Source organism: Delphinapterus leucas, chromosome X (genome assembly GCF_059928025.1).
Source record: "Delphinapterus leucas isolate spDelLeu-1000000601 "Yukka" chromosome X, BTC_Dleu_Yukka2, whole genome shotgun sequence".
Taxonomy (NCBI): domain Eukaryota; kingdom Metazoa; phylum Chordata; class Mammalia; order Artiodactyla; family Monodontidae; genus Delphinapterus; species Delphinapterus leucas.
In genome coordinates, this window is record NC_143150.1 from 75318459 (window position 1) to 75606816 (window position 288358).

General features: G+C 39.0%; 1 protein-coding gene across 3 annotated transcripts; it reads right to left on the minus strand.

The window, feature by feature from the left end:
- Positions 1 to 76993: 76993 nt before the first annotated feature.
- Positions 76994 to 240212, minus strand: AR (androgen receptor). 3 transcript variants are annotated; one of them, XM_022561052.3, is made up of 8 exons: positions 238678 to 240212; positions 149393 to 149544; positions 107753 to 107869; positions 88936 to 89223; positions 82929 to 83073; positions 78857 to 78987; positions 77840 to 77997; positions 76994 to 77196 (listed from the first exon to the last, which is right to left on the minus strand). In XM_022561052.3, exons 1-8 carry the CDS (start codon positions 240210 to 240212, stop codon positions 77041 to 77043), a joined length of 2682 nt encoding a protein of 893 aa, XP_022416760.1. In that variant the 3' UTR covers positions 76994 to 77040. The 3 variants fall into 3 exon arrangements, with proteins under 3 accessions (XP_022416760.1, XP_089760577.1, XP_089760578.1); XM_089904451.1 differs by lacking the exons at positions 76994 to 77196; positions 77840 to 77997; positions 78857 to 78987; positions 82929 to 83073; positions 88936 to 89223 and adding an exon at positions 104319 to 104380; XM_089904452.1 differs by lacking the exons at positions 76994 to 77196; positions 77840 to 77997; positions 78857 to 78987; ... (1 more) ...; positions 88936 to 89223; positions 149393 to 149544 and adding an exon at positions 123600 to 123615 and having other exon boundaries at positions 107681 to 107922.
- Between the last annotated feature and the right edge of the window lie 48146 nt (positions 240213 to 288358).

Sequence of the window (288358 nt, forward strand, 5' to 3'; positions counted from 1 at the left end):
AGAAAGACCGCATTGAAGGAGTCATCCTTTTAAGTCAAGTGGCTTGCTCAATGGTCTTATGTAACTGACTTTCAACTTCCCCAGAAGTGTTGCTCTAGTTAGAGCATGCGGTGTTGGCCACAGCACAGACACCCCCTTGCCCAGCTAAAAGATAATTAAGGGCTATCCCATTATCAAGAACAACCTTAGCCAGAGTGTCTAAGGATCTTTGCTGGGCAACTAATGCTTTAGCAGTGATTCTGCAATACTTTCAAGAGTTAAGTCAGACAGAGAAAGGCAAATGCTGTATGATATCACTTATATGTGGAATCTAAAAAAATAATAAAACTGGAGGTATAAAATAGGCTCACAGTTATAGAAAATAAACTTGTGGTGACAAAAAGGGAGAGGGAAGGGAGGAGGGACAAATTAGGGGCATGAGATCAACAGATACAAACTACTATGTATAAAATAGATAAGCAACAAGGATATACTGTATAGTACAGGGAACTATAGCCATTATCTTGTAATAACCTATAATGGAGTATAATCTGCAAAAATGCTGAATCACTATGCTGAGCACTACAAACTAATATAATATTGTAAATCTACTATACTTAAATATATAAATAAATGCAATATGTTATATTGGATTGGATTCTTCATTAGAGGAAAAGAGCTATAAAGTATAATATTGAGTTAATTGTCAAAATTGCAATATGAGAATATTCACACACATATGTATAACAACATAAATATGTATATATGTGCTATACACATAAAGTGATAAAACAAATGTAACAGAATGTTAATAAACTGATTATACTTGTTGAAAAAAAGGAGTTAAAGAGAGGCTTCTGGGTATATTCTCATTTGCATTTACTCCTTTTTTAAAATGTTTTAATTTATTTAGTTTTTAATTGTAATTGGTATATAGTTGATTTACAATGTTGTGCTATTTTCGGGTGTACAGCAAAGTGAGTCTGTTATACATATACATATATCCACTCTTTTTTTAGATTCTTTTCCCATATAGGCCATTAAAGATTATTGGGTAGAGTTCCCTGTACTATACAGTAGGTCTTTATTTTATATCTATTTTATATATAGTAGTGTGTATGTGTCAATCCCAATCTTCCAATTTATCCCTCCCCCTCCTTACCCCCAAGTAACTGTAACCGAGTCCAAGCTCACTCTGCTCACCGCATGACAGGCCAATAAATCGGAGATGAGGTGTTGAGACAAGGAATATGACTTTATTCGGAAAGCCGGCAGACCAAGAAGATGGCAGGCTACAATCTCAAAATAATTGGGGGTTTGAATGCCAGTTTCTTTTATAGCACGGAGAGGGGGGGGAGATGAGGAAGTAAAGTAAAAAGGCCATAAGATTTGCAAATATCCCCTGGAATGGCCAGCCCAGGGAGGGGATGTGTTAATTTCTTCTTTCTTGCAGCCATCCACAAGTGGACAGGGTCTGGATGTTTCCCTAAACAAAGGCGCTTTGGTTTAACATTCAGGCAGAGGGGCAGCATTCCCTGAGGCAGGCCATTATGTATAGACAGTATCCTTTTAGTGAACAAAAGCAAGGGGAAGCAAAGGTTAATGTAAACGAAACAGATTCAACATGTAGTCAGATTTGGCTCTTCCCTGTTACAATTCCCCACTGTCAATGTCCATTCCACAATCTTGTGGGAAAAGGGGTGAGACCATTCTAATTGCTTTGTTAGATGGATCTTTCTGGGAGTGTCTGCCATTGGTGCCAGTGTTCCAAACCTTGTTTCTTTTGTTCCTCTCTGGAAAGTGTCTCCTTTACACCTGTAGACTTAAAAACATATTCACAACCTAAAAGTTGAGAGTTATGATTTATTCGGTGGGAATTTTGAGGGCTTCAAGCCTTGGAGGCAGAATCTCAAGTTAAGGAATTTAGCACTTTTCTATGTATGGGAAGATGTAAGAGTCTGGACTCACTGAAATCACTCTCTTGATATGCACCTCAGCTATCTGGGCCTGTATCCTGTATTCTCATATCCTGAGTTTTCTCAGGGCTCACCGGCTCATGTTGGAGGGCTATGTGGAGGAAATAATTCCATTTCTCAGATACTCTCCTCTTAGTCAGCATTTTGACCAATATTTGGGAGACATTTCATGATCAAATTTTGTCCCTCGGCACTGGGAGCCTTATCCCAGATCAGGTGAAAATTTATGATATGCCAATCCAGGAGCTAGTTTTGGATTAGGCCCTATGGATAATTAAAGACTCTCTGGATCCTCTAACTAATTATGATCCAGAAGACATTTTCCCTCGTTGCTTCTTCCCATACCTAGAATCACACTATTACAATTATTTTATGTTATAAATGTGATCTATTTCCTCAGGATGTTAAGCCAGAGAAGTTTTGTTGGAAGCCTGGTTACACACTGGATACTGTAAGAGACAACAATCTTATAAAATAGACAGGATATAAGTAATGCAGCTAGTAACATTGACAAAGACATAGTGCAGCAGGGAGACACAAAGCACAAACAATTTGGAAACAAAGAACACTGATTAGTATAATTACTTATAATCCAATTGCAATAGTGAGCAACCAAAGGTACCATAACAGATTTAATGAGACATCCTCAGTTTCACTGTACCAGCCACATGTACTTAGACATACATGGCTTAATCTTTGAGACAAGCATATGTTACAGGCAGTATCAACCAGGCAGAGAGAAAAAGATAAATGTTTCAATTCTGCTTACAAAGGTATAATTTACCAAATTACTGTAAGTCATAATTAGTTTAAGGGGAACGTTTTCCTTACACCTGGAAAACACAGATTTAAACCAGTCAGTTTTCAGATAGAAACCATAAAAATAACCATATTCACAGGTTTACTCAGTCCTATGTAACTAATCCTTTTCGTTAACAGCTTTAGGAAGCCACCAGGTTTCCCATTAGAATTTTTCAATTTCTTACCCAGTTCAGCATTATGGTCTGAAAGCCAGAAACTTGTATTTATCCAAAGGTCCTTTCTATAAATCTTCCTGAAGAGGAAGCAGTTTTGCAAAGGCATCAATCATAGTGAAACCATAACTGTCTATAATGACGAAAGACTTAGGAAGGCACGTTTAAATCTGATTACAATGTAATTGACAAAGCAACTTGTTTGCTGCTGTGACATGCAACACTTTCAGATAATAACTAGAATTATGACTGATAACATTTTACCAGAACATATCAAATTTTAGGAACTCCATATAATCTCTAGAATACCTGTATTATTTGCCATACAATATAACCTAAGAAGATTTATTACTTATTTGATAACACTTCCCATGTAATTTAACATACCAAGTGAACCTAATTAGTTAATATCTCTCTTTGGGGTGTTTCAGGGGCCCTTTGAAACATCCCAAAGTTAGCTAGAGTTCAAAGGAACTTCATTATAATTTGATTTGGGAAGTTTTGTCAAAAAAATTATCAAAAGGGTTTAAAACAGTCAGATAGGATCACAGGTCACTGTGAAACAATAGTTATTTACTTAGCCAAAGTAATGATAAAAGATTTCAAAGGCAAATACAGAACAGATCACTTAAAAGGTAAAGAAACTTAAAATCTGTTATGAAAGGCAGTTCAAAATCTTAAGAAACCTTGTTTTCTTAATAGAGAGAAAAGCCAAATTCAAGTTTCGCATCAGCTTACTTCTAAAATTCATTTACTCAATTAAACTTATTTTAAACTTAGTCAATCCTGACCATGTATAAAACTCTTCTCGGGGTCACTTTCCATAAACCTTCCATCACTTAACTTATTTTAGCACAATTCTAACTTTCAAGATGTTGAATATCTGTAGAGATTAATTTTAGATAGACATTCCAAAAAGATAATTATTTTTAAAAGTTCACCTAAAGCTCTGATCTCATTTGCATTTTTTTCCTTTAAAGTTTCTTCACATCAAGTTACTTTCCTTGCTGACAAATTTGCAACAAGTATAACAAGATTTTATTTAGCTTATATTAAACCTAGGCACAATAAAATATTATACTTAATGTTGATGACTCTAAAGACATGTCTATATTAATTAGATCAACAAACAAACATTAATATCAGGTATTAATTTAATACTGAATATTTCTCAGTTCACTTGAACCTGAAATTCAGTTAGCTTATTTTTTCTTGTATTTAGAATTGTTCGGTTTGTAAGGGCTTACTTTCCTTTAAGCTAATTAAATAGAGCTCATCCAAAAATCAACCTCAGCAATGTTATCCAAAGACAAAGACACATACAAGGACACAAGCAAACAGAGAAACATCATAGGTCTCATTTCAAAATTTCAGCCCTGAGTCAGGTACAGCAATGTAAAACCCATCAGTTTACAAAAAGAGGTTGGATTAAAATTAGGTTTTTGGCAGATGGAACAAATCAAGCTCACCTGTCTAGATGGCTGAATTTTTACAGAAAAGACACTTAGGTATTTTACTTATCTTTGACAAGTCAATTTCTAAATTATTTTATCCTCTTTTCAAAGTTTGCATTTAAAAAAGATGGCAGAGATGCCGGTTCCTGAGAAGACCAGATAGGACATTTGCATCTTAAAATACAGGCAAGTTTTTCCTAGGATGATTTGTTTCCCCTTTGTTTAATATTTACAAGCCTCTTAAGATAAATAGGTAAGGTTTGGGGAATGGTATCTATTAAAGAGTCAATCAACTTGTTCCCCACTGTCAAAGTTACCTGGGGCTCCTGTGGGGAAACTAGAATCAGACACCTCAAGTCCAAGGGAGTCCGCTGGCCTCTTACAGGATGTCAGATCAAGGGAAATTGCCCTGCTGCGGAAGTGGTTTCCAGTCCAAATTGGGTGCCCTGTCGGGTCTTAGATGGTGATACTAAATCAGGCTCCTGTGCTCTGGGGGTTAACATAGAAACTTCTATTTGATTCCCATGGGTAAGGGAAACAGGTGGCGGTGAATGATGACGGCATGGGGGGGGCAGTTGGAACAACTGCCAGTGCAGCCTGCTCTTTTGCAAAACATTTCTAACTTCAAGATCATATAATTGAGTGAGCCATTCAGGGGCCATCGCTCTTCTGATCTTAAATATTGGGTCCACATCGTATTACAATAGTACATCATGTCTTTCTTAGTCATAGGCTTGTGGCTATGTTTCACCCATTTATCTAATATATGCCCCAAAGGGCTCTCCTTCGGGATAGATGGAGTATTTCCCATTTTTATAAGTTTGATAACACCAAAATACAAAAAGGCACAAATAAATTCCAACAAAAAAGGCCCCCAAAACTCTAGCATTGATGCACACAAAACCAAAACAAGACCAAGACGAAAACCGGTTCCGGAATCAGGTAGACTTACCATACAAAAACAATTAACTATTTCCCAAATTGGGTAGACTTACGCTACAAAACCAATGAACTAGTTCCCAACAAAACGATTCCAAATCAGGTAGAGTCCAACAACAATTCCCCTTCCAACAAGGTACCCCAATCAAATAAATTGGCTTATCCCATAAAGGAAAAGCCCAAATTGAGAGGGGAATATGTTTCTGGTGTGCACCCTGGAGCGACTTACCCTACAAAATCTAGTCTGTCGACTTGCAACACAAAAGGATACGCAAAAAAAAACAAGACCAAGACCAAAACCAAAGAACTGGTTACAGAATTGGGTAGACTTACCCTACAAAATTGAGTCCGTCAACTCACAGAAGGTGGTCACTTCCTTGTTTCAACTGACAAGTGCTGGGGTAACTGGTGCCACATCAGGGAATTTTGAAGGGAACATCCTTAGGATAAATGATCCCTGCAGCTGCTAGGGCCTTGCCCCAATGTTCCCTGACCAGGGCTGGCTAACCACAAGCAGCAAGCCTCCTGATTGACTAAGCCAAATTTGTTACCGAGTCCAAGTTCTCTCTGTTCGCCGCATGACAGGCCAATAAATCTGAGATGAGGTGTTGAGACAAGGAATACTTTATTCGGAAAGCTGGTAGACCAAGAAGAGGGCAGACTACATTATCAAAATAACCATCTTATGGGGGTTTGGATGCCAGTTTCTTTTATAGCAGGGAGAGGGGGAGGAGATGAGGAAGTAAAGTAAAAAGGCCATAAGATTTGCAAATATCCCCTGGAATGGCCAGCCTCAGGGAGGGGATGTGTTAATTTCTTCTTTCTTGCAGCCATCCACAAGTGGACAGGGTCTGGATGTTTCCCTGAACAAAGGCACTTTGGTTTAACATTCAGACAGAGGAGCAGGGTTCCCTAAGGCAGGCCATTATATATAGACAGTATCCTTTTAGTGAACTAAGGCAATGGGAAGCAAAGGTTAAAGTAAAAGAAACTGATCCAACATGTAGTCAGATTTGGCTCTTGCCAGTTACATAGCGATAAGTTTATTTTCTACCTCTGTAACTCTATTTCTGTTTTGCAAATAAGTTCATTTGTATATTTTTTTTAGATTCTACATATAAGTGACATATGATATTTGTCTTTCTCTGTTTGACTTACTTCACTTAGTATGTTAATCTCTAGATCCATCCATGTTGCTGTAAATGATATTATTTCATCCCTTTTTATGGCTGAGTAATATTCTATTGTGTATATGTACCACATCTTCTTTATCCATTCCTCTGTTGATAGACATTTAGGTTGCTTCCATGTCCTGGCTATTATTGTAAATAGTGCTGCAATGAGCATTGGAGTGCATGTATCTTTTCAAATGATGGTTTTCTCTGTGTATATGCCCAGGAGTGGGATTGCTGGATCATACAGTAGTCCTATTTTTAGTTTTTTAAGGAAACTCCATATGTTCTCCATAGTGGCTGTACCAGTTTACATTTTCACCAACAGTGTAGGAGGGTTCCCTTTTCTCCACACCCTCTCCTGAATTTGTTTGTAGATTTTTTGATGATGACTATTCTGACCAACGTGAGGTAATACCTCATTATACCTTTGATTTGCTTTTCTCTAATAATTAGTGATGTTAAGCATCTTTTCGTGTGTTTGTTTGCCATCTGTATGTCTTCTTTGGATGCAGCTCAATATCAAAGAAACAAATAACCCAACAAAAGAATGGGTGCATTTACTCCTAACCAGGGAAATATGACTGTGCTAAAGGAAGCTATTCCTGAATTATAAATGCCTCCTCGTATGTTCTTTCTAGAACATTTAGGGGCACAATTAGATAATCTAAGAGCCGTTGCTAGGTTATGTGCCAGCTATCTAAGCATTCATAGGCCCAAGAAGAATGATAACCATCACAGACAAAGACAAATCCTGTCAGGGCACAATATGGTCTCAGGCAACCTCAGCCTGCAGCATCTTGGAGCAGGATTTTGGTTCCCAGCCAGAGATTGAAGGCAGCCTGCAGCAGTGAGATTGCTGAGTTCTAGCAACTAGACCAGGGGCCAGTGACAAGGCCTTCACCCTTCAGCTTTGCAGAAATGAATTCCCATGAAGACAGAAAGCAGTGAAACAAGTAAAGTGTTTATTAGGAGGAAAAATAGTGCATGTGGATAGACACACAGGCGGACTCAGAGACAGAGTCACACACTCGTGGTAGTTTAAATCACTTATATAGAGCATTTCTTCCAGCTTCCTTTGGCCAATCTTGCTTTGCCTGGTTCTGAGTCCATATTTGGCATATCTCAGGATCCTCCTATGTGTGTGCACACATTTCTTAGTCAAGATGGATTCCAGTGAAGAGACCTATGGGTAGGTTGACATCACTCCCCTATTGATTTCCAAGGAGATTCTCTGTGCATGTATAGTTGGGAAGGTCTCCTTGACCTCAAGAATGAGAAATATGTGGTCTCTGTCTCTTATCTGGGCAGGGCTCCGCTCCTCCTCCTCTTAATCCTGGAGTATCTGTCCACTGGGGACAAAATCCAGGTGTTTATCCTGGAGCCCATCTATCTCCTGCCTCAAAGCTACTTCCACTAAGATGGCACTGTTAATGGATTTATTCACAAGAATTGCTTCATTTGCCTATTCAAGCCAGGCGTTAGTTAGATTTTTTCCTAACCTGAAGTAAAAAGTTGTTCTAAATTCCAGAGGTTACCCCCATAACAATGGTCTGGGTTATATGAATGTTGGTGTTATCTTTCCAGGCCAATGCCAGAGTAAAGGAATGAAAGAAAAGATTTCATGTTTAGCTAAAGTGTAAAGTATTGATCTGTTGTCTTGGGTGGAAACAGTCTACCTCCCTCAATGTCAGTTACTTCTTTTACTCCTAAATTTGATTTAGAAGTCTCCAGAGTTTGTACAGGACCAGGTGTCAGTTGGAATCCTCCTTAGTTGTGAGGTATGTACCCAAGGCTTAACACTTTCTACTTTTGTAGCAGTGTCAGTGTTTAGAAGCACTTGGTAAGGTCCCTGCCAAAGGGGCTCGAGGACAGCCTTCACTCCTAGTGATTACAAATCAAAAGAGTAGGAGAAATTTGGAAATGTTAATTTGGTGAATCATAGCCAGATACTTGAGGAAACTACAAGAATTCAGGATCCAGTCCAGTTTACAATATGTAACAAAACCTCAAAGACAAAAGGACTAGAATTTAATATCTACAAAGGTTTAAACATAATTTTTCCCCCTACAATTACCCTCTTTTTTTACCAAATATAATCACAGTAAAAGAAATTTTTTTTGTAATGAACTTGACCTGATTATTTAAATATGGATAAGAATACTCACTGAGAGTTTCTTAATTCTGGAGGGACAAGGAAGGGAGAAAAAGTAAATGTTTCATCTTTATTCACGAAGTTATAGCTTAGCAAGTTGCTAGCTTAAGAGAAAAGATTTATTTAAATTGGGAAAAAAATTAAAGAATCAGTAGTATTTTAAACAAAGTCATAAAAATTATAATTATCCTCATCAGTTCTTTCAGTCTCATGTTATTAATTCTTGTCCTGCTTGAATACTGTTTTTCCATTAGTTCTCTCAACCTTGCCTGATGATTAAGGGTGATAAGGATAGTAATAATTTTCCAAGAAATTTGCAAGATTTTTGTTAAGGCTCATATGATTTGTCCAGTGAAGCAGGTGCCTCAATCACTGGAAATTGTGGAAGGTATACCCCAAGTGGAAAACACATTTTCTAATAGTTTCTCTACCACTATGAAGACATTGGCCTTGCAACAGGGGAAAGCTTCAGCCCTTCCAGAAAACATATACACAATAACAAGAACATACATACTAAGTAGCAGTTGAATGAATTCCAGCTGCAGGTGTAAAAGCGTCCAGAGGGAGGCCTCTAGGGACAAAAATTGTTTTTCTTAAATGCACTGTGGTGGGTGAAGTAACATAAAAACCAAAAATTGAGGTTTGTCAGGGAGCCAAGAAGAACCAAGTGGTCATCTTGGGTTTCACACAGCCCTGACTCTTAGTTTAATTTATAGCCATTGTTTACACAACCTAATTTTTCTGATTCAGGAGCAGACTGTTGCCTTGTTACAAGGACATCAGAATGGCAAAAGTTTGGTAATGAGGGTTTATTTTCTGCAGAAGCAGAACAGACTTCATCTACATGTGCTACAATCTTTATAGATTCTGTTGCTGCCACCTTTACATAAAAGCCAGCAAAGGCATTTCCCTGATACTCAGGTTCAGTTCTTTTAGTGTGAGACTCAATTTTGATGATGGCAATTTCAGAAGGTAAAAAAATAGCAGTAAAAATATTATTTACTTATTGCCCATTTCTGATTGGGGTCCCAGAGGACGTCATACAACAATTTAAGATAATAAACTAGAATTACAAGTGAAAATATTATACCAGAACATATCAGATTTCTAAGAATTTCACACAATTCCTAGAATATTTGTATTAATAACATATATCTACACAAATATAATCAAACTTTAGCATCATTTATTTGACAATGATTCTCATGCAATTTAACGTACCAAATATGCCTAATTAGTTTAATACCTCTCTTTTTATAAGGAGAGAGAACACTCTTTTGAAATGTTCCAGGAATCCTCTAGAAAATTTCAAAGTTAGTTTGTGGTCAAAATACTTCAATTACAATTTGATTTTGGAAAGTTTGCCAAAAATAAATTTAAAAGTTTTAAAACACTTTCCTAAATAGGATCACAGATCATTATGAAACTTAATACTTAATTATCGACTAGCAAAACTTAGCTCTTTTAGTATTAAGAGGACTCGGTTTACTTAAGTAATCAAAGACCCAATTAAGACATCATAAAACAAAAAATTATTTTGATTAAACACAGAATTTTTGCTTTCTAGGCAGATTACTTCAAAGGTAAAGAAAAACCTTTCATAATCTCTTATTATCAAGAGCAGATCAATAGTCTAAAAAAACATTATCCTTTTAGTAAATGAAGGGAAATTAACTTCTTGTTTTACATAAGTACATTACTGATATTAAAGCTTAATATATTATTATTATTTTTTAATTGAAGTGTAGTTAATTCACAATGTTGTGTCAGATTCTGAAGTATGGCAAAATTATTCAATTATACATATATATATATTCTTTTTAAAATTATTTATTTATTTATCAGCTGCACTGGATCTTAGTTGTGGCATGCAGGATCTTTTGTTGCGGCATGTGGGCTCTTCGTTGCAGTGCATGGACTTCTCTCTAGTTGTGGCATGCAGGCTCCAGTGCACGTGGGCTCAGTAGTTGTGGCATGCAGTCTTTATTTGCCCCATGGCATGTGGGATCTTAGTTCCCTGACCAGGGATTGAACCAGCATCACCTGCATTGCTAGATGGATTCTTAACCACTGGACCACCAGGGAAGTTCCTACATATATTCTTTTTCATTACAGGTTATTACAAGATATTGAATATAAGTCCCTGTGCTATACACTAGGACCTTGTTGTTTATCTATTTTATATATAGTAGTTTGTATGTGCTAATCCCAAACTCCTAATTTATCCCTCAACCACCCCACTTCTCCTTTGGTAACCATAAGTTTGTTTTCTATGTCTGTGAGACCGTTTCTCTTTTGTAAATGAGAAAGCTTAATTTTTGTAACCCTTACAATAACAATTCAATTTAGCCAGCTTTATTACACAAGTTAAAATTCTCTTTCTCTCTTTCTTTCTACATACATTTAGTTTGTCCTTCATCTTCTTGCTTCCCATTCTTAAATAACCAGAAGTTCTAGCTTAGACAAAATTATTCTCATTTTCCTTAACAAAAACGCATCTTCATTTCTTGTACCTTTTGTAAATCCAAAAACACATCCTTTTCCTTGTATATATTATTTCCAGTAGCTTCAATTACATATATTAGAATTTTTAACCCTTAGAAGCCTTAATTTCTAGTGAAAACCACATAACTATGAACCATATGTCATACTAACATTTAATTAATTAATTATTTTTGTGACAAATTTTGCAACAAAGATAAAATGAATTTATTTGACTAATAAACCCATCTAGAATAAAAGTTGTTTATCTACATTTCAATCAATGTTAATAACTTTAAAGACATGTCTGTTTTAATTAAACCAACAAACTTTAACTATTATTTACTGAAGATTATTCCAGAACATGTGAACTTGAAAAGCATTTGGGTTAGTTTCTGTATATATATATATACAAACAGCATAAGGACAGATGCAACACAGAGATCTTACTAATGTTTGTGGAGAAAACACTTAAGATTTTTCATTTGCTCAATTTCAAACTATTTCTCTCTTTTTTTTCTTTCTGAGGAGAAGCTTCTGCCTAAAGTTTGCATTTTCAAAGAATGGATCCTAGGTCCTAGAGAAGATGGGGGTAGAAAATCTACATTACAAAGACACATATTAAGTGCAGGACCATTCTGTTTCCAGTATCTTGAATTTTTAAAGCATTTTGAGATGAAGAGGAGAGGTTTGGAGGATTGGCAAAAAGGGAAGGTGAACTTTAAATTTCTAGAGCGACACTGTGACCCTGAATACATTTACAAGACAAAGACAGTTTTCCCAATTCCCCCAAAGAACTTACAGTCTGAATGACAAGAAGGCTGATCTGCCCTTCCAACTTCACTTTCTCCAATTTTATTTCCCTCTAGGTGCATAGTTTTATTTTAGCCTAGGGAGAAAGCCTAAAAAATTCCTATCACGTTCTGAATATCAGCTTCTAGTTTTCCCAAATTTCTGGTCATAAAGTTATTAAATCCTTTCAGATATCTTGTCAGGGTTCAGCTGGGACAAACAGTAAATATTTCTGACAGTATTGAGTAACCCCATTAATTTTAACTTTAGTTTCCCCTTGGTTGTTTAAGGGAATAACATAGCAGTTTACCAAGAACATCAAAAATCCCTCAGAATTTCATCCACTTTGGAAGAGGCCCATATGGGGGCATTTAAACTGATGTTGAAGAATTTCCAAAGTGCCTTTGAGGACAATCTCTTTTCCAGTGTCCCAGTTGATTACTTTGGTAATCTACTTTTGTGCCAGTGTTTTGATAATGGACCCTTAGGAGGGTGAAATTGGGAGGCCTAGGTGTTGTTTTAAATCCTATTTGTATATTTAATTTTTCAGTAGCTTTTGGCAATGACTGTTTCAATTAATTTATTTTAGAACTTTGAAAACTTTTGTAGGCTTCCATATACTAATTAAAATAGCTATTCCATTTTGTTTGTTAGATTTCGGAGCTCTTGCTTTTAAGTGTACTTTTAAAATTATCTTTGGAACATAACTCATAATGGCCATTGTAATTCTAGGTTTTCTTTGGTAAAATCTTACCATCTTCTTATATACTGCTGCTTTTAGGACTGTAATTATTAAACATAAAATAAGCAGGTGTGCTGAAAGGTGGTTCACTCAACACTTTGGATATCAATGATCCCATTTCTTTGAGCTAGGGCTTTGGGTTTCTCAGAGCCAAACAAATACGTAAGAGAGATATGCCACAGGGTTGGAAACTGTGGGGTGTTTTACAGTGTGCCTCATTGCATGGAAATTTTCTTGAGGTTGGTGGGTGATGTGGTGTCAATCTAACCCATTTTGTGACCAACTTATCCAATCACAGGAGTCTTCTTGAGATGGCTAGAATTCTAATAGCTTTTAAAGTCTTGACTCATGGCCACCAATTTTTGCAGTTTTTTTGCTTCTGAGATTCCCATTTAGCAATAGCTTTTACCTTATGTGCACATTAACAGAAAGCAGCAGGAACAAAAAAATCTAGAGACTGGGGAAAAGATTTAATCAGCAGACCTCAAAGAATGGATATTGATTCCACACAAACAGAGAAGTACAGTGGCCACAAACAATTCTCCAACATGGAATCTGGGGAAAAATTCCAAACAAATGCAGAACTGCAGGCTAAAGTGTCAGAAGTTCCCAATATGGAATTGAGGAACAAAACCAAGGGCTGGGATTTAAATAATTACTGTGGCCTAAGCTGGACTCAGTCCATCCCAGGCATATTCCAGTTTTAGGTTTGACCCAGTCAAAATCAGGCCAGCAGCCATCAACAGTTCCCTATGTGGAATCTGGGGACAGGGAAGAGGAATAAACCAGCAGGCTGCAAAGAATAGGGGCTGCAGACTGACTCCAAGAAAATGGAGAACAGCAGCTGTCACCAGCAGTTCTCAACATAGAATATGGGGAACGATTCCAAGCAAATGGGGAGCTGCAAACACGATACCAAATCCAGAAAAAGATGTCACAAAAAGAAAACTACAGGCCAATATCACTGATGAACATACATGCAAAAATACCCAACAAAATATTAGCAAACAGAAAACAGAATCCAACAGCACACTAAAAGGATCATACACGATGATCAAGTGGGGTTTATCCCAGGAATGCAAGGATTCTTCAATACAGGCAAATCAATCAATGTGATACACCATATTAACAAACTGAAGAATAAAAACAATATGATAATCTCAGTAGATGCAGAAAAAGCTTTCAACAATATTCAACACCCATTATGATAAAAACTCTCCAGAAAGTGGGCATAGAGGGAACCTACCTCAACATAATAAAGGCCATAAATGACAAACTCACAGCCAACATCATCCTCAATGGTGAAAAAATGAAACCATTCCCTCTAAGATCAGGAACAAGATAAGGGTACACACGCCCATCATTATTAATCAACATAGTTTTGGAAGTTTTAGCCACAGAAATCAGAGAAGAAAAAGAAATAAAAGGAATCCAAATTGGAAAAGAAGAAGTAAAACTGTCACTGCAGATGACATGATACTATACATAGAGAATCCTAAAGATGCTACCAGAAAACTACTAGAGCTAATCAATGAATTTGGTAAAGTAGCAGGATACAAAATTAATGCACAGAAAGCTCTTGCATTCCTATACACTAACAATGAAAAATCTGAAAGAGTAATTAAGGAAACACTCCCATATACCATTGCAAGAAAAAGAATAAAATACCTAGGAATAAACCTACCTAATGAGACAAAAGACCAGTATGCAGAAACTATAAGACACTGATGAAAGATATTAAAGACCATACAAATAGATGGAGAGATATACCATGTTCTTGGACTGGAAGAATCAACATTGTGAAAATGACTCTACTACCCAAAGCAATCTACAGATTCAGAGCAATCCCTATCAAGCTATCAATGGCATTTTTCACAAAAGTAGAACAAAAATTTTATAATTTGTATGGAAACACAAAAGACCCCAAATAGCCAAAGCAATCTTGAGAAAGAAAAACGGAGCTGGAGGAATCAGGCTCCCTGATTTCAGACTATACTACAAAGCTACAGTAACCAAGACAGTATAGTAATGGCACAAAAGCAGAAATTTAGAACAATAGAACAGGATAGAAAGCCCAGAGATAAACCCACGCACTTGTGGTCACCTTATGTTTGATAAAAGAGGCAATAGTATACAGCGAAGAAAAGACAGCCTCTTCAATAAGTGGTGCTGGGAAAACAGGACAGCTCCATGTAAAAGAATGAAATTGGAACACTCCCTAACACCATACACAAAAATAAACTCAAAATGGATTAAAGACCTAAATATAAGGCCAGACACTATCAAACTCTTAGAGAAAACATAGGCAGAACACTCTATGACATAAATCACAGCAAGATCCTTTATGACCTACCTCCTAGAGAAATGGAAATAAAAACAAAAATAAACAAATGGGACCTAATGAAACTTAAAAGCTTTTGCACAGCAAAGGAAACCATAAACAAAACTAAAAGACATCCCTCAGAATGGGAGAAGATATTTGCAAATGAAGCAACTGACAAAGGATTAACCTCGAAAATATACAAGCAGCTCATGCAGCTCAATAACAAAAAACAAAAAACCCAATCCAAAAATGGGCAGAAGACATAGATATTTCTCCAAAGATGATGTACAGATTGCTGACATATAAAAGGATGTTCAACATCACTAATCATTAGAGAAATGCAAATCAAAACCACAGTGAGGTATCACCTCACACTTGTCAGAATGGCCATCATTAAAATCTACAAACAATAAATGCTGGAGAGGGTGTGGAGAAAAGGGAACCCTCTTGCACTGTTGGTGGGAATGTAAATTGATACAGCCACTATGGATAACAGTATAGGGGTTCCTTAAAAAACTAAAAATAGAACTACCATATGACCCAGCAATCACATTACTGGGCATATACCCAGAGAAAACCATAATTCAAAAAGAGTCATGTACCATAATGTTCATTGAAGCACTATTTACAATAGCCAGGACATGGAAGCAACCTAAGTGTCCATTGACAGATGAATGGATAAAAACGATGTGGGACATATATACAATGGAATATTACTCAGCCATAAAAAGAAATGGAATTGAGTTATTTGTAGTGAGGTGGATGGACCTAGGGTCTGTTATACAGAGTGAAGTAAGTCAGAAAGAGGAAAAACAAATACCGTATGCTAACACATATATATGGAATCTAAAAAAAATGTGCTGATAAAGCTAGGGGCAGGACAGGAATAAAGATTCAGACCTAGAGAATGGACTTGAGGACAGAGGGAGGGAGAAGGGTAACCTGGGAGGAAGTGAGAGAGTAGCATTGACATATATACACTACCAAATGTAAAATAGATAGCTAGTGCATAGCAGCCGCATAGCACAGGGAGATCAACTTGGCGCTTTGTGACCACCTAGAGGGGTGGGATAGGGAGTGTGGGAGGGAGACGCAAGAGGGAAGAGATATGGGGGTATATGTATATGTATAGCTGATTCACTTTGATATACAGCAGAAACTAACACACCATTGTAAAGCAATTCTACTCCAATAAAGATGTTAAAAAAAAAGAAAAACAAAAAAAGAAACAGCAGTTCCTAAAGTGGAATCCAGGGACAGAATCAAGGTACTGGGGTTTTCCACTGTAAATAGTGAAATGTAGAAGCCAATTAGATTGGGAGTTTGCCACAAAGAAAGCAGAACTCAAACTGATAGGAACTCACCCATGGCCATGGGAAACAGTGAGAAAGACAGTAAACTCATAAGGGCTCACAGGGCACCACACCTGTGTTTTTTCCATCACTGCCACCAATTGGTTAAAAAACAGAAGTCAACCAGGTAAATTTAAAGATATAATTGGCTTTATTAGTCAATTCATGAATCAGGCAGTATCCCCTCTAGCAACTAGAAGCTACCTTGAATAGTAGTACAAATGGAAGGCTATTATGAAAAGGAGGATAGGTCAAGGAAGTCATTAGCAAAAAAAAGAAGGGGATTCTTTCGGCCAGGAAATCTTCTTTTGGGGGAAGGGAACAGTATGTGGGGTATTTTTTGTGCAGATTGACTCTTCTTCCTCTGGAGGATAGAGAGGGCTCTTGTGATAGGTTACCTCCACTGGTGCTGACAACAAAATTCCAGACTGGTTGATTAAGATTACATTTCTAGGGAAGATCGAAACTGCAATTAGGTAAGTATTAAATCTGGTTTGGTATCATAGGCTTTAGCACAATTGAGGCCATTCTGGGCCTGTGGGTTTTTTTAACACTGGGAAGTTTCTATAGACATATTTTCAAGCTCACTGATTCTTTTCTTGACTGTGTCCATTCTATTGATTCTTAATTTCTGTGTTTTTAGTTTTATTAATTAAATTATTTAGTTTTTATTAATTAAAAACACTTAATTTAGTGTTTTTAGTTCCTAGCATTTCCTTTTGATTCTTTCTTAGAGTTCCATCTCTCTACCTCCAACACTTATCTGTTTTTGAATGTTGTCTACTTTTTCCATTAGAGTCTTTTACATATTAATCATAATTATATTAAACTCATTGCCTAATAATTCTAAAATCTGTATAAAGAGTCTGGTTCTGTTGTTTGCTTTGTCTCTTCAAAACATGTTTTTTTTTTCCTGCCTTTTATTAGTACACCTTGGAATATTTTGTTGAAAGCTGGAAATTATGTGTCAGGTAGTAACACTTGAGGTAAATAGGACTTTGGGGAAAGTTTTTTTTTCGGTTTGGCTAGAAGTAGGGCTGTGTTTATTCTTTGCTATGGTACTAGGCTTCAGAGGCTGTACTAGAGATTTCAAATTCCTCTTTTCCTTGTTTATCCCTCCCCTGCTGTCTTTACGTTTCCCTAAGACCTCCTCCTTAATTACATTCAGTGCCTGGCAGCTCTTTCTGTTTTAATCCATAGTCATTATACTGAGGCCCTGTTGGTGTAGGACTAAGGTATGGATAAGGGGAACTGTTCCTTGGTTTTATGATTAAATTTCAGTCTTGTAGTGGGCTTGGGTTACTGGATTATGACCATCTCAAATGTATTTTGTACTTTTTCCCCCAATCCTTTATGTGAAACAGGAAAGGTTCAGGGGACTGAAAAGTAAATGCCCTTCCCTGTATGAGGGATAAGACTCAGGTAAAGTCTTTTCCCAAAGAGAATAGACCTTTGTTATATAAAATAATCTAGGTACATTTAAAAATGGTTACCTTTCCTCTACCTGCCAGAGCCACAAGGTATTTTTATCGACTCTTCACCATGAGAAAGTGATGAGATTCTTGGTGATAAACTCCATAAATTTGTGGGCCTTCCCATTAAAACAGAGGTCCCAGCTTACATTAATCCACACTCAGTCTTCAGCTATTTCTGAAATTTACAATTTAAGTGTTATTACCAGTTTATGGTTCCAGTGACATTTTTAAAACATATTTATTGGAGTATAATTGCTTTACAATGGTGTGTCAGTTTCTGCTTTATAACAAAGTGAATCAGTTATACATATACATATGTTCCCATATCTCTTCCCTCTTGCATCTCCCTTCATCCCACCCTCCTATCCCACCCCTCTAGGAAGCCACAAACCACCGAGCTGATCTCCCTGTGCTATGCGGCTGCTTCCCAGTAGCTATCTATTTTACGTTTGGCAGTGTATATATGTCCGTGCCACTCTCTCACTTTGTCACAGCTTAGACTTCCACCTCCACATATACCCAAGTCCATTCTCTAGAAGGTCTGTGCCTTTCTTCCTGGCTTGCCCCTAGGTTTTTCATGACCTCTTTTTTTTTTCTTAGATTCCATATATATGTGTTAGCATACGGTATTTGTTTTTATCTTTCTGACTTAAACCACCCTGTATGACACACTCTAGATCGATCCACCTCACTACAAATAACTCAATTTTGTTTCTTTTTATGGCTGAGTAATATTATATTGTATATACATGCCACATCTTCTTTCTCCATTCATCTGTTGATGGATAATTAGGTTGTTTCCATGTCCTGGCTATTGTAAACAGGGCTGCAATGAACATTTTGGTACATGACTCTTTTTGAATTATGGTTTGCTCAGGGTATATACCCAGTGTGGGAATGCTGGGTCACATGGTAGTTCTATTTTTAGTTTTTTAAGGAACTTTCATACTGTTCTCCATAGGGGCTGTATCAGTTTACATTCCCACCAACAGTGCAAGAGGGTTCCCTTTTCTCCACACGCTCTCCAGGATTTATTATTTGTAGATGTTTTGATGATGGACATTCTGACCAGTGTGAGGAGATATCTCATTACAGTTTTGATTTGCATTTCTCTAATGATTAATGGTGTTGAGAATCCTTTCACGTGTTTGTTGGCAATCAGTATCTCTTCTTTGGAGAAATGTCTATTTAGGTCTTCTGCCCATTTTGGATTGTGTTGTTTGTTTTTTGATACTGAGCTGCATTAGCTGCTTGTAAAATTTGGAGATTAATCATTTGTCAGTTGCTTCATTTGCAAATATCTTCTCCCATTCTGAGGGATGTCTTTTAGTTTTGTTTATGGTTTCCTTTGCTGTGCAAAAGCTTTTAAGTTTCATTAGGTCCCATTTGTTTATTTTTGTTTTTATTTCCATTTCTCTAGGAGGTAGGTCATAAAGGATCTTGCTGTGATTTATGTCATAGAGTGTTCTGCCTATGTTTTCTCTAAGAGTTTGATAGTGTCTGGCCTTATATTTAGGTCTTTAATCCATTTTGAGTTTATTTTTGTGTATGGTGTTAGGGAGTGTTCCAATTTCATTCTTTTACATGGAGCTGTCCTGTTTTCCCAGCACCACTTATTGAAGAGGCTGTCTTTTCTCCGCTGTATACTATTGCCTCTTTTATCAAACATAAGGTGACCACAAGTGCGTGGGTTTATCTCTGGGCTTTCTATCCTGTTCCATTGATCTATCTTTCTGTTTTTGTGCCAGTACCATACTGTCTTGATTACTGTAGCTTTGTAGTATAGTCTGAATTCAGGGAGCCTTATTCCTACAGATCCGCTTTTCTTTCTCAAGATTGCTTTGGCTATTTGGGGCCTTTTGCTTTTCCATACAAATGGAGAATTTTTTTTGTTCTAGTTCTGTGAAAAATGCCAGTGGTAGTTTGATAGGGATTGCTTTGAGTCAGTAGATTGCTTTGGGTGGTGGAGTCATTTTCACAGTTGATTCTTCCAATCCAAGAACATGGTATATCTCTCCATCTGTTTGTATCATCTTTAATAATTTATTTCAACAGTGTCTTATAATTTTCTGCATAAAGGTCTTTTGTCTCCTTAGGTAGGTTTATTCCTAGATATTTTATTCTTTTTGTTGCAATGGTAAATGGGAGTGTTTTCTTAATTTCATTTTTGGATTTTTCATCATTAATGTATAAGAATGCTAGAGATTTCTTTGCAGTAATTTTGTAATCTGCTACTTTACCAAATTCACTCGTTAGCTCTAGTAGTTTTCTGGTAGCATCTTTAGGATTCTCTATGTATAGTATTATGTCATCTGCAAACAGTGACAGCTTTACTTCTCCTTTTCTGATTTGGATTCCTTTTATTTCATTTTCTTCTCTGATTGCTGTGGCTAAACCTTCCAAAATTATGTTGAATAATAGTGGTGAGAGTGGGAAAACTTGTCTTGTTCCTGATCTTAGTGGAAATGCTTTCAGTTTTTCACCATTGAGGATGATGTTGGCTGTGGGTTTGTCATCTATGGCCTTTATTATGTTGAGGAAAGTTCCCTCTATGCCTATCTTCTGCAGGGATTTTATCATAAATGGGTGTTCAATTTTGTTGAAAGTTTTCTCTGCATCCATTGAGATGATCATATGGTTTTTCTCCTTCAATTTGTTAATATGGTGTAACACATTGATTGATTTGCTTATGTTGAAGGAGACTTGCATTCCTGGGATAAACCCCATTTGATCATGGTTTATGATCCTTTTAAGGTGCTGTTGGATTCTGTTTGCTAATATTTTGTTGAGGATTTTTGCATGTATGTTCATCTGTGATATGGGCCTATAGATTTTTTCTTTGTGACATCTTTTTCTGGTTTTGGTATCAGGGTGATGGTGGCCTCATAGAATGAGTTTGGGAGTGTTCCTCCGTCTGCTATATTTTGGAAGGGTTTGAGAAGGATAGGTGTTAGCTCTTCTCTAAATGTTTGATAGAATTCGCCTGTGAAGCCATCTGGTCCTGGGCTTTTGTTTGTTGCAAGATTTTTCATCACAGTTTCAATTTCAGTGCTTCTGATGGGTATGTTCATATTTCCTATTTCTTCCTCATTCATTCTAGGAAGTTTGTGCATTTCTAAGAATTTGCCTATTTCTTCCAGGTTGTCCATTTTATTGGCATAGAGTTGCTTGTAGTAATCTCTCAAGGTATTTTGTATTTCTGCAGTGTCAGTGGTTACTTCTCCTTTTTCATTTCTAATTCTATTGATTTGATTATTCTCCATTTTTTTCTTGATGAGTCTGGCTAATGGTTTATCAATTTGTTTTTCTTATCAAAGAACCAGCGTTTAGTTTTATTGATCTTTGCTATCGTTTCCTTCATTTCTTTTTCATTTATTTCTGATCTGATCTTTATGATTTCTTTCCTTCTGATAACTTTGGGGTTTTTTTGTCATTTTTTCTCTGATTGCTTTAGGTGTAAAGTTAAATCCTTTATTTGAGATGTTTCTTAAGGTAGGATTGTATTGCTATAAACTTCCCTTTTAGAATTGCTTTTGCTGCAACCTGTTCCCTTTGGGTGGTCGTGTTTTCATTATCATTTGTTTCTAGGTATTTTTGATTTCCTTTTTGATTTCTTCAGTGATGTCTTGATCATTAAGTGGTGTATTGTTTAGCCTCCATGTGTTTGTATTTTTTTACAAATTTTTTCCTGTAATTGATATCTAGTCTCATAGCGTTGTGGTCAGAACAGATACCTGATACGTTTTCAATTTTCTTAAATTTGCCAAGGCTTGATTTCTGACCCAAGATATGATCTATTCTGGATAATGTTTCATAAACACGTGAGAAAAATGTGTATTCTGTTGTTTTTGGATGGAATGTCCTATAAACATCAATAAAGTCCATTTTGTTTAATGTATCATTTAAAGCTTGTGTTTCCTTATTTATTTTCATTTTGGATGATCTGTCCATTGGTGAAAGTGGGGTGTTAAAGTCCCCTACTATGACTGTGTTACTGCCGGTTTCCCCTTTTATGGCTGTTCGTATTTGCCTTATGTATTGAGGTGCTCCTATGTTGGGTGCATACATATTTACAATTGTTAAATTTCTAGGAAATATACCTTGATCATTATGTAGTGTCCTTTTTTGTCTCTTGTAATAGTCTTTGTTTTAAAGTCTATTTTGTCTAATATGCGAATTGCTACTCCAGCTTTCTTTTGATTTCCATTTGCATGGAATATCTTTTTCCATCCCCTCACTTTCAGTCTGTATGTGTCCCATGTCTGAACTGGGTCTCTTGTAGACAGCATATATGCACATCTTGTTTTTGTATCCAGTTAGCCAGTCTATGTTTTTTGGTTTTAGCATTTAATCCATTTACACTTAAAGTAATTATCAATATGTATGTTCTTATTCCCATTTTCTTAATTTTTTTTTGGTTTGTTTTTGTAGGTCTTTTCCTTCTCTTCTGTTTTCTGCCTAGAGAAGTTACTTTAGCATTTGTTGTAAAGCTGGTTTGGTGGTGCTGAATTCTCTTAGCGTTTGCTTGTCTGTAAAGGTTTTAATTTCTCCATCAAATCTGAATGAGATCCTTGCTGGGTAGAGTAATCTTGGTGTAGGTTTTTCTCCTTGATCACTTTAAATTTGTCCTGCCACTCCCTTCTGGCTTGAAGAGTTTCTGCTGAAAGATCAGCTGTTAGCCTTATGGGGATTCCCTTGTGTGCTATTTGTTGTTTTTCCCTTGCTGCTTTTAATATTTTTTCTCTGTATTTAATTTTTGATAGTTTGATTAATATGTGTCTTGGCATGTTTTTCCTTAGATTTATCCTGTATGGGACTCTCTGTGCTTCCTGGACTTGATTAACTATTTCCTTTCCCATATTAGGGAAGTTTTCAACTATAATCTCTTCAAATATTTTCTCAGTCCCTTTCTTTTTCTCTTCTTCTTCTGGGACCCCTATAATTCGAATGTTGTTGCATTTAATGTTGTCCCAGAGGTCTCTGAGGCTGTCCTCATTTCTTTTCATTCTTTTATCTTTATTCTGCTCTGCAGTAGTTATGTCCACTATTTTATCTTCCAGGTCACTTATCTGTTCTTCTGCCTCAGTTATTCTGCTGTTGATTCCTTCTAGAGAATTTTAAATTTTGTTTATTATGTTGTTCATCGTTGCTTGTTTCATGTTTAGTTCTTCTAGGTCCTTGTTAAATGTTTCTTGCATTTTGTCTATTCCATTTCCAAGATTATGGATCATCTTTACTATCATTATTCTGAATTCTTTTTCAGGTAGACTCCCTATTTCCTCTTCATTTGTTAGGTCTGGTGGGTTTTTACCTTGCTCCTTCAACTGCTGTGTGTTTTTCTGTCTTCTCATTTTGCTTATCTTACTGTGTTTGGGGTCTCCCTTTTGCAGGTGCATGTTCGTAGTTCCCATTGTTTTTGGTGTCTGTCCCCAGTGGCTAGGCCTTTTTCAGTCATTTTGTGTAGGCTTCCTGGTGGAGGGGATTCGCGCCTGTGTTCTTGTGAATAAGGCTGGATCTTGTCTTTTGGTGGGCAGGGCCTCGACTGTTGGTGAGTTTTGAGGTGTCTGTGGCCTTATTATGATTTTAGGCAGGCTCTGTGCTAATGGATGGGGTTGTGTTCCTGTGTTGGTAGTTTTTTGGCATAGGGTGTACAGTACTGTAGCATGCTGGTTGTTGAGTGAAGCTGGGTCTTGGCATTGAGATGGAGATCTCCGCCATTTGATATTACAAGGAGCTGGGAGTTATTTTGTGTACCAGTGTCCTGAAGTTGGCTCTTCCACCTGAAAGGCACACCCCAGATGCCTGGCTGGAGCATCAAGAGCCTTTCATCCACACGGCTCAGAATAAAAGGGAAAAAAATAGAAGGGAAAAATAAAGAATATAAAATAAAATTATTAAAATAAAAAATATTTATTAAGAAAAAAAAATTTAATGTAAAAAAAAATGGAGTGACAGAACCCTAGGACAAATGCTGAAAACAAAGCTACAGAGACTAAATCACACACAGAAACATACACATACACACTCACAAAAAGAGAAAAAGGGAAAAAATATATATATATTTTGCTCCCAAAGCCCACCTCCTCAATTTGGGATTATTCATTGTCTCTTCAGTTAATCCACAGATGCAGGGTACAACAAGTTGATTGTGGAGATTTAATCCACTGCTCCTGAGGCTTCTGCAAGAAATTTCCATTTCTCTTCTTTGTTCACACAGCTCCCAGCATTCAGCTTTGGATTTGGACATGCCTCTGCATGTAGGTCGCCTGAGGGTGTCTGTTCTTCCCTCAGACAGGACGAGGTTAAAGGAACAGCTGATTCGGGGGCTCTGGCTCACTCAGGCCGGGGGGAGCGAGGGTTATGGATGCAGGGCAAGCCTGCGGCGGCAGAGCCTGGCATGACGTTACAACAGCCTGAGGCACACCATGTGTTCTCCTAGGGAAGTTGTTCCTGGATCACAGGACCCTGGCAGTGGCGGGCTGCACAGGCTCCCAGGAGGAGTGGTGTGAGGAGTGGCCCGTGGTTATGCACAGGTTTCTTTGTGGCCGCAGCAGCAGCCTTAGAGTCCCATGCCCGTCTCTAGGGTTTGCACTGATAGCCGTGGCTCGCACCCGTCTCTGGAGCTCCTTTAAGCGGCGCTCTTAATCCCCTCTCCTTGTGCACCAGGATACAAAGAGAGAAGAAAAAGTCTCTTGCCTCTTCGGCAGCTCCAGACTTTTTCCCGGACTCCCTCCCGGCTAGCTTTGGCACATTAGTCCTTTCAGGCTGTGTTCATTCAGCCAACCCCAGTTCTCTCCCTGGGATTCCACCGAAGCCCCAGCCTCAGCTCTCAACCCCCGCCCGCCCCAGCGGGTGAGCAGACAAGCCTCTCGGGCTGGTGAGTGCTGGTCGGCACCTTTCCTCTGTGCGGGAATCTCTCCCCTTTGCCCTCCGCACCCCTGTTGCTGCATTTTCCTCTGTGGCTCTGAAGCTCCCCCCCTCCACCACCAGCAGTCTCTGCCCACAAATGGGCTTCCTAGTATGTGGAAACCTTTACTCCTTCACAGCTCCTTCCCAGTGGTGCAGGTCCTGTCCTTATTCTTTTGTCTCTGTTTTTTCTTTTGCCCTACCCAGGTACGTGGGAAGTTTCTTGCCTTTTGTGAGGTCTGAGGTCTTCTGCCAGCATTTAGTAGGTGTTCTATAGGAGCTGTTCCATATGTAGATGTATTTCTGATGTATTTGTGGAGACGAAGGTGATCTCTGCATCTTACTCTTTTGCCATCTTGAAGCTCCTCCCCGGTTCCTGTGACTTCTGCTGTAGATTTGGACTGTGATTCTGTGGATTTACCTATTTCTCCAGATTTTGGTGTAGTGGTGTGCCTTGCAACATCAATTCTCTGATGAATCCAAGAAAAGTTATTGATGCTAAGTTTGTTCAGCCTTTTTCTTGTTTTAGGATGGGAGTGATGTTGGATCTAAAACTGGAAGTCGGGGGAAGAATTTTAAATATGCTTTTTTAGTCCATATAACAGCCTTATGAGGTGAATATATTGCCATGCTAATTTTCCAGATGAAGAAATTGAAGTTCAGAGATGCTTAAGAATTTTCCCAAGATCATTCTGTAAGTAGTGGATCTTGGATTTGAACTCAGTTCTTTGTGACTTTGATGGCTAGGACATGTATGCATATAACTAATATATGCACCAGAAATTGATGAGAATCATAAGAGAGTAGAAAAAGTAGTATGGTGCTATGGTGAATGGTGATGTCACTTCAGGATGAGGAAAATTAATCAGAAGAGGTAGCAGCTAGGTGGTTCTTGAAGGATTTAAACACAGGGGAGACCAGAGCAGAAGCCTGGAAACTTGGGGTCAGGGAATAAAGATATCTGGATGTTAAGATTCCTTTACATGAATATCCCATGATTCCTATCCCAGACATTGCTAATTCTTCTCTACTGTAATGAGAAACAAGTAAGGTCATTCAGAGCCTGACAGGAGTCAACAGTTATTAGGGCACACTTTTTCTCTGGGCTAACATTACAAGTCAGATATCTGGGATTTGATTAGTTTTATTCTCTTCATGGGCTCCACCTTGGGAAACTGTTAGGGAGAGGGCCTTGTCTTCCATAGTGTAACCAATGTCCTCTCCACATGGGGAGGCCAAGAAGGAGAAATGGCTGCCAGTGAATCAGGTCTTGAGAGAATTAGGAACTACAATAACTGGTTGGCACTTCTACCCACTCCCCTCAGGATAGGCATACATGTCAAAACATTCTTCATTCTGCTTTCTAACCATGACCCTGGCAACCCTTGACCTGTAAAGGAGCTAATGACAAGCTCATTGCATATAATCCTGGGAACAGAGCTTATGCTTTATCCTCTCTTGGGACAGTAAGATCACTTCCTGTCCAAAAATGAATTAATCAAACACCTGTACACTGAAAACTATAAGGCATTGATGAAAGAAATTGAAGAAGACACAAATAAATGGAAAGAACTTCTTGTGCTCATGGAATGGAAGAATTCATATTGTTAAAATGTACACATGACTGAAGCACTCTACAGATTCAACACAATCCCTAACAAAATTTCAATGATATCTTTTACAGAAATAAAATAAACAATCCCAAAATTTCTATGGAACCACAAATGACTCCAGGTAGCCAAAGCAATCTTGAGAAAGAAGAACAAAACCAGGAGCAGCACACTCCAAATTTTAAAGTATATTCCAAAGCCATAGTTAAAAAAAGAGTATGGTATTGGCAAACAAACAGACACAAAGGTCAATGGAACAGAGTAGGGATCCTAGAAATAAACACACGCATATATGTCAATTAATTTATGACAAAGGAGGCAAAAATATACAACGGGGAAAGGACAGTCTCTTCAACAAGTGATGTTGGGAAAACTGGACAGTCACATGCAAAAGTATGAAACTGGATCACTATCTTACACCATACACAAATATTAATTCAAACTGCGTTAAAGACTTGAATTTAAGAGCTGAAACCATGAAACTCCTAGAAGAAAACATAGGCAGTATGCTCCTTGACTTTGGTCTTGGTGATGATTTTAAAAGTCTGATTCCAAAAGCAAAGGCAACAAAAGCAAAAATAAACAAATGTGACTACGTCAAACCAAAAAGCTTCTGCAAAGCAAAGGAAATCATCAACAAAATGAAAAGGCAACCTACTGAATGGGAGAAAATTTTGCAAATCATATACCTGATAAGAGGTTAATATCCAAAATATACAAAGAATCATGCAACTCAATAGCAAACAAAAAGCAATTTAATTTAAAAGTAAGCAGATTTCATTCTTTTGCATGTAGCTGCCCAGTTTTCCCAGCACCACTTATTGAAGGGATTGTCTTTTCCTCATTGTATATCCTTGCTTCCTTTGTCATAGATTTGTTGATCGTATGTGCATGGGTTTATCTCTGGGCTTTCTATCCTGTTCCATTATCAATATTTCTGTTTTTGTGCCAGTACCATATTGTCTTGATTACTGTAGCTTTGTAGTATAGTCTGAAGTAAGGGAGTCTGATTCCTCCAGCTCCATTTCTTTTCCCTCAAGATTGCTTTGGCTATTCGGGATCTTTTGTGTTTTCATACAAATTTTAAGATTTTTTTGTTCTGGTTCTGTAAAAATTATCACTGGTAATTGATAGAGATTGCATTGAATCTGTAGATTGCTTTGGGTAGTATAGTCATTTTCACAATATTGATTCTTCCAGTCCACAAACATGGCATATCTCTCCACCAGTTTGTGTCATCTTTGATTTCTTTCATCAGAGCCTTAGAGTTTTCTGAGTACAGGATGAAATTAGAACACTCCCTAACACCATACAAAAAAATAAACTCAAGATGGATTAAAGACCTAGATGTAAGACTGGACACTATAAAACTCTTAGTGGAAAACAGAAAAAACACTCTTTGATATAAGTCACAGCAAGATCTTTTATGACCCACCTCCTAGAGTAATGGAAATAAAAACAAAAATAAACAAATGGGACTAATGAACTTTAAAAGCTTTTGCACAGCAAAGGAAACTATAAACAAGACAAAATGACAATCCTCAGAATGGGAGAAAATATTTGCAAATGAAGCAACAAAGGATTAATCTCCAAAATATATAAACAGCCCATGCAGCTCAATATTAAAAAAGCAAACAACCAAATCAAAAAATGGGCAGAAGACCTAAATAGACATTTCTCCAAAGAAGCATACAGATGGCCAAGATTCACATGAAAAGCTTCTCAGCTTCACTAATTATTAGAGAAATGCTAGCCAAAACTACAATGAGGTATCACCTCATGCCAGTTAGAATGGCCATCATCAGAAAATCTACAAACAACAAATGCTGGAGAGGGTGTGGAGAAGAGGGAACTCTCTTGCACTGTTGTTGGGAATGTAAATTGATACAGCCACTATGGAAACAGTGTGGAGGTTCTTTAAAAAAACTAAAAATAGAATTATCATATGACCCAGCAATCCCACTACTGGGCATATACCCAGATAAATCCATAATTCAAAAAGACACATGTATCCCAATGTTCATTGCAGCACTATTTACAATAACCAGGTCATGGAAGCAACCTAAATGCCCATCGATAGATGAATGGGTAAAGAAGACGTGGTACATATGTACAGTGGAATATTAGCCATGAAAAGGAATGCAATTGGGTCATTTGTAGAGACGTGGATGGGCCTAGAGACTGTCATACAGAGTGAAGTAATTTAGGAAAAGAAAAACACATATCGTATATTAACGCATATATGTTGAATCTAGAAAAATGGTACAGATGAACCTGTTTGCAAGGCAGAAATGGAGACACAGATGTAGGGAACAATCGTGTGGACACTAAGGGGGGAAAGCAGGGGTGGGTGGTGGTGGGATGAATTGGGAAATTGGGATTGACATATATACACTAAAATGTATAAAATGGGTAACTAATAAAAACGTGCTGTATTAAAAAAGAAAAAGTAAGCAGAAGGTAGCCATTCTGACAGATGTGAGGTGACGTTTCATTATGGTTTTGATTTGCATTTCTTTGGTGACTAGCAATGTTGAGCATCTTTCTATGTGCTTGTTGGCCATCTCCATTTCATCTTTGGAAAAAAGTCTATACATTTCTTCTTTCCATTTTTTAATTGAGTTTTTGTGTTTTTTATGTTGAGTAGTATGAGCCATTTATACAGTTCGGATATTAAGCTCTTATCAGTCACATTATTTGCAAATATTTTTTTGCATTCAGTAGGTTGTCTTTATGTTTTTCGATGGTTTTCTTCACTGTGCAAAAGCTTTTTAGTTTAATTAGGTCCCACTTGTTTATTTTTGATTTTATTTGCTTTAGGAGACAGATCAAAAACATATTGCTATGATTTATGTCAAAGAGTGTTCGACTTATGTTCTCTTTTAGTAGTTTTACGGTTTCAGGTCTTACACTTAGGTCTTTAATCCATTTGGAGTTTATTTTTGTATATGGTGTTAGAGAATGTTCTAATTTCATTCCTTTACATGTAATTGTCCAGTTTTCCCAGCACTACTGATTGGGGAGACTGTCTTTTCTCCACAGTATATTCTTGCCTCCTTTGTAATAGATTAATTGACCATAAGTGCAAAGGTTTATTTCTGGGCTCTCTATTCTGTTCCATTGATCTATGTGTCTGTGTTTGTATCAATACCATACTGTTTTGATTACTGTAGCTTTGCAGTATAGTCTGAAGTCTGGGAGGTTTATATATCTAATTTTCTTCTCCAGTTTTGTTCTTCTTTCTCAAGATGGCTTTGGCTATTTGGGGTCTATTGTGCTTCCATATAAATTTTAAAATTATTTGTTCTATTTCTGTGGAAAATGCCATTTTTTTTTGTTTTTTTTTGCAGTACGTGGGCCTTTCACTGTTGTGGCCTCTCCCGTTGCAGAGCACAGGCTTCAGACGTGTAGGCTCAGCGGCCATGGCTCACGGGCCCAGCTGCTCCACGGCATGCGGGATCCTCCTGGACCAGGGCACAAACCCATGTCCCCTGCATCGGCAGGTGGACTTCCAACCACTGCACCACCAGGGAAGCCCGTCATTGGTATTTTGATAGGGATTTCACTGAATCTGTAGATTGTCATGGGTAGTGTGGTCATTTTATCAATATTGTTTCTTCCAATCCAAGAACATGGTATATATTTCCTTCTGTCTTGTCTTCAATTTCTTTCATCAATATCTTATAGTTTTCTGAGTACAGGTCTTTTATATCCTTAGGTAGGTTTATTCCTAGATATTTTATTCTGTTTCATGTGACAGTGAATGGTACTGTTTCCTTAATTTCTCTTTCTGATAGTTCATTTTTAGTTTATGAAATGCAACAGATTTCTGTACATTAATTTTCAAAAAGACCAAAAATAAAAGTTGGCAAGGATGTGGAGAAAAGGGAATCCTCATACATTGTTTGTGGGAATATAAATTGGTACAGCCACTGTGGAAAACAGAATGGAGGTTTTTCAAAAAACTGAAAATAGAATGAAATATACCAACTCCTGGGTAAATATCTGAAAAAACCAAAAACACTAATTTGAAAAGATACATGCACCCCAATGTTCATAGCAGCATTATTTGTAATTGCCAAGATATGGAAGCAACCTAAGTATTCATCAACAGATGAATGGATAAAGAAGATGGGATATATCTATACAATGGAATACTACTCGGCCATAAAAAAAAGAATGAAATTTTGCCTTTCACAGCAACATGGATGAACTTGGAGAGTATTATGCTAAGTGAAATAAGTCAAACAGAGCAAGGCAAATACTGTATGATATCACATATATGTGGAATCTAAAAAATACAACAAACTAGTGAATATAACAGAAAGAAGAAGATTCACAGATATAGGCAACATGTTATTGATAACCAGTGGGGAGAGAGAAGGAGGAAAGGGCAATATAGGGGCATAAGATTAAGAGATACAAACTATTACGTATAAAATAAGTTACAAGGCTATACGGTACAACATGGGGAATATAGCTACTATTTTATAAGAACTATACCTGGAATATAAACTTTAAAAATTGTGAATCACTACATTGTACACATGTAACATATAACATTGTACATCAACTATACTTCAATTAAAATAAATAAATAAATAAATAACAAAAATAAAAACAAACAAAAACAAAGAAGACAAATGGGCAGAAGATCCAAATAGACATTTTTCCAACGTAGACATACAGGTGGCCAACTGGTCCATGAGAGAACACTCAACATCACTAATCATCATGGAAATACAAATCAAAACTGCAGTGAGATATCACCTCACACCTGTTAGAATGCTTAGTATCAGAAAGACAAGAGGGAGATGAGGAAGATGGCAGAAGAGTAAGACATGGAGATCACGTTCCTCCCCACAGATACATCAGAAATACATCTACATATGGAACTGCTCCTATAGAACACCGACTGAACACTGGCAGAAGACCTCAGACCACCCAAAAGGCAAGAAACTCCCCACGTACCTGGGTAGGGCAAAAAAAAAAAAAAGAAAAAACAGTGACAAAGAATAGGGGTGGGACCTGCACCAGTGGCAGGGACCTGTGAAGGAGGAAAGGTTTCCACACACTAGGAAGTCCCTTCACTGGTGGAGACTTTGGGCGGCGGAGGGGGAAAGCTTCAGAGCTGTGGAGGAGACCGCAGCAACAGGGGTTCAGAGGGCAAAGCAGAGAGATTCCCACACAGAGGATTGGTGCCGACTGGTACTCACCAGTCCAAGAGGCTTGTTTGCTCATCTGCCGGGGCGGGCGGGGGCTGGGAGCTGAGGCATGGGCTTCGGTTGGATTCCAGGGAGAGGATTGTGGTTGGTGACATGAACACAGCCTGAAGGGGTTAGTGCACCACGGCTAGCCAGGAGGGAGTCTGGAAAAAAGTCTGGAGCTGCCTAAGAGGCAAGAGACTTTGTCTTCCCTCTTTGTATCCTGGTGTGCAAGGAGAAGGGATTAAGAGCACCTCTTAAAAGAGCTCCAGAGATGGGTACGAGCCGTGGCTATCAGCGTGGACCCCAGAAACGGGCATGAAACGTTAAGGATACTGCTGCCACCACCAAGAAGCCTGTGTGCGAGCACAGGTTACTATCCACACCTCCCCTCCCGGGAGGCTGTGCAGCCCGCCACTGCCAGAGTCCTGTGATCCAGGGACAACTTCCCTGGGAGAATGAAGGGTGCGCCTCAGGCTGTTGCAACGTCATGCTGGCTTCTGCTGCCACAGGCTCGCCCTGCATCCATACCGCTCCCTCCCCCCAGCCTGAGTGAGCCAGAGCCGCCCAAATCAGCTGCTCCTTTAACCCCGTCCTGTCTGAGGGAAGAACAGACGCCCTCAGGTGACCTACATGCAGAGGCAGGGCCAAATCCAAAGCTGAACGCTAGGAGCTGTGCGAACGAAGAAGAGAAAGGGAAATTTCTCTCAACAGCCTCAGGAGCAGCAGATTAAATCTCCACAGTCAACCTGATGTACCCTGCATCTGTGGAATACCTGAATAGACAACGAATCATCCCAAATTGAGGAGGGGGACTTTGAGAGCAAGATCTATAATTTTTTTCCCCTTTTCCTCTTTTTGTGAGTGTGTATATGTATGATTCTGTGTGAGATTTTGTCTGTGTAGCTTTGATTTCACTATTTGTCCTAAGGTTCTCTCCATCCATTTTTTAAAAATTTTTAAATAAATTTTGTTCTTAATAATTATTTTTTATTTTAATTATTTTATTTTATCCTCTTTCTTTCTTTCTTTCTTTCTTTCTACATTTTCTCCCTTTTATTCTGAGCCATGTGGATAAAAGTCTCTTGGTGCTGCATCCAGGAGTCAGTGCTGTGCCTCTGAGGTGGGACAGCCAACTTCAGAACACTGGTCCACAAGACACCTCCCAGCTCCACATAATATCAAATGGCGAAAATCTCCCAGAGATCTCCATCTCAACACCAAGACCCAGCTTCACTCAACGACTAGCAAGCTACAGTGATGGACAACCTAACCAAACAACTAGCAAGAGAGGGAAACAACTCCACCCATTAGCAGAGAGGCTGCCAAAAATCATAATAAGGCCACAGACACACAAAAACACACCACCAGATGTCGACCTGCCCACCAGAAAGACAAGATGCAGCCTCACCCACCAGACCACAGGCACTAATCCCCTCCAACAGGAAGCCTACACAACCCACTGAACCAACCTTAACCACTGGGGACAGACACCAAAAACAACGGGAACTACGCACCTGCAGTCTGCAAAAAGGATACCCCAAACACAGTAAGATAAGCAAAATGAGAAGACAGAAAAACACACAGCAGTTGAAGGAGCAAGGTAAAAAACCACCAGACGTAACAAATGAAGGGGAAATAGGGAGTCTACCTGAAAAAGAATTCAGAAGAATGATAGTAAAGATGATCCAAAATCTTGGAAATAGAATAAACAAAATGCAAGAAACATTTAACAAGGACCTAGAAGAACTAATGAGGAAACAAGCAATGATGAACAACAAAATAAATGAAATTTAAAATACTCTAGAAGGGATCATTAGCAGAATAACGGAGGCAGAAGAACGGATAAGTGACCTGGAAGATAAAATAGTGGACATAACTACTGCAGAGCAGAATAAAGAAGAAAGAATGAAAAGAAGTGAGGACAGTCTCAGAGACGTCTGGCATAACATTAAATGCACCAACATTTCAATTATAGGGGTTCCAGAAGAAGAAGAGGAAAAGAAAGGGACTGAGAAAATATTTGAAGAGATTATAGTTGAAAACTTCCCTAATATCGGAAAGGAAAGAGTTAATCACGTCCAGGAAGTATAGAGAGTCCCATACAGGATAAATCCAAGGAGAAACATGCCAAGACACATATTAATCAAACTAACAGAAATTCAATACAAAGAACAAATATTAAAAGCAGTAAGGGAAAAACAACAAATAACACACAAGGGAATCCCCATAAGGTTAACAGCAGATCTTTCAGCAGAAACTCTGCAAGCCAGAAGGGAGTGTCAGGACATATTTAAAGTGATCAAGGAGAAAAACCTACACCAAGATTACTCTACCCAGCAAGGAACTCAGTCAGATTTCATGGAGAAATTAAAACCTTTACAGACAAGCAAAAGCTGAGAGATTTCAGCACCACCAAACCAGCTTTACAACAAATGATAAAGGACCTTCTCTAAGCAAGAAACAAAAGAGAAGGAAAAGACCTACAATAACAAACCCAAAACAATTAAGAAAATGATAAGAGGTACATACATATCGATAATTACCTTAAATGTAAATGGAATACATGCTTCCACCAAAACACACAGACTGGCTGAATGGATACAAGAACAAGACCCATACATATGCTATCTACAAGAGACACACTTCAGACCTAGGGACACATACAGACTGAAAGCGAGGGGATGGAAAAAGATATTCCATGCAAATGGATTTCAAAAGAAACCTGGAGTAGCAATTCTAATATCAGACAAAATAGACTTAAAAATAAATATGATTACAAGAGACAAAGAAGGAAACTACATAATAATCAAGGGATCAATCCAGAAGAAGATATAACAATTGTAAATATGTATGCACCCAACATAGGAGCACCTCAATACATAAGGCAAATACTAACCACCATGAAAGGGGAAATTAACAGTAACACAATCATAGTAGGGGACTTTAACACCCCACTTTCACCAATGGACAGATCATCCAAAATGAAAATAAATAAGGAAACACAAGCTTTAAATGATACATTAAACAAAATGGACTTTATTGATGTTTATAGGACATTCCATCCAAAACCCCCAGAATACACATTTTTCTCAAGTGCTCATGGAACATTCTCCAGGATAGGTCATATCTTGGGTCACAAAACAAGCCTTCGTAAATTTAAGAAAATTGAAATTGTATCAAGTATCTTTTCCCACCACAATGCTATGAGACTAGATATCAATTACAGGAAAATATCTGTAAAAAATAGAAACACATGGAGGCTAAACGATACTCTACTTAATAAGGAAGTGATCACTGAAGAAATCAAAGAGCAAATCAAAAAATACCTAGAAACAAATCACAATGGAGACTCGACGACCCAAAACATATGGGATGCAGTGAAAGCCATTCTAAGAGGGAAGTTTATAGCAATACAGTCCTACCTTAAGAAACAGGAAACATCTCAAATGAAAAACCTAAACTTGCACCTAAAGCAATTAGAGAAAGAAGAAAAAAACCCATAAAATTACCAGAAGGAAAGAAATCATAAAGATCCGATCAGAAATAAATGAAAAATAAATGAAGGAAACAATAGCAATGATCAATAAAACTAAAAGCTGGTTCTTTGAGAAGATAAACAAAATTGATAAGCCATTAGCCAGACTCATCAAGAAAAGAAGGGAGAAGACTCAAATCAATAGAACTAGAAATGAAAAAGGAGAAGTAACCACTGACACTGCAGAAATACAAAAGATCATGAGAAATTACTACAAGCAACTCTATGCCAACAAAATGGACAACCTGGAAGAAATGTAAAATCCTTAGAAATGTACAACCTGCGGAGTCTGAAACAGGAAGAAATAGAAAATATGAACAGACAAATCACAAGCACTGATATTGAAACAGTGATTAAAAATCTTCCAACAAAGAAAAGGTGACGAACAGATGGCCTCACAGGCGAAGTCTATCAAACCTTTAGAGAAGAGATAACACCTATCCTTCTCAAACTCTTCCAAAACATAGCAGAGGGAGGAACACTCCCAAACTCATCCTATGAGCCCAACATCACCCTGATATGAAAACCAGACAAAGATGTCACAAAGAAAGGAAACTACAGGCCAATATCACTGATGAACATAGATGCAAAAGTCCTCAACAAAATACTAGCAAACAGAATCCAACAGCACATTAAAAGGGTCATACACCATGATCAAGTGGGGTTTATTCCAGGTATGCAAGGATTCTTCAATATATGCAAACCAATCAATGTGATACACCATATTAACAAATTGAAGGAGAGAAACCATATGATCATCTCAATAGATGCAGAGAAAACTTTTGACAAAATTCAACACCCATTTATGATAAAAACCCTCAGGAAAGTAGGCATAGAGGGAACTGACTTCAACACAATAAAGGCCGTATATGACAAACCCACAGCCATCTTCATCCTCAATGGTGAAAAACTGAAAGCATTTCCACTAAGATCAGGAACAAGATAAGGTTTCCCACTCTCACCACTCTTACTCAACTTAGTTTTGGAAGTTTTAGCCACAGCAATCAGAGAAGAAAAAGAAATAAAAGGAATCCAAATCGAAAAAGAAGTAGTAAAGCTGTCACTCTTTGCAGATGACATGATAATCTACATAGAGAATCCTAAAGATGCAACCAGAGAACTACTAAAGCTAATCAATGAATTTGGTAAAGTAGCAGGATACAAAATTAATGCACAGAAATCTCTGGCATTCCTATACACTAATGATGAAAAATCTGAAATTGAAATCAAGAAAACACTCCCATTTACCATTGCAAAAAAAGAATAAAATATCTAGGAATAAACCTACCTAAGGAGACAAAAGACCTGTGTGCAGAGAATTATAAGACACTGATGAAAGAAATTAAAGATGATACAAATAGATGGAGTGATATACCATGATCTTGGATTAGAAGAACCAAGATTGTGAAAATGAGTCAACTATCCAAAGCAATCTACAGATTCAATGCAATCCCTATCAAACTACCACTGGCATTTTTCACAGAACTAGAACAAAATATCTCACAGTTTGTATGGAAACACAAAAGATCCCGAATAGCCAAAGCAATCTTGAGAACGAAAAATGAAGCTGGTGGAATCAGGCTCCCTGACTTCAGACTATACTGCAAAGCTACAGTAATCAAGACAGTATGGTAGTGGCACAAAAACAGATATATAGATGAATGGAACAGGATAGAAAGCCCAGAGATAAACCCATGCACATATGGTCACCATATCTTTGAAAAGGAGTCAAGAATATACAGTGGACAAATGATAGCCTCTTCAATAAATTTTGCTGGGAAAACTGGACAGGTACATGTAAAAGTATGAAATTACAACACTCCCTAACACCATACAGTAAAATAAGCTCAAAATCAATTAAAGACCTAAATGTAAGACCAGACACTATCAAACTCTTCGAGCAAAACATAGGCTGAACACTCTATGACATAAATCACAGCAAGATCCTTTTTGACCCACCTCCTAGAGAAATGGAAATAAAAACAGAAATAAACAAATGGGACCTAATGAAACTTGAAAGCTTTTGCACAGCAAAGGAAACCATAAATAAGACCAAAAGACAACCCTCAGAATGGGGGAAAATATTTGCAAATAAATGAACCGACAAAGGATTACTCTCCAAGATTTACAAGCAGCTCATTCAGCTCAGTAACAAATAAACAAACAACCCAATCCAAAAATGGGCAGAAGACCTAAATAGACATTTCTCCAAAGAAGAGATACTGATTGCCAACAAACACGTGAAAGGATTCTCAACATCATTAATCATTAGAGAAATGCAAATCACAACTACAATGAGATATCACCTCACACCAGTCAGAATGGCCATCATCCAAAAATCTAGAAACAATAAATGCTGGAGAGGGTGTGCAGAAAAGGGAACCCTCTTGCACTGTTGGTGAGAATGCAAATTGATACAGCCACTATGGAGAACAGTATGGAGGTTCCTTAAAAAACTTAAAATAGAACTACCATATGACGTAGCAATCCCACTAGTGGGCATATACCCTGAGAAAAATTATAATTCAAAAAGAGTCATGTACCAAAATATTCATTGCAGCTCTATTTACAATAGCCAGGACATGGAAGCAAGCTAAGTGTCCATCATCAGATGAATGGATAAAGAAGATGTGGCACATATATACAATGGAATATTACTCAGCCATAAAAAGAAACAAAATTGAGATATTTGTAGTGAGGTGGATGGACCTATCGTCTGTCATACAGAGTGAAGTAAGTCAGAAAGAGAAAAACAAATACCATAAGCTAACACATATATATGGAATCTAAGAAAAAAATATGTCATGAAGAACCTAGGGGTAAGACAGGAATAAAGAAATTGACCTACTAGAGAATGGACTTGAGGATATTGGGAGGGGGAAGGGTAAGCTGTGACAAAGTGAGAGAGTGGCATGGACATGTATACACTACCAAACGTAAAATAGATAGCTAGTGGGAAGCAGCTGCATAGCACAGGGATATCAGCTCGGTGGCTTGTGACCACCTAGAGGGGTGGGATAGCGTGGGTAGGAGGGAGGGAGACGCAAGAGGGAAGAGATATGGGAATATATGTATATGTATAACTGATTCACTTTGTTATAAAGCAGAAGCTATCACTCCATTGTTAAGCAATTATACTCCAATAAAGATGTTAAAAAAAGAAAAGAAAGTTAAGAAATAACAAATTTTGTCAAGGATGTGGAGAAAAGGGAACACTTGTGTACTGTTGGTGGGAATGTAATTTGGTGCAGCTACTATGGAAAACAATTTGGAGGTTCCTCAGAAAACTACATAGTGCTAACATATGAAAAAGCAATTCCACTTCTGGGTATTTAACCAAAGAAAGCAAAAGCGTTAATTAAAAAAGGCATATGCACCCCCATGTTCATTGTAGCATTATTTATAATAGCCAGGATATGGAAACAGCATAAGTGTCCATTGATGGATGAATGAATAATGAATATGCAGCATATATATATATACAATGGAATATTATCAAGCCATGAAAAAGAATGAAATATTGCCTTTTCTGACAACATGGATGGACCTTGAAGACATTATGCTAAGCGAAATAAGTCAGAAATAGAAATACAACTACTGTATGATCTCACTTACATGTGGAATCTAAAAGTTAACAAACTCATAGATACAGAGAACCAATTAGTGGTTGCTAGAGGAAGTAGGTGCAACTTGGGCGAAATGGGTGAAGGTGGTCAAAATGTACAAACTTCCTTTTATAAAATAAGTCATGGGGATGTAATGGACAGAATGCTGACTATAGTTAACAACACTGTATTGCATACTGGAAAGTTGTTTAGACAATACATCTTAAAATCCTCATCACAAGAGAAACAATTTTTGTAACTATGTATGGTGATGAATGTTAACTAGATTTATTGTGATCATTTTGCAATATACACAAATATCAAATCATTACGTTGCATATCTGAGAGTAATATAATTGTATATGTCAATTATACCTCACAAAATCAGAATCCATGCTTTGGGAACCAGGAAGACACAAGCAGTGCCGGAGTGCCCTGTTTGTTATTCTCACTTGTAGGGAGCACACCAGGGTGAATGGGGCCTTGTGGCCCAGCAAATACTGAGGACCAAAGATGGAAGCCCCATTTCACCAATCCTGGAAGGCCCAGTTGCTCTTTTCCTTTCCAAGATGTGATTCTACATAAAAGGTCCCCTGAATACACTCCATTTTCTTGACAGGGAGGTTAGGACTACCTAAAATGTTCCAGAAGTTGTGTATTATATAAACAGAATTGGAAAATTCTACAGATAACACAGAAGGTTGCTGCCTTTATTTGAGAAATGCTGAATCCCAAAAGACCTATGCCCAAAATTGTTTCCCCAGTGATGTACTTATAGCTCACCTCTAGCCATCTTCTCTGTTTAAGGCTGTATCTTTAAACATTTTTAACTTTAACCCACAGTAAAGAATTCATTTTATACTGTGAACCAGTAATTGCTTTTACTTGTGTGTCTATGTGGGTGCATCTTCATATATATTTTCATGTACATGTGGATTGCAGTTTTTATATATCAAAAATTGCTGAATATTTGCAGTTTTATATTTTGTTTGACCAAATATAAAAACAAAAGTTTCACTAAACATTACTTACCTTTAGTATGTACAATCACTGTGATATTTTCTATTTATTCTATTTCATTTTTAAGAAGTGCCAGTTGTTGACCACTAAATAGATTTCATAATCATAATTACTACTTTGTTGTGACCCACAGTTTGAAAAACACTGGGTTAAATTATTACCTCCTAAAAACTCTTCTTAAAATACAAGAATTTTGCCTGGGATAGATAATGCCACAAGTTAAGGCCAGAGGTTCCTCCAGAGAATGTGCAGATGAGAGGAATAGGGAGAGAGGGAGAAAAGAAAGGGAAAGGCCTGACATTGATAGAATGATAGGCCAAGTCAGAGTTTCTGGGAAGCCACAAAATAATAGAACTAGAAGGGTCCAAATCTGTCATGCTATTCATGGAGAAACTGAGATACAGATAAGGAAAGGACTTGCTAAAGGCCATTTTTATTTTAAATGGCCATATTTTAAATGTGTGGCAGAGCCAGAGCTAGAACCTGAGGCTCTTGACCTGTAGTCTGGGGTATCTTCCTGCAAAGGGGAATTATAGCAACACAGGGCTTATTCCCACATAGGAAGCCCCATAGACCAGAGCTGGCACAAAGTACTCATCAGCATTTGGGGCCTAGAACATAAGCCAGTGGACAAGATTTAATCAGCCTCCGGCTGGATTCTGTATACAAGGATCAGCACTAGCATATTTGACATGCCTTGTCATCAGCAACATATTCTGCTGCTGACAGCTCCTGTTAGCAAAGCCAGTGTCCAGTTACATGATCATCCTAGCTAAGACAAAGGTGGGGAAGAGGAATGTGGCCCACATGCATAGCTGTTCCTTAAGCCAGCTACCTGGTTTGGTCAGGGAAGAAGTGGCTCATGGCTCATAGACTGATGGGAGCAGCTATAGACAGCAAGGAACCCTAGACTTTTCTTGTTGGAATGCTTGTACTCGAGCCTCTGCCTCCCTTATCTAAGAACAGCTAGGACACATTGACCTGACCTGTAAGTCCAGCCTGACTTTGAACTGGGGCTTAGCACTAGCCTCAAACAAGTGCTACTTGTCTTCTTTTTACTACTGTTGTAGTACTATCTTGGGTGCCCAACTCTGGCATTCATTTTCCTGCCTGGGTCACCTACCTTGGGCCTCCAATCCAGGGGGTGTCACTCAGTGATTATGAGCCTGAGCAGGTAGAATGTGGTTCAGTGATTATGAACCTGTCCAGACAGCATTTTTCATTCAACTATTCTACAGTTGCCTCAGGAAAACTTCTCCCTGGTGAAGTACCTCAAATACCAAAGCCTGTGGCCTTTGGATCAGAACCATGAAATTCTGAGGAAATCATCAAATTTTTTTCCCAGCAGAAGCAAAGGACTTGAAGCCATGCTCCTTGTGTGAGAGTCTAGGTAGCTGTCTCCCAGGGAAGGCCAGACTGGCACCTGATGACATTTTTCACCTACATCCACCTTCCTGGTGGTGGTATACTCAAAGATACATTGTAGGGTTGCACTATTTATGTATTAGACAACAAAGGTACTCAGCTGAGAGGACAAGAAGAGACTGCCTGGCTTGTCAAGTAGCTGCTCACTTATAGTGCTGCACCCACCCAAAAGGGACACCTTTGTATAATGTCTGCCCAAAGAGGATGTTTTTTTCTAATTTATACTATATAGGCTAGGGCAGCACTGATGAGACATAAAGAACTCCTCTTAAAAGAAATGTTCAAGAAGCTTCTCTGGGCTGATCAGAGTTCTGAAAAGAGAGACCTCTGAAAACTAGTCCTTTCCCTGCCCACTCATTTTAACCATCTGGCATTTTCTATTTCAAGGCTTCAAGTCTTATCTACATGTTGATCTGTCCTTAATCCAGCTCTTCAGCCCTACTTCACTCTTGAACTTCAGACAGATATTATCTAACTATCTATCTACCATCTGTATCTGGAGAGCACACAGGTACCTCATACTCAGGGTACTTTCCAAACCACTTCTACTGCCAATATTCCCCAACTGTGCTGAACATTTTCTACTTGACCTGCAGATGCACTCTCCACTCTTCATACACTGCTCTGTTCCCTGCAACTCTGACCTGTCCTCCTTACCGCCTTCCCTGATTCTCTTTCCTTCTCACATGCAGGTCAGAATCCATGATCCCTCTCTCTCAGCTCCCATAGCATTCTAGGTATGGGATGAACAGACTGTATATGTGAATGTCTCCTGTGCTGGAAAGTGATCCTTTTGATGGTAGAGACCATGCTGTTTTCATCTTTGTAGCTCCAGTGCCTATCAGAGGGTCTGCCACATAGTAAACACTCAAATAATTCTCAATTGAGGTTGATTTTTTCCTATTCTTTAATTTTTGGTGTGTGTGTGTGTGTGTGTGTGTGTGTGTGTGTGTGTGTGCATACCTGTGCTAATAAAGGTAGGGGAGACAGGAAACAGGGTACTGGAGATCATGACAAATGAAGAGAAGGAGTTTAAAACCAAGGGTCCAGAATGGAAAAGACCACTAAGGAAGGAAGTAAAAAGCAGAAAGGGATTGAGATTTAAGGAACACCATTTATATGTCAGGCTTCTTAGCCTCAGAGAAATTAAGTAACTTGCCCAAGGTCACAAGACTAACTAAGCATCTGGGAGAAAGTTTAAGGGAAAAATAAAGGTTTGGGTGAGCTATGGAAACACAGATAGGAAGGAGAAAAGTCAGTGTTTGGAATGGCAAAATGGTGCAGGTTCTGGGGTGTAAATAAGCCCCTAAAGTGGGTAGGATATAGCCAAGGAATTTGGTAAACATTCAGATTCCTTGATACCATTCTCCAATGATTCAGATTCAGTAGGCTTAGGGCGGAGCCTGGGAACAGGTGTTTCACATGATGCTGATGCAGAGGGTCTATAAACCACACTTTGAGAAACACTGAGGTAGACAGTGGGATCCACTGAAAGATTTTTTAAAACCGTATGAAATAATTGAATCTCACAGATGGAAGAGGCAAGAATCCCTTCTCCAACATCCCTGCCAAAGGGGCTTCCAGCCTCTGTCCCCATACCACTAATTGAGCCCACCCCCACATTACAAGGCAATCTACCCAGTCTATTGCTATACTGATGACCAAATTATTAGAAAATTCTTCTTTAAACTGAATCTAAATTGGCCTCTCCATAGCTGTCACTCATTTGTCCTAGCTCTGACTTCTGGAGTAGCACAGGTCAGGTTTCTCTGTCACATGCTACACAGGCAGGCAGCCCCAACAAACAGGAAGTGAGGGTGCACTGAGAATATCTGCAGAGTGAAACTGAAATTCTCTGTAGGACTGAGTTACCACAGCTAGGAAGCGGCAGAGCCGAGGCTTAAACTCATAATGTCTGGGTTTTCTCTAGCACAAAGAGCCCTTGTCTGAGGATCTAAAGGATTAAAATTTAGCCCTAGTTCTTCTCCTAAGTCACTGTGTAACCTTCCCCTTTCCAGATCCCAGGTTCCATATTTGTAATACAATGTGTAATAAAATATGGACCAAGGGCTTCAACTAGATGACCCTTAAAATTTCTTCCAGCTCATTTGTTCATTCAGTCCCAATATGGTCACTCAAAAATCACCTCCTCAACCTGGGACTATGTGAGTAAGACACCATCTCTACCTCACAAAACTCCCACTTTAGTGAGGGCAGGGAGACCACACTAACTTGCTCTGAGTCTCAGGCAAGAGGGGAATAATCACTTGACATCTGCAAACCATAAGTGTTCTTGAATCAAGGCTCTTAAAAAGACCCAGGGTGGGAAAGGTAGCTGAAGACACATCCTGATGGCACTAGAGGAGACACAGATAAGGATTTTGGAAGGAAGCAGCATAAAAAGAAGTCAGGGAGACAACTGGGACAGCAGAGAAGAGGTGATAAAAGAGGGAAGAAAGGAAGGAGGGAGGTAAGGGGTAAGGGAAAGAGGGAGGGCAGTCTTCCTAGCCAGTATGTAGAAACTAGGTTATCTATACATTCTTTTCTACAGTCTTTTGGTCTTTGAGGCCCACAGGCATCAGATGACTTGCCTTAGAACCTGACATGATTTAAAGGACCAAGGTGAGAGCATCAGCTCTATCACCTCTGTGTAGTGGCTTCTAAAGACTTTGGGTACACCAGGAGGTCCAGAGAAGCAATGAACATAGTCTGCAGATAAGAAACTTCATTTATATTCCATGCCATGAACTTTTAGCAGCCAGTCTTATCCTACGTGCCATTACTATCAGGTCTCAGCTGGCTGTCAATGAGTCGTTGCTCCGAGGCCTGCTAATAAGCCTCAGGTTGTTCACTTGGCCCCTCCCAGAGGTATGAAACACCAATGATGGAATTTCAGGCTTTGGATCAGGTGGTGGGGAGACATATTACAAGATCTGAAATGATAATCATGCAGTAAATATGCCACCATTACCCCATTCTGTGTCTGTGTACAAATCACTAATTGATCATACCACTTTCTTCTAAAGAACTTAGATACTGTCTCACAATCATCCTCTGTAAATGGATAAACATTGGAATGAAAAATTATATCCATTTGCAACCCTGCTTAGGCCTATCAGATCATACTAAGCAGGCAACTATCTGCTCCATGTTTGCAAAAGCCTGTGGTTGAAAGCTGCAGTAAGTCTACAGGGGCTTGTTCAGCAATACTCTTCTTTTATACTGAGCACTATCCTGAAAAGAACCAGAAAAGACAGCCCTGAAAGTGTCCTTAGAGATAATCTAGTGTAACTGAGGCACTTATCTTACTTGCACTGAGAGGTTGAGTGCTTGAGCTTCCTAGAGGCTAGAGAAAAAAAAGATACATAGTGGGCTATGTAATTTCTATATTTGATAAAAGAAAATGAGTTGTTTAGGAGTAACAAAGTTTCTCCTGGATTAAATGGAAAGGGAATTTATGCAGGAAAAGATTTTTTGCACGTATTATTTCAACATTATGATAGGCACCCTGACATAAAATGCTGCTTTTTGCTGGTCAACATCACTAATTATTAGAGAAATACAAATCAAAACCACCTCACCCCAGTTAGAATGGGCATCATCAGAAAATCTACAAACAACAAATGCTGGAGAGAGTGTGGAGAAAAGGGAACCCTCTTGCACTGTTGGTGGGAATGTAAATTGATACAGCCACTATGGAGAACAGTATGGAGGTTCCTTGAAAAACTAAAAATAGAATTACCATATGATCCAGCAATCCCACTACTGGGCATATACCCAGAGAAAACCATAATTCAAAAAGACACATGCACCCCAATGTTCATTGCAGCACTATTTACAATAGCCAGGTCATGGAAGCAACCTAAATGCCCATCGACAGACTAATGGATAAAGAAGATGTGGTACATATATATAATGGAATATTACTCAGCTATAAAAAGGAACAAAATTGGGTCATTTGTAGAGACATGGATGAATCTAGAGACTGTCATACAGAGTGAAGTAAGTCAGAAAGAGAAAAACAAATATCGTATATTAACGCATATATGTGGAACTTAGAAAAATGGTACAGATGAACCAGTTTGCAGGGCAGAAATTGAGACACATGTAGAGAACAAACGTATGGGCACCAAGGGGGAAAGCAGTGGGGTGGGGAGTGTGATGAATTGGGAGATTTGGATTGACATATATACACTAATATGTATAAAATGCATAACTAATAAGAACTTGCTGTATAAAAAAATAAATAAAATAAAATTCAAAAATAAAATAAAGTACTGCTTTTCAATTTTGTAACAGTCCTATTAGATAAGAATTATTAGTTTTATTTTGAAAGTGATGAAATTAAGGATGAGAGAGGTAAATAATCCTGCCGTAGGTCAATAGCTAGTAAGTGATAGACTCAATATTTGACCAAGATTTGAGAAATATGATTCTAAAGAATCTTTCCAACATAGCATGTTACCTCCAAAAGTAACACAAAATGACAAAATGAAATTTTATTCCGCTTATTCCACAAATATATACTGAGCATATCCTATGTGCCAGGCACTGTTCTAGGCACTGTAAGAAACAAGGTAAATTGGGTTCTTGTACTCGTGGCGTTTATGGCTTGGGGGCCAAGGGGTTAAGGAAGACACAGGCAGTACTCAAAATATTATTTAGAATACATTATTATAAATTATGAAAGTGTTAATAAGGGGAAAAAGGCATATCACTGAGTTTGATATAGTCTGGGAGTTTGCATTAAATCTGTAGATAAAGGATAGGGAGAGTGCTAAAACATTCTCCAAGCTGATGGAAAAGTTTGTGCAAAAATCCTGTGGTGGGAAGACCTGAAAAAACTCCAATATGTCAGGAGCACAGAACATAAGCAGGAAATGATTGGTGAAGAAGGTCCCATAGGCCTTGTTGAGGAGTTTGGATTTTATCTTATGCACAAAAGAAACCATTGGAGACTTTTAAGCAAGTGAATGAAAATGATCCAATATATATTTTAAGTAATTTTTTTACCATTATAATATATAGCATGTATGTAGAAAGCTACATAAAAAGTATTTGTATAATCAGTGACAATTTATAAAATGAAATGCATATAACCATCACTGAAGTCAATAAATAACACATTGCCAAGACCACAGAAACACTTCCATGTGACCTTCCTTGATCATAATCCTCTCTTTTCCCCTAGAGGTAATTGCTATACTGACTTTTGTGATACCCATGTCTTTTTTATTTTTTTCTTTTGTAAAATTAAACTTTCCATTTGATAGCAATTGTAGATTCAGATGCAGTTGTTGAAATGATATAGGAGAGATTCTTGTACCAAATTTTCCTCAACAATAACAACTTGCAAAACTATAGTACTACATCACAACCAGGATATTGATATTGATACAGTCAAGCTAGAGAACAGTTCTATCACTGCAAGCATCCCTCCTGTTGCCCTTTTAAAGCCACACTCACCTCCTTGCCCCTCCGCCCTACCCATTCCTGAACCCTGGAAACCACTAATCTGCTCTATATGTTCCCCATTTCTATAACTGTTTCCATTTCAAGAATGTTATATAAATAGAATCATACATGTGACCCTTTTGGAATGGCTATTTTCACTCAGCACAATTCCCTGAAGATTCATCCAAATTGCTGAGTGTATCAATAGTTCAATCCATTTTATTGTATTCCATAGTATGGATGTAGTACAGTTTGCTTAATCATTCACCTGTTGAAGGACATGTGGGTTGCATCCAGTTTGGGTTGGGCTATTGAGAATAAAGCTGCTATACACATCAGTGTACAAGTTTTTGTGTGAACATACATTTAATTTCTTTGGGATAAATGTCCATAAGTGCAATTTCTGGGCTTTCTGGTAATTATGTGTTTAATTTTGTAAGATATTGCCAAAATCCTTTCCAGGGTGGTTGTATCATTTCCATTCTCACCAGAAATGCACGAGTTATACAGTTTGTCCATATGCTCCCCAGCGTCTGGTGTTGCCATTGTTTAGTTTAGCCATTCTGATAGATGTGCAGTGATGTTTCATTGTAGCTTCAGTTTGCATTTCCCAAATGTCTAATTATGTTAAACATCTTTTCGTGTGCTTATTTGCCATCTGTATACCCTCTTCATTGAAATGCCACCTCATGTCTTTTGACCATTTTCTAATGGATTGTTTGTTTACTATTGAGGTTTGAGAGTTCTTTATAGATGCTTTCCTTTGTCAGATATATACATATATATATAATATATATTTAAAATGTATATATAAAATCATTTGGGTTGATTGTATTGTTCAGTTTTTCTGTCTAGTGGTTCTATAAATCTCTGAGAGTAGGGTACTAAGTCTTCTACTACAGTTATGGATTTGTCTATTTCTCCTTTCAGCTCTATCATTTTTCTGTATCTTGTGTTTTGATGCACAGTTGTTTGATGCATACAAATTTAGGAGTATGTGTCTTCCTAGTGGAATAATCCTTTTATCATTGTGCAGTGTGCTCTTTGGTCTCTAGTAATTGTTTGCTCTGAAATATACTTCATCTTATATTAATATTAGCTATTCTTGCTTTTAAATTAATGTTTGAATGACATATCTTTTCCATTCTTTTACTTTCAAATTAGTGATGTCATTGTATTTAAAGAGAGTTTCTTATAGAAAATATTTTGTTGGATAAGTTATTTTTTCACTCTGTGAATATCTGTATTTTAATTATATTTGGACCATTTACATTTAAAGTAATTATTGATATGTTAGTCTGTCATATTTTATTTCCTGTTTGCTCTGTTTCCTATTCCCATTCTCTTTTTTTACATTTTTCTGGGTTATTTGAACATTGTTTTTAGTATTCCATCTTGATTTATTTGTAGTATTTTTTAGCATATCACTTTGTATCATTTTCTTAGTGGTTTCTCTAGATAGTAAATATACCTACATAACTTAAAGTTTTCTGGTATTGCCGAGTTACTATTTTGATTTAAATGCAGAAACTTCACTTTCTTTAGGTCCTTTTACCCTCCCCACATAAAAAATATAATTTGTTAAGCATTTCTTCTGCCTACATTGGGTATTACATCAGATTTTAGAATTTTGGGTTCACTTATTAATTTGGATTTAAGAAATTCATGAGAAGTAAGATAGTCTACTGTATTCATCCCTAACTTTACCCATTTCAATGTTCTGCTTTCCTTTACATGGTTCTAAGCTTTCTTATGTCATCATTTATATGTAGAGAACTTCTTTTAGCCATTCTTTTAAGATAGGTCTACTGATGACAAATTCTCTCAATTTTTCTTCATTTTAGAATGTCTTTATTTTCCCTGCATCATAAAGTATAATTTAATTGGATATAGAAAACTAGATTGACAGTTATTTCCTTTCAGTACTCGAAAAATATATCACTTTCTCTTGTTCTCCATTTCTCAGACTCCAATGATACAAATGTTGGATCTTTTGTTATTGTCCCACAGGTCTCCACAGATTCATTTTCCTTAGTCTATTTCCTCTCTGTTATACATATTGTGTGAGTTCTATTGTTTTGTCCTCAAGTTTACTGATTTGATTCTCTGTCATCTCCACTCTACTGTTGAGTTCAACTAGTGAGGGTATTTTTTTCCTGCTGCTATTGTATTTTTAAACTCTATAATTTCTAATTAGTACTTTTTATGACTTCTTTTTCTTTGCTGATATTTTATAATTTTTTTCACTTGATTCAAGGGAAATTCTAATTGATTGTTGAAACATTTTTTGATGGCTGCTTTAAAATCCTTGTTAGATAATTCTAATATCAATGTTAATGTAATCTGATTATTTTTTCTCAATCAAGTTGTGATTTTCTTGGTTGGTATGGTGTGTGATTTTTTTATTGGATTCTGGATGTTTGGGGCATTATAAGATGATATTCTGAGACGTATTGATTTATTTTATTTTATTTTTATTGGAGTATAGTTGATTTACAATGTTGTATTAATTTCAGGTGTACAGCAAAGTGAATCAGTTATACATATACATATATCCACTCTTTTTTTAGATTCTTTTCCCATACAGGCCATTACAGAGTATTGAGTTGAGTTCCCTGTGCTATACAGTAGGTTCTTATTAGTTATCTATTTTATATATAGTAGTGTGTATATGTCAATCCCAGTCTCACAATTTATCCCTCCTGCCTCTGAGACCTATTTAAATATTTTATTTCATGTTATCTTCTTTTTCTTAAGCAGGCAGTCCCCTTATTGTGGTATAGTGCAAGGACCAGATGGGTGTGTGTGTTCAGCTTCTTACTGGGCACTGCTGACACCACCTTTGCAAAAGCAATGCACTTACTCATACTGCTTCATTCCAGATGGATGGTGTAGAAGTTTAGCTTCCCCCTCTACCCCTTTGATATGTGAAAGCAGGGCACCCTTTTGCTGCCTCCGAGTGAGGTGTAAAATCGACACTTCTCTGGTTCCACTGCCCTCGTGGAGGGCTGATTCAAATGGCTCTGCTGCTTCAGGGTGGAGGTGGAAGCTCAGCTTCCACTGGAATCCACTGACTTAGTGGGGAGAGGGAGCAGGAGTGCCCCCTAGCTCTGTTTCACGCTTCCTCTTACAGAGTCATTGCTGCTAGGTGTGTGTGGAGGCTGAGGTTCAGCCCCAGCCCCAGCCCCACTGGGGCTACTCTATTTTGGCAGAACCAGAGTAATGTCTTTTGTAAATGTAATTTTACCATCTGCACATAAATCCATTAAAATATAGCTAGATTTGCCATTTGATAAACTATATTAATGGAATCATATAGTGTGTATTCTTCTTTGATTTCTTTTGTTCAACATTATGCTTGTGAAATCCATACATGTTGTTGTATATAACTATGATTCCTTTGCTGATATTGCTGTATAGTATTCCATTGTACAAATGTACTACAATCTATCCATTCTACTCTACATCAACACTTAGGTTTCTTCAAAGGTGCTATAGTGAACAATATTATCATGACCATTCTGGTATTTGTATCATGGTGCACAGGTACATTAACTTTCAGGTTATACCAGTTGTTGTGGAATATCTGGGTCATAGGATATGCATATGTCCATCTCTAGTAAATAATTCAAAACATCTTCACAAAGTGTTTATACCAATTTATATTGCCACCAGCAATATATGAGAGCTCCCATTACTCTATATTCTCACCACCACATCTTGTTGTCAGGTTTTTGTTTTTTTTTGTTGTTGTTGTTGTTTTGTTTTTTTTGCAGTACACGGGCCTCTCACTGTTGTGGCCTCTCCCGTTGTAGAGCACAGGCTCCAGACGCACAGGCTCAGCAGCCATGGCTCACGAACCTAGCCGCTTCACGGCATGTGGGATCTTCCCGGACCGGGGCATGAACCTGTGTCCCCTGCATCGGCAGGCGGACTCTCAACCACTGCGCCACCAGGGAAGCCCTTGTTGTCAGGTTTTTAAATATTTTCCAATCTGATGGGCATGCCAGATGTGCAATTTTAAAAAGATCTCCCCAGCTCAATGTGATGCATGCAGTGGAAGGGGCAAGTAGAACACATCTTCAACAGCAATTTTATGGATGATGTAGACATACTTTTATTTTATTTCAGATTGCATTTACAACAAAGGACATGCTGTGGAAATAGAACTAAGGAAAGACATTTCAGCCAGTGGAGGGAAAAAAGAGGCAGTTACAACTAAGAATGTCCAAGAATATATAACCATGCGGTTCCTAAATTATGATTTGAGGTTCTTCAGGGTACCGCAGTGAACTCAAATGAGCATGTGACACATTTTAATTTTTGAGGGAAACACAGTAGTACTTGACATCTGTCAGACATCCTGCAAGCTACTAGCTTGAGGTAGTTCAAAGTTTCAATACTTGATTGTGCTACATTCCTTTTGATGGCTGCTGTGATAAAAATCAAGTACTGTGTGAAAATCCATATGGAACAAGAAATGAGAGTAGTGATGTCCAATCTGATTCAAAGATCTGAGAAGATTTACACTGCCTGAAATATGATTATTCAAGGTGACATAAAATAATATTTTACTGTATATTAATATGCATATTAATATTTTTTCTTTCAATGTATGTGTATTATTTTTAAACAGCTACTAAGTTATTAGGGCATGAATACTTTTTGACTTGTTTGGACTTAACTGTCTAATAAATGGAACTATTGGATGTTTCTTTTGGCTTAGAGACACTATGAAAAAAAAATAATGAGATGCTAAGGGCGTCGATAACCAAGAAGAGTTTGGGAACTTCTGATATAACCTGATAAATGAAGAGAAATAGATGGGAAGGTGACCTAAATGTGCTTCCTCTCTTGCCTATCTCCCTGCTCTGTGTTAAAGGCCACAACACGGCCTGGAGCTTCCTTCCACTTTCTCTTTTCCTGTCTCTAACTTCTCAATGCTGGGGGAGGGGAGAGAGGACTTGAACGAGAATTTCTATATTATCTGACCTGTCTGCAGAAGAAATATTATCTCTGACTGTATCTACAAGCACCTATTATAGTTTCTGAATGGGGAGGGTTCATGGGTCCTAACATAATAATTTTATCTACTCTATATTAATAATACTGTCTCATCTGAAGGAGAGAGATGTTATTTATATGTTCCCATTATCAATGGACAAAATGAACTGATTAACTTACATTTTGAGCTTATTTTATGAGAAAAAAAGCCCACAGAGAAACAGATTACAATCAACAGAGGAATTGTCATCCAGTTAATTGATAAGGAACTCATGTAGTAAATGCTATACTTAACACAGATAGGTATATAGGTAGGTAGATCAGTAGATAGATAGATAGATAGACAGACAGATAGATAAATTGATAGATAGAGATAGAAGTTCTATAAATATATAGATTCATAATTATCCACAGAGGAAAATATTAAACTATTAAATAGTCTCATCAAGGACAGGGAAAAAACCTCAGAGGCTAGATAATAATAGAATGTTAAGGTAGTAAGGTATTTAGAGACCTTCTGTCCACATTACAGATGAGGACACCAAAGATTTAGCCAGAATCTAATGGGGTAGGGGGGCACAGCAACAGGGCCAAAGCCCTTGTTTGCTAAGGAAGCAAGCACATAACAAAAGTTCTAGAATTGCCTTTCCTTTGTCACATGGTCTTGCTTTACATTGCTACCTCTAAAATTTCTTCATCAAAGTCTTAGCAAGCAAAATGTCAACATATTATCTATTTTAAAAAATTAGAAACATTCCACTTCAGGAGAATATGTTCAGAGGAAGTTGCTATGTTTCTGGGAGATTCTGCGACCAAGAGAGGAAAAGGGCTTTTCAAAGATACACACTCAGGAGTAGAACCCATGGCTCTTGACTAAAAGGCCAAGGCTCTGTCCAGTCAGTCCTAGAGTCCTACCTTTAATCCCAGCACCAGGGGTCAGGAAAGCTATAATACGAACTGTTTTTCTGATTTTCTCTAGGCTGGGGAACTCCTTCAACACAGGCAGCTTGACTTCTGCATCTGATTTCAGGACCAGTGCCGAGCTTGCTGTGCTTGGAAACTTCCCAGACCTGTCTGTGGCTCTTGGCTTCAATACCTAAGAACTCAAGGAAAGAGACTGGTGAATCCCTTGGGGTGGCTGGGATTTACAGCCCATCTGGGAGGCCTGCTAGAATGCTTGTTCCTAGCTAGCCTGGAAGGAAATAAGAAAGGAAAGAGGAGGAAAAGTAGGGAAGGAGGCAGAGAAGCAGGGGGTTGATTTCTCCAACTGTCCCTCCTAGTAGGCACTGGCCAGGACCATTAGGCCCAGCACTCACGGCCTCAGGGAGGCTGGTATCTGAGAATTACTTGCTGGCTGGGTTTTCTCCCCACCCCCTTTTCCCTCCTGCTGCTCTTTGGGTTATGGTGACCCGAAACCGTCTCTCACAGTGAGTTCTGAGGCAGCAGTGTCTGAGAATAGCTCGCAGAGCAGCAACACCCACCCTCTGAAAAGATAGGCAGGGGGAAAACTGTGGCACATTCTGCTCACCCTGCTTCAAAGTGACTTGGGGGGCTGAGCACTAGGGGTTGGGGGAATCATGAACTTGTGTTCCTTGAAGTTATTTGATGTTGGTTTTGGCTGCATTCAGGAAATTAAAAGGCATATAAAAAAATGAAGCTAATAAAACTGCAGGGCTAGGGAATGGGCCAGGCACAAGCTGTGGGCTCCCAGAGCAGCTGTGGCTGAGCTCTCAGGCCTGACTGGCTCACTATTCTTCCAAGGTGCAGGTTTGGGCCAAGCCAGAGCCAAATGGCAGAAATTAGTCAACTTTTGTGGCCTACCTTATTAGAAACACTGACTAACTTCATACACACAGGAGGTGGACTTTTAGGCTCCATTTCTGGCAGCCATGGGTACAAGACCAAGGTTTCTTTCCTTCCAGGAAGCATTTACTCCATCCAGGCTGGAGCAATCAGGGTTCTTCTGCCAGTCTGCCTACCTGGGGACTCTAGATGAAGAGTAAGGGTGAGAGCTGGTCCTACCAAGGGTAGTGGCATCTGGATGGAAATAAGAAAGAGGGGAGTCTGCTACCTAGCATCTGGTCCAGGCCAGGGAAGACAGCTTATTCAGGCAGATACTGAGAGGCTGAGATCTATGGAGTAACAGTGAAAACAGGAGTCATCAGTACCTGCTACCTGATTACCTGGGGTGAGGCGTGATAACTAAAAGAATGCCTAGTGTGAGTGTGAGGGAAAGTTATCTGTAAATGTCTCCTCATCTCCACTGTAAGTGGTGGTCTATGTATATATGAAACCAGAAGGGGACTTTTTGCTACATAGGCCTGACTGAAGTGGAGACAGAGGATTAGGCTTTCCCAGAGGTGCTCATAGTTTCAAGGGCGTTGGATCTGGAGTCAGAAAGCCAAAGTCCTGACTCTGTTGCTTCTTAACTGTGCGACTTTTCATAAGTTTATCACCTTCTTATCAGCCTTAATTTTCTCATCTGTAAAGTGATTATAGGACACTTTAAATGAGATAACAAAATGCTATGTATTTGGCTGTGTTTAGAATATGCTCTGCATTCAACAAATTCTAGTGACCCTCTTATTTACTAAAGTATAGGCTAAAAGGACAACTGGAGAGATCTGAAGTCATGTACCCTGCCTAACATAGCCACAAATGTTGGTAAATAGAGTGTAAATCTGGAGGCCTGGCAGAGCCCCACAAAGGATGGTTCCCGTAGCTATTCCAAAGAGTGGAGTAGAGGCAGGGAAGAGGAAGGGAGGGAGAAGGATTTGAGCCAGGTGTCAGAAAACTTAACTGACTTAGAGCAGGACAGCTCCCACCTGATGGAGATCAAGGACACTTTCTATTTCACTGTAGGAAGTAGTAAAGATGCCGGGTGGGCGATAGGTGACCTCTCAGCTGCATTGGGCATTCTTATAGCTGCCATCTCCTCTCCACTTCCACTTGAGAACAGCCTTAACTCTGGTAATTTTTCCATTACCCTGACATCCATCCTATCTACAACCTGGCAGGGGTTACCAGACCCTTGCTCCAATCGTCCAGTAGAAGAGCCAGTTGGCCCAAGGCCCAGACCACCCAGCAGCAAAGGGCAAGTGGTGCTATAATCTTGAGATTTACTGTACTGCCCTCTCTTCGTCAGCAAGAGACAGAGCTGCATTACACTCACTTAACACTGAGAAACCTCAATGAGAATATTGTGATGTTATCTTCAGTTTACAGAAATGTCATCTAGTGATGGAACCAGGACTGGAACTTGGGTATGTCTGACTATGATGAAGACTTCTGGGGGAGAAGAAGAGAAGGGGAGCCAAAGAGAAAGCTCCATATGGAATTAAAATGTAAGAAAGACCTTCCCAACCCTTTTTTCTTCAACACCTGACTCCTTAAGCCATTATTCACAACCTCCCCAGTGGCCAGAATTTTGGTGGGCAGAGCCAGAGCCTCTTGCACTACAAAGACAAATTCTGTACCTGTAGTGACCCATGTGTATGCACTCTGATAGTAAGTTCAAGCCAAGCTTCTGGCTATAAAAACTAACCTCTAGTCCATTGTTGAGTTTGGCTCACTCTTTCCCTTTCATCTTCAAAGAAGCATGGTTCCTTATGGTAGGTTTGGATGCCACACCACCAGAGTTTTGGCTACAACTGCCCCTCAGGCAGCTCTTCCAACTCTGATTTACATTGTATCCTTTCCAGTCTGCAGGCCCAGTGTTTCTCCCAAATCATGTTTTACCCAGACATCTTCTCCACTATTTCCCATTCCATTCTCATTTCATTCCTGCTTAAACCAGCATAGTCTTTGCCCCTAAGCTCACTTTTCAGCCTTTCTCACTGGAGCTTTTTGTCCAGTGGCCCTCTTGAGATTCCAAGTTCTCTCTCCTCAGCTCTCCTGGTACCAAACTCTGTGTGCCCCTCTGCTTGTTTATTTATCTTTATTCTTTTCCTTCTAGGCAACATTTACACCATCTAGGCTGGAATGATCAAGGTGCTTCTGCCAGCTAGCCTACCAGGGGACTCTAGCACAGGAATAAGTTTCAATGGCTCCATTATATTTGGAAAGATACTCCAGTTAACATTTAATATACTGAAATACTAAACTTGCATTAGAAGGGATTCCCCACCCCAATCTATGTGTACACAGGGAAGATGATATTCTGAAAACTATCATGGGGGAAGAAGAAGCCCACCACTTTTGTTGCTCTAAGATACCAAAAAAGACATAGCAGGAAGTTGGGCCCTTTTGTAACTGACTATCAAATTATGATGCAGATGAGTGGGTGGCAATTACTGCAGTAAGGGGTGTGTGTTGGAATCATTATGCATCAAAATGAAATATTTGTATGACATTTTTTCTCCCATTTCCAATAAAATTAAGAGCTTTAGGGTCTAAATGCTATAACCTTCAAATGATACAGTCTGAGCGTGGCAGTGTTTGCCTATGCACTGGAATAAAGCTTATAAATTAGAATCTGTCAGTCAGAGTTCCCCATGGAAAGGTTATGCTGTACCTGAAAAACGTGTACTACCTAATTAATTCCAGTCTGGATTGTGGCCATAGAAGCAAGATAATGTGGTGGGGGAGGAGATCAGGCTCAGGCCTTCATTTAAGGCTAAACTCTGATTTCTTCATGACTCAGTCACAAGAGTTCCAGGGTCCCCAAGACCTTGGTAATGTGGGCCTGGTAGGAAGAAGATACCCCAGGAGAAGACTATCCTGACTGCAATGTTGGAGCCCAGTAGATACAGGTAGCCTGGTCCAGGCAAGAGCAGGCAGGGAAGAATTGCAAGCTACTACACATCTTGCATGATATGTGATGCAATGTCTGGCTGTGGGTAACAGATGGGAGGAATGGAAGGTACAGAAGTGGAACCTGCTCTAAGAGGAGGAAGGCTAAAGTGGGAGGTAGCTATGAGCATGTGTTCAGAGCCCCAGGCCTAGAGATGCATGAAGCAGGATAACAAGGCAGGAGGCCAAGATTATGCACTGGACAAGCATGAGGTGAGGGGACAGAATACTGAAACCTAAGGGTTACACGGATGTTTATGTCTGACTCCTCACCCACCAAGTGTCAAATTCAATTAGCACCAAAAAGACTGGTGGAAGTGGTAGATACAATATAGCAACCCAATGTCGGGTCCCGGGTTTGAGGAGTGTAACTTGTTTCCAGGGTGCATTGACGGAAGGGAATAAAAATTCTAAGATTCTTTCTATCTCGGTCAAGACTGGCTCAGGACCTGGGGCAGGAAGAGGTCTGAGAATGAAATCAAGAGTGTGGCAAATTTGGGTTGGAAAATTGGGCAGGGTGGGAGCTGGGACTTATACCACCTGGCCATTCCTCTCCCTTCCAACGTCTCCTTACACCTATTCTACACTTCTACTCTCAGTTTTAGCTCTAGAGGATAGGTATTAATCATTCCCAGCCCAGTAGAGTGAAAATAGTATGGACCTGACACAAATCTTAATGCTTACATGCAGTTGTAGTCATGCCTCTTTTCCTCACTGAACTTCAACACTCAGTTCAGTTTCCTTGCCTGTAAAATGGGAATAATAGCTCCTTATTTCTTTGCAAAGTTGTTGTGAAGAGTCAATGAAATTATGCATAATGAAACTGAGCATAATGTCTGATATATGTGGTTTCTCTATAAATATTTGTTGAATTGAAATATTTGAAGCAACGTTTGAGATCTCTTTAATATAGAGATTGACCCTAGTACAATTCAAAGCTAACTACATTCTTTGGATAGTTTTGCACAGGCACCAGCAGGAATTGGCAAGATCTTAAAAGACAGGACCTGGAGAGCTCACAGCTGAAGACTAGGGGAAGAGAGAGAGAGGGAGAGAGAGAGAGAGAGAGAGAGAGAGAGAGAGAGACTGAACTGGAAGGGTGGAAAGGGGCAGTAAAAATGAAAAAGAGCAAGAACATCAAGAGAAGGGAAAACAATAGAGAGAGAAAGAAAAGATAGAAAGAATGAAAGGAAAAGGAAGAAAAAGAAAAGAAAGAGAAAGGTTGGGCAACTGAGAGGGAAGGGGACAGATAGGGTAAAGAGACAAAAAAAAGACAGATTGAGAGAAAAAACAAGAGAGAAGGAAAGATAGTGAAAATGAATGAGGGCTTGGAACTAACCAAATTAAATTGCCATTTGGGCATATCTTACTCTGAGACCTAGAGAAGAGTTGGGTGGAAAGCGAGTCATAAAGGGGATTTTGGCAGAAGGCATGTTGTAGGATTTCTGTCCATATGGTGACAAAATGGGATGGCAGTAATCAAGAGAATGTAGTACTTGAATAAGGACGCACATATAGAGCAATGGAATATAATTGAGAGTCAAGAAATAAACCTTTATATTTACTGTCAACTGATTTTTTACAAGGGTGCTAAGTAAATTCAGTGGGGAAGGAATAGTCTTTTCAGGAAATGGTGCTGGATCAACCAGATATCCACATGCAAAATAATGAAGTTGGACCCCTACCTATCACTATATATAAAAATTAACTCAAAATGGATCAGACTTAAATGTAACTGCTCAAACTGTAAAATTCTTAGAAGAAAATATAATCATAAATCTTTGTGAGGATGGATTAGGTAATGATTCCTTAGGTATGATGCCAAAGGCAAAAACAACAAAAGAAGTAATAGATAAATTGGCCTTATCAAAATGAAGAACTTTTGCACTTCAAAGGACACTACCAAGAAAGTGAAAAGACATTCTACAGAATAAGGGGAAAATTTTGCACATCATATATTTGATAAGGGCCTTATATCTAGAATATATAAAGGATGTTACAACTCAATAATAAAAAGACAAATAAGCTAATTTGAAGTGGGCAAATGATCTGAATGGATATTTCTCAAAAGAATATATACAAATGGCCAGCAAGCACATGAAAAGACGGTCAATACCATTAGCCATCGAGGAAATGCAAATCAAAACCACAATGAGATACTACTCGACACCCACCAAAATGGCAATGATCCAAAAAAACAAAAACAAAACAAAAAAAAAGGTAACAGGTACTGGTGAGGATATGGAGAAACTGGAACCCTCATACACTGTTGGTGGGAATGTAAACTGTTGCAGCAACTATGGAAAATAGGCTGACGCTTCCTTAAAATGTTAAACACACAGTTGCCATGATACTTAGCAATTTCTCATCTATGTATATACCCAAGAGAAATGAAAACAGATGTCCACACAAAATCTTGTACATGAATGTTTTTAGCATTAATCATAGTAGCCAAAAAGTATAAACAACCCAATTGCCCATCAACTGATGAATGGATAAACAAAAAAACAACTTACCTGTAAATGTCTCCTCATCCCCACCATAAGTGGTGGTCTATGTATATATGAAACCAGAAGGGGACTTTTTGCTGCATAGACCTGACTGAAGTGGAGACAGAGGATTAGGCTTTCCCAGAGGTGCTCATAGTTTCAAGGGCATTGGATCTGGAGTCAGAAAGCCAAAGTCCTGACTCTGTTGCTTCTTAACTATGTGACTTTTTATAAGTGTATCACCTTCTTATCATTCATTGTGTTGTTCATCATTATTTATTTGCTCTTTAGTTCTTCTAGGTCCTTGTTAAACGTTGCTTGTATTTTCTCTGTTCTATTTCCAAGATTTTGGATCATCTTTACTATCATTACTCTGAATTCTTTTTCAGGTCGACTGCCTATTTCCTCTTCATTTGTTTGGTCTGGTGGGTTTTTACCTTGCTCCTTCACCTGCTGTGTGTTTCTCTGTCTTCTCATTTTGCTTAACTTACTGTGTTTGGAGTCTCGTTTTCGCAGGCTGCAGGTTCGTAGGTCCCGTTGTTTTTTGTGTCTGCTCCCAGTGGCTAATGTTGGTTTAGTAGGTTGTGTAGGCTTCCTGGTGGAGGGAACTGGTGCCTGTGTTCTGGTGGATGAGGCTGGATCTTGTCTTTCTGGTGGGCAGGACTGCATCCGGTGGTGTGTATTGGGGTGTCTGTGACCTTATTATGATTTTAGGTAGGCTCTCTGCTAATGGGTGGGGTTGCGTTGCTGTCTTGCTAGTTGTTTGGCATAGGGTGGCCAGCAATGGAGTTTGGTGGTCGTTGAGTGGAGCTGGGTCTTAGCGTCGAGACGAAGATCTCTGGGAGAGCTCTCACTGATTGATATTATATGGGGATGAGAGGTCTCTGGTGGTCCAACGTCCTGAACTCGGCTCTCCCACCTGAGAGCCTGAGCACCCGGCCGGAGCACCAAGACCCTGTCAGCCACACAGCTTACATCCAAGCCAGGCGGCTGATCCACGCTGTCCTGGACACTGCCTGGAACTGGTCCTCCTTTTCATTTTTTAGTCTCCTTACTATATCAGTTCCTGAGTGAAATATGCTAAAATCTCTCACTATAATATCAAGACTGTTAATTTTTCATGTATTTTCACATTTTTCTTTATATATTTTAAGGCTTTTTTATGAGAGGCATATAAATTTTAAATGATGTTATCTTCCTGGTAAACTGGGCTTTTTATCAATTCAAACATCTATTTTTTTAACATCTTTATTGGAGTATAATTGCTTTACAATGGTGTGTTAGTTTCTGCTTTATAACAAAGTGAATCAGTTATGCATATACATATGTTCCCATATCTCTTCCTTCTTGCATCTCCCTTCCTCCTACCATCCCTATCCCACCCCTCTAGGTGGTCACAAAGCACCGAGCTGATCTCCCTGTGCTATGTGGCTGCTTCCCACTAGCTATCTATTTTACGTTTGGTAGTGTATATATGTCCATGCCACTCTTTTGCTCTGTCACAGCTTACCCTTTCCCCTCCCAATATCCTCAAGTCCATGCTATAGTAGGTCTGAGTCTTTATTCTTGTCTTACCCCTAGGTTCTTCATGACATTTTTTTTCTTAAATTCCATATATATGTGTTAGCATACGGTATTTGTATTTCTCTTTCTGACTTACTTCACTCTGTATGACAGACTCTAGGTCCATCCACCTCATTACAAATACCACAATTTCATTTCTTTTTATGGCTGAGTAATATTCCATTGTATATATGTGCCACATCTTCTTTATCCATTCATCCAATGATGGACACTTAGGTTGTTTCCATCTCCGGGCTATTGTAAATAGAGCTGCAATTAACATTTTGGTACATGTCTCTTTTTGAATTATGGTTTTCTCTGGGTATATGCCCAGTAGTGGGATAGCTGGGTCATATGGTAGCTCTATTTGTAGTTTTTTAAGGAACCTCCATACTGTTCTCCATAATGGCTGTACCAATTCACCTTCCCACCAGCAGTGCAAGAGTGTTCCCTTTTCTCCACACCCTCTCCAGCATTTATTGCTTCTAGGTTTTTTGATGATGGCCATTCTGACTGGTGTGAGACAAACATCTATTTGTAGTAATGCTTTGTCATATAGTTTATTTTGTCTGCCAATAATATAACTAAATAAGATTTCTTTGGTTGGTATTTGCCTAGTATACATTTTCTATTCTTTGGCATTCAAACTTTCTGATTATTTTTAACAATATTATGTAGACATTTGACTTAATAAAGTCTAAAGTTAATGAGCAAACTTCAATATCCATTCATGATAAAAACTCTTAACAAATTATGTGTACAAGAAACATACCTCAACATAATAAAGGCCATATATGACAAGCCCACAGCTAAGATCATACTCAGTGGTGAAAGGTTGAAAAGTTTTCCTCTAAGATCAGGAACAAGACAAACATACCCACTCTCACCACTCCTATTCAACGTAGTAATGGAAGTTCTAGCCAGAGCCGTCAGGCAACCAAAAGAGAGAAAAGGCATCTGAATTCGAAATGAAGAAGTAAAATTGTCTCTATTTGTAGATAACATGATTTCATATATAGAAAAATCCTAAATACTGCACTAGAAAACCATTATATTTAAGCAACTTTAGTAAATTTGCAGGATATAAAATTAACTTATAAAAATCAAAGTTTCTATACACTAACAACAAATTATCTGAAAAAGAAATAAAGAAAACAATCCCATATACAAAGCATTAGAAACAGTATAGGTTCCTCAAAAAATTAAAGGTAGAACTACCATAAGATCCAGCAATTCCACTTGTGGGGATATATCCAAAGTCACTATGTTGAAGAGATATCTGCACCCTCAGATTTATAGAAGTGTTATTTATGATAGCTAAGAAATGGAAAAATGTAAGTGTTTATCGACAAATGAATGGATAAAGAAGTTGTAGTATATATATACACAGTGGAATATAATGCAGCTACAAAAAGTAAAAAAAATCCTGCCTTTTGTGACAACTGGAGTGGACGTTGAGGGCATTATACTAAGTGAAATAAGTCAGACAGAGAAAGACAAATACATCTCACTTATATGTGGAATGTAAACAAAACAAAATAAAGCAACAACAAAAAATCCCAATAAAACAAACAAAAAAACAACCAAACTCATAGAAAAAGAAATCAGATTTGTGGTTATGAGAAGCAGGGAGTGAGGGGCAGGGAAATTGGATGGAGGTGTTCAAAATGTACAAACTTCCAGTTATAAGATAAGTACTGGGGATGTAATGTACAACATGATGACTATAGTAACACTGTTGTATGGTATATTTGAAAATTGTTAAGAGAGTAGACCTTAAGAGTTCTCACCACAAAGAAAATAAAACATTTTTTTAGTATCTATATGAGATGATGGATGTTAACTAAACTTACTGTGATAACCACTTCACAATATATGAAAGTCAAGTCATTATGCTGTACACCTTAAGCTTACACAGTGCTGTATGTCAGTTATCAATATATCTCAATAGAACTGGAAAAATAAAAGAACTGGATAAAAATTAAGTTAATGAGTATCTTTATCTTCTTTCTCCGCAAATTAAGGACTTCAGTTTTATAACTGTAATAATCCCCTCTCAATATATAAGCAGTTTTCAGATTCTTTAATTCTATCTTGTTATTTTCCCACAATATTAGACATCACTATATTTTTTGCATATAGTTAATGTATGTTTAGATTTATTCACATATTTATGAATATCTTTGCTCACTATTACCTCTTGCATCTCAGACCTTCCATCCAAGATCTTTTCCCAAATATCTGAAGTATGTCACTTAGAATTTCCTTTACTGAGGATCTGGTCAAAAATATCTTTATTTTAACTTGAAAGATAGTTCTGCTGGGTAGAGAATTCTCTCAGTATATCAAAGTTCATTTTCCACTCTGTTCCGCTACCATTATTATTATTGATAAGTTAATCTTAAGTGTAGTGGCTATTTCTTTGTAAATAATGTTTTGTTCTAGTTATCCCTCCTCGCTGACTGCTTTTGTAATATTCTTTTCCTTTAGCATTCTGTAAAATCACTGTGATGTGTCTAGCATAAAAAGAAACAAAATTGAGCTAGTGTGGATTTCTTTTAATTGTCTAGCTTGGGATTTGTCAGGAATGTAGGTCTTAATGATGAATGTCTTTCAACAATGTTGAAAAATTCTCAGTTATTATGTTTTTGAATATTGCCTTTTTCCTACTCCATGACTATGCTCTGGAAGTCTAGTTAGATATATATTAGATCTATCTGCACTACCTTCTTGTCTGTTAACCTTTCATATTTTCCATTTTATTTCATTTCTGTTCTATATTATGGATAATTTGTTTGCATCCATCTTTCATTTCCCCAATTTTCTCTTTAGTTGCATATATTATGTGTTCTAACCAATCAATATAGATTTAATTCTACTATTCTACTTTTTTAGTTGGAGAGATTCTATTTTATACTTTTTCTAATATGTTTGGTTGTTCTTCATAGCCTCTTGTTCCTTGTATCTATTTCAAGCATTTTATAAATTTACTTAATCACTTTAAGTTAATTTTATATTCTAAATGTGATGGTTTTATATTCTATAGTCTGTGGGTCTGATTATGTTGTTTGTTATTTCTGAAGACTTTTACTCAGGGTGTCTTGTTTCTTTGTGTGTTTTGTAAATTTTGACTGTGAGATGCTTATTTTATTTGGACCTTTATGTATAGAAATTTTTGAGGTCTAGATGAAAGTTACATTCTTCTACAGAGGATTTGCTTTTGCCAGTCTCCTGTGAGAACCACCAATCTGGGATGTCATCTTTTAGTTTTTCAGACCTCATTAGTATCTTGAATTAGGACTAAAAACTATATGAAGGCCACTTATGGTTATAAATTCTCATGAGAGGTTTATTTTTCTCCTCCACCCAGTGCCAAGGTGAAGCCAGGCAGGTTTCCTTGCCATCTCCTTCTGTGAAACAGATTTAATTCTTCTTCACTCTTACATTGACTTCACTCTAGTCTTTATCTCATATTCCTTCACCTCTTGCAGTCATCAATGTAGAAATTCAGTCTTCCAGGTCTGGTAAAACCCCTAGGGCAAAATTTGGATTTGATACTCATTTACCTCAGTGTTCCTACTTTAACTTCCCTTTTGGCTGTGGATTTTTTTTTACTATCATACTAATTCAGCAATGAATTTTAAAATATTATTTTTATATTTTACATTATATTTTAATTGTTTTCATTGGGAGAGTCATTCAGTCTATCTAGCAAAACACACTGCTAAAAATAGAAGTCTCTAGCCAACTTCTAAAATAACAGTGCTTCCTTCCTGTCACATATTTAACTGGGATATTAATAATTCCTGCTGTGCTTTCCTTATAGGGTTCATGTGAGTCTCCAATGAGATAGTTGATATCAAAGTGCTATATGGTATAAAGCACTATTTAAAAGACAATAAATTGCTATTATAACTAAGTGCAAGCCAAAGCAGTGGTGTGGGGTTAGGGGAAGGAGATTCAAAGTTTAAAGGAGAGAAAGCTGATTTCCGGCTGAGGAAATAGGGAAAACATACTGGAGTTGGCTTTTGAGCTGAGCCTTAATGTGTAGGAAGGATTTACCTAGGCAGAAGTGGAGGTGGTCATTTCAAATGAAGGGCACTGCATGAATGACGGCTAATAGAATGTGTTGCTCTATTCCCAAAGGGAGGTCTTTGCTCTGGTCTCTTGTCCATTAGTGCTTATCTAATGGCACTGCCTGTACTCTGGTGCCTGACCTAGACCATTAATAAAGTCCATACCACGTCCACCTCAGAGATTCCTCAAGCAGTCACAGTTGCCCATGTTTATTCTGTACAAGAGATATATCTAGCAGGGTCTTCGGTCCATATCAAAATTGTCCAGGTACAGAATGACCCAAAATGCATTAGGAGAAATATACTCTCACCAAGAATGACGGGTGTCTTAGGCAAGATGGCATGCTGTATGGTATAGGCTGTTGTGGAACAACAAGCAATGAAATACTCGCTATGTTGTCAAGGATGCTGGTGACTGGACATTTGCAAGTACAGCAAAAATATCATTAGTCTTTTCCATGGTACAGATTCTAAAATAGAGGAATGAGATTACAGGCATGGGAGTGAGATAAAGTTGGAAATTCCCAGATTGACAAAATTCTGGTTTTAGCCAAAAGTTTCACAGAATCTAAGAAGGCATGTAAGAGCTAGAAGAAACTAGCCTAGTTCTTATCTCCCTTGCTCTACAGATAGGGAGACTGAGGCCCAGAAAGGGGAAAGAGCCTGCTAAACTTCACCTGATGGTTAGTGGCAGAAGCTGGTACTCTGATTTCTGATCCAATGCTCTTTCCCCTGCATGCCTTTATAGACGAATATGCTCATAGGTTTTTTGGACACCCAGTGAACTGCTGTACCCCAGGCACCTCTAGCCAGAGACAGGAAAGGAAAGCAAGAGGCTTGGAAAGACACTTGAGGGATGGTAGGGTTGGAACAGACAATTCTTCCTCCCAAAAGTACTCATCTGAAGTTTGGGGAGTAGGTGGCTACTCTGAGGAAATCATGGGCTCATGTACACCAGACATCTCTTTCACTCTTGGAATGAGTAGTTGTAAAGGCAATTCCATTGTGATATCATTCCTTCCTTATTCCTATTTGTAATGCGTTCCTTGGGCCTCTTTGCAAAAGACTGAGAAAATCAACCAGGCTTTCAAAAAAGAAACTATACCGCAGTGATCAAAATCGTAGGCTTTGACAACAAACGTACTTTAGTTTGAGTTCAGGCTTTATTACTTAGAAGTAACCTTGGGTCTGAGCCAGAAATAATTTGGGTCAGGGCCTCAGTTTCTTTCTATTATGGGAGTAATTGTGCTCAACTCATAGGGTTAATATAAGGATTATGTAAGATACGATACAAAGAGCTTTGCCTTAGCATTTCTTGGCACATAGTAAGCGCTCAATACATTTAATACTATTATTATTATTACTATTATTACTTTGAGTCAATCTCTGTGTTACCCTCTACTATATTCTTTCTTATACATGTTTTAATAAAGCTTTCAACTCCCCAAACTAATTATGTTACAGCTTTGTTCAAAAATCCTTAGTTATCTCAACTGGTGTTCTGTAATTACTTGTTAGGTGTGGCAAATAATACGTTGATAATATCTTAAACATTGAAATTGGTGAATAATTTTCTTAATATTATACTATAGGAGGTTCAAGATTTTCCTTTCAATATTGTCAGTCTAGGGCTTCCCTGGTGGCACAGTGGTTGAGAGTCCGCCTGCCGATGCAGGGGACACGGGTTCTTGCCCCGGTCCAGGAGGATCCCACATGCCGCGGAGCGGCTGGGCCCGTGAGCCATGGCCGCTAAGCCTGTGTGTCCGGAGCCTGTGCTCCGCAACGAAAGGAAAAAAAATATTGTCAGTCTCACTTGTATTCGTATTTTCTCTCTTAAGTGGGAGAGAAAGGGGCTAAGTGACAGTTGTGTGTCAGGAATTGCATATAACCCTGGAGGCTCCCTTGAGGGCATGTCACATATGTGGCCATTAGCTTTCACTTGTCGCAACTGAGAATGACTGGCCTACAGAAGAAATTTCATTTCTTTGTGGCACACGCAGGCTTTGCTCAATAGACCTTAGCCCAGATTCATCTCCAACTATTCCTTTCTACTAGTTCCTATTTGCTTTGTCCCAAAGCAGTAGCCATATACTCTTTCCTGGCTGCTCAGCTACCTTTCCCTCCTGTGGAATTTCATCTCACTGTTCAAGGCCTGAGTCAGATATCATCACCTCTAGGAAGGTGGAATGTTGTATATTCTTCTCCAGCATTTTTCCTGACTTCCTGTTTTGATGAATGAATGAGGCCCCACATCCATAGAGCACCAATTTGGTTGGCTTCCCATAGCCTCCACTACCCCTTATGGGGTATGAAGCTGCTGGTGATCCTCTCTGGGATGCCCTGTCTCTCATCCAGGAACATCATGCCAGTAAGTGTCACTTAGGAAGACCATGGCAGGTATAGGTGGCATAGTAAACAGTATATACTGTCATGACAGAGACCCTTGAACACATTCCAAGGATTATACCATGTCCAGGTTTTTGATAGATTGTTCTAATGTGAGGAGCCTAAAACTGGAAATCAGGAGATTCAGGGCTTTCAGTTCAGACTTAGGGTCATTAATTATTCAGGAGCAGCCTTTGGGCCAATCACGTCACTGTGCTGAGCCTCAATTTCCCTATCTGAGAAATGGGCTTGATCTCTGTTTTGCCTGATTTCAGGATGTTATGAGGTTCAGATGAGATCATGTGTCTGGGAACTGAAATGGTGGCAAAGATTTCTATAGCTCCCTTTAACCTTGGAATAGAGGCTCAACTCTTTAGTGTGACACATGAATACTCACTGGCTTTTGCTTGTGCTTCTTTCTTTACTCTTTTCTCTCACACCCATACCCTTTTTCAAACTTTTCACTCAGGCTAAACTAAACAATTTGTCTTTTCCCTTACAAGGTTGCTGCCTCTTGCCTGAGAAAGAATGCCCCTTTCCCTACCTTCAACCCCATCTTCACTGAACTTGGGTCACAGCCTAGACTTCTCTAAGAAGTCTTCCTTGACCTTCCCACTAGACCAGGCTAGGCATCCTTCTTCTGCATCCCAGCAGAAACTTGCACTTCCCTCACCATAGCACCCATTACATTATAATTGTCTGTGTCTGTCTGTTTTTCCTACTAGACTAGAAGCTCCATAAGGACAGAGACCATGTCGGTCTTGTTCCTATGTGGGGTACATAGTGGTTACACAAATAAATAATTGTTGAATAAATGAAAGAACAAATGAATGAGGGGATAATTGGATACTGTGTCCCCATGAAGAGTCCCTGCAGTCTCTTGAGGTGGTGGGATTCTCCCACAAGGTTAGTCCAATCCTGAAATTATCTACTCTTGGCACTGTGTATAAGCATCAAAAGGACTTGTTTTCTTTGGAGACAAGTGTCACTGCCTAGGTGGTAAGTGATGTGTCTCTCACAGCACCTTCCTACTCGGTTGGCCTATTTTCTGGTCTTAGATTTGAATTGCTTCAATGGGGATTCAGGGGACAGTTTGCATGGAGTCTGGCTTAAGTCAGCTTTTTTGGTACAGTCTTGCTGATTGGCAGTCAAAGTTTTGCAAATACTCTTCTCTTCACTTGAAGTACTTTGGGAAAAAAGTTGAGGGAAGAGGGGGAAGTTGTGGCCTGAAAAAATGGTGGCAGAAGAATCTGAGAATTTGAATCATCTGCATCTGCCTATTAACTCAGAAAACTAGGTTTTCATACTTCAGTGTGTCTTTTAAATGTTTCTCATTGCTTCTACAGTCCCAATTCCAGCTCAACCAATAATTCTCTTCTTTCACTCTCCCCTGCAATGGCATGAAGGAAACCTCTGTGAGTGGGTGGTAGGTGAAGTAGGTACTGCAGTTGGAGTAGAGATCCTTGGGCTGTATACAGGGGAACCACAGATGAGAAGTGCAGGCTCTCTCACCAAGGTTCTGAACCAGTATGCAAGGGGATGTAAGAGGTTTTCAGGTACTCTGCCACCCTGGCATGCTGCCTGCCAGCATATGAACGGGCTATGAGCTGGGTGTGCTAGAGCTAGTCCCTTGACACAGGTCCTAATTCACAATAACATTCAACAAGCTTTATGTCGTGACTCCCTTATGTAAAGAATGCAAAATTTGGGCTAGATGCTAAGATCCCTTCTATCTCTAAAAGGCAGCAATTAGAAATCAGGGGTTAGGCAAATCTTGTCTGAGGAATAGATGTGGGAGGGTCTGAGGAATAGATGTGATAGGTTGAAGTCCCAGACTGGCCTGGCCTAAGGCATTTAATAGACTGTAAACTCACTGAAAGCATGGACTGTGGCTTAACTCCTACTTATCTATGCTATTTATGAGATCATCTAAATGGTAAATTATTTTACTTTTGAGCAGTATCCCCATCCATCAAGGGGTTGACAGCATTTATTACACAGGACTCAATTTTTGTTTTGACTCTCTGCCCCAGGTGTTTGGTAAATTTTTATTGAGTACAAACATGGGGATTCTAGTTACAAAACTATGCGTTCTAGGGGTAATAAAAGGCCCTTTCCTTTTCCTTTTATGTTACAATTTTTAAAAGTGTTGCTGTAGTTTGCAATAACCACGGTGTACACATTGGAAGCGGCTCTACATCTCATCTAGTTCTATTTCGCATCTTCAGACACACTCATTTTATAGATGAGAAAACTAAGGTCAAGAAAAGGGGAGAGGGTTGTCCAGTATCATACAGTGAATCAGCAGGTCTGAATCCTAGCTATATACTATATGATCATGATTAAGTCACATGTAAGACTCCTGCCTCCAGGCTCTTTTTAATCCTCTAGGTGTCCTTTTCCCCCTGACCTCTGTGCTTTTCTACTCCTTGGAAAATCTATGGTGGATGATAACTACCGTGTCACTTTAGGCATGAGCTGAGTGGTCAATGAAACCAAATAGGGTGGCTGTTAGGTCACTCTCTGTAGGTCCAAGGGAAGAGAAGCTAAGCAATGGTGGTCAGAGGGGCTCTTTTGCAGGCAGGCTCTGACTTCCACACACAACCCACAAACATTCATATTCTCTCCTTACTTAGACACACACAAACAAACACACATCCTAAGAATCTCTTCATCTCCTCTCCATCAAGCATTGCTCTCAGGAAAAGTTTGAGAAATCCATCTACTCTGAAGTGGTCAGTGATAAACATGGCTCAATGTGGGATCACTCTCAGGGGTTCTGGCATTTTATCAGGGATCAAAGCCAGAGCAATAAGCCCACCAGTTGGGTCATATACATTCTTACTGAATCCCCAATCTGGCCCAGTAAAGAGGCACTGTGACAACCCCTATTACAGGTGAGGACACTGAGACATAGAGAACTTTCCCATTATTCCTTAACACATCTGTCACACTTCATTGATGGCCTGTATCTCAAGCCCAGAATTCAATTTGGGATCTCATTAAGTATTCACACTGAGAGGAAACAGGAGTGGGCTTTGCTTGAACTTTTGCAAACCCAAAGAAGGCTGGCTCGGATTTTACCTTGATGGTCAAGGACGATATAGGCCCTCAAAACCAGTGAGGGTGTGAACATGCCCATTCTTTACCGGAAGCTTGGCAAGAATAGGGCAGTGAAGCCCCTACCCATTTTATGCTCCCACGAGGATGAGAATGAGGGTGAACAGCTGGGTTTTGTATAGCTTTCTCCTGGTTGACAAACTCAGGCTTTTTGATAAGAAGTTGTAATGGGTGGCCAGTGTCCATCTGTGTTTTGTAGCCCAGACCTTTTGATATTTTGGTGGTCCCAGGTCAAATTATGCTAAGGCCAACACAGGACAAATTTATAACCGCTGTACAAAGATTTTTTTAAATATATTAAAATCAAAGTAGCATTAAAAAGCCACTGGGCATGATACCAATTCGACTTCAATAAAGACAGCCAATAAAAAGAGCTAATTAAAAGAACTCTGATGACATTCATCTGAAATTTTAGATTGTTTTATGTTTTAACAAATTAACAACGGTGATAAGAGGACATTAGCAGCTTTTCTTGGGTCTCTTTGTTAACAATAACTTGAGCTTGCAGCCACAACAGGGGCTGTGGCCAAGTTTTAGCTGGCAGACCAGCAAGGCAATATTTTACACAATGGATGACATTTCTGAAAGCAGAGACAGAGACAAACCCAGAGTCACACATGTATTCCAACAAACAAGTTTCTGCCATTTTTAATTGTATTTAGAGCAACAAAAGATTCCAAGATTACAAAAAGTGAATAGAACACTAGCGCTTCGGGCTGGTCCTGCTGCCCAGTGGAGGCCAAGTGCCGCTGTGAGAACTGAAGCCCCATCGAAAGAAGTTTCAAGCAAAATTAATGTTTCTTTGAAAAAAAACCTTTTATATGATGCTTTTTTTCTTTTTAATTTTTTCCCTCAACATAAAAAAATAATTCTTACATCTGGTTACATAGTCTGCTCCCTCCTGCTGCCAAATGAATCTCAAGGACAGCACAAGAATGTCATGTCCAAGGCACTCCCTAATCAATGTTCCAGTCTAGGGGAAAGCAGAAAAGTTTTACTGAGTAGTGGGAGGGGACTCTCTTTTTAGTTTGGGTCATCCCAATGGTGGCTACTCTCAGCACCTGAGTGGCTTATGGGATAGGACAACCCCACATGCACTTCACTGCAGGACAGTTAGCACCAAGGGCTAAGGTTGGGAGAGACTGCAGGCCTGGTCTATGTAAATGCTCAGGGAAGAGAGTTCCAAAATGTGAAGCATCAGCCCAGGAGGGTACCACCAGAGAAGCAGCAGCATTCCAGAATTTCCTTTCCTTTGGGACATATGTGTGGGCTCCAGTCTTTGGTGGCCAATGGAACCTGTAGCTATGTGACAGCCTTTTTAAGTAGTGCAGGTGCAAACTGTTTTAGGCCACAAGGACCACTCAGATGATAGCTTCTCATTTAATTCTATAAAAAGCTGAGACAAGTGGGATAAGGAAAGGAATCAGCACTTCCACTCTACTGAATTGGGGTTGGAAACCAACCCATGCATATTATCTATTTTCTGGCCAAATCTAATGGGGAGAAATCAAAGATGAGTCAAAGGCTGCTTTTCCCTTTAAGACTCTGCCTGCTAAACTACAAAATTTACCACTTATTTTTGGAGTGGGAACATTCCGAATGGTTTGTTACCTCAGCTGAAGTGTCTTTGGAGGAGTGAATTGTGGATTTTTCTGCCTTCACCTAGAAATGGTTAAGGGTTGGGAGGCTCTGGGCAACAGACCCCAGTGTCAGTCTCTTAATTGAAGAAGAACACCCTTGCCTGTGAGCAGAGATGGACCTGTACCTACAGATAAACTACTTCTAGTACACTGATAAATTTTTTAACAAAGAAAAACACATTTTCATTGTCAAAATCTTTACAGAACGTATCCAAAACCAGAATAGACACCCAGTAGCAAGAGCACCTCAGTTGCAGGTGAGTGAATTGTTTGAAATGGAGCACTTGCTCCAGGTTCCCAAGTGCAGGAAACTGCCCTTTTCTCACAGGGATGGCGAAGAACAAAAAATACCCTTCCTTCTTCCAACTGCACAGGTCCCATTAGAGGGTCACTGGCTAATTGCTTGGGTGGGCCTTTGGCCCCAAGTCTGGGCCTTCCCTATGGTAAATCCCAGTCAGTTCCAATGAGACTTCACCACCCTTTACACATTCATCTGTCTTGGGCTAGTAAAGTGCAACACATCACGTACCTTACGCTTTTCCCCCCTCTGCTCCTTTGCAAGGCCTGTGGGTCAGGCCTCAATAGGAGCAGAGATCTCTTGGTTATCTGATCAACCCAGGTGTCTTTTCCATTCTGAGAGAGCTCCCAAAACGTAGCTTTGGCCTCTCTCACAAATACATGGTGTCAATTATGACCTGGAACCAAATATAAAGGTGCAGAGAAAGGTAAAGCTATCAGAACACATTATATCTATATATATAATTCAATTTTGAAACATGGATACAAATACTCATTTACAATATATTTCAACCTTCTGCCTTAAACCACAGAGAACTTTTTTGTGCCATTCAAAGTGGGCAGAAATGAGGATTACTGCCTGCTGTCCTTCTAGTGCAAAATCTAGTCCTTTAAATGCTCCTCTTATCAGCAAGGGCTTCACATCTTCAGATAAGCTAACATTGGCACTAGCAAACACAATGGCCAAGACAGCTCCACTTCTAACCATGCAATGATGGAGCTTTAAGAATTTGCTCAGCAACTACAACAGAAGAGGAAAGCTAGTTCTGCTTATAAAAAATCACTTACTGAAGGACCCATAATCCCTTTCTTTTCAAAATTATCTTCCACTCTTCTAAACGTGTATATTGTGGGGGAAACCCCACAAAACTCTTATAAGTCAGTCACCAGCAAAATCCTTTAGTCTGCCTTTGGATAGGTTACCAAAGAGGCACTAATGCTTGCTCCCTCCCTGCCCTTAAAAATTTTGGTATTTTAGCAGATACAGTGTAATCTTTGGTTACGTAATGCGATGCTCTCATCACTTTGTTTTTTAAAACTGCTTTCACAGATTTTCAAAGAGATTAGTGGTGAGAACAGACCTGCCTATAAAAGGCAGCAAGGGTAGAAATATCCTTTTATAAGAAATTGCACATGCTAAATGGCTTATTTTGACTTTAAGTTTGGGATTGGATCTTGTGTTTTAGCATTCCTGGTTCCCATGAGCCCCTACATGTGGTTGAGCATGACGGCCACCCCCTTGGCCCAGTGCCCTCTCACCTGGGCAACTGGCATAAGATAATTAGTAGTCAACCTCTTGTTTTTCCAGGGCCATGTAGGGACCATGCAGGGATGCTTACTGGGCTGTCTGAAGAGAGTCTCATGAAATGCAACCTTAGCACAAGACTGGGAAGGGACAGAGGGAGTGGCTTGGGCTTTTGAGCCATGCCGAATATCAAGGGAGAAAGAAAGGCCATGTCTGTGCTCTGCCTAATGAAACAAACAGAAGCTACTTGATGCTTAAAGTTAGGTCACTTGTGTAGTGTCAGTATCATGTGAATGGTGGGCCTATTTTCTCTTAAAGTACAAATAGAATACTTCTTGCTATATATGTATATATGTATTTAGAAGTAGAGTATGAACAGAGAGGGACTCTAGCATCAGCACATTATTTCTCAACCTGGACAGTCACCTCAGCAACTACCCAGAGGACAGAGTGAAGCTTTTTTTCCCCCCATATTTTAGTGCCAGTGAACATATATAAAAATATATGTATTACTGATTTTCTTTAAGATATATGACAGAATCCTTCAAAAAAACCCTTTCTCATTAAAAAAATAATGAACTCTCCAAGAACAAAGATACTGTCTGTGGCATAGAAAAGCTATGGAACAAAGAACCCAACCCCCGTTTCAACTCAGAGGCCAGGCCTGGGCAAGCTGCCCAATGAACAAGAGCTGAAACTGCCACACGACTCTTTTCTTTGACCACAGAGTTTGTGACCCTGGCTGCTGTCTGCTGCCAAACACAGATGGGGCCTTCTCCCTGGTGCTTCTTCTTTTTCTCTTCCTCACTCTCCATCCCCATTGAGCACTGAAAACCTTTTTGGAGATAGTCCCCGTCGCTTGTCTGGTGAGTGATCCTCATCTTTAAGCTCACCAGTTGTGTGGGTGTGAGTTGCCGATCCTTCAAGGGTGAGCACAGTGTACCAACTACATCAACTCTGTTTGCAGAGCAGAGTGCATGCAAGATGAGACTTCTGTCAATTACACTGGCTGGAACAACAATGGCCAAAAGAAAAAAATAATCCCCCTTTCATCTGTGGGAGACAAAGCCAAGCTAAAATCTCCTTTGCTCACTGAAACCCCAGTGCAAAAACAGTAGGCTTAAATTCTTGTTTAGGCCATTTTTCCCTAGTCTTGCCATTCGGAAATTCGGAGTAATCCAGTTGTTGCTGTTTTTAATTACACTGCCGTTTCACTGAATTTTGGCTTTCACAGATGAAAAACATATATTCATAAAGACAAGAGTCACAACTGGGAAATCCATAAAGATGAAAAACTTGATAGCCAGAGAAATGGAAAGGAGAACATCTAATATTTACAAGGAGAGGTATTAGAATGATATAATTGAATCCATGCACCACAAAAGATGAGAATCATTTCAAAACAGATGTAAAGGAACTATTAAAAGGTAACCTAGTTTAAATGAAAAAGTAGTGAATTTTTTCTCTTTAAAACAGCTAAAAGTGATCCTGTGACCCTACATAAGCCAAATGGTGTCATAACAAAGAAAAACAGAATTGTTCTATCCTACCCCAGAAACAGAACCTGTCAGCTTTAGTTCTGTCCAGCAGTCTTGGATTGGTATAACACCCATCTTAGGTTCCCCTCTCCCTTGTTATTTAAAGAAGCTGTTTTGCAAGTTCATTTGGCTATTAATATCAACAGAAATCAGGGGAGGAAACCCATGTAGATCATATCATGTCACTCAGAAACTATCTTCTCAACGACAAGTAGAGTGAACCAACTGAAATGGGCTGCTTGGTGACTGGCCATTTCTTGTTTAGCAGATGAATTTAAGAGCTAAGTGAGGAGGCAGTGGCCAAGATGAGAAAGTAGGTGGACATTCCCCTGTACTCGCGACTGGGGGACAAACTCAACAGAACAGAGGTGTGCCAAAGGACTATATGAAACCAGTATCCCAGGAACACACCGAGTTCATGGGTGGCAGCCCATTGGAGCCACACCAAACTTTCCAACGGAGGCCATGGTTCTGTAGTCTCAATCTTTCAGCTTCCTCTGGCTGAAAGGCAGCAACAAAGGTGGGGAGTCTGAGTGAGTATGGCCAATGTCAGAGCCCAGAATCAGCAGCAGAGGAGGATGATGAGTAAACTCACCAGATGGTGCCCATCTGGCTTTAGACTTTGCTTCTGAAGACTTTTACTTTAGTAGTCAGTCTTCTCTTGGTTTCTTCTCTCTTCTTCCCATGACTTCTGCAGGTGGATATGCTGGGTGGCAAGGAGAGCATTTACAGAGTTTCTGGTTCTAGTGCCTTCATTCTTCCCACCTTAGTAATTGAGTTTTCTCTTCAACCCTGATCTGGGTAGCCCCTTTAGCTGCTCTGAAGGTGGAAGTCGGCATTTCTCCATTTTGTGGGAAGGTGTCATCTCTGGGGGACAAGAGCAAGACGCTCAGCTTGTCCAATCCCATTGATGCCTTCTTTCCAGTTTGTCTAAGGGCTCCAGAGATCTGATAGTTGATGAGAGACATTTGCTAAGAAGTCTTTGAGCCTACTGGCATCTAGAGATAGACATTGAGACTGCTGGCTTGCTAGTCTTCTTAGTGGTGGGAGTTCTTAGCAGAGAGTCTGTGAACATGCCCAAGGAAGTGGACAAGCTTCACCACTGTGGATGTAATGCAGCATGGTGAAGTTCAGGCCCAGAAAACACTGAAGGGAGGGTGGATGATGCTTGTAGCTGTATGGAGTCAGGCAGAAAACATTCAGATCTTTTAAAGATAAGGGCAAAGAGGGATCAAATCTTCAGTGTCCTAAGTAGGAAAACAGTCAAGCCACCACTTCCTTTTCCTCTGACTGCAGTCCCAAGCTTTTCCCTGGGCCACAAATGGGAAAGCAGACCTGGATCGGAATGGTGACTTACAAAAGGTCAGATCTCCCTCTCCCTCTTGCTGGTCTGATTCTTCAGTGGAAGTGGCCAAGTTTTGGCTAAAGAGAACATTCAGTTCAAAGCTCTTAGAAAAGCTATGGAAAGTCAATTTGAGGGTGGAGGCAGAGGATGAGAGAGAAAGGGACTGGTGGGGGGAGGCCATACAGACAAGTTTTCAAACAAGAAGTACACTTTTCAGTACCATGAACTGCGCTGCAGTTGAGCAGTCTAGCCCTCAGGAGCCAAGGCTCTGGGCAGGTACTGGTGATCCATCTGTCCTCTCTGTCCTCTCTTAAATCTGCCTCCCATCCACGTCAGCTCTGGTGTCACCCTGCCCTCTAATGGCAATAGCCATTGGCAGAAAATAAAGTCTCCCAGGGAGAGAGGGTTTGGGGAAAAAAAGCAGTGACTCCCCATGGGCTTGCAATTTTCACTTTATTCTAGTTACTGTTGGTCTCTTCAGGGATTTCTGTTTGTTTTTATATTTTTTAAGAGGCAAAACCCTAGCAATTTTTTTTGTTTTTGTTTGTTTGTCTTTTGTTTTCCCAGATACTCTTACCTCTCTAAACTTCACGTGGCATTAGGTGAGTAAACGTTTGCATGGCTGGTATACAGTGCAGTGCTATAAACAAGCACAACTTGACACTGTGCCACAGGATCATCACAGATTTAAAGAAATACAGCAGCATTCAAAACACAGATAAGGGCCACAGCGAGGAGCAGAGTTTGAAAGTGCCATGGAGGGTCAGATAGGGAGGCAAAGAAAAGAAAGGAGGAAAAGAGAAAAAAAAAGCCCAGCAAATAGAACTCAAGAACATCTTCATGACAGACTGTACATCAATAGAGGAAATTCCCCAAGGCACTGCAGAGAAGTAGTGCAGAGTTAAAACAGGCAGAAGATTTCTGAGAAAGGGAGTGGGGTGGGGGTGAGGAAATGGGGGCTTCCAAATCTTCACTGTGTGTGAAAATAGATGGGCTTGACTTTCCCGGAAAGGATCTTGGGCACTTGCACAGAGATGATCTCTGCCATCATTTCTGGAAAGTCCACGCTCACCATGTGGGACTTGATTAGCAGGTCAAAAGTGAATTGATGCAGCTCTCGTGCAATCTGCAGAGAAAACAGGGTTGACAAGGAGTTGGCTTCTTGTCAGGGTCTATCCCCACATTCTTTGATTTCCTCCTCTTTCCTTCCATGTCCTTGGGCCTCCATGTGTGTGTGTGTGTGTGTGTGTGTGTGTGTGCGTGCATGTGTGCATACACACACGTACACTAAATTGTCTCCAGGGAGTCATTGAAGGCTCCCAAGAGATCTCTTACACCATTGCAAGCTCTCTGACTCAAGACTGCGTGTTCCTTTTCCTCAGCATAGACACACACACACACACACATACACACACACACACACACACTCGCTCTCTCACACACACACACAAACGCACGTGACTCGAGGAAGAGGGGGAAAACATCCAGGTCTGTTTTGTCTGCGTAGAGAACTTATCTACTCTAAGCCCCTTCTCTTATTTCCCAACTGCTCTGTTCTCAACTCCTCCACCTCTTTCACAACATCCAGCTGGGACACTGTGACCTGTGTTCCTTTCTTCTTCATTGAATTTTCTTCCTGGACCACACTCAAAGCCAGAGGGGAATGGAAGCACCTCCCAACAGGTGGTGCCAGACCTTAGAAGAGCATATTATCACTTGGCTCTATCAGGCTGCTCTCCCTGACAAAGCACCCTCCATCGTTTGCTTACAGGCTGCACAGAGTCCAGGAGCTTGGTGAGCTGGTAGAAGCGCCTTGAGCAGGATGTGGGATTTTTTCTCTTGCATGCAATGATACGATCAAGTTCCTTGATGTAGTTCATTCGAAGTTCATCAAAGAATTTTTGATTTTTCAGCCCATCCACTGGAACTGATGTGGGATGAAGACAGAATGGGGAGGGGAAGCATGCCCACGAAGGAGCATTAGATAAAGCACCAAGTTTTCTGACCACAAACTTGACCCCCACCCCCACAGGGAGAGAACCATCTACTTGGTTTCCTGTCACTTGAGGCCTATATGCCTGGGACCTTCAGGAAGTCTGCTAGGAAGGTCTTAGGGAAAAGGCTAGCTGGACCCAGTGTGTAGGGTATCAAGTAAATAAAATTTACTGAGCTTTTCCATTCTCTAGACTTCTCATCTACACATTTCTTAGGACCTATGGTTTTACGCTGTTCACAGTCTGGCTCTGAATTAGAAAATTAAAACACGTGGTCTTGAATATCAAATTTTGTCTCCTTTCTCCCTCATAGAGGCTAAGCACTCTGCTTAGAAGAGACATTAAAGAAATATTCCTTGGCTGCCAAATAAGCCCTTTCTGAGTTGCTTACACAGAACTTCTCTTTTTGGCAGAAGAGGAAATTCCTTCCAGGAGGCAATCCCTTCTGCCCTACAAGACATATAAGGTGGTCCTTGCCTGTTTCTATGGTAGAAGCTATGGAAAAATTCAGAGACCTGCTAAAACCAGACAAAAAGGCCTTGTACCAGAAAGAGATTGGGGGTAGGTGGGGATCTAATGGAGGTTGAATTATAGCAAAGAAATTGGTCTCTAGCCATGAAATTCATCCTTGTTAGGAAAAAGGATGCTAAGGGAGAGTGGAGGAGGGAAGGTGAAAGAAGAAGGGAAATGTTCAGGAGCTGGCTTCTTCCCAATAATCCTTTAATGAAAAAAGCAGCTTCCCTCTGATCCCCTATGCCCCTAGGGGCATTCTCTGCCCTTCCAGGCACTTACTAATGCTAAAGAGCAGCAGAGCCTTCATGCACAGAAATTCCTGGGGGGTGATTTGGAGCCATCCAAATTCTTGAGAGAGGTGCCTCATTCGGACACACTGGCTGTACATCCGGGACTTGTGCATGCGGTACCTGGGAAGGAAACACAGAGAAAAAAAGAGGAGTAAGGAAAGGCTTACAATAAACCCAGAGAGAATATCTGTGGTTGCCCTCCCCTTTCCAAGTTCTCCAAGAAGAGCTTGCTGTTTCTCTTGCTGGTGCTTCAGTGACAGGAACAAAGTTGTTCTTTTTTTTTCCAAAATCGTGATATCATGATAACTACTCATCTTGCCTGGCCAGGATATGGATTACCACATGGAAATTCCAGGTCCCCGTGGTCCTCCTGTTTCCTGGCACAAGGACAGGAAAGCCTAACCAAATGAATACAATGGGACTGGCACATCGTCTCCCTGACTAGTCCTCATATCTCAGCTGCAGCCAGAGCCAGAACCTGCCTCCCAGACATTCAAACTTGGAGGATTTCTAGGAGACAGGCCTTAGAAATCAACTCTTAAAATAAGGACATCAGGATTCCCAAGTGACCACACTTCCCATATTAGAAATTTAATCATTTCTTTAAAAACTCCCAGAAAAGGAGATTCCCCATTGTCCCTTTAAATGAGTTCCAATGCTTATCAAATCAGCCAGAAAATATTTCTGAATGTCAAATCTAAATGTCCCCTGCTGAAGCGGAGCCTACTCCCTCATATACTGGCTGTTCCTTATCACAGTTTGGGAGTTATAAACACGTGTGAGCTGCTTTTATTATAGTGACTTGTGAAAACATCATCACATTATCACCTATAAATTATATAGGGAAGTGACCAAGGCTTGGACAGATTCTCGAGGGGAGCAACCTCTCTGTTCCATGACTGGCCATGACAAGCCCATAAGAGAAGATACAGCATCCTCCTGCTAGCAAACCTTCCTGGTTTTCAGCACTTCAGAAATTGTGTGTGTGTGTGTGTGTGTGTGTGTGTGTGTGTGTGTGTGTGTGAGAGAGAGAGAGAGAGAGAGAGAGAGAGAGACAAAGAGGAGAGGGAGAGAGAGAAATTGATTTTATATCTTGTGGAGAAAGGAAAGGGAATTTGACACTCACTTAAGTGGTGAGGAAAAAGCCCTCCCAGATTGGGTCTGAAGCCTGTGGTTTGACATTTTGGTCCCCAAACCACTAGCCTTGTTCACAGGTTGAGCAGACCTGGTACTGGCTGGGTGGAAGCTCAGCACCCTATCTCAGAGAGATCTTGGATGGCCTAGAGAAAGAGGGAAAGGAAGGGGCAGATAGTGTAGAAATATTCAATGCAGGCTGGAACCCAACTGGAAAAATGAAGCATTTAGATAGTATCACAAGTCAACTGACCAAAACAATGCTGCTCCAAGCTCTTTTTCCCTAAGGAATTTTTAAGTAAGATTTGCTGAGCCTTAGGGCATGGCCTTGCTCTGGTCTGTCTGTGCTTCCAAGCCTCTGTTGATGACAACACTGCAGTATTTTTACCATTGAAATTGTAATCCTGACATGAAGGATTGCTCTAATACTGCTGCAGACCCCAGGAGCAGAGAAGGTGTAGAAAGGAGGGGAGAAAGGCAAGGGAAGGAATTCAAAGGGGAAAGGAATAAGACCTGAGGAGGAAAGAAAGGAATAGAGTGCAGAAGGTAGAAAGCAAGGGGCAGGAATGGAATTCAGGAGGTGAGCAGAAGTAGGTGGGATTAAAAGAGAATGGAGAAGTGGGGAGACGAACATTGGAAATAAATGATAGAGCACAGTGCCTGGCACATAGTAATTGCTCAAAAAATGATATGTTGGAAAGTGCCATTATGATGCTATTCACTATTCTACAGATGAGGAGAATAAGCCTCAGAGAAGTTCAGTAATTTACCCAAGGTCACACAGCTAGGGCTCAGGTCCATTACCCTCACAAACTGTGTTCTCCACAAAGAGAGGAGGAGAAAAGAAGAAAGCAGGGTTGATGACAGGGTTTGGTGTCAGAGAGGTCAGCAAATGGGTTGGCCCAGAGCCCCTGTCTTTTTCTTTGGACCTCCGTTTCCCCGTTGGTACCTTGAGGAGGCTAGCAGCAACTGGTGGCTTTTAACTGGAGAGGTACTGCTCCCTTAGTGGGTGCTAGAAATGTGTGGGGGCAGTTTGGGCTGTCACAGTGACTAGGATCCTATTTGGTATTTAGTGGGCAGGTACCAGGGCAGTTAAACACATTCCAATATGCAGGAATGTGCTAAAAGATGAAAAACCATTCCTCGGAAAATGTCAACAGCATCCCTGTTAAGAAACATTGGTTTAGATGATTCTAGGGACTTTAAGAGCTCTAACATGGCGGGTTCCTATAAGAGGAAGGGGGTCTGCTGTTTCAGGAGCCCTGGGGCTTGATATAGGACCCTGACTCTGTGGGGAATCCTGTGGTACCTTTTGATGAGGTACATGGAAGTGGACCAGATAGCTGAGGTAGGGTGCCACATATTTACACAGATGTGGAAAAGGAAATGAAGATTTAGAAAATAGCCAATTATCACCTTGCAAAGGTTCAAAGGTCTTCAGGCTCTGGATGGGGAGGGTAGTGCAGGTGCCCAATAGTTGATTTAATCGCTGGAGGGCAGCAAGAGGGTGGGTTGAGAGATGAACAGGAAGAGGGCTTTTTAAGGCCTGCTCCAGAAGATGGCATCATAGGTAACTCTTTGGAGATCTGGAAACCACAAAGCAGGTTGTGCCAAAAGCTCAATGGTTATTCTTAGCTTCTGGCTACCAGGGCTGGCTGGGTTGGAAAAGGGCAGCTGGGGACGCTTATTTTCCCCCATATGGCACTGCTGTACTGGAAGGAACCACTGGCCTGTAGATTTTATTTTAAGGCTCTTCTGGGTTAAAGGGCTAAAAGGGAGGGAAGGTCAATTCCTTCCTGACCAAAGGGATCCTCTGTGGTGAGACTAGCTCAAAGTTCTTGGGAAGATTTTTTCTGGCCAGCTCCATTCACAATGCCACAAGGGACCTCAAAGAGCAGACACAGAACAGATTATCATTGTTAGGAAAAGAGAGTATTGGAAAGGTACTTCTTTTTTATTTCTTGCCCATTATGGGACAGACATTTCACATCCATTAGCTCCTATTTTAGTTGTCATAACAAAACCATTTAAGAAAGATTTATTTTATTAACAGATTAGGAAACTGCGGATCAGGGAAGGTAAGGGTCTTACCCAAAGACAATGATGTAGGAAATAACAGAATAGAGGTTTCAGTTGAGGAAAGTACAATTTTAAAACCTGAGCTCTTGGCCAAATTCATGAAGGGTAAATAGAGCTGGTGGCAGGGCAAGCATTTATTAAAACTGTTTTTAAGAGAAGGGAAGTGGCTGGGCCAAGGTCACATGGCCAGAAAATGGTGGAGCTGCACTTCCTCATCACTTACCATCAGGAGGCAGTATAAGAGCTAAGAGTTACAGAGCCATACTTCGAATTCTGTTGCCAACATGCACTAGCTGTTTGACGTTGTTGGGTAAGTCACTTTATTTTGTTGAACCTAATTTTCCCCATCCATTAAAAAAATTTTTTTAAAGGGGAAATCAAGTTCTCATGAGTGCTCAATGAGAAAGGATTAGGAAAATATCTAGTATGGTCCTGGCACAAAGGAGTTTCTCAACAAATGGTGACTGGCAGTAGCTTTTGATGGTAGCATAAGGGACCAAAGGAACTTCAGCCCTCACAACTAGAGTCTCTCTGTTCACTCCCTATGTTGCTCAGAGTGAAGAAAAAGGATCCTGACATGAGGGTCTGAGATAAGGTAAAAGCAGGTCAGAAGCACTGCCAAATTACCAGGATTGAGTCTTGATTGGGAAAAGCGACAGCCTTCCCCTGTTCCCTCCTACCAATTGGGCTTTCAGCCAGGCAAAGCCACCTCAGATTGAGCAGGCTGGCTGGGCTTCTACTGCCTCACCTAAAGGTCAAATGAACCAACTCTCACCATTACTTACATTACCATCATCACCACCAACGAGGTCTGTGTTTATGTGAGTTCTGGACCCATAAGCACTTACTCATTGAAAACCAGGTCAGGGGCAAAGTAGAGCATCCTGGAGTTGACATTGGTGAAGGACCGCCAGCCCATGGCAAACACCATAAGCCCCATCCAGGAGTACTGAATGATTGCCATCTGGTCGTCCACGTGCAAGTTGCGGAAGCCTGGAGATAGGGCAGAGGCAGTGGTCAGACTGAGCACTGATGGGCTGAGTGAAGTCTGGGACTCTGCTGGGCTGAGAATTTCTGGCACTTGGGCTGCCCTTGAGGAGCCCCAGGGGCCATCAATGCTGGGGAGCAGGAGGAGAACAAACTATATGGTGGGGATAACACTCCTTGCACTCCCTACTTCATTGAGCTGCTCAAAAGAAACAGGCAAAAAGTGCACTGTCCATTGGAAGAGAATAATAATCTAACACTTACTGACTGCTTACAATGAATTAACTCTTTTCTAAGCATGTTACTTATATTAATTCATTTATTCCTCACAAGAATCCAATAAAGTGTATACTATTATTGTTCCCATTCTGTGAATCAATAAAAGTGAGTCACAGAAGGGTTGAAGAACTTGTCCAAGATCATAAGGCTAGTAATTGGCAGATCAAGTTCCAAAGCCAGTTTGATTCCAAAGCCTTGATCTTCAGAAAGGCTCACTGCCTTTCCAAAGACACAGTGTAATAATCATTTCTCTCACATGAACAGCACTTTTCACTTTACAAAGCTCTTTTCTAGCTATAATCTTGTTTGTACCTTCTAACAACCCTGGGAAAGGGATACTATTACATATCAGCATATGGTGGAATGCCTTTGACAGCCATGCCTTCTCCACACCACCTTCAGCTTCCATCTCTTTTCTCTGACCCTTTTCCTGCCTCCCACTTCCTCTCTATTGTTTTCTATTCAATAAATACCTGGCCCTGCTAGTTTCCTACTCTACTGCCATTCCTGCCTACTGCCATTATTATACACAAACAGGCCCTTTATGACCTGCTTTCTTAGACTAATTTCTTACCATTTGCCTTCTCATAATTTAGGTTCTAGCTATTCTGAAAAACCCACAGTTTGCTGAACATACACACACACACACACACACACACACACACACACACACACACACACACATCATGCCTCTAAATCTCTGCTATCTCTGCACAGGCAGCTGCCTTTCCCTAGAATGCATTCTTCCCTCCCCAGGCTTTCCATCTGATAAACACCTACTCATCTTTCAAGTCTTCACTGAAAGGCTACCTCCTCTGTGATGCCTCTTCCAACTCATCCAGACAGAAGATCTAGTGATTCTTCTCTTACCATCTTGCTGAATCCGTCCAATTATAGCACTCATTACACTGTACTGGAATTTATCTATGCACATATCTGTCTCCTCTGTGAGACTTAGAACTTCTTGAAGACAGGGACCATTCCCTTCTTATTCATCTTTTCCTCTCTAGTATATAACACAGTTCAGATATTTGAGTAGGCGTTTGAGAAATATTAATTAGACTTAGGATTCTCATTATTTTCATTTTATAAAATGAGAATTATAGATGATCTCCAAATTACCTCCCTTAAGCTCAGAGAACAGAGGCTCCCAGATGCTGCCTCCGCATAGGTAGAACAGATATGGCTATGCTCTCCTGGAGGTTTCCAAATAGTTGGATACTTAAAGCATCACTTCAGAGCTCATCCCCTACCAGTGCCTCATTTATCTTCTCCCTAACAGATCCAGAATTATCTGAAATTTTGTCTTACTTACCTTATTAGGAATGCTTACATGAATTTGTATAATGCTTCTAACTTTCCTGATGATGACCTCATTTAACCCTCACAATTACCCTAGAGTGTGGGCAATGTGACACTTATTTTGTCAACAAGGAATCTGAGGGCCAGAGAAGTTAACTGACTTCCCCAAGCTCATACAGTCTGTATGTGGCTGAAATGGGACTAGAACCCAGGTGTTCTAATTCTCTTCTTCAGTGCTTCTCCCATACTACTGCTGAACAACACAGCTCAAGAACTACCAAGGTCATGAGTTTTTTCTTAGCCATAGGCTCAGGTCTGAAGTCTACACTATCTAGACACATTGTTCTGTTTGGTTGGTTCTTGCCACGCACACCCCCTATTTACCCTTTTTTCCTTTAGGTCCCAAGCCTACCAGACATCAGGATGCTAGAGTTCCTCACATCACCACCTTTGACTGCAATCTTAGCTCCCAGGCGTGTGCCTCACATCTTCACAGGAGCTAGTCTGCTAACAGACTAGCTGGAGCCTCAGACCCCAGAGTATTTCCTGCCTGAATCCCTTCTGTAGCACAGAATACCTGGGACTGATTCTTTCCAGTAGGAGACAAAAAGCCAAGGTCAAGCATGGAACATCAAAGAATCTCTTTGGGAGGGGCCCGGGAGCTTGAACCCTGAACCCTTGGGGTGGGAGGCAATGGGAATCAAGGAAAGCCTTGGTTGGTGAGTGTGTGAATATGAGGGTGCATGGGGGGATGAGGATTAAACTGTACAAATACCAAGGAAGCCGTCAATACTGATGATTTTTCCCTCCCTGAGATGCCAGAGAACTAACAAAGAGGAGAAAAAGGGAAAGCTTAGTTTGGCTGTAATACTAATTAACAGTCCTTAGTGAGAGCTGCTTAGAACTCAAGCTTAATTACTGTATATGCATCAACAACATAGCTGCTTCAAAGGCTGGGCATTAGAGAACAGAGTTAGGTATTGTAATCAGATTAGACCTATAGGAAAATTAGCCCGCTAATGCCCATCCTTTGAAGTAGCCTGCTCAGATAGTACGGCTATCAAGGGATGACTTGAGGAAACAGTAGTTCCAGTCTACAGGTTTCCTTCAACATATATTCATTCACTCAACACCTATTTGGCGCTGCATTAGGCTGTTTTGGAGAAACAGAGAGAAGTCATGGTTTCAGGTTATGAAACACACAAAACAGGTTAGGGAGCAGAGGCTAACCTGAGATTCTGTTTTCTCACTAGAATCCAATCAACATCATTTCTTAGCAATATCCAGTAGAAACCTATAGTCTCATGTCTAGTCTGGAAGAACATACCCAAAGAAAGGTCAATTAGGAAATATTTGCTGCTTTATTGCACCTGACAGCTAAGGTCTTCAAAGAAGACAATTCATCTTTGGGACCCATGAATGAGCTTCTAGGAAAAACTAGTGGCAGCTTAAAATGATTTTAGTGGTTTAGCACTCAAGCTTGATAATAATGACCCACCATTTACAGAGCATCTTCTATGTTTCAGCTATTATACTAGATGCTCTTTATACCTAATTTCTGTGTTGATAACAATCTGCAAGGTAGCAATTGTTCTACCATCTCTACAAATGAGGAAACAAGTACTGCAGACATGTGATTTGCTCAAAGTCACACAACTAGTGTATAGCTAAGATTCCAAGCCAGATACATCTGATTATAAATATACTGTGTACATACAGTCTACTCACCCTCCCTCAATAGTTATCATTTACTAGGGTACCAGGTGCTGTAGTAGGCAATTTACATATATCATCACTATCACAGAAAACTTCACAACAAAATTGATCTGAGTAGGTACTTAGCACAGTGCCTCTCAAAGGACAGGAACTCAATGTGTTCAATGAGCAAATAACTTGAATTGGTAGGTGATTATTGATAATATGAATAACAGCTCTACTGAATGTGGTACTTGGCTTTCTTTTGAAGCTATTCTTTAAATTACTCAGGGTCAGAGATCATTTCCTTAGACAAGCTAGATGGTGAACTGATATTAACTTGCAGACTTGTTAATGTAAGGAAAGGGCTTCCAATCCTGGAGGTTAGGCTGAGGAAATCCAGTGGCTCCCAGTTATACAAATTGTGCCATAATGCTTTGCACCAGGTTATTGTTAAGACCATCAAACTAGAACTCAGAGAGTGTGAGCCCAAGCTCTGGCTGCATTTGTTAAGTGACCAAATGGAACAAGTTAATTAACCTCTCTGAACCTTATCATTTGAAATGGGAGTGAAAGTCCTTATGATTCATAAGACTGCTATGAGGATTAAGTGGAATCATATATAAGAAAAGGTTCTATCCTATAAAATGAGACACTAAGGTGTCTGGCAACTGCTTGGAAAGACTAAACTGAATCTCTGTTAGACACATGACATCAAGACACCCAGCTGAATAAGTGATAAGAATTAAAGCAACTTTTTCTTTTCTTCCTTTTTTTTTTGTATTTTTTTCTTCCCTGTGTGAACTCTCTGTTTTTGGTACAGTGTATATGCAGCCAGAGTCCTTGGGCCTTCTTCCCAGGGATCTAATTGGCTAGTCAACCTCAGCTTTCCAAGCTAGGAAGGTGTTAGGGACAATCTGGTAGCTGTAACTGGGCCTTGTGAGTTGGAAAGACAAAAAGGGGGCTTGACAGTCAACATGCAATGTCTTCCAAGGCAGCAAGTCCACATTATGACCCAACTGGCCTTGGATAAAGTCTTGGTCCCTCACTGTAAAGCCCGAGGCTAGAGAACTACAGTGGTACTACACAGACTATGAGTAGAGTTGGATGAGGAGGGGATTTGGAGTTAGGAGGCGACGTGGGCTCAAGTTCTGGCCCTGATACCTTCTGAATGTGCAACTGTGGGCAAGCACATCACCTCTCAGAGCGTCAGTGTATTTATCTATAAAACAGGGAAAAGAATCCCTACTTTACAGAATTCTTATGAGGATCAAATGAAGTACTACATATGAAACTTCTCTGTTCACCATAAATTCACATCTGATTGACAGTTATTATTAAATGGCAGGTTAATCTTTGACTCCACAAGGAGAGGTTTGGTTGTTGATGTTTCAAAAGAATCTTTCGTCATGGAAGTTTAGGATTAAGAGAACCCTTAAAGAGTTTATGTTTCTCTTGTTTCCAAACTGTGTTCCCTGGAGCCCTAAGATTCTGCAAGAGTGATCTGAGGCTTCTCTAGGGGTAGTGGGGGAGAGGCACTCGCTTTAAATCAACCAGCTCCACTTGGATCTGTATACCATGTTTTTGAGAAATAAAGAGTTTGGCTGCTAAAGGAATGTTTGTGAATCGTTGGACAGAGGATCTCTGGGGCTTCTTTAAGCTCCAATATTTTAATAATCAGACCTTTCCAAACAACAGATGGCCAAGAGAGGAAGTGAATTCCCCATCACTGGAGGTATCCATGCAGAAGTTAGAAAAACACTTCATATTTCTTTCACTATCACCTAATGTTTCCTTCCACTATGATGATGCTAAGGTAGTTTATTTTATTTCTTTTTTCTTTTTTCTTTTTTGGTCGCATGGCACAGCTTGTGGGATCTTAGTTCCCTGACCAGGGATCGAACCCATACCCCAAGCAGTGAAAGCATGGAGTCCTAACCACTGGACTGCCAGGGAATTCCTTAAGGTAGTTTAAAGAGCACCAAGAGTTCCTTGAAGTAAAACTGGAAAACCATCAATTTAGTCCAAACCACTTTTCACACATTGTACAGATGGAAAAACTGAGACCCAGAAAGGGAAGGGATCACATAATGAGTTACCAGCAGAGCTAAGACTAGAACCTAACTGTTTTGACTCCCAACCCCATGTTCCTTCTATCATACCATATTATAAGAGTTCCCATGGTATGGGTTCCAAGTAATATTAAAGACAGAATATCAGTTAGGCTCAAGATTATCTTTGGGGTGAACCTGTGTGTGTACATATAGAAGAGCATCTCAAGGCATTTAAGGGTATGTCTATGTGATCCATGATTATGGGAACATTTGCTGACTAAATCTGTGGGTTGAACATAGAAACATGGTTGCTGTGTGCTGTTGTGAGGCATGTGGGATACTCAAAAATGTTGCTTTTCTCCTTGATTTCTGAGTTTCCTTATTTTTAATGTAGGAATTTCTCCCAATCTCTTCCCTCACAAGGTTATGGTGAGGATTGCATGAGTTAATGGATGGGAAGCAAACAGGCATGGTGCTTGGCCCAAAGGAGTCTTCACTAAATATGACCTCCCACATTCCATGCCCCCACTTTCCTTACCAGGCAAGGCCTTGGCCCACTTGACCACGTGTACAAGCTGTCTTTCACCCAGTTCATTGAGGCTAGAGAGTAAAGCTGCAAAGGAGTCAGGTTGGTTGTTGTCATGTCCAGCACACACCACACCTGGTTCAATGGCTTCCAGGACATTCAGAAAGATGGGCTGACACTCATAGCCTTCAATATGTGACACTGTCAGCTTCTGGGCTGACTCCTCAGTGGGGCTGGTGGCACTGGAAGTCTCCCCTTCCTCCTGTAGTTTCAGATTCCCAAGTTTCTTCAGCTTCCGGGCTATTGGGAAAGAAGGGAAACTTGGATTTATTATCAGTGGCCAAAAACACACAGCACAGCTACCCTGTTAGAAAAGCTGTTTGAGCTAAGAAAACAAGGATGTTCATTCTCCCTAGTCACAGACTCTAAACTCCTTAAGGACAAGTGCTCAGTTTAAACACTGGTTAAATGAATGATTCATCATTCTAAATTCCTCCTAACTCAAACTTTCATATCTTGCTTTCTCTGTGATCCTCTTGCCAGACAGACCTAGTATATCCTTGGATTGGACTCTGCCTAAATGCAGTCTCCAGTATTCATACCTTGGATCTTCAATTAAATCATTTACTAATATATTCATGACTCACTCATTCATTCATTCAACAGACATCCATTGTTAGGCCTTTGCTTTTGGGTGGCGAAAAGAACATAGGCCCTAACCCAGTTTGGTAGAGGAGAAATAAACACCCGCTAACAATTCTAACAATTAGAAAATGTCAAACTGGTGAATGTTACAACAGGAGTATTAACAAAAGAGGAAAAACAACAATCTCTCTGCATAGGTGGGGTCAGGAAATGTTTATGGTGATATATGACCTGGACCTCGAAGAATAGTGAGGATTTCACCAGGCAGAGAGGAATGGAAAGGGCATAAACAAAAGCACTGAGTGTTTAGGGGTAAAAGAGACCAGTGTGGCTGGAGTGTATATTGTATATGTGGGGAGACTGGCTATTTATGAGGTTGAAAACAAAGGTGGGGTTTGACTTTAAAGGAGCATGTATATCATATTAAGAAATTTGGGCTTTATCACACAGATGATAGGCAAATATGGAATGTTTTAAATCAAGGGAATGTTGTACTTGTGTCTATGTCTATCATGTCTAGCAAACTGCTAGGGAAGGAGACTAGAAAGTCAGATCTGTTGGAGAAGGACTAGACTTATCATCCCACTTTGGGGTCAATGAATGGGAATTTTCTGGTGTTGCAGCATTTCTCACTTCAACTACAATAGTCCCAGGTATTGTCAGACATTTACACTCATAGTTGAACATACACTGTAACACATATATTGATTTTCATCTTTAGTAAAGGGGAGAGAGAGAAGCTGAAGTCTGAAATCCCCAATTGTATCAAAGAAATAACAGAATGTCCCTACCTTTATAATCTGCCTGTAAAACAGGAACCATCCATTAAAAATGATGATAGAAATAACATTATTTAAAAAAACAAGAATAATCTAAAACTCAAACCTTATGAACCATCCTCCCCCTGTGCTCTCATACACACAATTTACAGGTCCTTGGGCATCCTGATGTTTACTTTGTGCTATTTTCCTTAGCATTTATATTGGCAGAAATATAAATAATTGAAAAGGTCATAACTCTGAGATCTAGCATAGGCAGTTGCACTGGGACAGACCATAAACCACTTTATCTCTAATCCCTTTAAAATAATAATAAAATTTAAAAGGTATAAAACAAAGAGAGAAGCTGATTGCTCAATTTTAATGGATAAATACAACAAAACCTGTTGCTGATCTGTTTCTGGCTCCTGCAAAAAATGATACTTATCTGGAACTGACTCTCAGCTCTAATTAGAAAAATAAGTCTTGCAATGCAAACTCCAATCATAGTACAACTCAGTAAATCAATGAAAGAATGAATCACATGTTTGGATCAACAACCAGGGTAGAGGAGAAGAAAATAGAGGGTTTGGTGGTGCAAGAAAAGCCCAGAGAAGAACTCAGGGTAAAATAACAAGGAAGCCTGGAAAATCAACACAGAGTTCAAGATGACCTTGTCCAACAATCATTTCTGCAAGGTTTGGGCACAGTCAGTAATGAGATATGCACACTCACTGTCAACTCCCACCTCCCATCAAGGGCACAAGCTGGAGGTATGGGCAGGACTAAGCTCATCTTGTCCCAGAGCTACTGGCCTGGCCCCTAAAATTTTTTGTCATCTGGGGAACCCATTGCTGACATGGGCTCAAGTAGGCAGCTCCACAGACTGACAGTGACTTCTGGATCTGCTCCCCTGGTACAGGTTCTAGAGGTAGACATTCTCTTCCCCATCACTGGTACTTTCTGACCTTGGGCTCAGAAGTTGCCAGGCCATGTAGTCCCCCTTTCAGCCTGGGAGAAGACAGATATAATTAGCCTTATGCCTGAGGGAACTAAGAGATATAAGGTTAAATATTTTTTCTGAGCCTTCTATATACTTCACTTCATAAACATATTATATCACTTAATTCCACAATGATCTTAGGAGGTTAGGAATATTTCCTATCTCTGTTTTGCAAGTGAGTAAACTGAGGTAACACAGCTATCAAGAAACAGAACCTAAAAATCTTAACTTAGTCTGACTATAAAGCCAATGCTCTTTCTACTATATCATACTGCATCCCCAAGGAGTCTGAAGCCCTAAACCCTACTTCTAGCCTAATAGAGTTGAGGAGTAGGGCTAGGGTTATATTCTCCCTGTCTTCCACCCTCACCCGTGACTCTAAACTTCAGTAACTAGCATCAAATCCAGAAAGGAAAAGGCAGAAGCTATGAGACTCCTCTAGTCATTTGCCCAAAGTAGAAATAGGTTTGGGGAACTACAGTGGCTTAGAGATTCATAGCATGATGAAATAGGAAGGGTCATTAGAACTCATCACATCCAGGGGGTTCACAGAATTAATATACCTTCATTGTCTACACAAATAATACAGTGTGTGTGTGTGTGTGTGTGTGTGTGTGTGCATGTGTGTTTATAGGAGAATGGTGGGAACTCTGGTGAACTGAAGTGAATGCTTTACCACCTTCTTGCCCCTGCAATGCATGTGCACATAACACACACACATATACATACTCCTAGAAGGCGTTCATATAATATTTTAAATTTTTCCTAAAACTCATCTGTATCCCAAAGTTGAATTCAGGCCTTAGCCATTATTTTGGGACTTCTGTTGTTAATCCAACATTTCAAGTCAAGGATGGAGAGCCTGAGGTCAGAGTGAGTGTGGTCACCTACTGGCAGAGCAGAGACTACAACCAGGCTCTTATTCCTAATCCAGAATTCCCTGTACCATACCAGCTCTTTTTCTGAGTAAGTAAGTCATTTCTACTCTATCTCAGTACCTGCCTCTCTGAATTCAAGATTTGCACTGTCCAACACAAGAGCCACTAGACACATGTGGCTACTTAAATTTAAATTAATTAAAATTAAATAAAATTAAAAATATAATTCTTTAGTCTCACTAGCCACAGTTCAAGTGCACAAAAGGCACATGTGGCTTATGGCTGCTACAATGGACAGTACAGTTACAGAGCATATCCTTCATCTCACAAAGTTCTATGGAATACTGTTGTGAATCTAGACTGTTCTCTGGGGCAGCTGTCCCATTTGTCATGCCCTACTCATGCTATTGATTAAAAAACAAATCCAAATGAATTTTATATAGAAGAATCCATGGGCTTTTCAAAAAGGTGGAACGACACAGAGAGGAATTGGTGCTGGTGCAATCAGCGAGGTATGCTCTGTCACCTTGACTCTCCCACCAATGACTCAGATCTCAGTGGGCTGATGACTTGTGGACCTAAGCAAACTCATTACAAGCAAGATCAATATGTGCAGAGACTGTGGGGAGAATCCATCAACCTAAAATAATTCCCCTTCTCTGCATAGTGCTAATGAAAACTTGGCTGGTATTTTCATATCCTCCTCCTCTAGACCTATATGGCATCTGCTTGAGAAAGAGAATCCGCATTCCCACTTGCCTCCAGGACCTGGGTAACCTGCTGTCCCTGCGGCCACGGTGGCCCAAGCTGCACCAGGTGTTCTGGCCTCTCTGCCTGAAGAGGGTGACTGTACTGAACATAATTGAAATCAGATTCCATTCATTCTGCCGGGGGATCCTCTGTTCTCTCTGTGCAGCAGAGGCCAGCATGTTGCTAGACGACTTGGAATGCTGGACAATGAGGCTTGCTAGTCTCAGCTGTTGCTCAATGCCCAAGGCCTTGTTTTCATCCATGAAGGCCGCCCCCACACCCCTCCTGTCTCCTGCACCTGAGCCCCAGAGTCATACCTAACTCTTTCATGTGAGGTACAGGCTTGTCAGGCCCCTGTGTTACCGCAGAGACCCATTGGTTTGCTCAAATTGAGTGATGAAGCCAGGATAAAGGGGACAGTAAAGGTTGATAGTTCTAATGGTGTGTGAGTTGCTTTGCATTTCATCACTGTCTTTCAATCGCAGGTCAAAGCAGTGACAAGAAAGGGACATTGGCAAGGCACATCCTTGTCTGTACCTGATCTTTAGGGGAAGAGAGCCCTTGAAAACATGCCTGGATCCTGCTGCCTGGACCTTATAGGGAGCTGACTTTTCAGCATAGTGGCATTAGACCCCTATGAGGGCTGTCTCTACAGCAACAGAGAAAGATTTTTCCAATCAGGTTCAATGGTACATCCCTCAGGAGAAGTAGATGTGATTAATCTGTAGCTTCTATAGCCACTATGACCATTAGGCACTATTCCAGCCTCATTCTTTGCTACCTCAAGACAGAGGTTTTCTCATCCTTGGGCAGGGGAGAGGCAAGGTGCGGTAAAGTTTACAAAGTCTTAGAAAATTCAAGTTCCTCTCCCCAAGGTCAAGGATGTTTCTCTTCCTTGAATCTCACCATGGAGTTTGAAGGATAAAAGAATCATTTCCTGTGCTAGGTATACTTGATGGCCACCAATATTCCCAACCCCTGGTGTACACATACCTTCTTCCAGTTATTTAGTCAAGCACCAATATAGGTGCTCTTGTAAAAGGATTAGGTAGATGTAATTAAGGTCACAAGTCAGTTGAATTTTGAGGGTCGTTATCCTTGATGGGCCTGACCTAATCAGATAAGGCTTAAAAGGGACTGGACTCTTTCTGGAAAGGTATTCATGGAATCAGGAGGATTCAATATAAGGAATATTCTCTGTTGCAGGCTTTGAAAGTGGAGGTGTACACATGGCAAGGAATGAGGGTGGCCTCTGGGAGCTAAGAGCAGCCTCTGACAGACAGCCAGAAAGGAAACAGAAACCTTAATCCTACGACTGCAAGGAACTGAATCCTGCGATAATCACATGAGCTCGGACTGTGAGCTCCAGATTAGAACAAAGCCCCTAACCAATAGTTTTATTTCATCCTTGTGAGACACTGAGCTGAGAATCCACTCATGTTGTGTCAGACTTCTGACTTACAGAACTGTGAGCTGATAAATGGGTACTAAATTTGAGGTAATTTGTTATGCAGCAGTGGAAAACTAATACACTTTCCTTACAAAATTGGGGTATAGACAAGATAATAGGCTTTGGAATCAGAAGATCTTGGATTCAAACCCCAGCTCCATCAATTACTAGCTTAATAACTTTGAGCCAATTGCCTAGCTTCTCTGAGATTCTGTTTCCACCTTTATAAAATGGGGAAGCCGCTTCCTGCTTCCTAGGACACTTATGAGAACTAAATGAGAGAGAATGCCTGGCACATAGTGAGCCCTCCAAAATGATTTTCTTCACTCTCCATCCATTCCTAAAGAGTAGAGAGTGACTGGATTATAGGAGACCAAACTCGGACATGGGGAAGAAGGGACAGCAGGATTAACAGAGAACCAGATATGGCAGAGAAGGGAAGGGAAGAGTGACACATTATGAGATGAAAAAAAGTAACTGAGTTTCTTCAGCATATAACTGCCTATAAAACTGAATTCAGGTCTTAAGTGTAATTCTAAATGCTAACTAAACACAAAGGTACATTTGGTGCAGAGCTTCAAATTCTTTGTGAAACCAGACTAGGCTGTACTTATGTGAATGTCTGAAATTATGTGTGTGTGTGCAGGTGCTTATATATTATAATGCTTAAATGTATGGGTCATGAATTTGAATATCTTCACTAGTCAGGCAGATACGCAAATGATCTAAAACAGCCTAGTGAACATAAATAGGGTGGGCTGGGGAACAGGAAAGTGATTGATGCCCTGCCTAGGGGCAGTCTAAGTCTGTTTGTGCTGGACAAACAATTCTGCAAGTCAATTTTGGCCAGTGGAAAACCAATTTGTGGCCTCTGGCTTAAATCATGCCAACCATCTTTTCATCCACTACGATTAGAGTCAGGGGATCTCATTGTACAAATTTAGGTTTAGATATTCAGAGGAACACTGGATTAAGATCCAGGGGAGCTCACTGTATGATCTCCAGAACATCCTTTTCCTTCTTTTGCTCTTAGTTTCTTGATATATGTACAAAGGGTAGTAGTTAACAGCAAAAAGTCTGGAGTCAGACTGTCTCAGTGTTAAGCCTGGCTGTATTGCTCACTAGCTGTGTGACTCTGGGCAAGACTTAGCCTCTCTGTACCTCAATTTCCTCATATATAAATCGGTGATAACATTAGCACCTAACTAATAAGGTTGTTAAAGAGGAATATAGACACTGTGGTGGTGTCTGAGAGTAGAGGGAAGATTCTACACCACCAGTAGAACCCTCCAAGACTGTGGCATGGTGAAAAATTTCACTGTACTTAAGGAGGCAGAATGAAATGATGACATCAAAGTTCTAAAATGTTATTCACAAGAAAAGGCTTTTTATTATTGGTGGTGGTATTCACATTCTTATGGGATTTCTGACCTTGAACATATCCCTTGATTTCTCCTACACCTCAGTTTTCTCATCTGACCTGACTACTGCATAAGACTATTATTTGGAGAAAGTGAGATGATCTCAATGAAAGTACTCTGAATTCTGTAAAGGTGTATATCAATGGGCAGGCTATGACATTTTCCAAGAATGAATCTCTAGCTAGAAAACATTCTGAAAAACTGCTTAGGGTGGCAACCTATAAGAAATATTGTCTTCCATCTTGGTCAACTGGTCTCAAGTCAAAGATTGAGGGCCAAACTGACAGGTTCAAGAATCCTAAGATAATTATAGGATCTACCTCACAGAGTTGTAACTTTACCTAACAGAATACATGTAACGTGCTTAGCACACAGTAAATTCTGTACGTCAATACATGATGCCTCTTACTCTTTCTTGCTAGTTGCTAAACCCCACGTTGCTCCACGTCATTCCCTTTATCTCAAGCAGCTGAATTTCTCTCTGAAAAAGCTAACTGATGAAACAGGGAGATCAGCTTGGTGCTTTGTGACCACCTAGAGGGGTAGGATAGGGAGGGTGGGAGGGAGACACAAGAGGGAGGGGACATGGGGATATATGTATACATAGAGATGATTCACTTTGTTATACAGCAGAAACTAACACAACATTGTAAAGCAACTATACTCCAATAAAGATGTTATAAAAGAAAAAAAAGAAACATACAGAGTTTCCACAGGGATTTAAATCAATTAGGGGAGAGAATCAAATCAGAAGTTTCCCCAGACATCAATCTAGTACAGTAGTGGAGCCCCAAGGATTTTAAAGGGCCCTGAGAAGAGGCAAAGTAGGCCTGAGCATGTGGCTCCAATAAACCCGCCTTCTTTCAAAGTGGTGCTCTATTCCGTATCTTCATTTGGGACTCTGCAACAGATTTTGTTTGAAGAAAAGATTCCATTGCCAAGAAAATGTTTGAAAGCCCCAGATATTGTCTATTTCTTCCTTTCCCATTGAAACAAATCCCTATTATAAAGATGAGCAGACTGAAGGCCAAAGCTAAGTCTTGCTCAAGGTCACACAGCTAGATAGTAGCAAAGCAGGAACTAGAACCAGGTATCCTGACTTCTAGGGTAGTACTCTTTCAATTTTATCAGGTAGGGTAGCATGTTAGTGGGGAGAAGGGTCAGCTGGAAATGAGTGGGGAAGAATTAGGACAAGGATAAGAGACAGGGAACAGAGCCAGTTCTTGGCAGCCATGGAGTGAGAGATTAGTAGGGGTGCATCCAAGTGTAAGTGTACACAAATAAGTGTAGGCCAAATTCTCTCAGGCAATAAGGTTTCTTGGTCCTTCCTCCCATGCCCCCATTCTCCTCACTGTCCCAATTCTTAGTCATAGGAATAGCCAGGGAAAAGAATATTGAATTTTATCTTTCAAGGTTTATGTTGGACTATTTAGTCTAATGGTTTTTAGTTCATGGAGGAGTAAACGTAATTAATAATAGAATGATATGCAATGCTGCATATGCTTGCCAAAGCACAGGACCTGGCAGAAACTATTTCCAAGTCTCCTCTCTCTGACTACTGAGCCAGAAGAAAGAGGTTCACTGTCCAGATGCCATCCTGGGTGAGGGGCACAAGGTCATTTCCAAAAACCTGCTCATGTGAAATTGCAGAGCCTGGAAATGGTTTCGCATATGAGGCTTTTCTACTGGAAAAAGTAACTACGTGAATTTAGAGCATACATGCTTTTACAATTACATTTAAACTGACATTAAAAACAAATGTGAAACAGTCCAAGCCGAACAGGTCAGCATGACCTGGAAAGCAAACGAGAGAAAAAAAAAAAAAAAAAAAGCGAAAAAGAAAAAAAGGCCCAATGTTAACAGCATTAGTCCTGTCAGTCTGTTGTAAATAAGAAAATACCATTGGTGTATTAACGGCTTTATTAAAGGAAAATTCACTAGCAGAAATATGCAACATTCAAACAAATAGAAAGCAGTTAAAAAATAAACCACATTAGCCTTTCAATTCACATTAGGGAACCTCTTGTTGGCCTGGAGATTAAAATTCTGCCCCAAGGAGGGGGAAACTCCCTTCCCTCCTTGAAGTCCTTCCTTGGCTTTTCTCCAGAATGTTGCTGAGTCAGGGGAAGGAGAAAGAAGTGTGTGCGTGTGTGTGTGTGTGTGTGTGTGTATGTGTGTGTGTGCGCGTGTAGATGGAGAGAGGAGAAGGAAGAGGGTGGAAAATGCAGGTCCCAGGCAAGGCTGGAAGAGTGCTTCTGACCCTCATACCTCTCTGCCCCTGGCCTCAAAGACTGCACATCCACCAGAAGGAAACTAGTTTCGATATGGAGGCTCTGAGGCAGAGACAGAGCATAGCAAGGTATTACAAACTCTAAGGACCTCTCCTCTTACATCAATGCAAATTTTGAGGCTGGCTTGGGAGAAAAATAAGGCTTCATACTTGCTGGAGAAGCAAGTGTATGGTGTGAGTGAAAAGTGTGGGGCACTAAAGCTAGAAGAGGTAAAGTCTTATCTACTTTCCTCCATCATCTTAACTTTAATAGAAAACAAGAGAGTAGGCACTGGTTCTTGGATTTTGCCTTCCTCCTGCTTTATGAAAAGTTCAAGTGTGTGTGTGTTCCTAAAAGCAGAGTCACATTAACTTTGGGAATAGGGAGAAAAGAAATGTCTGACTGTAGTCTCCTGGTCTGTTTGAAGAGAGAGGCTGGCTGGCTTCTTGGGGGTGTTTCTCCAGGAAAAACAGAAATCTGGTCTTTGTTTACTGAATTTCTGTGGATCAGCTACTACCTTCAGCTCAATGATAGAGCCTGAGGTTAAGATCTAGTTCCTTGGCAGTGGTCCAGCAAAATGGAGGTAAGAGGAAACTCATGAATTGCCTAATAACCAAGTGAAAATGCCACAGGAGCCTCAGATAGGCACAGTGGCTTCTTGTTCAAGGTAGCACTTTGAGTCCTATTAGCAAAGCTTCTTCCCAGCAGCAGCACACTGTGGAAAGCAAGTAACTGAGCCAGAGCTTCACTGCATCCACTTGAGTCAGTGCCTGATGCTATCATATACAATCAAAAACAATCAAAGGGCACTCTGTTAATGCCAAATCATATTATAGAAAACAACAATCATGATGCTCATGACTACATGAATTGGTAACTCTATTATTTAGTCCTCACAATATCCCTGTGAGGTAGGGAAACACCATCAGTCCCACTGGGAGGAGTCATCAACTAAGAGAGTAGCCCCCAGTCCCAACATTAGAGTATCTGTTGAGGAGCAAAGGCTTAAGCCCCTAAGCTTCAGATTCCAGGTGTTTCCTGCTATCCACTAGAGCCCTCTAGAACCCTCAGTTTGGATGAGGCAGGTCAGCCTTTCTTCAGTGTCTGGTCATTTTGAGATGCTTGCAGTATCCAACCTGGATTTTTTCTAATATGAAACAGTGACACTGGTGAACATAGCAACTTAACGACGGGCTAGCACCTAGCAGGCCCCATAATCAGATACTTGAGTCAGATCCTCTGACATAGGAGGCAGCATGCAAAGTTGGGGAGAATGAGTGACTGCCATTTTGGACTGGGGGTTTCCTTGTCTCCCTACCTACCCATAATACAGAAGTGAGACTGGGAAATGGAAAATTCTTTACTTGGAGTTTTGCGGGTTTTTTCCCCTTTCTTTTCTGCTTTATTGACGAATATACTAAAGAGTTTACATATGTGTTTGTTATGTGCCTCTTGCTACGTAGCGGGCAAGAATTAAGTGGTGGTGGTGGTTGGGCAGAGAGGATGTGGAGGAAGGGAAGGGAGGTGAAATTTAAAGGTCTCATTATAGCCACTCAGAGGCCAACAAAGACTCCTTATACAGTTTTCTGAATTTCTTGCAGCTGCCAAACAATCCCATAATATTACAAACATTATTACTCAGCTTGGAGATGGGAATGCTTCGAAATTAATGTCTGTGTGCCTAACAGCTCACTAATCAAAGCTTCCATGCCTCATTTTCCACCCTGGTGAGAGTCCCCATTCTCTTCCAGTTTCACTGTGGCCAGCATGATACACCACACTGTGCAGGCCCAGGCTGGTGACCTTCTGTCTTGGTCAAGATCCAGATTTTCTTTTTAGTTCCAAATGTCAGTCCAAGTTTTCTGCAGGTGATTTCTTCAGGATTGGTGCTTACATTATTTTAAGTGCTGACTGCTAGAAGTCTGAAATGTCCCTCAACAATCAATTTTCACTTCAGCCACAGAACCACTGGTCCAATGGGGTATTAAACAAGAGAAAGAAATACATTTCTATGCCTGGGTTAAGAGATCTAAAAAGTGTAGCAAGAATTAAATGGACTGAAGAGAATGGAACTTGATTCCAAAAGAGATGATCTAAAGTAGTGATGCCATTTGCAGTTTACTTCCTAGATATCTGTTGCCATGGAAATATTATCAATAATAGATAATTTAAAGGCTCTACTGGTTTCTGGGTGGTTGTGTATTTCCCCCTTAGTTCTACTTCATACAAACATGATCCCAAAGGATGTACAAAAGTCTCTAAAAAAGCATCTTTCTCAAGTAAATTGTCTATGTATAAGTTCAGGACAATAGGAAAATATTCTAAACACTTTTGTTGATCCAATTCTCCAATTTGTAACTACAAGTGGCACTCTTCTTAAATCAAAAGTAAAATGTTTTCATACAAACCATTATGTTATCAGTTCATATGAAACTTTTTTTCTGAATTTTTATATTTGGAAAATACTTGCCTTTGTATATATGACCTATTGTGGGCTGTGTACTCTTAGCTTTCTGCATACTACTTTCAAAAAACATTGCCTGTGACATCATTTTACTCTCTCAAAAGCACCTCAGGGAATCTGGAGCACTCACAGCGAAAGTAAACAACAATAAAATCTTTCTGCTGCTATTACACTTTAAAAACTCAAGGATTTTAAGTGGAAATTTTATAAGTTAGATACTTATTCAAGAACCAGATATGTGGTATCATCAATTTTGATGATCAGAGAAAATTATTTACCTCTACCATAGTTCTCTAAAAACAAATATTCAGAGACAGACTACAGCATATATGTGCTGTACCAAATAATTTGGTTTGGAGGAAATAAGAGATACGGTCTCTCATCTCTCCATATACAAGTTCACTTGAGAACTACAGTTAGAGAGAAGTATACCTTTTTCTCTCCAATGTCACCAAATATATATGTAACCAATTGGAGGATGGCAATATTGACCCTGGAGGACAGATTGCAAGGGTTAATTTAGGGGAAATTCAGAGACCAGAGAACCAAGGAACCAGTACCATAATCCACACTCCTATAGCAGAAAGAATAGGCTCCATTAGTGACTGGGAGCGAACAGACCAATTTTCATCCAAAAAGGGAGATACAGTGATATTTACTGTGTGCCTACTATGTACCAGTTTCTTTACAAATTTACCACCATTCTGTAAGGAAAATTTTATTATTCCCATAGTGTAGTTGGAAAACTGAGTTGGGGAAACTGAGGCTCAGAGCCATCTAATGATTTATCCAAGGTCATCAAGATACTAAGTGCCAGAGCCAGGACTAGAAACAAGGCCTGTATGTATCCTAGTCCACCATGCTATTTCCACTATACACAGGACCTCTTAAAACACAAAACCAAAAGAAAAAAAAAAAGCAAAATAAAACCAGAAACTGTAAGTGCTGAGCCACATGTTGTACAGGTTGGTGTCAAAATTTATAGGGCAATTCTGCTCCTCTGTGCATGCCTCAGTTATGCTGATCTGTAGGAGCACTCAAGTATCTAAGAAATTTGTGTGGGGAGTAGCACTTCTTAGAATTGAGACTTACTGCTTACATCTCCAACCTAGAGACTTTTTGGGCTCTAATCTACAGAGTCCAAGTAGAAGGGAGGAAAATCTGAGTTCCACATTGTTGATTCTTTATGATACTCTACTGCTTGCTGAACAGGGTTTAGAGGGGATTCAATCATTGGGTGGGCAGTGGGACACAAATTCTTAAAATCTGTGATTTCTAGGCCTCCTACATGAGCAATGAGTGTATGTGGTAGCACCATGATGAGGTTCTGGGTGGATGTTGGAATGCTAGTCAGAGAGTACACAAAAGGACTGTTAAACTTTAGGGTAGAATAAAGTTAGCCAAAATATTTAGTGATCACTTTGCATGATGCTAGAAGTCATTATATTTCTCAGAAATTATGTATCTAGCATGCTCCTTGGGTCAGGAATATGTACCTGTGGCTATTAGATAACTTGGGCCTGAATTATATCCTATCCTTTGTGTATGACAATAATACTACAGACCCAACATGGTTTACTTTAGTGGTTTTAGTAGCCTCTGGTGCATACAGTTGAGATGTGGTGAAGATGGTCTGCTCTTGGTCATGAAGTCATTCTTAATTGATTCTCCTTGTGAGCAATATACATGTAGGTATACACATCTATAAAATGGATGACCTGGGCTTGGGGTATTGCCTACTTATAGGATAGAGTATTTATCTATAACCAAGTTTTCCAAAGTACGTTCCAGAAAACAGTGGTTTTATAGGATATTAACAGGCACTATGTGAAAACAGGTTTCTGTGCTTGAGTTAAATTTGGGAATCCTGAATTACCAAGCTCCTCAGGTTACTTTATTGCAATACTTGACAAGGTCTGTGATATGCTAACATGCACTGTAAATCTTCCTGATCAAGACCATAATATGCAAGTTTTCCTAACTTATTTAACCATAAAAATAATTTTTCATGTATCATGTTACAGAACTATTTTTCTCAGAAACCATACTGAGAAGCACTGGCCTAGATCAAGGCAGCAGACTTGTATTAGGGAAGGACTTATGCACACGGTCAGTACTTACAGGTATCAATCCAAGCAGAGGCAACTAACCCCAGGAACAAAGGCTATAATCCTAGGTGTTTAACGAAATCAATGCTAGAAATTTCTTTCTCTCTTTCTACCTAGCATACTATCTCTTTTTATAAAATTTAAGCCCTCATCTATACAGCATTCATGTCATCGCTAATTCTCTTAAAAAACAAGCATGCAAATAAACAAAATGGTATGTGAACATGTCTATTCCGTGTCATAGCTCTTCAACTGCCTGAAGTTCAAACCTTTTAGCATAATAACCAAGTACATTTTCAGTGTGGTTTCAGCTTGCCTTCCCCCTTTCGCCAGATCTGGCCATATTAAACTACTTGTGCTATTCCTCAAAACCTCAATGAATTTTTTAAATGTCTTTCTGCCTTTATTCAAACTGTGCCCTTTGCCTTGAATGTCCTTTCCCTCTACCTCACTAAACTTCTTCCCAGCTTCTTCATTTCCTATTTAGCCTTTAAAGTTAAGGTGTATTAGTTATCACGGTCTGTCTCCCCTTGTTTAACTTTCTGAAGGCAGGAATTGTATCTCATTCACCTATGTTCCCCCAAAATGCCTACCACAGAAGCTGGCACATAGTTGGCACTCAATTAATATGTGTTAAAGGGATAAATATATGAGTGAATGGATGGAAAGATGAAAGGGCTAGCTAGTTGGCTGGTAGGAAAGATGAATGGATAGTTTGATGGATGAATAAATGTTGTGAAACTTTTCCGCTGAAGAACAAAGCCATGAAGTGGTATTTCAGCATTGGAATCACTCTCTTGCATCCAGGGCATGTGATCCAGAAGTAATGGTGGGCTGCTCGTGAGCATGGGGAAAGATGAAAGAGCTGACGTCAAGGCTCTCTTCAACACTGGAAATGACAAGGATGTTCATAGTGTCCATGGCAACATCAGACCAGGCCATCCTCTCAACTAGAGAATCGTGGAGGTTGTTAAAACCCACAGATCTGTTAACAGTTTTGAGTCTCAGATGTGGAGTTCAGCCTCCTAGTAAGAACGAGACTTCTCAAATATGCTAGAGTAACCTCTGAAGAAAATGCTGCACATCTCAGATTCTCACATGCTCTGGGGCTCCATGTTTCTTCTCCTCTTCTGGGGTTTGGTTGTTACCTGAAATTCCTAAAAGGCTTACCATTTTCCATGTTTCAGGAGAGGAGGGAGTGGGCAGGGGCCAAAGCCATTTATTAAAGGTTGAGAACTCAAAAGTTGCATAGCACAGAAAGAAATAATGTTTAGGGAGGAATAGGAGAGAAAATGAGAAGGAAGGAAGGGTCAGGGAAGAATATGGCGGGTAAAGGTAATTCTTTCTTTCTTATTCCATCTTAGAAACTGGAAGTATATCCTTGAGAAGTGCAAAGAAAAGTAAGAAATGGCTGTATATTTATTCTAATTATGAACTGTGAAAAAGCAGCAGTTAATTCATCAGGGAGAAGGTGCTTCTTTGGAAGTTTATATTTTAAAAATTTTCTTAAACAAAAAGTAGGCAAGGAGGTTAGATTATTGAAGCAATTAGCAACATGTGGCTTTTCAAAAGCAGCCAGAAATGAACCATGTTCAAAGAAAGGCCTATCCTTGTTGTAGATGGGCAGTTGAGAGCCTGAAGGTAGGCTTTAAGGAAACCACCCTGAGAATCCAACCACCTCCAGGATCCTTTCAGAAACACCAAGAGCTGCTAAGATAACAAGAATCAACAGGTAGATAGGCCTAGAAGCAAAAAGGAAAAGGGTATGTGTTTTAAGTATCTCTGAGCTGAGGACATTCCATCACCAAACATAGAGGGAACACTAAAGAGAAAGCCAAATTAGAGACCTTGAGGCATCAAGACCAAGCAGCCATCAGCCGCAGAGTGCCAGCTTCTCTAAGATATAAAGACAGTCCTTCTGCCCTCTACTCCATCAATAACCTATCCATACAGTCTAGACACATGATATATCTTATTTAGGTGTGACTTGAGGTAGCTAAAATTACTATGCAAGTCAATGCACTCAAGTCTAGACTAATCTATACCTCTGGAACAGTGAATAGACAATCCAAAAAAGGGCTGATACATCTACAATCCTTTCTCTGTGACTTTAGACATAGAATCACAAAATGGTAGTGCCTAAAAGGTCCTTGGTGAAGCCCACTACCTCGTTTTTATGATGAGAAAAATGAGCCTCAGATGGGAGAAGGGATTTGACCAAAGCTACATTCTTAGTTGCCATTTTGGAAGATATTATACAATTTTAGAGTGATGGGAAAAATAAAACAAAATTACCCAAAATCTCCTTCAAGGTGATCAAAATGTTGATGCTAAACCCACATCTTGTGAAAAAGTATGTCTATTACCAATGTATTCAGAAGGATCACTGTATTGATGCTTGCTTTCTTTTTTCCATTGTTTGAGTAAAGGTATAGTATACACTGAATTTGCAAGTTAACAATAAACTGGGAAGGGTTTGCAGCAGGGAAGCAAGGAATGTGAAGATAAGTTTAGCAAAATGGAAAGGTTTGTTTCTTAAACAATGGTGTCTAAGAGGGTAAACATTTGGGTTTTTACTGACGTGGTACTTGAACATAATATATAATTCCCTTAATTACTAGAATCGGCTTCCAAGTAGGATCTTGATGGTACTTTTGTTTTGAGATGATTTCTGGTGATGGTCTGCCTGTTGGAGCTATTACATATTATAGGGCATGCTAAGTAACTCAGGATTAAAGCCAACTGGGAAGTGCTGTGTAGAGCCTTACCAGCTAAATTACCAGTGACCTTACCATTATAATAAGTCCTCACATTTGTCTAGCACTTTGCCATTTACCAAGCATGTTCACATTCATCATGTCATCTGACCCTATCATAGCTCTGTAAGAATGGTATGTCTAAATTACAGATGAAGAAATTGAAGCTTAGAAGGGGCACAGTGAATAATGGAGCTGGGCCTTTAACCTAGGTCTGCCTGACTCCAAAGGCAAGATCATTTACAGGACATCAAGAATCCTTGTAGTTTTTGGACATTTCTGGAAGTTTGCCTGCCTGAAGCTCTATTGCCTAGCATGGTACCTTGTACATAGCAGACACTCAGTAAATGTAAAAAGGGAACTGAAACCAAAGCCAGCCACAGCACTTCTCAGCTTCTTTTCATTGTATTGACCAAGCCCATTCAAATTTGAACACTTTAATAAATCAATCTGAAAACTTACTTTACCACTCTCTTCAAGAAATTAATTTACAGATTTATGTCAGACTGCTATATGGAATAGTGAAATTGTTATACACAAACTTCTTTTCAAAAGAGATTCACTGTAATCATGTCACAGTCTGCTTTATAACAGAGGATGTTAGCTGATACATGAAACTAATTTTACGATTTGGGCTCAAATGTTATGAGGACTTTTGTTACCATTAAACTTTACCTGTGTCAAAGCGGCTTGCAATTCATATCAGCAGATGGAAAACTAAGCAAAAGTTTTCCATACCTGGGAGCCCCCATATCTTATACATAATTCACAGAGGGCTAAATAATTGAGAGTCCAAAGTATCAGAACCCTCACCATGGGGTGACCCCCCACCATGAATGTTGTGACAACATTCATATGGAGAACACTTCATCTTGTCAACCCCTTTGTCAACTTTCCTGGCTATCTTTCTGCCCTCTCCCTCCACACCCAATCCTGTTTCTTCCTCCCCACTGTAGACCACAATTATAGGATTTTTCTGTAGTAAACCAAGCAAAGAAGAACAAAGTTGACTTTTCTCATATTATTTGAATCTCATTTGATGTGGTTGCCTGGAAAACCACTCACAGAGCATCTGGCTGCAATGTCTAGGAGTACTAGACACTACTTGAGAGGCTGTCTCAAGCTGAATCTGCGTCAATTCATTTTTAGTACTTTGGTCTGTTTAAAGACTATCACTAGCCTGTGAGGAGGGGAGGACACAGTTACCCACATGAAGACCCACACATGGTTAGAAAACAACCATGTTGGTTTCTGTAAATATGCACATAGGCAGACAAGGTATTAAGCACCTTGCAGAAAGCCAATGATAAACAAGTACTCTAAATCAGCCTTGAGAAGGGGAGGGGAGAGGGCAGAATTATAGACACTTGGGTTTTCCAGGCTGATAATAAGTAATCAGATATGAGGCTACAGTTTCAGGTGTTCAGAAACAGGTTTGCCTTTCTTCAAATTTCCAAATCAAAGTAGACTAATAAGCTAGCTTTTCTCATGAAAGGTGCATGTTTTTGGAAGCAGCAGGCAGTAGAGAGGACCCTGGCACTGAGTAGATATAAACATGAAGAAATGAGGAATTTGAAGGGGGAAAATGTAAGTGTCAGCCAAACCTTTCTGTAATAGTGACAACAATTATGGTAGACATAGAATAAAGGACAGAGAGCATTACGATGGGGGATTACCCTTGAAAGAGCTGTATCTTCGTTCTGTCAAGTTACTCTGCTACTAAAAAAAATGCTTTTGGAAATGGTCAATAGATTTGCAAACAAAATGAAATGATTAAAAGGCCTGCTCATCCCTGGGAGATGTGGGATAGGAAATTGGCTCTGCTTGGCAGCCTAGTCATAGGCTCCAAAGAAAAGCAGCTTCTCATTCCAGGTGGCCAACTCCACAACACAGGCAGCAGCTAACTGAGGGATATTCCTGGGTTTTCAGGGCCAGCCTGTGCCTGGGTCATCCTGCACCTGTGACTGTTCTGGATTCCTTAGTTCTCTCATCCTAGCCACCATTTAACAACAGAAGGTCAGTACCATTATGTCCCCTGGGGAACCCTTCATAGTCAAGTCCACACTCACTCACCCTCTGATGGGTCCTGATCCCTGCTTCATACCTCCTGCTCCTATGCTGAGCCCCACAGTGCGGTGTGGCATGGTTAAAGATAAAGAAAAGCACCAGCTGGCTGATGGCCACATAGGATATGAAGGGGTCAGCCTGTATCTAGAGCATGGCTGGCCTCCATGGAAGCATCAAAGAGGAAAATCTGGTTTAAAGAGAGAATAAGAGAATGAGGGAGGGAAAGGAAGAAGCAGAAAGAGGAAGAAAAATATTGTACCTCCCAGAGTCATCCCTGCTTCATAGCATTTCCGGAGGCGACAAGATGGACAATTTTTCCTTCGGAATTTATCGATGGTGCAATCATTTCTGCTGGCACACAGGTACTTCTGTTTTCCTGGGAGAACAAATATAAGAGTAGACAGTCCTGTTAATGTGTTGCCAGAGTCTCTTTGGAAAGTATTTCTAGGCAGAAAAGGTGTGAGGATATACCCTGCCCAATGAGAGAAGTGGATAGAAAATGGTCCCATACAATTTGATCACAAAGACTCTAACTATTAAACCAGGATGGCTTAATTCAATGCTATATTGTTTGGTTTTCATAGGTGTTTTTCAAAGGGATGAACAATTCAGGTCCTGCTGATACTCCTTTATTAGGATTACATACTGGCTTTTTAAATAAGATGCTCTTTACTAAAAGTCAATAATGTCCATGAGAAAATATGGTGGAAATTGTCACTCCTTTAGCATGGCATAGCAGAGACTTGGGCTCAGGCAATATTCCCTTCTCCTGACTTCTGTAATCATCATAGGATCATACTTGAGCTAATAACATGCTTATTTTTCATAATACAATTAAGCCTTCTATAAAAGAGAACTCCATGTGATTTTTAATTGTTTTTAAAATATTAGTGATCATACCCTCAATCCTTCATGTTGTAAAAATCAAACAGATAAAGCCCACTCTTTGCAAAGTGAACACAGCAAATGAAAGGAAGTCCTCTGAAGATAGCAGAAGAAAAACAATCACTGTCATGCACATGTGAAGTTGTGAGAGATACACAGAAATATACACACACAAACACACCACACACATTCTCAGACTCAGAAATCCTTAGGATTATAGCTGTTCAAAGAAAAACATGGAGGTCCACTCAGAAACACATATTTCACTCAATATTTTGTCTCCTTGCTCCTCGCACAGGCCTGGCACACAGTAGGCCTTCAATAAACACTGACTGAATGAATACTCAAGTGGAACAGAGAGATCCAGAGGCACATAGGGTCACCAGCAGAAATAGACAGCGGTACATACCCTGATGCTCTGAAACATGCAGAACTTACACTTGTGGCCCTGCCTCCCAGCCTGAGCCTGTGCATCCCTTCATCGCACCCCTTTCTTTCTCCAAGTCCTTGGTATTTTTTCTCTCATTTACTTCTGTGCTTTACTTTATGGGATAGACCGAGATTTTAAGGAGGCTTCTTTTGGCAGAGTAAGAATGTTTGTGGTAGAGAAAAGGAATAAAAAATGAAGCACAATTGCTATTTGATATCGGGGAAAAAGCCCACAAATTTAGCTATAGCTCAGCTTTCCTCTCTCTTCACTCAGTCTAAAATTTACATTACAGTCACATCTATTGTAGTAGGTTATTTTTTGTAGGAGATTCATTGTAACCAGGTTAGCAAAATTTTCTTTTCCTTCCTCTCCCCTTTTCTTTTTCCTTCCCTCCCTCCCTCCCTCTTTCTCTTCCCTTTGTCAAAGGACTCTGAAATGCTGGGCTTGAAGGAACTATTAAAAATCACCCCAGGACAACACTTTCATTCCAAGGATGAGTTCTGGGGAGGTGACTTGCCCGAAGAACACTGAATTGGAGGCACCTTAAGGAAGAAAAACTACCATTTAATAGGCACTTACTATGAACAAGGCCTGTGTGAGGGGGTTTACATATGCTATTTAAATAAATCGCCTTGGCAATGCTTTGAGGTAGGTACTGTCATCACTTTCACTCAACAATGAAAAAACTAAGGCCTCTAGGCCAATACCCTTTCTACCATACTGCAGGATTTTACTTGTATAAATAGAACACATAATTTGCTAACAGCTTCTTTCTGCTGCAAACTGAGGACTGTAATATGTGCACAGAATGGATGGTGCTTTGATGATTGCCATATAGCCTTTGGGTGTCAACTCCTAGAAGGCAGGCCCTGTACCAAATTCCAGTGGGTTCATTTCCAGTGCTGTGGGTATTTCTAGACCTGGGACACCCCCACAGTATCAGTGCTGCTGCAAACCTCAAGACTACAGGCAGACCTCAGACATATTGTGGGTGTGGTTCCAGACTACTGCAATAAAGTGAATATGCCAGTAAAGGGAGTCACATGAATTTTTGGTTTCCTAGTGCATATAAAGGTTACATTTACACTCTACTATATAATACCTATTTATTTATGTATTATAAATAACATATAATAACATAAAGTAATAATAAATTAAAACCTAATATAAAACATAATAAAATAAAAATCCATCCCATTTGATTAGCTTACAAAAGTTAATAAGAATCTTGTACAAATTAAGTATAACAGGGATTACTATATACCGCATTATATAGCTGAAGAAAATGATGCTCATTAAAATGAAATTGACCTGCATGGCACCACACAGTTTATTTGTTCCATATCATAGTCCATAAGGCTATGAATCTTACATATTGGAAAGAATTTTAAACACTGGTCACACCACCCCTACTTCTCCATAAAAAGCTTGAATCCCCTCTATATCATCCCTGCCCCACCTTTTCTTGAATTTCAGCCCACTTCATTTCTGGACTCTGTTATGAAGCTCTTACTTCCAGGAAACTCAGTGTCTGTCTCCTTGTAGCTTTGACCCATTGGTAATAATACATAATAATTATATATTATTAAAAATAGATAATCTTTGATCTGTAAAGGACTTTAAAAGCCTTCTAATAAAATGTCCCAAAGTACTGCTTGACTCTTCAGTTGTGAAAATGGCCTCAAGGTATTGAAATGACATGCTCCAAATCACAGGAAATTGGTAGAGCCAGCACAAGATCTAGTAAATGCATCCAAAGGAGACATGTTGTGGGTGGATGTAGTCTCAAGACTGAGCACTCTGAGGATGTTAAGTATCTTTGTTTATTGTCTAGTAAGTGTATGGCCTTCTCAATTGACAAAAGAACTGTGTAAATGGGATCTGGGCCTGCTCCAAGATGGTCCTAGAAGGTCCTCTGTTCCCATGCTGTAGCCAAGGTGACTGAATAATTAACATAGAGAACACAAACTACAATCCATCTTCTTCTCCTCCACAGATTCTACAAACATTACACCTGGCTCTTTGACACTGTTGACCGCCAACAGCAAAATTTTATCAACAACCTATAATCAGTCTCACAAAAAATGTCATTGCGAAAACTCTGGCAAAACATAAAAACCCCTCTCACATGCTGAAGGAGGTAAGTCCAAACTCTAGAACTACAAACAGATCGCACATTTAAATACTTGATAACTCTCTTATTAGAACAGCTCAAACCCTTTATCCCTGTGAATGGTCACATAATGAACTGATATGAGGCCCTCTGCATGCCAGCTGGCTCTGAAATTCTTGACTGCCTGATAGTGTTCTGCATTTTTCTTCGTGGGTCCTATTCTTCCATCATAAACCTTAAGTCTGATTCAAAGCTCCAGCAGAAACAAAGGTCACAGGACAGGCTTCAGATATTTTCTCCAGAGACTCCCCATTTCTATTGTTTTCTGTCAGCCCCTTTGGTGCTGCCATGCAGTATGAGCTGAGGTCAACGTCTGATTAGGTTTTTTTCAATTTGTTCATTGTGAAAAATCCTATTTGGAGCTGAGGAGGTAAAGTAGGGGAGTTACCCACCATCTGTGGCAACACATCATGCAAATGAAAAGAGGGTCAAGTCATCATCTTTATTATGAACCTATAGAGAAGACTGAAGAAGTAGGACTTCTCATGCTGCATAAATAGAGTGTTAGTGTAGGGCCTATATAAACAAAACTAAAAACAAAACAAAACAAAACACCTTTATCTAGGTATGTAAAAGAAGACTGGAATTAAATGGAAAGATGTACAGTGTTCCTGGATGGGAAGATGCAATACTGCAAGGATGCCAGTATTTTCCCCAGTCAAATCTATAAATTTAAACCAATCCAAACAAAATTTTGGCAACATTATCCCAAAGTTTATCTAAAGGAATAAAATGTGTGATATTGCCAAGATATTTTTGAAAAAGAAGAGTAATAAGACTTTTCCTACTAGACATTTAAAGTATTATAATGCCAGAATAATTACAACAGTTTGGTATTGACTCAGCATAGACCTATCAGTGCAAGAGACCAGAAAAGCCAAAAACAGGCTCTGCACATGTAATATGTCATTCTAAATCAGTAAAGAAATGATGATTTATTCATTAAATGGTGTCAGAACAACTCGTTATTCATTTGGAAAAGATAATAAAGTTAAATTACTAGTTGAAACCAAAATAAATTCCAGATGGATTAAATATGTCAATAAAAAAACAAAAAGGAATTATTGAAATATTGTTAGATATTGAAATATTGTAGGTGAACATTTTTTAATTTTTGAAGGTCCAAAAGGGATTTTTAAAACATGACAATAAAGAATACATAAGCAAAAATTCTGACAGACTTGACTAGAAAAAATTTAAACTTTCTTATGTGAAACAAACATAATAATACAATTTAAAGACAATCATGAACTAAAAAATACATATCAGTATCAAGTATGTAAAAGCAGTGGTCAATTTCCTTGACATATAACGATGAACAATACAACAGAAAGATGGGCAACAGACCTGAACAGGCAATTAAAAGAAGAACCACAAAAGATCAGTAAGCATATGAAATTTGTGCAATTTCAATTGTATTGATAATTATAGAAATACAATTTAAATAAGATATCATTTTCACAAGGAAGACTAGTAAAAATTTAATACTAATTACTGGTGAAAAGGTATTGTTAGTGGGTGTGTAAACTTTTTAGAGAGCAATTTTGCCATATACCTAAAAAAATTAAATTCACATAAACTTCAACCAGTAATTCCACTTTTGGAATGTTTTATAAGAAGATAATAAGTTAAGCACAAAAAAGTAGTTCAGTGTAGCATTATTTAAACAGGGAATGCAGTCAGCCCTTCATAGTCGTGTGTTTCACATCCATGGATTCAACCAACCATGGATCGAAATTTCAACTGTATTCATTCTATTATGCCAGTTTATTTTTATTATTTATTTATTTGTTATTCATAGTTTTTTTCTCTTTCTCATTGCACTATAGTGACATACAGAATTATATTAGTTTCAGTTGTACAACATAGTGATTTGACGTTTATATACTTTAGGATTTTATCAGCATGATAAGCCTAGTAACCTAGTAAATCATACAAAGTTATTACAATATTATTGATTATATTCCCTATGCTGTACATCACAGCCCTGTGACTTATTTTATAATTGGAAGCTTTTATCTCTTAATCCCCTTCACCTATTTCTCCCAACCCCTCACCCTCCTCCCCTCTGGTGACTACCAGTTTGCTCTCTGAATTTATGAGTCTGTTTTGTTTTTTCATTTGTTTTTTTAAAATCCACATATAAGTGAAATCATATGGTATTTATCTTTCTCTGTCTCACTTATTTCACTTGGTATAATACCCACTGTATATATACACCACATCTTCTTTATCCATTCTTCTATTGATGGACACTTAGGTTGCTTCCATATCTTGGCTATTGTAAATGATGCTGAATTAACATAGGGATACATATAATCTTTTTGAATTAATGTTTTCATTTTCTTCAGATAAATGCCCAGAAGTGGAACTGCTGGATCGTATAGTAGTTCTATTTTTAATTTTTTGAGGACCATCCATACTGTTTTCCATAATGGCTGCACTAATTTACAATTCCACCAATAGTGCATGAGGGTTCCCTTTTCTCCACATCCTCTCCAACACTTGTTTTTTGTTTTTACTTTAATAGATCTTTATTGGAGTATAATTGCTTCACAATACTGTGTTAGTTTCTGTTGTACAACAAAGTGATTCAGGCATATGCATACATATATCCCCATAAGCACTCCCTCTTGATCCTCCCTCTCACCCTCCCTATCCTGCCCCTCTAGGTGGTCACAAAGCACAGAGCTGATCTCCCTGCGTTATGCTGCTGCTTCCCACTAGCTATTTTACATTTGGTAGTGTATATATGTCGATGCTACTCTCAGTTTGCGCCAGCTTTCCCCTCCCCTTGGTGTCCTCAAGTCCATTCTCTATGTCTATGTCTTTATTCCTGTGCTGCCATTAGGTTCATCAGTACCGTTTTTTGTTTTTTTTTTACCTTCCATATATATGTGTTAGCATATGGTATTTGTTTTTCTCTTTCTGACTTACTTCACTCTGTATGACAGACTCTAGGTCCATCCACCTCACTACAAATAACTCAATTTCATTTCTTTTTATGGCTGAGTAATATTCCATTGTTGTCTTTTTGATGATAGTCATTCTAACAGGTGTGAGGTGATATCTCACTGTGGTTTTGATTTGCATTTCTCTGATAATTAGTGATCTGCATTTCTCTGATAATTAGTGACGTTGAGCATCTTTTCATGTGCCTGTTGGCCATCTGTATGTGTTCTTTGGAAAAATGTCTATTCAGGTCCTCTGCTCATTGTTTGGGTTGTTTGGTTTTGTTTGTTTTTTTCTGTGATGTTGGGTTGTGTGAGTTCTTTATATATTTTGGACATCAACCCCTTATCTGACATATCATTTGCAAATATCTTCTCCCATTCAGTAGGTTGTCTTTTTGTTTTGTTGATGGTTTCCTTCACTATGCATAAGTATTTTAGTTTGATGTAGTCCCATTTGTTTATTTTTGCTTTTGTTGCTTTTGCCTGAGGAGACAGATCCAAAAAAGGATTGCTAGGACTGATATCAAAGAGTGTACTGCCTGTTTTCTTCTAAGAGTTTTACAGTTTCAGGTGGACTAAGCCATTTTATATAAGGGACTTGAGCATCCACATATTTTGGCATCAACCAGGGCTTCTGGAACCAATCCCCAGCAGACACCAAGGGACGACTGCATTGGAAAAATTTAAATGTCCAACATTAAGAGAATGATTAAATTATTCTATATTCATGCAAAGGAACACTGCAGTCAGTGTCTTATTTTTTAACTTGGAAGGATATTCACAATATACTATTTTATTCAAAAAACAACAATGGTGTTATCAAACAACATATGTTATTGAATCCCACTTTTAAAACTTAAGGCTTTAGAGAACATCCATTCAAGTTATTTTATTCTTTTGTGGTGAACCTTTTTTATAAATGAAACATTACATAAAGGCCCCATATAACGTAACAGATAAAAATTAAACTTAATGTGCCTGAAGCAGGCATAGGAAACTTAGAACTTCTGCTAGACCTCTCCTTTTCTCCCCTTCTCTGCAGCCTTATCACTGTGGTACACCTTAGAAAAACTCTATAGGACTCCCCAGGGCTTTGTGGAAAAGTTTAGAGACCTACATGACTTAGTCCAACCCTCAGTATCTCCTATTTCACAGACTAAGAAACTTAGACTCAGAGAATGGAAAAAGCTTGCTTAAGGTCATACTATGAGTCAATGTCAAAGTAGCAACAAGAATCCATGTCTCCCTATCCCCAGTCTAGCAGTTCAGTGCTATTCTCACATAAGATAATAGATGTAAAAATAACATAAAGCTTAAAGCATTATACAGATCCTATCTATTATTATTATTTAAATAATAAACTCCTTGAATATCAGAAGAGGCAAGGACCTCTGCAGAGATCATCTAGTCCAACACTCTTATTTTACAGGTGAGGAAACTGAGATCCAGAAAGCAGAGTGGACTTGACCAAGGTTAAACAATGCATCAATGACAGTGATGGAACTAAAACTCAGCTTTCCTGCCCACAATGTTCTTTGCACATTTGCTTTATTACTTCAAAATCATTTTCATATTCATTATCTTGCTGAGCCTTTCTTCAAAGTAGGGAGGGTACAGAACGTTACCCTCAATTTATGAGGAAACATGAGATACAGAGTGCCTATTGAGGCCAAAGAATATAGCCCAGTTTCAATCCAGGCTACCATATGCTTTCTACTGAACCACTATAAAACCAAGCAAATATTTTATTGAATATTTGCCTCTCTCCTGACTTATTTGCCCTGTAGTTTCTACATATACCCATTGCCTCTTCCTAGTGTCAAGGAAGAGTAATCCTTGACTTTCCTAGAGAAAGCAATGGAGAGAGGAGGTAACCCACTGTGCTTTGGGTACTATTCCAGGTGCCTTTAAAGATGCTGACTCACTTAATTCTTGTCAAAATTCTTCCAGGTAGCTACTATTCTTAATTTAGGGTTGAGGAAAATAAGGCTCAGAGATGCTGAATGACTCACCTACAGTTACCAGCTAATAAGTGGCAGAAGCAGAAACAGAAGCCAGGTCTGTGTGACCTGTGATATAGATGCTTGTCTTTGTCAATGTGATATCTTTTCTCATATGGACCCTGACACTATATTTCAAAGAAAGAGGTAGCACAGAATAGTAAAAGATCATAGAGCAGGAAGGAGGAAGACCTGAGGACCAGCCCTGTGGTCTTACTGAATCACTATGTGACCCATATTTCTACTTCTCTTTTTCTTTCTTTCTTTCTTTTTCTTTTTTTGGCTGTGTTGGGTCATAGCTATGGCACGTGGGATCTTTTGTCACAGTGTGGGCTCTTTGTTGTGTCGCACGGGCTTCTCTCTACTTGTGGCGTGCGGGTTTTCTCTCTCTAGTTGTGGTGCATGGGCTCTGTAGTTGTGGTGTGTGGGCTCTGTACTTTGCAGCATGTGGGCTCTCTCATTGAGGCATGTGAGCTCAGTAGTTGTGGCACGTGGGCTTAGTTGTCCTGTGGCATGTGGGATCTTAGTTCCCTGTCCCGGGATCAAACCCATGTCCCCTGCATTGGAAGGCGGATTCTTTACCACTAGACCACCAGGGAAGTTCCTATACTTCTCTCTTCATCTTTTTCCCCTGATCTATAACTAGATGGGAATATGTTAGGCATTAAGAGAATAGTAGCAGACTAAGGAAGGTAGGTTCAGAAGTCTTCTATTCACATTAGTATTTGTGATGGGAGTCTCAGAGTCCCTGAGTGTGACTCTAGGAGGGCTGAAGCCAGTCTGCATACCTATCTTGTTTTTCCAATCTCAAATCTCTTGACTTTAAGGGCTTTCTCTGAAAAACAAAGACAGTGCCCTACAGAAAGAAGTAGCTAAGTGCCTCTTCCCTGAGTGACCTACATATACTGGAAGGAGACCAAGGCCTGTTTAGGGCCATGTATCCCGTGGACATTACTTTCTCTGGGGCTGAGGCAGCCTAGAACCTCTGGCCTAATCACCCAAGGTCTCTCTTCTATGAAAAGCAATCCCAAGCATTATTGATTCCTAGTACTTTTTTTTCTCCTAGAATACTGCTCTTTGGCCTGTGGAACAGGCTAGAAAACTCTAAACAACAGTCTGTGCCCTGCCACAGGGCAAGTCGTTTGTGAGAAGAACTTATAAGGTAGTTGACTGCTTGTGATTCTAGGGCTGCAACCATTCCCCCACCTGTCCCACCTACCCAGAAACACAGATGGCCGTTAACCCAATACCATCATGGGCCCTCAGCCAGGTCCCTCAGCTAATGCTCAACAGGAATGCTTCTTGGGAGTGGTTATAAACCCATGATCATTTTTGATTCTTTTGATGTTATAGTTAGCTCTACTGAGGGGAACAGTAATCAAGCCCACACTCCTTTTCTTGGCTTTCTGTACTTTCCACAGTCTGGCCCAAGCTCCACAAAATAGAAATGTAAAGAGTACTAGACTGGCAGTCAGAACAGCAGGTGTCAAATCCCAGCTCCAAATGGCCTCAGGCAAGGCCTTGAACCTTGAACCTTGATTACTCATCTAAAAAATGAGGATATAAATAATGGCATTACCTCCATCCTAGAGTTATACAAAACAAATAATATAGAATGCATGTGCAAGTGATTTGTAAAAGGGAAAATATGAGGTACATTAGATGAGTTATGTATAATGTTACTGAGTCTATCTTGTCTTCTATTCCCCTCCAAGAGCAACCTTCTTATGACTATGCTACTCTCTTCATTGGCCCCTGCCCTGGCCACAAACATTCCATCCTCTCCCTCCTTCCCCCAGTACACACACAAATACACTTCTCTGTTAAAGAAAACCCTGCAGTGTTCCGTTCCAGACCACGTTCCCTAGCTACTGCAATTCATATAGACCTCCTGCTTCAAGAGGACAGCAAGTAGAAGGTGAGGCTGACAAGTTTGATGGTGGCTAGGTCATGAATAGCCTTGAATGCAATGCTATGCAGTTTAAACCTTAACACAATGAAATATTTGAATACGTCATTGAATTCAACCATAGAAGATGTTTAATAACTATCCCCTGATGGTTAAAGGACAATCTTTGAGTGTATACCTACTATGCTCCAAGCACTATTCTAGGCAACCAGGGAAACAACAGTGAATAATACAATCAAAGGCCCTGCCCTCAAGTTGGGTGATCTTGGTGGAAACAGACAAGTAATAAATGAGTGATAAATAATAATTTAGATATTTTCAGATGGTGATACATATAATGAAAGAAATAATACAGAGTGCTGTGATAGAATAGGAGAGTAAATTTAGGTAGAGTGGGGAAAGATTATCTGAGGATGAGGTTTTGAGCTGAAACTTGAATAATAGCACCAGACATGCAAAGAGTCAGGGGGAAAAATTCTCAAGAGAAGTAATAGCAAATACAAAGCCTTAAAGTCATGAATGTGTTTGGTGTGTTGTTGGAACAGCAAGGTGGCCAGTGTGACTGGCATATGATAAGGGAGGGGAGGTGGTAGGAAGAGTTGATTCGATGGCAGAACCAGGTAGTGCAGTGCAGTAATTCTCAACCTTGGCTGCAAGTCAGAATCATCTGGGAAGCTTTTACAAAATACTTATGCCTGGTTTCACTCTCAGTAGTTTTTATTCAGTTGACTGGGGGTAAGGGTAGGCACTATGACTTTTTTTTAACACTCCCCTATTGTTTCTAATGTGCAGCTAGGGGAGAGAACTGCTGATGTTGGACCTTGCTCGTGAGTTGACTGCTTATGTAGTTCTGCAGCTGACATCAGGTTAATAACAGGATGAATGTTTGACATTGAAATAGCACTTGACAATTTACAAAACTCCTTGGTTTTTTTGCTTCTCGAGAGACTAGTGAGGTTCAGTCCACTCAGATGAATAGTGTCGGGAGCACCAAACAGATAATGTTCTTCAGATGGGATTTGGAAAGACCATCTTGGAGAAGTACAGGCTCCAACCTCACCAAGGAAAACACTATGAAGAATAGGCAGCTCACTTCTGCCAAGGTAATCTGACATTTGGTCAGACCCAAATTGTATGTTCTCCAGCTGTCTACCCTTAGGTTCCGTGCAGTGTTGTGCTGGAGTTGGTTTGTAGTGATTCATAAATACCAATTCTGAGCATCTTCATAATTTCACATTCAGTGCTGTCATACTGGTAGCTTGAAATTGGTCCTGATAAGAGTATCTACATCATGGAAATTAGTGAACAGTACAAATATCAAGACTTCCTGCTGACCCCTGCCCCCTCGCAGACAGAAACCCAGTTTATTGGCACGACACCAGTCCTGCCCTTGTGGTAGCTTTACTTCCTTCTAGTTGAGTCTGACCCCCTTGTTCTTTTCTCCACACACTTTCACCTTATCACACCTCTGGGGTTTGGTAATATGATTAGAAGCACAGTTTATGTAGCCTCAATTGCATTTTAGAAACATATTGCCATCTTCACATGCTTTACCCAATAGATGTGTTCCTGAACAGTAGTGTATAAGTCACATTTCTTTAAACTGAATTCTCATTTGAGTGTACAGTGGGGATTGATCATTTAAAGAAACACTGTATTGAACAGTTCTGTAAGGTCAAGACAATCATTCTTTTGTAAAATTAACAGTAACTATTTCATTTATAAATTTTGTCAAATACAAATTTTGCATAGTCTTACAACCTTTATGCAGGACAATTTGGCAAAAGCTTTCAAAATTGAAATGTACATATGCTTTGACCCAGCACACGTTTGCACATGTGTGGCATGACACATATACAAGAACATTCTCTGCAACTTTGTTTATAATAGCAGAAGACTGGAAACAACATAAATGCTCATCAATAGATGGAGTCATACAATTCAGCCATTTAAAAATGAAGCAGTTCTGTATAAACTGAGTGGAACAATCTCTAAGATATATAGTAAAGTGGGAAAAAATATGCAAAACAGCACAGAACACTAATTGTCTGGGGAAAACTTTATGTATTTTTTATATGTGTCTATAAATGAATATACTATGTATACAAGGGCACACAAGAAACTAATAAATATTGGTTGCCTCTGAAGAAGAGAACTGCATGCCTGAAGGATGGGGGGCTGGAATTATTTTTCACCTTTTGTGATTTAAAAATTTTGTACCATGTGCATGTATTGTCTGCTTTAAACATAGATTTAAAATAGTCACAGCTCTGTTAGGCTTCCCTGTTTCCTTGAGACAAATCATTTACACTTTCTAGGCTTCAGCATCCCTATCTATACAACAAGGGGGTTAAACTCCATACTTCAGAGAGAAAACCAAAACGGGGTGTCCCCGAGCACATCCTAGTCCCCAATTTATTGAGTCACCATTCACAACAGGTGTGTTTCCTGTTCACCATACTGTGCAATTAAGGAAGCTGCTTTTCTAATATGGCCAGAGAAGGTACTTCTGTTATTGACAAAAAAAAGTTAGTTAACAAATACCTACTGAAAACCCAATGGTCCAGGGCTTCCCTGCTGGCGCAGTGGTTGAGAGTCCGCCTGCCGATGCAGGGGACACGGGTTCGTGCCCTGGTTCGGGAGGATCCCACATGCCGCGGAGTGGCTGGGCCCGTGAGCCATGGCCGCTGAGCCTGCGCGTCCGGAGCCTGTACTCCGCAGTGGGAGAGGCCACAACGGTGAGAGGCCCGCATACTGCACAAAAAAACACAACAAAAAACAAACAAAAAAACCCCAATGGTCCAGCCCTGTGCTGAAGTCTGTAGAGGAGAAAGAGAAATTATAGCTCTTGCCCTTTAGGGGTTTGCATCTAGTGGGAGATGAAATAGCAATAAGACAAAATAGGATGAAAGAGTTATGGAATGAGGCAAGGAGGTGTAGGTCATGGCTTGACTACAGTGGCTCACTGTGAGGACATTTCTTTCTGTTGAGAAAATAATGGGGGAGCATGAGGAGGAGAATTCAGTAATTTCTCAAGAAATTAATATTCATCCCAGAGATTAAAAGACTATAACATAGACTGTGAAATTTCTATTACCTGTTCTTAGCTATTTGTTAATTAGCAAAGAAGTATGGTGTGGTGGCAGAAGCAAGAACTTAGGAGTCAGAGGGACTGGGTTATGAGTCCCAGCAATGTCACTTACTAGTTATGGTAAATAGCATAAACTTGGGCAAGCAGCATAAACCTCTTTGAATCTGTTTCCTCCTTTGTAAAATCTGTATCATATCATCCACTTTTGCAGAGCCATGGACATTTAAAACAACTTATGTAAATCTGGCAAATTTTAGCTATTTGGTAAACAAGAGCTGTTTGAATGGTGTGCATTCTCCTGGAATCACGTGGAATGCGGGAAGAACTGACCAAGGCTGAAGTTACTGCTGAAATCTTTATTGTGCAGCATTCAAGGACTGTACTTAATGTTATTTATTTATCAAGTACTCCACAATAAATAGCTTTAATAAAATTTCTCAGATTTTTCTTCCTATATAGTTCTAAAAATAAAGGTCACCTAAGATCAAATTTGAAAACTGAAATTTAATCTGCAGCTCAAACATACCCTCATTATGCTCCCTTTCTGAGTGCTATTTTGATTTGATTTACTAAAAATTCAAAAACTACTTATCAAGATGATTATAGTGTATACCTTATCAAAACACATGCTTCTTGACAAGATTAATGACCCAGGTGGGGGCGGGGAGAAGGAGGGGCAGAGGAGGAGGAGAAACAAGAGGAAGAAGGGATGAAGAAGAAGGAGAAGGAGAAGAGGAAGAGGAAGAGGAGTAGAAGGGGAAGGGAGGAGGCAGGACTAGAAGAAGAAAAAGGAAGATATGAGAAGAAAAGAAAAAGAAAAGAAAAGTTTTATAGAATGAAAAACTCAATCCTGGGCCTCACTAAGGGCCTACCGAGCTCTGTGACAGCTTCAAGAAAAGTTGAAGAAGCCATTACCACCCTCCACCAAGTGCTGCCTCACTGGGCTCAACATTACCTGTGGTGTCACTGCCATCCCTACTGAGGGTAGAAGCATTCCTGGTTGCAGTAGGGAAGATGTGAGCTTGTATCCCAATTATTTTATAGCCACCTTCTCCAAGTCTCTCTTCTCCAAGGATTATTTTTAGTTACTTCCTCTTAGGGAGTCACACTGTGATGGACCCTGAGCACTAAGAAGCCATAATTCCTTTCTTACTCTAGGACAGCCCCATAAAGGCACCGAAAGATTGATTTCAGACACACATAGAGGAATCAATTGAAACTATAGAGAAAGGAGCCAGTGTAATAGAGTAGGGAAAAAATAGGGCATTGTATTTCCACAAAAATCCCTGCTTACTAGCTGGAACTTTGGAGCAAGTAACTTGACTTCTCTAGACCTCAATTTAGTGCACTGTAAAATAGAGATAATGACTTATAAGTCTGCTGGGACATGTAAATGAAATAAATGAAATAATGTGGGCAAAACAACTAACACAATGTCTGGCCCTCATAGGCATTCACTAAATATTGAAAGAGAAAGAGAAAAAGAGAGGAGTAAATGAGTAAATTAAAAAAAAATAGGACCTAGGAGAATATGTACAACTAATTGGGCAAAAGAGAGTAATAGTTGTTATATAACATCATCAGAAGACAAAATAATGGGATGCTAATAAGCTGTATTGTAAAAGAAATGCAAACAGCTTGCTAATGTTAAGTTAAACTCCTAAAATGAAAGAATTAAGAGTAGTTGCATTTCACAGCAGTAATCTTGATGGAAACACAGAATTTTACTATGTAAACAAAGCACAGGTAGAGCATTCCAGGCAGAGGAAATGATGTATTTGAAAAGGCATGGAGGTTGGAAAGAGCCAACATTGATGGATAAAACAAACTGTGAAATTAATGACTTGTGGCTCATCAACAACTAAGATATTCAATTAGTCTTGACCAAACACATTGACTCCATACACTTTTTCTTTTCCTTTCTACTAAAAACAAAGTTTTTTCTTTTTACAACTCCCTTAAGACAGCCAAATGGGTTTGACTGTTCCTTTCCCCAACCTCTACTATGGCCTGCATTTTGGTGATTACTACCTGAAAGGCCAGTTGCTAGAACTGACCAACAGTCATGGCCAGAAAAATGACATGTGGAGGCTAGCGGGGTATTAGAAGGAATACTGACTGCTTACTTAAAGCACTCCTGGGCTTTACTTTCCAGCCATCAGAGAATAAGAAGGTGGTGAGACTACATCCATCAAGAAAGGTCCACCCATACCATCCATTTGCCATAAAGATAACGTCTTTTCCTGTCATATATTGGGTTGGCCAAAATGTGACTTCGGATTTTAAGTAAAAATAAAAGACACATTTTTCATTTTTACCAAGAATTTTATTGAACAGCATATGCATCTTTTTGTTCCACTACCTACTGCCATTTTTCAGGTAACTTCATAATTCTATCTTCCCAAAACTTTTTATATTTTTGAGCAAAGAACTGTTCAGTTACCTTTTATAGTCTTCCAGGGAATTGAAATTTTTTCCATTAAGAGAATTTTGTAAAACCGAAATAAATGGAAATCTGAAGGTGCAATGTCTGGTGAATACAGAGGATGGATCAGAACTTCCCAGGCAAGCTGTAACAGTTTTTGCCTGGTCATCAAAGAAACATGCAGTCTTGCATTATCCTGATGGAAGATTATGCATTTTCTGTTGACTAATTCTGGACGCTTTTCGTCGAGTGCCACTTTCAGTTGGTCTAACTGGGAGTAGTACTTGTTGGTATTAATAGTTTGGTTTTTGAAAGGAACTCAAATAGAGGACTCCCTTCTAATCCCACCATACACACAACATCACCTTCTTTGGATGAAGATAAGCCTTTGGTGTGGTTGGTGGTGGTTCATTTTGCTTGGCCCATGGTCTCTTCTGTTCCACATTGTTGTACATTGTCCACTTTTCACCGCTTGTCACAATTTGTTTTAAAAATGGCATGTTTTCATTACGTTTCAGTAGAGAATCACACGTGGAAATACGGTCAAGAAGTTTTTTTTGCACTTAACTTATGTGGAACCCAAACATCAAGGCGATGAACATAACCAAGCTGGTGCAAATTATTTTCAACACTTGATTTGGATATTTTGAGTATGTTGGCTATCTCCCACATGGTATAACATTGATTTTTCTTAATTAATGTCTTGATTCAGTCACTATCAGCTTCAACTGGTCTACCCGACGATGCAGCATCGGCCAACAAGAAATCCCTAGCACGAAACTTCACAAACTATTTTTGACACATTCGATCAGTCACAGTACCTTCTCCATACACTGCACAAATCTTGTTTTTTTTTTTTGCGTTTCAGTTGCATTTTTACCTTTCTTGAAATAATAAAGCATAATGTGCTGAAAATGTTGCTTTATTCTTCCATCTTCAATATTAAAATGGCTGCACAAAAGTTCACCAATTTTGATAAGTCTTTTTTAAAATGCACACTGATATGACAGCTGTCACGAACAATCTAACAAAATTGTTTCAAATGAAGTTAAAGACAACTAAGTGCTACTAGAGCCATCTTATGGGAAAAACTGAACGAACATTTTGGTCAACCCAATACTTCAGTTCCCCAACAAAACTCTCACTGAAAATGTTGAAATCAACTGAATTACAAACAAAAATAGTGGTCACTGACAAAATGAGATGTCTCTCATTAATCTTAAAATTCCTCTATAATGCAGGACCCAAGAAAAATGAATACATTATTCCTTTCCATTTGTGATTTGGAAAGTCAGAAGAACTCAAAGGTACATGTTGCTAGCCTTTCCTTAATGGAAAACACACCATGGACATATATACACTACCAAACGTAAGGTAGATAACTAGTGGGAAGCAGCCACATAGCACAGGGAGATCAGCTTGGTGCTTTGTGACCACCTAGAGGGGTGGGATAGGGAGGGTGGGAGGGAGGGAGATGCAAGAGGGAAGAGATATGGGAACATATGTATATGTATAACTGATTCACTTTGTTATAAAGCAGAGACTAACACACCATTGTAAAGCAATTATACCCCAATAAAGATGTTTAAAAAAAAAACAAAACCAAAACAACAATTACAAAACAAACAAAAAAAACCACCCTGACCAACTTGAGGAACTTGAGCTGACAAATGACTCTAACTTTCTGTTCTTTTTTCACTGTCCCAGGGTTCCCTAAGTATCTGAGCGTCTTTGCATTTTGGAGTACATTTTCAGTACCAAGGGCACCAGAGTTATTCCTAGGAAACACGGGAGTCATCTTTGGCTCCAAAACATGTAAAACGTTGATAATTCTTAATACTCTAGGGCAAGGAGACTTACAAAATTCCAGTGTTGAAAGATGCTCACACTAAAACATCAGGAATCAAAAAACAAAACAAAACAAAACAAAACATCAGGAATCTAAAATTATTTTCAACTAATGACAGGTAGAGCTGATGTTATTCAGGTTTAGCTGTTCTCACATTGAGTGTAACCCTTCTCTGTTCCCTAAAAACTCACCAGTAGGGATCAGTTCATATGTATTCAGCATCTTCCTAAATCATAAACATTTGTATCAACTCTACCTTGCATTTGTTGGTAGCTTTACAACTTAGAGATAGTATTCCCATGCATTATCTTGTTTGAACCTCACAGCAATATATGAGCTATTCAGGGAAGTTATTATTATCTTTTTACAAATGATGAAACTGAAGCTGAGAATGGTTAACAAAATTGCCCAAGCTCATACAGTTAAGTAAGAGGTTAAATCCTTGCCACACAGGGTATTCTTTTGTTCCTATTATTTTTTCCATAGTTTTTCAAAATCCAACAAAAACGCTAAATTATAGTCACTCTGCTGTGTTCACGCCTTTGTACCCATTCCATGAAGAGATATATAAAAATGTTAAAACCTAGACTTCTTGGAGATCAGTTATATGGGAAAGTTCATTTAGGTGGAACATTTCATTTACCTGACAATACTGGAAAAATAAAGGGTTAGAAATGGAGCATAATATTCATTGTGCTATTCAGTGAAAAATGAATATACACCTAATAAATACCAGAATCTATACTAAGCACATGCCCATGTAACAGATAAAATATTAAGATAAATCTAGGCAGAATTAATTAATTGAATATCTATTAAATTCAATATTAATTAATTGAATGTCTATTAAATATTTACTCTATCAAGCAGTGTTCTAGATGCTAGGGATATATCAATGAACAAATAATCACAAGTTCCTATCTTGACTAACATCCATTTTAATGTGTGTGGGGAAGTGAAAGAGGGAAGGAAGCAGAAAACAAACAATACACATAATAAATTAGGAAATTAAATTGTATGCTAGAAAGAAACAAGTACTATGTACAAAAAGCATGGTAAGGGGAATGGGGAGTGCTGAGTGACAATGATTTTAACTTGAGTGGTGAAGGCAGGTTTCATTGAGGTGACACTCGTCCAAAACTTGAAGGAAGTGAGAAAGTGTGCCACACAGTTATCTAAGGGAAGATCATTAATGGCCTAGGGAGCAGTTGATGTAGGTCCCTAATGTGGGAGAATACTTATCATGTTTGAGAATTGGCAAAGAAGGCAGTGCAGCTACAGCAGGGAAAATGTGGTAAACGGGGTCTGAGAGGCAACAGCAGAAGAGATCATTTGTGATCTTATAGGTCATTAACTTATAGGTCAAATACTCTTATAATAAGTGAGATGGGGATACACTGGAGGATTCTGAGTAGAGGGGAAACATGGTCTGGCTTATATGTTTATATCACATGCAAAAAAACATCTTTCTTCTTGCTTGTCAAATGAAAAACAACATTGGGATAAGTGACCTCAGAAACAGCAGAAGGATCCTGAAAATCCAATTAACTTTCAGGGTTTTTTTTTTCCTGGACACTGTAGATATTCACTTTTTTAAAGGTTGAGGAGTGCTCGATCAAAACACTTTAGACTGGAGTAATGTCAGGGTAAATGATGAAGTGAGGAACTCCTAAAATTCTCTCCTCCATTAAATAAATTAGAAAACTGGCCAAAAGATGGTCAGAATAAACATTTTCAGAACTCTAGAAATTAACCAAATGTTTGTAGCAATCTGAGGAGGATTTATTCAAAACTTTATGACATTTAAACTTGCCCTATTGCCCATCATCCCCTCCCAGCTCCATAGTAACCATGAAAACCAACAGTCTGCAATGATGGTGAAAACTAGCAGCCTGGTAATCACTGGAGGAGGCGGAATGGGGCTGGGACTCCTTTAAAGCCCCCCTTTCAGAGAACTGTCATTATTTGACCATTTGGGGGTTCCCTGAAAGACTCCATTTTCAGGGCTATGTTTATTTAACCTGAATCAGAGCTTGCCAAGTGTGAATAGCTTTTTTCCTGGGGGAGTTTGTAGATGATAAGGAGAGACAAATGTTGAACATCAAGGCTGGCTGAGTTGGTGGTAACAATTGTGGCAAACAATGAGCTAACCAAAAAGCTTAAAAAAGAGGTGGAGAAATGAGATGTCCAATGGAGGCTTTGAAAATCTCCAACATATTCCCAGCCATCTAGAATTAGTTTTTTTTTTTTTAATTTTATTTATTTATTTATTTTTGTGGTACGTGGGCCTCTCACTGCTGTGACCTCTCCCGTCGCAGAGCACAGGCTCTGGATGTGCAGTCTCAGCGGCCATGGCTCATGGGCCCAGCCGCCCCGTGGCATGTGGGATCTTCCCAGACCAGGGCACGAACCCGCGTCGCCTGCATCGGCAGGTGGACTCCCAACCACTGTGCCACTAGGGAAGCCCTAGTTTGTTTTGTTTTTTTTTTTAAGTCACTAAACAAGCAAACAACTAAAAGAAGAACAAACTGCAGCAACAACAATCCATGAGGTTTGACCGGTGTAAATCCTGCCTAAGTAATTAAGTGTAATTGGATTAAACACTGCTATTAAAAGACAGAGATTTGAGGAATGAATTGGAAAAAAAACATGAGATACAACTATATGCTCTCTACAAGAGACACCTTAGATTCAGAGACAAACTCTTTGAAAGTAAAAGAATGGAAATAGATATTCCACACAAAGAGCAGCCAAAGGAGAGCTGGAGTGGGTATACTATTATCAGACGAAATAGGCATCAAGACAAAAACTGTGACTAGAGACAAAGATGGACATGTTATAATGGTAAAAAGTTGAATCCGTTAGGAAGACATACAATTATAAATATATGCATCTAATAACAGAGCCCAAAAAACATAAAGTAAAAACTGGTAGAACTGAATGGAAAATAGGTGATTAAATAATAATAGAAATTTAAAGACCCTACTTTCAATAAAGGATAAAACAAGTAAGTAGAAGATAAGAAAAAGGAAATCATGAACAACACTATAAAAATTAGACTTAACAAACATCTGCAGAATTCTCCACCCCCAAAACACCATAATGCACATTCTTAAGTGCACATGGAACATCCTCCAGGAGAGAACCTACTTAAGGCCATGAAATAAGTCTCAATGCGTCTAAATGGACTGAAATCATACAAAGGATGTTCTCTTATCAAAATAGAATGAAATTAGCAATCAGAAACTTTGAGAAATTCACAAATATGTGAAAGTTAAACAATGCAGCCTAAATAATCAATTGTTCTAAGAAGAAATCACAAGGGAAATAAGAAAATACCTTCAGATAAATTGAAATGAAAAAACAACATTCCAAAACTTTTGGAATTCAATAAAAGCTGTGCTTAGAAGGAAATTTATAGTTCTAACTGCTTATATACATTATTTACAGCTATTGAGAAAGATCTCAAATAAGTAACATAACCTTCTATCTTAATACACTAGAAAAAGGAGAGTTAAACTAAAAAAGAAGAAAGCAGAAGGAAAAATAATTTAAAAAATAGGACATAAATAAATGAAATAGACAATAGAAAATAAAAGAGAAAATGAACAAAACAAAATCTTGGTTCTTTGGAAAGATCAACAAACTGACAACCTTTTAACAAACTGACCAAGAGAAAAAAAACCCCAGTACTTTTAAATTATGAAAATCAAGAATGAAAGAAGAGATAATACTACTGAAATAAAGATTATTTATTGCATCATCTTTACTGAATGAAATCTTACAGAAATAAAAAAGATTATTTAGGAATACTACAAACAATTATATACCAACAAATTGAGTAACACAGATGAAATGAAAATTACTAGAAAGATACAAATTACCATAACTGACACAAAAATAAATATAAATTCAGAATAGACATATTACAAATAAAGATACTGAATTAGTAATAAGACTAATTATAGTAATAAAAATAATAATTCCCCACAAAGAGAAGCCCAGGGACTCATGGCTTTATTACTTAATTCTATCAAATGTTTAAAGAACTAATACCAATTCTTCACAAATATTTCCGAAAAAGAAGATGATGAGGGACACTTTCCAATTGATTTTATGAAGGTACTATTACCCTGGTAACAAAACAAGACAAAAATAGTACAAGAAGAAAACTACAGATCCATTTTCTTATGAATATCGAGGTAATATCTGAACAAAATACTAGCAAACCAAAAAGCAATATATAAAAAGGATTATTCCCCATAACCAAGTGAAATTCACCCCAGAATATAAGGTTGGTCCAACAAACAAAAGTCAATCAATTTAATATAACATTTTAACAGAATTAAAGACAAAAACCACATGTGATCTGAATAGACACAGAAAAAGCATTTGATAAAAATACTTCAACAATCCAGGACTAGAAGGAAACTTTCTCAACCTGATAATGGGTATCTATGGAAAACCCACAGCTAACACCATACTTAATGGTGAAAGAGTGAAAGCTTTCTGCCTAAGATTGGGAACAAGACAAGGATGTCTGCTCTTACCACTTCTATTCAACATTGTACTGGATGTTCTAGCCAGGGCAATTAGACAAGAAAAAGAAATAAAAGGCATACAGATTGGAAAAGAAGATGGAAAACTATCTCTATTCACAGATCGCATTATCTTATATGAAGAAAACTCTAAAAAAATATGCAAAATAACTATTAGAGTTAATAAATGAATTCAGCAAGGATGCAGTATAATAGATCAATATACACATATTAGTTACATTTTTAGACTAGCAATGAGTAATCCAAAATAAAATTAAGAAAACAATTCAATTTACAAAAGTGTCAAAAAGAATAAAGTATTTAGGAATAAATTTAACAAAAGAACTGTGAATCTTGTACACTGAAGACAACAAAACATAACTGAAAGAAATTAAAGAACAACTAAATAAATAGAAAGACATCTTGTGTTCATGAATTTGAAGACTTAATATTGTTAACATGACAAAACTCCCCACATTGATCTACAGATTCAGTGTAATCTCTATCAAAAACCCAACTGTCACTTTTTCTGAAATTGATGATGTTTTTCAAAAATTTATATGAAAATGCAAGTGTCCTAGAATAGCCAAAATCATCTTGAAAATGAAGGATAAATTTGGAGGACACACAGTTCCCAATTTCAAACCTTATTACAAAGCTACAGTCATCAAGGTGGTGTGCTGGTTTCATAAGAATATATATATAGTTCAGGGGAATAGAACTGAGAGTTCAGATATAAGCTCATATATTTATGATTAATAGTTTTTCAACAAGGATACTAAAATGACTCTATTAAGAAAGAATACTCTTTTCAACAAATAATGCTGGGACAGCAAGATGTCTACATGCAAAAGAATGAAGCTGGACTCTTACCTCACAGCATATAAAATAAAAATCAACTCCAAATGGATCACAGACCCGAATGTAACAGCTAAAACTACAAAATTCTCTGAAGAAAGCATAGGTGTAAATGTTCGTGACCTTGGATTAGGCATGAAGTTTTAGATATGACGCTAAAACACAAGCAATAAGAGGAAAAAATAGATAAACTGGACTTCCTCAAAATTAAAGATTTTGTTCTTTAATAGACACAATCAAAAATGAAAAGACAACTTCACAGAATGGGAGGAAATGTTTGCAAATCACATATCTGATAAGAGACTTGTATCTAGAACTCATAAATAACACAAGTCCGTAGTAAAAAACAAATAATCCAGTCAAAACCTGGGAAAAGATGTGAATAGTTATTTATCTATAGAAGATACACAAATGCCCAACAACCACGTGAAAAGATGCATAACATCATTAGCCATTAGCTAAACACTAATCAAAACCACAACAAAATACCACTTCATACCCACTAGGATGGGTATAAGAGTACTACTACTACTACTACTACTACTACTACTAATGTAACATAATAACACGTTGGCAAGGATGTAGAGAAATTCAAACCCTCATACACTGCTGACGGAAATGTAAAATGGTGGAGTCTCTATAACTAACAAACAAACAAATAAAAAAAACATTGGTCCCTCAAAAAGTTAAACGTAGAGTTACCATATAACCTAGCAATTATTATTCAGTCAGAAAAAATAAAATACTAATACATATTAAAACATGGTTTAACCTTGAAAACATTATGCTAAGTGAAAGGATCCAGATACAAACGTCACATATTGTATTGTTCCATTTAGATAAATTGTCTATTATTGACAAATCCACAGAGACAGAAAGTAAATTAGTAGTTGCCAGGGTCTGAGAGGAGGGGAAATTGGGAGTAAGTATCTTTTTGAGATGATGAAAATGTTCTGGAATTAGACAGTGGTGACGTTTGCATGATTTCTTGAACATATTAAAAACCATGAAGTTGCACACTTAAAAAGGGTGACTATTGTGGCACGTGAATTATATCTTTAAAAAAAATCCTAGCACGCCTTTTGGTGCCAATAATAGGAGTCAGAAAAGAAAATCAAGACTGCCTTGTAAGTTGTAGTCCAAATGATCTAATTTAAAAGCATGCAGACGTCTTTAAAGACACTCCAAATCATTAATGAAGGCAGGTCTACTTTTATAAGGTCCTAAAATCAATTTCATACATTTGTAAGCTGTGGTAACATTAGCAAATCCCTTCCTATACATCATCTCACAACATACCCATGAAGTAGAAAGAGCAAATACCATTAACAGCTTTGCAGATGCAGAAGCACAAGTCCAGAGAGCTTCAGTGACTTGCCTAGGGTCACATGCTAGCTTTCTTTTTCCTAGTAGTGGTTTACTCTGCCATGATGCATGCATAAAGTATACTCTTCTCTAAAATAAAATGAACACTTTAACTATTCCCAACTTCTCATCTCATTTATGTCATTATCACCCATGTTCTTGCCTCCAGTGACAGCAAGATTCTATTACCTGCAGTGCCATGGGGTGAAATTTCAAAATAGTCCTTTGAAACTGCAACCCCAGTATTTCAAAATGGAGCCTTGAGAGTGGTTAGATACACACTCAGTCCTCCTGCCCCTGTCTCGGCTTTTCAATCATTCCCTTGTGTCATTACCATGTAAAGATATCCAGCAGTGTATGAAATGTGACAGATCATTACAAAATGAAAGAATAGCTGTCTTTATTAGATTGTGAAGGAGACAAGGATAAAACTTACTCCTTTTTGTCATTCCTGTGTCTGGTACATAAAAAATTATCAATTTACATTAGTTGAATGCATAAGTGAATGAATGATTGGTCTTTTAATATTTTGTTGGCCAAGACATCTCCCTGTAATGTGCTTCTTAAGAAAGCAGTCCAGGTCCTAGAAGATCATTAGGGTTTGAAGGCTTCCTAAAAAGAGTAGTTATCTTTCTGGAGTGAAAAGACTCAACAAAGAGATCACTGTAGTTTTATAAATGTTAAGTCTCATTCCTTCCTTCCATAACAGTTATTTGAAATCCTGGTTCCTCTTCAGTCTTAGTGAGTTTGGTGAGGCTGCTCTATGGAATGCTGGCCTGGAGCCTCTTGGATGATGAATAGAAGGGGTCAAGGGAAGCCAGAGGACAAAGCTCAGTTTGTTGCCACCTCACTGTCAGCTCACCACAGTCACTATTGACCCTGGTAGCTTGGGCATCAAGAGAAAACAAAGAAAAGGACCTTGGAAGCAATTTCTCAAGGTTCCTGTGTTAGCCAGGCAGCAATGCCCGTGAGCTCAAAGCAAGCATATTAAAGGCTGAGAGATGGCTCCGTTGGGGAAAACAGATAAAGTTTTGAGGGTGATGAAACTGAAAAAGCCCATGTATTTATAACTTACAACAAATAAATTCATTCCAATAATATCACCACTCCTCCCCAATTTGTATACAGCAGCTTAGGAACCTGCCCTGCTGCCAAATGCCAGAACAAAGTCATGTCTGATGGGGATTAAAACACTAAGCAATGAAACAAGGGCTTGCTCTCAGAGCAAGTTTTGCTTTTGCCATAAACACTGCAACTTATCTGCACAGGCTTTTAGAAACCGTGCAGGTAAGACCCAAAGCTGAGCTGTAATAGGAAGGCAATCCTCATGCCTCTCTTGTCCATTTTCTGGCTACTGCTCACTTGCAGGAAGACAATAATTATCTCTATAAATAAAATTATCTGCCTAGCCCTATATCTTGCAAAAGTAGTTGGACATACTGTCAATCAATTTGGAGGTTATCTTTGCGATAGACTATTTTTGGAGGAATAAAATTCATTTTTGAGGATTTCTGGAAGGTATTTCAAAGAGGTAATCATTCTGGTGTGACTGCAGATTGGAGAAGATGTACCTCATGTTAATAAGCTGTGTATATAGAAAACATGCAAATTAAGGAGTAATTTGCATATTAAACTGTTTCTCCTATAGACAACTCTTTGCAAAGTGTTTCCAGGGTGGTCAGAGGCAAGTATTTATATAACATAGGCATGATTGTCTTGAATGATGGTAAGGAGATCCTCTAGAAACTACTACTCATAGGATACTTTGCAATTTACACAGTGTATTCACAAGCATCGTTTCCTTTAGCTTTTTCAACCACTATATTATCTCCATTTTATAGGTAAAGAAACTGAGGCTTAGAGAGGTCAAGTGAATTTCCTAAAGGCTAAATCTACCACATCCTAGCTGCTTTAAACATGCCTGAAGCTAATCAGAAGACGGCTTATCTGCAGGGTCTATTCTCTGTACATATTCCCTGGTAATAGTCAGCAAACTTTGGAGTTATATTTCCCAGAACAGTGAGGGTCTCCTTGAAGCAATACACCAATCACATTCTTCTCCAAAGAGGGGTCAGGTTACTCACAGGTGTTCCTAGCAACATGGGTGTCAAATGCTCACAGCATCATAAAAGGGTTTGCTATTAATGAGTGACCTTCCTCTTACTGGATATGTGTGTAAATTTTTGTCATTTCCCTAGGACCCCATAGGAGCATAGTGGATGGGTTAACAAACAAGCAAGAAGGGTTACCAAGTGAAGACTGGGCCACGTTGACATGACTAAAAATGAGCCACAGGAAGGCATCTAATTCTTGTTGTTTAAGAATTCCTTGGTATCCCAGATTAAACAATAAAGAATTTAGCGTTCTTTATTGTTTAATCTGGGATACCAAGGAATAGAATCCTACTTTTATTTTCTATACTGGATTTCCCATTTGTTCTCCCTTAGTATTTATTAATGTGCATTTTGGTGAACGAGAGGTCATCCCTATTGTTTTCTGGGAACCCAAGGAATGTGCTCTATATTTACACTCAAGATGAAGAGTGGAAGAACACTAGGAACCAGAGTAAGAGAAATTGAGTCCCAAGGGGGACAAGAAATTCTGGGGGACAGAACTGGAAAATGCTGTCTGACTTCTTACAGAGCACCTCTATCCTTAACCCTGCAGGGTTCTATGTTCTGCTCTAACTCAGGAGACCTGTTTTTTTTTCCCACATAGAATATGCAGTTCTGCAGTAGATCTTGCAGTCTCCACCTGAACAAGAAAACCTGAGTATCTGAAAGCTACAACCCCCAAACCATGTCAGTGAATTCAACCAATAGGTAAAAACTTCCTTCCAATTCCTCAAATGTGCCTACCACCCCTAAAGATCTGCCCATCACAGAGGGCAGTGGCAGCTGGCCTCTATCCTGCATCAGTAATCTTAATCCTGTGAGATAACTGGTGTGCACTTACTTGTATGTGCTGAGTCTGCCATGCTGCCCTGAGTTCTTCTGCCCCTGATAGGTTTCTGATATCCAAATGCCTCATGGTTTTCTGATGTCCACAGAAGCTGGCCTGGACTTGGGCATCCCCTTAGGCCTTGACCCCTACAATTCTATCTAAAATCACCTATTGGTTGCCCAAAACTCAGTCATCTCTCCCTAGTATAAAGTGATATCACAAACCCAACACAAACCCCAAATTCCAAGTCCTGTTAAGTAGGTGAAACCTGTTCATCTCTCACCACAACTCCTCCTCTGCTTCCCTCTTCCCCTTCTGTCCTTTCATCCTACCGAATGCTCAATGCCTTAATTTGACCCCTGGCTCCTGAGAGCTTGCCACTTTGATGCTCTATCTATAAAGTTTCCTATTCTAGATAAGCACCTTATGTTCAGAACTTGTCCTGAATCCCTTATCCCTTTCAAAATTTATGAGGCTGGTGTTCCTATCCTCCAGAATCCTGCCAAGAAACATACTGACAACCTATGTCCCAACAGCATTTCTTGATGATGGCTGAATGTGTCCCAGGAAGCAGTCTTCCAAAACAGTCCTACATATGGCGAGTTTCAGACCCTGTGACAGATCATGTGTGGCAAGATACTTTCAAACAGAGGCGCTTTTCATAAATTCTTAAATCATAACACTTTATTTTGGCTGTCTATTCAGTCATCTGTCTCCCTCCAATTCCTCGAATGCATCTACCATTCCTAAAGATCTGCACATCACATGCTCTCATCCCCAACCTCTGCTTTTGATCCAGTATTTCCACTGGTGGAAATGGATCCTAAGGAAATTTTTAAAAGAAAAAGAGTAAAAGTAATGTACATGAATGCAACCTAAGTACGTGTAAACAATCTAAACATCCAACAACAGAGGCCTGAGGGGAAATAATAAGACTATAAATTATGTATGACTGAGGGCAAGACCTAAAAGAAATGAAGACACATTTTAGTCATTGTTATATTAATGTAGTAGGCTTTATTAAAAGCTAGGAGTAGAACGTGTTAATCTCCAGATAGGTTATGCAATTTCACATGCTTAAGATTGAAGGGTAAGGCCCACTAGGCAAAAATACAATCCAGAAGAGAATTCCAATGAATTTAAAATAAAATCATGGTTTCAGCAAAGTGAATCTTCCACTAAGGAGCTCAGTCTAGTAGAGGAAAAAATATGTGTAAGTACATCACCTAAAGATAAAGCAAGGAGTGGTAAGAACCACAAGAGAGGCACCCATGAAGTGCTGTGGGAGTACAGGAGAGGGTAGAATGCTTTTTTTTTTTGCTTTTTTAAAAATTTTAACATCTTTATTGGAGTATAATTGCTTTACAATGGTGTGTTAGTTTCTGCTTTATAACAAAGTGAATCAGTTATACATATACATATGTTCCCATATCTTTGCCCTCTTGTGTCTCCCTCCCTCTCACCCTCCCTACCCCACCCCTCTAGGTGGTCACAAAGCACCGAGCTGATCTCCCTGTGCTATGCGGCTGCTTCCCACTAGCTATCTATTTTACGTTTGGTAGTGTATATATGTCCATGCCACTCTCTCACCTTGTCACAGCTTACCCTTCCCCCTCCCCATATCCTCATGGGGTGGAAGCTTCATGGAGGAGCAGGCACTTGAGTGAGGCCTTGAAGGAAGGTGGGACTTAAAAAGCATTTGAGGTAGAGGGATGTAGCCTGAGTAAAGGTGAGGAGGGGGAAAGTGTGGGCATGAGATGGGATAAAGGGATAGTTTAAGAGTATAGTTTGATAGTATTTCATCATCCGTCCATGGGAAATAATACTGATCATCCATTTTAGGGATAGAATGAAAAATGGAAAATAACTGACCAAGCCTGAATAAAATTAGATAACACTGGTTTTTATTTTGGGGTTTGATTTAAATCAATCAGTTTCTCTATTATTCTTAGTAATATTGCTTCTTTTGGGCTTTGATTTAAACCAATCATTTGCTGCACAATCTCTGTCCCATTTTGCACTTATCTCTCTTATGACACTTCTCACAGCAGTATATAATTTTTGTTTCCACATTGATATCCCCCAATAAACTTTGAGAGCTTTGCAAGAAGGACTGTGTATCATTCATCACTGAGTTCGCAGCATCAAGCAGAAGGCCTGGAATATATTAGCCTCACTGTGCACTTATTGGTTTGCTCCCTCTGGACTGAGAGTATGTTTTACTCATCTCTCTCTCCCTAGCACTTAGCACAGGCCTGGCATATAAGATGCAGAATGTTTGTTGAACTCAGATGAATTAGTCCCCTTCCTGTTCCCTTAGTCCTTGAGCCTCAGTTTCCCCATTTGTAAAATAAGGGTAGTAAGAGTATCTACTATCTCATTACGTTGTTGTGAAGATTAAGTAAGCACTTAGTGTAGCGTCTAACACAGAAAATGTTCAGTAAATATTAACTGCTATAACTATCATCATCATTATTTTCTGTTGTTGTTGATAAGGCTTCCAGACCTGCTCATGGGAACAGTTCCCTCAAACTGTGCCAGCCTTGGTCAGTGTTGTCCTTGGGTATGGGAAGCTATGCCTGTAGATTTTTCTCTCCCTTGTCTCATCACACTGCTTCTGCTGCGCTTAAATACTCTGTGTAGTGTAAAACTGTAGCTGACCTTGGAGGGCACGTCCACCAGACTAGAAGCTCCCTGAGGACAGGGCCATCTCATACTCATCTCTGGGCCCACATAGGGCCACATACAATACATGCGTGTTTAAAAAAATGAATGAGTGAAAGCTACTCACCTCCAGCTCTTCTTCCCTGACACTAGACTATATGAATACAAATGCCTATAATCCAGAGTTCCCTCTAACCAAGGGACAGGTCTCAGGGAGCCCTGTGTTGTCTACCTTTGTACTACCCCTCATAGCTCTAGCTAATTCCTTTTAGGTCTTTGGTAATTGGGAATGAATACATCTGCAAAGCTGCAAAACTATTACAGTCTGAATTATGTCTGAAATATGTCACATGTCTGAAAATAATTACTACCAAACTATCCATGTAAATAGCAACAGGTGAGTTATTTAATTCATACTTGCATTTCTACAGTGAAATCATGGGACCCCTGGAAACATGCTGAAATTTGACGTGGAGCTGATTTCTCATTCACACATTAAGAGGCATTGTCGAAAGTGTTTGGTTCAGTTTTTTTGAAAGTCTGGCACTATGTAAGAAAACTTCTAGTTGCTTTATCTCACGTAATCCTTAGAATTTCTCTGGTGGTCATCATTATCCCAATTTTAAAAGTGAGAAAACTAAGGCTCACGGAGGACATGTCATTTTCCCAAGATCACAGAGTCAACAAATGTTGGACTCAAATCAAATCTTTTACCCCTATATCAATAGGGCTTCTGAGTAGAGAACATTTCAATATTTTTGTAGGGCTCACTACATAGGTGACAAATCATTCCACATCTCCAAACCCCTTTCTATTGTTTTCTGCATCTATCTCTGCCCCCATGGAAGCATAATCTGAACTTAAACTTGCTAGCTAGTCTTCATGAAATTGCAAAAGAGACAAGAAAATCTTTCCGAGTGACATGGGTTATAGAGGAGTTTCTGGGGAGCCATGGAAGCTATAGAGGTGGGGTGGCAGAAGAGGTGCGGTAGGACAGTGGGAAGTAGGAGGCCTTTAATCATAAGCAACACATATGAAGGATCCTGTCTCTATTCTGAAGCTGAGCAGAGCTAAGGGACCTCAAGGACTGGATATCCACTTACTGATGGGCCCAGGGGGCCTTAGGCAAGATGCTAACCTCCTTTCCCCATTTAGGGTTTTGGACAAGATCTGAAGGTCATTCAGTTAGGACTTAGAGATAAGTAGTATGTTACATGCTGGTTTGGGTTGACTGTTTTGTTTTTTTTTAATTTCCTTTATTTTAATTAATTAATTAATTAATTAATTTTATTTATTTATTTTTTAAACATCTTTATTGGAGTATAATTGCTTTGCAATGGTGTGTTAGTTTCTGCTTTATAACATAGTGAATCAGCTACACATATACATATATCCCCATATCCCTTCCCTCTTGCGTCTCCCTCCCACCCTCCCGATCCCACCCCTCTAGTTGGTCACAAAGCGCCGAGCTGATCTCCCTGTGCTATGCAGCTGCTTCCCACTAGCTATCTATTTTACATTTGGTAGTATACATAAGTGCATGCCACTCTCTCACTTTGTCCCAGCTTACCCTTCCCCCTCCCTGTGTCCTCAAGTCCATTCTCTATGTCAGCATCTTTATTCCTGTCCTGCCCCTAGGTTCTTCAGAACCTTTTTTTTTTTTCTTTTTAGATTCCATATATATGTGTTAGCATACGGTATTTGTTTTTCTCCTTCAGACTTGCTTCACTCTGTATGACAGACTCTAGGTCTATCCACCTCACTATAAATAACTCAATTTCATTTCTTTTTATGGCTGAGTAATATTCCATTGTATATATGTGCCACATCTTCTTTATCTATTCATCTGTCGATGGACACTTATCTTGCTTCCATGTCCTGGCTATTGTAAATAGAGCTGCAATGAACATTGTGGTACATGACTCTTTTTGAATTATGGTTTTCTCAGGGTATATGCCCAGTAGTGGGATTGCTAGGTCGTATGGTAGTTCTATTTTTAGTTTTTTAAGGAACCTGGTTGGCTGGTTTTTAAAAGGATCAGAATTGAAGAGCGGGTGTGGATGTAGGGATATAAAGCCAATCTTGGGAGGCAGAATGAATGACGGTACATCACCAGTTTCATTTTATACACAGTGAAGTCACAGGCCATACCAAGGCATTATCCGATTTTTGAAACAAATGCCCCTCCCTCACAAATAATAAACAAAACAATAACACTACAACCAGACTACATTCCTCCAAGGGGTCCAAAGCACTAAGAATGTAGGAGACAGCACTCTAGATAAAATAAAGTCCAGCTTGGTTTTAAAAAATATCCATCCGGCTTCAGGAAAAGAAGCCTTAAAATTTTATTTACACAGGTGCTGGTTCAGGTTTCTATTGAATCTGGCCCCAACATACTTTCAAGACACGCCACTGGCTAGATGAGGGAAACCAATTGCTGAAGAATGTGGAAGATAATTTATGACCTCTCTTAGCTTTTCTCCTGGCCTGTGGCTATGGATCTGAATTTACCAGGGAGGTCAGACAAATCTTGTTGCAGACAAAGATACACAGAGAGCTCTGACACTTTAGAGTCCAAAGCCCAAAACTCAAGAGAGGCGGTGAACACATGCTTGCTGGGCTTTCTGGGGAATGTTACTCATAGTGCCCTGAGAGGCCAAGAGGAAAGAAGAAGAGATTGACCTTTGCTATGTTCTTATACAAATGCTACTGGCCCTTCGGATCACCAATTAAGTAACACTGAAGATAAGTGGTTGTTTGAGGACCTTACACCAAACCAACCCAAAGCCTTCTTTACCAGAGAACTACGATAAATACTATTTGCCATCTCTCCTTTCTGCTACCCAGGGGACACCATAAGTGTATGTGTGCCAATAAACAAGACTTCACTCCAGTAGAAGGAACCAAAACTTATTGGGCACTGGAGCTGTGTTACATATCATTTAGTTCTTACAATAACCTTGTGATCTATTGCTATCTTCACAGAGGCACAAAGAAGTTAAGTGACTTGCTCAAAGCTGCATATCTATTAAGTCTTGGAGTTAAGGATTGGGTTGTCTATTTTCCAAGGCTGATGCATATAAAGTGAACCACTGGCCAATAGAAACATCTGGAATATCTATAACATTTTAGAGATTTATTGTTAAAGATTTAGGTTTTTATAGATTTATTGCTAAAATATTCAAGATCATTTAGTTCAACACTTTTATTATTTAGATGGAGATTTGAAGTGAAAAGAAGGAATGAGACATGCCTAAGGCCACATAGTAAGTCAATGGCAGAACCAGAGCTCCATTTGGTGCTCTTGCACTGCATCTTATTCCACTACCTAGATAGCAGTGTGCTTCGAAAAAGTCCAGAGAGTAGAGTAGGACAGTGATGTACAGCTCAGCGTCGGGGTGGGGGGTGAAGGCATAAAAGGCTAACTGAAGGCTGGTCAAGGGAACTGCTGCATCTGATGAGGTTCCCCTCAACCACTTCTGGACTCCAAAATGTTCCTAAAACAAGCATCCAACTTTCACGCAGCCCTGTCTTTGGCCAGTCTGTTCCTGAAGTCCTGTCTTCCTACCTTTTGTACTTGGCAAACTATTATGCATCCCTTCAGACCTAAATCAACCCTTAACTCCTCTGGGAAGCTTTCTTAAACATTCCAGGTAAAATAACTCATTCTCTTATTCTGTCTGCTCAGTGGATTGTGTACTTACTTCTAGTACAGCACTTATCTTACTCTATTATGTTGGAAACTCTGTGTCATATTCACTCCACAGCCACTAACAAGTTATATGACTTTGGGCAAGTCACTTTAACTCTTCTGTGCCTCAGTTCCCTCATTTGCAAATAGGGCTAATGATAATACCTACATCATAGGGTTATTGTGAGGATGGAATGAGAAAACGTCTACAAAGCAACTAATACATACTGAGTGTTCAATGACTAGTTTTTGTTGTTATCTCTTATCCCAGTGCCTGGTATAGGTCTAGTGTACACAATACGTAAGAATTGACTGTTTGTTGAATAAATGGGTGTTATCTGGGGAAAGTGCCAGTCATCAAATAGCAATTTTAGATATCCCTGCAGTCAAGATAAAGGTTTATTATGCTGCCTTACATAATTCTTGGAGGTTCCAAGGCAACAATCTCTGAAGCTCTGCTGATCAGCTGTGAGGCTGGAGAACCCCTCAGACAAGAAACAAGAAATGGCTGGGAGACCCTCATTTCTGCCTTTTATATGTTCTATGAACCTGGAAAAGTCACTTCCTCTCTCTGGGCCTCAGTTTCCTTATCTATAAAATGGCTTGGTCAAATTTTTAGATTTCTGAGTTCTCTTCCTTCAAATTTTAACAGGTTAGCATTTAAAGATCCTGTGATTCCAAGTACTGCAAATCTTTTAAGTCTTTTCATTAAATAACTCATGGCTGAGTCAACTGCCTAGAAAGTGAAAGAACTTGTGAACATGGGACTATAGAAATGTGGTTATCTAACTTATGGACCTGTAAGAGGCCCACAGTCTCCAGGTCCCATATCCAAGTACCACAGTGAAATCATGGTCCGTCTACACTATAAGGTGAACCAGGAGAGGAAGGACAACTAAAAATTTAAACCCTGATAAGGGCTTCCCTGGTGGCACAGTGGTTGAGAGTCCGCCTGCCGATGCAGGGGACATGGGTTCGTGCCCCGGTCCGGGAAGATCCCACATGCCGCGGAGCGGCTGTGCCCGTGAGCCATGGCTGTTGAGCCTGCGCGTCCGGAGCCTGTGCTCCACAACGGGAGAGGCCACAACAGTGAGAGGCCCACATACCGCAAAAAATAAATAAATAAATAGATAAAACCCTGATAGAAGAGAAGATTTTGCCTCAATTTTTAGCTCTGTCCTGAAAGACAATATTTTCTGGTTTATGACATCAAAGAGGAGGGGAATGGAGTTCTCTTGCTCCTGGCCCCATGGAAAACATTCTGTGGCACACTTATCTGAGAAGGCTCAAAGCAAAGAGTCAAGGAACCATGATTCTACCATTTGTATCCATACACCCTGTCTCTGAGTTCTTCCCTTAGCTTGGTAGTGAGGAGTAAAATTCTCATGTGCATAGGTGTTAAATCATGCTTCCTGTTCTGTGGTTGTGTGATGAGAGTGAATTAAGAGCTACCAAGCCTGGTTTCATCAGAATCAGAACTTTCCCTCTGAAGAATAGGAGTTGGCAGAAGGACTATTACTCACATGTCCCTGGCCCTACCTAATGAAGGGTTTTAAGTATTTGGAGCTGTTTTAAGTATTTGGAGCTTTTTTAGGAAGAAAGCTCCCTGTGATATTGGTGCTACTCATTGGCTCCTTGGTTTCTCCCCACAGTACTTAAGTCTTTCGTAAATTCTTTAATTTCTGACTCTATTGTTCCTCTTCACTGTTGTCTTTCTTGTTTGCCTAGGCATTGCACTTTCTTTCTGCTTTAGGTTAGTATGCTTATATATTTGAGGGGTAGCTGTGTTGTAAGAGAGTGACTGCTAGCATTGGACCCAGAAGGCCTGGGTTTACATCCAGATAGTCCACTTACTACCTGTTGATTAACTGAGAAAACCTCAGTTTGCTTACATGGAAAATAAGGAGGATGACATCTTCCTCTGTTCTAGGTGGTTGGGACGTTCAATGGAAATCGGATATGATAGCTCTTCATCCACTGAAAAAATTTAAAAGTGTCCAGGGTTATGATCACTAAGTTCCTTTAGGCAGGCTCTGTATCTTGAGTATGTGAGCCTAGTATCTCATGTGTAGTAAGCACCCAGCAAATGTATACTGACTGAATGCATGAGTAGATTACCACCAGGCCTGTTCTTATGAAGTACTCAGTAAAATATTGGCACGAGTCTAGCCAGAAGCTGTGGTGATTTCAGTGGGATGTATCAGGAGTCACAACATGGGCTGGAAGCAAATGGACTGAGAATTCTAATCTCTTTGCTCCCTTTATAAAGAATCATTCACCTCCAAGTCCCAGTTTCCTTTTTTGGATAGGAGGAAGTTTCCTTTTCTGTGCTCTCTTCTGACAGGTAAAAAGATTACCTGCCTCCTTGGAATGCTGAGGGCAGTTACCTAGCCATGAAGAGAAGGAGCGTGAACACCTGAAAAATAGGTTCCAGAAGTATGCACACATGACTATTATAACTGAAGAGATTGTTTTTTGAAATAACGGCTTCTCCCAGAATTCAGTTATTATGAGGGACAGTGTGTTTCTTGCCATGGGACTAGACTAGAGATCAGAGAAGTAAGTAATAACTCCTACCTCTGAAGAAAAAGTGGGTCTAACACCCTTGCAAGAGCAACCAACTGCTAAAATCTACCACCCAGAGTTTCACAATTATCAAGAGATTCTGTGAGGGATTAAAAAAGCTTCTGGCTGCAGTATATGGACGGGCTTTAAAAATATAACACACTGGGGAATAATAAGGCAAGGTGGAGTGAGACAATGGACTCAGAAGATCTTACAAGTGACACAGAAATTTCATGTTAATCATTGTTTCATAAAATGCACATGCTATAAATAAGCAGCCACAGGGCACTATAGACGAGCAATGGCAAATTCTTGACATGGCTCCCAAATTGGGCTCTAATAAGAGACTTGGGTGGGCATCAACTGGAATGAGTTACAAAGCTAAATTACTTATTCTGCAAGCCTGTGGTCTAGTCTTGTGATGTGGAGGACCAGAATTAAGCAAGCAAATGTGTAAAGACAAAGAATCATGGGGAAATATATGGTAGATTCATAACTCAGCTGGCCACCTGGGCCTTACTTTCTATGAGACAGAGAGTTTTTCCATAACGCTTGGTACCAGAGAGTCCCCAAAGCCCTTCCTCTATACCATCTGGGGTATATGTGGTGTCCATCAAAACTCATTCATATATATTTTATAGTTATCCATATGGTTACAGTACAAAAGTCTAAAAAGAAAATGTGTAGAATATTTTCAACTTCTCCTCTGGGTATTGCAAGGGTCAGTGATCTACAAGATCATCAGAAAAAAAGTATCCTCTTGTAGCATTCCTAGATTTGTTTATTTTTCTCCTGTTTAGTGAAAAATGCTCAAGACCTAGATGCCACTAGACCAGGCATTCTAGGCAAGCAAGGGGAACAAACTTTGACTGGCCAACTCAGAAGAATGTTTAAAATTAGATAATCTAGAGAGTTGCTAAGATACCAGGAGACCAGAAAGAGCAAAATTTACTATGCAGATTTGTAAGCACAGGAGCAAGAGTCAACAAACTACAATTCACAAGCCAAATCCAATGTGCTGCTTGTCTTTGTGTGGCTCAAGAACTGAGAATGATTTTTACATTTTAAATGGTTGGAAAAAATAAAAAAATAGTATTTAAAAGCATGTGAAAATTAAATGAAATATAAATTTCAGTGCCCATAAAGTTTTACTGTAGTACAGTCATACCCATTAGTTTTGTCTAGGTTTGCTTTCATGCTACAAAGGCAGAGTTGAATAGTATAGTCAGAGACCATATAGGCCACAAAGTCTAAAATATTTACTATCTGGCCCTTTATAGAAAAAAGTTTGCTGGCCCCTAATCTAAAGTCTGGCTATGTTATTTAAGAAAACCAGAGACAGAGAAAAGATAATAGGAGCTTTGTGAAAAAATCTCTAGGACTCGTGCAATCAGGATCAGTCAACTTCTTGGCCAAAGGTACCTGATTAAGGCTCTGTTGAAGTTGCAAGTAGATCCTCCTAGCAGAGTTAACTTGCCCCTGGGAAATGTTCCTCTGAAAGTCAGGGAGTGAAGGGGACACTGATATGCACCAAAAACTCTCTGCAAGACTCCAAACAAGAAGTAACATTCAATTCCACATGAGTTGAGGTGGGAAAGAGTAGATTTAAAGGACAGAAAGAGTTCAATGAGGGTTCACTTACATTTCTTCCCTCACAAAAACCTGGGGCAAGAGAAAGAATCAAAGCCATACTTATATAAAATTTGCCAAGGATACTAAATTGGGACATATTGTAAACATCAGTGAGGATGGTGTAATTCTTTGAGTTCAGAATGTAAACTACAGTTTCAATTTTATGATGTGTACCAAACAGTGCTTCATGTGTACAAAACAAATGGATGTACAATCTCCAATGTTTTACTAGAAAATGTCTGAAAAATAGTAAATTCTTGAGCACATAATGCACATGATGAATTAATTAACCCTCTTTGAAACATGATGAGGTAGAGATGAGGATTCATATCCTGATTTTCCAGATGAGAAAATGGAAAAGAAAGGAAGTTATCCAGCCATGGTCATAATGCCGGGAGAAGAGGGAATCTCAGTCCTGACTTTTAACCCAGCCCATCCACAGTGCACTCTCTCAGCTGGCTCTATCCCCCTCTGAAGATTGATTTTTTTAAGAGAATGGGAGCTAGGATTCACCATCTTCTAGGAAGGCAACACCAAACATGCATACAGGTATAAATGCATGTGTGTTTGCTGAAATAACAGTGATGGTGTTTGGAACTTGTAGAATTGTCACAAAAAGTCTAAGCTGAAAAGGCATTTTAAAAGTATCTAGTTTAACTCCCTTATTTTACAGACAGGGAAAACTGAGGTCCAAAGGGGGAAAATTTCTTATCCAATGTCACACAACTAAACCCCCTCTGAGCCCCTACCCTGCTCATGGATATCACCTTCCTTTGACTTCCTGGTCTTTTTGATAGCATCTAACATGCCTTCCCCTTTTACCTCCCCACTCATCTCACCCACCCACCACTAACTGATTCTCTACATGCCTGTTTCAAACCCACAGACCATCCACTCAAATGCGCTTACACACACACACACATACACAAACACATTATTTCACTAAGTTTCCATCAAGCAGATTTTAGTGGTTTTTACCCCCTTGACCTATTACCATTATTTTTTAATCTCAAAATATTCAGATCCTTCCCTGACTAGCCTCACCATCACCCCGAACTCCCAGCATTACTGACAACGAGAAAATGTGGGGCTCTCTTCTCTTCTTCCTCCTCAACAGGAAAACCTGGCTAGAATACAATCGACTCTGTGCTGAGCCTTGCACCAATGACAGCATTAAAGCTTCATGGTTTATGAACTATCAAAGCTAGAAATGGATTTCTGTCTGACATGCCAGGCTTTTAAGTCTTGTACCTGTGCCCAGTCCAGAGATTTCTGAAACCATGAATAAAGTGGTAATCAACACTCTGAATACTCCATCTGAGCTTACTGACAATGACAGACAAATGAGGAAGAAAAGATTTGTGCTCCCATTCCCTCCAAGACAGGTGGAATTCCAAGTTTCAACAAGGCAGATTCACAATCACCTTCAGAAAGGCCATTTGGGCAATAAAGACGCATTGTAAAAAAAAAAAATCAATAAATGTTCTCTGCAGGTAATAAGACAGCCCCTTGCCTTCAAATAGAGATAATAATGGCAGTAAACTCCAGCCACCAAGCTTTACAGATGGGAGGTGAAAGAACACACCAATAATTTTTTTGCTTTGTTTCATGTTTTTTCTTAAACCACATTGTCCTTTCCCTCAAAGGGCTCAGGACTGGAACCTGGGGTTCACATTCCAAAGGAACCAATGGGCTCCATAGTTTTGCAATGAATCCACTGGAGATTTTAATATTTCAAGCAGTTAAGAGCATTTGGCTCCATGAGTTCATAGAGTCTCATTTTCTCAAATAAAATATCACCAAGTTTCCCTAACAAGTGATTCTAGGGACTGAAGAATTTTGAGACCTTGCTGGATTTCCAAGTGCTCAGTAATATGAGTGATTACCCCTCCCCCCAGCTTCCTTGTTCTCAAATAGTCCAAGATCCACATAATAGCAGAGCTCCTCCCAGGCAGCCCTGCCAGCTGCCCTTCTGCCTGCCTCCTTCCTTCAGCCCTAACTTCCTCAGAAAGCTCCCATGTGGAATAGTTATGACAGAAGAATCTTCCCTTTCGCAATATGGTTGATCATTCCCACTGTTTTCCAAAAGCAACAATATCATGACCCAGATTTGTAAAACCCAAAGGCAGCATCAAATACAATCTAATCTATCTGACTATTGAATTTGCTTTTTGCTTGCTTTCTTGAACTCTTTTCCCATATAATATGGCTGCTATTACTGTGGTGCCTGGGCTTACTGACACATTAGCTCTAGATGGGTGCTGTGGTTCATTCTCTGCTCTATAGATAGGGCCTACCTGATGACAGGGTATGGGGAAGAGACAGGTTCTCACTGGAGAAGGCGGGGTGATCTGAAGTGTTTGGAGCTACTCCTCATTTCCTTTTCTGACAGCCATTCTTTTGTGAGTACTCTTAAGAAAGGAAGACACTGCTCTCTGTCTCTTTCCAAACTGCCTACGCCTAGGCACTGGTGCCCTGGACTTCATACTGTCCAGTGTAAGCAGTAGTAATGCGCCACTCAAGGCTATGGGTGGAACATGCAGCATATTTTCATTAATACTAAATGCTAGCTGTCTCCTTGTTGCCTGGGGGACTGGAAGAAAACAAAATAGCTTTCCATTTCATAGGTATTCCTGCCATCTGGCTAAAATGGTGAAAAGGTAATCATCATTCCAATTGGCTATCAATAGGGAGGCCAGTTAAAGGGCACACACTTTCTACCTTTTCTCTAGATGCCAAGAACTCTATGGTGCTTCTGCTGTCCTCTGGTGGGTGTCATCATATTCCTGCTGAAAGGTGTGGCCTATATACCTGCCACTTTCAAGACTGTCCTCAGGGATTGTAGCCTTTATATAAGGAAAAGCTGTCTGTTTTGATTCTGACTTGGAACTCAAAACTTCTAGGCCAGTGAGAAGGAAGAAAAAGGTCTTGGCAGGACGTACTTCCTTTGTGGAAAATGGAGGCAGGAGTAAATAGTGGTGTTTAGCAACTGGGTCTGCTCCCAGAGCAGAGCATCTCTGTCTAGAAACTGTTCATCAGTGTCCCTTTGAGAAGAAAGCCCTTAGTACAGGATGTGGAATGAAGTGGATGGGTAGGAGGCTTAAGCCCAGGGATATTGGGAAGGAAGGAGGCACTAGTATATATAGGAGGTATGGAAGTGTGAGTTCCCCCTGTAAGATGCAGCCTGAGCACCTCTGGGGGCTAAGCAGACATTAATTGTTTTAAGTTAAATAATATTAAGGAGCCAGGGTTTGAGCCCACTTAGCCAAATATAAGATGCAACTTAGCTTATGGTTCTGGACCAATGGACAGGGCCTGAGGACAACTCTCTGGAGAGAATAAAAATGTTTCATCACTTTGGGTCCTTATCTACCTAGGAGCTATTAATGCAAGGAGGCCCCAAGGATGCAGCAGCAGGAGGGAGCAGGTGCATAGACTGATGGTCTGCTGAACAGTGAGAACACTTCCTTTCTGGGGCCGAGGCCAGAAAGCCTTCACGAAGGAACAGTTTTGTATTCACCACAGAGAACAGGCTGGGGATTCGGTTGGGGTTTCTCCACTTCTAACCTCTCTAATAAGGACAATTTTTTCCCTCACTAGGCAGGAGAATGGAACACAAGCAAGGAGGAAATTAAATCTTTTCAAATCATTAATTTTTCTTTCGTTCCTAGGACCCACCAAGCTCCAAGCACCAGCTGGGACCACCTTCATTGCCTACATTGCCTATACTACCAAGGCTGCCAAAGCCAGGGGACCAGCAAGTATGAAAACTGACTTTTTTTTAAGGCTCTTAGGTTCTTTGAACCAGCCCTGCCAGTTACCTTGTCTCAGAGATGATAAAATCCTGGTTCCTGATAGACTGGTGTCTCTTTTTAGAAGATAAAGGAGAAAGGGAAACAGAAGTTAGTGTCCAAGACCCTTTACCTTCAGCGGCTCTTTTAAAGAAGACTTTGCAGCTTCCACAAGTGAGAGCTCCATAGTGACAGCCAGAAGCTTCATCCCCACAAATTAGGCAGGTCTTCTGGGGTGGAAAGTAATAGTCGATGGGCAGAACATGGTCCTTGGTAGTCTCCAAACTGAAAAGACCCAAGAGGAACAATGCAACACATGTCAGTACTTGACAGAAACAGGAGGGTAGAAGTCTGAAGTCTTCAGCAGTAAAGTGCACGTGTGAAATATTATTTATTGCTTAACTGAGTCAGGGCGAAGCTGAATTTTCCTTGGACTTCTCCTAGGGATTATGTATGTAGGGTTTCCTGTCATGTGGACAGAGCCCTTTTGAATCCTGTGAAAGGATGTGAGAAGTTCTCTGGAATCAGCCAATCTCATGGGCTATGTCTACATGAGGGAAGGATGAAGGCAGAAACCTGAGGTTAAGGTCTTTAACTTAAGTTGGTGGTCAGGAAACAATTTCAGAGTAACTAAACGGTATGTACTCAGCCCTAAGACCTTACCTTATCCAAAGGGAGACCTATGGCAAAACCAGACTAAGCATCAAAGCACTTTGATGTGCTTTGCTCTAGTTCTCTGAGCCTCACTCTCATCTGTAAGTAGGAATAATTATCACCCATCTTACCGAGCTACTTGTGTGAGTGGAGGTATGAATTAAACAAAAGTATAAAAAGCTCTTGAAATGAATACAGAAGTGAGGGATCATGATTAGTATTATCATACCAGTCTTCTTTGGTCTTTTTTCCATTCCCTCACTTTCTTTAGGAGTCTATCTAAATCACATGTAAATCCCCCACCCACATTCTGTAACATAAAGTAGCAGAATCCCTATGCCAGATTTTATTGTGAAATGATGCACAATGATGCTGGAAACCTTTCAGGCAACCATCTCAACACTTAGCCATTAGAATACTCAGGTTCCTTGGGCTAGGATGGAGCTTCATAGGTCACCTAGTTTAACTGCCTATCTCCAAGAGGATCTGTGTCTGTGTTCTTCCAAGTGGACTGAAGGAGAGGGCCAGAAAGCCAATCCTAAAACCTTAATGGAAAGGTAGCTCTTAGTCTCCCATGGTAATTAATTCAAGTTTAAACAAATGGAACATGGTTCGTACTACCCAAAGGTCAACTTTTTTCTCTTCTATGTCCTATGTCTAATCATTAAACAAAACGTAATTAACTTCTTGGGTAAATCTGCCACAGATAGGTGACAACTGCATATTCTCTCATCCACAGGAATGCAGCCACCATTTTTATGAATACTTCTTTCTTACTAAGCAAAGAAGGAAGGAAAATAAGCCTGTTCACTGTGTTGGGTGATTTCAACTCCTCAAAACAATTCTGTGAGACATTTTTTTCTCATTATTATATCAGATGAAGAAAGTCAGACTCAGAGAAGAAAAGCTCAAAACTATTTGACCTAAGCCCAGGACTCTCTAACTCCAAATCTAACACAATTTCCATTATCCTATTGTCTTCTCAGTACTCACCTTCACTTTCTACCCATGACTCTTTGGTTATCATACCCAGCACAGTCATCAGAATCCCAAAAGAGAATGAAAGGTTATCCTCCTCTCAATGCTCAGTGAGCAGCCCTGGCAGGGCAAGAGCAAAGAAGGCTTTCACTCAGGCTACACTTGACAAGCACTTTATCTCTAAGACACAAATATTAGCTTTTATTCACATCCCAAGTACAACAGAAAGCACTCAGAAAGTTCTGCTCATATGCAAACCCAGCAGCTGATTATGGCGGCCTATCTCTTCTCCCCATAATCCTTCCCTTTCCTACCTTAACTGGAAAGCCAGCAGGAGTCTGTCCACCAGTCCAAGACTAGGAGGGCCACAAGTTCCACAGGAAAAGAGCTCACTTTCCATAAAAAAATGGGAGAAAAGCTAAAAATGTCATTCCTTTGGCTAAAAATGTCATTTCCTTGGGTAAAAATTGTGCCCCCATCCTCATTCATGAAACAAGGAGAAGACACAGAGGGTTTTTGCTGTTGTTTCTTTGTTTGTTTTAAAGTGTCTTAATCTTCTTCTTACATTTTATGACTTCTGTAACTAATACAGTTAAAATCTAAAGGACATGTATTAAGGCACTTTATGTGCCAAGCTATTTCATATATATCATCTCATTTAATATTTATAACAACCCTTCCAGGTAGTTCTGTATCATCCCTATATTGTAGGAGAGGAAGCTGATGCTCAGGAAAATTAAGTAAACTTGTTCAAGATCACTCCTATAGTAAGTGGAAATGCCAGGTTACCATCTGAGGTAAGTCTGACTACAAAGTGTGGATTTGTAACCAATGGCTAACCATATTATGAGACTGAAGGTCTAGATTAGATAAGTTGATTCAACTCAACTCCTAGCACCTGGCCCTATGGACCAGGTACAGGGATAAGTGCTGGGGATATAGTGATGATCAAGATATTATCCTTGCCTCTAAGCAACTTGCTATTTAGTAGAGAAGAAAGACAGGAAGCAAAGAACTGTAAAATAACATAGTAGATGATATAATAAAGTAGAGTGCATATTGCTACAAATGAGAAAGTACCTCAAAGATAGAAATGCATTTTGAAAGGTATAAAGGTATATATGTGTATATATGAATGAAATGATGATGGTAATGACAGTAATTATTATTATATGATTGAAGAGTAAATATTAGATAAACAAAATGAGAACCTGCATAAAGTAAATAAGTGGTCTTTTTGGAAAGATCCTTTAAAAATAGAAATTTTCATCCATACTAAAATTTAAAATACAACACAAATTATTTAAAAGAATCTAATTAATCAAATTTATAATCAATACTTAAAGACTGAAGAAAGTTATCATTTTATTTATTAGATATGAGTTTAATAAAATACACCTCACACAAAAATAGCTATAAAGGAGGTGGAAGAGTAGGAGAAATAATGAAGGCAAGTTTAGAATTTGAATTTTTCCTAATTACAACCCACTTTGGCTAGAGGCCTGAGATATGTCCTGACCTTACCAGGCCAGTCTCTGCCTACCTCCTCACTCCTCTCCCTGGCAAAATGATTTGGACAGGATTCCCACTGACCGTGGCCTAGTGTGAACAAAGGGCTCATTGCAGTGACTCATGGACTGATTGATCTTCTAGCACTGGAAATGAGAATTACAACTGCAGTCCCTCTCCCAGGTTTGTATTTTAGAGAAACTTGTGCACATTTGTACCAGGAAGCATATGCAGAAATGGACATACCAGCTTTGTTTATAGAAGCAGAAATGATAAACATCCACTGAGAGGAGAAAGGATAAATAAATTATATCATACTCATTCAATAAAGTACAATTCAGCAATGACAAGGAACAGAATATATCTAAAAATAGGCGAATCTCACAAGCTAATGTTGCATAAAAGACAATTCATAATAGCATACATACAATATGATTCCATTACATAGAGTTTGAAAAGAAGCAAAAGTAAACAATATGTAATTTGGGAATATATATATGAAAAGACATAAAAATGCCAGGGAGTGATAAACCCCAAATATAGGACAGTGGTTATCCCTGAGGGGAGGCTGTGGGGTAATGATATAAGGAAGGAAGATACAAACTGATTTATGCATTAATTTAAAAATATTTATTAAGCACCTGCTACATATCTGGCACCATTCTAGGTCCTGGGGTTAGTTAAACTAGTGAACAAAAAATAGTGTTAATGTTCTCATTCCTTAATCAGGGCTCATGAGTGTTTGTTTTATTATTATGCTGTATAAGTAACTTGCATGTTACATGTATTTTGTATGGCTATAACAGGACACAATAAAAAAATTAAAAGAAAAACCTCAGGAGTTTCTAACATCTCCCTACATAAAATTCTAACTGCAATCACAGCAGAAGTTTGCTCTGAGAATAAGTAAATGCAGAATTTGAATGCAACATTGTGTTTTTTACCACCTCCCCTGTGTTATGTGCTCACTTATTATCCCAGTGCTGGGCATTCAGTTTTATGAAGTCTGAAGCAAAAGCCCTGCCACATAGCATGGAAGTTTTCCAAACAAGAACATGACTTGCTATTCTCCAATGGTTTCACAATTAATTAAATGAAAGTGGTTTACTAGAAGCTATAGGCTTACAAACACCAGCTCAACCATGAGGAAGTTGGGTTCAGAAACCCTTGGCACCCAGCTGTAATCTCAGTCTCTCTCTCTCTCTCTCCCCTGATCTCTCTCTGTCTCCCTCTCTTTCTCTGTCTTTCTTTCTCTGTTTCTCTGTCTCTCATACTTGAGGATACTTTAGATCCCTTAAGGGGTCTGGCTAATTTAAGCAAGTCCCTCAGTAATTGTGGAACCAGGATGAAATGTAAAAGTCACAGACCAGTTTTCCTTGTTTGGGAGAGAATGTAAACTCAGCAGGGCTTTTGAGCCAGCCAGACCTGGGTTAATATCTTGCCTCCACCACTGAACCTTGGGCCCAGTAATTAGGCTCTCTGAGATCAGCTTGCCTCATCTGGAGAGTGGGGATATTTTCTACCCTTGAGAGCTTTTGTGAGAACTACATTGAATAACAAATGTTAAGCCCTTCCCTCTATACTGCCACATGGTAGCTGCATTATAAGTCTAGGATGTTATTACCTTTTGTCTTACCATAAAAAAGGGAAATGTCTTATAGTCTTAAAATAAAAAAGACCATCCTTCTTGGCTATACAGTATTCTTAGGGAAAGGTAAATATAGGTGGAGAGAGAAGGAAAAAAGGCTAGATGTGTAAAAGTATAACATTTTTGTACATACCTCTGTACTTTTCAAACAAGAAGGGATTTAGGAAACCACCAAACATCTTTACAGAGCATCATATTTTTCCTGATGTTGAGTAATTAAAAATATTTTTATTAATCACATTGTGGAATATAATGAAGACTTTAAATGAATTTTTAAGATAAAAATCAAAGAGTTCAAAGTTATTTTCTCCTTATAGATCACTTGTGCCTACTTCTTTGGGGGTATAAAGGGTATTTCAGTAGAAAAATTGGCAAAGTAATGACATAAGACTTGTAGCTATGTTTCCCCTGACAGCCTGAGATTCTAAATTTGATAACTGTCTGTCCAAGAAGACAATCATGTTTTCTTTTAAAAGTATTACCCGAGCTTATGTCATATCTCTCCAATTCTCTTTAATGATGCCCTTTGTTGAAGTGGGAAGGTATACAGGTACAACATCTGGTTTTCATGGTCATCTCTGCCACTTTCTAACAGAATGACCTTGAACAAGTCATTTTGCTTAAATTTCTTCACATGCAAAGTGCATAAAGAAATATAGAACTCATAAGATGCCATGAAGATTCAGTGAGATTCTGGAGGTAAAGCAGCTCACACCATTGCTGAGAAGTAAGTTGGGATTTTGAGAGAGATGGCCTTGAATCCATGGAAAGTATTACCATCTTAACAATACTAAATCTTTTCACATCAGGACTCAACTCCACACACCAGCTAGTCAGCACCAGCACCAGACCCTTGGGGTCACAGAGGCAGCTGCACGAGGGCCCAGCCCTCCACATCCACAGACCAGCACCAGCCCTGGGACCCAACAGGATCTGAAGCCAGCTATACCAGGGCCAAGCCCCACCCACCAGGGGGCTGGCATCAGCCCCAGGAACCCTTGAGCCACACAGCCAGCTGAGTCAGGACACAGCCCCACCCACCATCAAGCCACTGCACAAGGGAGGGCCTGGCAGCCAGCCAGGCTGGGAACCAACCCCACCTACCAGCATTCCTACAGTAGTCAGCCCTGCCACAAAAGAAGGGCACATGCATGCACAAGGGGGCACCTTCAGAGCATATATCTCTGGTGAACAGAGGGCAGTGTGCTGCTGGGCCTCATAGAACACCCTCTATATAACGTCACTTCTCCAAGAGTGTGAAATGTAACTGATCTGCCTAATAAGTAGAAATAAAAACAGAAAATAGGCAAAATGAGGAGACAGAGGACTATATTCCAAACAAAGGAACAGGACAATACCTCAGAAAATGAAGTAAATGAAATGGAGATGTGCAATATATCCAATAAAGAGTTCAAGTTAATGATCATAAGGGTGCTCAATGAACTTGGGAGAAGAGTGGATGAACAGAATTTTAACAAGGAGATAGAAAGTATAAGAACCAAACAGAGCTGAAGAATACAATAATTGAAATAAATAATACACTAGAAGGAATCAACCATAGATAAGGTGATACAGAGGAATGGATCAGCAAACTGGAATACAGAGTAGTGGAAATCACCCAGGCTGAAGAGAAAAAAATAATTTAAATGAGAACAATTTAAGAGACATATGGGACAACATCAAGTGTACTACCATTCACATTATAGGGATCCCAGAAGGAGAAGACAGAGGGAAAGGGGCAGATAACTTATTTGAAGAAATAATACCTGAAAACTTCCCTAACTAGGGAAAAGAAACATACATCAAGGTCCAGAAAGCACAAAGAGTCCCAAACAAGATGAACCCAAAAAGGTCTACACCAAGACAGACAAATAAAATGGCAATAGTTAAAGAGAATCTTAAAAGCAGCAAGAGAAATAAGCAATTAGAAAGACTAACAAGACTATCAGCTCACTTTTCAGCAGGAAATTTGCAGGGCAGAAGGGAATGGCAAGATATATTAAAAGTGATGAAAGGAAAAAACATACAACAAAGAATATTATCCCCAACAAGGTTATCATTCAGATTTAAAGGAGAGATAAAAAGTTTCACTAAAAAAAAGAAGTGAAAAGAGTTTACTACCACTAAATCCACACTGCAAGAAAAGACCATTACTAGAAATATGAAAAGTATGTGATAAAAGATTTCATTGGTAAAGGCAAAGATACAGTGAAGGTAATAGATTAACCACATATAAAACTGGTATCAAGGTTAAAAGACAAAAGTAGTAAAATCATCTATATCTATCCACTATAGGTAGTTAAAGAATACACAAAACAAAAAGATGTAAAATATGATATCAAAAACATCAAATGTTTGGGGGGGTGATAAAAATGTAGGGTTGTTAGAATGCATTCAAACTTAAGAGATGATCAACATCAAATCGTTATCATTTTATATATATATATATATATATATATATATATATATAACATAAGGTACACATGCAAAAAAGAGAAATTCAAACATAACACTAAAGAAAGTCATCAAATCAAAAAGGATGAGAGGGGCTTCCCTGGTGGCGCAGTGGTTGAGAGTCTGCCTGCCAATGCAGGGGACACGGGTTCGTGCCCTGGTCTGGGAAGATCCCACATGCCGCGGAGCAGCTGGGCCCGTGAGCCATGGCCGCTGAGTCTGCGCGTCCGGAGCCTGTGCTCCGCATTGGGAGAGGCCACAGCAGTGAGAGGCCCACACACCGCAAAAAAAAAAAAAAAGGGAAGAGAGAGGAAGAAGAAGAAAAAAAGTGCAAAAACCACCAAAAAACAATTAACTAAAGGGCAATGAGTAAATAATTACTTTAAATGTAAATGGATTACATGCTCCAGTCAAAAGATATAGAGAGAATGAATGCATTAAAAAAAATAAGACCCATATATATGCTGCCTACAGTAGACTCACTTCAGATTGAAAGACACACACAGACTGGAAGTGAAGGGACAGAAAAAGGTATTCCATGCAAATGAAATGAAAAGAAAGCTAAAGTACCAATACTTATATCAAACAAAATAGATATTAAAAAAATATAACGAGAGATGACTAAGAACATTAAATAATGATAAAGGGATTAATTGAACAATAAAATATAACAATAGTAAATATATATGCACCCAATATAAGAGCACCTAAATACATAAAGCAAATATTAACAAACATAAAGGGAAAACTGATAGTCACACAATAATAGTAGAGGGCTTTGACACCCCATGTATATCAATGAAAATATCATCCAGACAGAAAATCAGTAAGGAAACACAGGCCTGAAAATACACATTAGATAAGATGGACTTAATAGATCTATATAGAACATTTCATCCAAAAGCAGTAGAATACACTTTCTTTTTAAGGGCACATGGAACATTCTCCAGGATAGATCACATGCTAGGCCAGAAAACAAGCTCAATAAATTACGAAGACTGAAATCATATCAAGAATCTTTTCTGACCACAACAGAATGAGGCTAGAAATCAACAAGAAAAAAAAAAAACACTGGAAAAAACACAAACACATGGAGGCTAAAAATATGCTGCTAAACAAACAAAGGGTCACTGAAGAAATCAAAGAGGAGATAAAAAATACCTGAAGAAAGATGAAAACACAATGATCCAAGATCAACAGGATGCAGCAAAAGCATTTTGTAGAGGAATTTTTATAGTGATAGAGATAGAAGCCTACCTCACAAAAACAAGAAAAATATCAAATAAACAACCAAAACTTATACCTAAAAGTCCTAGAAAAGGAAGAACAAACAAAACCCAAAATTAATAGAAGGAAATAAATAATAAAGAACAGAACAGAAATAAATAAAATAGAGATAAAAAGACAATAGAAAATATCAATGAAATAAAGAAATGGCTCTTTGAAAAGATAAATAAATTTGATAAACCTTTAGCCAGACTCATCAAAAAAGAAGTAGAGAGGACTCACATAAATAAAATCAGAAGTGAAAGGAAAGATACAACTGATACAACAGAAATACAAAGCATAATAAAAGATTACTATGTATACTTATACAAAAATAAAATGGACAACCTAGAAAAAATGGATAGGTTCCTAGAAACATATAATCTCCCAAGACTGAATAATGAAGAAATAGAAAATATGAAGAGATCAATTAACAATAATAAAGTTGAATCAGTAATACAAAAATCCTAACAAAGAAAACTCCAGGACCAGACGGCTTCACAGGTTAATTCTTCAAAACAGTTGAAGAAGATTTAACATCTATCCTTCTGAAACTATTCAAAAAAAAAAAAATGAGGGGCAAGGAATGCTTCCAAACTCATCATATGAGGCCAGCATCACCTGGATACCAAAACCATACAAAGATATCACAAAAGAAGAAAATTACCTGCCAATATCATTGATGAACATAAATGGAAGAATACTCGATAATATATTAGCAAACAAAATTCAACAATACATCAAAAGGATCATACACAATAATTAAGTGAGGGAATTCCCTCCCTGGTGGTCCAGTGGTTAGGAATCCATGCTCTCACTCACGAGGGCTCGGGTTCGATCCCTGGTCAGGGAACCAAAATCCCACAAGCTGTGTGGCATGGCCAAAAAAAAAAAAGATCAAGTGAGATTTATCCCAGGATACAGGATGGTTTGATATCTGCAAATCAATCATTGTGATACACCACTTCAGAAACTGAAGGAAAAAAATCATATGCTACTCTCAATAGATGTAGAGAGAGCATTTGACCAAATTCAACAACAATTTATGATTAAAAAAGTGGATCTAGAGGGAACATACCTCAACATAATAAAGGCCATATATGACAAACCTACAGCCAACATAATACTCAATGGTGAAAAGCTAAAATCTTTTCCTCTAAGATTAGGGACAAAACAAGGATGCCCACTCTTTCCTCTTTTATTCAACATAGTACTGGAATCCTAGCCACTGCAGTCAGGTAAGAAAAATGGGTAAAAATACTCCAAGTTGGAAAAGCAAGAAATAAAGCAGTCAGTGTTTGCAGATAACATGACACTATATATAAAAAGTCCTAAAGATGCTACACACACACACAGAGCACTTAGAATTAACACTGAATTCAGTAAAGTGGCAGGATAAAAAATTAAGATACAGAAATCTGTTGTATTTCCATAAGCTAATAACAAACTATCTGAAAGAGAAATAATAAAAAACAATCCAATCTACAATTACATTAAAAAGAATAAAATATCTAGGAATAATTTTAACCAAGGCTGAAAGACCTGTATACTGAAAACTAAAAGATACTGATGAAATAAGTTGAAGTCAACACAAACAAATGGAAAGATATACTGTGCTCAGGAATTGGACAAATTAATATTGTTAAAATGACCATACTCCCAAGGCAATATACAATTTCAAAACAATCCCTATTAAAATACCAATGGCATTTTACACAGAACTAGAAAATATAATTCTAAAATTTCTATGGAAACACAAAAGACCCTAAATAGCCAAAACAGTCTTGGGAAAGAAGAACAAAGCTCTAGATATCATGTGCTGTAATTTCAAACTATACTCCAAAGCTACAGTAATCAAAACAGTATGGTATTGAATCGGTGAAACAGAATAGAGAGTCCACAAATAAACCCACACTTCTATGGTCAATTAATGGAGGCAAAGGAGGCAAGAATATACAATGGGGAAAAGATAGCCTCTTCAATAAACAGTGTTGGGGAAACTGGATAACTATAGGCCAAAAAATCAAATTGGACTACATTCTCACACCATATACAAAAGTAAACTCAAAATGGATTAAAGGCTTAAATGTAAGATGTGAAATAACAAAATCCTACATGAAAACAGGCAGTATGCTCTTTGACATCAGTCTTAGCATTATATTTTTTATATATCTCTTCAAGTATGAGAAACAAAAGCAAAAATAAACAAATGGGAACAAATGGTATCAAACTAAAGAGCTTTTGCACATCGACTGAAACTATCAAAATAATGAAAAGGTAGTTTATTAAGTGAAAGAAAATATTTGCAAATGATATGTCTGACAAGGCGCTAATATCCAAAATATACAAAGAACTCACACAACTCAACATTAAAAAAAACCACAACCCAATTAAAAATGGGCAAAAGACCTCAGTAGACAATTTTCCAGAGAAGACAAACAGATTGCCAACTGTCACAGGAAAAGATGCTCAGCATCACTGATCATCAGGGAAATGCAAATCAAAATCACAATGAGACACCACCTCACAACTGTCAGAATGGCTACCATCAAAAAGACAACAAAAAACAACTGTTGGCAAGGATGTGGAAGAAAGAGACTCCTTGTGCACTGTTGGTGGGAATGTATTTTGGTGCAGCTGCTAGGCAAAACAATGCGGAGGTTCATCAAAAAATTAAAAATAGAATTGCCATCCAATCCAGCAATTCACTTCTGGATATTTACCCAAAGAAAACAAAAATACCAATTCAAAAAGATATATGTACCCTATGTTCATTGCAGCATTATTTACTATAGTCAAGGTATGGAAGTAATCTAAGTACCCATCCATAGATGAATGGATAAAGAATATATGGTATACAACCACACACACCACAGTGGAATTTTACTCAGCCATTAAAAAAATGAAATCTTGCTATTGCTGACAGCATGAATGGATCTAGAGGGTATTATGCTATGTGAAATAAGTCAGATAGAGAAAGACAAATTCTGCTTGTTTTCACTTATATGTGGAATATAAAACATAAGAAAAGGACTTCCTTCGTGGTCCAGTGGGTATGACTCCATGCTCCCAAGGCAGAGGGCCCAGATTTGATCCCTGGTGAGTGAAGTAGATCCCACATGCATGCTGCAACTTAGAGTTCACATGCCACAGCTAAGAGTCCACATGCCACAAGTAAGAAGTCTGCATGCTGCAACTAAGAAGCCAGCATGCCACAACTAAAAATCCCATGTGCCGCAACTAAGACTCAGTACAGTCAAAATAAATAAATAAAAAAATTCAAAAATAAATAAACAAAACTTAGAAAAAGAGTGTAGTCCTTGGTTATAAAAATAAATAAATAAAAAACAAGAAAAACAAACAATAAAAACAAAACAATAAATGACTTATAAAGAGAAGAAACATGTGGTTCCCAGATGAATGGGTGTTGCGGGATGAGGGGAAAGGTGAAGGGGTTGAGAGGATCCAAACCTCCAGTAATATCATAAATAAGTCACAACAATGTAATATGCAGTACAAATAATTTAACAATTTTGTATGGGACAGATGGTTACTAGACATCATGATGATCATTTCACAATATATACAAGTGTCAAATCATTATGTAATACACTTGAAACTATATTAACTATATTTTAATAAAAAATAAAATAAAACCTTAAATCTTCAGATCAATGAACATAGAATATTATTAAATTGATTTACACTTTAAATTTATTTCCATAGTGTTTTATAGTTTTTTTTTGTAATTGAAGTATAGTTGATTTACAATATCATATTACTTTCAGCTGCACAGCATAGTGATTCAGCATTTTTGAAAATTATTCTCTGTTATAGGTTATTACAAGGTAATGGCTATAATTTGGTATGCTTTACAAATCCTTGTTGCTTATCTACTAAACACAGTAGTTTGTATTAGTTAATCACATGCTACTCATTTCTCCCTCCCCTCTTTAGTAACCACACTTTTGTTTTCTACACCTGTGAGTCTGTTTCTGTTTTGCATATACATTCATTTATATTATGTTTTAGATTCCATGTATAAGTGATATCATACAGTATTTGTCTCCTTTTGTCTGACTTATTTCACTAAGCATGATGTATTCTAGGTCCATTCATGTTGCTGCAAATGGCAGAATTTCATTCTCTTTTATTGCTGAATAATATTCCTCTGTGTGTGTGTGTGTGTGTGTGTGTGTGTGTGTGTGTGTGTGTATCACATCTTCTTAATCCAACCATCTATTGATGGGCACTTGGGTTGCTTCCATGTTTTGGCTATTGTAAACAGTGATGCTATGAACAGTGGGATGCATGCCCCTTTTCAAATAACTTTTTTCATTTTTTTCTGGATATATACCCAGGAGTGGAATTTCTGGATCATGTGGTAGTTTTATTTTTAGTTTTTTGAGGAAATTCCACACTGTTTTCCATAGGGGCAGCACCAATTTACATTCCCACCAACAGTGTACAGGATTCCTTTTTCTCCCCATCCTCTCCAACATTTGTTATTTGTAGACTTTTAGATGAATGGTCATTCTGACAGGTCTGAGGTGCTATCTCATTGTTGTTTTGATATGCATTCCTTTAATAATTAACGATTTTGAGCATCTTTTCATGTGTCTGTTAGCCACCTGTATTTCTTTGGAAGAATGTCTATTCAGGTCTTTTTCACATTTTTTATTGGGCTGTTTGTTTGATATTGAGTTGTATGAGCTGTTTATTTGCTTTGGATATTAACCCCTTGCTGGTCACATCATTTGTAAATATTTTCTCCCAGTCCGTAGGTTGTCTTTTTGTTTTGTTGACAGTTTCCCTTGCTGGGCAAAAGCTTTTAAGTTTAATTAGGTCCCATTTGTTTATTTTTGCTTTTGTTTCTTTTGCCTGAAGAGACCAATCCAAAAAAACATTGCTGGGATTTATGTCAAAGAGTGTTCTGCTTATGTTCACTTCTAGGACTTTTATGATTTTCATTTTTATATTTAGGTCTTTTGATTTTATTTTTGCATATAATGTGAGGGAATGTTCGAATCTCATTATTTTACATGTGGCTGTCAGGTTTTCCAAGCACCACTTGTTGAAGAGATAATCTTTCCTCCATTCTATATTCTTGCCTTCTTTGTCATAGATTAATTGACCATAGATGTTTGGGTCTATTTCTGGGTTCTCTATTCTGTTCCATTTATCTACATGTCTGTTTTTGTGCTGCTACCATGCTGTTCTGATTACTGTAGCTTTGTAATATAGTCTGAGAGGGTAATACCTCCAGCCTTGCTCTTTTTTCTCAAGGTTGCTTTGGCAATTTGGGGACTTTGTGGTTCCATATGAATTTTATAATGATTTATTCCAGTTCTGTGGAAAATTTCATGGGTACTTTGGTAGCATTGCATTAAATCTGTAGATTGCTCAGGATAGTATGGACATTTTAACAATATTAATTCTTCCAATTGAAGAGCACAGGATATTTTTTTCATTTCTTTGTATAATCTTCAATTTCCTTCATCAATGTTTTATAGTTTTCACAGTATAGTTCCTTCACCTCCTTGGTTATGTTTATTCCTAGGTATATTTTTCTTTTGATGCAATTTTAAATGAGATTTAAAAAAATTCTGTTATTTCATTATTAGCATATAGAAATCCAACAGATTTCTGTATATTAATCTTGTATACAGGAAACTTACTGAATTAATTTCTTGGTTCCAACAGTTTTGAGCTGGAGACTTTACAGTTCCATATATAAAGTATCATGTCATCTGCAAATGGTGACAATTTTACCCTTCCAATTTGGATAATTTTTATTTCTTTTTTTTTTTGTTCTGATTGCTGTGGCTAGGACTTCCAATATGATGTTAAATAGAAGGGACAAGACTGGGCATCCTTGTCTTGTACCTGAATAAGCAGGAAGGCTTTCAGCTTTTCACCACTGAATATAATGTTGGTTGTGGGATTGTTGTAAATGGCATTTATTATGTTGAGATATTTTCCCTCTATACACACTTTGATTAGAGTTTTCATCATGAATGGATGTTGAATTTTTTCAAATGTTTTTCCTGCATCTATTGAGATGATCATGTGATTTTTATTCCTTCTTTTGTTTTGCTAATATTAATGATTGATTTGTGAATGCTGAACTATCCTTGCATTCCTGGAATAAATCCAACTTGATCATGGCGTATGATCTTTTTTATATATTGTTGGATTCAGTTTGCTGATATTTTGTTGAGTATTTTTGCATCTATATTCATCAAAGAATTGATCAATAATATTCTTTTTTGTAGTCTCTGTGTCTGGTTTTGGTATCAGTGTAAAGGTGTCCTCCTAGAGTGAATTTGGGTGTCTTTCATCCTCTTCAATTTTTGGGGGTAGTGTGAGAAGAACTGGCATTAATTCTTCCTTATATGTTTGTAAGAATTCACCTATGAAGACCTCCAGTCCTGATTTTGTATGCTGGGAGTTTTTTTGCTTTTATTAACAAATTTAATTTCACTTCTAGTCATTGGTCTGTTCAAGCTGTTGTTTCTTCTTGATTCATTATTGGCAGGTTGTATCTTTCTAGCAGTTTGTCATCTTGAATAAAGATGTTTTTCTTTCTTCCTTTACAATCTGGATGATTTTTACTTTGTTTCTTGTCTAATTTCCCTGGCTAGAACCTCCAACACAATGGTGAATAGAAACGGTGACAGCGGACATCCTTGTCTCGTTTTTGATCTTACAGGGAAAGCTTTCATTCTTTCACTCTTAAGTATGATGTTAGCTGTGGGTTTTTCATAGATATCCATTATCAGTTTGAGTAAGTTCTCCCCTTTTCCTGGTTTTTTGACTGTTTTAATCATGAAAGAATGTTAGAGATTTTGCCAATGCTTTTCTGTATATATTGAGATGATCATGATGCCTTTATTCTCTTAAATATGGTGCGTTATATTTATTAGCTGATTTTCCAACCTTACCATCCTGAGATAAATCCCAATTTTACATTCTTGATATAAATCCTACTTGGTCATTATAATCCTTTTTATTTGTTGCTGGTTTGCTATTATTTTATTGAGGATTTTTAAAAAATCTATATTCAGAACTGATATTGGTCTCTAGTTTTTGTTTTTTGTTTGTGTGTGTGTGTGTGTGTGTGTGTGTGTGTGTGTGTGTGTGATATCTTTGGTTTTGGAGAACCACAAAATTTGGGGGGAAGTGTTTTCACTTCTATTTTTTGGAAGTTTGTGAAAGACTGGTATTAATTCTTCTTAAAACATTTGATAGAATTCACCAGGGAAAACATATGGATCTGAGTTTCTCTTTATGGGAAGTTTCTTTATTAGTAATTCACTCTATTTACTTGTTATAGAACTATTAAGATTTTCTATTTCCTCCTGAGTCAGTTTGGATAGTTTGTGTCTTCCTGGGTATTTTCCATTTCATCTAGGTTATGTAATTTTTTGGCATACAGTTGTTCATAGCATTTCCCTTAAATCCTTTTTATTTTTTAAGGTAGGTAGTGATGTCCCCACTTTCATTGCCAATTTTGTAATGTGAGTTCTCTTTTTTCTCATAGTTAACCTAACAGTTTGTCAATTTTGTTGAACTTTCAAAGAACCAACTTTTTATTTCATTGATTCTATTGATTTTTTCTATCCTATATTTCATTTATTTCTACTTTAATCTTTATTAATCTTCCTTCCTACTTTCTTTGTTTTTATTTTGATCTTTTTCTAGTTTCCTAAAGTAGAAGGTTAAGCTATTAAGATTTTTATTCCTTGTTAATGTAGGTGTCTTAGTCTGTTCTAGCTACTATAACAAAATACCTCAGATTGGGTGGTTTATAAATAAAAGAAATTTATTCCTCACAGTTCGGGAGGTGGGAAATGTGAGATCAGGAGGCCAGCATTGTCATATGTATGCCCTCTTTCAGTTTGCAGACTTCTTGTTGTATTCTTACATGGCAGAAGGGCAAGCAAGCTCTCTGGGGCCTCTTTTATAAGAGCACTAATTCCACTCATGAGGGTGCCACGCTCATGTTCTCAGTACCTCCCAAAGTCCCCAACTCCTAATACCATCATATTGGGCATTAGGATTTCAACATTTGAATTTAGGTGGGGATACAAATATTCAGGCCATAGAAATAGGCATTTATTGCTATAAATTTCCCTTTAAGTACTGCTTTAGAGTATCTGTATCCCCTAGGCTTTGTTATGTTACAATGTTGTTTTTATTCATCTCAAGTATTTTCTTTTTTTTTTTTTTTATTTGCAGTACGCGGGCCTCTTGCTGTTGTGGCCTCTCCCGTTGTGGAGCACAGGATCCAGACGTGCAGGTCCAGCGGCCATGGCTCATGGGCCCAGCCGCTCCGTGGCATGTGGGATCTTCCCAGACTGGGGCATGAACCCGCATCCCCTGCATCGGCAGGAGGACTCTCAACCACTGTGCCACCAGGGAAGCCCTCAAGTATTTTCTTATTTCTCATGTGATTTTTTTCTTGTTTGACCCGCTGTTTATTAAGGAGTGTGTTTAATTCTACACATTTGCGAATTTCACAAATTTCCTTCTGTTATTGATTTCTAGTTACTTCCATTGTGATCAGAGAACATACAGCAGTTTTACTTGAATAAATTTTCCTCAGATTTGTTGCAAGCCTTTATTTCCTTTCTAGAGATCTGGAAAAGTTCATTTTCACAAATTTTGCTAGTGTGTTTGTTGATTTTAAGAAAGGGTAGATTTATGTCAGTATTCACTTTACCATTCTAGAAGCCTTGTTTTCCAAGTCAGGTTATATTTTGTATGATACAAGAATCAGCCCTCCCCCAATACACACACACTAATCCCCATCATACATCATGAAGGGGAGAAGGCGAGGTTGCTCATACTCTTCATTCATCCATTCAAAAATTCATACTATTCATACATTATGAAGAGACAGCTCCGCTACATGGTGGTTATGTAAAGATGAGGAAGGCATAGCCCCTATCCTCTAAGAGCTTTCATGGGCTCATTTTGGGCTATGACAAGTGCCTGAATGGTTAATGCAAGGTATAGAAAGAGAAATACTGTAAAAGGGGCCAAGATGCTGATTACTCTAGAAACAGAAAATTGTATGTGTTGTCTGAGGGGTTTAGGGAGTAAAGCCCACCATGTACTAAATCCTATTACTAACCAAACTAGGTGTTTTACATACTTGTCAAACATTTAGAATAGATCAGATGCCCATGTCTCTAATACATACTCAAGTCTAAAACCTGACATTAAGAGATTGCTTTGCACAATACACAATGATGAATAGAAAAATACATGTCACTATGCATCAGGCAGTTATAGGCCTACTGCTGACTTCCATTTTCCTGCAGTTTTTATCACGGACAAACATGCTAAAAGAGCAAGACTTTTATCGGTGTGCCCCACCAAAATGATAGCTGTTCGTTTCCCCTGAAATCACTCTCAGAAATGGGTCTGAACAGTGAATCCTTACTACAGTCACGTCCTTGTATCTCCCAAGCTACACCTGCTGTATTCTGTGAGCCAAAATCTTTCCAATGGCTTCTGAGCCATCAGAGCCAATTGGTCACATAAGAACTAGCCAGATTCCTTTCTGCAGTGTCATCAAATCTGAGGACTGAGAGCCGTTTCCACATTCTTTGTTTCCGGAATCCATTGCCAAGAAAGCAGGAAATGAGAAAACAACTTGATTTTAATTTACTTCTTAAATATTATTGGACCAATATTTTCCTCACATCCTCCTTTGGAAATCTGATACTAAAAAGACTATTTACTGAGAACATACTATCTGTTAAGCACTGTTGACAGTGCATAATCCTTACAACTACTACTGCAGGGTACGTAGAATATCTCTATTTTACAATGCAGAGCCAGAGGCATTGAACAATTTCTTCAAGATCACACAGCTAGTAAAGTAGGAGAGTCATGACTTGAATGCATATCTGGCTAACTCCAAAACCTATGCTTTGTCCACCACGCTATCTATATAATGACCAACATTCAACAGTCACTCAGCTATACTCCAGAACCCTTTGAAAAGATGGTAATAGCATTAAACAGTATAGCAGCCCCCCAAATGGATTTCATCCATTATGGAACTACCCTGTTGCTAGAAAGAAATCAGCAAATATTTATTGAGTGCCCTACTAGGTAGTAGACACTGTGAGAGGCACTTAGAATACATTAAAGACCCAAAGATACAAATATTGCTGTCTCCTATCCTAAGTCTGAGAAGATTTACTGTCATACAGAGCAAAGGTTACAGCACCCATTTTACAAATGAGGCAAATGAAGCTCAGAGTAAATGGTGTTTTCTAGTAAGTTGCATTGTCACAAGAAAAAAAAAGAAAGGCTTTAGGGGTAGAGAGACTTGGGTTTGAATCCTGCTCTTACTGATCACTAGCCATATGATGTTGGCCACAAGATGAACCTAACCTCCCTACCACCAGTTTCATTATCTACAAAGTGGGGAAAATAATATACCAGCCTCAAAGGAGTTTTGTGACAAATGCATCAGATAATATACAGAAAAAGGCCTGGCACACTTAAAATAAATGATCATTTATCCCCAATTTCCTCATGCCATCCCAACTTCTCCTTGGGACTAGAGTCCAAGGCATCTGACTCCTAGTCCAGTGAGCTCTGAAATACACCATACTGCTTCCTCCTCTGTCAGACACTACTGGTTAAGGCAGAAAAGCAGCAGCCACTGCTATTCTTTTTGCAAAATTTGTGAAAGCACTGTAAAAAACAACTTTAAAGTCTTTTTGTGACTTTGTCTGAGTCAGGGAAAACACAATGTAGCTTAAGAAATGTGAAAATATTCAGCAAAGTGTCTGAGGGCTTCAGAAACCCAAAGAAGGAAGATAGCACCATGAGAGCAGACACAACATGGGTAGGAATGAAATGCTGATGAGATTCCAAGCTCAGTCCACAACCAGGAAATCCAAGGTTAGACATTTCATGCTGGCCTAAAGAACCTACAGGATCTAGGAAAACAGCCTCATTGAGACACTCACCAGCAAAAGGGCTTACCCTGCTCTCTTAAACACACAAACAGCAAGGCCTGCCCCAAGGCAAAACAAGGCCAGGTATTAACTTGACACTTGGGAAAGTGCTTTGATCCCCAGCATAAAATACTGATTTTGATTGTTGGGAGAGGGGGTCATTGGCAGAGAATAAAAATCCCCTACTCCATCTCATTCCAGTATACATTCCAACATATGGCACAATAATACCAGCTAACATTTACTGGGTACTTATATGTCCCAGCTACCATACTGCACTCTATATACCTTAACCTCATTTAATCTTTACAACAAATGTAAGATTATCCCCATTTTATAGAAGAGAACACTGAAGTCCAGCAACCTTAAGCATTCTGCCCAAGATTCACAGACAGTAAATGATGGCTGCAAGATTTGAACTTAGGTCTCTCTAACTCCAAGATAAATTATTAGACCATAGTTTCTCACAGGGGATGGTAGTCCCCAATGATTCAACCCAGAAAACTATAAGTCATCTTGGACTTAATGTAATACATTTCCTCAATGTATCCCATGTACCATCACTATCCAGTCCATTAGTGACTACTATCTGTTAATTTTACTACCTAAATCGTACCCCCCACACACAAATACATACATACACACACACAACCTTACCTTCAAAATAACTGAACTCTCTTATTCACGTCTTTCTGCCTCCTGTCTGATCCTCTCCAATCCACAAATTACACTGTATCCCAGAGGAATCCTATCTAAAATATTTGTTTCTGTAACTTCTCTCCTTAAGAGCTCTCAGAACTCCCCATGGTTTACAGCAGTGGCCTAATTCACTGATGGATCATAATCCCCTGAAGAGCTACTTAGCAATACAATTGACCCTCCATATCTGCGGGTTCTGCATCCACAGATTTGACCAAGTGCAGCTCAAAAATATTCATTAAACAAATTCCAGAAAGTTCCAAAAAGCAAAACTTGAATTTGCTGCACGCTGGAAATTATTTACAAAGAATTTACACTGTATGTACAACAATTTACATAGCATTTACATTGCATTAGGTATTAGAAGTAATCTAGAGGTGATTTAAAGTATACTGGAGGATGTGCATAGGTTATATGCAAACACTACACCATTTTATATAAGGGACTTGAGCGTCTGTGGATTTTGGTATCCACAAGAGTCTTGGAACCATTTCCCTGTGGATAGTGAGGGACAACTGTACAGAGATCTGATCCCATCTCTACTTAGCCCAGAGTCTTCTGAATCTGAAGCTACAGGTAAGACCTGAGGATCTGTAATTTTATTAAATGTCTAAGCAATATCCTCGGGCAGGCACTGGAAACCACTTATCCTACAGGATACAAATTCAAAGCACTAGCTTGGTATTCAAGGCTTATTTCTAGCTCTTTCTTTCACCACTTCCACAACCTTTTCCAAATGACCTTCCAGCAGTACTACCCTATTTCAGTTCTCCAGTCTAACCCAGCTGTTTAACACCCCTGTGTCTTTGCTTACATTGCCATTCCCTCCAACTGGAATGACCTCATCCTACCCCCATCCGCCTCCCTGGCTGCATCTCAAGTCTCAGCTCAAGAGGCCATCACCTACTCCATGAAGCCCTTCATGACTCTGCATCCCTTACATAGAATATGATCATGTCCCCAACTTGTACAGTTTTCTTTCAGAGCACCTATAATATTTTATACCACAAATTATCCACTTATGTATGTTGTTCCCATCCATCATATGGCCTTCATTGATGAACTTCCAGTGTCTAGCCAAAACACTGCCAGAGAACTTTCTAATCAACTCTCCTCCCTCTTTCTTTGCTCTTCCACTTATCCTTAAGCCAAATAACTTGAAAACTATCAATGTTGCCTTTCAAATAGCATGTTAATTTGAAGGCCAAGATGGGCCCTGAACAACTTTTGAGTTCTAATTAAGACACTGTTAACCTATATCAGATGAATGAAAAGCTCTTCAAAAAATACCAAAGATTTCACAATATCAACTTTTTCTCCGAGAAAAAAAAATTATCAGTTTTTTATTCTCAATGGAAAAACAACAAAATCACAAATTGGAGCCATGGAGGTAAAATATGGATGAAACTGAAAACATTCTCTTGTCCCGATCTCCCCTTTCCGAATGCCGCTTTACCACGGGAGTTATTTTACTGGGGCAAACGTAAGATCAAATACTGTATCTTTGATCAATTTGGAGTCTCTTACTTCTGTAAAAAGGGGAATAAAAAATTGCCCTTGAATAAAAAGTTGATAAACAAAAAAATAGCAAAATCCTTTAACAAAACTGTAAAGCTCTAAAGACATACTTATAAATTTATATTTTACCAATAAAAGATGGTAAGGGGTTTAAAAAAGAAAAAAAAAGATGGCTAGGAACTGGTGCCAAACCAAAGTAAGGGATTAAGTTTTCAGTGCTTTTTCTAAACTCCTGTCATAAAAGTAGTGTTTTTCAATATTTTTCAAAAGAAAGATTACTGTGAATTCACTCTATTATCCCAATTCATCTCTCTCTCTCTCCCTGTATCTCTCCACTCCCCATAAACAAAAGGGAAGCAGAATTCTGCCCAGCACCACTTGGTGGCCTTAGGAGGTGGCAAGGACTCCTTGCTACCCTCAGTTTTAACAAATATAAACAAGGAACAAGATCATTCTGCAGTTGTGTTTTAAGTCGCAGGTGTGCAACCTGACTTCATGAATTAAACCTCTTATGATAAATAACAGAATTAAGTCATAATTTTAAAAGTAATATTTACTTAAAAGCAAAAAGGGTAAAAGAAAAGCTTCAAAACCAGAGTGTGATGCCCTGTTAAGTATGTCTAATGTGCATTCAAAGTATTGGAAAGCAGGCTATTTTACCGAAGGGCAATGTCACTAGGACACATGGACTTACAATTATAAAAGAAAGTTTTGAAACATAAAGGTGCTCGTGGAAAAGAGTAAAGAGAGGAAACAAAGGCAAGGACACAGAACAATGAGCCGGTGCTTTTAGAGTAAGGCTCTGAGAAATGACTTGGACACTGGCCCCAGGGCTGAGGCAGATGTCTGGCCAACAGTCTGGGGTCCGAGGGAGAAGAATACTTTTGGCAGTGTTTGAGAAGAGGGCACCGCTGCCGCCTCCAAACAAGTCTCTAGTTCTCACTCCTAAGTGGATGTGCTTTCCAGACTTCAACAAGGTTTCCTGAGGAGGACTTGCTCTCCACCGTGTAGTAATGATACAGAAAACCTAAGAGAATAGCACCTACGATGGGGAAGATCCAATATGACCAGTAGCTTTTGCACATATTGCTCTTCAGAGGGTCTTTACTACCACTTCCAGGTTTAAGGTCATTCGGATGCACATCACCAATATAGTACTGCTTGAGCATTTCTCTGGCATCAGAGGAGTGACCTACATCTTCAAAACTTTCAGTTGCATCTCCACCAGCTTGTTCCGGCAGAACCTCTTCTCTGCCAGGATGCTCTTCTCCACCACTATCCCGGTTTCTGCTGCCAACTTCCTGCAGGTAGACCTCGCGCTCAGCCCTCCCACAATATCAATTTGATCACAATACTGCTCACATCCTGGCTACAAGTTCTTCCTCATATCCAATCCAAATCCCTCAGATTTTTTTCCCTTTGTCCTCAATAGAAATAGAGAATAATTGTTACATACTCTTAGCTTGCCTTATTCTCTTTCTAGATTACAGGTAAACACAAGTTGAACAAAATGTAATCTAGGATAAAACCTGAGGAAGAAAATGTGTCATTCTTGGCATCTTTTTGAACTAGGTAAAAGTGAAGTGGTAAAGAGTTGATGGAACTGTCATTGTTAGATAAATGTAGATAAATATTTCAACTTGATGAACAAGCTTTTTCCATTCTGCAGAGTGATCATGTGGTCTCTGACACACTACCTTCCTAGTTCCCCTTTGTCATTATGATGAAAAGACAAGAGTCAGCCAGACAGAGCCTGCTTTCCCTTATCCCTGGCCACTATCTACTTTCCTCCAGTATTTCTGCTCTGGAATCTGCCTCAGTATAATAGGATAGGAGTTAGGAGCCTGAGATTCCATTATAAATTCTGATACTAACTTGCTGCATGACCTTGGACCAGTTACCCTTTTTCCTAATTCTCAGTTTTCTCATCTTATAAAACCTATATTTGCAGAACATTTTAAGGTCATAAAGCAGGCATATGAATTTATCTCATGGTATCTGCATAGCCACTCTGTGAGGAAAACGGATGAGTTAAGGGAAGTTTGGGGAGGTTAAGTAACTTGTCTAAAGTGGAACAGCTAGAAAGTAGCAGGGTTGTAATTTGAACTCTGGTTTTAATTCCTAATCCAACACTCTTTCTAATATACCAAATTGTCTTCAGAGATCTATAAAACAAGGGGGTTGGATTAGAGATTTTTAACAACTATTATATGTATAGCATTTAATAAATTTAAAAATACCTTTATATTCATTATCATCCATTTTGTCAATAAAAATGTATTCAGTACCTGTCATAAACCAGTACCTACCAGGCACAATCTGAGTAAGGATATAGTGATGATCAAGTCAGACAAAGTCACTGACTACCTTTAGAAGGCTTCCATTTTAGGAGAGGTGCATGAAACAAATATATAAAGAATTAAAAAATAATTTCAGATATTAATAAGTACAGCAGGGTAGGTGGATACAGAGTGACTGAGAAGTATTTCATTTAATCTCCCAATACCCCTGCTATGTAGAGATTTTCATTAACCCCATTCTCCAGATGAGCAAAAGGAGGCAGAGAAGCTAACTGTCTTAGCCAGTGAACAGGAGAGCTGGGCCCAGGCACAATAACTTCTGACTATATGTTCCATGTTCATTCCTTTCTGCTGCCTCACTCCTGGCACTAGTTTTCTGAGTTTCCATGATTCAGTCTCCAAATGACTAACTCTTGAGTACTTGGTTTAATAATGTTCTTTCTCTGAAGGAGGATGAGACTTGGGCTAAATGTTTTGTGATCATAAGATTGGTAACACCAGACACTTAGCCTTCAAAACAGGACCAGGGTATGTGATGGTTCATTTGGTTATCTCTATCAGTTCCTTGAGAGTGGCAGAAACTCTGTTTTGTTCACTGTTCTATCCCCAGTGCGTAGCACATGACTTGGCTCTTATATTGTTTGTCAAATATTAATTGTCTGTGGATGAATGAATGAATGAATGAATGTACAAACCAATGAAAACACAAATTAACACAGCCTGCAGAAAGCTGGGTTGGTGTGTTCCTGGCAAAGGAGCTAAACTACCCTCAACTTCCTCCTGGAAGCAAGCTTCAGCTGCTTTCTCCCAGGAACAAACAGGCATGGCAAAGAGATAGGTAGGAACTGGCATCTGAGAAGAAGGAGAAGGGAACATCATACTACAAGAAACATAACCAGGTCAGTTGAAAATTAACTGCACCCTCTAAGAGGTTGTTAGGAGAGGGCCGTGATATGATTTTCTTCAGCTCTCAGCCCTGGGAAACGGAACTTTGTTTGCTGTACTTCTTATGTGATGAGGAAGTAGTAGCTCTGAAATGTGGTGGTTCTTGCTTTCTGCACATTTTGGATGCTGAAAAGGACAATATTCCATCCAGGGAGGACTAGAGTGGCCTGGGGACCTTTCATGGGGCTAAGTAATACTGGGCTGCCTGGGACCCTGTGGTCCATTTTCATTAAATGTCCTAGTCACAATTTGCCTAGATGCTTGTGCTATGCACACATAAAAACAGAGTGGTCTCTGAGCATCTGCAACTGACTTAGATGGAGAGTGGAAAAAAATACCCATGGAAAAAGGAAGGTAATATTTACCTAGCACTCACCACACGCCAGCATTGTGATACCTATAGTCACTACAACTATAGTGACAATATCTACCCCCCTGGTTGTTGTATGGATTAAGTAAGCTAGTCCATGTCAGGTGTTCTGCACGGTGCCTGGCATATAATATACATTGAGTAACAAAATGAGCCCCCACTGCTATCAAAGTCACCGTCATCTATGAGCAGTGTGTGTTTTCAGTGCTTTCATATCAATTATCATAATGCATCTTCTCCACGGCACTGCATAGTAGAGATAATAGATGAGGAAACTTAAGCACACTGAGACATAGTAACTTGCCTAAGGTCCTGAAACTAGGAAGAAACACGGCAAGAACTAGCAGCTAGATTCATTTGACTATTCCTTCATTGTATCACACAAGTCCAAAATAAAGCCTGGCATCAACTAGTCACTGATGTTCAGAAATCCTGATTGACTTACAATAATTCCATCTGCACACCAGTGTTGGTAGCACATGTAATTATATCTTAAAACTCCATTTTTATTCCTTGATATAAGCTAGGAGAGGTGGCTAAAACTGAAAAAAATAAAGTCAAAGATATTGCTTGGGATTTGGAAGGGAAAAAAAGCATACTTTTATAAAAGTGTAAATCAAAATGGACATTTTTAATATAAGATATGCTAAAGTTCATTTATGCTAATGGAAAAAGCACATTTTCTGCAATGAGCCCCTCTACCATGGAACTGATATCTTATAGATTTGCATATAGATAACTAAACTGCCATATTCTTTTCTTTTAATTTTAATCTATTTTGTATCGAAGTATAGTTCAATTACAATGTTGTGTTAATTACTGCTATACAGCAAGGTGACTCAGTTATACATATACATTCATTTTCTTTTTGATTATGTTTTTTTTAAATATCTCTATTGGAGTATAATTGCTTTACAATGGTGTGTTAGTTTCTGCTTTATAACAAAGTGAATCAGCTATATATATACATATATCCCCATATCTCCTTCCTCTTGCATCTACTTCCCACCCTCCCGATCCCACCCCTCTAGGTGGTCACAAAGCACCAAGCTGATCTCCCTGTGCTATGCAGCTGCTTCCCACTAGCTATCTATTTTACATTTGGTAGTGTATATATGTCCATGCCACTCTCTCACTTTGTCCCAGCTTACCGTTCCCCCTCCTCGTGTCCTCAAGTCCATTCTGAGTCTTTATTCCATTATGGTTTACCACAGGATATCAAATATAGTTCCCTGTGCAATACAGTAGGACCTTGTTGTTTATCTATTCTATATATTCCAAAAATTGCCGTATTCTATATTTGCTACAACTCATTGTCTTTATCAAAGTCTTCCTACCCATTCAAAAGGTGGCAACCAAATCCTATGAGCCAGTGAAACAGAAAGGAGTAGGCAGCAGACCTTGTCTTTTGAGGCTCTCAGAAGCAAATAGCTATTAAAATGTAACTTGAAAAAATTCATAAGTGAGAACAATACAGAGTGATGCAAAAACATGGTGGGGGAGGAACACAGTCATTTTAACAACTTTATTGATAAAATTTACAAACCATTAAGTTTACCCATTTAAAGTATACAGTTCAATGGTTTTTAGCGTATTTACGGAGTTGTGCAACTATCAAATTCCACAATGCTTTCATCACCCCAAAACAAAACATATACCCATTAGCAGTCACTCCCTATCTTCTCCTCAAAGCCCCTGTGAATCTTAACTACTTTCTGGCTGAATGGATTGGCATATTCTGGACATTTCATATAAATGAAATCATACAATATGTGGCCATTCATGACTGGCTTCCTTTACTTAACGTTAATATTTTCAAGGTTCATCCATGCTGTAGCAGATATCAGTACTTTGTTTCCTTTTATGGATGAGTAATATTACATTATACGGATATACCACATTTTACGTATCTATTCGTCAGCTGATGGACATTTGGGTTGTCTCTACCTTTTGTCTAATATTAATAAAGCTACTATGAACATGTGCAAGTTTTTGTGTGGACATATATTTTCAATTCTCTTGATATTTACCTAGGAATGAAATTGCTATGTACCTGTACTTATATATCTAATAGTGAATTCGCATGTTTAGCTTTTTGAGAAACTCCCAGAATGTTTTCCAAGCCAGCTGCAACATTTTACATTCCCATCAGCAGTATATGAGGGTTCCAATTTCCCAAATTTCTTGCCAACACTTGTTATTTTACATGATTTTATGATTATGATTATTACTGCCATCCTAGTGGGTATCAAGTGATATTTCACTATGGTCTTGATTTTCATTTCCATAATGTCTAGTGATATAGAGCATTTTTTCATTTGTATATCTTCTCTGGAGAAATACCTATTCAAATCCTTAGCCCATTTTAAATTGGGTTGTCTTTTTACTATTAGTTTGTAAGAGTTCTTTATATATTCTACATACAGGTCCCTTATTAGATACATGATTTTCATACACGCTTTCCTATTCTATAGGTTGGATTTTCATTTTATTGATTGTAAAATTTGCAGCACAAAAGGCTTTTCTTACACTGTATTATACAGTCTACTCTGGAAAATGTTTCATATTCACTTGAGAAGGTTTTGCGTTCTGCTATTGTTGAGTGGAGTGCTTGATGAATGTCTGTTAAGTCCAGCTGCTTTATAGAGTTATTCAAGTCTTCTATTCTTTGCTGATCTTCTGTCTAATTGTTCTATATAATGGATAGAGCTTTCCAATTATTATGTTGAACTATTTCTCTCTGCTTCATTTATTTTAGGGCACTGTTGTTAGGTGCATATGTTTATAATTTTTATATCTTCTTGATGGATTGATCCTTTATTATTACAAAATGTCTTTTATCTCTAGTAATAGTTTTGACTTAAAGTCTATTTTGTCTGACATTACTAGAAGCCACCCCAGTTCTTTTTTTTTTTTTTTTTACGGTACGCGGGCCTCTCACTGTTGTGGCCTCTCCCGTCGTGGAGCACAGGCTCCGGACGCGCAGGCTCAGCGGCCATAGCTCACGGGCCTAGCCGCTCCGCAGCATGTGGGATCCTCCCAGACCCGGGCACGAACCCGTGTGCCCTGCATTGGCTGGTGGACTCTCAACCACTGCGCCACCAGGGAAGCCCCCAGTTCTCTTTTGATTATTATTTGTATGGAATATCTTTTCCCATCTTTTCACTTTTAACCTATTTGTGTGCTAGAATCTAAAGTGAGTCTCCTGTAGGCAGCATATACTTGTATCTTGTTTTATTTACCCATGCTGACAATCTCTACTTTTTGATTTGATTGTTTAATTCATTCCCATTTAATATTATTACTGGCATAGTTAGAGTTACCTTTTCCATTTTGTTTTCTATATTTCTCATTACTGTTTGTTCCTCTGCTCCTCTCTTACTACTGCCTCTTTTTCTAAAGTAGATATTTTCTAGTGAACAATTTTAACTATGTTAACTTTTGTAAGCTATATTTTTGTATTATTTTCTCACTGGTTGCTCTGGGGCTTCTAACATACATTTTAAATGATCAAAATCTATCTCAGATTTATACTAAATTCCAGGAGGTTATAGAAACTTTACTCCTCTACAGATCCATTCTCTCCCCTTATATAATAACTGTTTTGCCTAATTTGTCTATATATGTAATCAAGCAAACAATACATGTTTATAATTATTGCTTTATATAATCCTATGTCTATTAAAGAAGCTAAGAAAGGGGAGAACAATTTATAGAGGTTTTTATGTTAATTTTCATATTTACTATTTATTATTATTTTTTTCATTTCTTTCTGTGGATTCATTAACTGATACCATTTCTTTAATTTAGCTTGGTTCCCACTCTCCTCCTTTGCATTTTATTGTCAAATATATTACATTTCTATATGTCATAGACCCAAGAGTACAATTTAATGATATTGTTTCATACTATTGATCTTTATTGAGTTAAGAGAAAAAAATTTTTAAAATATATAATTATACTTTTTATCATTACCTACATAATTCCCTTTACTTTAGCTTTTTGTTTTTTCCTGAGGATTCAAATTATTGTCTGATGTCACTTCCTTTCAATATTTCTTTTTTTTTTAAAGTTTTTATTGGAGTATAGTTGCTTTACAATGTTCTGTTAGTTTCTGCTGTACATCTTTCAATATTTCTTGCAAGGTATGTCAGCTGGAAACAAATTCTCCCAGATTTTGTTTATTTGAGAATATCTTTATTTCTTCTTCACTTTTAAAAATGTTTTGCTGAATACAGGACTATTAGTAGGCAGATTTTTCTTTCAGCACTTTGTGCCATAACCCTGTCTTCTGCTCTCTTATTTTCAATCAGAAGTCAGTCGTTAATCTTATTTTGTTTTCATTGTCATTTTCCTCTTGCTGATTTCAAGATCTTCTCTTTACATTTGTCCTCAACATGTTGACTGTGATACATCTGAGTGTCAATCTCTTTTCATTTTTCCTGCTTGGAGTTGACTTTCTTTGATGTACAGATTGTTTTTCATCAAATTTGGGAAGATGTTACCCATTATTTCTTCAAATATTCTTTCTGCTCTTTTTCTTCTTTCCTTCTGATACTACCATTACATGTATATTGGTGCTCTATTTAGGTGTCCCACATTTCTTTGAGGCTCTCTGTTCATTTTTCTTCATTATTTTTCTCTTTCTGTTCTTTAAAATGCATAATCTTATTAATATATATTCAAATTTGCTGATTCTTTCTTCCACCAGCTCAAATCTACTGTTAAGTCTCTCTAGTGAGTTTTTCATTTCAATTACATATTTCAACTCCAGATTTTCCATTTGGTTCTTCTTTATTTTCTATCATTTTACTGATACTCTGTATTTGTTGAGAAATTTTTCTCATATTTTCCTTTAGTATTTTATAAATGATTTCCTTTGGTTCATTGAATATATTTAAAGTAGCTTTAAATATATTACTCTGTCTGGTAAGTCCAACACCTGGGTTTCCTCGTGGGCAGTGTTTGTTGACTGCTTTTTTGTTTTCCTGTGTATGGGCCATACTTTCCTCTTTCTTTGCACATCTCAATTTTTTTGCTGAAAACTGGATTATTTCAGATACTAGATTGTAACAACTCTGGATACTGTCCTGCCCCTTTCTAAAGCTTGTTGCTCTTATTTTCTGCTTGGTCATTTGTTTGTTTAGCGACTTGGATGAACTAATTCTATGAAGTCTATTTCCCCCACATTGTGAAGCTTCTAATGTCTGTTCAGATACATTTCCTTATTATCTTTTAGACTGGCCTCCCATAGGTTAACCCTGGATGTACATAAACCCCATTTTGGTTAAAGGCTGCTCTTTAAGCCCCTTAGCCAGTTAGATTTGTGCCCTTTACCATTGAACATACACGTGGTTTGGAGACTACATTCACAGTTCAGGGAGTTTAGGATTTTGCCCCACATCCAGCCAGGGACAAGTATTTCAGAAGTTTTTTTTCTCTGTTCACTCTTCAGAAGGTACAGCTTTGGGCATTGTCTTACATTCCACTAAAGACAAGTATTTTATTATTAAGCCTGGCTTCCTAGGAGTTGTCCCAGGGTCAGAGTAGCATATTGTTCAGGCAATGTTTGCTCAGAGGTTGTACTTAAGCATCTTCAGCCTTAAGCCTTCTGCATTTTACTAATGCATTTTGCAGATCTGTGTGTGGCTTGAGGAATGTTTCAAAGTGTGCCCCACCTCTTGCTCTCATTTCTGCTTAGTGGGTACAGCCTACCACATGTACATAACACTCTACAAACCTAGAAATGAGTATGATTCCACAGGGCCTCTTCTTGGTTGTCTTTTTTCCTTCTCTCTGGTAACCTTCTAGCTTGTGTGATGTTTTAATTGTTGCAACTACTGATGGAAATATCAATCCCCTTCTTTTTTTTTTTTTTTGCCACACCACATGGCTTGAGGGATCTCAGTTTTCTGACCAGAGATTGAACCCGGGCCATGGCAGTGAAAGCCTGAATTCTAACCATTAGGCCACCAGGGAACTCCTTCAATCCCTTTCTAATTGCTTATCTCCAAGATCTCCATTATTTTTGACAATGCTCTTAGGCATGAATTTGTCCAAGCTTTGTTCCAAATAAAGTCAGTTCCCTCGTGCAGACCTGTGGAGCTCTCCATACTAATGGCCTGCCTTCTCCACTTTGCAGAAACTCTGTCACTGCAGTAGAGTTGGGGAACAGAGGCAGTGACCTGCTTCTCCCAAAGTGATTCCTCTGCTATCGTTGTGGATCCTGGGGAGTCAAAGTAGTCCCTAGTCCTCTTGGCTTGCCTTTCCCAACCTTCACCCTTTGTATGAACTGGGTCGTCCTGACTTACCACCACTGGGGTAGAATCCTCATGAGTGGAAACTAGGTGATGGGAGGGATCTCAAGTCATCTCAGCTGTGTCTGCCTAGAATAGTGCTTCTGCAATACAGGGCTAAAGGGTCTAAGAGATGCTGATGAACTGCCCCTTTGTGTTAACAATAGCTCTAGAATAGGAGTTGGGGGAGAGGGATCCCTCATCTTCTTGGCTGTACCTATCTGGAGAACAGTTTCCATCACATGGAGCTAGGGTGAGGATGAGAGTAGGACATGGCTCAAATACCATAGACTCCTGCTGTTCTTACTGCGATTTAATTATTTCCTTGAATAAATGTTTCTCCCTTTGCTTTATGCCTTTAGGGAAATTTCCAGAGATTTTAAATGGTTGTTTTTATTAATTGTTACCAGTTAAATGGCTGCTTCGCTGGGTAAAGGATGCACCATGATGCTTGAATTGCCACTCCAGAAGTCCTGACTATAGGAAAACTTAGTCTTGGGGTGAAAAGATTGGAAAAGCCTTCACAAGAAGTAGCAGAAATAATGTTTACTTAAATTGGTTTTGTCAGGCAGGCAGGTGGGGAACAAAAAGTTGCCACAAACAGGGAAACAGCATGTATAAACAGAAGTGTAAATAAGACTGGAAGACTATGCATAGCTGCTAGAGGTCAAATGGCTACAGTAAGTTTGACTATGGAGCTTGGACCTTATCTTACAGGAAATGAGGAGCCATGAGAGGGCTTTAGAATAGGGAATGCTCTGAGTAGATCTGCATACAAGATAGGTCACAATGGCTAAGGTCCCAAATAATTTAAAAGGAATTAGATTTCATTCCAGGCTTTGTCAAAGCAGGGAAAGGAAGGTGAGAATGCAGTTAGCAGCCAAGCCAACATTTTTCAGTTCTCATCTCTATCAGACACAATACATTTCTGTTAAAATAAGTCCACATTTCACACTTGATAATTGAGAAAGTAAAAAACAAAACAAAACCAGATATGCTCTTTTGGTTAGAATACTTGCACATTTGTTCAACTAAATACCTAAAGCACATACATGATTTATTTTTAACTGAAAATATGCTGATGTTTCTCTAAGTAAAAATTAACTGAAAAATAAAATGAATCTTTGTTTTAAAATGTGCTGTGTACTTTCTTAAAAACGAACTCTATCTCTAAGTTGTTTAAATATGTGTTTTTTTTTAAGTAAGGAAACTCTTTTTCTGAAACAATCTGGTTAAACTAAATTGATCACTGGAATAGGCATCAGGAGCCCAGCACTCCAGTCTACATTTTTACCATTAGCTTGCTATGAAATCTTTCCCTTCATTGGGCTAAATTTCTTTTCCTCTGCAAAGAAAAATTTAAAAGATATGAGGAGAGGAAAGTTGAATTATGCAACCTCTAAGATCCCTTCTAGTTTTTACATCCATAATTGAGTCTTTTTGGCAAAACTACTTCCAGTATGTGATTTAAATCAAACCCACCTAGAAAGACTTTCTAAGCATAACCTCCAAACTTAAAAGCCATAAAGGAAAAGAATGACTAATTTAATTATATAATTTAAGACTGCTGGACAGAAAAACATATAAACAAAGTTGAAAGATAAATTGGGAAACATATTTGTAACACATAGGAAAGGGAGCCAAATTCCTTTATATACAAAGAGCTCTATAAATCAATAAGAAACAGACGAAAAGCCAAACAACAACAATGAATGGGCAAAAGCCAAGAACAGGCAGTTCACATGGAGAGAAATATAAATAGCCAATAAACATGTGAAAAGATGCTCATGCTCACTCATAATTAAAGAGAAGAAACTTAAAATAATAAGCTGCTTTTTTTCCCACCTATCAGGTTTAAAAGATTAAAAAATTTAATAATAGCAAATGCTTGCAGGGTTTTTTTTTGGCAAGGAAAGGGGTAATATCTACCAGCATTTAAAATGCATACACTGTTTTATCCAATTATTTAATAACTAAGAAATTATATTTGCAAAAGTATGCTAATAAAGGTATACAATCATATTAACTAATGATTGTTAATATTTTCTATGTGCCTGGCACGTAATGTATAAATACTTAAGTTCTTAATGTGTATTGTTAACTCATTAAATCCTCCTAACCATCTTATGGGATAGAGATTATTATTATGTTAATTTTTTCACAAGAAGACACTGAGGCAGAGACAAACTAAGTAACTTGTCCAAGATCATACAGTAAGGAGGTAGCAGCACCAACATTCAAATCAAAATAGTCTGCTCCAGAACCATTCCCCTTAAATACTGTATATACTGCCTCTTGAGGATGTTAATTACAGTACTACTTTTAATTTAAAAAGTTAGGAAAAAAATATCCATCAGTAGTGGGAAATGGCAAAATAAATTACAACACATCCATACAAGTGAATATTGTGAAGCCTTTATGAAAATTAATACAGCTATATATACTGATATGGAAAAGTGTGTAAGATCTATTAAGTGAAGAAATCAATTTGCAGAACAGTAATTGTAGTGTGATAGCATTTTTGAAAAAGAATATGCATGTATTTAACTATATAAACAAGTTTTTATATGCACAGAATATCTCTGGAATCATATACAAGAAATTGGTCACCACGCTTACCTCTGAGGAGTGAAACCAGGAGGGGGGGATGGAGAATAGTAGGTAAGGTCATGAGTAGGACTTTTATCATTCCATATACCCTTTCGTAAGGTTTGATCATTCTTCCATGAGAATGTATTACTTTTATTATTTAAAACAACTAATAAAAAAATCATGCCAACTTTAGGCACTCTCCGAAAGTTTCTATGTGCTGCTTTTCCTCCTGTCGGGAGAGAGACCTTTGAGAAACTAATCAGTGTGATGTACGAAATACTCTACTACTTAGCTGCAATTCCACTGACTTCCCCTTTGGGTCTCCCAGACATCAGGTCCAGGACTTCAAATGATTCTGGACGTTTTCAGGACTGGTCCTTATGAATTAACACAGTGTGTTCTTTTGGATGGTTGCATCTCAGAGTTTCAGATGTGCCTTAAGTAGAGGGAGCAACCATCTAAGCCTAAAATTATTTAAGAGCCTGAAGCTGCTAAGTCTCATTACAGGTTAGGGAGTTGGGGGAAACTTACAAAATTATAAATCCTGCCCTCCTTTCTGATCTGTAGAAATCTGCATGTCTCTTGTATTTCCCAAGAGTTAAACACTCTTTATTGAAAAATGATTTAATTCTCACTGTCTCTTTTTATGACCCTTAAATTAACATTTAAAAGTGATATAAAAACAATCTTTAAAAACCTTCAAATACTTTAGAGCTTATTTAAATTTTTCTAGCATTTTGGAGGATACATTAAGATTATATTGTGTAAAAAAAGTCTTTAAAGATTATATTGGTGGAAAATTTGATATATGTTATAAAGACTTATTCAACTGATAAGGAAAGCACTAAGAAATCAAAATATAAATGAGGAAACATGTAAATATACAATTCCATGCAAGAAAAAGTAAAACTATGTAGGAAACCATGTTATCACCAATAATAAAAGAGAATGTAAATTCAATCAAACATAAGTTATCATTTAATGAAAAACAGGGTAGAATAAAAACTTAAAATTGATAATGTCCAGTGCTGTTGGCATTGCAGTGAAACTAGTACAATCATATGCTACTCAAGGCACTTTTAAGTTGATATAAACCTTCTTGAAAAGACTATGGCAATACACTACAGGTTCTAAAAAAATCATGTTCATACTCTTTGACCCCATAACTCAGTTTTTGAAATTGATTTTAAGAATTAATTAAACCAAAGCAAATAGCTACATACACAGGTATATTCATTATCAAGTTATCCATAATATATAAAAATGAGAAATAATTAGATGCCCAATAATAGAAAAATGGTTTACTATATTATGGCACATTTACTCTATGGCTATACTTCCCTATAGAACTTTCTCTGTTGATGGAAATGTTCTGTATCTCCATAGTCTAAAACAGTAGCTGCTAGACACATGTGGCTATTGAGCCCTTGACTTGTGGCTAATGAGACTGAGGAATTGAAAATTTAATTTACTTTAAGTTTAATTAGCTTAAATGTAAATAAAAATAGCCACATGTATTGGACAGTGCAGCTCTATGGTATGTCAAGAAGCAATTAAAATCAAAAATACTATGTATAATATGTCCATAAAAAGACAAAATATAAAAGAAATAACCCATGACAAAAAAAAACATGTTTTATATACACCAGATAAAGAAACACAGGTTACATGGATAAATATAGAAAATTAAAATGGTTAAATGTTTGTATAAACATGAAAATGAATTTTGATAGGGTGATTAGGTAACTAGTGATACATTTTACTTGTCTTTAATTTTCTTTCATTATTTTTCCATGTTAAATCTTTTTAAAAGATTACATTACAGGTTGGAATTTCAACTCTTATGGTACAAAATTCTTGAATATGCATTAGATTCACTAATACTGACTCATGAATTCAGCCAATAGAGCATCTCTTTAAACGATCTAATCTTCTTTGCCAAGAGTAAAGAGACAAGGAATCAGGCTCTTCCCAATGTCTTGTCCTCAAAAATAACAGTTTGAAAATATGGCATGATCCATGAAAACCAAAAGCCAGAGCATCTTAAGCTCCACTGAAATTAAAATAAGAGAATGGAAAGAGAATTACTACACAGCTTCTGTTGACTGCTGATGAAATGAACAATGGGATAGAAGAGTTTGAAGTTCTCTTTATCTTAGAATTTCAAAGGTGAGGATGGAAGCTGCTCTGATTTTTCACCTCTATCCGCCATCTCATAGACACCAAAGGCAGAATTTCCATGTGGCTGTTAACTCCACTGGAAACAACAAACCATGGTGGGGTCTGCTTGGTAAGGTATTTCCACTGATCACAAGCAATAGATTTCCAGATCATGCCTGGTTTCATGGTGTTTTCTGCCCAGTGAAAACTTGTAGCCCTGCTCGGCACAAAACTTGAAGATTGGTATCTGGTCAATTGAACGGAAGGAAACTTGGGGTTTCTGTTGGATCTGAGGGCCTGTGCCCAAATTCAGCATGCACATGGGTATAAAGTAACTCAATGTGGGCACAGTGTTGGTGACAGCTCATGTAAAATGGGTGTTCTGTTAGTCTCAGAACCAAACTTTGACAGGAAAGAAGCCAATGCATAGAATATTTTTTTTTATTTTTTATTTTTTGCTGTACGCGGGCCTCTCACTGTTGTGGCCTCTCCCGTTGCGGAGCACAGGCTCCGGACGCGCAGGCCCAGTGGCCATGGCCCACGGGCCCAGCCGCTCCGCGGCATATGGGATCCTCCCGGACCGGGGCATGAACCCGTGTCCCCTGCATCGGCAGGCGGACTCTCAACCACTGCGCCACCAGGGAAGTCCCCAATGCATAGAGTCTTTTAGTCCCATTCGATTCTGTTACGTGTGGGAATCCAGACTGTGAAAATTAAGTGGAGATTCATCTGCACAGTTCTGAATGTGTACATGAGTCACAGTGGAGACAGAACATCTGGATGTAGAATGAATTGTTCTCTTTTATTATTATTATTTTTTAACATCTTTATTGGAGTATAATCGCTTTACAATGGAGTGTTAGTTTCTGCTTTATAACAAAGTGAATCAGCTATACATATACATATATCCCCATATCTCCTCCCTCTTGCGTCTCCCTCCCACCCTCCCTATCCCACCCCTCTAGGTGGTCACAATCTTTTATTATTTTTACTAATTCTTAATACTTGAATCACACTTAAAAGTTAACAGAATGCTTTCAAATCTATTATTCCATTTGGTGGTCATAACAACTCTGTGAGATAGGCACAATACTAAGTACATTAAATCACAGCTGCCTCAAGAATCGATATTTGTATAGCACACTCTTTCACGTGTATTATCTCAATTGTTCCCCATAACTCTAGGAAGTAGCTAGCAAGTTTCAAACTCCCATTTTATAGTTAAGGAAACTTTAAAGAAGAAGAGCAAGATTCTTATAGATTCACAACTAGCTATGCAGTAGTGTCAGGGCCTGAACTCTAATGTTCTAATAATTCCAAGCTCCAAGTTCTTTCAAAAACACCATGTGGTTTATTTGTATTCATATATGTTAATTATATTCCCAGACTATTTATTCAAATTTAATGTATTTGAAATCTCTAGGACCATCCAATAAACATACTGCGCATCCTTTTCTGCCCATATACAGCCCAGTTTAGGCGGTGGTCTCCTGAATGATCTCACTACCTCTAGTTTCACCACTGAATATTGCTCTCAAAGCCCTCATTCTAAAATGCAAATTCTCAGGGTCACACTTCTAGTTAAAATCCTTCTAAGAACAGGCAAACTAAAAACTACCAAGCCTCAATGGGGAAAACTAATGTTAGAGAAGACAATACTCACTTCATGCACAATGCCTGGTACATAAGAAGTGCTCAATACTATTTTTTTGTATTAATTAACAAATTATTTTTAAATCCTTCTAAGACTGTGTCCACAGGACAAAGTTCAAAACCTTCACAATGACATCCAAGGCCTCTTGTAACCTAACACAGAATATTAACAACTACCTGCACTCTGCTTAAGCAACACCGGACTATTTGCCATTCCCTCAAACTCAATGTACTAGCATGTTTCTTTGCTAGTCCCTCTGTCTGGAGTGCCTTTCTTCCCTCAACTTGACCTCCTCTGAGAACATTCCATTATCACTCTTTTCCCTCAGAATTAATCACCTTTTCAGTACTTTATACTCACATACACTGTGACATTTAAAAAAAATAGCAATTTGTTTATATTTGTTCCCTGCTAGACTGAAAACACCTAGAGGACAGAAATTTGTCTCATCTCAGTTAAGAGAATGCCTAGCACAGGTGCCTGGTAGATAGCAAGCATTATGGATTAATTCACCTCAATGAAGGGGTACCAATGATCTGTCAGTTATGTTACCTGAAAAAACAGAAAATCACATGTCCAGTTTGAGCAAATATACAAACCGATAAACTTCAGATTTGGTGTTCTTGTACCGTTCCTGAATGGTCTCAAAACAGACAGATTGAAGGAAATCATATGGCTTCCCTGAGTTACTCTTCTGCTGTTTGGCAGCCATGAAGGTAAGAAGGGGAAAAACTGCTTTTCTCAGGCAAATAAAGAGGCCAGATGACCATTCCACAGCCTGCAGAGTGGCTGTAAAACAAAACAGCAAACCACTCCACAAATGCTTTCTTATAAAAAAGGCTCCAGGGTGGAATAAACACACACGTACAATGAGCTGGCCCTCTGGAGAGTCTGTCTGACCACAATGAAAGAGAAACCATCCAAGCAAAAAGGGTGAGTCATCCTACAACCAGGTACACATCTCCTCTCAAAATTAACAGGCAATTCCAACAGTGTCCTCTGTAATACAGGCCACTTGAAGAATCCTTTGGGAATGCCTGAGGCTGAGACCTTGATGCTTCCCAGTGCATTGAGATTCCTACCTAATTCAATCCGAAAGAAAGAGCTGCTGTCCTAATTATTTTTGGATTTCATTTAACCAGCTCCAACGCATAAAATTCCCTTTCCCACACTGGTCACTGAGGGACTAAAGTGAAAGAGACTGTTCTAAGGAGGCCAAGACAATCAACCTTGCAAAGAATGTTCAAAAAAATGCTACAGTTACCATCACCAGGTCAAGCCTCCTCATCTGGAGGCAGACAATGGTGACTTGCAGTGACAATTATTCTACTCCCAGTATAAAAATTTCACAGAAGAGAAATGTAAAGAAGAACTTTTTTAGTTTCCTTTAAGATTAGGACCAAATTTCTTCAGGTAGTGGGTGAATATGCTAACATTAATGTTAACTAGATGTATTCTTGTTAGAGTCACACACAAGTTGTTGAGAATCAAGAAAAAAAATTTTAACAACAGTAGGGAACTCTACTCTTATTCTTTTTTTTCTTTTTTTTTGTGGTATGCAGGCCTCTCACTGTTGTGGCCTCTCCCGCTGCAGAGCACAGGCTCCGGACACGCAGGCTCAGCGGCCATGGCTCACGGGCCCAGCCACTCCGCCGCATGTGGGATCTTCCCGGACCGGGGCACGAACCCGTGTCCCCTGCATCGGCAGGTGGACTCTCAACCACTGCACCACCAGGGAAGCCCCTACTCTCATTCTTTAGGTAAATGGTCTAAACTTTAATTATCAAACAGGATAGATGAAGGGAGATACATATCAGAATCTCTGGGAGAAGGTGTCATTCAGAGAAACATATTCAGTATCATAATTACTTTGATTATTCTGGCACAATGACTAATTTATTTGGAGATTTCAAACAACAAATACAAATAAATAAAAGAAAGAATTTTTATGTTTACTGAAAACAGACCCAAGCTTGTTACAAATGTTGATTCCTGAGCCTCAATAAGGCTGAAGGTGAGCCCTGGAATCTGCATTTGCAACGTGCACCACAGGGGCTCCATATAGGCAGTCCTGAGATCATATGTCACAAATCCTTCCATAGACTATTTGGGAAGCCTCACAAGGCCTTATGCTATAAGTGCTACATATTTTCCAATGAATCACGCTGTGCATGCCAGGGGTCTAGCAGAGAGTTAGCAAATCTTTAGAACAGACTCAGAACAAATGAATGTGGATTCCAAAAGTAACCTTCAGGCATTGTGTAATGCAGTCATCCTATATGAGTGTTTATTATGTGGTGATGCCCGGTGAAATGATCCAAATTTCTACAGACTCTCCTTGGAGCAGGCGTGTGCGGGTAGCTCACAGATTTCACTGTGGTGGCCTTGCCTAATCTGCTCCCCACTTTCATTCCCAGAAGCAGTGCATGTACACACACATAAACACACTTATATTCCACCCCAACTCCTAGCCTTCAATCAAAGAGCAGCTGGAGGTTGGATGGGAGTGCTGCTCCTGTCACACTGCATATAAAGGGGTTCTTTTCCTTGACTATTACTGCTCTCCACACTCTCAGGAGTCAACTACAGTGGTTAAGCAAGAGCTCCACAGCCAGGTTGTCTGGGTACTAATCCCGACTGATAACTTCCTAGCTGTGTGCCTTCTACCTATCTCAGCACCTTACAAACTTCTTGAGCTTTGCCTCCTTGCCATGCTATGTCCATTTTACCTCAGTGACTCCTCTAAAACATCATTCCTCTTCTCATTTCCTAAAACCACTCTCCTAAGTTTTATCATCTCTTACTTTGTTTCTTTCCTAAATTGTCTCACTGTCTCCAGTCTCTGCCTCATCACCTTCCAAACCTCACCAGCAACCCTTATCCCCATAGCTGATATAATTTTCTTTCTAAATCACAAATCTGATCAGTTCACTTTTTGTTCAAAAAACACATGATAATGTCCAAACTCCTTAACACAGAAATCAAGATCTTCTATGATCTGGCCCCAATCTATTCTTCCAAACTCACTTCCTATTATACTTATGCATCTTACACTTCAGTTATACTGAACTACTTGTTACTCCCTCATGTAACCTTCTAGGTTATCAACGTCTTTGCTTATGTTCCTCCCTCTAGCTGGAATGCTTTTCCTTTTCTGTCTCCTACTATTCAAATCCTCACTATTCTTCAAGGCCAAGTTAGTTCACAGGAAACCCTCTTTGAACTCTCACCAAACTTTATTTGTTCATCTCAAGGCCTCAAGCACTTCTTATCTTGGCGTATATTAGTGTGACCCCATATCTTCTCTCTTCTACTACCTTATGTGTTACTTGAAGGCAAAGACCATGTCTGATTCCTTTCCCTTTTATATCATCTACAGATCTTACTACAGTGCAAGGTACAGCCTGAGTTCTCAATCAGTATGTGATATGAATGAACAGTTTTACAGGCTCAATATTGTCTCTGCTACAGTAGAGCTGCAGGTATATGGCCTGGTTATTCTAAGATTACATTGTGGGAAATTCTACCTAGGGTCAAATTATATGCCTTTACTTTTGTGTGTGTGTGCGAAAAGGATTTTTACAGGCCTGGGAGAATAAAAATTGTTATTAATAATACCACCCAAATTTAATAATACATCTCCTATTACTGTGGAAGTCACATTTCACAACTACAGTTTCAAAGCAGTATAGGTTACTTCCATTATGACAAGCAAAAGGAAACTGAGGCATGTGAGATTTGATAAATGGCTTACTTTAGACACATGGTACAAGTTTTAGTTTTTTTTATTGCTGCATAACAAATCATCACAAACTGAGAAGCATAAAATAACACCCATTTATTATCTCAAAGTTCTGTATGTCAGAAGTCTTGGTGGGTTCAGCTGGTTTCTCTGCTCAGGGTCTCACAAGGCCAAAATCAAGGTGTTAACCAGACTGATCTCTTATATGGAGGTTCTGGGAGAATCCACTTCCAGCTTCACTGGTTGTTGACAGAATTCATTTCTCTGTAGTTCTAGATTTAAGGTCCCCATTTTCTCACTGGTTGTCAGCTGGGGATCATTCCTAAAGGCCACTCTACTCTCCATGTGGCTCCCTCCGTCTTCAAGTCAGTATTAGCACATCAAATCTCTTTCAAGTTTCATATCTCTTTCTATTCTGTTACCAGGTGAAGAAAAGTCTCTGCTTTTAAAGGGTTTGTGTGATTAGACCCCTCTTAAAGTCAATCATGCCATATAATATAACCTAATCATGGGAATGATATCATATTCACACGGTCTACCCTTACTTAACTTATTGCCATATTTTTCAGGACAAATTGCTATGGTCAAGCTATAATGCAAAAGGGGATTTGACACTGGTATGAATATCACCACAGGAAGCTCACTAAAATGGAAGTCAAGAGACATAATTAGGTCCTCCTCTGACGTGCTGTGTGACTTTGAGCAAGTCTCTGCCATTCTGTGGGCCTCAGTTCACCCATCTGTAAAATGAGGGGGTTGGATTGAGTTATCTACAAGCTCCCATTCATTTGAATCAGTCTATGGTTCTACTTCTCATTCATCTCTCTACATTATTCTTGTGAATTAAAGGTGAACCTTTCAAGAAACTACACTTGCTGATAAGAGCTGAAAAAATGAAACCAATGGAGTCAATTGTGTAAACATTTGAATCTGAAAAGAGAGACTTTTTTTAAACAGTTTTCTGCAGGTCTGTAAAGAATAAAATAATAATCTAAATTATTATTATTATAAATAATCTAAAGGTACCTACTATACAGTAAGACTCAAAAAGTCTCCTCTCTGAATAATTAAGTAACTACAGTGTGGAGTGCCTTCTCTGTATTTAGTATTTCCTACTGCAGGGGGATTTCAAGTGTCACACAGGTTGGACTGTGTAGATGGCGTTTAAGACTTCTTTCAACCCTGATAACCTAAGATTTAAATTCTATATCTTAAATCCTAAATTATAAATTATAAGATATAAATAAATTGTTTCCTAATATACAGGATACATAGCTTTTACTAACAATAAACTTACAACTGTACTGGAGAGACAGGGAATTATTTGGGAAGTAAAGAGGCCCAAAATGTATTTTTATTTCATAAGTTATGAATAAACAACAAGAAAAAGGTACAGACTGGGCTTCCCTGGTGGCGCAGTGGTTGAGAGTTCGTGCCCCGGTCTGGGAAGATCCCACACGCTGCGGAGCGGCTGCGCCCGTGAGCCATGTCCGCTGAGCCTGCGTGTCCGGAGCCTGTGCTCCGCAACGGGAGAGGCCACAACAGTGAGAGGCCCGCGTACCACAAAAAAAAAAAAAAAAAAAAAAAGGTACAGACTGTGAGCTGCTGCATAATCCCTTATTATCCCATGTATTTTCATGATTATCTGCCTGAAATATCCATTTAATTTACTTTAAAAGCACACACAACTTATACTTCAAACTTTAACTAAAAATACATAATACATCATTTTACAAAGAAAATGTGCCATTAGAAAATTTATCTTGAACTAAGCAGAATTTGTTGAAGAATCTTCTTTTCTAAGTGACCATTTGTTGAACTAATAGACAAATATGTCCCCCAATATACAATTTAATTGGAGATCAGTTTCCTCCTAATTAGTTTTGTTTTGTTTAAAACTTGTACTGACCTGCTCTACTTTTAGTACCAGAATTTTAAAATAATTTTCTAAAAAATTACAAAAGCAGTTCATAATCATTGTTTTAAAAATCAAACAATACAGGGTGTATAACATAAACACTGAGACCCAGGTCTCTTCCATCTTACTGCTCAGGAGGATCCACTTTAAATAACTTGAGATATATTCTACCACAGCTTTTCCTACACACATATAAACATATGCATATATGTTCATTCAAATGCAGTGATTTTATTTTACAAAAGTTAGATGATACTTAACATATTGATTTGAAATTTGCTTTTTCCACTCAACAATATGGTGTGTCAGTATATGTATATCTGCCTGATTTAATGGCTGCATAATATTCCATATTATGAGTATACCATAATTTATTTAACAATTTCTCTAGACATGGACATGAAAAAATCATAAGCTTGGGACAAATAAAGTAAATAAAATCAATTCATCATTCAGACTTGACATTTAGCTTCAAACTTATTTTGAAATAATTAATCAGTACTGTGAAATCTCTAAAATGAAAATCGACATGTAGTTCTAAGTAGTAAAAATTGCCTTTACAATTATGTTCCTTTGTCAAATAGTAAACTTCATGGACTATTATTTGTGTTGTAAATAAGTATTTATTGAGCACCTGTTTGGTGCTAGGCACAGGAGAGAGACAGGTATAGGTTCAGAGATGAATAAAAATCTGTCACCCTCCTCAAGGCTCTTACACTGTAGTAACTGGAAGACAAAGGCTCTAACATTCAAACACAGTATTGGTGAGTTAGAAATTGCCCAAAATGAGCTTCCTGAATTAAGGGAACTGAATCCAGTTTCCTAACCAGCCATTTAAATCAAACCCAATCTCAGAGTCTAATTTCAGTGGTGAACTCACTATGACATGAATCTATCCACTGAGCATCTTGTATTTTCCATGTAGCAAAACAAGCAAATTATCCCCCACTGTCCTGTACTCTATGGATGAGTAGGTATTCAGTATACATTGCTGAAATACGATATCTACATAGCAACTTTACCTATATAACATAGAGCTGAGACTACATCCATCAAAGCCACAAAAAGGTGAAAAGCAGAGTATATAAGAGCAAGTAATGTCACACATATTAGTCACCTCCCTAACGATTTATAGCCCTCTTTTCTAATAAATACCCATTTCTGGTGTACTTGAGTACCTTCCTCTGGATAATTTCCCTCACCTCCTACTCCCACTCCCTCCCTCACATTTCTATTTGAACTAGTGACATTTCATGAGCTCTACAGTCACATGTCGCTAGTGGCTACATAATGGACAGCATGGATCCAGACTGAGTTTTCTGAGACCAAGGATTCTACTCTGTTCTTCACATAGTTAGGCACTCAGGAAATTGCTCGTGGATAAGTTACCATCATGCTTGTCTTAAGATCACAAGAGGATTTTCTTTGCTTCAAACTTTGCCTTGGGTACAAAAAAGTGGAAAGAGATGAGGTGAAGAAGAGAATATCTAAGAATGTTGGCTAAGAGGGTTGTGGCTCCAGTTGGAGCCAAACAATTCTGTATTATTAAAAAAATATTTGAACTAATGTTCTAATGGTAAACTGGTACCCTTATTATAGGTAAACTCAGCAAAGAGCCAAAGATTACTTTTCTAATTAGAATAGAAACTAATTACTATGAAGTGTTGCAAAAAAGAAAAGCAATAAGAGATGATTATTTAAGCAGTAGATTTTCAGCACTTTTTGGGCTACTGACCCAATGGCCCACTCATCTCAATTATTCCCTCACCTTTTTTTTTTCTTACATCTTTATTGGAGTATAATTGCTTTACAATGGTGTGTTAGTTTCTGCTTTATAACAAAGTGAATCAGTTATACATATACATATGTTCCCATATCTCTTCCCTCTTGCATCTCCCTCCCTCCCTTACGTGTGGCAGTTCTGGGCGCTTTCTCATTCATCATCTCCTTTAGTTCTCAGAAGAACTCTGAGGGATAATTATAATTGTTATCCCCATCTCATGGATAATAACCTAAGGCTCACAGAGGTGAAGTGACTTGCCCAAGGCCATGAGCACTGTGGTTAAGCTGGTAGTGAAGGCAGCTCGGACTTGGAAATCTTGTCCAAGTGTTCTGTGCCTGCAACAGGTTGCCTTTCACCAAAAGTGTATTTGGTCTGCTAAGATGATTTTTATCCAAAAGAATCCATGTCCAATTACAAAGTGGTAGTTGGATAATTCTATTTTCCCTCTTCTAGCCAGCCCTGATGGAACACATCTATTCCAAAAGCAAGGGATGTCCACAATTTCTATACCATGACTAGCAAAAAGCTCTGTGTAGGAAGGGCAGGGCACCTACTCACCTGGGAAATAGTTACCGGGGCAGAAAGCAGATAGTCATAGGCCACTATAAGCCAACTGTTCTGCATTCCGCCTCAAATAGCTTTCTGGAAAGCCTGTGTGCCAACTTTTGTGAAGGGGCCAAAGGTGTGGCTAGAAGAGAGCAAATCAGAACAGTGCCTAGTCTGTGGTAAAAGAGTTCAGGAGGTTAACTTCTGGTGATGTGAGGAGCCCAGTGTTTTACGTGTGCTCTTACTAAAGTACCTAATGAAATATTTAACTTAGCTACGCTCCCAAAGGGTGAAAAGGAGGGCAAATGGATATATCAAGCAGGGTCATGGAACCTTAAGGAATGTTCAAGAGCAGGGATGGGCAAACTATGGCCTACACGCCAAATTCAAGCTACTACCTTATCTTGTAAAGTTGTACTGGAACACAGCCATACTCATTCATTTGTGTACTGCCTATAGCTGCTTTTGTGATACAACAGCAAATTTGAGTGTTTTGACAGAGACCGCATGGCCCACAAAGCCTAAAATATTTACTATCAGGGCCCCTGCAGAAAAAGTTTGCTGATCCCTGCTCAAAAGAGATACCAGAAACTTTTCCTATATTTTGATGAAATGGCTTTTTTTTAAAAAAATGAGTTATAATTAACATACGCTATTATATTAGTTTCAGGTGTACAAATATCAAATTGATGAAATGACATTGTGAAGAAGTTTCCACACTGAGCAAACTACTTCTTAGCTATGTAATTTGGGGCAAGTCACTTACCTCTCTGTTTCTTCCCCTGTAAAATGGGTGTGATGTGGCTGTAAGGCACAGCATAAAACCTAGCTATTGTTTTAGTGCATAGAACAATGGTTGGCATATGGTACCGAGAGAAACAGGGAGAACCAGAACAGCTCCTCTTAAAGGAATCAATACTTTTCAGTACAAATTAGGGACCACTTTAGTTTTTGAACTGCCTGAGAAAACATCCCCACATGTGGCTTTTTAAGTGAGATTTCTTCAGGAATGACACAACCAGTTTCTCTGGAGAAATGGCATATAATGTGTGGTGCTCACTAATCTACATATGCCTAAAATGAGTGTGTGAAGATTGTGTGCCATGATAATCTAATTATCCATCTGACTAACTTCTTACAGGGTTGTGTGGGAGAACTGAATACACACAGCCTGGACACAGGCAGAACCCTCAAAGCAATATGCTTAAAGTGTGTTGTTTGTTTAATTGCATATGGAGGACAAGGTAGATTTGTAAACCATTTTAAAAATCAGATATTCAAAATAATCTAAAATAGGACTTTATATTTCAACTGCTTTGTGTAAAATAGATTTTAAAATGCTTTAAAGATATCTAGATATCTCTCTCTATATTAGTTTGATTAAAAAATAAAAATTAATTGAAAAACAAAGTAAATACATCATCTGGAAGGCTACCCAAACAAAGAAAAAATTGGAGTCATCAAGGAACCCTTCTTTCTGATAACAAAGAGACGACCATGAGGTTTCATAGGTTTCTAAGCTTTGGATGCTGAAAAATTCTTTAAAGATCATGTAACTCAGTCCATCATTTTTCAATGAGGAGACTGAGGCCCAGAGAAATGTTAAATGACTCGATGGTTAGTGGGAGAGTTGAGACTAGACTCCAAGTTTCCTGGATTCCATTATACCAGGTTTCTCAGTCCCCACACTATTGACATATGGCGCCAGATAGTTCTTTTCTGTGGGGGCCTGTTTTGTGCATTATAAGATGTTTAGCAGCATCTTTGATCTCTACACTAGATGCCAGTAGCACTGTTCCCACCTCAGTTGTAACTAAAATGTCTCCAGTCATTGTGAAATGTCCTGGGAACAAGGGGGGCAAAATTGGCTTCAATGAGAACCACTAGACTACATGATGCAAATAGTAATATCTTTTCTCCAGCTCTAATGAGATATAATTGACATATAACATTGTGTATGTTTAAAGTGTACAATAAGATAATTTGATACATGTATATATTGTGAAATGATAACTACAGTAGGGTTAGTTAACACCTCCATCTTCTCACATATTTTTTTTTTTTAGTGAGATCATGTAAGATCTACTGTCTTAGCAATTTACAAGTAAATAATACAGTTTTGTTAACTATAGTCACCATGCTGTACATTAGATCCCTAGAACTTATTCATCTTATCACTGGAAGAAATTTATACACTCTGACCAACATCTCTCAATTTTTCCCACCCTTCAGCCCCTGTCAACCAGCATGCTACTCTCTGTTTCTACGAGTTCAGCTTTAGATTCCACATATAAATGAGATCATACAGTATTTGTCTTTCTCTGTCTGACTTATTTCCCTTATGCTGGTAGTAACTTAATAGTGTTTTATTCCCTTTCTTTACATTTTGAAGAAAAATAAGAGACATTAAAAAAAAGAGTACCCAGGAGCAAAACAGGAAAAAGAGTGGAGCTTCCCCAAATCCACAGGATTAGTAAAGCACAAGAAAATATAAGATTTTATATACAGTAATTAGGATAAACAGACGAAGTCTTTCACTGTTTGAATTTAAGTGAATAGATGGAACAGTTGCCTCTCTGAAATCCATCACCAAATCAGAAATTTCATGACCTAATGAAGTCAAAAGTCCTTCTCATGAATTTTAAAATTCCATGGGAAACTTACAATAAAATAATAAACAAGGATAAAAAGGATCATTTAGATTTAAAAAAAAATCTTAATCTGAGTTAGACTGAAGTATAAAGACAGAATTATGAAACTAGGCTTGTACCTTCCATTGTACAGTATTTATAAATAATATGGTCCATAACGTTTATAAAAAGGTTAAAAAAAACTGGCTGTGGCAGGCCATGATTCTTTTCCTCAAACTCATGCTAAATTTTTCGATAATCAGTATGAGGGTTTTCTAAATCTTTAATTACCAGAGTTAGCTGTGATGCAGTATCCATCAACAATCCTTCCACAGTAATTTCTGAAGTGTTCAAGCTAAGACCTTTGAAGTAATCTGTTTGCTCAGAATGTTTTAAGAAAGACAGGTTTAAGCACTGGTGCGGCTCATTTTAATTTAACAGATATTCAAAATCAAAGCCACAACTTGTGCAGATTTGAAATGGTAACTGTCTTTCTTTGGAATTTATCACGTGCTACATTGGGAAATTATTTAGGAATTTAAAAAATAGGGAAGTTTTTCATTTCCTAATTATCAGTAGATAGGAAGAGGAAGATGAAGACTGAATGGTCCCAAAAGCCGATATTTTAAGTTTTTCACTACCAATTTATGTAGTGATTTTTGTTGTTGTTGTTGAGGTTTAAAAAACTAACACAACTGTAAGGTTTTTGGTTTGGTTTGGTAATGCTAAACTACAGATGGTTGCCTAGTTAAAACATTTATGTTTGTTGTTCAACATAAAATATTTTCTTCATTTCATTAAATAAAAATATTACAAAGACCAGCTTGTTGGGGGGAGCTGTTGTTTACTACATAAATTATGGCAAAAACAGCTCCAATTATCCATAATTTGCCCATTACGTTGGAAATTTTTCTCTTCCCAAAGCTTAACAAGATCTAAAATAACCAAATCATTCCTCAGTTCTCTCTGATTAATGGCTTTTGATGCCTGAAGTGAAGTAAATAGAATCAGTTACCTTTCTGAAAATTAATATGAAAAAATTAACTACTTCCTTAAATATATTATGTACCTTCTAAAATTAAACTCACTATCTATTAGTTGCAAAAATATGTTCAATATTATAAAGATATTAGTTGACTTTTTGAGGAAAAATCCACGTGTATTTGCTTTATGAAATGGTTTAGCATTTCATTCTGTTGCGTAACAAAATAGTTTGGATATTTAAAAAGAAATCAGACTACTAAGAAATCACTTAAAGAAAACTTATACTGGGACCAATTATAGAAGACCCAAAGCCACCAGTCTAAGAAGTTCAGAAATTCAGGTAAGGAAAATAAACCAGAGAAGAAACTAAAGATAAAGGTATTTCCAAAAAGATGATTTCAAATTCAATGAAAAAGTAAAAGGTTCAAAAAATATCAAATGTGAAAGAGGCTAAGGACATTTAAGATGCTGTGCCTTTTAAAAACTAAAGTTGCAATTAAAACAATTGTCTTAATGTGATGAAACATTAGAACTTTGATTCCTAAATCAGCTGGGAATGGCCTGAAGTAGTGTTAGAATAGCATTATCAAAGTAAATGAGTTATATTGTTGAATTTTGGGGTAGTTAGGTTATATTCTTTTTCTCTAGTATTATTTTTTTTAATAGAAATACTAGAGTGGCATTTCCTTGGGCTTTCTTAGTTTTCCACTTATCACACTTCTAAGCTATCAAAACAAGAAGCACCAAAATCAGTTACTAGTAATGACTCAATGAAACACAGTTTGTAGAGGTAACTATTCCCTTTAGTATATGCTCAAAGCTCTGCAGTGATAAGAATATCACAAAATCTTTATAAGTAGTTGATAATGGCTTAATTTAAAGAGATTCATCTTCAGTCTTATCCATCATACCTAGTACATTAAAAAAAGTTTTCCCTAGGAATATTAAGACAAGAAATCAATAAGAAACATGATGTTATAGACAATAAATTAATTTCACAATCTCTCAAGAATGCCAAATGTATAAATGGAAGCACATTTCCTCTATAAGTTGCAGAATTATGTGTTTTTAATACAATTCCTAGAAAGGTAAATGTATATACATCCAACTATATTTGAAATGTACTCAGGGAGCTTCCTATTTAAAAGGAATCATATTCAAAATCTTTTAAGGAAATGAGGATAATCGTTCCCTAATTAATCCTTTGTGTAAATCTTGGTTTTCCTTTATTGAGTTTGCTTAATATGAGAAGTATCTGTAGTTTGCACTCTTACTTATTGTTTAGCCAGTGTCTCTGCCAGCTCCAACCTGCAATGGAGGCTGCAGCTGGTGGACACAGATCCACATATCTCCACATAAACTTAAAGTGGCTGATTTTAATGAACACCCAAACTACGAGTTCTTTATTAATAAACCTATAGTCAGTCAAATAGAGCAATAGGGTTTCCAGAGGGCTCTACATTAGCAAAGCATCACTGTTGAATCTATCACCTTAGTTTCATATTTAGATATAATATTGCCTTTTAAATTCAGCATGTATCTCCTAGCTTGATTACACCTCTTCCCAAATCCTCTAATCTACCTCTGAAAAGAGAATCACCCCTTACATGAAGAAAATACTTCCACTGAGGGTTATTCTAGAGAGCTCTTCTTTGGTCATATGGAGGATTATACCTTCTGCTTATTTAAGATAAGACATTATTTTACAAGTAGTGTCAGCAGTAGGAACAAAGGAGAGGCGATGACAACGCAAAGGGAAGTTGGGGAGCTGTCAGTGCTGCGAAGATGCCCTTCTAGCCTGGGGTTTTCATCTCACAGCTCTTTCTGAAGCAAGCCCCCCTGAGGACTTTATGTTTGGTTAATCAATTCTAAGAGATGATTTTCCTTAACTACCTTCATGTAATATACATGTATCCTCAGGAGCTTGCCTCCTCAGAGAGCCCTGTTAAGCCTTACTGGGGATGTGGAGGGGTTACAGTGCTCACCAAGGGGTACAACCTATCCAGCAAGCCCACCTTAAGGATTCAACTTTGATCTGCCATAGAAGGGAACCAAGTCTGCTTCATTTAGAGTAAAAAAAAGGACTACTTTATCAAAAAATATATTCAGGATAACTCAAAATCTCCAGTGGGGCTTCCCTGGTGGCACAGTGGTTGAGAGTCCGCCTGCCGATGCAGGGGACACGGATTCGTGCCCCGGTCCAGGAAGATCCCACATGCCGCAGAGCGGCTGGGCCCGTGAGCCATGGCCACTGAGCCTGCGCGTCCGGAGCCTGTGCTCCGCAACAGGAGAGGCCACAATAGTGAGAGGCCCGCGTACTACAAAAAAAAAAAAAAAAAAAATCTCCAGTGTATGTCTCACAATCTAGCCTGTGATGATCCTATTATCTGAAAACTCATTTTTCTATGTGTTTTCTTATTTCATATTCTTCTTTTCTCAGCTTTACAGAGACATATATTCTGACCCTATTTCTACTTTCTTCCACCCAGCCAGCCAACAAAATTTTCTACCAACCCATCCCACACTTACTGGTGTCAACTATGACAAATGCAGATTTGCAGTAGTCAAATGCAGATCTGTCTGAATCTAAGTCAGGTACTCTTTCAATAAGAATCCACAGGAGTTCCCTCTGGGGCAAGATTCCAACCTATTTTTCTGCAATGTCATCTCCAGAACTCCTTACTCAAAATCTCCTCCTGAGCCTATCTGATTCACTTTCCTCTGTGCAAACCATGGCCATGGCCTATGAAGACCTTGACCTTCTCTTATACCTCTTGCCTTGACATCTATCTCCAAACTTTAAAGTATAGCTCAAGTTCTCCCTCTTCCATGAACTGTCCCCTGGATCTGTGAATATGGAGAGTGATGGAGATAGGAGTTTGTGAGTGGGGAGGAGGTCTGAGTGAACAGTGGACATAGACACTATGTATTATCTCCCAGAATCCCCAGTAACTAGCATCTGCTAGAGTTATTGAACACCCAGCAAATAATCAGGGAGTGACTGGACAAGAGAATTGGCCCATTTTCCATTTATTTTGTATCTGTTAATTCATTTCTCCTCGATCCTGGACACAAAAGAATCCTATGCCTTGCAGGTGCTATACAAATAGGCAGAAATCAGCAGTAATCTGTGGGCATGTCCTAAACATTAAGAAAAAATTAACACCAGAAAACTCCACCAGGATTGCCTAGGGAACAGGCAATACCTCAACATGTATAGGTCAGATGTACATTCCTAAATCCTACCTGCAAGATGTAGGATGCTGTTACTGAACAATATATTTTTCCCCACTCTTCCTTGGTATTGGGGAGTTATATACCACCAGCGCCTACACTCTTGACACACTTCTTGAACTTTAATTGTTTTCACTGTGGTTGTTCAATATATCTGGTGTGTACCATGATTAAGCCACAAATTATATAAAGACCTGAATTTGAATAGGTCTCTATCTAAAGGAGAACTGGAGTGGTTAGCAGAGTGACCACTGGCAAACAATATTCAAAACCAACCTCTTGATTCACAGTGGAGACCTACCTCCCAGATGACTCCATTAATGTAAACACAGATTCATTCAACAACAGGCAAAAAGATCAAGCACCTGCATGGTTTTGTAGTCCCATGGCAATCTGATGGCTGTGCAAATACCAAAGAGCTGTTGTGGCTCTTTGTTATAGAAAACGTTGTATCATTTTCATTCTATGACTCCTGACTTTTGCAACAGAACTGGAGATCACTGCCCTGTAAAGGAACTCCACTTGAACAGTTTGGCTATTTTTACATAAATCAAACTAAAATGGAACATTTAGGTGGAATGCTGTTCTTCTGGAGGTATCTGCAATAGAAAAAACTAATAAATGGCTCTACTGAAGAAAGAAGTAATTCTCTTACTCTTCAAGATCTCAAGCTTGGACTTCCCTGGTGGCACAGTGGTTAAGAATCTGCCTGCCAATGCAGGTGACATGGGTTCGAACCCTGGTCTGGGATGATCCCACATGCCATGCAGCAACTAAGCCCGTGTGCCAGAACTACTGAAGCCCGCATGCCTAGAGCTCAGGCTCCACAACAAGAGAAGCCACTGCAATGAGAAGCCCGCACACCACACAGAGTAGCCCCCGCTCGCCAAAACTAAAGAAAGCTCATGCGTAGCAACAAAAACCCAGCACAGCCAAAAATAAATAAATTTATTTTTAAAAAAGATCTCAAGCTGGGGAAAGAGATTCAACAGTACTATATGGCTCAGAATTAAATCACCTTTATAAGCAGAGACGTGTATCAAGGTTTCCATACAAAGGAATTCCAAGTTGGTGCACACCATCTCTTTTTCTTTACCCATACATTGGGCACTGCTATCTGCTTTGTCCAGAGATAAAGCTTCCACTTCTCTCATTGGAAAAAAAAAATCCAAGTTCTGGCAGCTCTCATATTTTTGTGACTTTTTCTTCCAAATTCCGTCCACATGGAAAGTCTTCACTTTCTACTCATCTTTGCATATTAAATCTCCGCCTATTCTTCAAGACCAAGCTTAAATGCCACCTTAGGGAAATGTTGCAGGGTATGGGAGAGTGAACAACTTCAACCACAGGTTTTCAATTATAGCTGTGTATCAAAATCACTGAGTAATTTTTTTTTGTGTGTGTGTGGTACGCGGGCCTCTCACTGTTGTGGCCTCTCCCGTTGAGGAGCACAGGCTCTGGACGTGCAGGCTCAGCAGCCATGGCTCACGGGCCCAGCCGCTCCACGGCATGTGGGATCTTCCCGGACCGGGGCACGAACCCGTGTCCCCTGCATCGGCAGGTGGACTCTCAACCACTGCGCCACCAGGGAAGACCCATCACTGAGTAAATTTTAAAAGTATAGATTCCTGGCCTTCATGCCAGACCAAATGAATCAGAACTTCTGGGGAAAGGAACCAGTAAAATTATTTTTGATTTCCTAGGAGATTTTGAAGAGGTCATGACTGGGAATCATCATCTTCAGTTCTGTGTAACTAGCCACAGAATAGATGTATAAGCCTAAAGTGTCCATTCCCTCAGGATGACCTGGGCATGAACAATAACAGAAACAGATGAGGTGAAAGGTCACTCTGTCTACTTAGAGTTGAGTCCACAAGTTTTCCTTTCCCAAAGCCAACACATAATCAAGCACTTTCTTCCTATGGAGAAAATATCAACTGCTCCTTCCTGATAACCAGGAAGAAGTCCTCATCCCAGGGCTCTGGAGATGCCAAATCTCCTGATCAATGTGATGCAGAAATAATGTTACAGACAAAAGCTCTGACTGTCAGCCAAAACAGTCAGGAACAAAAATGAGAAAACTTGCTCTTGGATTGGTAAGTATATTGTACCTTTACTCCAAAGAGCCCATCGTATTTGCACAGCCAAGAAACATCAAAGAATAAGAAAAGAGAGCTCATATGAGCAAATGTGGATACATTTATTACTACAGTTTTGCAAAATAGATGTGATATTAAAAAGTTGTAAGGAAAGTAAATTTTAACTGAACTGGTCTTGACTTAAACTACAAAATTGTGAGGACGGTCTTTCAAACAAATGAGATCAAGCACAAGGGTTAAGATGAGTAGTCTAAACTCCAAGGCAAGCCAGGTACTGGTACTCTGGAACTCACTTCAGTGGCTGGAAACTGTACCTTTCCAGGAGGCTTGTAAAATTGGACTATGTCTTTAACAAATCCCTTCTATCACTTCTACTGCACAGGGTAGGAAAAGGGGAAACTTAATGAAGGCTGCTTTTTTTCCTCACACACCCTAACCTGTCTGAGATCAGTTTCTTCATTTATAAACTGGGGATGATATTAACTATCTTGAAGATTGACTGACTTATTGATTGTAAGGAGAGAAGAGGAGAGGAGGATTGACTTTGATTGACTGACTGATACTAATACTCAGTGAGTGCCTGCTATGTGCCAAACAACAACAACACTGTGAGCTATTATTTCCATTTTTACAGATGAGGAAACTGGAGGCAGAGATAAATAAAGTGACTTGTTGAAATTCATCCAGCCAGTAAGCTGATTTTACACTGTTAATAAGTGGTTCTTATCTCTGGAAATGCATTAGAGTCATTTATGGTCCTTTTAAAAAATAGACATTCCCAAGTAGACCTGGAATAGATTGGGGTGGCCTTGACATTGTTTTAAAGTTCTATTAAAGATTCTCACGCGCAACCAAGGTAGAGAATTCTTGGCCTAGATTTATTCAACTAAGAGAATATCAACTCTTCCTTATGACTTATTCATTCAATGAATATTTACTAAGCATTTTCTATGTGCTGAACACTCTGATAGTGCTGGGAATGTATACAGCAGTGAAAAAAAGGATCATGGTCTCTGCCTTCATAGAGCTGACAGTCTAGTGGGGAAGATAGATAATAAGCAACTGAGTGAACAGACTAATTTATAATGAGACATCGAATACATGCTTCAAAGGAAACAAACAGGATACTATGACAGGGATTACTGAGAAAGTTAGCTTGAAATAGAGTGGACAGGGAAGGCCGATCTGAAGAGGAGGCTTTTAAGGCAAGACCTAGAGTCCAAAAGACCATGGAAATTCACGCAAAGATAGTATCTTTAGATTTGGCAAAAAAGTACAATGAACATTCAGGTTATAGATTAGTAATTAGGGACAAACCCTCCATCCTTTGGCCAGAATAATAGTAACACTTTAAAGTTGACTTTATAAGTTTCAAAATTATGGGGTAAAATTATTACAAAATTAGTATTCATAGTTGTTCTTAAACCATAGTTGAGTGGTTTATAATAAAGAAATCTAAAACTCTGTATATTTTTGACAAAAGATACTACTACTTGTTAAAGTCATTATTGTGTACAATATAATCATTATTATTAGGTTATACATCTCCCTAAACACAATAAAAGGCAAATGGAAGTAAAGGGTTTTGGTTAGCATTTGGGAACAAATTTCTGTCAGGACTGTGAGGCACTAGATTTCCCCTGGAGATGCCTTTTTTCCTTGGGGATCTTTAGGAAAAAGACAGACAGCTATCTGCTTAAGATGAATTAAGAACTCCTGTGGAGTTAGGGAAGTAGGCTATATGACAAATATGTGTGAGAACTGTTGAGTGGCAGCTGAGGAAAGGCCAAAAAAGACAAAAAATGGCCACCCTACCTTTACTGTCAGGGTTATGTGCCAACTTTAAGAAAAAGGAGCAAACTGACGACTTATGGCAACACTCACAGAAGGAACTAATCCAACTTTTGCAATCTTCTGTGTGCTGCCATTTTGTTTTGCAAGGGAATGAACTAACAGATGAAAATTACAAATGTTTGCATTGATGACATCTGAAGGAAAACAAACTTATTTGTTGTTTTTAACCAAAAAGGAGAGTGAGAGCAAGAGTGAGAACAACAGCACAAGCATGCAAGCAAGAGCCAGTGTGAGCTCTAACCAGATTAAATATGCTTTGTTTAATAGCTATGTAGAAACCTGAAGCTCATAAATTCTCCTTCATGTGCCCAGGACGACAGAGAATTGCAGAGAATTGCAGATTTATGAGCTTCGTGTTAGAAATCTGTAACAGTATCTTCTACATTATACAAGGTTTGTTGAAATAGCATTCCAAGGACTGCTTGCTAGACATTAAAGAAAGTAATGCGAGGCAATCATCAACCACATTTTCACCCATGCTTACAGTCTTTTCTTCATTTAAAGTGTCTATTTTGATCTCACAACACCCTTCTGAAGTAGTGCTTTTAGGTAATACAAAGTAGCCTTGCAAATAGCTTCAGTAGGAAGTCTACCAGCCCTAAAAATGATGTCTGGGCACCTACTCTTCTGCAGTCTTTTCCAGTTTTCAGTGTCCTTCTAAAGGGCAAAGCTGTTCACCAGGACCACCTGAAGTATTAAAATATTCAATGACAATTCTATAGGTACACTAACAGACGTGGAACCATGAAAAATCTTGCCCAAGGAAGGCCGCTGAAAGGATCTTCAAGAAAACAAGCTGGCAACATAATGCATTCCTACTACGTATAACATAATGCGTAGAAAAAGAGCTATGTTGGGAAATAATACTAGTAACTCTGGTTCATATCCTGTCACTGAACTGCTGGGTGAATTTAAACACATCTCTAAATGTTTCTGGGTCTCAGTTATTTCATCTGAAAAATGTAATTGATACTGACTGCACACCTGCTTCAGGGGCTGTTTATGAGAAGACAGTGAAATAAGGAGCATTAAGTACTTCTAAAAACACAAAACAATCTATAAATGTAAGAGATTATTATTACAAGAAAGTTCTGCTGGCTCATAGTCTCCTCAAAAGGTCAGATAACCAGGAGAAGAAACTGTCAGTAGCTACCGAGCACTTATGCCTAGATAAAGGAGAAAATAAATGCTCAAAGTCTTTTCATTTTTCCAGCCTATTCTGTTTTATGGACTCTCTGCTACCATCCCAGATTGAGCTATACCACCAATGTACAGTTTCCCATTAATAAACCCACTTGCCCCTATCCTCAAATACAAAAATAGTTGCTAGCTTATTGGGCACATATGTGCCAGATACTTTAACATACATTATCTTATTTAGTCCTCACAGTAATTTGAGAAGGTAGGTTTTCATCTATCTCATCAATAAAGAAATGGAGATTCAGAGAAGCAAAGTAACTTGGGTAAGGACACAGCTAAGAAATAGAAAAAACAATATTTGAAACTCAGGTCTGTGGGATTACAAAACTATTTCTTCTTACGTGGAGTTCTATGACTTTCCACTTTCCATTATTTTATTTTTGAATCATCAATATAAATTGCTAAAACAAAGGGGGGATATTCTTCATGTCCACTGCTTCATACACAAGTACATAGAAACCATACATACAGCAAATACACGTTTGTGTATGTCTTATTTGTACTTCAAAGTATCCCAGAGCTTAAAATGAGAGATTTCTTCAGCCACCTGACCCGTCACACAAACCAACATAAATATGCTGATTTGAATAAAACCTAAACACTTTTCTATCACAATTTCTCATGCCATTCCTTCCCTGTTCAAGTATGCACAAGGCAAAACAAAAAGAAAAGGTCCCAGACACAGCCAAGCTAAAATAAAAAATAAAACAACAACAAAAAATACAGACCTTTAAATGTAGATTCTCCTTGTCCCAGATAAGGATGGGGGTGGGGGGCTTAAGTGGCAAATTTCTGATACATTTCTGATAAATTTCTGTCCCTGGGCTGCATTCTCACCAGGCAAGCCAAGGTCACTCAGATTTTACTGGCATTCATACCCAGGAAAGCGGCTAATGCAGCTAAAATACATAGCACCAATAAAACTACACAAATGACCACTAGAAAATATCATATAACTGTAAAGTACTACCCTTAAAAAGACAAACATACCAAAATATATTTTAAAATCTTACAACTCAATAATAAAAGGACAAATAATCCAATTAAGGATCTGAATAGACATTTCTTCAAAGAAAATATATGAACAGCCAGTCAGGACATGAAAAGATGCTCACATCATTAACTATCAAGGGAAATGCAAATCAAAAGCACAATGAGATACCATTTCACACCCACTAAGATAGCTATTAACAAAAAAAACTAAAATGGACAATAGCAAGTGTTGTCTAGTATGTGGAGAAACTGAAATTCTCATAAGCTGTTGGTGAGAATGTAAAATGGTGCAGTTGCTTTGGAAAAGTTTGGCAGTTCCTCAAAAAGTTGGACACATAATTACCATATGACACAGCAATTCCATTCCTAGGTATATACCCAAGAGAAATGAAAACAGACGTCCACACAAATATATACAAATATTCACGACAGCATTATTTATAATAGCAAACAAGTGGGAACAACCCAATGTCTGTCAACTGATGAAAGGAGAAATAAATGTGGTGCATTCATACAATAGAATAGTATTCAGCCATAAAAAAATGATACATTCTACAATGTGGATAAACCTTGAAAACATTATGCTAACTGAAAGAAGCCAGATGCAAACGGGCACATATTGCATGATTCAATTTATATGAAATGTCCAGAATAGACAAATCAATAGAGGACACCCAGGGCTGGAGAAGATAGGGAGAAATGGGAAGTTACTGCTAATGGGTACAGAGTTTTTGGGGAGTGATGAAAATATTCTAAAATTGACTTGATAATGGTTGCACAACTTGTGAATATACCAAAACACTGACTTGTACACTTTAAATAGGCAAAATTTATGGTATGTACATTTTATATCTACAAAGCTATAAAAAGGCAATATGCCTCATATGAAAATCCACCATCAATTTTTTTCAGAGAGGAAAAGTAGAAAAGAAAATAAAGGTTACACAGCCAGATGTTACAATGAAGAGAGAACTACAGAAGGACGCTGAAATTTCCAACAGCAAACATTCCCCTTTAGTGTATTTGCCTGAGAAGAACCCTCTCTACTGGCTCTCAGCTCACCAGCTCCAAAAACCAGACTCTGTAAAAAAAAATCCTCCACTGCTGGGGGCCACTTTGCTGAAAACATGACCTATGAGACTGAGACCAGGGTATCCCAACTTGGGTAAGTATTGGGAAGAGGGCTCTTGCCAGCCTGTTTTTCTACCTTTATGTGTTTTTCTTTCCAAAGAGAAGTTTCGCTAAGTAAGGGAAATAGTAAGCGTTTAAAGCATAGCTCCCAAGGCACCAGCTCATTATTTAATTTATGAACACAGTTCCCTGGCCTTATTGTCCATGTATATACTCAATATGGCAGCTCATCAGCAGGCACAGCAGAAGATGAGTATAATGCCAAGGAAGTTAGGGCTGGGTTAAATTAACAGTGAGCTCTATTTGTCAACTACACAATGCAACTAAATAGAGGTACGGTTATCACCTCTTTTCACAGCAACAATCAAAAAGGAAAAAGAAAATTTAGTGGAGTACCACTGAGGGACTGAACTAAAAGCCTGCTCTAACCAGAGATTCCAAAATACCCATATTCCAGTTCTCCATGAAGACTATGGTCTGCAGCCATATTGCTGATGTGGAAAGGCAATTATTTTTCTTTCTGAAGATAGAAACGTTTTTGGTATACATTCGAAGTCTCCTGGCCTCTGGTTTGGCAACCAGATGACAGAAAATCTTTCCTGTGTAATATACATAAAAACCCACAAGTTTCTTGGACATTTGAAATAGGTTCTTTGATTCTTTTTGTTCTTTCCTTCTTCTTTGACAAGGTGTTCTCTTCCTTGCCTCTTCATGTGAAACTTAAACAAATAAAGCTTTAGTTGAAAAATGAGCTGATATTTACCAAAATAACAAACACACACACACACACACACACACACACACACACACACACCAGTTTCCTATGCAAGCAAAAGCAAATGACATAAACAGAATGGTTAGTGCTGCAGCGCATCCCAAATAGACACCCAAGTGTTAAGGGGTAAAGGAGATAACATCTGAAGTCACTATCAAGCTAAAATATTGGCAATTACATTTCTGAGATGCTAATGGAATTTCCATATTCTTTTCAGTCTGACTTACAAGGAGAGGAGAGATGATGGCTCTTCCATATTAAGCCCTTCTCAGTATAGCACTGAAATTTCTAAAAGTCCTTATTGCCTTCTTTTAGGTTCCGGACCACAGGTATTCCATTTCTTCTTTTAAACAAAAGCACTATCATTTGCAATGATATTCCATTTTGATAACTCATGGAGTATTTGGCATAGCCACATATTGTATAAATTCAAACAGATCCTAAAGGCATAGTGCAAAAGTTCTGCCCTATGCCAGAGCTAAGCTACCTACAGTTATTTCTACATCCTCTCAACATTCTGCAGAAGAAAAGAGAACTCTCTGACCTCTACAATTATCAGGGGGAAAAAAACAAACAAACACTTATCATGTTTAAGAAGTCAAGGATTTCTAAGGATTTTTGGATCTCTTTCAAGGTTTCTTTTTAATGGATGGATGACCCAGTTTTTCCTTTTCTCGCTCCCTCTCCTTTTAAAACATAATCACAAATACTCTTACTAACCCCACCATACCCCCTCCACTGTCCAGTAAATTACTTCTTGAGGATTCAAAAATGTGTTAATTCTTGGCCCAATTCTCATAACCTCAGCAAATCTTTCTCCTCTACAGACATCCAATGCACTTGAAAGTAGGCCCATAAGGATTCCATAAGGACCCTATGAGTGCAATTAGTAGATATCTCTGCTGTCCGCACTTTTTTTGGTTACAAAAAAGTCTTTCCCTTACCCTTTCCAATGTCACCAGTCAGACATCATCCCCAAAGAAAGAAAGAAAGAAAATTGGCTCTATTTTTGGGGTTTATCTTTAGGGTTTTCTTACTTTGCTTAATATCGCTTGGCGCTACCAGAAAGTCAGAAACTTCAGCTTGTAATCTTTACCTCATATTGAGAAGTAGAATATTCTGCCCTGAGTTTTGCTAGTAATCACAAGGCCTTAGGCTAACTCTTCCTATCCCAGCAGTTCCCACACCTGTATGAAGAAGGAAAGCTTTATTGACATCTTTTCTTTTACTTGGATTAATTGTAGCACTTCTGTAAGAGAGTTTATCTTCTAAAGATTGAGAAGTAATTGGGAGATATCTAGAAGTACTACATTTTACTCAAGCTTTTGTAACTCAACACTACTGTCAAGGTTCTGGGGATGTGAGCCTCTGCTGCAAAGACAGTGAAGGAAAGCTGAGAGGCAATAATTGAGCTATGATGACAGCCATTTCCCAGCTGGGTGACACAAAAGTCCTCAGCAGATTAGGGGGTGGGCCTAAGCAACAACTGGGAGCACCAAGCACACACACGTCTAAACTAGTCCAATGGGTCACTGAGGCACTTGAATATATTTCCATTTTGACAAAAGGTGTTTTCAGGAATACGGTCTTATGGGAAAGTATATAAATAGGTGCTGCCTCTGTTGTTTGACAAGATGGGTGGAGAAGGGGAATGAAAGCCAAAGTCAACTCTGAGGAAAAGCTGGAACTCATTACCATCTAGAAGACATGTCAGGAAGGAACACACTTAGTCACTAGTGTTTTTTTACCAAACTACCTTCTACGGGTGGTGTTCAATAGGCCTTCCAGAGCTGAAGTGAAGTAAATCACCACTTAGAAGAACGTATGTCCTAATATGCTGGCAGGAGCCTTAGAGATTATCAACTCTTATCTTTCATACATTTCCATCATGTTTTACAGATGAGGAAAATAGTACCCAGAGAATGGAAAGGAATTCTATCCACTTCAATATCTGTAAGACTCAGAGCAATGTTTCCTCAACTGTGAAACGTATATTGGTGGTGAGATGATGAGATGAGTTAAGGTGGCACCTCAGTAAACTCTTTTAGTGCTTATGCATTCATTTTAATGAGCATGTTAAGAGCACAGGTTCTCACAAACTATTATATTATATTTGGAGATTATTATTATTTTTAGGTGTGGTGATAATTTTATGGTTATGTTAAAAAGAGAAAGTCCTTACCTGTTAGAGACACACACTGAAGTATTTACAGGTGAAATAAGTCTGAGATTGGCTTTAAAACACTGCAGCAAGAAAAAAAGTGAGTGGGGAATAGACAAAACAAAAACTGCAAAATGTTGATAATTGGTGAATCTAGGGATGGGTACATGGGGGAACATTATATGTTGTTCTAATTTTGTGTACTTTTGAAATTTTCTATAATCTTTTTTTTAAGTAGGGGAGGAAATCCTGGTTTCTCATGTACAATACTTATGTGAAAGTTTCTTTTTAAAATAAATTTATTAAGTGCAAAAGGCAAGTCAATAAAAAATGTTAAGTACAGAGCAGTAGAAGTGGTAGGCAGGGTCAAAACCTGTGAAGCTGAAGTTCACTGGGAATGAATGATGTTCAGGAACACTACCCTAGATCAACAGTCCCAAGAGAACTATGAAACAGGAAAGTATTACTGACAAGTACTACGGAAAAGTTCTTCTCCTCAAAATGCTCCTAGATGACAATAACTTATTTTAACGGGATCTTCAGTCACTAATTGGAGCAATTATATTTTAAGTGCTACTTCTAATTTTCCTTTTTAAGACTTTCACAATAAACTAAACCACCAGGGATAAAATCACCTATTCTACAAATTCGAAATACAAATTTACTCTTGCAATAACTAGCTGCGTGACCCTGGGAAAGTTCCTTCACCACTCTGAGCCTCAATGTCTCTGAGCCTCAATGGCTCCTTATATACAATGAGAAGGTATTAAAAACATCTGTCAGGGCTTCCCTGGTGGTGCAGTGGTTGAGAGACCACCTGCCGATGCAGGGGACACGGGTTCGTGTCCCGGTCCGGGAAGATCCCACATGCCACGGAGCGTCTAGGCCCGTGAGCCATGGCCGCTGAGCCTGTGCATCCGGAGCCTGTGCTCCGCAAAGGGAGAGGACACAACAGTGAGAGGCCCGCGTACCACAAAAAAAAAAAAAAATCTATCAAAGGGTGGGGGCAGGAGCCTCAGTCCATACCCCCAGTGGGTCAGCTTGCAGCCCTGTGCTGTTAATCACAAAAGCAATGGAGATGGTATCACAAATGAAGGCTTGGGATCCGATGATCCTGAGAAAATATCACAGATTTGAAGGGTTGGGAAGGACTTTTAAAAGTCAGTCAGTGCAGCCCTCTGTGCTACCCAGAAAGCCAATCCATTTGTGCTAAATCTGCTGTCCTCAAACGGAGAAACATTATGGGGCTATTCAGAACAAATAGGACTCTTGGCCCAGACTTCAGAAGAGCATGATAAATAAACACTGATCCAGAGAAGAACTGGTTCCTCCATCTTACTCCACCTTTCTTACACAAAGCCAAATTATCAAAGGTTAATTGTTTCACAAGTACATTCTGAAGGTGTCGATATTTCAGTTGTCTCTGTTTGCTTTTCCTTAACTTGGGCATTACTAATGGCCCTCTGAAAGTATAGACACTTTACCTGAATGGCCTTCCAGTCTCTGCTTTGTAGAATGGCTAACCTCAGAGAGCAGAGACCATGGTTGGTGAACAGACTTCTACATAATCATAAAACAAATATTTATAGGAAGATGACTGTGTGCTAGGTTCAAATCCTTACTACATCACATTTTAGCAGTAGAACCCTAGTCCAGTTCATTTATGTCTTTGAGTCTTAATTTCTTCTTCTATAAAATGGATATTAAGATTACTACCCACTTCACTGGGTCATTGTGAGGATTAAAATGTCAGAGCGCTTTACACATATATAACTTTGCAATAAATAAGGTAGGATGGTCCTGGAAAGCATTTAAGCACAGCAGAACAAATTTCAGAATGCTGATTTGAGTATATGAACTATTTTTGACTACCCATGGTACAGTGAACTAGCCAAATAAATGGCAGAGTTTCCTCCTTGAAAAGTGATTTGATAGACTGGTTTGATTGGTTTTGTTCCTCAAGGCTCAAGGCTTACCCTGCAGTCTAATGATCTACTTACAACTTGAAATCCAGCTTCTATCACACTAGTAAAATAGAAAAAATAAATTTGGATTGATGTTTCATAGCAAATCACAAGAAGCTGTCCTTATTCTTTTACATACTAGAATTTTTTAATCTAATATTCTATCAATAACTGGACCAAAATCTAGGACCTCCATTCTTTTAAAGGATATGAAAAGTATCTTTATAATAATATTCTTGTGAATGATATTTTACTTGATATTCTGATTTGGATTTTTTTTTTACAAAAGGTTAAAAAGAAAACAAGAAAGTCCCTACACACCTGAGGTCCTAACACCTGTCCCTTAAATATTTGTTGTTAACAAAATTGGATACTTTATGCCATATGTATAAAACATTATTTTTACCATGGATGTATAATCTCAGAAAAGTCATGACTCCCCCTCAACCCAATACTCACCCTCCCTCCCTAGAAAAGGCAGAATTAAACCAAATCAGTATTTTCCCAAACAAAACAAAATGACCAGGGTTTGCCGCAAAAGACTATCTCAGAATATTACTTTAACTGAATAAATTTTGTTTTATGAAATATCTACCCATTGCCCTTACTTTTCTTATTTTTCCCTAAATAAGTGAAAAGTTTGTCATATGCAGTCATTTGGTACTTACTGAGATAGTCTTTATTATGACCATACGCAAATGAGGAAATCAAGGTTTGATGTTGATCAATCAATCAATGTTGGCTAGAATGTGGAGTCTACATACAAACCTCCATCTTCTGACTGGAATCCAGGACCACAGACTCCTCTGTATTCAAATCAATGTAACAGAAGAAAAAATCAACTGTCTGAATTATAAAATATGATAGATTTTACCCCTTGGTTTTGTTATTTGCATTATTTTACATTCAGTATATCAAACTAAGTTAAGAGCGTATAAACAGATACAATTATTTAATCATCATATCAATTGTATATAAATAGTATGTCTAGGTGTTTGATAATTTTTAATTGTCTTAAAATATTTTAATTATCTTTCCTATAATCTTATAGGAGGATTAGATTAAAATACTTATGGAATCTCCTTATTAATCATAAAACAGTTGACTTCTAGATAGATATTCCTTTAGCATAGTACCAAATTAATTTCCTACACCTAGGTAACTTAGATGTTCCCACTGAGCCTAGTCCTCTACTAGTGACCACTTCCTTGTCAAGGCTTACCATAATTGAGAAGGAACTGTACTCTTTAGAATTCTGTATACACACTAGATAAATGAATAAAGGGTGACGTCAGAAAAATCATGGCTGCCCCCATAAAGGACCACAGGTACCCTGGGAAGAGTGCAAAACTGCCATAAAGGGTCCCTGACCACATCAATGGATCAATTTGTATGACAGCTGCAGTGACATTTAACAATCTCTCTTTAATATCTTGCAAAGAAACAAGTATAATAAGCAGGTGAACCACATTTGGAAGTTTCCTTCTTGCAGTGGCAGAACAAACACCAAAAAGAGTATATCAAGCAAAGAAAGAGAAACCAAAAGAACTTAAATTTAAATACAGGAGATCACCTTCTACCAGGAAAAAAAAAGGAGGACTGGCCTCCTCCTCATCCCTGCCCCTCCCTCACTGCCATCCTTGGATGAACACAGCAGCCCAGGACAAGGAAAGATGGGATCCTGCTAAGCTTCTCTCTGTGGCCCTCATCGTTCCATTTCCTATGAATTCCATCTTGAGCCCCCAGCTGACTCCATACAGATGAAGAACATGTTCATCCCTCTGTCATTTTTCATTCTCCATTGTGTCTATACTCTTTGTGCTCTAAGTCCACCTCAGAGCCATCTGTAGTAACTCCTCAAAACAAAAAGCCAAACAAAACCAGAGAAGTAACATCTTCTAACCCAGTAATGAACATCACATATAAGACTTCACAGTACAAATAGATGCCTTCTCTACCATCAGTATGCTGAGTTTCTCTAAAAGCATGTAATATCTTATACAGCCAGTCCTTTCAAATTTAATTCACTGACACAGTGAAATTAGCATGAAAAGGTTTACAATTTAAATACCACTCATTTACCAACAATTCTCCCCACACACATGTCCTGTCAATAAAGACACAATATGTACAATTCTTAAATTACTCTTTTGACATCATACATGAAGAATTATGCAGACCTAAGTATCAATGCACACCTAAGTACCATGGTGGCTAGAAAGCCCCAAAATAAACAGTAAGTTCAACATATCTGAGATATCTCACAAAATAATCCAGTGGATTCCTCAGAAAGCAAATGGGCATCTTGTGAGATCAATGGGTACACCTGCACAAAGATATAGCCAACAACACAGAAACAACAGAGAGACAGCTACATGGAAATATCTGGTCACAGAAAAACAGAAAGATACATGGACCATTACATATACAGTCAGATACACACACAGGGACACACACAGAGACAACCATACACAACAGATTACAAACATAGACAGTTCTTCCCAAAGCTGACGCACACAAGCTAAAAGGAAAGCACATGCACAAAAAAGATAACAGGCCAATTCCAACTGATGCATACAGAAACATAAAGGAGTCAAAAATTACAAGGGCCCAGAAAAGCAAGACACAAGTATACAAGGTCAGAGAAACATGAACTAAGTACACAGATGCATCAAAACATACACATAAAAAGACACACGAAGACAGGGACACTAAGGGCAAAGAAAAAGACACACAGAGAAGGAGACACACAGGGAAGGGCTAATACATAAACAGAAATGGTCATCTCAAAATTGGCTTGCATTGGCACTCGAAGACCCAGCCAGATGTAGAAATTCATACACTGACAGGAACAAAGAGCTATATACATAGACGCAGTGACACAAGGGCTGGGAGTCAGAGATGTCCACAAAGATAGAAACATGTCCAAAACCAGAGGGAAAAAATATAGGAAAGCACAGAGACACAAGAACAGAAGAATGGAAGAAAAGACACAGGGGCACATTGACTCAGTAAGATGCATAACTTGGAGACACAGGTACAAAATAAGAGCCATAGTCCCACTCGGAGAGTACACAGAGTTAGACGCTGTTTCTAGGTCTCTGTGCCACAACTGTTCAGAAATGGATTCATATAAAGAGACACACAGAGTCTGGTACACAATTACATATAAGCATTAAACCAGAATACATGAGCAGAAACTCACACCTATCCTGTGCACAAAGGCTGAAAACTGGAGGACACAAAGCATGCTGCTTCCTGTCCCTAAGGGTCCTGCAGGCAGGCCAATGTGCATGAGAAAAGCAGCCTTGGTTTAGGTGATAGTGTTTTTTTCATGTTAATAATAATGAATTGCTCACCCCCCACCACAATCCCTCACCTACACTGTAGTCTTCCTCAAACCACTTAATACTAAAACAGCTTAATAAGCAAGCTAATCTATATGCCTAATAGATAATGGTGTGGCTGCATCCCACAGGTCACAGTCCAAACCTTACAACACTCACCACTGAGTTCCAAGTTTTCAACCAAAACCTCCCACCTGTGAGGCCAGAGTATCATGGGAAAAAGTGACAAGGAATGTCAGGAGCACTTTGCATTCATTTCCCTGGTATACTTGTACAAAGTCCTGTTCAAAGCAGGCCTCCAGCACCTTGGAGGCAGGCTTTTGCAAAGGCAGTAAGATGAAACAGATGACCTCTGAGGAATCCCTCTCTGCTCTTAACACCTACAGGAGAAGAGAGCAGCTTGGCAAATCAGAGTTGAAAAATTTTATTGGTATGCACAAAGTGGGAGAAGGAAGGGGGCAGAAAAGCAAACATGCCCTCTCCATGCTAATCATTTCTTTGCTAATTCAGAATTCACAAACATGATCTAATGCGGACAGTGGTATTACACATGATAATCACACTTCCTCCATCTTCTAGGTCCTTGAAAAAAACAAAGGGGAGGGGAGGGAAATATTCCCACTTTAGCTAGAGCTGGAATCTCAGATCCCATTGTCCCCAATGTATTATAGAAAGGGTAAAAATCATGGAGATCACAGAATCTCTGAGCTGAAAAAGGCCTTAAAGAGCATCTAGTACTGATGTGGGAGTAGAAGCCCTTGATTTCCAATCTGAATGCGCTATGATGAGTTTTGTGAATTTGGTCTAATCCCTCTTCCTGCCCAATCCATATAAAAGGGTACTGATTTCCAGAGTCCCCTCTAAATTCTGATAATCTCTGATTCTTTGGTATAAGCTTGACCCTTTTCAACTCACTGTTTTGAATTGATGTCTAGAAGAGAAGCACAATTAATCCTTAGAAGTGGAAAGAGAGTAATGTTTTTCACCAAGTCAACAAATGCCTGTTACATACAAATAAGGAAAAAAGCCCAGATAGACATACCTACTTGAAACAAGCCTCAGATGTTAAGTCTGAATAAATAAGAGAGGCTTTGGAGAGTGAGAGAGGGACTTGGTCTTCTTTACTTGCTGTCTGCTGACCCCTGAATGTGTAACCCTCCTTTTACACTTTCTCAATGCTTAAGCAGTCCACTGCCCTCAGCCCATAGTTACTACATCTGTAATGTGGCTGGTACAGGGGCAAAGACCCACCCCTTAAGCCACACATGGTCAGGCTTTTAGGAAAAACAGGACAAGGTTTCATCAGTGAAGAATAGCATAATTTTGTGACCATACAAAATCAACACTTTAAATCTATAAGCCCTTTCTGAGTTTACAAAACACTTTTAGACTTATCCTTTCATCTATAAAATTAGAATTTATGTTCTAATTTACAGATGAGGAAATTCTGACTCACAACTGTTAACTTGTCCAAGGTTACACAGATAGTAACCAACAAAGTCTGGACACAAATCCTGGTATTTGAAGCATACCTTCACTGCTCTTTCATGTACCCCTGCCTTTTCCTTCACTCATGGTCCTCCTAGTAATCATTCAACTTCTCCTTCCACTTTGGTTCAGCGGGAGGAAAAGAAAACCTTGGCATCAACTCAGTGCTGAAAGGAACTCATGTCTAGCTCCCACCTCCATGTCTGCACAGAAAATAGGGAAGCAGGAGGGGGTGTGGCCTTGGCTGAAGGGCTCTTGGAAGGGAAGGGAAGGAAGCTTTTCCCCATCATTCTCATTACTACTAGCTCTCAGAGAACATTGTGGGTAAGTTTACGAAGCTAAGGAAATAAAATAGAGATGACAAGTTGCCAATGAAATTCACATCCCAAACTAATATTTCCTGAAGTAGCTAAGACTTTGATTTTCCATTTTACAGTTAACCAAGACACTTAAAAGCCTGGATTAAGCTCTGGGCCACAGTACTCATGAAGGTTGTAAAAGCTTTTCTGAAGATTTCTTAAGAACATTCTAGAGAAGAATAATGTTGAAGGGAGGCAAGAAGCTTTGGCTAATGGAGAATAGATTTAATGGTCTCTATGAAAAATAAAGCTGAAGTCGTATGGAATAGTGAAAACAGCAGTGAGGCCAGAGGACAAAAAGCTGAAAACCGAAATTCAAATCCCAAGTCCACTAAGTTACTCATTGTATGACCTTGAACAAGTCATTAACCGTCTAGGATCAGATTAAAGATTAAACAAGAAAATACCTTGATATACACCTAGCACTGAGAGGGAGATGCTCAAAATATGTAATATCTGATAATAATTAGTTTACCCACACTAGGAAAGAGCCTTAAGTGTCATGTTTTCAAAGCAAGTGAAATAGTGATGCTCTAGTTCTGCTGACTGGTTACTTGGAAAAAGTCTAAGATCAGCTCTTATACAACAATCCTTGCCACCCTGATCCTCTACATAATACATACACACTGGGTTGGAACCCACTAGGACAACTTAACCTGCCCCCATAGCTCCTACTTGACAATGCCCTAGCACTCATCTATCATCACATATCCAACCCACAGCGCGCGCGCATGTGTGTGTGCGCGCACACACACACACTGAAACTTTCACTTTTGTTCTTAGGAAGATAGGATTAGATTAAAAAGCAGTTACTCATTAAAACTTCATATTCATATACCCAAAATAAAAGACATCTACATTTTTAGGAGGGCCATACTCACTATGCAAGAGGGATATGACTTGAAATTTGGGTAATGTTATTTCATAAGCATCTGTTCTTATGTTTACTATTGAGATGTCAGTACCCAGTCTCTGAGATCTTTCAGACCTGAGATGATGTCTTATTTCTCTTTTCATCCTCAGAATCCAGCACAGGGTCAGTTACAAGTTGGCACTCAGGAAATACATTAATGGATAAAAGAATGAATTAGTGAACTAATGAATGAAATGTTTATCATTTGACAAGACTGATATTGCTGATAATAAAAATGATGATCCACAAAGGATGGAGCGAACCTTTAACTCAAAGTTGAAAATAATGTTCCCAAATCAAATGTATACTCATTCATTCATTTATTCAAAAGCAAATCTGTACAGTGAGCTTGAAAAAAAATAGGGCTTACAACCAGAAATACATGGTCCAAGTCCTGGTTCTTCCACTTTTTGTCTAAATTACCATGGAATGTCCCTCAATTGCCTCCAGCCTCAGTTACTTCATCTGTGAAATGAGGATTTTGATCCATATTGTGCCTACCTCCAAGTTGGTTTTGAGAAGACAATGTGCCTGAAAGTACCTGGTGCACTTTCAAGCACTTTATACTTCCCAGGAATTTGAATCATTTAGTCTCAAACATGTCCAATGGCTCCACTCCCATTTTCCAGTCCTCTACCATTTCACATATCAATTGGCTATAACAAAGCCAGCCACCATATCCTCTGAAAACCATCTAAAACTGAATGCAAAAGGGAAAGGATATACAAATATAGAATCATTATGTTGTACACCTGAAATTGACATATATTATAAATAAATTATACCTCAATAAAAGAAGGTGGTGGGGAGGAAGGCAGAGGCCTAGGTCTCCGGCCAATTTCAAGCAAATTTTGGCTTATCTGATTTATTCTAGGTCCTGGATATGGCTGTCTGAACAAGTTACTGCTGCCACTGATAAAAAATCTTAATACCAACCTTTTAAAGTCATCCAAGAAGCATCCCTTTTGGATCCACTCTGGCTCCTATGCCCAGCAAAGTGAAGGGCTGTGAGGAAGATTCTGATGGGAGGGAGATGGCATGATAGAAAGAAGGGGGAGGCTATGTAAGTCATGGGATGCAGACTGAATAAGTAGAAATGGCAAAAGTAGATGAAGGGAGACAGCAATGGACAAAGAGGAGAGCAGTTGCCTTGAAAGAGAAAGGGGCTTGGAGTCTGTGGAACAGGGTTCAAAGAGGCCAGGACCAAGTTGAAGCTCAGGACTTTACAGGATAAAACCAGGTTTATAGGAGAAAAGCCCAATCTTTACCTACAATGAACCACTTGCTAACTGCCATTTTCTCCACTAATAAATTCATAACTGCAGTGGTGGACAAAGTATAAAGAATTATACTACCTATAATAGATAATATATTACTTTCAGCTACCTATAGCAGAAAGAAGCATTACAATTTCAGACAGCTGACCCACTGGTACAAGTGCTGCCTCCCTCTCATCTTTACTCTTTTATAAACTAAGAAGAAAACCAAAAGTGATAGAATAAGAAGTCTTAATAGATGCTCTCTAGAGTCATGGGGGCTAGAAGTGGGTCACCTTTCCTGTCCCCATTGGAGGAAGTCAGATAGATTCCACCTCTCAACTTACTCCCCCATAGATTAGGGTATAGTCCTTGCCTCCTGTGACATGCCAGCCTGCTCTTCAGTGACTCAGCAGATCTTTAAATATACCCAGGCAAGGAGCTGCTCTGAGACACAGTAAAAAAAATGTTTTAATCTGTTTGGGGTGTTGAGAGGCGGTCAGGAAGGTCCTCTGTTAACATGAGGTTCCCAAGCAAATTCAGCATTGCCTTGAAGCTCTCTCTCTATGCTAAGAGGCTTGTTTTTGTTCTGCTGTCTGCTGTTTGCCAGCTGTGTAGAGCACAAGAATGAGAAGGGGGATGGTTCCAGGCCATGGAAGGAGTCAAGGAAATTCCTGCCCAGTGATTATGTGGGGGAAGGGGACCAATGTATGCAATGGAGTGACTTGTTTAAATGTAGGGGCCCCAAACTCACCAAGGGCCCAGACTTTGTACTGGGTCATTCTGTTCCCTGTGGAGGACCATGACCTCTAGCTGAGAGGAGGGGTCTTCTTACTCTCCCTGTCTTCTCAGACCAGCTCAGTCTTGCACTTTGAAACAAGCGTCAACTAGTAAAAGATTTCAGCTGGGCTGAGGGAAGTAACTGAATAACTTGCATTACCAAAACAAATCACGCTCCTGTTATCTGCAATGACCTCACACTTACATTCCGGCCAAAGCATTTTGGAGACAGAGCTTTGTGGAGGGGAGGAAGGGACAGCAGTGGCCTGAGGAAAGGCTCATGTACTTCAGAGTCTAGCCATGCGTTTTCCCAAGCTCTGCTGGTCTGTTCTAATAATAATAATAATGAGGAGGAGGAAGAGGAGGAGAACCATTTATCAAGCTTTTATTCTAGGCCAGGCACTGGTCAAGACTTTTTACATCCATTATCTCACTTACCCTCACAAGAACCCAACGAGAGAAGTATTAATATCTTCATTATATAAATGAGGAAACTGAAAATAAGATTAAGTGGCCCAGAACACACAGTTGGTAATTGTCAAACTCAGGATTTAAACTAAAATCTGTCAGGTGCCAAAGCCTATTCCTGAATGTCAACACATTATATTTTAGCCCTGACCCCAACTTTTTCCCCAAGAGCCCTCATCCTATCTGTTGTTTATTAAAAGTCCCTAACTCTGCGATGTATGTCTAAATTCATCCAGATGGGCATTTTGGAGTTATTGATAGGCTTTTAAATTGTTAGAAAGTGACTGTGGAAATCATCTACTATGAGTTGAAACCTCTTCCCTGTATACATGGTCTCCAACAAGTCCAGCTTCTTCTCTTTTTTCTTTTTGTGGTACGCGGGCCTCTCACTGTTGTGGCCTCTCCCGTTGCGGAGCACAGGCTCCGGACGCGCAGGCTCAGCAGCCAAGGCTCACGTGCCTAGCTGCTCCGTGGCATGTGGGATCTTCCCAGGCCGGGGCATGAACCCGTGTCCCCTGCATCAGCAGGCGGACTCTCAACCACTGTGCCACCAGGGAAGCCCCCAGCTTCTTCTTGAATGCCTTCAATGAGGGTGAATTTACTACTTATGTGATACTCCCAATGGACATAAAGGGTGCCATAAATAAGAAGAAGGGAACTAGTATTTCATCATTTACTAAGTGGCATGCCCTTTATCTAGTTGTTTTATTTAGTTTTCACAAAAATGCTGTGAGGAGAGCGTTATACAGACGAAGGAGCTGACGTTCAGAGAGGTTAAGTTAACTCACCCAAGGTCATACAGTTGGTAAATGGCTGTGCCAGAACTGAAAGCCAAGTCAGATCTGATTGCAGCATCCCTTGTACTTTTCTTTAGTCCCTCCTAGATGAGGAGTGCAAGCCCTTGGGGTAAAGAAGGCTGTCAAGATTTTCCCAGGTCCCTGATCTGACAGGGATGGCAAATTCAAATGCCTAGAACAGTCAAGCAAGTAACTTAAATGAATAAAGCAGGTTGCTCGTGTCTGGGTAAACTGGAAAGTACATGCTCCATCTAGAGGAGCACTTGGTTCTCACCTCCAGCTGGTTACTGTCATGCAGGAATGTAGTCCCAATAATTCCAGATCTTCATTTCCCAAACTGGAAGTCTGAATTTTTACGTGAAATGTTAGCAACTAATTTGATAAACACACACAAACACACACACACACCCCAAAACTTATTTGGTCCTTGTTGGAAACTTCCAATATAGGGTGAATCCACTATGAGAAAATGTCTTCCTTTTACTGAACTGCAATCTATCCTCATTGGTTTTGCCCTTTGGGGTACTACAGAAAATATCTAACTCCTTTATTCCATGATAGCCCTTCAGATATATTGAGACAATATTTATGTCCATTGCTCCCTACCTCCCTTCCCATACCCAACTCAGCATCTCAGCTTCTCCATGCTTTACAAGAGGAGATGCCTCATGAAAAATTGGGTTGAACACCACATTGTAAATATGGTCTGACCAGAATTCACTTCCTTTATTCTGAATCCCATATTTCTATTAATTGAACTTATAATCCATTATTTGTTTTTGGCATTTAATATGATTGGCTCAGATTCACTGAATAAATAAATGTTTATGGAATACCTACTATGAGCCAAACGCTAAGCTATGTGTTTTGTATAATTTACACAAATATATCCATGAAACAACCTTTGCCCTAAAAGAGAGTACAATTTAAAAAGATATATAAGGTAAGCATACAAATAATTATAATTTAATAACTAAGTATATATCAATGGAGAAGGTAAAAAGGGCTGAATCTAAAAGATATTAAGCACTAACTCTTGACTTATACCTGACATCCATCATGCATCACGTCATCTGATCATCACCTTGCAAAAGTCTTATAATCTAGAGATTTCGAGCACTAGTTTACAGATGAAAACTGAAGCCTACATTCTTTCAACCATATCATGTCACAGAGATAACTTTCTCAATGGATTAGGGGATGAGAAATTTCATCTCATATGAGACTATATTTGAGCTAAGGTTAGAAAAATAGATAGTATTAAAATTGGGATAGCCTTCAAGGCCAAAGGAATAATAGGAAAAACAACAAGTTCAAAGAAAACAGGAGTGACAATGGTTTAAGGTGACAGATCCATGTGGCTGGAGTTAAAGATTTCTGTAGGGTAATTATAGGAATTAATGTTGGAAAAGTAATACAGATAATGAAAAGCTTTGAACACCAGACTTAAAGAATTTGTATTTTAACCTATAAGCAAATGGAGAGGAGCTGCAATTTCAAACATGCATTACACAACTGCTCAGGAAGGCTTCTTCTGTGCTAAGCATTGAGAATACAGAGATAAATTAAACAGAGTTCTAACCCTCAAGGAGCTTGTAGACTAATGGATGTTTAAAGGAAGATACTAACAATATTGTAACTGAGTTTTGGGAAAGTTAATCTGGTAGGATGAATACAGTATGAATCAGAGAGCAGCACAGAGGACTAGGGAGAGCGGGCATGAGGTCACTGCACTAATCCAGGCAAGAGGTGATGAGGACTGGAACTCAGGGAGAGGGAATGACAGAGAAGTCTTTGGTAAACAACAACACATCATTTCACTACCTTAATTCCCAAAGCCTCCAGTGCAGCTTTTCCCAGACACTGTGGGATCATCTCTGATGATGGCACATTTTGAGTCAATCTAGCACCTCAACAAGGCTTAGCAGGTGTCCAAAGAAAATGACATACAAAAATATGAGTATGGTTAAGGTTTTTGGTTTATTATTAGGTAGCTGGTGACTGAAATATATCAGTATAATTTGGTCCTTTTTATTTAAACGCCTGATCAAACAGATTTTTCAAATGAGCAACTGGAAACTCAGACTACACACTTGCTAACCTTTGTATTTTTAAACAAAGATGAAAGGGAAGGAGGGGTAGGTAAAGTAAACAGACTCAAAACATGTTTTGGAATCCTTTCTGCACCCAAATATCAAAGGAGTTTCCATCTTACTCCCAACTTTCAGTTTATGAGACCTCATCATCTAATCAGAGGTTGGACAATGCTTCAGAGAAGTAGACCAATACGACAGTTTTGGAAAGATGCTTCCTCTTATGTACTCCCAATTTTCAAAAGAAATTCCTAAGTAGTTATCACTTATATGAGTGGGAAGATTGCACCTTCCTTAAAAAAATCTGGAGAGAAGCAGACTTCCATAGTGGCCTTCTTACATTTCCACAATAACAAAAAAGTCATCTGACAATCATATTCATGACTTCCTATGGAATCCTGCACAACCAATTTGGGCTAGAAGAACAGAGGTAGCATTTTCTCATACTGGGAAGTTCCCCTTCTTATTTAGGGCAAATCCCATATGCTGACATTTTTTCCTTACGTTTTTGTTCCTTTTGACAATGCCTGGTAGGACATGGATTCTGATCATTCTCCCATTCTCTGTCCAATCTTGCTGATGCAGAAAGTTAATTTTTAAAAAATGAGAGGCAGGGCGATACAGCAGGAGGAATAAAGGGAGACAAGTCAGTGTGAGAATGGAAACAGAGTGATAAAATGCAAAGAGGTTTGGCAGTCTGGAGTCTCAAGTTCAGACTCTGGTTCTACTAATTACTCACCATGTGCCCTTGGATAAGTACCTTTCCTTCTAAGAGTCCTTAAAAGAAGCTGGTGTATTTTAAGGACAAGAGGTGCTCAATGTTTGAAGCTCAGGCACAATGTTTTTGCATTAAAAAAATTCTATAATATGAATAGCACTCCTTTCCCTACATGTAGTGGAAAATAATATAAGTTGAGGAGCAGAGCTACCTAGATTCTAATATAGTCTCTTTCACTTACTTGTTCTATAACCTTGGGCACGTTACTTAATTGTTCTGTTCCTATTCACTCACCAGTAACATAGAAATGATAATCCTACTTACCTCAGGGAGTTATTTTGAGAATTAAATGAATTAACACATGTAAAACACATAAAAGAGTTCCTGACTTCAAGAAATCAGCTACTTTATTTTTCTTACCTTGGTTTCTCTCCTATTTAAGCAGGCATTGCCTTGCCCAGGTTTGTAGTGGGCATTGAGATTTTCAACCACCTTGGAATCTCCAGGCCTTTTTCAACAATTTCTGTAGTTCTGCTTTCCAATCCCTATTGTAAATGATCAACTTCTTCCCACCACCCCCTTTATGTCCCTCCACCTCCACTTTAATCTCCAGGAACTCAGGTATTCTGTGAGGATCAGTGTACTATATAGGGTCAGTGCTTAATGAGGTCACCCTAGTCACCAGTCTTTTGGGATAGTAGAGGTGAATGACTAGCTAATCTGAGAAGCTGTTGGTACTAAACAGTGATTAGAACCTCGCAGTTACAAGCCAGACTTCTATTACTTCCTAGCTGTGTGACCTTTGGACAAGTCACTTAACCTCTCTGGGACTATTTACCAAGGTTTTTGTGGTAATGAAATAAGTTAACCCATGTAAGGCACCAAAATTTGGCACATAGTAAGTGCTATCATTATTACTGCTATTATAATTCTTTGTTCTGAGTGGGGAATCACTTTTCCAACATAGAATTTTCCAAAGGAGCAACAGACAGCTAACCCTCAGAATAGGCTCTGACTAAAAGAAACTAGCTTTTTGTGTGACTTTGTTCAAATTCCTTTCCATCTCTCTGCCTCAGGCACCTCATTCATAAAATGACCAAACTGGACAAGATGGTTTCCCACATTCCATAGACTCTAATATCCTACAATCTCAGGCCATTTATGTTCCAGGTCTCTGTAAGTTTCAGCTTAGATCAAAGCTCAGTGGCCTTTAAAAGTCTACTTACTGTGTTTTTCATGGATAAATTATTTTGGTGTGTGGTTCAGTAAAAACATAATAACAATATTTTGGTTCGATTGAAGGCAGCAGCCACTTTGCGTGGTGTTCTAGGTTTTTATTCATTATTTAGTTTGGTTACCTGGTTTAAGGTTTGGGCAAGAAGAAGAAACTCACACCACCCCAAAAATGAGGCCTCAGAATAACGCTAAGAAGCACCAAGCTGGAATCCAGGAGAACTGAGTTTGTGCTCTAGTTATGTTGCCAGCTTGTTGTTTCGCCCTAGACAAGACTCCACTCCTCTCTAGGCCCCTATAAAGCAAAAGGGGAGAAGTGAGAGGGCATCAAAGATCTAGGTGGTCTCTAAGGTTTTAATCTCCTTGAAAAGCAGAAAGCTAAGGGCACCGCATGAAAACTGAGAAGAAGCCAACAGGATGTTCACCAAATAACTCAAACTTTATACATCAAAAATCAAACTCTTGATTCCTACCCACCCACACACACATACCGGCTTTACCTACAATATTCATCATTTAAGTAAATGGCAATCACATTTTTCAAATTGCTCAGATCAAAAATTTGGCAATCAGCCTTGACTTCTCTCTTTTTCTCACAACGAGTATCTAATCTGTCAGTAAATGCTGTAGGATCTACCATGAAGACACATCAAGAATCCAGCTACTTCTCATCTCCTCTACCAATAACCCCTGGTCTAAACCACCATCATCTCTTACCTGGATCACTGCAGTAGCCTCATCTCCTTGCTCTCGCCTTGCTCTTACAGTGTTTTCTCCACACAGACAATCAGTAAACAAACAAATGTATAAAATATCAAAGAGTGGTGGATGTTCTGAAGAAGAGAATCTGTTAAAATATCAGTCAAATCATGTGACTCCTCTATTCAAAATCTTCCAATGACTCCCCATATCGGAGTAAAAACCGAAGTCCTAAGGAAGACCTGAGATGTCCCTTATTAACTCTGATCTTATCTCTTATCACTCTCCATTTACTTAAACTGCCATACAGGTCTCTCTGCTATTGTCCATCATACAAAGTATGCTCCTGCCTCAGGTCTTTTCTACTTGTGGTTGTCTGTATCTGGAATATTCTAACTCCAGATATCCCTATGGTTCACTTCCTAATTTCCTTCAGGTCACTGCTCAAATATCACCTTCTCAGTAAGGGCTTCTCTGACCAACAGATATAAAATAGTCCTTCCCACTATCAATCCCTATTCCCCACACTCTGCTAAATTATTCTTCATGACATTTATCACCATCAGACATATTCTACATGTCTCCTTTCATTAAACTGTAAACTCCATGAAGGGAGGAATTTTTGTCTGCCTTGTTCATTGCTGTGTCATAGGTGCTTAGCATAGAATTTGATATGTAAAAAGCTCAGTAAGTATTTGTCGAATAAATGCAGTCTATAAAGTAGGATGGCAAGACTGTTGGCAACTTGAATGCCCACACAAGCCAATCCATCAGTCCAGTAAGTGGATAAAAGACCCAGAAGCCTTAAGAGCTTCATGAATTTCTATTGATACTAGTTAAGGTTATTTTGCCTCTCTGACTCTCCTATTTCCTATCTATGAGGTGAGCGACCTGTGTGATAAAAAAGGAGCACTTGATTTGAGGAACAAAGAGTGGGGCTGAAATCACAGCTCTGCCACCTTGAAACTGTTTGATTTTAGACATGTCACTTAACTTCTCTGAACATAATATTTACAATGGGAATGACAGTATTATAATAGTATGGAGAATATTAAAACACAGTAAACCTGGCTACTTGTATACGGTAGAAATGTGGATGAAATGCAATAATGGAATATGAAACAACTCTGTAAACTGTAAAATGTTACTGGAATATGTCCAATGTCACTGTTCCCTGCGCTACATTCAGAAAAAGTTATCAAGGAGTCAAATAGTGCTACTAAAAATGTTTTGAACTTTGGAAAAGAACATCCCAGATAAAATACTAAGTACAACTGTAGCTTATTTATTGTCTGGTACTAGGTGGTTCTGGCTCAAGTTATCCTGTGACATGTTGAATCCACCAAAGGAGGCCAACTATTTCCAGGGAAGCCCTGTCACAGGACACTTGCAGTCCCCCTAGCGGCCAGATAGTAAGACTACACTTCCACAAGTAAGGAACACACTCAATTTGCACAAAACAGAACCCATAATTAAGGGGTTGGCCATTTTAAAGCTACATCATCTAATTCAGCAAAGGCCTTATTAAAAAGAGTTTTCATGTTCCCCTTACTCCCAGAATTGTCTGACTTGTGCTCTTTGCTTCTCTCCCTTAACCAACACCCTGAAAACCCATTTATACAGAACCTCAAAGCAAGCCACCATGATCAATGGAAAACTTGAGAGCAGAATGATAATTCTTGATCTGACCACCACACTGGGCATCTTTATTGGCTCTCACGCCAAACTTAGACCCATTAATCACCCTCAATTTTAATTACTTCCTCATATATTGCAGACTTGTATAGTCAAAGACATCAAAACATGTTCCCAGAAAGTGCAAAAATATAGCCAAAAATGAGAAAGTAACTAGTAACTGACTTGACTGGGGTGGCACTGTTGAAAAAGGAGAAATAGATTCCAACCCCTTGAGTTCACTGTTCATTGTCTTTGCAGAAATACTACCTTCTGGTATCTGAAATATTCATCAAGACCTATAATCTATTGCTTGAGTTAAATCATGTCCCAACCTCATCCATAAGGATAAAAAACAGCCATAGATAATATTGTAAACCACTTCCACCTATGTTGATCCATTTCTTTTTTGGATATCTGCATTTAAAAAATACATACTATACAATCCAGCATCTCATCATACTGACATCATGGTGTTGCCGTTCTGTTTTGTTTTTATTTTTGTTTTAATAGTTATAAGCTCCTTGAGGCAGTGATCTCAAGATTCTCCCTGAATTGTGTTCCCTTTACCCTGATCTCTCTCTAGTACACAGATGGGCATATAGCAGGTGTTTAATGAAATTGGTTGATTGATGAATACTTTTTAAAACTCACTTTATTAGGGTCATCTCTAAAGACAACTACGTCACAAGAGGACCTTTTGTTCAGTGGCCTGCCGTTCACTTACCATTTTCAGGACACAACAGCTATAGCTGATTAGATATGACCCTTAGCCTAGAGTGTTAATAAGACCAAAGTTCAATCCCTTTATAGGTAAATTTTATCTCTTCTTTATGGTTATAGAGTACACCACTGAAAAGAAGCCCAAATTATATGAGAGTAAATGGACCACTTCTTCATCTACAAATACACACCAGAAGGAGTGGTGGCATTTACCTTGTCTAAAGGACAACATATAAAAACATAAAATTATGACTCCAGCTGCTTACACAAACCTAAACATAAGCCAAATACAGCTAACTAGTGGTTTCTTTGGCTAGGTTTGCATCTGTTACCTCTTCATGTTAGTTTAGTGCATAGAAATTATTATTCCTCATCCCCTTGCTAGTAGTTCCCAAATCCAAATACTAAAAAGAGGACTACTAACTGCATAAACCTTATTAATATGTTTCTTCTCTACTGTTGTCTGAAGACCTGAAAATTTTAGAGACACTCTTCTATTCATCCAGGAAGGGGCTGGCATTACCAATTCTAATTCACAGTTGAGGAAAACTGAGAACAGTGTCCTTATGCAGCCTTCATACAGGATGAAACAAAGTATGCTTTAACTTTCAACGCAGCAGCAGAAACCTTTTGCCTCTTAAGTCCCAGAGGGGTTAAAAACTCAGGTACTTTCAGCGAGGTTGCAGGATACAAAGTCAATATACAAAAATCAGTTATATTTCTATACATTGGCAATGAACAATTTTAAAGGATATTAAGAAAAATCCATTCATAGTAGCATCAACAATTAAAACATTGAGGAACTAATTAAACAAAAGAAGTGCAAAATTTATACTCTTAAAACTACAAAATGTTGAAAAAAGTGAAAATGACATAAATAAATGGAAAGACATTCCATGGCCATGGATCAGAACACTTAATGTGGAGATGACAACACTCCCCAAATTGATCTACAGATTCAATGTAGCCTCTATCAGAATCCCAAATAGCTTCTCTGTAGAAAATGACAAGCTGATCCTAAAATGCATATAGAATTTCAAAGGACCCACAATAGTCAAAAACAATCTTGAAAAAGAAGAACAAAATTGGAGGACTCACACTTCCTCATTTCAAAACTTATTAAAAACTTACAGTAATTAAGACACTGTGGTATTGGTATAGGATCAATGTATTGTAATATAGCCCAGAGTCCAGAAAAAACATTTACAGTCAACTAATTTTACACAAAGGGTGACAAGACAGTTAAATAGGGAAAGAATCAAAATATGGTGCTGTGGTGACTAGATATTTACATAAAAATTAATTCAAAACTGATCAAAAACCTAAATTTAACAGCTAAAACTATAAAACTCTTAGAAGGAAAGCTAAGTGTAAATCTTTGTGACCTTGGGTTAAGCAAAACCTTCTTAGATACGATACAAAGATCACAAGCTACATACAAAAAGTACATTGGACTTCAAAATTTTTAAAGCATGTTCTTCAATGAATACCATCAAGAAAGTGAAAAGACAACTCAGAGTATGTGATAAAATATTCACAAATTGTAATTTCTTATAGGATTTTTATCTAGAATATATTTTTTTAAAACTCTTACAACTCGGGCTTCCCTGGTGGCACAGTGGTTGAGAGTCTGCCTGCCGATGCAGGGGACACGGGTTCGTGCCCCGGTCCGGGAATATCCCATATGCTGCGCAGCGGCTGGGCCCGTGAGCCATTGCCGCTGAGCCTGCGCGTCCGGAGCCTGTGCTCCGCAACGGGAGAGGCCACAACAGTGAGAGGACCGTGTACCGCAAAAAAAAAAAACCTCTTACAACTCAATAAGAAAAATAATCTAATTACAAATGAGCAAAGACCTTTTTTGCAAAGAAGATATACAAACAGTCAATAAGCACATAAAAGGATGCTTAATATTATTAGTCATTAGAGAAATGCAAATCAAAACCACTTTGACATACCACTTCACACCCACTGTGATGTCTATAATTAAAAAGACAATAACAAGTATTGGCAGGATGTGAAGAAATAGGACCCTCATACATTGCTGGTGAGATTGTAAAATGGTGTAGCCACTTTTAAAAACAGTTTGGAAGTGCCTCAAAAGGTTAAACACAGAGTTATTATATGACCCAGAAACTCCACTCCTAGGTATGTACCCAAAAGAATTAAAAAACATGTTCATAGAAAAAATCTTGTACATAAATGTTCATAGCAGTATTATTCATAATAACCAAAAGGTTGAAGCAACTCTAATGTCCATCAACTGATGAATGGATAGATAAAGTGAGGTACATCCATAAAATGGAAAGTATTGAGATGTGCTTCAACATGGATGAACACTGAAAATATTATTCTACATGAAAGAAGCTAGTCACAAAAGGTGACGTATTGCATGGCTCCATTTATATTAAATGTCAGAATAAGCAAATCCATAGAGACTGAAAGTAGACTAGTGGTTGATAGTTGCTCAGGGTTGTGGTGGGGTTTGACTGCTAAGTGGTTAAAATGTTCTAAAATTGATTGCGGTGATGGTTGCCCAACTCTGAATATAATAAAAACCATTGAATTGTATGTATACTTTAAATGGGTGAATTATACATTGTGAATTACGTCTCAATAAAGCTGTTGATTAAAAAAAATAAAACTCTGGTACTGCATGATCTAAATTGGCAGCATTCTCAAGTAACCAGCACTTTAGAGCTATACACTTATCTAGATGAGCCACTCTCAACACTGCTCTGCCCTGTAGGTTGGCAACAGGAATTGGTGTAAGAGAGAAGGGATGGCAGCATTCATGAGTGTGCAAGGAATTGTGCATAAATCACAGCAGCAGTCACTAAAAGTAGCCCTTACTGAGCAAAAATCTAAAACATCATCTGTCAGGTGGGAAAGTTCAAGAAAAAAAGTTGGGAAGTGCCACTCTAGAGAGGTTTCCCTATGGTAAACAAATGTTATAGAAAATGCAACAACTTCTACTCCCTCAACTAGCAAAGGGATGTACACTAAGCACCCTCCTGGCTTACACAAACTTACATGAGTCCTAGTGAATGAACCAGAAGATGCTGGGTCCTTTCTTTGAAAAGAGTGCTATATAAATATGAGATTTCATAATTCCCTTCAATATGGCAAATGCCAACCAATACTGATAACTGTATGGAGCTTTACAAGCAACAAGGGAAAAAAAGTCAACGTTGTGCCTAGGATGAGCATAACTTACTCTGAGTTCAACATCTCAGAATGTGATGTAATGCTGGCAGGCAAATTCTGAGGTTGAATAATTTCTTCAATACCTTTCTTTTTTTTAAATGATTAATTCACATATAGCATCACCATATTAGCTCAGCCAGACAATTCTAGCAAGCACCGTTGCATATAGATCAGGTACTACTTGTGAAAGCACTGCAGAAGTTTGACCCAGACAGAGCTGTCTCAGAGGCGAGAGGGTCCAGTTATTCTCAGGTTTTGAGAAAACGTTGCCAAAATAGCCAGTAGACAGAGAGAGACAGAGAACAAGAGACAGAGACAGCAGCCAGCAAAATACTTCATTAAATCACCAAGTCCTCAAGCCATCTAGTTCAGCTCCCTCAGCAACTGTTAAATCAGGCTCTAACCTTAAGGTAAAAAAAGCCCAGCTATTCATTTTGCAATTTCTTCAAGTCATCTATCTAGCCTTAAAAGAAAGGTGCTGAGGTTGATCTGATCTGTTACTCTCCAGATTAAAAAAAATTCTTTAGGAGCATGCCACAGGTGTAATGAGAAAAAATATCCTGAAAAGTAGAAAAAAAAGTCTATATTCCAATATCAAAAGCATGAAAGGAGTAGAAAGAAAGAAAATCGGGGACAGGCAGCACTTAAGGAAGCTGCGGACAAAGAGAAAATGCTGGAGGTAGGGGGTGGGGAGAAGTTTCCTTTTCCCTCTCAAACCAACCTCACAAAACTTGATTTTTATTTGCTTTCTATTTTTCAGAATCATGATTTCATGTTTGGTTATAAAATAAGCCCCTTGCTTACCACAACCAGCTGGCATTCTGCTTTCTGCTTAGCACAGTTCTGAATGAAACTGGTGGTCTTGATATCACAGTAAATAACAATAATAATAAAATTGTCCATGTCCCTAACGCCAACTCACATAATCCCACCAAGAGCAGCCACAGTACAAGTAAGAGTCGGGAGACCAAAGAATTGTTTGGTTTAAATACATATATGTATACCAGATGAGAAAATTACTACAGGGAAGTAAAACATTTAAAAAAGAAAATGAAATGTGCCAGCAAATTCAATATATTAATATCAAAGTTTACAGCCTAAAAAGAATGGAAGTCTGATGAGTCAAAATTAGCACTGGCAAGAAAGCTCCCTTAACTGACCCTGCAACAGGAAAGCTGCAAGCTTCTTCAAAAATGTCTCTCACTGATGTTAACCTTTGGCCAAGATGAGAGAGATACTCTGTGGACAACCAAGAGAAGAATTCTGTCACTACATCTTGCACATATTTTCAAATGGGGTACCACCCAGTGTGGCTATATGGTCCTCGGGTTCTGATTACTGGTACCCAGACAGAACTCACCAGTTATTTACTGACCGTGAAGAAAGGATGCTTCTTTCCAACATATTGACCCTGAAGGCCTATGGACAGAGAGTGTCATTCCCAAAGCAAAACTCAGATTTACAAAAAAGACAAACTGCTCCTTGCAATATAGTCATAAAAAGTGACTTGATAACTGGAGAGGAGAGGAGATGGAAAGGGGAATTAATAAAATGACTTCTTTTGAAACAACTAATGGAGAAAGGCAGGATTTGCCAATTTCAAAGCACTACTAAAATACTACCTATTATGAAGACCAGAACAAATTATCAAGAGAAAAATTTAAATGTTCTTTTTGCATCTGGATAATTTATTTAAACCCCAACTCTAATTCCTGAACAGGCTCCCCTTGGTCTCATCTCCCAAGAATAAATATTTGTCATATTATTACGCTGTTTGCTGGGATATAAAGGGCCCTACTTCTGTCAAGTGAGACAGTGGTCAATTAACAAAGTTGTAGTCTTATTTATTCTTGGTGGAAGACAGCTCCATAAAATATAATCAGGGTTTCACACAAGCCCTATCACTTTTTATTATTCCTTCTGCTCATACCACATGCTAAAATAAGTAAAAATAAAAATTAAAGGACCACCTTAGGCCTCTCTCCTCTCGGCAGAAATATTGTAGATGCATAAGAACACACAGCTATTCCAGAAGTTATTAAGTTAAAAAAAAACCTACAATTAAATAACGTATATGAACACACACACACAATTGGAAAAGGGAGTAATCCAACAGATTATTGAAAGTCTCTAGAATGTTGAGATTTTTAACTCAAAGTTGGCATATAATGCATGCAATACAGAGAGGGTGGAAGCTCTAGCTTTGGCTTAAAATAATTCCTTGCCTTTCACCAAACTGTGCCCCTACAAAGTGAGGGAAAGAAAGAGAAAGTAAGAAAATACCAACTTTTAGATTGGGATTGGTTGAATTCTGATGAAATTGATAAATTTTCAAAAACCTGATTCAAGGATTTTCTTTGTCCTAGAAATGAAAAATCTTTTTCAGCACACAAGACAGGAATGCCAGTTTTCCCTTTCACTAGATTCCTATAACTACTGCACCAATCACAAACCAGGAAAGATTAAATAATCTTGTACTTTCTTCGGGTACTGCTAATGTCTCACTAGTTGAGGTCATTAATTTATGCAGGTTTTAGAAATAGAGAAGTTTTTCCATTAAGACCTGGGATAAAATCCCCTAGCTTACTGCACACCTGATGGGAAGAGCTATTTAAAAGCTCTCTGTAGCCACTTTCTGAAAATTTCAGGTTATGTCTTCGAACACACACACATCTCTTAACAAATATGTGGAATCATTCACCCCCTCCCTGTTAACTGAGTTACTTGGGTGTTGGGGGAGGCATACAGAAGAGGGACAGGATGGTTCCAGTGACTGGGCAGGTCATGAAGCACCTTATACATTCCCCCCAATCCCGCCAAAAGAAAAACAGTTCACAGTAGAAGAGAGCTCCGCTGACTAGCAACCGCCCTAGGAAAAAATATATACTCTAGCAAGTAAATCTGTTCTTATGAAATGAAGACCTTTTGTCCCACAGTATAACCACATTGCAAAAATTAAAAAAAAAAAAACAAACTTCAAATTAACTAGAAAAGACTGACAATATAAATGAAGCCTTTGAAAATCCTGTAAGCCAAACCTTAAGAACCTAAAAAATATAAAGCCTGGTTAGAAGCCGTTTCTTCAGTAACCCAGAAAATAATATTTTATGAACTCCTATCCTCCTCTTTCTTTTCTAACACTGTGCTATCAACCTTCCAAGAACAGAAGCATCAGTGAAAGGAAGCAAATTGTTGGATTTAAGTCTCCAAACAAAGATGCTAAGTCTAACACATTTTGAAAAGTCACAGGTAAAGAAAATAGCTACAGAAACACGGAACAAGACATCAACATCCATGAGGACATCAGCACCCAGCAGATCTGAGGAGTTAGTTCCCCAGTCAATATTCCCTCCCTCATGGAGATAAACTAATATCTTAGTTTGCTAGGAAAAAAATCTTTAATGTGGTCTCCAAAGTGCTCAATTGTGGTAAGTAAGAATTTTTAACACGCAAGATGAAATTGACCGCCAATTTTCTCATGTCCTAATGAAAACTATTGGGCAAGATTAAGGCTCATAGGTCCCTAACAGTTCTTACTTAATTTGTTAGAGGTAACATATCATGTTTTAAAATGCAAGTATGTCCTTAAAATGAAGGAAAAGCCCTATTCCTTTTGTAAACCCTAATCTCACAAAAGCAGATTTCTATGCACGCTGGAATAGCAGGAAATCCTTTAACTTTTTTCCCAACACTTTTGTAAGTCAGACTCAAGTCTGGTTAAATTGTTCATTAAAAGAACATTCTCCTCTTTATAGAGCTAATGCAAACTCAAAGTAGGAACTGTGGATCTGTTGTAATCCATAGAGCAAATAAACACTTTACAAGAGAAAACCAACACTACCATCTAGTTCCAACATTGTCAACCTGTGAGGGCAAATCCTGCCCATTGTTTACGGGGAAAGGGGTCATTTGGCTTTCCCCTACCTTTGCCTGCTCTAATCTTGCCTGGTTGGAGTCTCTCTCCTGACCTCCAACCCTGGGGCAAGTCCTCTTTGTTGCCAACAAAGGGACTTCACCCCTTCTTCACACAGCGGCCCTCAGAACCCAGAGACCACCTTCTTCCCGTAATCCCATACTCCATTTCATCTCTTTGGAGGAGGCGGGTTGAGAAAAGCTTGGGTCAGTTATTTTGCCTCTAACCTGCCAAGACCAGCCACAGGCCAGGGGAGCAATCCCTAACAGACCTTAAGAGGAGAAAGTGCCCATATTTCTTGTCCAGGTTCTCTGATTTGGGGGCAGGGAGAAGGAGAAGTAGTGGAGGGCTTAAGGGCTTTATTTTGGAAGATGGCCCTTGCAATTGGATTTAAATTTGGAGTCAGCGGGACATGGAGTACCAAGTGGCAGGCAAGATTTTTGGAGGCTGGTGGGGGGCGGGGGTTGTCAAGGAATCTGGAACAGCTTGCACCAGCACCCAGGGCTCACAGTGGTGGGGACTGGAGCACACAGTGGGGGTCCAGAGCGCAAAGGTCGAATCTTTGGTAGGCCAGAAGTCCAGGGAAAGGCTCCAGATTTAGGGCGGCCCTTTCTGTGGAAGCTTGTTCAGCTCGCCCAAGAACAGAGCGTTTGCGCGGGGAGGAGAGGACTGACTCTAGGCTTAAAGACATTTTTAGGAGGAGAAACTTACCGCATGTCCCCATAAGGTCCAGAATAGCTCTCCATCCAGGGGCCCATTTCGCTTTTGACACAACTTGGACTTGGATAGGGCACTCTGCTCACCACGCCGCCGGGATACCACACATCGGGTGGGGGAAAGTCACCTTCTTGGCCCGCCAACCCCTGAGGTGGCCGAGTGTAGCCGTATGGGGCTACAGCCCCTGCCTCGCCTGCGCTGCCGCCCCCGCCTCCGCCACAGGGCCCATAGAGCTGGCCTTCTTCGGCTGTGAAGAGAGTGTGCCAGGAAGAGGAGGCGGCAGCTGAGGGTGAGCCTGAGCCCGGTCCTGCTGCACCCCCGCCGTGCAGGCTCGCCAGATCCCCATAGCGGCATTGTGCCGCCGCGGCCGCCCAGGCGCTGCCATAGTCCAGGGGGTTCTCCAGCTTGATGCGGGCATGAGGTTGGGGAGGCGGCGGAGGGGGCAGCGGCCCAGCCAGGGCTAGCGGAAAGTTGTAGTAGTCGCGACTCGGATAAGCTGCTACCTCGTCCAGTGCTCCAGACTTGTACAGAGACAGGGCGGATGGCAGCTCAAGTGTTCCGGAGCCCCCTGCTTCGCCGCTGCCAGAGCAGCGCAGGCTCTCACTGTCCAGCCCTTTGGTGTAACCTGCCTTGAAAGGGGAATACTCAGCAGTCTCTTCGGTGCCCTTGCTCGGGCCATCATCCAGCAGAGAACCTTTGCATTCAGCCAACGGGGCACAAGGAGTGGGACGCACAGCTGGTGGACCTCCCAGGAGCGGGGCGTACATGCAATCCCCCCGAAGCTGTTCCCCAGGACTCAGATGCTCCAATGCCTCCACACCCAAGCCCATGGAAACCGACACTGCCTTACACAACTCTTTGGCGCTGTCCGAGATGGTCGAACTGCCCCCTAGGTAACTGTCCTTGGAGGAGATGGGAGCCCCAGTGGCCTCCCTCGCTCTCCCGCTGCTACTGCTGCCTTCAGATACCGCCTCCTGCTGCTGCTGCTGCTGCTGCTGCTGAAGAAGTTGCATGGTGCCGGCCTCGCTCAGGATGTCTTTAAGATCGGTGGAGCAGCTGCTTAAGCCGGGGAAAGTGGGGCCCAGCAGGGACAACGTGGATGGGGCAGCTGAGTCATCCTCTTCCGGAGGTGCTGGCGGCGGCTGCTGCAGCCCCTTGCCGGCTGCCGAGGCAGCTCCCGGCTCTGGGACGCAGCCACGATCCGGGGGGTCCTCGGGAGCTGACTGCTGTTGTGAAGACTGCTGTCCCTCATCCAGGGGCAGGTAGCCTGTGGGGCCTCTGTTCTGGACTTGGGGAGAGCCATCCTCACTCTGCTGCTGCTGCCGTTGCTGCTGCTGCTGCTGGGGACTGGTCTCCTGCTGCTGCTGCAAACGGGCGCCGGGAGGTGCTGCACTCGCGGCCGCAGGGTGCCGGGGACCCGGGTTCTGGATCACTTCGCATACACTCTGGAACAGGTTCTGGAAAGCTCCTCGGTAGGTCTTGGACGGCGGCCGGGGGTAGACCCTCCCCAGACCTAATTGCACCTCCATCCTTAAGCTTGGGTGAATCTTCCACCCAATTCTTTTATCCTGCTCCCCTTCTCTTGCTGAGAAGTGTTCAACAGGCTGCTATGCGTAGTTGCTGCAGCTAGTTGCCCACCTGCGGGAAGCTCCTGGGGAGGAAACTTGCGGGAGTAACAACTCCAAAGAATTCTGACAGCCTCAAAGTCTCGTGCAGAGGAAACACGCGCTGGACACGATCTTCCCTGGTAGGCTCACAATCTGCTCCTGAATACTTGGAGGGTAGATTCAAAAGATGCTCAAATCTTGAAGGGGGGGGTGGGGAGGAAAACCCTCTGCCTTCTGAATTTCGTGTCCACTGAAGCAGGTGCAAATAAGAACCAGGTTATTTTCTTTTTGTTTTGTTTTGTTTTGGGTTTTGCTATTGGGTTTTGTTTGTTTGGATTTGGTTGGGGTTTTGTTTGTTGTTGTTGTTGTTTTCTTTTGGGGGGGGGGCTACTGAAGTCCTGACTGCCTTTTCATCCTTTGATCTCTGGCCCCACAAACTGGTGGGAGAGGGAAGCGGCGTGCAGGGGGAGGTGGAGAGGGAGTAAGAGGAATCTGGGGGTCTGCCCTGCTTACCGCCTAACCAGCCAGATTCTGGCTGCAGTGCTGAAGCGGCTCCCCGGTCTCCTGGCACCCCAGAGCCGTTTTTGCAACGTGCAGCTAGCTCTCCCGCTCGCAGCCAAAGGGAGTTACCTCTCTGCAAACTCGGGCTGGCTGCGCTGGGCTGACTGCAGGGGGGTTGAGGGGGCTGCGAGGAGAAGGCGGAGGCAGCAGCAGGACAGGAGACCCTGGAGGGGGGGCGGGGTGGAGGGGAGGAGGACAAAGGCAGGCGTCAGTCCTACCCGGCACTTTCCTCGCTTCCTCCGAGTCTCCAGCAGCTTTTAAAAACTTCACTGAAGAGGAAAAGGCAGCTCCGGGGAGGCGGCTTCGAAGCCGCCGCGCCGCAAGAGGCGTTGGCTGTCGCCAGAGCCGGCTGGGGTTGACGCGGTGCGTCCCTTCGGCTCCTGTCCCACACTGAAGCAGCTTGCTCGGTCGCTTTCCTTCCGTCGCCTCCTCTGCCTCCAGGCTTGCTCCGGACCCTCTGGCTCTCGCTCCACGCTGGCTCCCCGGGATCTCGGAGGGGGCGCTGGGAAGTGGAGAGCAAATGCAACAGTTTGCGAGTCGGGTCCCGCCCCCGCCGGGCCGGCCTCCTTGCCTTCCCACCTCCTTTCTCCCTCCCCTCCCCTTTGATTTTCTCCCCTCCCCTCCCCGTCCACTAAAGCCGGGCGGCTTTGGAGAAACAGGTGCTGGCGCAGCGTGGGTGAGGGCAGGAGAGGCTTGTTCTAGCCCAGGAGCACCCCAGCTCCCCGACTATCTCCTGCTTTCCTGGACCAGGTTTTAAGCATCGGGGCTGAAGCTTTAACCCGGAGCTTTATTTTGACGACAGGGCCACCAAAATCTCAGAGGACCATACTTGCCAGATTTGGTTCTGAAGTCCAATTTCAAAACAGACCCTGTGCACTTGTGGGAGGGGGGAGAGAGTGGGAAAGGGCAATAGAAGTATAGATCTCCTTTAGCGAGAGACTATGTTCAGGGACGGCAGACCGAAAAGCGCAGACGGGAGGATCTCCTACAAACTGAGGAACAAGCAATGGCCAAGCCAGCCTATACTTGTTGAAACATTTCAAATTTCTCCATAGGGGTAGATTGGGTCTCGTGGCACTGTATCAGTTGCTCTAGGAACCCTCTGCCTGGGAACAAAAGGTAATCTCTATCCTCTTCTCTTCCCTTTTTCCTGTCTGGAATTGCTTCTTACCACACACTTCTCATCTATCCTGATGTACAAAGGAAAATCACCCAGAAAAGCAGGCAAACACGTAAACTCCAGAAAGACTTGTCATGTACATAGAGATCTTGATTTTGTCCAGGGTTTTGCAGACATTTGCTTATATACAGGCACTTGCTTTTCCAAGTTGCCTTTGAATAGTTTAAGCTTGCAAACTGCAGTATTCAAGGAATGGAACCTATATAGGACTGCTTTTCTTCCGCTTAGTAGACAACCAGGAGTGGAAGGTCATGTGGGCTATTGCAACTGTTCTTTTCTGGAGGAGGTCTCATCTTCCCTGTGTAAAGATGGAGAGGCAGTTGGGAATGGAAGAGTAGAGAAAATGAAAGGGGAGATCTATAGGGAAAGGTGTCCCTTGGTATCAGCAGGGTCCCTGGGCCTCCCTAGCTTTTAAATTCCTTAGACTTCTGGATCTGGTCAGGGTCTGTCTGTCCCAGAGGACAAGTGGAGTTTTTCCATGTGGGCCTGTTCTGTTTTTTACAGGTTTCTACAGAATCTTATCTTGTTCACAGCCAAGCATAATGGGAATTTACTTACCATGACCAAAGGAAGTAACTTAATACTAAAGGCAGGGAAGAGTGGGCATGATCTGCTCTGTTTTCCAGATGAAGACATTGAAGCAAGGACATAATTTGTTCTATGTTCCACTTTAGTAGAACCTAAACTAGTCTTCCATCTTATTGCTATTTTAGCTAGACTCATCAATGTCAAGAGAACTTAGAAAAGGGCTATAAATGAAACTTCCAGAAGCATGAGGAGCTTTTCACCTGAGGAGGTGAAAAATTATCTTCTGGGATTTTAATGATTTCACCCCTGCCTGAACATATCGCAGATATACACCCTTTGTTGGTAAAGAATCTCACAAAATACTCCTTATGGTAAAGAAGCAGTCTTATTCGTAGAGATGTCAAATTGTAACAGGGCTAATTCTCAATTCCTTATTGTCATGGAAAACAAGAATATGTAATTGAAATTCACAGATACTTTGAAAACATTATTTAAATAGTCATCAAAACCTTTAGTTCCACCAAAGCTTTTAACAAGGGTTCCTCAAAGGGAATTAAGTAAGTTGGGCTGGCAGGAAAGTGAAATGGAAATAACATAGGTCTCAAAGTCAGAAGTTTGTCTACAGATTAACAATGAATCTCTTCCTCTACATAAGCTTCGGTTTCTTGCTCTGTGAAATGGGAAGGGAAAGAAATAGAAGCTGGACCTGACAGTCTTTCAAACACTGACAATTTAGAGTGCTGTGACTGATGTGAGTTTTCTTCTTATCTACACTCCGTAGAGGGTGGGTATGGAGGTGGATATGGAGGGTGGGTATCTACACTCCATAGAGGGTGGGTATGGAGGGATATCACTATTTTTTACTAGTGATAGTGAAAAATCCAATGGACAGAGGTGAGGAGGGTAGTTATAAGCAAAGAAGCCTGAAAAAACATAAGGTGAGAAATAATTTCTCAGAGCTGCCCATTGAATAAATGGCATCCCAACAGACATTCAAACCCAGGTCTGAAGAATTCCAAAATTCATGTTGCTTTCACAGCACCAAAATTGTCTTCAAAATTTTCTTATAAAATTCTGGCCAATAATATGTACCCTTAAAATGCTGATGTGGTAATTAAAGGAGATCATGTGTGTGGAACAACTTTATAAACAGGAAAGCATTGTACAAATCTGAAGGATCACCTTGTTATGTTATATTTTTAAAGGTGGTGCTATCTACATTTATGTTATTGTCAGGGAAGACTAACTACTGTGAACATAACAGGAGCTTATACTTTATTTTGAATTTTGAGTTCTGATCCCCAATCTCAAATCTTATTTTTCTCCCATTGTTTTAAAGAAGATCAAGAGACACTATTGGAGACTATTACATAAATTATGTGCTTGTACCATCTTTCTTTCTCTTTTTCTTTTTCTTCTTTGCAATTTTTAGCAACCACATAAGTAATCAGTAGTGTCTTCTCAGGACATTTGAGTTGAGGGTATGTTTTTGCCATGGGCTTCCTCTGCAATTTCAAGGGGACTTTGTTAATAGAATTTTCCCTAGTTCCTTGCTCTGGAAAGCCAGGATGAGCTGACCTTTGGAAAATGATGGACATTCGCCAAGTCCTGTGGGCTTCATTTCCTAAATATCTCACAAATCTGCCTACTTCTCTTCATCTCTGCTACTGTCAACCTAGTTCAAAGCACTGCTCTTTCTCACCTGGACCACTGTAAATGGGCTTCCTCCTTCCACTCTTACTTTCCTGGAGTCAGTTCTGCATTGAGCAATTAAAGGGACTTTTTAAAATTAAAAAAAAATTAATTAGAACAGTTTAATGTCACAACAAAACTGAGGGTAAGGCACAGATATTTCCCATATAACCCCTGTCTCCACACTTGCATAGCCTCCCTGATTATCAACATTCCCACCAGAGAGGTACATTTGTAACAACTGATGAGCCTGTAGTGATACATCATAATCACCCAAAGCCCATAGTTTACATTAGGGTTCACTCTTGGTGTTGTATATCTATGGGTTTGAACAAACATATAATGACATGTATCTATCATTATGATATCATACAGAGATTTTCCTCTGCTCTAAAAGTCCTCTGTGCTCCAACTATTCATCTCCCCCATCCCCAGGCAACCACTGATGTTTTTACCGACTCCATAGTTTTACCTTTTCCAAAATGTCGTATAGTTGGAATTATACAATATGTATTGTATTAATCATACAATATGTAGCCTTTCAGATTGGCTTCTTTCACTCAGTAATACACATTTAAGTTTCCTTCATGTCCTTTCATGACTTGATAGCTCATTTCTTTTTAGTACTGAATAATATTCCATTGTCAGGATGTACCACAGTTTAGTTATCCATTAATCTACCGAAGGACATCTTAGTTGCTTCCAAGTTTTGGCAATTATGAATAAAGCTGCTATAAACATCATGTGCAGGTTTTTGTGTGGATATAAATTTTCAACATTTTTAGGTAAATACCAGGGAGCATGATTGCTGAATAGAATAATAAGAGCGTGTTTGGTTTTGTAAGAAACCATCAAACTGTCTTCCAAGGTGGCTGTACCATTTTGCATTCCCACCAACAAAGAATGAGAATTCCTGTTGCTCCACATCTTCACTAGCATTTAGTGTTGTCAGTGTTCCAATGTTGGCCATTCTGGTAGTGGTATCTCATTTCTGTTTAAATTTGCATTTCCTTCATGGCATATGATGTGGAACATCTTTTCATATATTTATTTGCCATCTGAATATCTTCTTTGGTGAGGTGTCTGTCAAGATCTTTGGCCATTTTTAATCCAGTTGTTTGTTTTCTTATTGTTGAGTTTTGAGAGTTATTTGTATATTTTGGATAACAGTCCTTTATTGATGCATCTTTTACAAATATTTTCTCCCAGTCTGTGGCTTGTCTTCTCATTCTCTTGGCATTGCCCTTTAAGAGTAAAACTTTTAATTTTAATGAAGTCCAGTTTATCAATTCTTTCTTTCATGGATTGTGCCTTTGGTGTTGTATCTAAAAAGGCATCACCACACCCACGGTCATCTAGACTTTCTCCTATGCTATCTTCTAGGGGTTTTATAATTTTGCATTTTGTATTTAGGTGTGATCCATTTTGAGTTAATTTTTATGAAGAGTGTAAAGTCTGTGCCTAGATTCATTTTTTTACATGTGGATTGCCAGTTTTTCCAGCATCATTTATTGACAAGACTACCTTTGCTCCATTTTATTGCCTTTGCTCCCTTGTCAATGATCAGTTGACTACATTTATGTGGGTCTATTCCTGGGCTTTCTATTCCAGAGGGATTTTTCTAAAACAACCATATTAAGGTATGTCATTGTTGACATACAATAATGTGCACATATTTGAAGTTGTATAAATTGATAACTTTGCCATATGCATACACTCATGAAACCATCACCCAGTCAAGATAGTGAAAATATTCATCACACCCAAAATTTCTTTTGTGTACCTTTTTACTTCCTCTCCCCACCCTTCCCCACACTCCCCTTCTGGCAATCAAAAGTTTGCATTTTTATCACTATAGATTAGTTTTCATTTTCCAAAATTTTATATCAATAAAATTATCATCTTTTTTGTCTGGCATCTTTCACTCAGCATAATACCCTTGATATCCATCCAAGCTTTTATGTGTATCAGTAATTTGTTCTTCTTTATTGCTAAGTATTATCCCATTGTATGGATGTACCAAAATTTGTTTATCCATTAGCTTGTTGATGGAATTTGTGTTCTTCACAATTTTTGGCTATAACGAATAAAGCTTTTATGAACATACATACATACATCTTTGTATGGACATATGCTTTCATTCCTCTTGATTGTATATTTAGTAGTGGAATGGGTGGGTCACAGAGTAGGTGTATATTTGCCTTCATAAAAAAACTGCCAAGCTGTTTTCCAAAGTAGTTGTGCCATTTTATATTCCCACCAGCATTTCCTCCACATCCCCACCAACACTTGGTATGGTCAGTCTTTTTAAATTTAGCATTCTAATTTGATGTGTAAACATTTCTCATTTAATTTGCATTTCTCCAATGAATAATTATGTAGAGCATTTTTCATGTGTATATTTGCCATTTGTATATTTTCTTTGGTAAAGACTGCTCAAAATTTTTGCCTATTTTTTTAAAAAATTGGGCTGCTTGTATTTTATGGAGTTTTTAGAGTTATTTATATATTCTAGATACAAGCTCATTGTCAGAAATATGACTCAGTAATATTTTCTCTCAATTTGTAGTTTGTCTTCATTGTCTTATAACTATATAACTATAACTTATAACTATAATTCTATTTTTAATTAATTAATTTATTTTATTTTTTGGCTGCGTTGGGTCTTTGTTGCTGCATGTGAGCATTCTCCAGTTGTGGCCAGCAGGGGCTACTCCTCCTTGCAGTGCGCGGGCTTCTCATTGCAGTGGCCTCTCTTGTTGCAGAACATGGGCTCTAGGCACGTGAGCTTCAGTGGTTGCGACCCCTGGGCTCAGTAATTGTGGCTCGCGGGCTCTAGAGTGCAGGCTCAGTAGCTGTGGAGCACAGGCTCAGTTGCTCTGTGGCATGTGGGATCTTCCCGGACCAGGGCTCAAACCCGTGTCCCCTGCATTGGCAGGCAGATTCTTAACCACTGCACTACCAGGGAGGTCCTTATAGGTCTTTTTAAGAAGAGAAGATTTTAATTCTGTGAGGTCCAGTTTATCAATTTATTTATTTATGGATTAAGCTTTTGGTTTCAGATTTAAGACATCTTTTTCTAACCCAACGTCACAAACTATGTTTTTAAAAGCCTGTGTTTCTTTTTCTAGAAGTTGTATAGTTTTCAGTTTTATACTTAGAATGATCCATTTTGAATTGAATTTTGTATATGGATATCCAGCTCCATTTGTTTAAAAGACTATTCTTTGTCCTCTTAATTGTCCTTAGACTTTTGTTAATAGTCAACTGTCAATATATGTTTGTGAAGAGAGTTTTTTTAAGTTGAATCTTATCATATCATTCACTCACTTACATTCTATCTCTGGCTTCTCATTCCTCTTAGTATAAAAGCCCAAATCTTTAACAAGACACTATATGATCTGGTGTCTCACCATCTCTCTGATTTTATCTCATACCACTTTTTCTCCTGCTCTCTGAGCTCTGCTCACACTGGCCTTTGTTTAGAGCTCCTCAAATGCCCAATAATCTTTCGTGCCTTTTCATATGCTGTTCCTTGTACCTGAAATGCTGGCTTATCCTTCTCCCTGCTCATTAGTTAATGCCTATGCGTAGAGCACTTCCATAAAGACTTCCTTGACCCCCTAGGCTAGTTCAAGTTCCCCACTCACCCACCTTTTAACATGTTTTAACAGTACCCAGTATTTCTCCATCAGAGGTCTTCACACAAATACAATTATAATAACTGTGCATTTAGTTGCTTAATACCTATTTTCCTCATTAGACTGTTTCCTCATTAGACTTTCCTCATTCCTGATAGCAGGGACCATGTTGGTTTTGTTCATCATCGAATCCTTAAGACTCAGCCTGGTGTGGCATATGGTCAGTATTTAATAAATATCTGTTGAATAAATGGATGGATTCTATTTTCACAGAATTAAAACTCTATTTCCAAACTGAGAGCTTGGCTTTGGGGGTTTGCAGAAACCCTTGTGGTTTCAGCATGCTTAGGCATGCAGTAAACCTTCTCTGCCTAAAGTAGAGAATCTCTCTAATTCATGCATTGAATGGGTATCTATTAAGCGCTAACTTCTTGCCAGGCTCTGTGCTAGGCACTTGGGATTCACTGATGAATAGGATACTGTGGACTGTGTCTTTGAGAGCTTATATTCACAGTCTAAGAAAGAGAGTGAAAAATCATTTAAATACCTGTAATTGAGTTGGGCTGGAAATGAGGAGTGGGGCTTATGAATAAACCCTTAGAGTTTTTCATTCTGCTGATTTGTAGATGTTTGCTATTTCCTCCACTTAGAGGGTTATAAAAGACTACTTTCTCATCTCATATTTTCTTCTTTCCCTCTAAATATTGGAGCCTCCATCTTATCTTATCCTTCTCTACAGCCCTAATTTCTCCCCTGACCACCTTCTTCCAGGCTATCTTCAACAGAATCAATCATAGGGTTCTTTATAAAATGATAACTCTGATAGCATTGTTTCTCTTCTCTATAAACTTCAATTGCCTATACTAGGGGTTTCAAACCTGAACGCCTCCTTAAACAAAAGTGAGTGAAGAGAACCTGGTATTAAAGAGAGAAAAGGTTGTGGTGGGAGAGGTTGTGGCCAACTAGAGAACAGATGCCCCATCTAAAGTGGGCAGCCTCCACTCAACTCCAACTGGTTGTTGCCAGGCAGGAATGAAGTCTCAGTATTCCAGATGCTCCATTATTTTTAAGAACAGAATTCCAGACTTTAATGTGAAAGCTCCTGAATTTTTTTAAAAAGTTGGCAACTAATTCAATTGGTTTAAAAACATCATACAGGCCAACCATTTTCAGGCCAAAAAAAACATGTCTGTGGACAAAAATTAGTTCGTGGGCTGCAAATCTGCAACCTCTGGCCTGCAGGTTCAAGTCCAAGTTTCATAGACTAGACTTTAAAGTTTATCACAGTTATGTCCTAATATTTCTCTGCAGCCCCTTCTCCCATCTCATTCTCCTGCCAATCACACACCTCCTCAACCATATCAGACTTCCTGGGTTCCCTCTTAAAATATCCTACACTGTATGGCCAGCCTACCTTTGGGTCATGCTATTGTCTTTTACAGAAATGTTATTCCTTCGCTTCCCTCATGACCAAATTCAACTTAACTTTCAAAACACAGCTCAAATCTTGAGTTTTCTGGGAAGTATTTTTGGATTTATTAATCATAATTTATATAGCTCTTTATCCTTATCACTTTTAAAACACTTATCACAACCTGCTATTTATATAAATATATCTGATATAAAAACTTACTCCTCCACCAGGTGGTATCCCACACCTTGTGCCTTCCCATTCATTAATTTTTCATTTTTTTCAACAAATGTGTGGAACTCCTACTATGTGTCAGGCACTCTACCAGGCACTATGACTAAGAGCTCTAGATGTTCTGTTTAACCAAAATATAGGTATAAAATTTTAAATGCAAGCAGATTACAAAAGTATTATGAGAAAGAGAGGTTTGTCCACACTTCTGCTATTTGACTGCTAATAATGATAATTCAGTAAGAATCCACTGACATTACAGGACATTGATAATCACTTTTTTTTTTTTTTTTTTTTTTTTTTTGCGGTACGCGGGCCTCTCACTGTTGCGGCCTTTCCTGTTGAGGAGCACAGGCTCCGGACGCACAGGCTCAGCAGCCATGGCTCATGGGCCTAGCCGCTCCGCAACATGTGGGATCTTCACGGACTGGGGCACGAACCCGTGTCCCCTGCATCGGCAGGCGGACTCTCAACCACTGCACCACCAGGGAAGCCCTGATAATCACTTTTGTATAATAAACCAGATGAGTAGGGGTTACCTCTATTTTGTGGAGGGGGAAACTGAGGCTCAGAAATATTAGGTAATTTGCCCAAGGTCAGACAGCTGATAGCAGGCAGGGCTAGCACAACTATGAATTTAGATGTTCTATCACAAAGCAACTGACCTATTACCACTATGCCCCAGCTGCCTCTCTAATGCTCTGGTGAGGTGCCCTATCCATCCATAATATGCAAGCCAAACATTAGATGAGCAGGGACAGTATTGAATCTATGGTAGAGCAAGGCATTTCATAATAGGTTTTATAGTGACATTTGATGAAGAATGAAAATTCTTTCCCCTACAATTTATGTGCTATGTGACCTCTGGTAATCTCCCAGTTTGGACCTCCCTTTACTTTTTTCTAAAATGGAGATAATAATTTTCTTCTTCACAGTTTGTTGTGAAAACCAAAAAAAAGAAGAACTCAAAGAGACTATGCAATAAGGATTATTATAATAATCTGTCCATTAAGTGCTTACGACAGCTCTCCAAGAGAAGCATTATTGTTATTATTCCCATTTTAAAGATGACAATATTGAGGCAGAGCTAGAATTTGAAGCTTGCCCTCTTTGACACAAAACAGAATGTCATATTTTCTCTCATGCATTAGGCAACAGTTAATTACTGGTATCATCTGTATACTGCTATTTGCTTTTCAAAATGCCTAAGGATATTTGACCTCAAGTTCAGGTGCCAGGGATAACATTTGGGATTCAAAGTTTAAACTCCACATTTAAAAGGTTTCAAAACATGTGCAGCAGAGGTTTACAGTTGGAAATCATTTCAGCAAGACCTTTCTTTCTTCCTACCCACCCACATCTCACCCTTCCCCAGCAAAAAGACCCTATCGCATTCTACTCTAGAAATGTCCTTGGCAGCATTTGTTGTGAAAAACCCATTTGAATATGGCAATATGCAGAGAATCTTGGCTCATATTTGTTTCTGCTTTACCAGGTAAGGAGGAGGGAATCAATAGCTGCCAAAAGGAAAAAAATGACAATCAATCAGAGAACATATATCACCTATGGGCCTTTAAGAATAGAAAGGCCTGTAGGTGATATGTGAATACTCTGGGAAAACCAGAGTAAGGCTAAAAGATGCACTTGAGATCACTTCTATCTTTTATAGTAGCAAAGCCTCCATATAGTGTTTAAAGCTAGGAGAGATGCTACTTCCTTGGTGCTCCAGTGGTCCCCTGTTACAGATAGCAAACCAGGACAGGAATATAGATACAAAAGTAATATAGTATTGCAAGAGCATTTGGATTATGTGATCAGATTGAAATGAAAGGGCCTCATCTAGTAATAACCAGGTTGTAGTTCCTTTATCACCAGAGTCTATGCAATGGACTATAATAACAGTTAATATTTATTACACACTTGTGTGCTAACCATCCTTTTAAAAGAGCCACACATGAACCAACTCATTTAGTACTAAAAGCACTTACTTTGTGTTCAGCCATTCGTCTAACAGCTTTATGTGAATTAAATCATTTAATCCTCACAACAATCCTGTGAGAAAACTATTATTATTACTCTTATTTTACAGATGAGCAAAGAAAAGCTTGGAGAAATACAGCAACTTATCTGAGGTCAAACAGCTAGCAAGTGATAGAGTCAGGTTTAGAACCCCTGAAACCTGGCACTATTATTTATGCTATCCTGACTACTAAATGATATTTGCATATCATCTGCCTGGTCCTTTTCTTATTAACAAAATGCCAGAAAGTCTCAACAAGTAACTGACCTTTTCTCAGCACCTACTATGTACTAGGCATACCATCAAGAAATTTGCAATAGAAAAACAACCAAGCCCATTATTTTCAACATTAGTAGAATGAACTTTTATTTTGTTAAAAAATAAGAACAATTAGGACATGTTCAGCATTTTAGAATTTTCAAAGCCTTTTTCCCTACCTAATCCTAACATCTCTGTGAGTTCAGCTAGGAACGTGTTTCTCTTCTCATTTCACAAATGGGAGAACTGAAGCTCAGAGAGTCTAAGTTACTTGCTTAGGACCACACAGTTTGAAAGTTATACAGATGAGATTCAAACATCTTCTGACTCTACAAATTGTGCTCTTTTAACTACTGTATGCCATAGTGCTTTAAATGAACGTGTCAAACACCTTGGACTCAGAATTACTATACTCACATGCTATAACAGCTTCAAGCACATAGATTCTGTCACTCAAGTGGTTAGAGGAAGCCTTTTGGCTTTTTACCCTGCCATTTTTATGGCATTCTCACTGGTATAAAGCCAAGGCAGCCCAACTTGGGCTGAGACAATGAAATTCATGAATAATCCAAAATCATAATGCTTTTATGTGTGTTATAGCTCTGATATTGACCCTAGATAAATCTTTGCCTTGCTTTGAGCCCCAGTTTCTCTAGGTCTCTTAACCATGCAAATAGCACTTGGCCTACAAGTTAATTAAAAAGTCATATGTGGGGGATGGAAAAAGGTATTCCATGCAAATAGAAATCAAAAGAAAGCTGAAGTAACAATGCTCATATCAGACAAAATAGACTTTAAAATAAAGACTGTTATAAGAGACAAAGAAGGACACTGCATAATGATCAAGGGATCAATCAAACAAGAAGGTATAACAATTATAAATATATATGCACCCTACATAGGAGCACCTAAATATATAAGATGAATACAAACAGTCATAAAGGGAGAAATCAACAGTAACACAATAATAATGGGGGATATTAACACCCCAGTTTCATAAATGGACAGATCATCCAGGCAGAATATCAATAAGGAAACAAAGGCCTTAAAAGACACAATAGAGCAAATGGACTTAATTGATATTTATAGAGCATTCCATCCAAAAGCAGCAGAATACATATTCTTCTCATGTGCACATGGAACATTCTCCAGTATTGGCCACATGCTTGGCCACAAAGCAAGCCTTGGTAAATTTAAGAAAATTGAAATCATATCAAACATTGTTTCTGACCACAACACTATAACACTAGAAATAAACTACAAGAAAAAAACTGTACAAAGCACAAACACGTGGAGGCTAAACAATATGCTACTAAACAACCAAAGGATCACTGAAGAAATCAAAGAGGAAATTAAAAAATCCCTAGAGACAAATGAAAATAAAAGCACAATGATCCAAAACCTATGGGATACAGCAAAAGCAGTTCTAGGAGGGAAGTTTATATAGCAATACAGTCTTACCTCAGGAAACAAGAAAAACCTCAAATAAACAACATAACCTTACACCTAAATCAACTAGAGAAAGAAGAACAAGCAAAACCTAAAGTTAGTAGAAGGAAAGAAATCATAAAGATCAGAGCAGAAATAAATGAAATAGAGACAAAACAATAGCAAGGATCCATGAAACCAAAAGGTGGTTCTTTGAAAAAATAAACAAAATTGATAAACTTTTAGCCACACTCGTCAAAAAAAAAAAAAAGGGAGAGAACTCAAATCAATAAAATTAGAAATGAAAAATAAGTTACAACTGATACCACAGAAATACAAAGGCTGATAAGAGACTACTACAAGAAACTGTATGCCAATAAAATGGACAATCTGGAAGTAACAGACAAATTCTTAAAAAGGCACAATCTCCCAGACTCAACAAGGAAGAAATAGAGAATATGAATAGACCAATCACAAGTACTGAAATTGAAACTGTGATTAAAAAACTCCCAACAAACAAAAGACAAGGACCAGAAGGCTTCGCAGGTGAATTCTTTGTTTTTGGCTTTTATTTACTTTTATTTATTTATTTACAACAGGTTTTTCTTAGTTATCTATTTCATACATATTAGCGTATATATGTCAATCACAATCTCCCAGTTCATCCCACCACCACCACCACTCCGCTTTTCCCCTTTGGTGTCCATACATTTGTTCTCTACATCTGTGTTTCTATTTCTGCCTTGCAAACGTGTCTTCTGTACCATTTTTCTAGATTGCACATATATACATTAATATACGATATTTGTTTTTCTCTTTCTGAATTACTTCACTCTGTATGACAGTCTTTAGATACAACCACGTCTCTACAAATGACCCAATTTCGTTCCTTTTTATGGCTGAGTAATATTCCACTGTATATATGTACCACATCTTGTATATCCTTTCGTCTGTTCATGGGCATTTAGGCTGTTTCCATGACCTGGCTATTGTAAATAGTGCTGCAATGAAAATTGGGGGGCATGCATCTTTTTCAATTATGGTTTTCTCTGGGTATATGTGTAGTAGTGGGATTGCTGGGTCATACGGTAATTCTTTTTTAATTTTTTTAATGGAACCTCCATATTGTTCTCCATAGTGGCTGTATCAATTTACATTCCCACCAACAGTGCAAGAGGGTTCCCTTTTCTCCACACCCTCTCCAGCATTTGTTTGTAGATTTTCTGATGATACCCATTCTAACTGGTGTCAGGTGATACCTCACTGTAGTTTTGATTTGCATTTCTCTAATAATTAGTGATGTTGAGCAGCTTTTCATGTACTTCTTGGCCATCTGTAGGTCTTCTTTGGAGAAATGTCTATATAGGTCTTCTGCCCATCTTTTAATTGGGTTGTTTGTTCTTTTACTATTGAGCTGCATGTGCTGTTTATGTATTTTGGAGATTAATCCTTTGTCCGTTGATGCGTTTGCAAATATTTTCTGCCATTATGAGGGTTGTCTTCCGTCTTATGTATGGTTTCCTTTGCTGTGCAAAAGCTTTTATGTTTCATTAGGTCCCATGTGTTTATTTTTGTTTTTATTTTCATTACTCTAGGAGGTGGGTCAAAAAGTATCTTGCTGTGATTTATGTCAAAGAGTGTTCTTCATATGATTTCCTCTAAGAGTTTTATACTGTCCGGTCTTGCATGTAGGGCTTTAATCCATTTTGAGTTTATTTTTGTGTATGGTGTTAGAAAGTGGTCTACTTTCATTCTTTTCCATGGAGCTGTCCAGTTTTCCCAGCACCACTTACTGAAGAGACTGTCTTTTCTCCATTGTATATCCTTTCCTCCTTTGTAATAGATTACGTGACCATAGATAGGTGCATGAGCTGATCTCTAGGCTTCCTATCCTCTTGCATTGATCTATATTTCTGCTTTTGTGACAGTACCATATTGTCTTAATTACTGTAGCTTTGTAGTATAATCTGCAGTCAGGGAGCCTGATTCTTCCAGCTCCATTTATTCCCCCCAAGGTTGCTTTGGCTCTTAGGGGTCTTTTTTGTCTCCATACAAATTTTAAGATTTTTTGGTCTAGTTCTGTAAAAAATGCCATTGGTAATTTGATAGGGATTGCATTGAATCTGTAGATTGGTTTGGGTAGTATAGTCATTTTCACAAAATTGATTCTTCCAATCCAAGAACATGGTATATCTCTCCATCTCTTTGTGTTATCTTTTATTTCTTTCATCAGTGTCTTATGGTTTTCTGAGTACAGGTCTTTTACCTCCTTAGGTAGGTTTATCCCTAGGTATTTTATTCTTTTTGTTGCATTGGTGAATGTGATTGTTTCCTCAATTTTTCTTTCTGATCTTTCATTGTTAGTGTACAGGAATGCAAGAGAGTTCTGTGCATTAATTTTGTATCCTGCATCTTTACCAAATTCATTGATTAGTTCTAGTAGTTTCCTGGTGACATCTTTAGGATTATCTATGTATAGTATCATGTCATCTGCAAGCAGTGACAGTTTTGCTTCCTCTTTTTCAATTTGTATTCGTTTTATTTCTTTTTCTTCTCTGATTGCCATGGCAAGGACTTCCAAAACTATGTTGAATAATAGTGGTGAGAGTGGACATCCTTGTCTCGTTCCTGATCGTAGAAGAAATGCTTTCAGGTTCTCGCCACTGAGAATAATGTTTGATGTGGGTTTGTCATATATGGCCTTTATTATGTTGAAGTAGGTTCCCTCTATGTCCACTTTCTGGAGAGTTTTTATCATAAATCGTTGTTGAATTTTGTCAAAAGCTTTTTCTGCATCTATTGATATGATCATATGATTTTTATTCTTCAATTTGTTAATACGGTGTATTACATTGATTGATTTGTGGATACTGAAGAATCCTTGAAGCTCTGGGATCAATCCCACTTGATCATGGGGCATGATCCTTTTAATGTGTTGTTGGATTCTGTTTGCTAGTATTTTATTGCGGATTTTTGCATCTATATTCATCAGTGATATTGTTCTGTAATTTTCTTTTTTTGTAGTATCTTTTTCTGATTTTGGTATCACGGTGATGGTGACCTCATAGAATGAGCTTGTGAGTATTCCTTACTCTGCAATTTTTTGGAAGAGTTTGAGAAGGATGGGTGCCAGCTCTTCTCTAAATGTTTGGTAGAATTCCCCTGTGAAGCCGTATGGTCCTAGACTTTTGTTTGTTGGAAGATTTTTAATCACAGTTTCAATTTCATTACTTGTGATTGATCTGTTCATATTTTCTATTTCTTCCTGGTTCAGCCTTGGAAGGTTATACCTTTTTAACAATTTTTCCATTTCATCCAGTTTATCCATTTTATTGGCATAGAATTGCTTGTAGTAGTCTCTAACGATGCTCTGTATTTCTGCAGTGTCCATTGTAACTTCTCCTTTTACATTTCTAATTTTACTGAACTGAGTCCTCTGCCTCTTTTTCTTGATGAGTCTGGTTAAAGGTTTATCAATTTTGTTTATCTTCTCCAAGAACCAGCTTTGAGTTTTATTGATCTTTGCTATTGTTTTGTTTCTATTTCATTTATTTCTGCTCTGATCTTTATGGTTTCTTTCTTTCTACAAACTTGAGTTTTGTTTGTTCTTCTTTCTCTAACTCCTTTAAGTGTAAGGTTAGATTGTTTATTTGAGTTTTTTCTTGTTTCTTGAGGTAGGATTGTATTGCTATAAACTTCCCTCTTAGAACTGCTTTTGCTGCATGCCATAGGTTTTGGGTCATCGTATAGTCACTGTCATTTGTCTCCAGGTATTTTTTGATTTCCATTTTGATTTCATCAGTGATATCTTTGTTATTTAGTAACAAATAATTTATTTCTAATCTCATAGCATTGTGGTCAAAAAATATGCTTCATATGATTCCAATTTTCTTGAATTTACTGAGGCTTGATTTGTGACTCCAGATGTGATCTATCCTGGAGAATGTTCCATGTGCACTTGAGAAGAAAGTGTAATCTGCTGTTTTCAGATGGAATGTCCTATAAATATCAATTAAATCTATGTGATCTATTGTGTCATTTAAAGCTTGTGTTTCCTTATTAATTTTTGGTCTGGATGATCTGTCCATTGGTGTAAGTGGGGTGTTAAAATCCCCTACTATGATTGTGTTACTGTCAGTTTCCCATTTAATGGCTGTTAGCATTTGCCTTATGTATTGAGGCACTCCTATGTTGGGTGCATAAATATTTACTCTTGTTATATCTTCTTCTTGGATCAATCCCTTGATCACTATGTAGTGTCCTTCCTTGTCTGTTGTAACATTCTTTATTTTAAAGCCTATTTTATATGATATGAGTATAGTTACTCCAGGTTTCTTTTGATTTCCATTTGCATGGAATATCTTTTTCCATCCCCTCACTTGCAGTCTGTATGTGTCCCTAGGTCTGAAGTGGGTCTCTTGTATACCGCATATATATGGGTCTTGTTTTGGTATCCATTCAGTGAGCCTGTGACTTTTGGTTGGAGTATTTAATCCATTCACATTTAAGGTATTTATCAATATGTATGTTCCTATGACCATTTTCTTAATTGTTTTGGGTTTGTTTTTGTAGGTCCTTTTCTTCTCTTGTGTTTCCCACTTAGAGAAATTCCTTGAGTATTTGTTGTAGAGCTGTTTTGGTGGTGCTGAATTCTCTTAGCTTTTGATTGTCTGTAAAGCTTTTGATTTCTCTGTCGAATCTGAATGAGATCCTTGCCAGGTAGAGTAATCTTGGTTGTAGGTTCTTCCCTTTCATCACTTTAAATATATTGTGCCACCCTCTTCTGGCTTGTAGATTTTCTTCTGAGGAATCAGCTGTTAATCTTATGGGAGTTCTCTTGTATGTTATTTGTCATTTGTCCCTTGTTGCTTTTAATAATTTTTCTTTTTCTTTAATTTTTGTCATTTTTATTACTATGTGTCTTGGCGTGTTTCTCCTTGGGTTTCCTGCCTGGGATTCTCTGTGCTTCCTGGACTTGGGTGGCTATTTTCTTTCCCATCTTAGGGACGTTTTTGACTATAATCTCTTCAAATATTTTCTCGAGTCCTTTTTCTCTCTCTTCTCCTTCTGGGCCTCCTATAATGTGAATGCTGGTGCATTTAATGTTGTCCCAGAGGTCTCTTAGGCTATCTTCATTCCTTTTCATTTATTTTCTTTATTCTGTTCTGCGGCAGTGAATTCTACCCTTCTGTCTTCCAGGTCACTCATCAGTTTTCTGCCTCTGTTATTCTGCTATTGATTCCTTCTAGTGTATTTTTCATTTCAGCAATTGTATTTTTCATTTCTGCTTGTTTGTTCTGTAATTCTAGGTGTTTGTTCTTTAGTTCTAGGTCTTTCTAAACATTTCTTGCATCTTCTCAATCTTCGTCTCCATTGTTTTTCTGAGGTCCTAGAACATCTTCACTATCATTTTTCTGAATTCTTTTTCTGGAGGGTTGCCATTCTCCACTTCATTTAGTTGTTTTTCTGGGGTTTTGCCTTGTTCCTTCATCTGGTACATAGTCCTCTACCTTTTCATTTTGTCTATCTTTCTGTGAACGTGGTTTTCATTCCACAGGCTGCAGGATTGTAGTTCTTCTTGCTTCTGCTGTCTGCCCTCTGGTGCATGAGGCTATCTAAGAGGCTTGTGCAAGCTTCCTGATAGGAGGGACTGGTGGTGGGCAGAGCTGGGTGTTTCTCTGGTGGGTAGAGCTCAGTAAAACTGTAATCCACTTGTCTTCTGATGGGTGGGGCTGAGTTCCCTCCCTGCTGGTTGTTTGGCCTGAGGCAACTCAGCACTGTCGCCTACAGGCTCTTTGGTGGGACTAATGGTGGACTCCAGGCAGGCTCATGCCACGGAGTATTTTCCAGAACTTCTGCTGACAGTGCCCTTGTCCCCTTGGTGAGCCACAGATGCCCTGCCCCATGGCTCTGCAGAAGACCCTCCAACACTAGCAGGTAGGTCTGATTCAGTCTTCTATGGGGTCACTGCTCCTTCCCCCTGGATCCTGATGTGCACACTACTTTTTGTGTGCCCTCAAAGAGTGGAGTCTCTGTTTCCCCCAGTCCTGTCAAAGCCCTGCAATCAAATCCCGCTAGCCTTCAAAGTCTGACTCTCTGGGAATTCCTCCTACTGTTACCAGACCCCCAGGTTGGGAAGCCTGATGTGAAGCTCAGAACCTTCACTCCAGTGGGTAGATTTCTGTGGTATAATTGTTCTCCAGTTTGTGAGTCACCTACCCAGCCATTATGGGATTTGACTTTATTGTGATTGTGCCCCTCCTACCATCTCATTGTGGCTTCTCCTTTGTCTTTGGATGTGGGATATCTTTTTTGGTGAGTTCCAGTGTCTTCCTGTCGATGATTGTTCAGCAGTTATTTGTGATTCAGGTGCTCTTGCAAGAGGGAGTGAGCACACGTACTTCTACTCTACCCTCTTGAACCAAAATCCACAGGCAAATTCTGTCAAACATTTAGAGAAGGGTTAACATCTGTTCTTCTCAAAATTTTCCAAAAAGTTGCAGAGGAAAGAAAACTCCCAAACTCATTCTATGAGGCCACCATCACCCTGATGCCAAAACCAGACAAAGACACCACAAAAAAAGAAAATTACAGGCCAATATTATTGTTGAATATAGACGCAAAATCCTCAACAAAATACTAGTAGTCCAAATCCAACAATACATTAAAATGATCATGGGATCAAGTGGGATTTATCCCAGGGATGGAAGGAGTTTTTCAATATCTGCAAATCAATCAATGTGATACACCATATTAACAAACTGAAGAATAAAAACCATAAAAAAATCATATGTGATTAAGTCATAATAAAAATAAAAACAAAAAAAAATACTTGTACAGTGGTAGGATTGTATGAATATAAAAGCTCACTAATGACTAGCTTTTGCTTTTGTTAAGTAGGAGGCTTTACTAGTTTAGATGTATGTTTGCAAGTAATAGAAACCCAGTTAAGCTCACTAAGGAAAGAGAGAAATTGAATAACTTAGCATAAAGAACTGTTTGTTATTAAGCCTATAGGGGTGTCTTACAGATCAGAATTCTGCTGGGCCTCAGAAACAATTAGAACAAGGGACTCAGTGCTGTCAGGTCTCTTTCCCTCTTATTGTCTCTGCTTCTTTTGGCATGTCTCCTCCTCCTCTCTCTACAGACCACTTTCTCCATTCTAAGTCCACACTGGAGAAAATGGCTACTGATAACATCTGTACAATTAAAGTTAGGAGCCAAACTGGCCTTGAATCGCCAGGTCCAAAAACCAAGGTAAAGACTGATTGTAAAAACTTGGGTTATATGCCCATCCTTTGGCCAGTTAATTGTTACCAGCGAGAGGGAGCATAGTAGAGCTCCCTCTCCCTGTAAGAGCATAGTAGTGTAAGAGCATAGTAGCATAAGAGCATAGTATCTCTCAGTGTAAGAGCATACTAAGTGTAAAAGAGCATAGTAGCTCTCAGTAATATGTGAATGGGGGTATTCCTTCTGGAAAAAGTGACAGTTTCCTTCAAAGGGGTTTTCTGGGAAGACAATCAAATGAGTAGATTTTTCTACAGAAGCAAAGAATATATATTTTTGCCAAGTAATGCAACCTGAGAACATTACTAGTGAGATTTAGAGATGGGTTTCTCTGCATGTGCCAACAGGTCTCCCTCAATCCTAACAATGGCTCCTAAAATATCTATGCTTATTTCCAGGGCTATTGGCCATCAGTTCTCCATTCTCTTCTTTTCTAGAAGAATAGATAAATGACTAGTGTTCCAGTGAACATACTTTGAGAAATCTTTTAGTGCTTATATTTTCTGGTTCCATTATTGTTAAGTCTCCTATCCACCTGGTTTCAGAGGAGCCTGAGCTTTATTGATACTCCCCAGAATTCTACCAATTAGTGTTCTATTTCTTTATCTTAAGGCTTAGCCCCCAATTCAATATCCCTTTCCTTGGGAGTGGTCATCCATGAGGTCTTTTCAGTCACTGACACATTGATATGAATGCATTGACCATATCATTTCCCTAGAGCATATTCACTTACAGGAGGGAGAAGGGGAAAATTTGGGAAGCCAATGGGAATATGGACTTCCTGACAGGGAAGGTAGGAATTTGAGCATAAGAAGAATGGCTAGAGGCCCAAGACAAAGGCTTTCTCCTTCACTATTATAGACAGCCAGACCTCCCTGGCTATACAAATTGCCTGGGTACCTCCAGCAGCTGACCCTTAATATTGATGACATTATCATATTCACTCCATCTGGTCAGGCTTTTGATCAGGATTCTATGATAATATGTGCTATGGCACCCATAAGTAACAACTCATGCTATTCTGGCCAGACTGCTGGTCAGGATTCTGTGATAATGTGTTCTCTGATACCTACAGCTACCATCTTATGTTTTTAGCCCCTCTTGCTATCAAATAGGAACACAACTACTAATAATTTCATTAGTACAATAATTTACAGTTCACAAGAATGTTTCCATATGCATTATATAATCTGATTCTCACAACTTCCTAATAAAGTATGTCGGGCAATGACTATCATTCCTTTGAGCAAACTGAGGCTAGTGGAATTAAATATTACAGGTACACAGCTACTATATGTCAAAAAGGCTTGGCCTGTACACTCTATAAAAATAAAGGTCTTGTTTGCTTTGTTCACTGTTCTTTCTCCAGCCCCTAACACTGAGCCTGACACTTAAGAGGAGCTCAATTGCAATATGTTGAATGAATTTCCCTTCACTTAGGTCTATATCTTCTCTGACTCTCAAAAGTATGCTGTATAATGCCAGAGAACCAAAGAAGAATTGATATTTGAGGAACATTCCAGACTTTATAGACACATATTTTATTTAATTCTCATGAGAATTCTGCAAATTAGGGATTATTTTTTCTCTCTGAGCCTCAGAGAGGTATAAGTTCTCATGGCTAGGAAGTGACAGAGCCAGGATTTAAACCTACAAGTCTTAGCTCCACAGCCTTCAAGAATGCCTCTATAGAACTGTAATATTAGTTCTCATCATCTCTCAGAGTCAGAGTGAGATGAAGATGAGTCCACAGAAATAACTGAAAAGACCAAAGTGCTAGGCAAAGTGAAAGATGATAATTAGTGTTGCTGGCTCATTTTTCTAAACTTTATTTTTCCTTAATAAAGAGACATGTACCACAATGTTCATTACAGCACTATTTACAATAGCCAGGACATGGAACCAAGCTAAATGTCCATTGACAGATGAATGGATAAAGAAGATGTGGCAATATATACAATGGAATATTACTCAGCCATAAAAATAAATGAAATTGAGTTATTTGTAGTGAGGTGGATGGACCTAGAGTCTGTCATACAGAGTGAAGTAAGTCAGAAAGAGAAAAACAAATACTGTATGCTAACGCATATATATGGAATCTAAAAAAAAATGGTACTGATGAACCTAGTTGCAGGGCAGGAATAGAGATGTAGACATAGAGAATGGACTTGAGGACATGGGGTGGGAGGGGGAAGCTGGGGCAAAGTGAGAGTAGCATCAACATATATATGCTACCGAATGTAAAACAGTTAACTAGTGGGAAGAAGCAGCATAGCACAGGGAGATCAGGTTGGTGCTTTGTGATGACCTAGAGCGGTGGGATAGGGAGGATGGGAGGGAGGCTCAAGAGGGAGGGGATATGGGGATATATGTATGCATATGGCTGATTCACTTTGGTGTACAACAGAAACTAACACAGTATTGTGAAGCAATTATACTCCAATAAAGATGTTAAAAAATTCATTTTCCCCATAACTCACTTCCTCCAAGAAGTTCACTTTAAGTGTGAAGGACTAACAGTATCTGAAGTCACCCACCTGCTGATTCAGGTCCTCCTGAACTTCTAATAAGTTCAAAACAATGTGAGAAGAAAGAACGTTTCCAATTTGTATATTTTCTTTACTTGCCTTTCCTGGAAAGGGCTATGCCTTTTATTGCTTTGTAGAAATGGCCACAGCTCAATGATGAAAGTCAGTGATGATTAAATCAAACCACTTACTGTGCAGTCCGTCGAATAGCAATAACAAAAACAACAATAATACTTTAAATCATTTCCATGTGCATTGTAATTTAGTTTGTAAAGTTCTGTCACTTTCAGTAACTCATTTCACAACTTTGGCCTCCCACTCTAATACTTGTCTATCACCTTCTTTCAATCCTCAAAACCATCTAGGTTTTCACTTATCACATATTGCTCAAAAGTTTGTTTCTTACTGTTGGTACAAACCAGCGATGCCCGACCTGGTTTTGCAACACCTTGGGAAGCTTTTGCTCAAATTATTTCCTCTCCTTGAAATTCTCTCATACTCTCACCTTTCTCTATCAAAGTCTTACTTATCTTTCAAGGCTCAGCTCAAAGCTCACATTTCCTTTGAAGCCTTCCAGGTCCACTAACTCACAGTGCTCTTGTCCTTTTCATAAGGCCTGGGAAACTTCTGCCATTCAGTTGGAACTTAACAGAGCATAACCAATGTTATTAATCTTTATGTATACATCGTTCCTACCCAGCAAACAATTGGTGCCCAATAAATATTTTTTGATCAAATTACTAATGCTCACAATAATATACAATGAATTCTCCCAAATGTATAAAAATAAAATTTACTTTATTTCAATTAAGATATATTGAATGCTTACTCTAAGGGAGGTCTAACATGTAATAGAGAAAGCCTTGGATGTAGAATGATAAACATGAGTTAGAGCTCTAGATCTTTCATTTTTCAGCTGTGTGAATTTATCTAAGTCTCTTTACCAAAATTTTCAGTTTCCTCATCTATAAAAAGAGGCTAGAAATAAGTTCCCTGCACAGTGCCTGGCAGGTAGCAGATTCTCAATAAAAATTTTGTTAAATAGGGAGTCAATATGTATTTAACAGGATGAGTGTGACTGTCAAATGGGATCATGTATTCAAGAGTGCCTTGCCAACTACCTTTGTAAAGAAAATAATCAGTGGTCACAATTACATAAATGAAGAAGGCTTGGTATGGGGTCCTGCCAACCAAGTTGCTGACAAACTCCTTCAGGGAGATGAAACCAATACACAAAATATAGCAACTAGGTAAATACTAGATGGTTCAGAGTAGTACAAAATGACTTCATGGAGTTTTGGGACATGAGCAGAGTGGGGTGGAGAGCAGGCTTCAACATAAAGTAAGGTTTGAAGGAATGCTGAAGTTGGTATGGGTGTGGTACCAAGTGTGAAGAGGGCAGTCTGGCTAAAGAAAAAGAGGTGTAGAGGAGGGCTGAGAGAAAAAGTTGGCTGGATATGACAGGGACAGGTTATGGAGGGTCTTGGGTCTTTAGTGATTTGGGCAGAATGATGTGGAATTGATATGGGAAAGGACAGGAAGCCATTACATATTTTTGAGCTGTGGGGTGATATGATGCAGGTGGTCTTTAGAAAGATATGGTAGGCAAAGTTGGAAGATACAGGAAAAATGGAGTCAATGAGACCATTTAATCAGATCTTAATTTGGTCCAGGGCCAAGGTCTTTGTTTTTCTACCACAAAATACTATATTCTAATCATTGTTTTTTTGGTCTCATGAAAAAGGGTCTTAGTTGTCAAAAGTTTGAGGTTTCAGGCTTGATCTTGAAACAGGCAACCTAAGATCCAGATAAGGGTCTTAATACCTACCAATTTCTACCAACTCCCATCAGTGTCCTTCTGTTCCTTTATTTACCACTAATTAGGTGCTAATAGCCCCACCATTAGCTGTCAGAATCCTGAGGCCATCACACCCCACTAATTGTCACCTATAAGGGATATTAAAGTTAGTGCCTGTGCTTCTGAAAACCTATGGTGTCCTCATCTGCAAAATGGAACATTATAATATAGTGGGAAGAATACCTATTTTGTAATCAAGGAGACCTGGGCTAAAATTCAAACTTCTGCTTTCTAGCCGTACAAACTTGGGTAAGTTATTTAACCACTTTGAGCTTCATTTGTAAAGGTGAGAAAGATAATACCATTCTTCAATAAATAGTAACTATGCACCAAATATGTACCTGGCTCTGTTCTAGGCACTAGAGATACAATGAGGAGTATGTTAGTTATGGTAAAATAGCTGATATGACAAACCAACCCCCCAAATTTCTGTGGCTTAACATAAGCTTATTTCTTGCTCACATGACAGCCCAATACAGATATTCCTGCTCAACAGACAACATTTCTCCACACAGTGTTTTAGGGATCCAGAAGCCATGCCTAGGCAGTTTTTCTCAACTTTGACTATCCTTTAGAATATCCTAGGGAGCTTAAAAATTACTAATGCCTGGGTGTCCACATACAGAGATTTAATTGGCTTGACACGCAGTAGAGGTATCAGAATTTTTTAAAGTTTCTGGGTGATTCTAACATCGCAGTCAAGTTTGAAAACCACTGCTCTAGGGCCTCAGAAGCCTCTGTATCTAGGCTGGAGAAGTACAAAGAGAAGATAAAGAAGGCACACCTGCTTTTTAAATACTGTGGCCCAGAAATGACATACTTCTGTTTGTATTGCATTAGTAAGAACTGGTCGTACTAAAAGATATGTATGCACATACATTTTCCTTCCCCAAGATGTTAGGAGGGTGGTCGTATGCACCTTTTCCTTTCCCAAGATGTTAGGAGGGCTGATAAATGTAGTCTCTGGCTAGGCAGCCACTTCTCAACAACAACTTTATATTATAGAGCTGTCATAATTAAATGCTCATGCCCACTCATGTAAAGTTGCGATTATGATAAGAAACAAAGAAAAGTACCAGTGCCATGAGTGTGTAACAGAGAGACTTGACATAGACAGTGAAGTCAAGGAAGGTTACCTTGATAAAGTAATCATTGAGTTGAGACCTGAAGCATTCGTAGAACTAGGCAAAGATAGGTGGGAAGAACTGTCCAAAAAGAAGCACATGTGCAAAAGCCCTGAGGTTCAATAGAACATAGTTATTATAAGAATCAAGATGATTTATGCTAAAAAGGATTATAACAGTAAAGCACTATGAAAATGCTATCATTTAAAATTTTCATTATTATTTATCTTCACACTTTGTCCTGGAACCCTGACACTCACTTCTCTGGGCTTCGCCAAACCAACATTGTTCAACGTTGGGAGGACAAATGGGTCAGGGTTATAGAAGTTTGGAAGTAGTGATACAGGAGTCAGAAAAGCGCCTGGGCTCTGTTTTCACATTAAATGAAAAATATGCAAATTAACTACTGACACATCCTATTAGCCATCATTTTGTAGATGTTGTTAAGCTTTTCCCCTTTACTGCCAGGCAGCTAGGAAAGGTCCTATTAATGTGTTTAATTCCTTTTTTTCTCCTTACCTGGCTTGTGCTACTGTGGCTTTGGTTTCACAACCAAATCCAGGAAAACACTATCTTTTTTAGATTGGAGAATATCAAACAGCAGATCTCTTGATGTAAAAAAGCTGCAAATGAATGAGTATGTACCCTATGGAATTTAACTTACAAGGCTCACTTTGTGGAATCTTTTGTATGGGCTTTCGTGGGCTATTGCAACTAGGCAAAGTCAACTCAACACAACTCTAAATGCCACTGTACCCCATTCTTTAGATATGAGAGGAAGGAAGGGAGAGAAAGCTGTTTCCATTATGAGATGTTCTAAAGTATCTCTTAGATACCTTTCCCAGTATTCCTCTATCATAGGACTTAACATATTTTTTCTTCTCAACCCAAGTGCTTTATATATCCCATTGCCATAGACTCTGCAGGCCTCTAGGATATAGGAATGTGGATAATATGAATAATATTATCCTAGAGAATTAGATCTGGATTGGGAGAGAGATTGGTAACCTTTTAGGAGATCAGTTGGACTAATACATAGCTTGGGACTACTGCAGTACAGAGATAGGAAAAGATGACTACAGTAAGTCAACATCAGGACATGGAGTGAAATCCCAAGTCCTGTCTCACACCCTACACCTTGGTGATTGGTGCTTTTTCTGCTACACTCCACAATTAACCTCCTACAGTGCCAGAATGATTAGAATGGTCTGTTTCTGACCTTCTGTTTTAACCTGTTGATCTTTTGATTATTTCAACCAACATTTATTGAGTGCTGATAAAGTAGAAATAAATAAATAAGTCATCTTCTTTGTTTTCAAGCAGCTCATGCCAAGTGGGGAATACTCAGGGAAACAGAGATGTTACAACACTTTGTGATAAAAGCTATAAAGCATGAGCAGGGTCCTATGGGAAGACAGAGGAGGAATAGAGTAAACAGAGGTCAGGGAAGACTTCTCAGAGAAAATGATAATTGCCCTTATTTTCAAAGAATTATTATGAATTCACCAGAGAAGGGAAGCATACAGGGACAAATTAGCAATAAGGAATAGCATGAGCTTTAAATTAGTAAGAAGAGTGAATTTTATGTGGCTAGAAAAGAGTGAGTTGAGAATAGAAATTTAGGTTAGAGAAGCCTGAGGAAAACCAAGCAAATGAATTCTGGCTTTATTCTGTAGGCTCCTTGGAAAACATTGCACATTTTCAGGTAAAGTTGTGACATAGACATGCTTATTCATTCATACATTCACTGCACTCCAAGTGATATTTTAATTGACAGATCTTCCCTGCTTAAAACTCCTTACTGACTTCCCATTGCCTTTAGATAAGCTAAGCTCCTTGAAGTGATATCCAAGACTCCCATGACTACTTCCCCATCCATCTCCCTCTCTACTCTCGTTTCTTACCACTCCAAACCTTGTACTTTAAATTTTAATTTTCTTGACTTTTCATAGTTCCCTGAGCATAGAGTGCTGTTAGACACTCCTTTGCCATTGCTATTGTTGTTCAGTTTTTGATGTTTATTTCTCACTTTTTTCTCACTAACTCCTTTGAACCATACCTGTTGAACTCTCCTACAGGAAGAAGTCTTCCCTGCTGCCTCTAGCCTGGGTTGGGTGCTTCTCTTCAGTGCCTTCAAGACATCAAGTTCTCATCTCTTGCCTGTCATTAATCACATTATATTGAAATCATCTGTTTACTCCTCTGGCTTTGTAAACAGGCTATGAACTCCTGAAGGGCAAGGACTAGACCTCAGTCCACTTTGTACCCTTAGTTCTTGGTACTGGCCTGGCACAGAGCAATTGGCTCCATAAGTACACGTTGAACTGGACTGAGAGTTAGCCAGTTAGAAGCCTTTAGTAGCCTATCTAGGTTCCCATTACTCTGAAATAAATTCAGCTTTCCAATGCCCCAGAGCCAAGGGCCAAAGGCAATACAGGACATTAAGCCATGCCCAAGGAGCTTCTGAAATCAAATTATTTTAAGAGCATCAACTAGTTTTGGTTAAGGTAAGGCTAGCAGCTGATTTTCAACAGTATGTAGGTAGCCAGACATAGCTAAAAAGCCAGGAGCTGAAGAAGCAAAACTTCCTCAGCTTTGCCCCATGACACAAGTATTGAGGTGGCCTGGTTTAACCTGGCCTACAGTTCACCCAGGAGGCAGATCAGGGAGATGAGACAAGCCATAGGGTTGAGTGGAGATATTTCCAGTCCAAGGCTTGGGCTGAGGCTGGAGCCCCAAGCAAAGCCCAATCTGGCTTACACTGCTTCAGCTCCCTGCTGTCAGGGTACTATTACAAAGAGGGACATTCTGAGTAGTCCAGTTATATCTTACATGGAATTAAAAGCATAGACTCCTTTCTCCTTCCTTTCAGGGGAGAGGGTGAAGTCCCCTCAGAAGCTTTGGGGGAAATAAGCTCAGAATCAACTTTATTTCCCCACAACTTCCATTTCTAGCTAGGGCCTTCACAGCACCAGAATAACAGGATAGAAAATGCTAACAAAATCAGTCATCTAGACATAAAAAACAGAGGTATGTGTAAAACTACTGTGATTATTATTTTTGATCTGTGTCTGTTTTTTTCAGGTTTCAGTCAAACCAGTTTCTGTGTGTAGACAAAGATTAAATGCCAGCCCACAGGCAAGGTATTGCTGAGCATACTTCGCTTAATAATATGAAGTACTTCCCCGCTAAGAACCATCTTCAAAGTATGGTGTGTGTGTGGGGAAGGGAGGGAGTAGGTACTAAAGACCAGAGAGACAAAACAGCCAACACTTCTCTTCTAAAGCAACTCAGGCATTCAGTATTGGAGCTGGGAAAACCCCCATGAGATGTTGTGGTCTCTTTATTTGGCTTTTGCTATTTCACCCGAAGGAAAGTACAGCCACTCAGCTACAACAAATCTGTCAAAGATCACAATGTGCGGTAGTGGCAGTTCTGAGAGGAGGCCCAGACCCCAAAACTCTCTGTTCTATCCAACTCCAGGGTTTCCTCTACTCACCAAGGATTTCATCTTCAAAGTATTTTTTATAAATATTAACCAGTGAAGGCTCTGACCCAACTGTGTGGGATGAGAAGAGCAGTCATGCACTGGTCCAGTGAATAAATGTGAAGTGGCAAGAAGCCAACATGGGTTGTTAATTATGCTCAAAAGAGATTCTGGTCTTTGCCAGGGAAAGTCAATGAGGGTTACAGAAATAGTATCATTTTAAAAGATTGATAAAAGGTCATTTAATCAATTCCTCTGTGTCTAGGAAGTCACCATCTCAATTAGTAAAGTCTTCAAATGGTTCTTTAGCATCATTAGGAGACTTTTATTTTGTCTTCCTGCAGCATTCCACGATGTAATCATCACATAGGGGACGATAGTTTAATAACCATTATACCTATCAGGTTTTCTGTCAAGGGACAGCTTGAATTCAAGAATCATGTTCTGGTCTGTGTGTAAACAGGGAGCAAGGATGGCTTCATGAGTGTGTGACCTGTGCAGTCACAAAGAGCCCCATATTTAGAAGGACCCAGGATTGGCTTAATGATCTATAGTCCCCGTCATGAAAATTTAATAATTTTAGAAAAGGGTCCCACATTTTTATATGGTACTGGACTTCTGCCAGTCCTGGCAGCTTCACATCCTGCCTGACCCATTTGCATACCTGCGTTTCTGAAAACATACACTGCCAGTTCTGAGCCCACCTAGCATGGGAAATATAGGAACTGGTATTATGAAACTTTAAAAGACATGTCTAAGAACACTGCATGCAAAACTCTCCCAAATTGCATGCTGCCTAGAGAACAGGTGTTGGTAATTTCAATTTAGATACAATTTAGGGAAGTTATGGCCAGAAATGAGAATCTGTAAAAAAAAATCTACCCCAGTGCCTCATATTTAACCTCTAGCCATTCCTATTTTGAATCTACTCAGGGTACATGTTGAAACAAGAAGTACCTAAGTGCCAAGCTTCTGTGCTCTGCCAGGCCTGTGAAAAGCACACATGACTCTTTACACTTCATAGTTTCATTTGTGGGAATGGTTCTAGAAACTGATGTTGGCAGAGCTTTGGAGTGGTACAGGAGGCAGAGCCCAATCCAACTCACTCTTTTCACAGCTGTCCTGGCTTCTGACAGCTGCAAAAATTAGTTTTTGTCAAGTATACAGCTCAGGCTCTAATCAGGCCTCAGGCAAAACAGGACCCTGGGAAGCCAATTGCATAGCTTTTAGTTCCTGACCACAAGGCTTCTCAATGGCTGATAGTTCTTCAGAGAATGTTCATTCTAAATTTGACAAACTAGTGCTGCTTGGCTTATTTCCTAGGGCAACAAAGCAGCAGCATGAGTCTTGGGGTGAGACACAATTAATTCCTGTGGAAGTTTGAAGGTATTTTTCTCTTGAAGTATAGTATATAGGCTTTAGTCCACTTATAGGGAAAGGGGAGGAGAGTCAGCCAGCACTTTCACAACTTTCAGTTTTTATCAGTCTTAATTTATGGTTTTTCTATTTACAAATGTGTCCTTGATAACCTTGAGAGTCTTTTCAGGCCATGCAACCCTGATACTGGCTGTAGAAAATAATCCAGAGAAAACACAACCTGGCTTGAAAAATCCCTGAGTCCACACCCAGGCTTTTCTGTTTGGGTTCCAAGCCATATTTCCAACATTTTAAGAGATCCAGTGTGTGTTCAGGGTTCTGGGATAATCTTGACAAATGTTACGCTGAAGAGAAAAAACTTACTTCTGTTCATCTTCCAGATAGAGCAATAAGGAAAAACAGAAGACTAGGCTTGTGTCTGGTCTCTGCCCCGTAGTAACAATGTGGCTTTTCACCTCTCCAATCCTCAACTTTATTATTGATAAGATGGGAGTGATGACCCTTGTTCTACCTATGACATCACTTTTTATAAAGATCAAATACTATCATTAATTTTTTCAATAGGTATACCTAGTTTTACAAGATACTATCTTAAAAATACAGGGGCTAGGGGCTTCCCTGGTGGCGCAGTGGTTGAGAGTCCGCCTGCCGATGCAGGGGACACGGGTTCATGCCCCGGTCTGGGAAGATTCCACATGCCACGGAGCGGCTGGGCCCGTGAGCCATGGCCGCTGAGCCTGTGCGTCCGGAGCCTGTGCTCTGCAATGGGAGAGGCCACAACAGTGAGAGGCCCACGTACCGCAAAATAAATAAATAAATAAATAAATAATACAGGGGCTAAAGGTAAAGAATTATACAAGAAAGAGCTATGAGGCTTCACAGGAGGTAGGACTTATTTTCAGCTGCAGGGATCTTGAAAGGTTTCTTGAGCAGGAGCATGCAAGCTGACTTTATGACATTGAAAAATGGTCAAGTTTATCCAGGGGGAGATGGGGCAAGTAGGGACTGTGGAAAGAGCAGGCTCTTCTGGAAAGCACAGATTGTGTATGTGTGTATGTGTGTGTGTGTGAGAGAGAGAGAGAGAGAAACAGAGACAGAGACATTGGGCAATTCAGATTGAAAAGAGCACAAAGTGAAAGGTCAGGCCTACTCGAAGTCCCAAAGCCAATATGTCAGAGACTCTGCAAGTACCCAGTTTTTTCTCTTGTACTGTCTGGATCTCTGGCTTTAGGGAAAACATGAAGCAGAAGTAACCTTGTACCATCTCATAATTCCTATTTTCATCAGGCCTTCCTTTTGCTTGTTTTGCTCAAGCCTGTCAGGAGAAGCTGCCTGAGAATCACCTGTTCCTGGCTACTATGCCCACAAGGAGGCAAGAAGCCAGGTTGAGTAGTACAATCTATAGTTTCTTAACATCGAGTGAAAAGTGGACATTCCCTTGCGAACCTGATGGGTCTCAGAGTACCACTAGCTTCTTCTCAGCAGGCTTGGACCAAATGTCACCTTTTGTCATTCTCTGCAGACGATAGCAGTATGCAAGTAGTCCCAACTCTGCCTCTAATTTATCATGAGATCTTAGGCAGGTTACTTTGCCTTTCTGTGTCTTTGTTGCTCATCTGGAAACCAAGTGTGTTACAAAAGTAAGAGAACGGTTAAGCAAGAAATTCCATTAACGTCTAAATGCAAATGATATGTCAGTATATAAGAATGTGTATATAAAACAGAGTTGAGGCAACAGCAGTGAAAACATGTAGCTCACTTCAGTCTGTTACTTTTAGGTCTTGCGCAAGTCCTTCCCCTCTCTGAGCCTCATTGTCCCCATTGTAACATTGGAGTGGGGGTGGGGTTGGGTTGACCTAGAGAATCTCTAAGTACCTCTAAGCACTGACATCCTATGAATTTGTGCAATAATGTTAAATGAAGAAAGCAGATCATAAAATTCACATGTACGTGAATAATTCTGTAAATGTGTATGTGTGAACACTGCCGAGAATCAGAGGAGAACTCAGACTGATTTAAATAACTGTGTTAAAAGTATTTGAGACTTTTTTCCTACTAAGAGTATAATAATATTAAAAATAAAATTGAATATCTATGGACACATTTTGAAAGTTTTGCCCAGTTCAATATTCTAGGATTTAATCTTCAAATATATTTCTTTAATAAAAAATGAGCTGTCAGTATATATGTACATCTCCTGATAAGTTTTCAATGCTTTTTCTACCTTGAACCCCTGTTACTATTAGATTTATAATAACACTTTCAATAAAATAGTCTAGGTGTTAACACTTCCAATGAAATAGTCCAGGAGTTGGCAAACTTTTTTCTGTAAAGGGCTCAATAATGAATATTTTAGCCTTTGTGGCCTATTCAGTCTCTGTTTCAGCTACTCAACACTGCCAATGCAGCACAAAAACAGCCATAGACAATATATAAAGAAATGAGTGTGACGGTGTTCCATGAAGCTTTATGTACAAAACAGGCAGTGCCTGTAGGTTGTTAACCCCTGAAATAGTTGATGATAAAATCTAAAAATATAAAATAGTTCAATAGTTATAAATATCATCAATGTCTTTGAGATTTAAAAACATTTAAAAGAGAAAATATTCTAAATGTATAGTTTTATAGACAGTTCTACATTGTAAATAGGTTCTCTTCTGACAAAATTTACTGACAGCTACAGGGTGTAATTTATGGTAAAGTTTGCACACCCATACCTAGTCTTGCCTTGTGTGTCATGATCCTTCTGTTATTTCAGGCTCTGGCATATGTGAATTACACAAAATGCCAAGTAGAAGTAGAAGAAAAACATCATTTTCAAAAAGTGCTTGGTATTTCCTGGTGCCCACTCAGACCAAATAGCCATACTAAACTATATTTCCTGATGAAAGGCTCACCTGTGTCAGTCCAGAAAGTGATTTGTGAATTTATCTCAAAATTAGTCGAAATTAGATTATTGATGTATTTGAGCATATATGTGTCACTAAAGTTCTGTGGCACTTTGGATGTGGGAGAAAGGGTTGATATGTGGTTTGGGTGGTATGGTTTGGATTATAAAATATTTGCATTTCTGGTACATTTCAAGGGTTTACAGAGACGTTAGGACTGGCTATTAGCAGTCAGGATTATCCTGAATCCCAGTATTCTAGTGACACCGAGTATTTATATGTTGTTTCATATGGGTTAATCTTTTCTCCTCTGATAGTCTGTAATACCTTTGAAGGCAAAGACGTTGTCTAATGTTTCTTTTATCCTTAATGTAGTGATTAGCACTGTGTGAAGCACATACTGGGTGCTCAATATTTATTTTGGAGTATACTGAACATTCAAATTATTCCAGTGCCTGGTACATATTTAGGGAAGTTTAGAGAGACAGTAGTTCCATGCACTAAAGCAAGACAGCCTGTGTTTTAATCCTAGCTCTATCAGTTTTTAGCTGTGTGACCTTACAGTAGTTACATAATCTCTCTTATGTCTAAGTTTTTTTTCAAATCTTTAAAAGAGGATAATAATAGTCCCTGTGTCATAGGGTTGTTATATGAAATAAATGAGTTAATAGGCTCAAAGTGCATAGAATGGTGTGTGGAACATAGTAGTGGAACATAGTAGGCGCCATCTGTATTAGCTATTATTATTAATATTTGTTGAATAAATAAACAGTGGATAAATAAAGTCTCTAGTACTTACAGAGCTAATATTAACCCTATTATAAGTTTTTTATTTTTTTACATCTTTATTGGAGTATAATTGCTTTACAATGGTTTGTTAGTTTCTGCTTTATAACAAAGTGAATCAGTTATACATATACATATGTTCTCATATCTCTTCCCTCTTGCGTCTCCCTCCCTCCCACCCTCCCTATCCCACCCCTCCAGGTGGTCACAAAGCACTGAGCTGATATCCCTGTGCTATGTGGCTGCTTCCTACTAGCTATCTATTTTACGTTTGGTAGTGTATATATGTCCATGCCACTCTCTCGCTTTGTCACAGCTTACCCTTCCCCCTCCCCATATCCTCAAGCCCATTCTCTAGTAGGTCTGTGTCTTTAGCCTAGGTTATTCATGACATTTGTTTTTCTTAGATTCCATATATATGTGTTAGCATACCATATTTGTCATTCTCTTTCTGACTTACTTCATTCTGTATGACAGACTCTAGGTCCATCCATTTCGCTACAAATAGCTCAATTTCGTTTCTTTTTATGGCTGAGTAATATTCCATTGTATATATGTGTCACATCTTCTTTATCCATTCATCCGATGATGGACACTTAGGTTGTTTCCATCTCCTGGCTATTGTAAATAGAGCTGCAATGAACATTTTGGTACATGACTCTTTTTGAATTATGGTTTTCTCAGGGTATATGCCCAGTAGTGGGATTGCTGGGTCATATGGCAGTTCTATTTGTAGTTTTTTAAGGAAACTCCATAGTGTTCTCCATAGTGGCTGAACCAATTCACATTCCCACCAGTAGTGCAAAAGTGTTCTCTTTTCTCCACTCCCTCTCCAGCATTTAATTGTTTCTAGATTTTTTGATGATGGCAATTCTGACTGGTGTGAGATGATATCTCGTAATTTTGATTTGCATTTCTCTAATGATTAAGGACGTTGAGAATTCTTTCATGTGTTTCTTGGCAGTCTGTATATCTTCTTTGGAGAAATGTCTATTTAGGTCTTCTGCCCATTTTTGGATTGGGTTGCTTGTTTTTTGTTATTCAGCTGCATGAGCTGCTTGTAAATTTTGCAGATTAATCCTTTGTCAGTTGCTTCATTTGCAAATATTTTCTCCCATTCTGAGGGTTGTCTTTGCTCTTGTTTATGGTTTCGTTTGCTGTGCAAAAGCTTTGAAGTTTCATTAGGTCCCATTTGTTTAATTTTGTTTTCATTTCCATTTCTCTAGGAGGTGGGTCAAAAAGGGTCTTGCTGTGATTTATGTCATAGAGTGTTCTGCCTATGTTTTCCTCTAAGAGTTTGATAGTTTCTGGCCTTACATTTACCTTTTTAAGCCATTTTGAGCTTATTTTCGTGTATGGTGTTAGGGAGTGTTCTAATCTCATACTTTTACATGTACCTGTCCACTTTTCCCAACACCACTTATTGAAGAGGCTGTCCTTTCTCCACTGTACATTCCTGCATCCTTTATCAAAGATAAGGTGACCATATAAGCGTACGTTTAACTCTGGGCTTTCTACCCTGTTCCATTGATCTATCTTTCTGTTTTTGTGCCATTACCATACTGTCTTGATTACTGTAGCTTTGTAGTATAGTCTGAAGTCAGGGAGCCTGATTCCTCCAGCTCTGTTTTTCCATCTCAAGATTGCTGTGGTTATTCAGGGTCTTTTGTGTTTCCATACAAATTGTGAAATTTTTTGTTCTAGTTCTGTGAAAAATGCCAGTGGTAGTTTGATAGGGAATGCATTGAATCTGTAGATTGCTTAGGGTAGTAGAGTCATTTACACAGTGTTGATTCTTCCAATCCAAGAACATGGTATATCTCTCCATCTATTTGTATCATCTTTAATTTCTTCCATCAGTGTCTTATAATTTTCTGCATACAGGTCTTTTGTCACCTTAGGTAGGTTTATTCCTAGATATTTTATTCTTTTTGTTGCAATGGTAAATGGGAGTGCTTTCTTGATTTCACTTTCAGGTTTTTCATCATTAGTGTATAGGAATGCCAGAGATTTCTGTGCATTAATTTTGTATCCTGCTACTTTACCAAATTCATTGATTAGATCTAGTAGTTTTCTGGGAGCATCTTTAGGATTCTGTATGTATAGTATCATGTCATCTGCAAACAGTGACAGCTTTACTTCTTCTTTTCCAATTTGGATTCCTTTTATTTCCTTTTCTTCTCTGATTGCTGTGGCTAAAACTTCCAACACTATGTTGAATAAGAGTGGTGAGAGTGGGCAACCTTGTCTTGTTCCTGATCTTGGTGGAAATGCTTTCAGTTTTTCACCATTGAGGATGATGTTGGCTGTGGGTTTGTCATATATGGCCTTTATCATGTTGAGAAAAGTTCCCTCTATGCCTACTTTCGGCAGGGATCTTATCACAAATTGGTGTTGAATTTTGTGGAAAGCTTTTGCTGCATCTATTGAGATGATCATATGATTTTTCTCCTTCAATTTTTTAATGTGTATCACGTTGATTGATTTACGAATATGGAAGAATCCTTGCATTCCTGGAATAAACCCCACTTGATCATTGTGTATGATCCTTTTAATGTGCTGTTGGATTCTGTTTCCTAGTATTTTGTTGAAGATTTTTGCATCTATGTTCATCAGTGATATTGGCCTGTAGTTTTCTTTCTTTGTGACATCCTTGTCTGGTTTTGGTATCAAGGTGATGATGGCCTCATAGAATGAGTTTGGGAGTGTTCCTCCCTCTGCTATATTTTGGAAGAGTTTGAGAAGAATAGGGGTTAGCTCTTCTCTAAATGTTTGATAGAATGTGCCTGTGAACACATCTGGTCCTGGGCTTTTGTTTGTTGGAAGATTTTTAATTTCAATTTCAGTGCTTGTGATTGGTCAGTTCATATTTTCTATTTCTTCCTGATTTGGTCTTGGCAGGTTGTGCATTTCTAAGAATTTGTCCATTTCTTCCAGATTGTCCATTTTATTGGCATAGAGTTGCTTGTAGTAATCTCTCATGATCCTTTGTATTTCTGCAGTGTCAGTTGTTACTTCTCCTTTTTCATTTCTAATTGTATTGATTTGAGTCTTCTCTCTTTTTGTCTTGATGAATCTGGCTAATGGTTTATCTACTTTGTTTATCTTCTCAAAGAACCAGCTTTTAGTTTTATTGATCTTTGCTATCGTTTCCTTCATTTCTTTTTCATTTATTTCTGATCTGATTTTTATGATTTCTTTCCTTCTGCTAACTTTGAGGTTTTTTTCTTCTTCTTTCTCTAATTGCTTTAGGTGCAAGGTTAGGTTGTTTATTCGAGATGTTTCCTGCTTCTTAAGGTAGGATTTTATTGCTATAAACTTCCCCCTTAGAACTGCTTTTGCTGCATCCCATAGGTTTTGGGTCGTCGTGTCTCCATGGTCATTTGTTTCTAGGTATTTTTAAATTTCCTCTTTGATTTCTTCAGTGAATACTTCGTTGTTAAGTAGTGTATTGTTTAGCCTCCATGTGTTTGTATTTTTTACAGATCTTTTCCTGTAATTGATATCTAGTCTCATAGCATTGTGGTCGGAAAAGATACTTGATACAATTTCAATTTTCTTAAATTTACCAAGGCTTGATTTGTGACTCAAGATATGATCTATCCTGGAGAATGTTCCATGAGCACTTGAGAAAAATGTGTATTCTGTTGTTTTTGGATGGAATGTCCGATAAATATCAAATAATTCCATCTTGTTTAATGTATCATTTAAAGCTTTTGATTCCTTATTTATTTTCATTTTGGATGATCTGTCCATTGGTGAAAGTGGGGTGTTAAAGTCCCGTACCATGAATGTGTTACTGTTGATTTCCCCTTTTATGGCTGTTAGTATTTGCCTTATGTATTGAGGTGCTCCTATGTCGGGTGCATAAATATTTACAATTTTTATATCTTCTTCTTGGATTGATCCCTTGATAAGTATGTAGTGTCCTTCTTTGTCTCTTCTAGTAGTCTTTATTTTAAAGTCTATTTTGTCTGATGTGAGAATTGCTCCTCCAGCTTTCTTTTGGTTTTCATTTGCATGGAATATCTTTTTCCATCCCCTTACTTTCAGTCTGTATGTGTCTCTAGGTCTGAAGTAGGTCTCTTGTAGACAGCATATATAAGGGTCTTGTTGTTGTATCCATTCAGCCAATCTGTGTCTTTTGTTTGGAGCATTAAGTCCATTTATATTTAAGGTAATTATCGATATGTATGTTCCTATTCCCATTTTCTAAATTGTTTTGGGTTCGTTACAGTAGGTCTTTTCCTTCTCTTGTGTTTCTTGCCTAGAGAAATTCCTTTAACATTTGTTGTAGAGCTGGTTTTGTGGTGCTGAACTCTCTCAGCTTTTGCTTGTCTGTAAAGCTTTTAATTTCTCCATCATATCTCAATGAGATTGTTGCTGGGTAGAGTAATCTTGGTTGCAGGTTTTTCTCCTTCATCACTTCAAATATGTCCTGCCATTACCTTCTGGCTTGCAGAGTTTCTGCTGAAAGATCAGCTGTTAACCTTATGGGGATTCCCTTGTGTGTTATTTGTTGTTTTTCCCTTGCTGCTTTTAATATGTTTTCTTTGTATTTAATTTTTGACTGTTTGATTAATATGTGTCTTGGCGTATTTCTCCTTGGATTTAACCTGTATGAGACTCTCTGTGCTTCCTGGACTTGATTAACTATTTCCTTTCCCATATTAGGGAAGTTTTCAACTATACTCTCTTCAAATATTTTCTCAGTCCCTTTCTTTTTCTCTTCTTCTTCTGGAACCCCTATAATTCGAATGTTGGTGTGTTTAATGTTTTCCTAGTGGTCTCTGAGATGGTCCTCAGTTCTTTTCATTCTTTTATCTTTATTCTTCTCTGCAGTAGTTATTTCCAGTATTTTATCTTCCAGGTCACTTATCCGTTCTTCTGCCTCAGTTATTCTGCTATTGATCCCATCCATAGCATGTTTAATTTCATTTATTGTGTTGTTCGTCATTGCTTGTTTCATCTTTAGTTCTTCTAGGTCCTTGTTAAATGTGTTTTGCATTTTGTCTATTCTATTTCCAAGATTTTGTATCATCTTTACTATCATTATTCTGAATTCTTTTTCAGGTAGACTGCCTATTTCCTCTTCATTTGTTAGGTCTGGTGGGTTTTTATCTTGCTCCTTCATCTGCTGTGTGTTTTTCTGTCTTCTCATTTTGCTTATCTTACTGTGTTTTGGGTCTGCTTTTTGCAGGCTGCATGTTCTTAGCTCTCGTTGTTTTTGGTGTCTGTCACCAGTGGCTAAGTTTTGTTCAGTGGGTTGTGTAGGCTTCCTGGTGGAGGGGACTAGTGCCTGTGTTCTGATGGATGAGGCTGGATCTTGTCTTTCTGGTGGGCAGGTCCACGTCTCGTTGTCTGTTTTGGGGTGTCTGTGGACTTATTACGATTTTAGGTAGCCTCTCTGCTAATGGGTGGGGTTGTGTTCCTGTCTTGCTAGTTGTTTGGCTCAGGGTGTCCAGCAGTGTAGGTTGCTGGGCGTTGAGTGAAGCTGGGTGCTGGTTTTGAGATGGAGATCTCTGGGAGGTTTTGGCCATTTGATATTATGTGGAGCTGGGAGGTCTCTTGTGTACCAGTGTCCTGAAGTTGGCTCTCCCACCTCAGAGACACAGCACTGACTCCTGGCTGCAGCACCAAGAGCCTTTCATCCACACGGCTCCGAATAAAAGGGAGAAAAAGTAGAAAGGAAGAAAGAAAGAAAGAAAGAAAGAAAGAAAGAAAGAAAGAAAGAAAGAAGGAAGGAAAGAAGGAAGGAAGGAAGGAAGGAAGAAAAGAAAGAAAGAAAGAGGAAAGAAGAAGGGAGGGATGGATGGAAGGAAGAAGGAGGGAAGGAGGTAGGGAGGGAAGGAAAGAAAGAAAGAAGAAAGAAGGAAAAAAGAAGATAAAATAAAATAAATTTAATTTAAAAAATAAAGTTATTAAAATATAAAATAATTATTAAGAAAAAAAATGTTTTAAAAGAAAAGACGGTTAGAACCCTAGGACCAATGGTGGAAGCAAAGCTATACAGACAACATCTCACACAGAAGCATACACATACATACTCACAAAAAGAAGAAAAGGGGAAAAAATCATAAATCTTGTTCTCAAAGTCCACCTCCTCAATTTGGGATGATTCATTGTCTATTCATATATTCCACAGATGCAGGGTACATCAAGTTGATTGTGGAGCTTTAATCCACTGCTCCCGAGGCTGCTGGGAGAGATTTCCCTTTCTATTCTTTGTTCTCACCGCTCCCGGTGCTCAGCTTTGGATTTGGCCCCGCCTCTGCATGTAGGTCGCTGGAGGGCTTCTTTTCTTCACTCATACAGGATGGGGTTAAAGGAGCAGCTGCTTCGGTGACTCTGGCTCACTCAGGCCGAGGAGAGGGAGGGGTACGGAGTGCTGGGTGAGTCTGCAGCGGCAGAGGCCAGCGTGACGTTGCACCAGGGTGAGGCATGCTGTACGTTCTCCCGGGGAAGTTGTCCCTGGATCCCGGGACCCTGGCAGTGGCGGGCTGCACAGGCTCCCCGGAAGCGGGGTATGAATAGTGACCTGTGATCGCACACAGGCTTCTTAGTGGTGGCAGCAGCAGCCTTAGCGTCTCATGCCCGTCTCTGGGGTCCGCACTTTGAGCCGCGGTTCGTGCCCATCTCTGGAGCTCCTTTAAGCAGCACTCTTAACCCCTTTCCTCACGCACCAGGAAACAAAGAGGGAAGAAAAAGTCTCTTGCCTCTTCGGCAGGTCCAGAATTTCCCTGGGACTCCCTCCTAGCTAGCTGTGGTGCACTAACCCCCTGCAGGATCTGTCCTCGCCGCCAACCCAGTCCTCTCCCTGTGCTCCAACCTCTCCCTGAAGCCCGAGCCTCAGCTCACAGCCCCGCCCACCCCGGCGGGTGAGCAGACAGGCCTCTCGGCCTGGTGAGTGCCGTTCGGCAACGATCCTCTGTGCTGGAATCTCTCCGCTTTGCCTTCTGCACCCCTGTTGCTGTGCTCTGCTTCACAGCTCCAAAGCTTCCCCCTCCGCCACCCGCAGTCTCTGCCCGCAAAGGGGCTCCTAGTGTGTGGAAACCTTTCCTCCTTCACAACTCCCTTCTACTGGTGCAGGTACCATCCCTATCCTTTTGTCTGTGTTTATTCTTTTTTCTTTTGCCCTACCCAGGTACGTGGGGACTTTCTTGCCTTTTGAGAGGGCTGAGGTCTTCTGCCAGCAGTCAGCAGTTGTTCTGTAGGAGTTGTTCCACATGTAGTTGTATTTCTGGTGTATCTTTGGGGAGAAAGGTGATCTCCGCATCTTACTCTTCCGCCATCTTCCCCTCGTCCCGACCAACCCTATTATATGTTAAAGGATGTGGGCTAGCAGTGACTTGAATAATATTTAATCAATGGGAAAGCTCCTTTAGCCCCAGGATTCCTCAAAACTGATTTACATTTCCAAATCTTAAGTTTTGGCCTGTAGAGAAACAGCATTTCCAAGGTGAAAGGGCTTATATGTGTGTGTAAGTGTGCGTGTGTGTTTGTGTGTGTGTGTGTGTGATTCTTGGAGCAAAGGCCTAGAGCAGTTTAACTGTTGAAAAAGTGCTCTGTGGCCAGAGATGAAAAGGTAATCTTCCCATATGCTCAAAAAGCAAGAGACTTCCTAGTTGCTCAATAGATATGTTGTTCACTAATGAAAGGCAGTGATTCTTGAAAGAGCTGTAATTATTTTTTTTTCATTTGAAGGATGAAGGATAGGTGCACGTGTTCTCTATCTCCTTCATAATGGATTTCTAAATGACAATTTATATATCTGCCAGGGTGATAGTGTGGTTTAGTGGAAAGGCCATGGGCTCTGGAATTGGGTTTGAATTCCAGAGCTGTCACTTAATGTCACTTACCAGAGACCCCTTGTGCTTTTTTTTTTTTTTTTTTTTTTGCGGTACGTGGACCTCTCACTGTTGTGGCCTCTCCCGTTATGGAGCACAGGCTCCAGACCCGCAGGCTCAGTGGCCATGGCTCACGGGCCCAGCCACTCAGTGGCATGTGGGATCTTCCCGGACCGGGGCACGATCCCGTGCCCCTTGCATTGGCAGGCAGACCCTCAACCACTGTGCCACCAGGGAAGCCCCCCTTGTGCTTTTTGATCCTCAGTTTTATCATCAGTAAAATGACCATAATAAGATGCATTTCACAGGTGTGCTGCAACAATTGAATGTGATGTGACAATCGAATACTATGATGTGTCTCTGTTACACAGGGTAGTGGCTAATAACTTTAGAGTCAGGCAGCCAGACATGGGGAAAAGTGCTCTACACGTATTAACTCATTTAGTCCTCACAGCACCTCTATGGAGGAGTGCTATTATTATTGCTATTATACAGAAAAGGAAAAGATATGAAAACCTTAACTTGTAAAAGTAACACATGAGGGAATGGTCATTTGTTTCCAAAAGTAAGTTTAGCTTTATGAAGAACTGTAGCCATAGCCACCCTCCCAATCATGAAACTTCCTTCTTAGAGGGGGTGGCCCAGAACTAAGCATGTAATGTTTGTATGGGCAGATTAGCACATAAGATGTAGCTGTCAGCTCTCTCTTTCTGGACACTGTATCTGTTGAAATGGCCTAACAACATCACATTACATTTGCTGGCAATAGCACAATTTGATTAACAAGGAGTTTACCTTATACAGTTATTCTAATTAAATTTCATCTCATTAGATTTAAACTTATTTTTGGATTCTCACTTGGTTATGTAACATCAGTCTATTATCTATTTATCTGTCTGTCATATATCATCTACTTAGATGCCTATATTCTTTTCTTTTTCATATTCCTTAACATTAATCAAGTACCTACTCTATACCAGGCATTCTTGATATGGATATTAGAGATCCAAAAATGAACTAAATATCTGCTGCTTTCAAAGGCTTCCCATGCTCTTGGGTAAGACCAATTATACGTAATAAATTTGAGAGCACAGAGGTAGGAATCACTAAATATGTCCAGGGTGAGTTGTGAGATCAGAGAAATCTTCACAAAGCGGATGATGTTTGAGGGCAGATTTATTCTTTTTTCTGTAGTATGCGGGCCTCTCAGTGTTGTGGCCTCTCCCGTTACGGAGCACAGGCTCCAGACGCACAGGCTCAGTGGCCATGGCTCACAGGCCCAGCCGCTTCGTGGCATGTGGGATCTTCCCGGACCGGGGCACGAACCCGTGTCCCCTGCATCGGCAGGCGGACCCTCAACCACTGCGCCACCAGGGAAGCCCATTGAGGGCAGATTTGATAATGATGATAATAGGCACTATTTATTCCCTCAATATTCATTCAATAAATATCGACCAATTTATCTAATGATCAATTATTGAATGTTAATTATGTTTCTGGCATCCACATTGAGAGATACAGTGGTAAATTACACAGACCTTGAGTTTATAGTCTAGTATAATTACATAATTATATGCTATTAAGTAATTTATTAAAAGTGAGGGACAACATAATATAGTGATTTAAAAGCATGGATTCTGGGACCAGATCACCTGGCTTCAAATCCCCAGCTCTACTACTTACCAGATGTATGGCCTTGTGTAAATAACTTCTCTGTACTTCAGTTTCATCATCTGAAAAATGGGAATAAAAATAGGACCTACTTCATAGGATTGTCATGAGAATTGCATTGGACAATAATCAAAAGTGCTTAGTTCCTGGAGAACAGCAAGTGATATATAAGTATTTGTGCATCAAGTGCAGAAAAGAAGAAATAGTGGGAGCCTTGGAAACACACAGCATATAACAAAGAGAAGGGGCAATCTAGTTTGGGGATTCAGGAAAGGTTTCCTGATGATGTGACAATTAAGCTAAGAACTGCATCAAGGAAGACTTCTCAGAAAGGACATTAAAGTTGACACATCTGAAAGAACAGTAGGAGTTTGTGATGCCAGGTCCTTGAGAGCTGGTTTAAAGAGACTGGTCTTTTTCATAAAGAAAATGGGAGGCTATTGACATGTTTAAGTGGGTTAGGGAAACTTTGCATATTGGGAAAATCACTTTTTTATTAATTTTTATTGGAGTATAGTTGCTTTACAATGCTGTGTTAGTTTCTGCTGTACAGCAAATTGAATCAGTTATACATATACATATATCCACCCTTTTTTAGATTTCCTTCACATTTAGGTCATCACTGAACATTGAGTAGAGTTCCCTGTGCTACTGATGTTTGAAATAAAAGGATAGTAGGAGAAAACTAGAAATAAAGATACCAATTAAGAGGCAGTGGCAATATACAGGTGAAAGATGATGGTGACTGGGACTAAGGACATATCAATTGGAATGAAGAGGCCTGGAGAAATCTGAGAAATATTCAAGAGGTAGAAATGGCATAAAGAGCTTAAGAACTAAGTAATTTAGTGTGTATGTTTGTGTGTGTGTGTGTGTGTGTGTGTGTGTGTGTGTGTGTTTATCAGTGATAGAGGGAGTGATGAGAGAGATAGAGGAATTAAGGATGATATTCAAGTCTTTGGTTTCGAGTAGCTAGGTAAATGATGAGGCCATTCACTGAGGAAAGAGAACCGTGATGGAGAAGCAAATTCATAAGGAAAAAAGATGAGGAGTTCTGTTGCTGTGTTATTAATATGTGCTAGATACCATGTTATACACTTTATATGCATTATCAATATTCAGCAGCCCTGTGAGATGAGGTTTATCATTTTACACTAATTACTCTTTTTCAGATTATGAAATCAAGGCTTAGAGAGGTTAAACAACTTGCTCAAGATGACATAGCTAAATAAATGGCAAAATTGAGATGTGAAATATGTTCTCTCTGACCCCTTAAGCCCATGTTCATTCCATATTTCTCCATAGTCTCAGAGGATAACTTGGATCACCCTTTTCAACTCCAACCAGCACCAAACACCTGACGTCTTCCTTGCTTTATTTCTCAACATCTGCCTCAATGACTAAAAGAAAGTCCTTAAGTGTAAGTAAGATGTCCAAGATTACTAAGTAAGCTCTGAGTTTGCAACTTAGAAAAGGTGGGAAACTAGAGAAACCAAAGTAATAACTTCTCTAAGGAGAGAATTCAATACAAATAGCTTTCCTTCCAGCTAACATTGCCCCATCACTGCTACCCAAGTCAGTTTTCCTGCTGGCGCTCTTGCTCCTCTGCTTTTGTCCTTCCATATAACTGGTGACATAATCATTTTCCTTATGTATAATGATATTTTCCTAATTCTGAACTGGCATAGTCTGGCAGAGGGATTTTGTGCTGTGTCCAGCTGTAGAAGGAAGTCTGGTGGGTATATTTTGGTTGCCAAAATTTTGGAATTTCTGGGACATTTTGACCATTTTGGTGGTGTCTGGGGACACAATATATGAAATCAGGGCTGCTCTAAAAAAATCCGGGTTATTTGCTTCCTCTTCCCATATCCATAACTGCAAATTATACCAGTATATCTTCTCAATTTTCATTTAGGCCATTGATAAATCAGTGAATGGGCCAAGGCCAAGGCTTTTTAATCAGGTTTATGTCAGCCTGTTATTTAGTTACTCATCCCCTTTCAGAGTTGGCCCTGAATCAGTTGTGAACCCTATCAGTATTCCCCTATGGTCTCTATCTAAAAAAATTAGAATGAGAGAGCTTACTGAAGTCTCACACTCTATTCTCTTGCATGGATACCTTGTTAACAACACAAACAAAAACAAAGTTTATTTGTCATCACTTGTTTTCAGTGAATGCATGTTGGCTTCAAGTATATACTTTTTATAAGTCATCAAGGATCATTCCTTAAACAAGTCATTGAATCACACCTGATTTCAAGAAGTTCATTTGTGGTTTATCAAAAGCACCCTCTTCCCCTTTCTGATAATGCTTACCCTGTTAAACTATCTTCAGCTTTCAAGCTTCACTGCAATCCCCCAGGGCTGTTTAATACCCAGTGGCTTAACCTTTCTCACAATTCTTGGTATGTGATTTTTCTGATTTAGGAGGCTTGAACTCATTTAAACTCATATCAAAATAGAAGTATTTCGAGTACTTCTAACCAATGTTCATTTCACTGTGAATGAGGACTATTCTCCTTCTCGATCTATTTAACACTGGTAGTAGGAATTAATTTCTCAGATTAGCAGTTGTCTCCCAGAAGAGAGCAGTACCCTGAGTTGTGAGATAGTGTAACAAGTCTGTAAAAGCTCTGAGAATTATCTGTAATGATCTATCAGCAGGGCAGCTGCTGCTTCATGCAGCAAAATTTTGTGAATTAGCAAAAGCCATTCTCACACTCTCCTCGACCTCTCATACCCCTAACAGTTCCAGCTCTGCAAGTGAGTAGTTGGAGAGGGAACTATGCCTTTCTGCAAATTAGAAAAAGCTGTCCTTCCTTTGGGGAGTTGTGGCTTGATACCAAGGCACACAGGACAAGAAGAATAGGGGCTGGTTTTCAGTCCTCACTCATGCCCTCCACCAGGCCTCCTTGTGTAGTGAATAACCTGCAAACTGCACATGGTGGGTTCTGTCTATGAGGATAGGAAGAAACATCAGTAGACAGGACAAGGCCACTGTCAAAACTTCCCTACATCAATGTTGCTAAAGGCTGGCTTGGGGCATGGAATTCAGTTTCCATCTTAATTTCTTGACATTATGTCTGTGCTTCCAGAGAAGTTTCTCTATGAAGGATTTGTCTCATAGGGATTTACAGCAATATTAATTCCAGGTGAAATGCATCAACTGATTTTGATTTCAAAACAATGATTCAGAGAAGGCCCTTCAGACATTAAAAATGGGACCAGACTGCCCTGTCTGATCAAGATATCTCCTATAATTTCCCTGGCAAATGACTGGAATAGAAGAAATGGTCCCTTCTAGTGGAACCAGTGGTTCAAACCATGGGCTCTTGAGTCAAAATACCTGGATTCATAACTTGTCTCTGCCACTTCCTGTGTAAACTTGAGCAAGTCATTTGATCTCTGTGTCTCAGTCTGCTCATGAGTCAAATGAGAATCATAATAGCACCTACTTCATAGATTTGTTGTGATAATGAAATGAAATGGTAAATGTAAAGTGTTGAGTACAATGCCTACCACATGGTGAACATGTAATAACTATTAGTTATTAATAATAAACAGCAGGTTTCATAGAAGAACAGACTGTCAGACCTGGAACAGCAGAATAATTTAGTCTACTCTCCTATATGTGGATTGAAAGGAATTCCAGAGAATATGAATGTTCAAACCAGAAAACCCCCAATTGTATAGGAAACTGAGTCTTACTGATGAAAATAAACTTGTCTTAGGTAACTCAGAGGGTTAGTGGCCTCTTCTAACCCAGTGTATCTGTCAATAAATAATTCTTAACTGGGATTGAAGATTTCGAGGGCAGATGAAGGTGATTATTTAAAAACTATAAAACAATGGGCCTGTTCTTTCTCTCCAGTTATGCTGATGGACCTCCCTTCATACCTTGAAGGAAGACATGACCACTAATAACTTAGTGGTTTCACTGACCCAGAGATGAATAGCAAAGAGAGCATGGAGTTTGATGTACAGAGTCTTGAATTCTAGTACTGATATTACCACTGAACTAGCTGTGTGACATTGGGACAAGTTGCTTGCCCACTTGGAGTCTCAGTTTCCTCACATGCAAAATGTATATAACAATAATTGTCCTACTTTCTTGACAAAGTTCTTGGAAAACTGAATGTAATAATGTATGCATATACCAAGTACTGTCCAAATGCTGATTGATATTCATATTAAATTTATCATGTTCATGCTGGTCATTTATGATGCTTCCCAGGATGTGTTATTTTTAAACTTTTTTTTTAGTG

Coding starts and splice junctions, on each gene's coding strand:
- AR (XM_022561052.3), bottom strand. CDS start 240,212: ATGGAGGTGCAATTAGGTCTGGGGAGGGTCTACCCCCGGCCGCCGTCC. Junction 89,224..107,752: donor AGCAGGGATGACTCTGGGAG/GTACAATATTTT, acceptor CTTTCCCAATAG/CCCGGAAGCTGAAGAAACTT. Junction 77,998..78,856: donor TCTGCTGCTCTTTAGCATTA/GTAAGTGCCTGG, acceptor ATCCCACATCAG/TTCCAGTGGATGGGCTGAAA.